Source organism: Haematobia irritans, chromosome 3 (genome assembly GCF_050003625.1).
Source record: "Haematobia irritans isolate KBUSLIRL chromosome 3, ASM5000362v1, whole genome shotgun sequence".
NCBI lineage: Eukaryota > Metazoa > Arthropoda > Insecta > Diptera > Muscidae > Haematobia > Haematobia irritans.
In genome coordinates, this window is record NC_134399.1 from 209,886,243 (window position 1) to 210,174,600 (window position 288,358).

General features: G+C 28.7%; 8 protein-coding genes across 11 annotated transcripts; 4 read left to right on the top strand and 4 right to left on the bottom strand.

Moving 5' to 3' along the window:
* The first annotated feature begins 4,740 nt into the window (after positions 1 to 4,740).
* Positions 4,741 to 20,503, top strand: LOC142231407 (uncharacterized). The gene is made up of 4 exons (XM_075302015.1): positions 4,741 to 4,956; positions 5,054 to 5,385; positions 10,561 to 10,681; positions 19,997 to 20,503. The coding sequence occupies exons 1-4, from the start codon at positions 4,741 to 4,743 to the stop codon at positions 20,222 to 20,224; spliced, it is 897 nt and encodes a 298-aa protein (XP_075158130.1). The 3' UTR covers positions 20,225 to 20,503.
* Positions 20,504 to 21,049: 546 nt separating this feature from the next.
* On the bottom strand, positions 21,050 to 209,024 carry PAPLA1 (Phosphatidic Acid Phospholipase A1). The gene is made up of 10 exons (XM_075302533.1): positions 208,655 to 209,024; positions 34,824 to 35,301; positions 30,761 to 34,745; positions 27,522 to 27,642; positions 27,091 to 27,416; positions 26,878 to 27,028; positions 26,180 to 26,803; positions 25,762 to 26,108; positions 21,935 to 22,248; positions 21,050 to 21,862 (listed from the first exon to the last, which is right to left on the bottom strand). Exons 1-10 carry the CDS (start codon positions 208,845 to 208,847, stop codon positions 21,724 to 21,726), a joined length of 6,678 nt encoding a protein of 2,225 aa, XP_075158648.1. The 5' UTR covers positions 208,848 to 209,024; the 3' UTR covers positions 21,050 to 21,723.
* LOC142231878 (uncharacterized) lies at positions 83,866 to 205,731 on the top strand. 3 transcript variants are annotated; one of them, XM_075302535.1, is made up of 9 exons: positions 83,866 to 84,213; positions 163,058 to 164,927; positions 169,984 to 170,201; positions 170,351 to 170,503; positions 177,486 to 177,615; positions 194,908 to 195,105; positions 199,851 to 200,316; positions 204,726 to 204,891; positions 205,053 to 205,731. In XM_075302535.1, exons 2-9 carry the CDS (start codon positions 163,202 to 163,204, stop codon positions 205,521 to 205,523), a joined length of 3,528 nt encoding a protein of 1,175 aa, XP_075158650.1. In that variant the 5' UTR covers positions 83,866 to 84,213; positions 163,058 to 163,201; the 3' UTR covers positions 205,524 to 205,731. The 3 variants fall into 3 exon arrangements, with proteins under 3 accessions (XP_075158650.1, XP_075158651.1, XP_075158649.1); XM_075302536.1 differs by lacking the exon at positions 83,866 to 84,213 and adding an exon at positions 118,663 to 118,748; XM_075302534.1 differs by lacking the exon at positions 83,866 to 84,213 and adding an exon at positions 118,789 to 119,823.
* Positions 209,025 to 212,289: 3,265 nt separating the features above from the next.
* LOC142231879 (U3 small nucleolar RNA-associated protein 6 homolog) lies at positions 212,290 to 216,251 on the top strand. The gene is made up of 3 exons (XM_075302538.1): positions 212,290 to 212,797; positions 212,869 to 214,065; positions 215,881 to 216,251. Exons 1-3 carry the CDS (start codon positions 212,402 to 212,404, stop codon positions 216,094 to 216,096), a joined length of 1,809 nt encoding a protein of 602 aa, XP_075158653.1. The 5' UTR covers positions 212,290 to 212,401; the 3' UTR covers positions 216,097 to 216,251.
* A 12,902-nt stretch (positions 216,252 to 229,153) lies between these two features.
* On the bottom strand, positions 229,154 to 243,468 carry LOC142231880 (uncharacterized). The gene is made up of 8 exons (XM_075302539.1): positions 243,319 to 243,468; positions 239,545 to 239,649; positions 237,957 to 239,481; positions 233,174 to 234,085; positions 232,507 to 233,100; positions 231,929 to 232,439; positions 229,583 to 229,666; positions 229,154 to 229,494 (listed from the first exon to the last, which is right to left on the bottom strand). Exons 1-8 carry the CDS (start codon positions 243,336 to 243,338, stop codon positions 229,256 to 229,258), a joined length of 3,990 nt encoding a protein of 1,329 aa, XP_075158654.1. The 5' UTR covers positions 243,339 to 243,468; the 3' UTR covers positions 229,154 to 229,255.
* Positions 243,469 to 247,291: 3,823 nt separating this feature from the next.
* On the bottom strand, positions 247,292 to 248,764 carry LOC142231881 (uncharacterized). 2 transcript variants are annotated; one of them, XM_075302540.1, is made up of 2 exons: positions 248,235 to 248,764; positions 247,292 to 248,182 (listed from the first exon to the last, which is right to left on the bottom strand). In XM_075302540.1, exons 1-2 carry the CDS (start codon positions 248,667 to 248,669, stop codon positions 247,307 to 247,309), a joined length of 1,311 nt encoding a protein of 436 aa, XP_075158655.1. In that variant the 5' UTR covers positions 248,670 to 248,764; the 3' UTR covers positions 247,292 to 247,306. The 2 variants fall into 2 exon arrangements, with proteins under 2 accessions (XP_075158655.1, XP_075158656.1); XM_075302541.1 differs by having other exon boundaries at positions 247,292 to 248,161; positions 248,235 to 248,763.
* A 1,804-nt stretch (positions 248,765 to 250,568) lies between these two features.
* sinu (claudin family member sinuous) lies at positions 250,569 to 252,556 on the bottom strand. Its single transcript, XM_075302542.1, has one exon. It carries the CDS (start codon positions 252,448 to 252,450, stop codon positions 251,710 to 251,712), a length of 741 nt encoding a protein of 246 aa, XP_075158657.1. The 5' UTR covers positions 252,451 to 252,556; the 3' UTR covers positions 250,569 to 251,709.
* A 1,143-nt stretch (positions 252,557 to 253,699) lies between these two features.
* LOC142229514 (uncharacterized) lies at positions 253,700 to 254,403 on the top strand. The gene is made up of 2 exons (XM_075300077.1): positions 253,700 to 253,800; positions 253,860 to 254,403. The coding sequence occupies exon 2, from the start codon at positions 253,868 to 253,870 to the stop codon at positions 254,249 to 254,251; it is 384 nt and encodes a 127-aa protein (XP_075156192.1). The 5' UTR covers positions 253,700 to 253,800; positions 253,860 to 253,867; the 3' UTR covers positions 254,252 to 254,403.
* The last annotated feature ends 33,955 nt before the right edge of the window (positions 254,404 to 288,358 follow it).

Below are 288,358 nucleotides of genomic sequence, written 5' to 3' on the forward strand. Positions count from 1 at the left end.
GTATATGGTCGCTAACAAACATACCAAAATTGGTCCAATCACACAAAAATTGGTCCATATCGGTTCATATTCATGGTTGCCACTAGAGCCACAAATAATCTACCAAAATTTTATTTCTATAGAAAATTTTGTCAAACTTTTATTTCTATAGAAAATTTTGTCAAAATTTTATTTCTATAGAAAATTTTGTCAAAATTTTATTTCTAGAGAAAATTTTATTAAAATTTTATTCGGTTCATAATAAAATTTTCATCATTTTCAAAATTTTATTTCTATAGAAAATTTTGTCAAAATTTTATTTCTATAGATAATTTTATTCAAATTTTATTCGGTTCATAATCACGGTTGCCACTCGAGCCACAAATAATCTACCAAGATTTTATTTCTATAGAAAATTTTGTCAAAACTTTATTTCTATAGAAAATTTTGTTAAAATTTTATTCGGTTCATAATAAAATTTTCATCATTTTCAAAATTTTATTTCTATAGAAAATTTTGTCAAAATTTTATTTCTATAGAAAATTTTGTTCAAATTTTTTTCATAATCATGGTTGCCACTCGAGCCAAAAATAATCTACCAAGATTTTATTTCTATAGAAAATTTTGTCAAAACTTTATTTCTATAGAAAATTTTGTTAAAATTTTATTTCTGTAGAAATTTTTGTCAAAATTTTTATTTCTATAGAAAATTTTGTGAAAATTTTATTTCTATAGAAAATTTTGTTAAAATTTTATTTCTGTAGAAAATTTTGTCAAAATTTTATGTCTACTTTGTCAAACTGAATTATATACGTATTGGATCGATATTTTTTGATTTAATATATACCACGTATGGACTTACATACAATTTAGAAGATGGTGTTAGGAGGTTTTAAGATACTTTGCCATCGGCTAGCGTTACCGCAACTTAAGTAATTCGATTGTGGATGGCAGTGTTTAGAAGAAGTTTCTACGCAATCCATGATGGAGGGTACATAAGCTTCGGCCTGGCCGAACTTACGGCCGTGTATACTTGTTTTTTTGTTGTTTTTGATCTCAGCTTAAAACCAACAGAGGAAAAGTATGCTTGTCGAATTTACTTGGGCAAAGCCCTATAGACTGCAAAATGATTGGATGTACAGCTGTTTCGGAATTACCACATTCCTCATCAGCATCCTCTACTTGCAGCAAAACTATCAACCAATTATCAGAATAAATTCGGGTAATTCACTCAACCCAAAGTGAACTACACTTGAACCTTCCGAAAAAAGGTTTGATAGTCGGCTACTGCCTAAACAAATTTGCAAGCATATCTCTTTTCCTTTGTCAAACTCAAATCATCAATTTGAATGTAGTTGGCTGGGTTTGTTTTTGAGCGTGCTTCCTCTATTTTCATTCGTTTTGTTTGTTTTTGTTTTTTTTTTTGTTTGATCTCAGCTTAAAACCAAATTTTATTTTTATAGAAAATTTTCTCAAAATTTTATTTCTATAGAAAATTTTGTCCAACTTTTAAATCTATATATAGCAAATTTGGTCAAAATTTTATTTCTATAGAAAAATTTGTCAAAATTTTATTTTTATAAAAAATTTGGTCGAAATTTTAATTATATCGAAAATTTTGTCAAAATTTTATTTCTATAGCAAATTTTGTCAAAATTTTATTTCTATAGTAAACTTTGTCAAAATTTTATTTATATAGAAAATTTTGTCAAAATTTTATTTCTATAGAAAATTTTGTCAAAATTTTATTTCTATAGAAAAATTTGTCAAATTTTATTTCTATAGAAAAATTTGGACAAAAATTGTCAAAATTTTATTTCTGTATGTTTGTACAAATTTATTTCTATAGCAAATTTGGTCAACATTTTATTTATATAGAAAAATTTGTCAAAATTTTATTTCTATAGAAAATTTGGTCGAAGTTTTATTTCTGTAGAAAATTTTCTCTAAATTTTATTTGTATAGAAAAATTTCTCTAAATATTATTTGTATAGAAAATTTTGTCAAAATTTTATTTCTATAGTAAACTTTGTCAAAATATTATTTCTACTACAGAAAACGTTGTCAAAATTTTATTTCTACTACAGAAATATTTGTCAAAATTTTATTTCTATAGCAAATGTTTGTACAATTTTATTTATATAGAAAATTTTGTCAAAATATTATTTCTATATAAAATTTTGTCAAAATTTTATTTCTATAGCAAATTTGGTCAAAATTTTATTTCTGTAGCAAATTTGGTCAAAATTTTATTTCTATAGCAAATTTTGTCAACATTTTATTTCTATAGAAAAATTTGTTAAAATTTTATTTCTATAGAAAATTTTGTCGAAATTTTATTTCTATAGAAAATTTTGTGCAAATTTTATTTGTATAGAAAATTTTGTCAAAATTTTGTTTCTATAGTAAAGTTTGTCAAATTTTATTTCTACTACAGACAATTTTGTCAAAATTTTATTTCTACTACAGAAAATTTTGTCAAAATTTTATTTCTCTAGAAAATTTTCTCAAAATTTTATTTTTATAGAAAATTTTGTCAAAATTTTATTTCTATATAAAATTTTGTCAAATTTTTATTTCTATAGCAAATTTGGTCAAAATTTTATTTCTGTAGCAAATTTGGTAAAAATTTTATTTCTATAGCAAATTTGGTCAAAATTTTATTTCTGTAGCAAATTTGGTCAAAATTTTATTTCTATAGCAAATTTGGTCAAAATTTTATTTCTATAGAAAATTGTCTCAAAATTTTATTTATATAGAAAATGTTTTCAAAATTTTATTTCTACAGAAAATTTTGTCAAAATTTTATTTCTACTATAGAAAATTGTGTCAAAATTTTATTTCTATAGAATATTTTTTCAAAATTTTATTCCTATAGAAAATTTGTCAAAATTTTATTTCTATAGAAAATTTTGTCAAAATTATACTTCTATGGAAAATTTTGTCAAAATTTTACTTCTATGGAAAATTTTGTCAAAATTTTACTTCTATGGAAAATTTTGTCAAAATTTTATTTCTATATAAAATATGGTCAAAATTTTATTTCTATAGCAAATTTGGTCAACATTTTATTTCTGTAGCAAATTTGGTCAAAATTTTATTTCTATAGAAAATTTTTCAAAATTTTATTTCTACTACAGAAAATTTTGTCAAAATTTTATTTCTATAGAAAATTGTGTCAAAAATTTACTTCTATAGAAAATTTTGTCAAAATTTTATTTGGTCAACATTTTATTTATGTAGCAAATTTGGTCAAAATTTTATTTCTATAGCAAATTTTGTCAAAATTTTATTTCTATAGAAAAATTTTTTAAAATTTTATTTCTAAAGAAAATGTTCTCTAAATTTTATTTGTATAGAAAATTTTGTCAAAATTTTATTTCTGTAGTAAACTTTGTCAAAAATTTATTTCTAATACAGACAATTTTGTCAAATTTTATTTCTACTACAGAAAATTTTGTCAAAATTTTATTTCTTTGGAAAATTTTCTCAAAATTTTATTTCTCTAGGAAATTTTCTCAAAATTTTATTTAAATGGAAAATTTTGTCAAAATTTTATTTCTATAGAAAGTTTTGTGAAAATTTTATTTCTATAGAAAATTTTGTCAAAATTTTACTTCTATGGAAAATTTTGTCAAAATTTTATTTCTATAGAAAATTTTGTCAAAATTTTATTTCTAAAGCAAATTTTGTCAAAATTTTATTTCCATGGAAAAATTGTCAAATTTTATTTCTATAGAAAATTTTGTCCAAATTTTATTTCTATAGAAAAATTTGTTAAAATTTTATTTCTGTAGCAAATGTTTGTACAATTTTATTTCTATAGTAAATTTGGTCAAAATTTTATTTATATAGAAAATTTTGTCAAAATTTTATTTATATAGAAAATTTTGTCAAAATTTTATTTCTATAGAAAATTTTGTTAAAATTTTATTTTTATAGAAAACTTTAATTTCTATAGAAAATTTTATTTCTATACAAAATTTTGTTAAAATTTTATTTCTGTAGAAAATTTGGTCAAAATTTTATTTCTATAGCAAATTTGGTCAAAATTTAATTTCTATAGCAAATTTTGTCAAAATTTTGTTTCTATGGAAAAATTTGACAAAATTTTATTTCTACAGAAAAATGTATCAAATTTTATTTCTATAGCAAATTTTGTCAAAAGTTTTTTTCTATAGAAAATTTTGTCAAAATTTTATTTCTATAGCAAATTTGGTCAAAATTTAATTTCTAAAGCAAATTTTGTCAAAAGTTCATTTCTGTAGAAAATTTTTCAAAATTTTATTTCTGTAGAAAATTTTGTCAAAATTTTATTTCTATAAAAAATGTTGTCAAAATCTTATTTTTATAGAAAATTTTGTCAAAATTTTATTTTTATAGAAAATTTTCTCAAAATTTTATTTTTATAGAAGATTGTCTACAAATTTTATTTATATAGAAAATTTTGTCAAAATTTTATTTCTATAGAATATTTTGTCAAAATTTTATTATATAGAAATCTATAGAAAATTTTGTTAAAATTTTACATCTAAAATTCAAGAGAGAATTGCGTATCCTGTACCCACACTTTTACATCGGTGACTGGCAAAATAAATAAAAAAAAAAATGCGACTATAGAACAAAACCATCAAATGCAATTGTAAAACTGACAATTAATCAAGCAATGGCAATGCATAATAAATGCCACGACTGAAATAGGCATTGTAAGAAAATTTTCTAAAGTAAGGCACATTCTATTAGAGACATTGGAAGAGAGTAATGGAGTTGACTTGCATAAGTATTACAATAAAATTTACAATATTCCTCATTGTCTTTAGTACATCAGTATATAGTGAAGGCTATTGTCGTGAAACTTTACAGGATGAAAATATGAAAAATATTCAATGGGAATACTTACGCCAATGCTTAGCCATTGTAAGCGGTGAAACTGCCTCCAAGGAGATGAGTGAAAATATATGGCGTTTGGTGAAATTGGTAAGGAAATGAAAAAGTGATTTTTGAACAATTTACTATAGAAATCGTGGACATTTTAGTAGATTAATAATAAATAAATTTTATTTTTTTTATATAGGCTTTTGATGAAATAGAAAATGTGCCAGCAGAAGCTTATAAAGCTATGAGCTATTCGTTAACAGCTATACCCGTAGAAGATCTACGAAATATTAGTTTTGAAAATATTGATATTATCTCAGTTTTCGGTGCTATACGAACTACAATGCTTTTGAAGGAATATCAAAGTGGTTTCAATGCCGAACAATTAAAGGTGATTGCCAGTAAAGTACGCAACGAATGGTCGGGTAAAAATCCCTTAACCTATTCCGAATATGATTTGAGGGCAATGGGTGAAATTTTATGTTATCTCAATGTTACGGATATTGAGAATATACACTCTGATGCATTTAGGTAAGATTAAAAATAAATTAAAAAATTGTTTGGTAATACTTTGGTTTTTCTGACTAATTCATTAAATTGAATGAAATGCAAAAAAGAGGAGAGATTTTTTGGAGACTTTTTGGTTACAAATGTACGTTATGAACATTTGTAACCAAAAAGTCTCCAAAAAATCTGCAGTTCCTGTCTACTGTTATATTTTTGTAATTGTTCGACTAGTGAAAAACAATTCGTAAAATTCATATATTATATACACTGCAAAAAATTTTATCCAGTGCGAATAAGTAATTTATTTTCTGCGAAACGAAATTCTAGACTAAGGTTTTTTTGCCTCTTAACTCTACAAATAAGAGGAAACTTCGTTCCCTGTTTCAGAGGAAATAATTTGCTTTTTTACATTTTGTTCTGATCCAGTCACGAAATTGATGCAATTCGTTTTTTAATTGAAATATCTTCAATCACGAAAATGATAGTAACAATCACAATTTTAATTGGGCATACAATTTTTTTTTTTTTGATTTCAGCTTAAAACCATGTATTGACTAAACTACAAGTGTAGCTTAACCAATGGTGGCAAAGGAAAAGAGATATGTTTGTACAAATTTATTTCGGCATAAGCCGGCTATCAATGTAAAACCTTTTTTCGGAAGGTTCAAGTGTGGTTCATTGTTGGGTTTAATGAACTGTCTGAATTTATTCTGATAATTGGTTGATAGTTTTGCTGCAAGTAGAGGATGCTGATGAGGAATGTGGTAATTCCGAAACGTGCGTCCATCCAACCATCTTGCAGTCTATAGGGCTTTGCCCAAATATATTTGACAAACATTTTTTTCCTCTGTTGGTTAAGCTACACTTGTAGTTTAGTCAATGCATGGTTTTAAGCTGAAATCAAAAAAACAACAAAATTTTATTTCTATTGAAAATTTTGTCGAAATTTTATTTTTACTGAAAATTTTGTCAACACTTTATTTCTAAAGAAAATTTTGTCAACATTTGATTTCTATAGAAAATTTTATCGAAATTTTATTTTTACAGAAAATTTGGTCAAAATTGTATTTCTATAGAAAATTTTGTCAAAAATTTATTTCCATAGAAAATTTTCTCAATATATTATTTCAATAAAAATTTTCTCAATATTTTATTTCCATCGAACATTTTGTCAACATTTTATGTCTATAGATAATTTTGTCAAAATTTTACTTCTATAGAAAATTTTTTCAAAATTTTATTTCTATAGAAAATTTTCTCAAAACTTTATTTCCATAGAAAATTTTCTCAAAATTTTATTTCCATAAACAATTTTTCAAAATTTTATTTCCATAAAAAATTTTGTCAACATTTTACTGTTGACAAAAAATTTTATTTTTACAGAAATTTATGTCAAAATTTTATTTCTTTAATTGATTCAATTAAAATTGTAATTGATGTTGATTGCAAAACTCAATTAATTATACCCACCAACATAGAATGGTGATGGGGGTATAATAAGTTTGTCATTCCGTTTGTAACACATCGAAATATCGATTTCCGACTATATAAAGTATATATATTCTTGATCAGGGAGAAATTCTAAGACGATATAACGATGTCCGTCTGTCTGTCTGTCTGTCTGTTGTAATCACGCTGTAGCGTCTTCAATAATAAAGCAATCGTGCTGAAATTTTGTACGACGAGGTTTTGTCTGCAGGCAGGTCAAGTTCGAAGATGGGTTATATCGGTCCAGGTTTTGATATAGTCCCCATATAAACCGACCTCCCGATTTGGGGTCTTGGGCTTATAGAAATCGTAGTTTTTATCCAATTTGTCTGAAATTTGAAATCTGGAGGTATTTTATGACCATAAAGAGGTGTGCCAAAAATGGTGAGTATCGGTCCATGTTTTGGTATAGCCCCCATATAGACCGATCTCCCGATTTTACTTCTTGGGCTTATAGAAATCGTAGTTTTTATCCAATTTGCCTGAAATTTGAAATCTGGAGGTATTTTATGACCATAAAGAGGTGTGCCAAAAAATGGTGAGTATCGGTCCATGTTTTGGTATAGCCCCCATATAGACCGATCTCCCGATTTTACTTCTTGGGCTTATAGAAACCGCAGTTTTTATTCAATTTACCTGAAATTGGAAATCTAGAGGTATTGTAGGACCACAAATACGTGTGCCAAAAATTGTGAGTATCGGTCCATGTTTTGGTATGGTCCCCATATTAAACGACCTCCCGATTTGAGGTCTTGGGCTTATAGAAAGCGTAGTTTTTATCCAATTTGTCTGAGATTGGAAATCTAGGGGTATTTTCGGACCATAAAGAGGTGTGCTGAAAATGGTGAGTATCGGTCCATATTTTGGTATAGCCCCCATATAGACCGATTTCCCGATTTTACTTCTTGGGCTTCTAGAATCCGAAGTTTTTATCCTATTTGCCTGAAATTGGAAATCTAGGGGTATTTTCGGGTCATAAAGAGGTGTGCCGGAAACGGTGAGTATCGGTCCATGTTTTAGTATAGCCCCCATAAGAACGATCTCCCGATTTAACTCCTTGGGTTTCTAGAAACCGTAATTTTTATCTGATTTGCCTGAAATTGTAAATATTCTGGTATTTTAGGCTCGGTCCATTTGGTAATGCCTCCATATAGACCGACTTCACTTGAATTGCTTGAAACTCAATGTAAAATTTCCAGATTTTACTTCTACAGATTTAAGATTTCAAATCAAGACGTTATTTTATAATTTTCTTGCACACGTACAAGAGATGTTAATGATTCCTCTAAAACTCAAACAAAAATGGTTCTTATAAATCCAGAATCTGATATAGTCCTCATAGGTGAAATCTTTAAATTTATCTTCGGGAAGTGTCCTCAAGTCCTCAAGCCCTCCTAAAATTTCAAAGGAAACCCTAATATTTGGTTCATGGTGGTGGGTATTTAAGGTTCGGCCCGGCCGAACTTAGTGCTGTATATACTTGTTTTTAATTAAAAACGTAAGGCTATGTTCACACTAGGCAAATATTTGACCGACATGAGTGTCAAACATTTTTCCAAATATCTTGATTCCGTCTCGTGTCATATCGATGCCCTCATTCCAGAGTACGCTAAGTCGACTTAGCATGTTTTGATGAAGTTCGCTGTTTTTTATTCGGATTGATGTGAATTGCATCATGTCAAAATTTCGAATTTATTGGACATTTCTATCAAAAGTTATGGTTAATATTGTACTTAGCCTGTGTCTAAAGTTTTTAAAATTGTCCAATCCAAAAAGGGCAAAAAGCTTTGTTCGGTCTAAGTCATTTTTAGCCATGTTCTATTATCACTATTTTGAGTTCGTACATAAAGGGTGACACGGTCAAAATTTGGTCAAGGGAAAACGCGTGTAAATCGGTGAAATCGTTTATTTAAAAAATCAAATTAAATTTCTTTTTCAAGTTCAATTAGTATAAAATTCAGGAAAAATCTTCAGTTAGGCTTTTGCTTTTCCAAATCCGAATTGCCGGGCCTCAAGCTTGATGCCTGCCATCAGATTTTGTACAGCCACCGCAGAAAGCCAGTTTGCCTTGATCTGCTGCTCGTCCTTAGCAGTTTTTTTGGTCTTCTATAGGTTCCGCTTGACAATAGCCCAGTATTTCTCAATTGGGCTGAGCTCTGGCGTGTTGGGAGGGTTCTTGTCCTTGGGAACCACCTGCACGTTGTTGGCGGCGTACCACCGTGGCGGCCTTTTTACCGTAATGGCAAGATGCCAAATCCGGCCAAAACAGTATGGAACAACCGTGTTTCTTCAGGAAAGGCAGCAGACGTTTATTCAAACACTCTTTCACGTAAATTTCTTGGTTGACAGTCCCGGAAGCTATGAAAATGTTGCTTTTCAAGCCACAGGTACAGATGGCTTGCCAAACAAGATATTTCTTTGCGAACTTTGACAGTTTTATGTGCTTGAAAATATCTGCTACCTTTCCCCTTCCTTTTGCCGTATAAAACTCCTGTCCCGGAAGCTGCTTGTAGTCGGCTTTGACGTAGGTTTCGTCGTCCATTACCACGCAGTCAAACTTCGTCAGCATCGTCGTGTACAGCCTCCGGGATCGCGCTTTGGCCGTCGTATTTTGTTTATCATCGCGATTTGGAGTCACTACCTTCTTGTAAGTCGATAGTCCGGCTCGTTTTTTGGCTCGATGCACGGTTGTAGACGATACACCCAGCTTATTTGCGGCATCTCGGAGAGAGAGGTTAGGGTTTGGCTTGAAACTACCGGCAACTTTCTTTGTCGTCTCAGCGGCTTCCGGTTTTCGATTTCCCCCCGATCCAGACTTCCTGCCTGTCGACAAACGTTCCCCAAACACTTTAATTACATTTGTAACGGTTGATTTGGCAACTTTTAGCGATTTTACCAGCTTTGCGTGCGAGTAGCTCGGATTTTCGCGATGCGCGAGCAAAATTTTGATACTCTGCTCTTCTTGCTTGGACGGCATTTTGACAACTGAAGAGTGAATTCCAAAATCAAAATAGGAGCAACATTCTACACACACACCTTCAAAATGAGAGGTGTTCAGGTTTTTTAAATGCAAAATTGAAAGAAATACGTTAAGTTTATATTGACCAAATTTTGACCGTATCACCCTTTACTAAAAAAATTTATAAAAAATATGATTTTAAGGCCGAAAATTAGGGAATGTCTTATACGGGGTTTGAGAAATTTCAAAAAAACAAAACTTGTTTCTTGTTTCCTGTAAAATTCACTTTTTAGACGTAGCGCACTTTGGAATGTAGACATCGATATGACGTACACCTAAGCCAGCAATCGGCTTGTTGTGTGCTCAAGATTATTATTATAACCTCATGCATATTTCGAGAATTCTGTGCTTTCGACAAATTCCTTATGTTGTTTCCATTCCCTTCAATCGGTTTAAATTTGGAATATTTTCGACTCGCAAATGTTGGGACCTATATCTGTAAATGCCGGGCAGTGACACAGAAAATGTTCAAGTATCTCTTAGTCGTCTCCACATGCCCTGCATAAACTATAATTTATTACACATATACGGTGCAAGTGTGCCCTGAGGTCCAAGTGTCCCGTTATGATTCCAATAGTCCCACTGAGCGTACTCTAAACATGTTTGCAGTTACGCCGCCTTAACCTCTCAATCAAGCTTTCGTTTCAGCTATAACAAATGGATAGTAACGACATGAATTTTATTTATTCTAGAGAAGCTGCTGAATGGATTGGATTAATTGAAAATTGCCCTCAGGATCGATTACAGGCATTTGCAAATTTAGCTTTAAGGTCAGATGCCTTTGGACTGTCACATAAATGGTCGAAATTAGAGGTAAAAAAAATGAAATTAAAATAAAATCGAAATAGTTTACTCATATTTCCTTTTTAAATCAAATTTAAATTTTAATTGATTTGAAAATCGTATTAAATTAAAAGTCATTTAGAAGAGAAATTGTCAAGTTTGAGATCGTTTTTATATTATACATCAGATTTCTTTATTGTTCAATATTTTGCAATTACGTTCAATTACTTCATCAGGAACTGATCTCTATTCGCTAAATCAACATTTTAAGCCCTTTGAATTGCTTAAATAAATTGGGAAAATACAATTTTTAATTGATGATTAAAAATCCCAGCAAAAAAAGAGTTTGGATCTCCCAGTTGTAATCCGGAAGTAGTGCAAACTTGGATCATCTCTAATGAATTTTACACGCAAAAAAATAATTCTTTCCTCCCAAACGAAATTTTAGACAAACAAAGTTCGTTTCTTATTTGCTTTTCGCTGTAAGGAAGTGTATTTGGAAGAAAAGTATATACTTTTTGTGATAAACATTTATTCTTTTCCAGGATGTAACAACAATATCATAAAGACTAACTAAAAAAAAAATTTCTTGCTAATTGCATTTTCCCTCACATCTTTCTCACATCCACGAGTTTTTTTTAGTTCTTAACACCTTTTCCTGTAATACCAACAATGTAGAAGAAATTATACGAATTTATAAATTTTTAAAATTATTTTACCTTTCGCCTGTACGGAGAATCGAACAGCGGACCATGCACTTTGTAAGCCAACACACTAACCACTGAGCTATGTACCTGTTATGGTCATCAATAGATAATTATCCATATAAGTTATATTTATATAGCATAGCTTGCGGCGCCCACGAACCGAATAAACAAAGTTTATTTAACAGAAACAAACATTTAGTTTAGCACCGTGGAGCAGTGGTTGCTACGTCTGACTCTCATGCCAAGGGTCGTGGGTTCGATTCCCGCTTCGACCAATGTTTTTTTTTTTTACATACATTCTACATATGTTCGGAAGATTTCGAAAAAATGTTCAACATTACATTGTACTATATTAAATTTTGAACTGTAAAATGTGTTTTATTAAAGACCAAAAGTCAGAAAAGAACAGTGTTTGATATAAACGAAATGGACTCTTTTGTTGTTTCAAAAATAACTTGTTTTATTGAAAAAATAAAAACTTTGTAACAAACGAATTTTTTTGGTGATAAAAGTTTAAAATTTTCGAAGCAATTCAAAAAACTCTAACAAAAGATAAACGTTTTCGGTACACGTTTTCCAAACGTTTTTTTTTCTTTGCGTGTACATGGGCTTGTCATAGGACGAAAGAACTCCATTTCTGGATTCTATGCTTTAGAAGTTGTGCCTTGGAAGTTCATTTGGATAAAGAAATTTAAAAAAACAAAAACAAAAAATCCAATTTCACTTTTTATTATACCCTAAACCACATACACGCAAAGAAAAAAAAAACGTTTGGAAAACGTGTACCGAAAACGTTTTGCTTTTGTTAGAGTTTTTTGAAAATTCGAAAATTTTAAACTTTTATCACCAAAAACTTCGTTTGTTACAAAGTTTTTATTTTTTCAATAAAAAAAGTTATTTTTGAAACAACAAAAGAGTCCATTTCGTTTATATCAAACACTGTTCTTTTCTGACTTTTGGTCTTTAATAAAACACATTTTACAGTTCAAAATTTAATATAGTACAATGTAATGTTGAACATTTTTTCGGAATCTTCAGAACATATGTGGAATGTATGTAAAAAAAAAAACTTTGGTCGAAGCAGGGATCGAACCCACGACCCTTGGCATGCAAGTCGGACGTAGCAACCACTGCTCCACGGTGCCAAACTAAATGTTTGTTTCTGTTAAATAAACTTTGTTTATTCGGTTCGTGGGCGCCGCAAGCTATGCTATATAAATATAACTTCTATGGATAATTATCTATTGATGACCATAACAGGTACATAGCTCAGTGGTTAGTGTGTTGGCTTACAAAGTGCATGGTCCACGGTTTGATTCTCCGTCCAGGCGAAAGGTAAGAAAAAATTGAAAATTTATAAATTCGTATAATTTCTTCTACATTGTTGGTATTACAGGAAAAGGTGTTAAGAACTAAAAAAACTCGTGGATGTGAGAAAGATGTGAGGGAAAATGCAATTAGCAAGAAAATTTTTTTTTAGTTAGTCTTTATGAAATTGTTGTTACATCCTGGAAAAGAATAAATGTTTATCACAAAAAGTATATACTTTTCTTCCAAATACACTTCCTTACAGCGAAAAGCAAAAAAGAAACGAACTTTATTTGTCTAAAATTTCGTTTGGGAGGAAAGAATTATTTTTTTGCGTGTAGTGGTCAGGGTATAATAAAATATGTACCGATCGACTCGGAATCAACTCCTAAGTCGATCTAGCGCTTGGTGTCCATCCGTCCGTTTGTCCATTTGATCTTCCAAAATATGTGCCTACCAGAAATATTGATTTTAGACCACATAAAATATATAACAGGTTGGCTGATAAGTCCCCGGTTTGACACATAGATGGCGTCGCTAGTATTAAATGCATATTATTTTTATATAAAGGGTGATTCTTTTGAGGTTAGGATTTTCATGCATTAGTATTTGACAGATCACGTGGGATTTCAGACATGGTGTCAAAGAGAAAGATGCTCAGTATGCTTTGACATTTCATCATGAATAGACTTACTAACGAGCCACAACGTCGAATTTTCAGTGAATGGGCCCTAGAAAAGTTGGCAGAAAATCCGCTTTTTTATCGACAAATTTTGTTCAGCGATGAGGCTCATTTCTGGTTGAATGGCTACGTAAATAAGCAAAATTGCCGCATTTGGAGTGAAGAGCAACCAGAAGCCGTTCAAGAACTGCCCATGCATCCCGAAAAATGCACTGTTTGGTGTGGTTTGTACGCTGGTGGAATCATTGGACCGTATTTTTTCAAAGATGCTGTTGGACGCAACGTTACGGTGAATGGCGATCGCTATCGTTCGATGCTAACAAACTTTTTGTTGCCAAAAATGGAAGAACTGAACTTGGTTGACATGTGGTTTCAACAAGATGGCGCTACATGCCACACAGCTCGCGATTCTATGGCCATTTTGAGGGAAAACTTCGGAGAACAATTCATCTCAAGAAATGGACCGGTAAGTTGGCCACCAAGATCATGCGATTTGACGCCTTTAGACTATTTTTTGTGGGGCTACGTCAAGTCTAAAGTCTACAGAAATAAGCCAGCAACTATTCCAGCTTTGGAAGACAACATTTCCGAAGAAATTCGGGCTATTCCGGCCGAAATGCTCGAAAAAGTTGCCCAAAATTGGACTTTCCGAATGGACCACCTAAGACGCAGCCGCGGTCAACATTTAAATGAAATTATCTTCAAAAAGTAAATGTCATGGACCAATCTAACGTTTCAAATAAAGAACCGATGAGATTTTGCAAATTTTATGCGTTTTTTTTTTTTAAAAAAAGTTATCAAGCTCTTAACAAATCACCCTTTAGTACCAACCTTCAAATGATTCGTGTCAAAATTTGACATCTGTTAGTCAATTAGTTTGTGAGATAGAGCGTCTTTTATGAAGCAACTTTTGTTATTGTGAAGAAAATGGAAAAAAAAAGGAATTTCGTGTTTTGATAAAAAACTGTTTTCAGAAGGGAAAAAATACAGTGGAAGCAAAAACTTGGCATGATAATGAGTTTCCGGACTCTGCCCCAGGGAAATCAACAATAATTGATTGGTATGCAAAATTCAAGCGTGGTGAAATAAGCACGGAGGACGGTGAACGCAGTGGACGCCCGAAAGAGGTGGTTACCGACGACATCAAAAAAATCCACAAAATAATTTTGAATGACCGTAAAATGAAGTTGATCGAGATAGCAGAGGCCCTAAAGATATCAAAGGAACGTGTTGGTCATATCATTCATCAATATTTGGATATGCGGAAGCTCTGTGCAAAATGGGTGCCGCGCGAGCTCACATTTGACCAAAAACAACAACGTGTTGATGATTCTGAGTGGTGTTTGCATCTGTTAACTCGTAATACACCCGAGTTTTTCCGTCGATATGTGACAATGGATGAAATATGGCTCCATCACTACACTCCTGAGTCCAATCGACAGTCGGCTGAGTGGACAGCGACCGGTGAACCGTCTCCGAAACGTGGAAAGAATCAAAAGTCCGCTGGCAAAGTAATGGCCTTTGTTTTTTGGGATGCGCATGGAATAATTTTTATCGATTATCTTGAGAAGGGAAAAACCATCAACATTGACTATTATATGGCATTATTGGAGCGTTTGAAGGTCGAAATCGCGGCAAAACGGCCCCATATGAAGAAGAAAAAAGTGTTGTTCCACCAAGACAACGCACCGTGCCACAAGTCATTGAGAACGATGGCAAAAATTCACGGATTGGGCTTCGAATTGCTTCACCACCCACCGTATTCTCCAGATCTGGCCCCCAGCGACTTTTTCTTGTTCTCAGACCTCAAAAGGATGCTCGCAGGGAAAAAAATTTAGCTGCAATGAAGAGGTGATCGCCGAAACTGAGGCCTATTTTGGGGCAAAACCGAAGGAGTACTACCAAAATGGTATCAAAAAATTGGAAGGCCGTTATAATCGTTGTATCGCTCTTGAAAGGAACTATGTTGAATAATAAAAACGAATTTTGACAAAAAAAATGTGTTTTTCTTTGTTAGACCGGGGACTTATCAGTCAACCTGGTATCGATCGACTCAGAATCACCTACTGAGTCGATCTAGCGCTTGGTGTTCGTCTATCTGTCCATGTAAAGGGTGATTCTTTTGAGGTTAGGATTTTCATGCATTAGTATTTGACAGATCACGTGGGATTTCAGACATGGTGTCAAAGAGAAAGATGCTCAGTATGCTTTGACATTTCATCATGAATAGACGAACGATCTGCCACAACGTCGAATTTTCAGTGAATGGGCCCTAGAAAAGTTGGCAGAAAATCCGCTTTTTTATCGACAAATTTTGTTCAGCGATGAGGCTCATTTCTGGTTGAATGGCTACGTAAATAAGCAAAATTGCCGCATTTGGAGTGAAGAGCAACCAGAAGCCGTTCAAGAACTGCCCATGCATCCCGAAAAATGCACTGTTTGGTGTGGTTTGTACGCTGGTGGAATCATTGGACCGTATTTTTTCAAAGATGCTGTTGGACGCAACGTTACGGTGAATGGCGATCGCTATCGTTCGATGCTAACAAACTTTTTGTTGCCAAAAATGGAAGAACTGAACTTGGTTGACATGTGGTTTCAACAAGATGGCGCTACATGCCACACAGCTCGCGATTCTATGGCCATTTTGAGGGAAAACTTCGGAGAACAATTCATCTCAAGAAATGGACCGGTAAGTTGGCCACCAAGATCATGCGATTTGACGCCTTTAGACTATTTTTTGTGGGGCTACGTCAAGTCTAAAGTCTACAGAAATAAGCCAGCAACTATTCCAGCTTTGGAAGACAACATTTCCGAAGAAATTCGGGCTATTCCGGCCGAAATGCTCGAAAAAGTTGCCCAAAATTGGACTTTCCGAATGGACCACCTAAGACGCAGCCGCGGTCAACATTTAAATGAAATTATCTTCAAAAAGTAAATGTCATGGACCAATCTAACGTTTCAAATAAAGAACCGATGAGATTTTGCAAATTTTATGCGTTTTTTTTTTTTAAAAAAAGTTATCAAGCTCTTAACAAATCACCCTTTAGTACCAACCTTCAAATGATTCGTGTCAAAATTTGACATCTGTTAGTCAATTAGTTTGTGAGATAGAGCGTCTTTTATGAAGCAACTTTTGTTATTGTGAAGAAAATGGAAAAAAAAGGAATTTCGTGTTTTGATAAAAAACTGTTTTCTGAAGGGAAAAAATACAGTGGAAGCAAAAACTTGGCATGATAATGAGTTTCCGGACTCTGCCCCAGGGAAATCAACAATAATTGATTGGTATGCAAAATTCAAGCGTGGTGAAATAAGCACGGAGGACGGTGAACGCAGTGGACGCCCGAAAGAGGTGGTTACCGACGACAACATCAAAAAAATCCACAAAATAATTTTGAATGACCGTAAAATGAAGTTGATCGAGATAGCAGAGGCCCTAAAGATATCAAAGGAACGTGTTGGTCATATCATTCATCAATATTTGGATATGCGGAAGCTCTGTGCAAAATGGGTGCCGCGCGAGCTCACATTTGACCAAAAACAACAACGTGTTGATGATTCTGAGTGGTGTTTGCATCTGTTAACTCGTAATACACCCGAGTTTTTCCGTCGATATGTGACAATGGATGAAATATGGCTCCATCACTACACTCCTGAGTCCAATCGACAGTCGGCTGAGTGGACAGCGACCGGTGAACCGTCTCCGAAACGTGGAAAGAATCAAAAGTCCGCTGGCAAAGTAATGGCCTTTGTTTTTTGGGATGCGCATGGAATAATTTTTATCGATTATCTTGAGAAGGGAAAAACCATCAACATTGACTATTATATGGCATTATTGGAGCGTTTGAAGGTCGAAATCGCGGCAAAACGGCCCCATATGAAGAAGAAAAAAGTGTTGTTCCACCAAGACAACGCACCGTGCCACAAGTCATTGAGAACGATGGCAAAAATTCACGGATTGGGCTTCGAATTGCTTCACCACCCACCGTATTCTCCAGATCTGGCCCCCAGCGACTTTTTCTTGTTCTCAGACCTCAAAAGGATGCTCGCAGGGAAAAAAATTTAGCTGCAATGAAGAGGTGATCGCCGAAACTGAGGCCTATTTTGGGGCAAAACCGAAGGAGTACTACCAAAATGGTATCAAAAAATTGGAAGGCCGTTATAATCGTTGTATCGCTCTTGAAAGGAACTATGTTGAATAACAAAAACGAATTTTGACAAAAAAAATGTGTTTTTCTTTGTTAGACCGGGGACTTATCAGTCAACCTGGTACCGATCGACTCAGAATCACCTACTGAGTCGATCTAGCGCTTGGTGTCCGTCTATCTGTCCATGTATTTGTTGTTCGCAGGATTCCGGTCGCAATTATTAACCGATTTCGATGCAATTTGGTACTGAGTGTTTTTGAGGCACAAGGACGAGCGCTATTTAGAATTTGGAAGAAATCGGATCAAATATATATGTATCGTCCGATTTCGACAAATTGAGTCACGTTGCGCTTTATTACTCACCGAGCGTCGTAAAATTTGGCGCAATGTAATATTTTCCATCACTCTTCAAGTCTGCACACTTTCATCGAAATCGGTTCAGATTTAGATATAGTTCCCATATATATGTATCGCCCTATTTTCCCAAATTTGGCCATAAAACCCTTATTTATCAACGGATCTTACTAAAATTTGGCACAAGATAACCTTCTGCGGTATCAACCAAAGTTGCAAAATATCATCGAAATCGTTTCAGATTTAGATATAGCTCCCATATATATGTAGCGCCCGATTTTGAAAAATTTGTCCCTAATAACCCTATTTTTGATCTTCGCGGCCACATTTATTAACCGATATTACTCAAATTTAGCACAAGGTAACCTTCTGTGGTTTCACCCAAACCTGGAAAATATCATCCAAATCGGTTCAGATCGATTTTCCCAAATTATTTATAACTAATCCGATCGTATTTAGAATTACATGTAACTCTTATGTAATAATGTTGACCGATTTTCACGAATTTGGATTTATTGCCCACATGGACTCAATCTTAGTGGTATACTAACTCTGTAGGTGCAAATTTAGCTATAGCTACAACTATATATAATATCAGAGATTTCTGATCAGATTATGACAAAATTCCCATAAAAATTTACCCCTTAATGTTCTTGAATATGGAAATGAGGTTTATGTCTCAAACCTATATGTTTACTAATTCAGTAAGGGTGGCCGACTATAACATAGTCGGCCCCGCCCGACTTTCTACTTTACTTACTTGTTTTTATCAGTAGTTTTTGTTACATTTTTATTGTCTTATTATGCAATTTTTACAAATTGAAAAACTTCTTCACTTCCACCTGGTTGAACCTGGGTCTGTTGGCACCATAACAGAACGCCTTAGCACACTCATCCGCAAACGCCATTGAAAGCGATACATCAAAACGTCTATTCAAATGTTTGTGATTCTAACAACCCTCTGAGATGTTCCTTATTATTATGAATGAAAAAATAAAGAACGCTGGTTCAAATCTCATCTCACGCGGCAAATTTTTTATTAATTATTTTTCTAAAAAGAATATTTTTTTAATGTTATATATACATCGTTTTTATTTTGTTTTTTTTTTTTCGTCATATATTTTTGCATAAATATATTTTTTCCATTAAAAATCAACAAAAAATAAAAATTATCGTAGTTTGCAAAACCTTCTCAAAAGAACTTCCATGGAAGTGAAAAAGTCAAAAGGCACAGGTGCAAATCCCACACGGACGAAAAAGACTGTTTTTCATATGTTTGGGCGTAAAAATTATATGTTTGGAAAACACATTTTTTAACACAATATTTTTAAGTGCAAGCATATAATGTTCATAAACTAGCATAACATGTTTGGGACATACATGTTAATATGTTAGAACATATTATGTTTGGGACATAAACTGTTTGTAAATATAATATGCTTAGATGCAAACATATATTAATTTAGAAATAGCCTATAAACATATATGTGTTTAGAAAGAGAGACCTATAGAGTATGCTGCAAGTAAAATAATGGAAGTAATCAATTGGCGCCTTAAAAATATATCCACACAAAAAAATTTCATTAAAATTTTTTTCTACCAGTGTATGCCAGTGTATGTTTGCACCAATCCTGAAAATGTTTTTGGGGTATATGTTACAGAAGCGATTTTTTTGAGAGTGCAGCGGGGATGATTTTTTTTTATTTTTTTTTTTGCTTTTTTATTGATTTTCTATTATTTTTTGCGAAATTTAATTGTTCAAAACTTAAATTTTCACTTAAAACGGCCTAATTCCGTACTTTCTAAGACTCGTCCAAAATGATTGCATCGGAATCTCCTATCGATGTTTCAAAATCGATAGGAGATCTCGGGTTGCGCTTTAAAAGAAATGTTTGGGGACTTGCCCAATAGGATTCCGAGATGCGCTTTAAAAGAAATGTTTGTGGAGCAACTTCCAATGTTTTTGCTGGGATCGTATTAAATTAAAGGCCAATTTTGCCCATGAATTTAATTAAAGATAAAATTAATAAATTATATGGTTTACTAAAATATGGTCAAATCTCAATTTTTTTTTTTTGTTTCAAAAATTCCATGATTACTTAATTTATTTAGAATAATTAGGAGGAGATTACATTTATTTTTCTTCTAGGTCAGCATAATTGGTAACATATTGAATGGTTTACCTTTGAATGAGATTAATGCAATCGCTAAAGATAAATTACAATTGAATCATTTTTACAAACCAAATGGTAAACATCAGCAGCATGAGCAACATCAATCATCAAATAAAACTAAAATGAATAATTCTACTAATATAAATGGAACGAATTTCTCAACAACAATCAAGAAAAATGGAGAGTACAATGAAACTATATAACTGTATAATAATAATATAATTTACCTGGCCTGAACTCGACCTGGACAAAGATCATAAGTTTATTTGGCACCCCCTTGACCTCAGTCTAAAAACTTGCAGTGTTCTTCTTTTCTTTTTTACCTTTTTAGTTATGACTTAATGAGCAAAGCCAATATTAACTTAACCCTTTCACTACCGAAATAAACCTATTGATAAAAACTTTTATTTTTCTTCTTTTTTTACTTGTACTAACAGCATGTAGAACAAAAATTTTCATTTTGAAAACCTACCTCAATTACTTCAAGAGCTACATGAGCTGATTCTTGAATTGTGACCAAATGGCCTTACGAAAATAAGCGCTATTTGCCCTATAATATCTTTCAAAGTGTGAGAAAAAATACAAAAAAGAAGTAAAAATATCTGCTATAGTTTTTGTATAAATGTCCATTTACTAGAAATATGCAGTACAAAAATTGTCTCAAATTTTCGTATTTTTCGTTTCTTGTTAAAGAAGTTTATAAAAATGTATTTTAGACCTCACCAATATGGACAATATTTATAGCTTATTTAGATGAAAGCCTCTACTTTAAAATAACATCGAGAAATAAATCGAAACTAAGTGGGAAAATATAATTTGGTGTCTCTTTCTAATGTCCTTCTAAGTGGACATCAGTAGTGAAAGGGTTAAGGATTATCACCACATGTTAAAGTGTACATATGTTTTTAAATTTAACTCCTTACTACATGAGTTAAAACGGTGTGACAAACTTATTATACATTGTAACCTATTAAAAATTATTTAATTTGCACTTGTTATTATAGTTACAATAAAAGATTAGACAGGTATATTTTTTATATATTTATATTTATTTTTTTCAGCATTCGTTAATATAGTTTTGATTTTTTTAATTTACTTCGCTTTATAATATAGGAAAAAGTTTTTTTTTAATGTATGTTTTGAAAACTATACCGTAACCCTTAATTATAATTTTATTTAAACAAAATATACTCAAATTACTATCCTAAGTTGATGGATAAATTACACAAAAAAAAAATGTCTAACAAAAAAGGCTTTAGTGAGGAAAATCAAACTACGCATATATAGGCTAGATATTCTCAAAGGATTCCTTTTCGATTAGCTGGTTAAAAAAACGATGATTTATTGGAGTAGAATATAAAATACAATTGTATTCTCTTATATTCCTTTTGGTGTAGAAAAACCATGGATACATGTGTTTTTGATTTTTGTGTATGAAAATAAAAAATATCTTATTCCATTTTTCCTTTAAATCAACCTGGATTTTTATAAATGTAATTCAAAGTAAAACTATCCTACGTATTAAATTGATTATCCCATGATTTGTTGTTTCTTTTGAATTTTCTATATTAGCAGCAATAATAAGATTTTTCATTTTTTTATGTTATAGCAAAAAAAAAGAAAAAGAAAAATAATGTCAACATTAATAACAACATTTAGACGATACAAAGTGAAAGAAAAATTAATTTAATGATATTTTAATCTATGATATCGATAGACTACTAGTACGAGAACTTGGTCGTTCAATTGTCATCGTTTGCTGGGGTACTTGACTATCAGGACTTATGCCAAGACCTGAATAAATTTCTCTCATCACAAAAAGTATTGTATCCTCAGAGTCCCTAAAAATTTTAAAAGTTTGATAAACAAAAACTCACACAACAACACTACATAATCACTCTCTAGGCACTTACCAATAGCATACATGACTGCTTAATGCAAAAATATATTCATTGATGAATTCCAATGGTGCCTCTTGTAGAACATAATCAATACGTTTGGAATCATTGAGTTTACCCAATGGAAAATCAACTTCTATCATATCATCGGATACTGCTGTTGAAACGGAATCTGTACGTGTACGCATCGATTGATTTGCGCTGGTAGGTGATGATAAATATTGTTTACGATCATCACTTGGCGATGAAGTTTGTAGTTGATCTGGTGATTGTGTTTGTTGTTGTTGCTGATTACCTTGTCGTTCCAATTGCATTTGCATTTCGATTACCTAGAGGAATAGATAAAACGAAATTGAGATATTTTAACATCTACAAATAAGGATTAAAACACAAAATTTTCTATAGAAATAAAATTTTCAGAAAATTTTCTATAGAAAGAAAATTTTGTATAAAAAAATTTTCTATAGAAATATAATTTTGACAAAATTTTCTATGGAAATAAAATTTTGACAAAATTTTCTATAGAAATAAAATTTTATTTATATTTATTTATATTCTATAGAAATAAATATTTCAGAAAATGTTCTATAGAAATAAAATTTTCAGAAAATTTTCTAAGAAATATAATTTTCAGAAAATTTTCTATAGAAATGTAATTTGGACAAAATTTTATATAGAAATAAAATTTTGACAAAATTTTCTTTAGAAATAAAATATTGACAAAATGTTCTTTAGAAATAAAATTTTGACAATATTTTCTACATAAATAAAATTTTGATTGAATATTCTATAGAAATAACATTTGGACAAAACTTTCTATAGAAATAAAATTTTAACGAAATTTTCTATAGAAATAAAAATTTTGACAAAATTTTCTATAGAAATAAAATTTTGACAAACATTTCTATAGAAATAACATTTTGACAAAATTTTCTATAGAAATAAAATTTTGACAAAATTTTCTATAGAAATAAAATTTTGAGAAAATTTTCTATAGAAATAAAATTTTGAAAAAATTTTCTACAGAAATAAAAGTATCGGCAAAATTTTCTATAGAAATAAAATTTTGACAAAACTTTCTACATAAATAAAATTTTGACAAAATTTTCTATAGAAATAAAATTTTGACAAAATTTTCTATAGAAATAAAATTTTGATAAAATTTTCTATAGAAATAAAATTTCAGAAAATTTTCCATAGAAATAAGATTTTGACAAAAATTTTCTATAGAAATAAAATTTTGACAAAACTTTCTACATAAATAAAATTTTGACAATATTTTCTGTAGAAATAAAATGTTGACAAAATTTTCTATAGAAATAAAATTTTGACAAAATTTTCTATAGAAATAATATTTTGACAAAATTTTTTATAGAAATAAAATTTTGACAAAATTTCTATAGAAAATAAAATTGTGACAAAATTTTCTATAGAAATATAATTTTAACAAAATTTTCTATAGAAATGAAATTTTGACAAAATTTTCTATGGCAATAACATTTTGACAAAATTTTCTATAGAAATAAAATGTTGACAAAATTTTTTATAGAAATAAAATTTTGACAAAAGTTTCTATAGAAATAAAATTTTGACAAAATTTTCTATAGAAATAAAATTTTGACAAAATTTTCTATAGTAATAAAAATTTCAGAAAATTTTCCATAGAAATAACATTTTGACAAAAATTTTCTATAGAAATAAAATTTTAATAAAATTTTCTATAGAAATAAAATTTTGACAAAATTTTCCATACAAGTAAAATTTTGATAAAATTTTCTGTAGAAATAAAATGTTGACAAAATTTTCTATGGAAATAAAATGTTAACAAAATTTTCTATAGAAATAAAATATTGACAAAATTTCTATAGAAATAAAATTTTAACAAAGTTGTCTATAGAAATAAAACTTTGGCAACATATTCTATAGAAATATTAATTTGATTAAAAAAAGTCTTCTATAGAAATATTTTTTTTTAATTTTTTGACAAAATTTTCTATAGAAATATAATTTTGACAAAATTTTCTATAGAAATAAAATTTTGACAAAATTTTCTTTAGAAATATAATTTTCAGAAAATTTTCTATAGAAATAAAATTTTCAGAAAATTTTCTATAGAAATAAAATTTTGACAAAATTTTCTTTAGAAATATAATTTTCAGAAAATTTTCTATAGAAATAAAATTTTCAGAAAATTTTCTACAGAAATAAAATTTTGACAAAACTTTCTACATAAATAAAATTTTGATCAAATATTCTATAGAAATAACATTTGGACAAAACTTTCTATAGAAATAAAATTTTAACGAAATTTTCTATAGAAATAAAATTTTGACAAAATTTTCTATAGAAATAAAATTTTGACAAAATTTTCTATAGAAATAAAATTTTGACAAAATTTTCTATAGAAATAAAATGTTGACAAAGTTTTTCTATAGAAATAAAATTTTGACAAATTTTTGTATACAAATAAAATTTTGACAAAATTTTCTATAGAAGTAAAATGTTGACAAAATTTTGAAAAAACTTTCTATGGCAATAACATTTTGACAAAATTTTCTATAGAAATAAAATTTTGACAAAATTTTCTATAGTAATAAAAATTTCGGAAAATTTTCTACAGTAATAAAATTTTCACAAAATTTTCTATAGAAATACAATTTTCACAAAATTTTCTATAGAAATAAAATTTTCACAAAATTTTCTATAGAAATAAAATTTTCACAAAATTTTCTATAGAAATAAAATGTTGACAAAATTGCATATGGAAATAAAATTTTGCGAAATAAGATTTATTCGGTTGGTAGTTTTGTGGTCAAATTTTGTCAAAATGTTGGTAGATTATTGTTGATTCGAGTGGCAACTGGGGACACAAGTCAGTTACAATCACATCAATCACAGATGTATAGGAATCTGCCATAAAATCCTCATGAATCTTGTTCATGAGGATAACATTTTTACAAAATTTTCCACAGAAATAATATTTTGACAAAATTTTCTATAGAAATAAAATTTTGGAGAACATTTTCTATAGAAATAAAATTTTGACAAAATTTTCCATAGAAATAAAATTTTGACACAATAAGTTTGCTAAATAAAATTTAGCAAATTAAGATTTTTTTGTTTGGTAGTTTTGTGGTAAATTTTTGTACAAATTTTGGTTAATTCGAGTGGCAACGGGGAACACAAGTCATTACATATAGGTAGGAATCAGCCATAGAATCCTCATGAATCTTGTTCAGACCAGTCTGGTATGCTACCAGATCTAGAGGCTCTCTTTTGTAACAATGGATCTCTAGCACTAGAAGGCGAAGATCTACCCTTATATTTCTGGGTGGTGGTATGGGAGTAGCAATCAAATCTGGGATTGCCGAGATAGAGATATACAACGTACATATACCGTCTGTTGGTAGCTGTGCTCCAGGTTATAGCTCAAACCGTGGCCATTGTGTGATCATAACCGATTTGTGCTAGGAGGCTTTAATCCACCATGAAAATAGGCATGCCCACTAGAGAGGCATAGCTTTGGCAGATCAGATAGATGACTCCACATTTTGCACGGTGAACGGAGAGGCCCCGACTGATAAATGACGTACCCTGGCAACCCTTTATTTCACTGGGGTCCGATCACCTCCCCATAATTCTCATCATTGACCGACCCTTCGATTTCATAACCTCTGAACGACGGACGTTCATAAACCACAATACACAGTACTACCATTTGCCTTCAACAAAAATATATGGAAATCAGCCTTTCTTTCAAAATTAGCTTGTATATCGCTCGATATCATCAACCTATTTTGATCCTTTTGAAACACCCCCACCTTTCAGCAATAAAAACTTACCTTTTCAACTTCTTTCTCCATTAGCTCCTCGGTTTCTTTCTTATTTTTGGTCGATTGGCCAAATATATTCACACTGTCAAAAGTGATTTTGAATTTATCCAAAAATCGTTGCTTTATGTCGGTACTAACACGAGCCATAGTCTCTTTCAATTCCAAATGCATACGTTTACGACCCTTATGATGGGGTATAAGAACGGGTCGTACACCACTTAAATCAGGATTAACTAAAGCCTCAATACGATAGGCCACCGGATCATAGGGATGGAAGATATTATAGAAACCAGGACAAGTGGGAAGACGAAAATCTAGGCCCAATTTATCAATACCGCGTATGGTAACAAACATACCTTCACAAAAAATTAGGGGGGAAGAAAAGAACTATTAGTAGCCATTTGTATATTTTGGAGAATTCCATTACCTATGGGCGAACCCAAAGCGAAAAATTTTTTAGGTTGAAATTTCAATTGACCATATTTGATAAAAGGTTGGCCCGTTCCATCTGGACCCATGGTATAGCTAATTGGTGATGGTTCCATTTGCTGATTATTTTCTGTTTGATTTGAACCACCACTAGCTGTGGCTGTCGATGATGCGCTTGTTAAAAATTCTTGATCTGGATTTTCGAGATTCTTTTCTTCACTTTCCTTTATGGGCTGCTGATGACACAATAAATCAAATAGAATTAAAGAGCCCAAACTATGGCCAGCCAATGAAACACCTCCATTGAAATCTGGATGCCTTTGACGATATTTCATGTAGATATCATTCAATGACATTACAATTGTATTCGTAATTCTCTGGGCAAATGTGGGACTTGTATAGAATAGGATATCCAATAGAGTGTCATTGGTGAAATTCCTTAATTTGGGAATAGACTCCAAGGTAATCGATCGCAGTTTTTCATCAATACCCAATTCAATGGAATGTAAATGACTATGCCATGAAATCGGAAGAACTTCAACACGACCAACTAAACCCAAGTCGGCTGAATTTTTATAATGTGATAGAACCAATTGATGAGCTATAGCACGGAAATCCTCAACTAGGGGTGGGCAAAAACAAAAAGAAAAATATTAATAAAAAATCTTTGAATATATTCTGACTTAAATTTCTTACCAACTTCTTCAACAGATCTCATTTTTAAATCACAAGCCGAACCAATACCATGGACCATAAATAATAAATGGTCAACTTTTTGTGATTCTCCTTGGGCTATATTGAAATCTTCCAAATCACGTTTGACCACACGAGGCCTCGTGGTAGATTGCTATAATAGAGGATTAAAAATCATATCCTCACATCAGGGAAATAACAACAAAACAAACTTACTGAGGTTCCACCCCAAGCATCTGGATTCTGTTGATGTTGATAATGTACAATTACTGTGGGTCCATGGAATAGCACTTGTTCTCCCATACTCAAGAGTATGGTTTTATGCCATACTCCACTTTCGGCCGCTTGTTTATATTCAGCTTCCAATACATCGGCTGTACTCTCCTCATAAGGTATGTATTTCGAATCGACGGCTTTATAGAACCAAGAGCATCGTCTAACTTCAATTGGTTCACTTTCCCAATAGACACTGCGTTTAAGTCGTTCACCAATATTGACATCATAGCGACCCCCCTCAACGGCTACAACTTCGGGTTTGTCTTCTGCAAAAAGAAATGATAACGTGAAGTGGTAAAAATACAATCAAATTCATTTACATTTCAGTGCGAAAAATATATTAAAGTTTTTTTTTAGATTTCCAAACTTACCTCCTTCCATAATAAGACTTGTTTCCAATAGAGCCGAATCATAATGACTGAATGGTACCCACACTGGTTTGCCATCAACTGTACGTTTGTAGAACCAATGCTTCACAGCTGGTTTATAGGACTGCAAATAAAGGAAAATGTTAGACATTTGCGTCTGAAATATGGCTAAAACAAACGAGGACATTGGAGCCACTTTGGTGCAATGGTTAGCACAACCGCTTTGTATACAAACAGAGGGTTGTCAAAATTTTATTTCTATAGAAAATTTTGTCAAATGTTTGGTTGTATACAAAAATTTGTCAAAAATTTATTTCTATAGAAATTGTCAAAATTTTATATCTATAGAAAAATTTTGTCAAAATTTTATTTCTATAGAAATTTTTGTCAACATTTTATTTCTACAGAAAATTTTGTCAAAATTTTACTTCTACAGAAAATTTTGTCAAAATTTAATTTCTATAGAAATTTCTATAGAAAATCTTCTCTAAATTTTATTTCTGTAGAAAATGTTGTCAAAATTTTATTTCAATAGAAAATGTTGTCAAAATTTTATTTCAATAGAAAATTTTGTCAAAATTTTATTTCTATAGAAAATTTTGTCAAAATTTTATTTCTATAGAAAATTTTATCAAAATTTTACTTCTACAGAAAATTTTGTATAGAAATTTCTATAGAAAATCTTCTCTAAATTTTATTTCTGTAGAAAATGTTGTCAAAGTTTTATTTCAATAGAAAATGTTGTCAAAATTTTATTGCAATAGAAAATTTTGTCAAAATTTTATTTCTATAGAAAATTTTGTCAAAATTTTATTTCTATAGAAAATTTGATCAAAATTTTATTTCTATAGACATTTTTATACCCACCACCATAGAATGGTGACGGGGGTATAATAAGTTTGTCATTCCGTTTGTAACACATCGAATTATCGATTTTCGATTATATAAAGTATATATATTCTTGATCAGGGAGAAATTCTAAGACGATATAACGATGTCCGTCTGTCTGTTGTAATCACGCTACAGTCTTCAATAATGAAGCAATCGTGCTGAAATTTTGCACAAACTCGTCTTTTGTCTGCAGGCAGGTCAAGTTCGAAGATGTGCTATATCGGTCCAGGTTTTGATATAGTACCCATATAGACCGATCTCCCGATTTTACTTCTTGGGCTTATAGAAAGCGCAGCTTTTATTCAATTTATCTGAAATTGGAAATCTAGAGGTATTGTAGGACCACAAATACGTGTGCCAAAAATTGTGAGTATCGGTCCATTTTTTGGTATGGTCCCCATATAAAACGACCTCCTCATTAAGCTTAAGACCTCCTTCTATAAGCCCAAGACCCCAAATCGTCTTGGGCTTATAGAAACCGTAGTTTTTATCCAATTTGTCTGAAATTGGAAATCTAGAGGTATTTTAGGACCATAAAGAGGTGTGCCGAAAACGGTGTGTATCGGTCCATATTTTAGTATAGCCCCCATAAGAACGATCTCCCGATTTAACTCCTTGGGTTTCTAGAAACCGTAGTTTTTATCTGATTTGCCTGAAATTGTAAATATTCTGGTATTTTAGGCTCACAAAAACGTGTATCGGATTAAGTTTTTATCGGTCCATTTGGTAATGCCTCCATATAGACCGACTTCACTTCTTGAGGGTGTATAAGGCGCACTGATCATGAAAATTGCTTGAAACTCAATGTAAAATGTCCAGATTTTACTTCTACAGACTTAAGATTTCAAATCAAGACGTTATTTTATAATTTTCTTGCACACTTACAAGAGATGTTAACGAGTCCTCTAAAACTCAAACAAAAATGGTTCTTATAAATCCAGAATCTGATATAGTCCTCATAGGTGAAATCTTTAAATTTATTTTCGGGAAGTGTCCTCAAGTCATCAAGCCCTCCTGAAATTTCAAAGGAGACCCTAATATTTGGTTCATGGTGGTGGGTATTTAAGATTCGGCCCGGCCGAACTTAGTGCTCTATATACTTGTTTTCAAAAATCTATTTCTATAGAAAATTTTGTTAAGATTTTATTTTTAAAGACAATTTTGTCAAAATGTTATTTCTATAGAAAATTTTGTCAAAATTTTATTTCTATATAAAATTTTCTCAAAATTTTATTTCTATATCTTCTCAAAATTTTATTTCTATAGAATTTTTGTAAAAATTTTGTTTCTACAGAAAATTTTGGTAAGATTTTATTTTTAAAGAAAATTTGGTAAAAATTTTATTTCTATAAAAAAATTTGTCAAAATTATGTTTCTATAGAAAATTTTCTCAAAATTTTATTTCTATTGAAAATTTTCCCACAATTTTATTTCCATAGAAAATTTTAACAAAATTTTATTTCTATAGAAAATTTTGTCAAAATTTTATTTCTATAGAAAAATTTGTCAAAATTGTTTTTCTATAGAAACTTTTGTCAAAATTTTATTTCTATAGAAAAATTTGACAAAATTTTATTTCTATAGAAAAATGTCTCAAAATTTTGTTTCTATAGAAAAATTTGACAAAATTTTATTTCTATAGAAAATTTAGTCAAAATTTTATTTCTTTTTTCCATTCGTTTTGTTTTGTTATTGTTTGTTTCTTTCTTTAATCATTGTTGTTGTTTTTGATTTCAGCTTAAAACCATGCATTGACTAAACTACAAGTGTAGCTTAACCCTCTGTTGGTTAAGCTACACCTTTTTTCGAAAGGTTCAAGTGTGGTTCACCTTGGGTTTATTGAACTGCCTGAATTTATTCTGATTCTGATTGGTTGATAGTTTTGCTGCAATTAGAGGATGCTGATGAGGTAATTCCGAAACTTGCGTCCATCCAACCATCTTGCAGTCTATAGGGCTTTGCCCAAAATAAATTTGACAAACATTTTTTTCCTCTGTTGGTTAAGCTACATTTGTAGTTTAGTCAATGCATGGTTTTAAGCTGAAATCAAAAACAACAATAAAATTTTATTTCTATAGAAAATTTTGTGAAAATTGTATTTCAATAGAAAATTTTGTCAAAATTTAATTTCTATAGAAAATTTTGTTAAGATTTTATTTTTATAGAAAATTATCTCAAAGTTTTATTTCTATAGAAAATTTGTTTCAAAATTTTATTTCTATAAAAAATGTTGTCAAAATTGTATATCTATAGAAAATTTTCTGCTGTGTCCACTAATAAATTCCACTATAGTTTATATATGCTTAGTACACTATGATATTCTCAGAAGCTAATAGAATTCCAATACTAACCGTGCTAGCCACCGGAGATGACTTATCGCCCTGCAACAAATTAGCCATGCGTAATTCTTTTAAAACCTCCTCGGGTAATTCACCGTAATGTTTGGCAAAAGTGGAATCTTCTGCTACCGTATTTGATTCTTGAATGCGTTGTAATTCGTCCTTAACACCTGAGATATCCGAGGCGTTGAGTGCCGAGAATTCCGAACAGGCCGAAGATGAAGGTTCAACTAAATTTGAAACAGGTGTAAGACGTTGCTGTAAATTACGTATGGCCAAACCACTATGGACTAAATCGTAATTTAAATCACCCACGTGATAAGCGTCTTTGGGTGGAGGATTATTAAAGAAATTTTGTATACGTTGTTCCTCGTTAGATACTTGAGGATTAGTGTTTAGATTTTTCACAAGTGCTTGTGATTGTCCAGTGAAATTATCAAAAAACGATGATGTATTTGTTATGGGTTCCTGTTGACTAACATCAGAAGCTGATGTATGATTGAAAAAGTTGGGGAAATTGTTGACAGCTGGTTTTGGTGGTTGCTGTTGAACTTGATCCAAAGACTGAGGAATTTCTTGTTGTATTTGTGATTGTATAGGTTCCTCTGTGGCAATGGATTGTGGAGTTGTTGTTACAAAATTTTCAAACCCAATAGGAGGTGGCGGAACTTGATCCTGTAACTCTGAAGATGTATCCTCACGTTGAACGTTATTGTTTATATGTTGAGTTGATAACTGGGAAAACAAATCAGTTTTATGATTACCCGCTGGATAAGGTGTGGGAATGGATGTGGGAAGTTGTGTGGGATTTTCCAATTGCTTTGATTCCCCGAGATTTTCACTAGAAGCGATATTAAAAAAGTTTGTAGTTTCGGGTTGAGTAGGATTTGATAGAAAATTCTCAAATCCTATGGAGGAAGAATGATTCTGACTTGGATTAAAAACGGTTTGGTGTTGTTTTATTTCCTCAGAATTTTCTTTTATTGGTTCTGATAGGCTTTCGCTAGGAGCGGTAGTAAAAAAGTTTGTGGTTTCCGGTAAATTGTGATTAGGGTTTGGTAGAAAATTCTCAAATCCTATAGAAGAAGGGGGATCCTGATTTGAACTGAAATCGGTTTGGTGTTTCTTTATTTCCTCAGAACTCTCTTTCAGTGTGGATATAATGCCAATATTTGAGGGTAGTGCGGGAGCTATTGAGTTTTCCGGACTATTCTCAGATGGATAAGGGGTACTTGTGGCCGCTTGTGTGATATCCGATGCTAAAGCCGCTGCCTTTGTTTCAGTCGCTGTGGCAGCAAAGAAATTATTTGAATTTGTGGAAGAGTCTTGTTGTGATTTCGTTTCTTCTGCACCAGAGGTTGGGGTAAAGAATGATTGTTGTGGAGCTAGATTTTCGTTTGTAAAAGGAGGATTGAAGAATTGTTGTGGATTCTCAGTTCGAACAGTAGGTGCAGAGAAGAAATTCGAAGATCCTTCGTTGGTAGTTTGTTGCAGATTAAATGAATCCCCTGTCGTTGGCAGAGAAGCAAAGAAATTAAAATCTCCTGTTCCACTTGCAGCGGTGGAAGTAGCTGGGGTAAAGAAATTTGCTAAACTTGGCTGAGTGATGCTCGATTTGTTTGTTTCGGCCGTGGAGCCTCTACGATAGGGATTATTCTCTCCCAAAGTTTGCGGGGCTTTTGGTGGTGGTAAAGCCGCTGTGGAAGTGGTTTCACCTGCAATCGATGGTTCTGTGAGATTTAAATTTTGTATGGATTGTTCCAAAGGTTCAGTAGTAGTCTTAACTTCTTCTACAGCTTTCGTTGAAGGCTCGGTAAATAATTGTTGGGATTGTCCGGGATTGCTGAAAAAGTTTGTTGCTTGATTTTGAGCTTGTTCTGTAATTGATTCAATGGGCTTAAAGAAATAATCAGGGTTAACAGTTGCAGTCGTATCCTTATTAATATTCCCAGTGGAGACCTGATTTCCTTCAGATCCTTGATTTAAAAAGGGGTCAGTGGATTGGGTTTCCGCCTTAGAAACAGACGAATGCAATTCTGTATTGACTTCTTGTGGGTCCTTTATTTCAGGAATCGTCGCTGTACTTGAACTGATTTCTTGTGGAGGAACTCCACTTTGGGGTACATCAGTTTTCGGTAGATTCGATGCTATACTCTCTTCTGTTGACTTTTGATCCTGATCCAATGAGTTTGGAGCAAACAATGGAACACTTTGGGCTTCTGCACTTGGTACAAAAATATTTGCAACTGGTGTTAGAGAAGGTGGCCCAAAAGCTATTTGACCAAATTGAGATGTTGCCGCTTGCGATGATTGACTAAAATCATCAGTTTTCGGTAGATTCGATGCTATACTATCTTCTGCTTTCTTTTGATCTTGTTCAAATGAGTTTGGAGCAAACAAAGGGACACTTTGGGGTTCGACACTTGGTACAAAAATATTTGCAACTGGAGTTAGAGAAGGCTGCCCAAAAGCTATTTGACCAAATTGAGATGTTGCCGCTGGCGATGATTGATTAAAATTATTGGGGGTTGCACCATATGATGAAGGTGGAAAAGCTACGGGTGCAGCTCCAAACGCTGATAGATTTGGTGTTACCTGGACCGGAGCAGTTTCCTGAGCTGTTAAAGGATTTTTATATAGTTTGGTTCCTTTCTGTAGGCGATAAGATGAAGTTTGTCCACTTGGGGGAGGTAATACAGAGCCTCCGGCTGGTGGTGGATGATTTTGGGTTTGAATTTGAGTGGAATATTTTGTAGGATCAAATAATCCTACTTGAGCAGGTGGCGGAGTAGGAGTAACAGTTGGTGGTAATGATGAAGATTGGGTTACTGGTTGATTGCCAGTTGGAGGAAGAATCGAATTGGAATTGTTTGGCAAATATTTTGATGGATCGAAAAATCCTAATTGAGGAGGAGGAGGCGTGGGATTAACGGAAAGTGGAAGATTGGCATTAGGATTGTTTGAAGGATCAAATAATCCACCCTGTGGGGGATTTGTGGTGGCCCCTAGATCCACAGATTGTAATGGATTGAAAAATGTTATAGGTGTTTGGCCAACAGTCGTAGGATTTTGCGCATATATGCCAGGTTGTGATGGTGGCCGGCTACCGCTTACCGAGGGTGGTTTTACAGTAGGACCTGTTTCACTAAAGGAATTTGCTGGTCTAGAAGATGGTCTGGGCGGTCTATTGGGTTCAGATGTTTGGGAAGGCTGTTGATTGAAAGGATCAAATACCGCGGGTGCTACTGAGGGATTGAAAAAGTTTATTTGCCCAGAAGGAGGAGCGACAACAGATTGTGGCTCGGCTTGAGGATTGTAAAACGTTGCCGAAGAATTTGCTGGAAGATTTTCACTAGTAGCTGGAGGTGGTGGTGGATAATTCGCTTGTTGTTGTTCGCCTAAGGAAGTAAAATAATTTGCCGCCGGTGGTGGTGGTGGAGGTACTCCTTGATAATATCCTGATTGATGTTGTTGATCAAATGCAATACCAAAGTTCGAACCGTAAGATTGCTGCTGATCAAAATTATGAGGCGATTCCGGTGGTTTTATAGTTTGTGTTATAGAGCCAGCTGCGGATTGCACTAATCCGGTAATATTTTGTAAAACACCTGTGGGAGCAAGGTTGGTAATTTTCGAAAATAAACCACCTCCACTTTTTTTCTCTTCAGATTTTGGTTCTTCACTCAAATATTGGGATTGCGATGGTTGAGCATAAGAATCAATTGGCTGATAACCTACAGGATTATTGTCATAAGACAAAGGGGCACTGAGTGCTGGTGGCTGGAGAACTGTGCTAGTTGGCTGTTGTTGATCTGAAAGTCCTGGTATGGGAGCATAAAGTTTTTTCTTAGCTGAGAAACGGAAATTATTTTGGCCTCCTGCCGTTGGAGGAGGAATTGTTGGAGCAGTTGTAGGTGGTAGAGTGGAAACTTCGCTTGGACTATAAAATTTTGGAGGTTCTGCCGGGGGTAATTGCGGTTGTTCAGGAATAGAAGAGCTGGGGATGGCACAAAATTGAATAACATTTGGATTAATAAAAAAACGGATTATAAAAAATCATAATCTTTCATCTTACCTTCCTCCAGTAAAGAAATTATTTCCTGGCCCAGATGATAATGGTGGTGGAGCATAAAATGGCACGTTCTCAGTTGTAGATGTAGGATTTCCAAATTGGCTTGGTTGGCTAGGCTGATAATGTTGTTGTTGGTGTTGTTGTTGTGTATAAATCGGCTGGATATCTAATTGAGGCGTACTAAAATTTCCATTAGAATCTTGATCACCACTTGGTGTTGTCTCTCGACTGGATATGGCTGTTATACGTTTCGAAAATGTAGAAAATACATTGGAGGCCACCGATGGTAATGCTGAAAACGATGATGCCGCTTGACTTAATATCGAATCACTTGTATTCGGTTGATCCAAAAGGGGATTTGCATTTGCATCAGCACTCTCAGAAGTCACACTACTCTCCTCAGTGGAAGCATTCAAATTGATTTCATCAAGATTTTCTGTGTCTAAAGATGAGGAACCAACGGTTACCAGAGATTTGTGTTCTGAAATTAAAGTAAAATCAAAGATGTCAAAATGACAAATTGAAATGGGAACTATGAAAGTAGGTTTTCGAAAATATGTAAACATTTGACAAATGAGGCAATGGTCACTAGGATTTATATCCATCCATGTGTGATAACTTCCAACCATACACAATTCGAAATTGTATCTATTTTTTCGTTGTGGCTTGATTTGTTTGGTGGAACCCTTAGTAAAGGTGTGCAATTCGTTAGGTTAACAAATGTGAAAAGATTTCTCGTGATGTGAGTCGAGTGACAACATTTCAGGAATTTTTCGGGTAAGATTCGAGATTTTTTATAATTGCGAATAGGCTTCTCGTGAGTCGGGTAGCAAAAATTCAGCCATTTTTGGGGGTAAGGCAAAGGTTTTCTAATATTTGAAAATCCCGCTTGTTTGTAATATAAGCGATATCCGTAGGAAATGCATACTACATCGATCCTTACAGTCATCGTTCCTACACCGGAACCGGGGTCGACGCAAAAAATCCCACACCCTGTCTCAAACCCCATTCTCTGGCTTTTTGCGTCCTGGTAAAAGTCTGCAGGCCAGTCTGCACAAAATTCTTCTCCTAGAACCAGTGAAATACACGTGGCAATTCAAGCGCGGAGGTCTGGCGTCTTTATTTGTCACCACTCGCGCCATAACAGGTTGGCTCATAAGTACCCGGTCTGACACATAGATGGTGTCGCTAGTATTAAATGCATATTATTTTTATATAGTACCAACCTTCATATGATTCGTGTCAAATTTGACGTCTGTCAGTCAATTAGTTTGTGAGATAGAGCGTCTTTTGTGAAGCAACTTTTATTATTGTGAAAAAAATGGAAAAAAAGGAATTTCATCTTTTGATAAAAATCATGTTTTCTGAAGGGAAAAAATACGGTGGAAGCAAAAACTTGACTTGATAATGAGTATCCGGACTCTGCCCCAGGGAAATCAACAATAATTGATTGGTATGCAAAATTCAAGCGTGGTGAAATGAGGAAGGTGAACGCAGTGGACGCCCGAAAGAGGTGGTTACCGACGAAAACATAAAAAAAATCCACAAAATGATTTTGAATGACCGTAAAATGAAGTTGATCGAGATAGCAGAGGCCTTAAAGATATCAAAGGAACGTGTTGGTCATATCATTCGTCAATATTTGGATATGCGGAAGCTCTGTGCAAAATGGGTGCCGCGCGAGTTCACATTTGACAAAAAACAACAACGTGTTGATGATTCTGAGCGGTGTTTGCAGCTGTTAACTCGTAATACACCCGAGTTTTTCCGTCGATATGTGACAATGGATGAAACATGGCTCCGACAGTCGGCTGAGTGGACAGCAACCGGTGAACCGTCTCCGAAGCGTGGAAAGACTCAAACGTCCGCTGGCAAAATAATGGCCTCTTTTTTTTGGGATGCGCATGGAATAATTTTTATAGATTATCTTGAGAAGGGAAAAACCATCAACAGTGACTATTATATGGCGTTATTGGAGCGTTTCAAGGTCAAAATCGCGGCAAAACGGCCCCATATGAAGAAGAAACAAGTAAGTAAAGTCTAAAGTCGGGCGGAGCCGACTATATTATACCCTTCACCACTATGTAGACAAACATTTGTGTTACCATCTCAACTATTTAAAATTTGCTGGGAGCTATATAAAAGTTTGCATTTCCAGATACAAATACTTTTAATGGAAACAATTTTTTGTACTTCTACAAAAATTCTAGAATTAAAATTTAAATCGGCTAACGCCCTAGGATGAAACACAATGTTAGTAAAAAATATGGGAAATATGAAGCGAGAGAAATTTTAATGCAATTGTACAAAAGAGATTTATGATTTTTCAGGCGATACATATGTTATCGAGATACAGGACAATTAGAGTAATATTTATTATTTTTGCTACTCAGCAGTGGCGATTTTACAAGGATATTGGTTAGATCTCGCCAAGATATGTGGTCAAGTGTGGGTTGTGATATATTATTTGGTCTAGTCGGGCGACTTGGAGCCTTATTTAAAACTCATCCTTTCTGTGGAAATGTTGGCATTGCAGTGTGTAGGATATGGCTATGATATGGGGAAATCATCACAGAAATTTGTGTACACCCTCACAAAAAATCGCTTCTGTAACATATAGTCCCAAACGTATTTTGCTTCAAGCATATAAATTTTTGGGTATTGCCCAAACATTTATATGTTTGATCTCTTCCAATATATAATATGTTTGAAAGCATATTGGTCTAAACAATATATGTTTGGGTAGTCTAAGTTCCAAACATTTTGTATTTTTGCATCCAAATTCAATAATGTTGTCTTCCAAAAAACAATATGTTATTATGTGAACATATAATATGTTTGGAAGCATTTTGCACCCAAAAATATTATATGCTTAAAAAAAATTCTCCCAAACAATATTGTGCTCAAAATTTTATTTATTTATGTATATATTTACAATCACAATGAATTATGAAAATAAACAGGTAATATAGGTGCTAACAACATAGGATTTCGACCTGAATGCTCAAAATTTTGTTTCTGCCTAATTGTATATTCCCCCACATCTTTCTCACTTCCACGAGATTTTTTAGTTCTTAGCACCTTTTTCTGTAATACAAACATTGTAGAAGAAATTATTCAATTTTATGATTTTTTTTATTTTAATTTTACCTTTTGCCGGACGGGGATTCGAATAGCGGACCACACAGTTTGTAAGGATCAAAGAAGTAGCTGATCAATTGCCCAAGGAAAAATAAAATGTTAATTTTGTAATAACAAGCAACAACCACCAACTTAATTCAATATCGCTCCCTGTTAAATAGCGCTCCAAGCTACTAAACACATATATGTTTATAGGCTATTTCTAAATTAATATATGTTTGCATCCAAGCATATTATATTTACAAACATTTTATGTCCCAAACATAATATGTTCTAACATATTAACATATATGTCCCAAACATGTTATGCTAGTTTATGAACATTATATGCTTGCACTCAAAAATATTGTGTTTAAAAATTTGTCTTCCAAACATATAATGTTTATAGCCAAACATATGAAAAACAGTCTTTTTCATCCGTGTAGAGTGTGAGAATTTTGGCCATATTTGTATTCTCTGAGGAAACTATCCAGTCAATTGGAGGAAAATCCCATTGAAAATGGGTCTAAAATATGAAACAGCCTACCATATTTCCCCAACTCTGGTGTACGTATATATGGGAGCTATATACTAGAGGTCTGCACAATTCCATTTGTAAATGCAGAGTACACGTGTACTTGCTAAATGAGTACATCTATTTGAGAGAATCGCAAAACTATTGGTACACATTTTGATGAACACCAAAAGCCACGAGTAACTTCTTGTTGCTACTCTGATGTCTTCACTACCAACAAACACATATTCCTCTTTCTCTCTTATTGAAGTGTACTCAGAGTGATCACGTCGAGTATGTTGCGAAAACAAAACTTCATAGAGTACTCCATGTACCACGTTCAGTTTCAGAAATACAAAAAAAAGTTACTCTCAATAATATATGTTTTGGTTTGTTATAAAGAACGGCAAACGTTAAGGTAAGTGTGTGACATACATAAATATATTAAATATGTGACATACATGCATATCTATGATTAATAATAATGGAAAGTTTTGCTTCGCACATAACTGAGAAATACTTGTGGCACCACGTGAAGGGAAGAGAATCCATGTTGTACTTTTTCTCAAGTACTTACATTTTTATTGTTCCTTTTTTTCGGAACACATATTGTTTCGGATAAGTACTTGGTGGTATTTGACAAGTAAGTGTTCTCTTCACTTCACTACTTGCGCTCTGAGAGAAAGACAGTGTATGTACTATATTCGACAGCGAATTGCATACATGTAGTGAAAAGTTATTCGATGCAGACCTCTACTATATACAATCTGAACCAATTTTGACTAAATTTGACATGCATAGTTAGAATAATACTTCTGCCATCTATGCGAAATTTCACGTAAATGGGAGTATAACTTTGGCCCCCCTGGTCATATGAGTGCAAATCGGACGGGAGATATATGGGAGCCATATCTAAATCTGAACCGATTTCAACCAAATTTGCCACAATTACCTATACTACTACACGTACTCCTTATGCGAAATTTGAAGCAAATCACGAAAAAACCCTGGATTTTGAGGCCATATAAGTTCAAATCGAACGAAATATATATATGGGAGCTATATCTAAATCTGAATCGATTTTGACCATATTTGGCACATACAATAGTATCATTAAAAGTGCCGCTTGTGCAAAATTTTAAGTAAGTCAGGGAGCAAAACTCTGGCTTTTGAGACCATATAAGTCCAAATCGGGCGAAAGATATATATGTGAGCTATATCTAAATCTGAACCGATTTTAACAAAATTTGACACACTTACAGATACTATTAAACGTACCCCTTGTGCAAAATTTCAAGCAAATCACGGTAAAACTCTGGCTTTTGTGGCCATATAAGTTCAAATCGGACGAAAGATATATATGGGAGCTATATCTAAATTTGAACCGATTTCAATCAAATTTACCAAGCATTGGTAGAATGTCAATTCTACCCTCACTGCAAGATTTCACGAAGATCGGTAGTAAACATTGGCCTCTGTGGTCATATGAGTCTAAATCGGACGAAAGATATATATGGGAGCTATATCTAAATCTGAACCGATTTGGCTGATATTTTGCAACATTTTCGATATTCATAAAATATTTGGATGTACGGTATTTCAAGAAAATCGGTTGATAAACACGCTAACTATGACCACATCGGGGAGAAATATATATGGCAGCTATATCTAAATCTGAACCGATTTTTTCCAAAACCAATAGCGATTGTCTCTGTCCCAAGAAACGGCCCTATGCCAAATTTGAGGACGATCGGACTTAAATTGCGAGCTGTACTTTGTGCACAAAATTACATATACAGACAGAAGGACGGACGGACAGACAGACAGACAGACGGACATAGCTAAATCGACTCAGAATTTAATTCTAAGCCGATCGGTATACTAAAAGATGAGTCTATGACCACTATTTCTTGGCGTTACATACAAATGCACAAACTTATTATACCCTGTACCACAGTAGTGGTGAAGGGTATAAAAAGTGTTGTTCCACCAAGACCACGCACCGTGCCACAAGTCATTGAGAAGATGGCAAAAATTCATGAATTGGGCTTCGAATTGCTTCCCCACCCACAGTATTCTCCAGATCTGGCCCCCGGCGACTTTTTCTTGTTCTCAGACCTCAAAAAGATGCTCGCAGGGCTGCAATGAAGAGGTGATCGCCGAAACTGAGGCCTATTTTGAGGCAAAACCGAAGGAGTACTACGAAAATGGTATCAAAAAATTGGAAGGTCGTTATAATCGTTGTATCGCTCTTGAAGGGAACTATGTTGAATAATAAAAACGAATTTTGAGAAAAAATGTGTTTTTGTTTGTTAGACCGGGGACTTATAAGCCAACCTGTTACAACTTTAGAAAACAAAGGTATATTTTATTGGCAAATTTTTTCTGAAATGTAATGTGGCATTACTTATCGCTACTATTAACGGTGCCCACTGTAGAGCCGAACCCGGACCTCAACTTATGATTTTGATTACCGGTATTAATAGAAAGAATCACTTCTTGCCTACACAGGTAAGTTATTATTTTTAAATCCCAGGTAATACTGCAAGTAGTAACTTTTTGATTACCGGTATTACTGAAAGAATCACTAGTGCTAGCTGGGATGCCTTTGCCATTAGCATTTTTTTGTTTCAACGAAGTATTGTGGAAATCTAAAAAAGTCAAGTATCATTTAGTTCAATTTTCGCACGAGGTAGTTCAATTTCTTTTTTCTATGTACCTTACTCGGTCGTAGCTCCATTGTACTTTAGTTTCGAAAAAAATCTATATTTAAAAACTGTCTAAATATTTTCTATTATTGTTAAATGTTAATTAATGCAATTTTTAACATTTAATTTAATGGCAATTAAGAAGACTGGGTGGCAGGTTAGCAATTTCATACATAGTAAACCTTTCATTAGCTCTAACTATTGAGTATAATAAGCAAAGTGCTTCCACCTGCAGTAAAGTAAAAAGCTATTATTCAGCTATACAATTTACATATCATCGATTATTGAATGTTTTTTTCTTTCTAAATATTTACAGTTTTTGTTTTTTTTTTTTTCAATTTAATATTTCGTTAGAAATAACAGCTGTGTCTTTTTAAAACTCGTTATTTAATATTTTTCTAATTGTTCAAGTAGGATGTAAAAATAGTCAATTATAATAATTTTTTTTTATGTTAGCCTGTTAGCCTAATGCAGGCTAGTTGAATTTCCAAATTGTTTATGCCACATATTATTATAATATTTATAAGGGAATTTATAGTATTAAGTTATAGAAATGTAAATGCCAGATATATAGCAATCTACACAAGCCTGACTATACACATGTTTCATCGCCGACCAAATCGAATTTCCATTGATTCATTTAGGTCTTAAGGTGGGTATTAAGTTCGAGTTTAGCCGCTAAAAACGTCATTTTTTCACAATGGCTTTTCTTTAATAATCCATTTTAAGGAATACAAACTTTGTGAAAATTTGCTTTGGGCTTTTCCCAATCAAGTTATAATAAAATTTGCAACAAATATGTATAATTTCATGCAGTTTTCTTACTGATTTAGTTTTCACTTTAGCGATTTTAGCGGCTAAACTCGAACTTAATACTCACCTTTACTTTATGTTTAAATCTCTTATCGAAATTACTCGCGAGAATTATTTCTCCCAAATTGATTTCACCACAACTATGCATCATGTAACTACAATCCCTTAATCTTATTTTTTTGATTTCGGTTGTTACTACACTAATGCCATAAAAAATCGAAATATATCTTTACAATTCACCTGATTGGTGAGGATTTTTTTGACATAAGAAGAATAAAACTTTGTTACCTAAAAGTATGCATCACAATCGAATAAATCATATTGTTTTCAAATATGAGAGAATAGAGCAGATAATGAAACTACAGAGTCATAACGCTAGATTCCTGACGTCGTCGACAATTTTCGCAAACCGATTCTGTTGTCAATTAACAGGTTTGCTGATAAGTCCCCGGTCTGACACATAGATGGCGTCGCTAGTATTAAATGTATACACGCAAAGAAAAAAACGTTTGGAAAACGTGTACCGAAAACGTTTTTCTTTTGTTAGAGTTTTTTGAATTGCTTCGAAAATTTTAAACTTTTATCACCAAAAAAATTCGTTTGTTACAAAATTTTTATTTTTTCAATAAAAAAAGTTATTTTTGAAACAACAACACAGTCCATTTCGTTTATATCAAACACTGTTCTTTTCCGACGTTAGGTCTTTAATAAGACACAGTTTACAGTTCAAAATTTAATATATATATACGGTGCCAAACTAAATGTTTGTTTCTGTTAAATAAACTTTGTTTATTCGGTTCGTGGGCGCCGCAAGCTATGCCATATAAATATAACTTATATGGATATTTATCTATTGATGACCATAACAGGTACATAGCTCCGTGGTTAGTGTGTTGGCTTACAAAGTGCATGGTCCGCGGTTCGATTCTCCGTACAGGCGAAAGGTAAAAAAATTTTAAAAATTTATAAAATCGTATAATTTCTTCTACATTGTTGGTATTACAGAAAAAGGTGCTAAGAACTAAAAAACTTCGTGGAAGTGAGAAAGATGTGAGGGAAAATGCAATTAGCCAGAAAAAATTTTTTTTGAGTTAGTCTTTATGAAATTGTTTTTACATCCTGGAAAAGAATAAACGTTTATCACAAAAAGTATATACTTTTCTTCCAAATACACTTCCTTTCAACGAAAAGCAAATGAGAAACGAACTTTGTTTGTCTAAAATTTCGTTTGGGAGGAAAGAATTATTTTTTTGCGTGTATTATTATACCCTTCACCACTACTGTGGTACAGGGTATAATAAGTTTGTGCATTTGTATGTAACGCCAAGAAATAGTGGTCATAGACCCATCTTTTAGTATACCGCTCGGCTTAGAATTAAATTCTGAGTCGATTTAGCGATGTCCGTCTGTCTGTCTGTCTGTCTGTCTGTCCGTCCGTCTGTCTGTATATGTAATTTTGTGCACAAAGTACAGCTCGCAATTTAAGTCCGATCGTCCTCAAATTTGGCATAGGGCCGTTTCTTGGGACAGAGACAATCGCTATTGGTTTTGGAAAAAATCGGTTCAGATTTAGATATAGCTGCCATATATATTTATCCCCGATTATGTCATAGTTAGCGTGTTTATCAACCGATTTTCTTGAAATACCGTACATCCAAATATTTTATGAATCTCGAAAATCTTGCAAAATATCAGCCAAATCGGTTCAGATTTAGATATAGCTCCCATATATATCTTTCGTCCGATTTAGACTCATATGACCACAGAGGCCAAAGTTTACTACCGATCTTGGTGAAATTTTGCACAGAGGGTAGAATTGACATTCTACCAATGCTTGGTAAATTTGATTGAAATCGGTTGAAATTTAGATATAGCTCCCATATATATCTTTCGTCAGATTTGAACTTATATGGCCACAAAAGCCAGAGTTTTGGCGTGATTTGCTTGAAATTTTGCACAAGGGGTACGTTTAATAGTATCGTTAAGTGTGTCAAATTTTGTTTGTTTGGTTCAGATTTAGATATAGCTCACATATATATCTTTCGCCCGATTTGGACTTATATGCTCTCAAAAGCCAGAGTTTTTCCCTGACATACTTCAAATTTTGCACAAGCGGTACTTTTAACGATACTATTGTATGTGCCAAATATGGTCAAAATCGATTCAGATTTAGATATAGCTCCCATATATATCTTTCATCCGATTTGAACTTATATGACCTCAAAATCCAGGGTTTTGCGTGATTTGCTTCAAATTTCGCACAAGGAGTACGTTTAGTAGTATCGGTATTTGTGGCAAATTTGGTTGAAATCGGTTCAGATTTAGATATGGCCCCCATATATATCTTCCGTCCAATTTGCACTCATATGACCAGGGGGGCCAAAGTTATACTCCCATTTACGTGAAATTTCGCATAGACAGCAGAATTATTATTCTAACTATACATGTCAAATTTAGTCAAAATCGGTTCAAATTGTATATAGCTCCCATATATACGTACACCAGAGTTGGGGAAATATGGTAGACTGTTACACATTTTAGACCCATTTTCAATGGAAGTTTTCTCCAATTAGCGTTAGCCGATTTAAATTTTAATTCTACAGATTTTGTAGAAGTAAAAAAATTGTCTCCTTTATATAGCTTCCAGCAAATGTGAAGTAGTTGAGATGGTAACACACATTTTGGCCTACATAGGGGTGAAGGGTATAATATAGTCGGCCCCGCCCGACTTTAGAATTTACTTACTTGTTTTTTATTAAATATTTTTTTGTTATACATCGTTTTTATACCCACCACCATAGAATGGTGATGGGGGTATAATAAGTTTGTCATTCCGTGTGTAACACATCGAAATATCGACTTCCGACTATATAAAGTATATATATTTTTGATCCGGGAGAAATTCTGTCTGTCTGTTGTAATCGCGCTACAGCCTACAATAATTGCGCTATCGTCCTGAAATTTGGCACAGATTCGTTTTTTGGTTGCAGGCAGGTCAAGTTCGAAGATGGGCTATATCGGTCCAAGTTTTGATATAGTCCCCATATAAACTGATTTCTCGATTTGGGGTCTTGGGCTTATAAAAAACGTAGTTTTTGTCCAATTAGCCTGAAATTGAAAATCTAGAGGTACTTGAGGACCATAAAGAGGTGTGCCGAAAATGGTGCCATGTTTTGACCATGTTTTGGTATAGCCCCCATATAGACCGATATCTCGTGTTTACTTCTTGGGCTTCTAGAAACTGAATTTTCTATCCGATTTGCCCGAAATTGGAAATCTTGAGGTATTTTGGGACCATAAAGAGGTGTGTCGAAAACGGTCCGTATCGGTCCATGTTTTGGTGTAGCCCCCATATAGACCGATCTCCCGATTTTGGTTCTTGGGCGTCTAGAAACTGTATTTTCTATCCGATTTTCCTCAAATTGAAAATCTAGAGGTATTTTAGGACCTTAAAGAGGTGTGTCGAAAATGGTCAGTATCGGTCCATGTTTTGGTATAGCCCCCATATAGACCGATCTCCCGATTTTGCTTCTTGGGCTTCTAGAAACTGTATTTACTACCATTTGCCTGAAATTGAAAATCTAGAGGTATTTTAGGACCTTAAAGAGGTGTGTTGAAAATGGTCAGTATCGGTCCATGTTTTGGTATAGCCCCCATATAGACCGATCTCCCGATTTTGCTTCTTGGGCTTCTAGAAACTGTATTTACTACCATTTGCCTGAAATTGGAAATTTAGAGGTATTTGGGGACCTTAAAGAGGTGTTTCGAAAATGGTCAGTATCGGTCCATGTTTTGGTATAGCCCCCATATAGACCGATCTCCCGATTTTGCTTCTTTGGCTTCTTTAAACTGTATTTATTACCCGATTTGCCTGAAATTGGAAATCTAGAGGTATTTTGGGACCCCAAATAGGTGTATCGTTCCATTTTTTGGTATAACCCCCATATAGACCGATCTCTCGGTTTACTTCTTGGGCGTCTAGAGACTATATTTTCTAGCCGATTTGCTTGAAATTGAAAATCTACAGGTATTTTAAGATCAAAAATAGGTGTTTCGCAAATGGTGCCTATTGGTCCATATTTATTTCTTTGGCCTTCTAGAATCCGTAGTTTTTATCCAAATTGCCGGAAATTAGAAATATAGACGTATCTTAGGACCATAAAGAGGTGTGTCGAAAATGGTCCGTACCGGTCCATGTTTTGGTATAGCCCCTATATAGACTGATCTCTCGATTTTACTTCTTGGGCTTCTAGAATTCGTAGTTTTCACCAATTAGTTTGAAAGTGGAATTCTAGAGGTATTTGAGGAACATTAAGAGGTGGTGAGTATTGGTCCATGTTTTGGTATAGGCCCCATATAGACCTAACTCCCGAATTTATTTCTAGGACTTCAAATCAAAGCGTTATTTCATCATATACACGATATGTTTATGATTTCTCTAAAACTCAATCAAAATTGGTTCTCATAAATCCAGAATCTGAGCTGGTCTTCATAGGTAGAATCTTTAATTTTTTTCTTCGGGAAACGTACTGGTTGAGCTGATTTGCTTGGGAGAAGATTTGTCATCAAACCCCCTAAAATGCTATATATTATCAAGTAACCCGCTACGACGATGAGTTTTCAAAGTAAACTGTTCATGGTGGTCCATTAAAAATTAACAAAAAAATTTAAAATTATCGTAATTTGTACAACTATCTCAAAAGAAATTCCTTGGAAGTGAAAAAGTCAAACGACACAAGTTCAAATCCCAGCGGGCATGATTTTGTTTTATTTTATTCCTTTCTTATTGATTTCTTATTCCTTTTTGTGAAATTTAATTGTCCAAAACTTAAATTTTCACTTAACAGGTTGCTTGATAAGTCCCCGGTCTAACAAAGAAGAACACATTTTTTTTGTCAAAATTGGTTTTTATTATTCAACATAGTTCCCTTCAAGAGCGATACAACGATTATAACGACCTTCCAATTTTTTGATACCATTTTGGTAGTACTCCTTCGGTTTTGTCTCAAAATAGGCCTCAGTTTCGGCGATCACCTCTTCATTGCAGCCAATTTTTTTCCCTGCGAGCTTCCTTTTGAGGTCTGTGAACAAGAAAAAGTCGCTGGGGGCCAGATCTGGAGAATACGGTGGGTGGGGAAGCAATCCGAAGCCCAATTCATGAATTTTTGCCATCGTTCTCACGGACTTGTGGCACGGTGCGTTGTCTTGGTGGAACAACACTTATTTCTTCTTCATATGGGGCCGTTTTGCCGCGATTTCGACCTTCAAACGCTCAAATAACGCCATATAATAGTCACTGTTGATGGTTATTCCCTTCTCCAGATAATCGATAAAAAAATATTCCATGCGCATCCCAAAAAACAGAGGCCATTACTTTGCCAGCGGACTTTTGAGTCTTTCCACGCTTCGGAGACGGTTCACCACCGGTCGCTGTCGACTCAGCCGACTGTCGATTGGACTCAGGAGTGCAGTGATGGAGCCATGTTTCATCCATTGTCACATATCGACGGAAAAACTCGGGTATATTACGAGTTAACAGCTGCAAACACCTCTCAGAATCATCAACACGTTGTTGTTTTTGGTCAAATGTGAGCTCGCGCGGCACCCATTTTGCACAGAGCTTCCGCATATCCAAATATTGATGAATGATATGACCAACACGTTCCTTTCATATTTTTAAGGCCTCTGCTATCTCGATCAACTTCATTTTACGGTCATTCAAAATCATTTTGTGGATTTGTTTTATGTTTTCGTCGGTAACCACCTCCTTTGGGCGTCCACTGCGTTCACCGTGCTTGAATTTTGCATACCAATCAATTATTGTTGATTTCCCTGGGGCAGAGTCCGGAAACTCATTATCAAGCCAAGTTTTTGCTTCCTCCGTATTTTTTTCCCTTCAGAAAACAGTATTTTATCAAAAAACGAAATTCCTTTTTTTTAATTTTTTTCACAATAACAAAAGTTGCTTCACAAAAGACGCTCTATCCCACAAACTAATTGACTTACAAACGTCAAATTTTGACACGAATCATTTGAAGGTTGGTACTATATAAAAATAATATGCATTTAATACTAGCGAGGCCATCTATGTGTCAGACCGGGGACTTATCAGCCAACCTGTTAAAACGGCCTAATTCCGTACTTCTAAAACTTGTCCAAAAGGACTGCATTGGAAGTGGAAAAAATCGATAGGGGATCCCGGGATACGCTTTAAAGAAATGTTTGTGGAACAACTTCCCATTTTTTTTACTGAAATGAACTAAAAAGAGGGGAAAAATTTATACAAAAAGATATACTAAAAGTAGTTCAGAATTTCTTAAATTTGTAAATTTTACCACAAATCTTTGCAATTTTTAACTCCAATGTTTAACTTCAATTTGAATTTTCTGAAACTTATTTTTGTCATAATGGTGTTTGCAATATAGTCTAATTAATTTTTTCCCTCCTGGTGGGTGCGATTGATAATTTGTTGAATTGGATTAAGATGTTCTTTCATATTATGAAACAATACTTAAAAAAGGCGAAATAATGCCCGAAATATCGTTGTTTTTGGTTTGAGGCTTTATTATGTCCAAGAAAGTAGAATTGCCATTTTCGAATTTCGAAAATTTGAAAGTTGTGCTGGATTGTGCTAGGTTTGTGCCGATTTGTGCTGCAATTTGTTTTTTTAAATCTTAGCAAATAGCCGAGATATTTCGAAAAAACTTTTTTCAACAAAATTTTTGCCAGAATCGCCATTTTCGAAATTCGACATTTTGACAGTTGTGCTAGCCGAGTACATTATTGTGCCGTTTAAATAAAAATTCTGTCTCTTATAGTTTTCGAGAAATTCTAAAATTTCGAAAAATTTCCAGAATCGCCATTTTCGAATTTCGAAAATTTTAATATTGTATTAAACCGTTATCGACTTGTGCTAAGTTGCGAATATCTCCAAAACGGTTTGAGATAGAAAGTTGATTCAAACGGCACAAATGAGTACTAACCTAGCACAAATTGGCACAACGTTCAGTTTTTTGAAATTCGAAAATTTTAAATTTTGACTATTTTCAATAATAAATTGGCATTTTTTAAAAAAAGTTTTTGCGAATATCTCCAAAACGGTTTGAGATAGAAAGTTGATTCAAACGGCACAAATGAGTACTAACCTAGCACAAATTGGCACAACGAATATCTCCAAAACGGTTTGAGATAGAAAGTTGATTCAAACGGCACAAATGAGTACTAACCTAGCACAAATTGGCACAACGTTCAGTTTTTTGAAATTCGAAAATTTTAAATTTTGACTATTTTCAATCATAAATTGGCATTTTTTAAAAAAAGTTTTTGCGAATATCTCCAAAACGGTTTGAGATAGAAAGTTGATTCAAACGGCACAAATGAGTACTAACCTAGCACAAATTGGCACAACGTTCAGTTTTTTGAAATTCGAAAATTTTAAATTTTGACTATTTTCAATCATAAATTGGCATTTTTTAAAAAAAGTTTTTGCGAATATCTCCAAAACGGTTTGAGATAGAAAGTTGATTCAAACGGCACAAATGAGTACTAACCTAGCACAAATTGGCACAACGTTCAGTTTTTTGAAATTCGAAAATTTTAAATTTTGACTATTTTCAATCATAAATTGGCATTTTTTAAAAAAAGTTTTTGCGAATATCTCCAAAACGGTTTGAGATAGAAAGTTGATTCGAACGGCACAAATGAGTACTGAACTAGCACAAATTGGCACAACATTCAGTTTTTTTAAATTCGAAAATTTAAATTTTGGCGTTTTTCAAACACATATTTTTGAACTTTTTTAAAAATTTAATTTGGCTGTTTCTCGGAAACGGCTTGAGATAGAAAGGTGATCTCAACGGCACAACTTAGCACAAGTCGATAACGGTTTAATACAATATTAAAATTTTCGAAATTCGAAAATGGCGATTCTGGAAATTTTTCGAAATTTTAGAATTTCTCGAAAACTATAAGAGATAGAATTTTTATTTAAATTTTGACTATTTTCAATCATAAATTGGCATTTTTTAAAAAAAGTTTTTGCGAATATCTCCAAAACGGTTTGAGATAGAAAGTTGATTCGAACGGCACAAATGAGTACTGAACTAGCACAAATTGGCACAACATTCAGTTTTTTGAAATTCGAAAATTTAAATTTTGGCGTTTTTCAAACACATATTTTTGAACTTTTTTAAAAATTTAATTTGGCTGTTTCTCGGAAACGGCTTGAGATAGAAAGGTGATCTCAACGGCACAACTTAGCACAAGTCGATAACGGTTTAATACAATATTAAAATTTTCGAAATTCGAAAATGGCGATTCTGGAAATTTTTCGAAATTTTAGAATTTCTCGAAAACTATAAGAGATATAATTTTTATTTAAACGGCACAATAATGTACTCGGCTAGCACAACTCAGCACAACTGTCAAAATGTCGAATTTCGAAAATGGCGATTCTGGCAAAAATTTTGTTGAAAAAAGTTTTTTCGAAATATCTCGGCTATTTGATAAAATTTAAAAAAAAAAAAACAAATTGCAGCACAAATCGGCACAAACCTAGCACAATCCAGCACAACTTTCAAATTTTCGAAATTCGAAAATGGCAATTCTACTTTCTTGGACATGTCTTTATTTCATCTCAGTTTTGGTTGGTATCGTATTTCCCGAAACCGACAACATATGCAAAATATCTAATTATTCTGATTACAATTTGTATAACATGTATTTATCGTATATTAAAAAAAGATAGCGCCTAAAAGCATGCATCAGTTTTTTGTTTGTTTGAATTCAGTTATTAGTTTTAATACGGAGAGTATGCGAAATAGCGATAGTTTAAAATTCCCAATCCAAACAATTTGACTCAACTTAGTTTAATTTTAGATTTAATATAGATTATAGATTTCTAACAAATCGATACCAATTTTATATTTCTATTGTATTAAAAAAAACATTTATTCGTATTTAATATTTATGTAATTTTTTAAACGATTTCATAGTTATATTATATATTCGTGAATATAATTAATGAATAGTTATTTAACGCTTATTAATTTGTAACATCATATTTTATCATTAATTGATGTGTTGCCAATTTGTCTGTATAGTAACTTCTATCGCTAACTACAATAGCTATAGAATATTATTACACAATACATACGGACCTAATGTTACATACGTCCCCGTCCCGTTCAACTAGATTTACATTAAATTCTCATTAATTTATTTATTACGCTTAACGAATGTTATGTAAACCAAACTCATCTATAGAGTTCAGATGGGTCAAACGGTATATAAATAAATCTAATTGATTTTGAATTAATTATTAGCATGGAGATGATGCTAACCAGTGTTGCCATTTTTATATAGTAAGGTTTAAAATTAATTAAATGCAATTCAATATTGTTTAATTATGTTTGGCTTACATGTATGCAATTTGTTGGTGATAAAGTTTAATTTCATTTCATTTAATCGATTCAAATATAATTTAATGTAACTTTTACCCCCATTTTCAGGAAGCTCCGTTAGTGCTACGTTAGCTAACGAACTTTTAAACCGTACTATGGACATGTCTGTCATCTTGTCTATATATTCCATATGCCAGTTGGGAACTTAACTGATACAAATTTTTCAGTTAAAGTTAACCGGAGAGAAGATATTTCGATTTTACTTTCTGTTAACTGGGAGTTAAAGCCTAACGGGGATACATGAAAATGGCCTTTAAACAATTAAAGTGTTTTAAATGAGCTTTAGCCATTAAAGCTAATTTTAAAAATTTGTGTTATTTTTTTAAATCAAATTCTATATTTTTTTTCTAATTTTTGTTTCAATTATGTTTTATGTTTTTTTTTGTAATTTTTTTGTTTTAATTTTTTTTAATTCTAAATTTGGTTTTACTCTACTACCATCATTGGGGGGATACTTTCATTACGAAATCCATTTGCAATGCGGACATGGCCCCAATGAATGAATGGGGATGAGTTTGGAATAAACGATCGCTTAAAATTGACTTTTATTGCAATATTTTGTGGTCATTGTGAGTCTTCTTATCGATTTTTTTTATACTCGTATTAAAAAAGCAATTTTAGTGTTTTTTAATTACATCATGGTGGACTTTCCAAAGGAATTTCGGAATGGTTGATTTTTGTTTTAACAAAAAAAAATATTTTGGTTAAAAAGAAAATAAATAAAAATGCCAACAGGTTTTTGAATATGTTCATAAATTATATTATTATATTGGAGTATTATTACTGCGTATTTTTTTTATTTTTTTTTAATGAAGGTAGAAATTTTTTATTTCGTAAACAATGTAGTACAATAATATTGTTTATAAAAAATCCCTTAAGAAAATTAATGAAATTTATTGCGAGTATTTCCATACACTAAAAAAAAGGGAATTACCCTCTAATGCTCCAATTTTTTTGACCAACTCATAAAATATTCAATGTTAACGACACAAAAGCAAAAAAACGAAACAAGAAAAATTTATGCGGTAAAATTTAGTATATGCTGCAAAGCCTCTTGAAAAGATTTTACTAAGTTTTCTTTTTATTTTACCCATTTTTGTTGTCTTAAGGTGGGTTTTAAATCTTACTGATTTTTCGAAGCCCGCCTAAAGGCGGGATTGGGCATTAGAGGGTTAACCATGAAAGAACTATATTTTACAAATGGCTAATTATTTTACTTAAAATATATATTCTGCAGCTTAAAGAAATGCCTATTTTGAAGGAAAACTGTTGAGTTAAAAAATTCTGTTCCCAATATTGGGGATTTTTCAGCAAACTGGGAATATTTTTTTGTGGATGGGAACGAAAATTTCGAGTTGGAGACTTGAGGACTAGGTTTAATAATGAAATTATTTTTTCTACATTATTAAGGCATAAAGGGAGCCACAGTGATGCAATGGTTAGCATGCCCGCCTTGCATATACAAGGTCGTGGGTTCGATTCCTGCTACGATCGAACACCAAAAAGTTTTTCAGCGGTATTATCACACCTCAGTAATGTTGGTGACATTTCTGAGGGTTTCAAAGCTTCTTTAAGTGGTTTCACTGGAATGTGGAACGCCATTCGGACTCGGCTATAAAAAGGAGGTCCCTTGTCATTGAGCTTAACATGGAATCGGGCAGCACTCAGTGATAAGGGAGAAGTTCACCAATGTGGTATCACAATGGACTGAATAGCCTAAGTGAGCCTGATACATGGGGCTGCCACCTGCTTGCCGAAATCAGATACATGATTTCCGAGAAGATAACATGGTTGCGAAAACCATGTTACATGGTCACCACCCAAAAATAAAATTTTGCTCTTAAAACATGGTTGGGGTGATCAAATTCCTTCTCTGGGTGTAAGGCATAAAGGAGTACAACGATTCATTAAAATAAAAAAAAATCTCCTCTTATTCTACGGTGCACACACAAAAAAAATCTGATTCAATCACGATCGGATCATTTTTACTAAACGCCTTCAAACACACACAAAAAATATTTTTTGTGTTCAATAACGAAAATGATAATATTAATTAAAAAATTCATTGAAAGTGAATTGAAAAATTAATTGATTCAATGAAAACTTTAATTGATACTATTAAATTTTGTGATTGATTTTTTTTTCAATTAAAAAATTTGTTGAATCAATTAAATTTTTAATTGAATATTTTTTAAAATTCAATTAAGACTTTAATTGGAAAATTTTTCGTGAAATTTTTTTCTATGTAATGATTTATTAAATATTTAGAAGTAAAGTCTGATTCATAAACTCCAATTTTTGTTTCTCGAACATTTAGAAAACGATTTGAATAAGATGAAAATTAGATGAGTTTGCATAGCCATAATTAATTCTGATGACAGCTTGTTTCGGATGATATTTTGGTCACCCATATCCTACACTGAAAAAAAATATTTACGTGATATTAAAGATTATGCAACCTCAATTTTAGGATGCGCAATTTATGCACTATTAAGGACAAATTTCTTTAAAATAAAGAAATTTTAATTAAAAGAAAGTTTATAATCTTTGCTACAAACGTTTTTTTCTTTTAATTTAGGACACTCATTTTGAAAATTTGCGTCCCTTCGTTAAAGCTGCATGTCCTTAAACTAAGCCAAAATTTCCTTAAAGTAAAGAAACAAATTTTTGATTTAAAGAAATCGTCCTTAAATTAACTGAAATATTGAATCTTTAGATTTAAGATAAAAACGCTTCAAATATAGGCTAAGACTTATTTAGAGGATTTAGCATCTTTGGTTTAAATTTTTTGGAATTAAGAAAATAGTTTTTACTTCGAAGTATCTGTCATAATTTGGCTTTTTAAACTGGCATTTGTTTGTACGTGAATAGCTTTATTAATATACCGGAAAATAAAATAAAAATTCGATAAATGTATCCTAATTTTAATTTTATAGATACTAGATTTGAAGCCAGATAGGTCACAAAAAATTTCCTTATTTTAATGAACCCGCATCTTTGGCTCGGAATCAATATCAAAATCCTTAAAGGAAGTTCAAAATCTTTGGATTCAAGTAAACTTTTTTTTTTTTGAGTGTAGCTTTGTATTTTGAAATCTTGATCTTATTAAACTCGCAAACTGGCATAACAAAAATTTTATATTTTTTTGCAATTTTTAAATTATTACAGATTTACTACTGCGGACCCTATTCCTTTATTTTTTTTTCAAAAAAAAAACTTATCAAAACCTTATTGGGAAATTTAATTTAAATTTGAGAGTGTTGTGGACGAAAGCGTACCAATTTAGGGCATGAGTCAGAAAAATACTCGCAACACTGACTATATACACAGTTCAAGACAGACACAATTTCAGTAAAATTTACTTAGTTTAGAAACCTATGAACTTGATAAAAGAGGAATTTACTCCTCTGAATTAATTTGTTCATGTGATTAATTTAAATAAGGAAAAATTTCTCACATTTGGTAAACTTTTACTAAACTCAAATAATTTTCATGAACTAAAATAAAGTTAAATCGGGTTTTTTTCGAAATTTTCGTTGATTTTTTTCTGTGGGCATAATCTCGAAACTAAAATTTATATTCTGTTTTAGCCAAATTTAAAATTAAATCTTCTTTAAATCCATTGATGCTTGTGATAGATAAAATGAATCGTGTATGTAAATTAATTAAAATTAATTAGCCATTTTATTTGACTAATATTCAAATTTCAGATTTATGGTAATTTGATCTCGGCTAAGCTAACAATAAATCAATAGAGTAGAAAAAAATGAAACAAAAAAAAACACTCATATTAATCTTTATTTTTAATGTGCTATGGACAACAGAATAAAATCTCAGTAACAATTAAACATTTTTATGAAGTGGTGTTAATGCCATAAAATAAGAGCGTTTTTAATTATTAAAAAAAGGCAAATATTTTGTGATGCTTTCTAATGGTGTTTTTTTCACAAAGCAATTAATTATTAACAATAAAAAAAATCTGGCGAAAACAACAAACTTCGTAACGTTTTATTCTTGATTAACATTTTGTTTCTATTTTGAACCTGTTGTCATTTGGCGTTTTACTGTAAAATCGATTTGCAAACACCTGATATAATTTATAATCCAGACAAAATAAAAAAAATGGACAACCGTTTTAGAGATTGTGTTAAAAACAAAAACAAAGTATAATTAAGTTCTGGATCGATGCGGTTACTTTCGATTTAATAGAAGAATGTAATATTTATTAAAAATTAGAGAAACAAAACAAATATTTTTCGTAAAAATAAAATTTTGTTAAAATGTTCTATAGAAATTGAATTTTGAATTTTTGACAAAATTTTCAATATAACTATAAATTTTTGCTAAAATTTTCTAAATTTCACACAAATATGTCTCCAGTATTGGCACAAATGACATTCCAAGTGCAATGTCCCCGCTGCTTTTTTTGAGATATCTTTGGTGTCACAATTTCTAAAGCAAATACTTTGCTGAGTGCCATAATATTTCATACAACCTTGTCAAAGTTTGCTGACATCTCGATTCTATGTCAATAGACTCTTAGACCGTCCGTCGACTCTTTAAAAACCAACAACGTATCGGAGGCATACATAACTATGTGTCATCTATGTTCCTTCTAACAAATGAGCCAATAAAATGGATCATAAATGGGCATTTAAACATTTAACAAAAGAAGACAACAACAAAATACCATCAACGCCACACAGCACACTTGGTAAATAGAATTTTAATTAGTTTGAACGCAGACAACAATCTACCGAACATTAGAACGATCCATAGTGGAACTTGGAACCAGGTGATAAAGAAATTTTGAAATTCTTGACACGTCCAAATGCGAAACAACAGCTTCCTAATCAACAACACTTTGGCTAGTTTGGGCAACAACCCATCGGCACTCAACAGGCATGGAGAGCGTTAAAAAACTTCCTATTGACGCAAATCGTTAGATTTTATCCAGAAAATGTAAAGAGAATAGCAATTTTAAAATTCTGTAGATAGAAGCGAATAAATTTTGGTCATTTTTATCACTTTAAAATGTATAAATAATTTAAAGTCATTCCTAAAATTATTTATCTCATAAAAATATTTAAAAATTTAAATTAAATATGATTATAGTTCCTATGAAAATGTTCTTATTGTATAAATACCAATTTTCGTCCTAATCAATAGAAATAAAATTTTGACAAAATTTTCTATAAAACTAAAATTTTGACAAAATTTTCTACAAAAAAGGATTTTTGACAAAATTTTCTATAGAAATACAATTTGGACAAAATTTCCCATGGAAATAAAATTTTGACAACATTTTCTATATAAATAAAACTTGGAGAAAATTTTCTACAGAAATAAAATTTGGAGAAATTTTCTATAGAAATAAAACTAAATTTTGTTTCCAGGAATCAAGTACGCAAAATTTATTATAGAAATAAAAGTTTTACTAATTTGTTCTTTAGAAATAAAATTCTTAAAAATTTTTTTCTATAGAAATAAAGCTTTGACAAAATTTTCTATAGAAATAAAATGTTGACATTATTTTCTATAGAAACAAAGTTTTGACAAAATTTTCTATAGAAATAAAATTTTGACAAAATTTTCTATAAAACTAAAATTTTGACAAAATTTTCTATAGAAATACAATTTTGACAAAATTTCCCATGGAAATAAAATTTTGACAAAATTTACTATAGATATTAAATTTAACAAAAAAATATCTATAGAAATAAAATTTTGACAAATATTTCTATAGAAATAAAAAGTTGACAAAATTTTCTATAGAAATAAAATTTTGACAAATATTTCTATAGAAATAAATTGTTGTTTGTTTGTTATTGTTGGTTTCTCTTCAATCATTATTGTTGTTTTTGATCTCAGCTTAAAACCATGCATTGACTAAACTACAAGTGTAGCTTAACCAACAGAGGAAAATTATGCTTGTATAATTTCATCAGCATCCTCTACTTGCAGCAAAACTATCAACCAATTATCAGAATAAATTCGGGTAATTCACTCAACCCAAAGTGAAAAAAGGTCGGTAGGTTCAAGTGTAGTTCACTTTGGGTTGAGTGAATTACCCGAATTTATTCTGATAATTGGTTCATAGTTTTGCTGCAAGTAGAGGATGCTGACGAGGAATGTGGCAATTCCGAAACGTGCGTCCATGCAACCATCTTACAGTCTATAGGGCTTTGCCCAAATAAATTTGACAAACATTCTTTTCTTCTGTTGGTTACGCTACACTTGTATGAATGGTTTAAAGCTGAAATCAAAAACAACAAAATGATTGAAGAATAAACCAACAATAACAAAACAAAATAAAATTTTTACAAATTTTTCTTTAGAAATAAAGATTTGACAAAATTTTCTATGGAAATAAAATTTTGACAAAATTCTCTATAGAAATTAAAATTTTGACAAGATTTCATATACAAATAAAACTTTGACAAAATTATGATAAAATTTAAAAAAAGTCTATAGAACTAAAATTTTGACAAAATTGTCTATAGAACTAAAATTTTGACAAAATTTTCTACAGAAACAAAATGCTGGCAAAATTTTCTATAGAAATGAAATATGAGACAAGATTTCCTGTAGAAATAAAGTTTTTATAAAATTTTCTAAAGAAATAAAATTTTTATACAATTTTCTATAGAAATAAAATTTTTAAAAAATTTTCTATAGAAATAAAATTTTGACAAAATTTTGTATAGAAATAAAATTTTGACAAAATTTTCTATAGAAATAAAATTTTAACAAAATTTTCTAAAGAAATAAATTGTTGACAAAATGTTCTACAGAAATAAAATTTCTATAGAATTATAATTAAATTTTGTTTCTTGGAATCAAAGCAAAATTTTCTATAGAAATAAAATTTTTACTATAGAAATTAAATTTTGACAAAATTTCCTATAGAAATAAAATTTTGACAACATTTTTTATAGAAATACAATTCTGAAAAAATTCTCTATAGAAATAAAAAAATTGACAAAATTTCCAAATATATATTATAGAAAATAAAAATAATCAAATTAAAATTTTGAGTCAAAATTTTCTATAGATATAATATTTTGACAAAATTTTTTATAGAAATAAAATTTTGACAACATTTTCTATATAAATGAAATTTAGAAAAATATTTCTATATAAACTTGGAGAAAACGAAATAAAATTTTGTTTCCTAGGTCAAGTACGCAAAATTTTCTATAGAAATAAAAATTTACAAAATTTTTCTATAGAAATAAAATTTTGACAAAGTTTCCTATACAAATAAAAATTTGACACAATTTTCTACAGAAATAAAATTTTGATAAAATTTCCTATACAAATAAAAATGTGACAAAATTGTCGATAGAAATAAAATTTTGACAAAATTTTCTATAGAAATAAAATTTTAACAAAATTTTCTATAAAACTAAAATTTTGCCAACATTTTCTATAGAAATAAAATTTTGACAAAATTTTCTATAGAAATAAAATTTTGACAAAATTATCTACAGAAATAAAATTTGGGGAAAATTTTCTATAGAATTATAATTAAATTTTGTTTCTTAGAATCAAAGCAAAATTTTCTAAAGAAATAAAATTTTGACAAAATTTTCTATAGAAATAAAATTTTGACAAAATTTCCTATACAAATAAAATTTTGACAAAATCTTCTATAAAAATAAAATTTTGACAAAATTTTTCTATGGGAATAAAATGTTGACAAAATTTTCTATAGAAATAAAATGTTGACAAAATTTTCTATAGAAATAAAATTTTGACAAAATTTTCTATAGAAATAAAATGTTAACAAAATTTTCTATAGAAATAAAATTTTGACAAAATTTTCTATAGAAATAAAATTTGGAGAAAATTTTCGTTAGAAATAAAGTTTTGGCAAAACTTTCTATAGAAATAAAACTTTGACTTTGCTTTTATTACTTCAAATTTTTGAGGCTTACAATTTAAAGTGAATTTCATAAAACTTTGTATTGGATATGAGTATATATGTTTATACCATAAGTTCTATTTAAGTAGCTGATGCAGAGAAACGTAAAGTGTTGCATATGTATATTTATCTTTTAAGTTATAGAGTTAGACCTATTGCTCTATATATGTAATAAGAAAATGAAATGAAAATAAATGGTTACAATGAAATGAAAAATGAAAAAAAAAATCTATAGAAGTAAAATTTTAGATAAAATTTTCTATAGATATAAAATTATGACAAAATTTTCTATAGAAATAAAATTTGGAGAAAATTTTCGTTAGAAATAAAGTTTTGACAAAACTGTCTATAGAAATAAAACTTTGACAAAATTTTCTATAGAAGTAAAATGTTGACAAAATTTTCTATAGAAATAAAATTAGACATAAAATTTTGACAACATTTTATATAGAAATAAAATGTTGACAATATTTTCTATAGAAACAAAATTTTGACAAAATTTAATATAGAAATAAAATTTTGACAAAATTTTCTAAAAAACTAAAATTTTGACAAAATTTTCTACAAAAAAGGATTTTTGACAAAATTTTCTATAGAAATACAATTTGGACAAAATTTCCCATGGAAATAAAATTTTGACAACATTTTCTATATAAATAAAACTTGGAGAAAATTTTCTACAGAAATAAAATTTGGAGAAATTTTCTATAGAAATAAAACTAAATTTTGTTTCCAGGAATCAAGTACGCAAAATTTATTATAGAAATAAAAGTTTTACTAATTTGTTCTTTAGAAATTCTATAGAAATAAAGCTTTGACAAAATTTTCTATAGAAATAAAATGTTGACATTATTTTCTATAGAAACAAAGTTTTGACAAAATTTTCTATAGAAATAAAATTTTCACAAAATTTTCTATAAAACTAAAATTTTGACAAAATTTTCTATAAAAAAATGACAAAATTTTCTATAGAAATACAATTTTGACAAAATTTACTATAGATATTAAATTTAACAAAAAAATATCTATAGAAATAACATTTTGACAAATATTTCTATAGAAATAAAAAGTTGACAAAATTTTCTATAGAAATAAAATTTTGACAAATATTTCTATAGAAATAAATTGTTGTTTGTTTGTTATTGTTGGTTTCTCTTCAATCATTATTGTTGTTTTTGATCTCAGCTTAAAACCATGCATTGACTAAACTACAAGTGTAGCTTAACCAACAGAGGAAAATTATGCTTGTATAATTTCATCAGCATCCTCTACTTGCAGCAAAACTATCAACCAATTATCAGAATAAATTCGGGTAATTCACTCAACCCAAAGTGAAAAATGGTCGGAAGGTTCAAGTGTAGTTCACTTTGGGTTGAGTGAATTACCCGAATTTATTCTGATAATTGGTTGATAGTTTTGCTGCAAGTAGAGGATGCTGACGAGGAATGTGGCAATTCCGAAACGTGCGTCCATGCAACCATCTTACAGTCTATAGGGCTTTGCCCAAATAAATTTGACAAACATTCTTTTCCTCTGTTGGTTAAGCTACACTTGTATGAATGGTTTAAAGCTGAAATCAAAAACAACAAAATGATTGAAGAATAAACCAACAATAACAAAACAAAATAAAATTTTTACAAATTTTTCTTTAGAAATAAAGATTTGACAAAATTTTCTATGGAAATAAAATTTTGACAAAATTCTCTATAGAAATTAAAATTTTGACAAGATTTCATATACAAATAAAATTTTGACAAAATTTTCTATAGAAATAGAATTTAAAAAAAAGTCTATAGAACTAAAATTTTGACAAATATTTCTAGAGAAATAAAAAGTTGACAAATTTTTCTATAGAAATAACATTTTGACAAAATTGTCTATAGAACTAAAATTTTGACAAAATTGTCTATAGAACTAAAATTTTGACAAAATTTTCTATAGAAATGAAATATGAGACAAGATTTCCTGTAGAAATAAAATTTTTATAAAATTTTCTAAAGAAATAGAATTTTTATACAATTTTCTATAGAAATAAAATTTTGACAACATTTTCTATAGAAATAAAATTTTGACAAAATTTTCTATAGAAATAAAATTTTGACAAAATTTTCTATAGAAATAAAATTTTAACAAAATTTTCTAAAGACATAAATTGTTGACAAATAAACAGAAATAAAATTTCTATAGAATTATAATTAAATTTTGTTTCTTGGAATCAAAGCAAAATTTTCTATAGAAATAAAATTTTTACTATAGAAATAACATTTTGACAAAATTTCCTATAGAAATAAAATTTTGACAAAATTTTCTATAGAAATACAATTCTCTATAGAAATAAAAAAATTGACAAAATTTCCACATATATATTTTATAGAAAATAAAAATAATCAAATTAAAATTTTATAGAAATAAAATTTTGACAAAATTTTCTATATAAATAAAATTTGGAAAAATATTTCTATAGAAATTAAATTTGGAAAAAATTTTCTACAGAAATTAAACTTAGAGAAAATAAAATAAAATTTTGTTTCCTAGAATCAAGTATGCAAAATTTTCTATAGAAAAAAATTTACAAGTTTTTTCTATACAAATAAAATTTTGACAAGATTTTCTATAGAAATAAAATTAAAAAAAATGTATATAGAAATAAAATTTTGACAAATATTTCTAGAGAAATAAAAAGTTGACAAAATTTTCTATAGAAATAACATTTTGACAAAATTGTCTATAGAACTAAAATATTGACAAAATTGTCTATAGAACTAAAATTTTTATAAAATTTTCTAAAGAAATAAAATTTTTATATAATTTTCTATAGAAATAAAATTTTTAAAAAATTTTCTATAGAAATAAAATTTTGACAAAATTTTCTATAGAAATGAAATTTTGACAAAATTTTCTATATAAATAAAATTTATACAAAATTTCTATACGAATTAAATATGGAGAAAATTTTCTACAGAAATAACATTTGGAAAAAATTTTCTACAGAAATAAAATTTGGAGACAATTTTCTATAGAAATAAAATTTTCACAAAATTTTCTATAGAAATAAAAAAAATGACAAAATTTTCTATATATATTATAGAAAATAAAAATAATCAAAATAAAATTTTGAGTCCAAATAAAGTTTTGAGTCAAAATTTTCTATAGATATAAAATTTTGACAAAATTTTCTATATAAATAAAATTTGGAAAAATATTTCTATAGAAATTAAATTTAATTATACAATTATTTTTCGAGCTTTATGGACAGATATAGATTAAGGAACATGGTTAATAGAGCCATTGAAAAGAAAACGCCAGATGCCAATCTATACACGCCTGGACTGTACATGTTTCGGTTCGGGCGAATGAACCTTTCCACAGCCTTTAGTATAGATCTGGCTGGGAGAGATAACTCAATTTTGGGCCCTTTATGCTAACTCCTTATGGAGAAAACATTTGGGAAATTTCCTCTTACAAATTGAATCATCTTTTCTCCCACTGTACATCATCTTTTCATATAACTTACGAGTCCCTTAATCTTATTTTTATTTCGTTTTGTTACATAGTAATTTGTTAGAATTCACCTAAGTGGTGAACAATCGAACAATGCTTATTGTTTCTACAGTCAACTACAACATATGACAATTAACAGAAACTGGTTTCCAAGATACAACAACAATTCTAACGCGTACATTAGTCGTGTTTTTCCTAGTTTTACGACGGGCTCATCGTTGCTTATTATATTACATGTTAGCCTGAAACCGAAACAGGCAATTGACGTCCAAATTCATTATATCTAATTATACAATTATTTTTCGAGCTTTATGGACAGATATAGATTAAGGAACATGGTTAATAGAGCCATTGAAAAGAAAACGCCAGATACCAATCTATACACGCCTGGACTGTACATGTTTCGGTTCGGGCGAATGAACCTTTCCACAGCCTTTAGTATAGATCTTTCATATGTTGTAGTTGACTGTAGAAATTGTCATATGTTGTAGTTGACTGTAGAAACAATAAGCATTGTTCGACTGTTCACCACTTAGGTGAATTCTAACAAATTAGCTTTCTAAAAATAAATTTCGTGTTGTTGCATTACTATGTAACAAAACGAAATAAAAATAAGATTAAGGGACTCGTAAGTTATATGAAAAGATGATGTACAGTGGGAGAAAAGATGATTCAATTTGTAAGAGGAAATTTCCCAAATGTTTTCTCCATAAGGAGTTAGCATAAAGGGCCCAAAATTGAGTTATCTCTCCCAGCCAGATCTATACTAAAGGCTGTGGAAAGGTTCATTCGCCCGAAACGAAACATGTACAGTCCAGGCGTGTATAGATTGGTATCTGGCGTTTTCTTTTCAATGGCTCTATTAACCATGTTCCTTAATCTATATCTGTCCATAAAGCTCGAAAAATAATTGTATAATTAGATATAATGCATTTGGACGTCAATTGCCTGTTTCGGTTCAGGCTAACATGTAATATAATTAAATTTGGAGAAAATTTTCTACAGAAATTAAACTTGGAGAAAATAAAATAAAATTTTGTTTCCTAGAATCAAGTACGCAAAATTTTCTATAGAAATAAAAATTTACAATTTTTTTCTATAGAAATTAAATTTTTACAAAGTTTCCTATACAAATAAAAAATTAACACAATTTTCTACAGAAATAAAATTTTGAAAAAAAAATGTCTATAGAAATAAAATTTCCTATACAAATAAAAATTTGACAAAATTTTCTATAGAAATAGTTTTGACAAAAGTTTCTATAGGAATAAAATTTTGACAAAATTTTCGATAGATATAAAATGTTGACAAAATTTTCTATAGAAATAAAATGTTGACAAAATTTTCTATTGATATAAAATGTTGGCAAAATTTTCTATAGAAATAAAATTTTGACAAAATTTTTCTATGGGAATAAAATTTTGACAAAATTTTCTATAGAAATAAAATTTTGACAAAATTTTCTATAGAAATAAAATTTAAAAAAAAAATTTTCTATAGAAATAAAATTTTGAAAAAATTTTTCTATGGAAATAAAATTTTGACAAAATTTTCTATAAAAAAAATGTTGACAAAATTTTTTATAAAAATAAATTTTGCGACAAAAAACAAATAGAAATACAATTTCGATAGCACCTGAAGATAAAAGCTGAAAAACGTACAAATTAAATTTTGTTTTCTAGAATCAAGTGTTCTTGAAAAAAAACATGAATTTGAAAAAAAAAACTTTATTATCCAAACTTTTTTTGGTGCAATTCCTATTTTTTTGAAAATCTAATATTTCCCATTTATTTAACAGACATATATTGTTGAGTGTATATTTTGCGTAAACTGACAAAACTGATTAAATTATGTTAATACATAAAAAAAATAACAAATTAGAATTATGTTCGTTTTGATAAATTATACTGTGTGTGTAGAATATGCTAAAATTCTTATAATAATCAAAAATGGTCAAAAAAAAAAGAAAGATAAAACCTAAATTAATATTTATTTATGCATTGATGGTGTTTATGGGCAACATTAGTCAAGATTTTTTCGAATAATTTATGCTTTGCATTTTTACCTAAACATGGTCCTGATGTGCAAAAACCATTACAATAAAAAAAAAAAACTAACTTGGATCCAATGATTTTGACTTTCATTTAAGGTGTTTTGCATATTAAAAATTTCAATTAATACTTTAATTAAATAAAATAATCTTTCCAATTAAAAAAAAGTAATTAAAAATTTTGTTGGTGAACATTTTTAATGAATAAAATAAAATTAAAAGATAGTTTATATGCATTAACTGATACAATTAAATTTTAGTCAAATAAGGTAAAGTCAGTTATTGTCAGTTATGTATTTTCTTTAAACCAAGAGAAAGGCAATAGCTGGGTCAGGCTCTAATTAATATTCTCAAACTACATGTTTTATTAGTATTTGAAAAATATTATTTGATCTTTTATTATTCACACTATTTTATTGCAAAGAAATTTGAATTTGAGAAAAACTTCGATGCTGTAACCCTTTTTTTCTTGGTAATGGTTATAATTAAAAAAATGCAAATTTGACAAAATGTTTCAACGTGTTTTTCTTGCCAAAAAATAATTTTTAAATTTTTATGTAGGTGCTGCACTCGTTTGTTTTTTTTTCTTGCTTTCTTAATAGTGCAATTTTGGTATCTTGTCGTTTTACCATTTCTGATTAGTTTCCAGCTCACGTTTCAAGATCGAGGTAACTTCACACAAGACAATGCGCAATGCAAAATAAAAACAACAACAACAATTGGAATTAAGATATTTTATGGAAGGCAAAAAAAAAAAAAAAATACAATTAAAAATAAAAATAAAAAAATGTATATAAAAAAGAAAAATGTTATGAATGTTTATGCCTCACGTTTGGATTTAAAGTTTTTCAGCGCCAATAAAAATATTAAAAAAAAACAGCAGTGACAAATTTATGCAAAATAGGCGGTGAAGGCGGCATTTTTGCATTACCAAAACAAAAGATAGTTTTTTTTATATATATTTTATAGCGATATGTATTTTAATTATTTATAACAAAATAATTGATTATCTTCTTGGCATTTCTTTGGGGTTGGAGAAGCCTATAGAGTAGTAATGACATTAATTGTATTCTTAAGTTGGCTTTATTCAAAAAATTTTCAATTTATAACGTTTCCTTCTTTAGTCCCAAAACTCAAAGGTTTTTGGCTTGTAATCAGGTTTTTGTTAAACCAAAAAATATATCAAAAAAACCCTCCATGGAAAAAATAAATTCATGATTCTTCTTCCAAGTGAATATCGATGGATGATGATCATGACAATAACGTTGGTCTTTTGCGGATTTCATGGCGATGGCGATTTTTACTCTTCTTAAGATCTTTGGTGGAGAGTCAGGGGTATAAAGAATCTCTTTGGAAATGTCATGACATTTGAATAAAATTTATTTGGATTTTTTTTGTTGTTATTGCATTTTTTTTATTATTTTATTATTATGGATATTTGAAATGGAATTTGATTTATTGGACAACAATAATGCTCGTTCACATAAGTGTATATAAATGTGAGTTTTTTTCAAATGGCTTGAATTTTTAATTGCAAGAGTAAACTGACTTGTACGGGATATAACCAGAATTTAGAATGGAAATATATACACCCAAAGAAAAAAGTAGCAAATGAGGTGAACATTTAAAGTATGTGGGTTTACTATAGTGAATCAACAAACCTATTTCAATATCATAATAATATATTTTTCTCAATTATATTATTTTCTAGGAAATTACTCTAAAAAAATTAACACCATATTTCACTAACGCCGATTTAATTCCATTTTAGTTCATGGTATTATTACGTTTTATGAAAGATTCCACAACATTTTCTAAAATTTACTAAAATGTTCTTTCTTGGTGGGTTCACTGTTTTTTCAGTTGATATTAAAGATAACGCAACCTAAATTTTAGGACGCGCATACCTAAATCTGAACCTCTCTCCTCTTCTCTCTTATCACTAAGTGCTGCCCGATTCCATCTTAAGCTCAATGACAAGAGACCTGAGATAGGATAATCCTCCGCTGAAAAACTTTTTTTTGGTGTTCGATCGAAGCAGGAATCGAACCCACGACCTTGTGTATGCAAGGCGGGCATGCTAACCATTGCACTACTGTGATTTTGATGATATTTTGTTTGGTTGATACCACAGAAGGTTACATTGTGTTAAACTTGAGTGAGATCGGTTAATAAATAAAACTATTATGGCTAAATTTTTGAAAATCGGGCGATACATATACATGGTAGCTATATCTAAATCTGAACTGATATCGGTGACTTATCTTCTATAGTTAGTACTATAGAAGATAAGATTTAGCCAACTTCGAGTAAGATTGGTTAATAAACAAGGGTTTTATGGTCAAATTTGCACTGAAAAAAAAGTAAAAGTAAAGACAAGATTTTGTCTTTACTTTAAAAAATTTGGTATTGATTCCGAGCCAAAGAAGCGGAGAATACAAGTAAGGATACTTTTAAGACACAATTCTCTTTTAAATTTAGGTTTTGTGTACTTGCTTCTAGGAAGCAAATTTAAATTTTTCGCTTTCTCAGCTTTTTTTCTTCATATGCTATCAAAGTCCTTTAAAAACGAGTTAACGGCAACTTTGTTTTCCAAATTAGGACTCGACTTCCAGTAGAAACTATGCTATGTTTGAAGTAAAAAACTTCTTTAAAATAAAGTTTTGAAAAACATGTCCTATATTTGAACGATTTTTTGCTTTGTAGTCAAGATGCAAAAAGACAACAAATTTAAAGACGATTTCATTAAATTTAAGGATTTTTCTGAATTATTAAAGTCAAGTTGACCTTAGCCTATACACTTTTTCTTTCATGTTAAGATACCCATTTTTAAGTCAAATCACTTAATTTAAGGACAATACGACTTCATTGAAAAGTTTATCGACTTTTGGACAAGGAAAATAACTTTTTTTAGAGAAATGCGTCTTCTATGCTAAGCAAAATTTGTATTCGTATTTTAAAGACATGAAATCTTTGACCTCACGACAATATTTTTTTCAGTGTGGGAAAATCGATTAGAAAAGAAGCCCATTGTGACAACGGTTGCCAACCATGGTAGAATTGTAGCAAATTTGGTAGATTTTTATTACTATTTGGTAGATTGGTAGAATTATTTATGTTTTGGTAGATTTTACAAAATATTCCTTTACAACTACTTCAACTACTACTTTGATAAAATTTACTATAGAAATAACATTTTGACAACATTTTCAATAGAAATAAAATTTTGACAAAAATTTCTATAGAAATAAGTTTTGAAAAAAATTCCTATAGAAATAAAATCTTGACAAAAATTCCTATAGAAATAAAATCTTGACAAAAATTCCTATAGAAATAAAAATTTTGGCAAAATTTTCTATAGAAATAAAATTTTGACAACATTTTCTATAGAAATAAAATTTTGACAAAATTTTCTATAGAAATAAAATTTTGACAAAAATTTCTATAGAAATAAAATTTTGACAAAAATTTCAATAGAAACAAAATTTTGACAAAATTTTCTATAGAAATAAAATTTTGACAAAATTTTCTATAGAAATAAAATTAAAAAAAAAAAATGTCTATAGAAATAAAGTTTCTATAGAACCAACATTTTTAAAAAAAATTCTATAGAAATAAAATTTTGACAAAATTTTCTATAGAAATAAAATTTTGAAAAAAATTTCTATAGAAATACAATTTTGAAAAAAAAAATCTATAGAAATAAAATTTTGAAAGAATTTTCTATAGAAATAAAATTTTGACAAAATTTTCTAAAGAAATACAATTTTGACAAATTTTCCTATAGAAATAAAATGTTGACAAATTTTTACAACATTTTCTATAGAAATAAAATGTTGACAACATTTCCTATAGAAATAAAATTTTCACAAAATTTCCTATAGAAATAACATTTTGACAACATTATATAGAAATAAAATGTTGACAAAATTCTGTAGAGAAATAAAATTTTGATAAAATTTTCTATAGAAATAAAATTTTGACACAATTTCCTATAGAAATAAAATTTTGACAAAATGTATATAGAAAATTTTTTTTGACAAAATCTGTATAGAAATACAATTTTGCCAAAATTTTCTATCGAAATAAAATGTTGACAAAATTCCTATAGACATAAAATTTTGATAAAATTAGCTATAGAAATATAATTTTGAAAGAATTTTCTATAGAAATAAAATTTTGACAAAATTTTCTAAAGAAATACAATTTTGACAAATTTTCCTATAGAAATAAAATGTTGACAACATTTCCTATAGAAATAAAATTTTCACAAAATTTCCTATAAAAATAACATTTTGACAACATTATATAGAAATAAAATGTTGACAAAATTCTGTAGAGAAATAAAATTTTGATAAAATTTTCTATAGAAATAATATTTTGACACACTTTCCTATAGAAATAAAATTTTGACAAAATGTATATAGAAAATTTTTTTTGACAAAATCTGTATAGAAATACAATTTTGCCAAAATTTTCTATCGAAATAAAATGTTGACAACATTTTCTATAAAAATAAAATTTTGAAAAAAATTCCTATATACATAAAATTTTGATAAAATTAGCTATAGAAATAAAATTTTGAAAGAATTTTCTATAGAAATAAAATTTTGACAACATTTTCTATAGAAATAAAATTTTGCAAAAATTCTGTAGAAATAAAATTTTGAAAGAATTTTCTATAGAAATAAAATTTTGACAAAATTTTCTAAAGAAATACAATTTTGACAAATTTTCCTATAGAAATAAAATGTTGACAAATTTTTACAACATTTTCTATAGAAATAAAATGTTGACAACATTTCCTATAGAAATAAAATTTTCACAAAATTTCCTATAGAAATAACATTTTGACAACATTATATAGAAATAAAATGTTGACAAAATTCTGTAGAGAAATAAAATTTTGATAAAATTTTCTATAGAAATAAAATTTTGACACAATTTCCTATAGAAATAAAATTTTGACAAAATGTATATAGAAAATTTTTTTTGACAAAATCTGTATAGAAATACAATTTTGCCAAAATTTTCTATCGAAATAAAATGTTGACAACATTTTTCTATAAAAATAAAATTTTGAAAAAATTTCCTATAGAAATAAAATGTTGATAAAAAAAACTAAAATTTTGATAAAATTAGCTATAGAAATAAAATTTTGAAAGAATTTTCTATAGAAATAAAATTTTGACAAAATTTTCTAAAGAAATACAATTTTGACAAATTTTTCTATAGAAAAAAAATTTTGACAAAATTTTCTATGGAAATAAATTTTTGACATTTTCTATAGAAATAAAATTTTTTACAACATTTTCTATAGAAATAAAATCTTGTCAAAATCGCCTGTAGAAATAAAATTTTGACAAAATTTTCTATGGAAATAAAATTTTTACAGAACGTTCTAAGAAACAAAATGTTTACATAATTTTCTATAGGCATAAAATTTTGATAACATTTTCGATAGAAATACAATTTTGACAAAATTTCCTATAGAAATAAAATTTTCATATAGAGATAAAATTTTGACAAAATCTATAGAATAAAATTTTAACAACATTTTCTTAGAAATAAAATTTTGACAAAATTTCCTATAGAAATAAAATTTTTACAAAATTTCCTATAGACATAAATTTTTTACAACATTTTCTATAGAAATAAAATCTTGTCAAAATTGCCTATAGAAATAAAACTTTGACAAAATTTTCTATAGAAATAAAATGTTGACAACATTTTCTTTAAATATAAAATTTTGACAAAATTATGTAGAGAAATAAAATTTTGATAAAATTTTCTATTGAAATAAAATCTTGTCAAAATTGCCTATAGAAATAAAATTTTGACAAAATTTTCTATAGAAATAAAATTTTTACAAAAAGTTCTATAGAAATAAAATTTTGGCAAAATTTTTTATAGAAATAAAATTTTGACAAAATTTTCTATAGGACTAAAATTTTCTATAGAAATAAAATTTTGACAAAATTTTCTATAGAAATAAAATTTTGACAAAATTTTCTATAGAAATAAAATTTTGACAAAATTTTCTATAGAAATAAAATTTTGACAAAATTTCCTGTAGAAATAAAATTTTGACAAAATTTTCTATAGACATTAAATTTTGAAAAAAGAGATTGTTTGTTTGGCAGTTGTTGTGGTAAAATTTTCTTCAAATGTTGGTAGATTATTTTGGTCTCGAGTGGCATTCATTTCGTTAAGTATAATTATGTTTGGCGAGAAAATGTCGTTTATGTTTCCCGTGCAAAAATAACATTATGCTCTTGAAATTGTATATTGGATTGGGCAGCCCTAGTGTTGCAATGTGCTAACTGACAGAAAAATATTTTTTCAGTTTGCTTACACAGAAAAACCAAAATATTGCCAATTAAAAGTTGATTGAAGTTGAAAAATGTTCAATTAAAAATTGATACAATGAACCTTTTAATCAATTTCGGAAGTCTAATGGTGATTTCGTTTGGGGAAAAAAGTGTTGCATACAAATGGTACAACATTTTATGGTGTTACCACAGTGTTGCCGAAACCCCTTGCAATGACAACACCGTTTGCGTGTGAAAACGAACAAAAAAGGTGCAACACTGATATGTTATAAAATCAAAACAAAAGAAATTTGGCGGAAATATTTCGATTATTACTAACAACTATTATTGGAATCTCGACTAATACGCAAATTTTTCTTGAACATAGGGAAATTGTTAAAACTTTTGATTTTATATTTTTTTAATGATCTTACTTCTACTTCAGAGTACAAATTAATTACATCGTCAACAAAGTTTTTAACTCGCCGTTGGTCATTTTGTCCAAGCAACGATGTTGTAACTCCTTCATCGTCGTCAGAAGAACTACTCGCCAATAGCGCATCTTCAATGGTGTTGGCCGTAGATCGTAGCTACGATGTAAAATGGGTTACACTTTTGCTCTTGCGATGGCTAAGACCCCGTCAATCGAACGTGCACATTTTGGGAAGGCTGCATCGAATTTTCCAATCGAACAAAAATTTTCGATTTATGGGGGTAAGGTGTAAAATATGCAACATATTTTTTACCAATCGAAATCACCATAAGTCAATTATTATTATTTTTTTTTTTTAATTTTTAATTAAAAATGAATTTGAAAATTTTCGAAGAATTTCAAAAAACCCACAAAAAAAAGAAAAACGTTTTCGATACACGTTTTCTAAACGTTTATTTCTTTCATTGCGTGTATGTGCAAAATGAAATTTGGCTTGTCGACTGAAAAACCAAATCTTGAGATATTTTATTCAGATATATTTATAAAATTTTATTTATTCCGAATATACCATTAATTACCAAAACACCAAACTCATGAAACCACATATAAGTGTTAACAAATCTACTCTTAACCGCAATTGTAATTTGCACGTACAAAACATGGAAATTCCCTTATTTTTCCCATATCTAACAAACAAATATTCCCATAGATTGGATGTGGAGCAAGCAAAATGAATCACTCACAATCTTCATGAAATATTCACATAGAACAAACAAGATCCCTAAAGAATTATAATTTCTTATCTGTTGGAATCTATTGATTTCACGCTTTCAAATTTTATTTTTGCGGTTACCGAAAAATCAACAGGAAAACCGCACATAAATTCCAAACGTAAAATATTAAGCGTATCGTTTAATGCAATGATGTCATATAGGGTACACACACGCAAAAAAACGTAATTTTGCAAATCTGCAACAAAAGAACAACGTTTGCGATACCCGTTTTCAAACACTTTTCGTTGTGTGTATCCATATAGTAAATCAAATAGAAACTGTGTGTTTTTTTTTTTCAAATAATACAAAGGTAGATGAACTCACACTTTATACTGGAAGAAAAATTTTTTATAAACAAGTAAGTAAAGTAGAAAGTCGGAGGCGACTATATCGTACCCTAAACCACCCCTACTGAATTAGTAAATATAAGCATCAAAATTTTGACAAAAATTTCTATAGAAATAAAATTTTAACAAAATTTTCTATAGAAATAAAATGTTGACAAAATTTTCTATATAAGTAAAATTTTTACAAAATTTTCTATAGAAATAAAATTTTGACAAAATTATCTATAGAAATAAAATTTTGACAACATTTTCTACAGAAATAAAATTTTGTCAAAATATGATTTCTAAGTTTTTGGAAACAAGTTCAAAGTTTTTGTTTTTGAATTTCTCAAAAACCGTATAGCATAGAAATTCCCGTTTTCTTCGGTCTTAAAATCATATTTATTATAGATTTTTTTTAGTATGTACGAACTCTAAATAATGATAATAGAACATGGCTAAAAATTACCACTTTGACCGAACAAAGATTTTTGCCTTTTTTGGATTGGACATTTTTTAAAACTTTATTTACAGGCTAAGAACAATATTAAACATTACTTTTGATAGAAGTGTCCAATAAATTCGAAATTTTGACAGGATTAATTTACATAAATCCGAATAAAACACAACGAACTCCATCCAAACACGCTAAGTCGACTTAGCGTACTCTGGAATGAGGGCATCGACATGATATGTCACCTATGTAAGTAAAATCTAAGAGTGAACATTTTACTATTATTAATTAATATTATGTTTTATAATAAAAATTAAATTTCATCTTTAGTTATTTTTTATGTACCGAATGCAAACATTTAAATAAAAATGTAAGTTTTTTTCTATTCACAAACATCTTTTCATTTTGTAGTTGATTACAAATTCTGCTAACACAAATTTTAATTGGACTAAACTCATAAATTCCCATAATTACATATACATGAGAAATAAAATTTATGAATACATATTTGTTTAGGAAATTTTTGAATGGCTTAAATGGAGATTTGAAAAATTATATCTCGGTCAGTATCTTACCTTGATGTCTGTGATTCCAAAAAAAAAGTGATTGCCTTAACTTTTAAACCCTGTGAAAAAATAATGATGATGTTGCCCATTGAATATGCAAACGAAAAAACCAAAATTCCAATAATATCAGAATGCAGTGTCTTAAACACAGGTAGATGAAAAAGCAATGATCCAGCAGATGCTTTCAGATTTAGATCTTTAAGTATTCCAAAAAACAAAAATGTTCACGAATTATATATGCCTGTCTTATCAAAAAACCCAAAAAAAAAATAACGAAAATAAACTCGTGTTCAGCACATGCCAGGCACACTTTTTTAAGGAGCGATGCCATCATCATCTCACCATCATCATCATTTGGCAAACAGAGCATTGAAAACAAGATTATAATGTTTTTGGACCCCAACACAGCTTGGGCAGGGAATTTTTAGGACAACCAAAGAAAATATGTTGGCATTGAACTTTCAAGAAGAATGAATGTTATTTATGAAGCAAATATCAAAGGAAGGTAGGCAAGTGAGAGGATGCTAACAAAAATTTTAAACGGTAGCCTTTACCATACAAAAGCGACACGCGTACCATTAACAGCTCTACAAAAAAAACGATGAACAAACATCTAAGTGTGTTTGCTTATTTTTCTACTTTGTATTTTTTTTTAATTACACCAGATAACAATAAAACAAGCATACACAGCAGTAAGTTCGGCCGGGCCGAATCTTAAATATCCACCACCATGAATCAAATATTAGAGTTTCCTTTGAAATTTCAGGGGGATTTGAGGACAGATCAAGCAGAGCAGTTCAACCAGTACACTTCACGAAGATAAATTTAAAAATTGTACCTATGAAGACTATATCAGAGTCTGGATTTATAAGAACCATTTTGTTAGAGTTTTAGAGGAATCACTAACATCTCTTGTGCAAGAAAATTATAAAATAATGTATTGATTTGAAATCTTAAATCTGTAGATCTTCACCCGAGAAGTAAAATCTGGAAATTTTGCATTGAGTTTCAAGCAATTTTCATGATTTGTGCGCCTTCTATACCCTCAAGCAATGAAATCGATCTATATGGAGGCATTACCAAATGGACCGATAAAAACCTTAATACCAGAATATTTACAATTTCAGGCAAATCGGAAAAAAACTACGGTTTCTACAAACCTAAGGAGTTAAATTGGGAGATCGTTCGTATGGGGGCTATACTAAAATATGGACCGATACTCAACATTTTCGGCACACCTCTTTATGATCCTAAAATACCTCTAGATTTTCAATTTCAGGCAAACTGGATAAAAACTACGGTTTCTATACAATATCCTACAATACCTCTAGATTTCCAATTTCGGGTAAATTGAATAAAAACTGCGGTTTCTATAAGCCCAAGAAGTAACATCGGGAGATCGGTCTATATGGGGGCTATACCAAAACATGGACCGATTCTCACTATTTTTGGCACACCTCTTTATGGTCATAAAATTCTTCTAGATTTCAAATTTCAGGGAAATTGGATAAAAAATTTCTACAAGCCCAAGACCCTCCCGATGTGGGGTCTTGGGCTAATAGATTTTTTTTTTTTTCGATATATATGGGGACTATATCAAAACCTGGACCGATATAGCCCATCTTCGAACATGACCTGCCTGCAGACAAAAGACGAGTTTGTGCAAAATATCAGCATGATTGCTTCATTATTGAAGACTGTAGTGTGATTACAACAGACAGACGGACATGGTTATATCGTCTTAGAATTTCTCCCTGATCATGAATATATATATACTTCATATAGTCGGAAATCGATATTTCGGAATGACAAACTTATTATACCCCCGTCACCATTCTATGGTGGTGGGTATAAAAATGAAGAGATCAATTTTTAAATTAAAATTTAATTTAATTCCTTTTTTTCCTGTGTGTTTATTTATTTGCAAAATATAAACTTGAAAAAAAAACAAGTATATACGGCCGTAAGTTCAGCCAGGCCGAATCTTATGTACCCGCCACCATGGATTGCGTAGAAACTTCTACGAAAGACTGTCATCCACAAATTTCAACTCACTCGGATGAAATTTGCTCCTCCAAAAGGCTCCAAAAGCAAATCTCGGGATCGGTTTATATGGGGGCTATAAATGATTATGGACTGATATGGACCACTTTTGGCATGTTTGTTAAATAACATATACTACCACCACGTACCAAATCTTCCAAGGTGCTCCGGAGGTCAAATCTGGGGATCGGTTTATATGGGGCCTATATATAATTATGGACCGATATCGACCAATTTTTGCATGGGTGTTTGAGGCCATATATTAACATCACGTACCAAATTTCAACTGAATCAGATGAATTTTGGTCTTCCAAGAGGCTCCGGAAGTCAAATCTGGTGATCGGTTTATGTGGGCTATATATAATTATGGACCGATATGGACCAATTTTTTTATGGTCATTAGAGACCATATACTAATACCATGTACCAAATTTCAGCCGGATCGGATGAAATTTGTTTCTCTTAGAGGCTCTGCAAGCCAAATCGGGGGATCGATTTATATGGGGGCTATATATAATTATGGACCGATGTGAACCAATTTTTGCATGGTTGTTAGAGACCATATACTAACACCATGTACCAAATTTCAGCCGGATCGGATGAAATTTGCTTCTCTTAGAGGCCTCGCAAGCCAAATTTGGGGGTCCGTTTATATGGGGGCGCCATACGTAAAAGTGGACCGATATGGCCCATTTGCAATACCATCCGACCTACATCAATAACAACCCAGCAAAAAAATTTGGAAGTTCTTCCAGAGGCACAACTTTAAAAGCACTTCCAGAAGATGCACTCCCAATGATGTTCTTTACTTTAACTACCCAGGAAGTTCTTTTAACTCAATTTTTTATAAGTTGGTTTTTTCATACTTTTAATGGGTAATTTTACCTTTTTTTGTTTCAAATATGTTAAAAATAGAGTAAGAATTCATAAAATGATACAAATCATTTAAATTTTGTCGAAAAAAATCCTAAATCCAATCTAAAAAAAATTGTGAATTTTTGAAAGTATTTGAGGTCGAACGCTTCCGACAAGCATTCGAATCCATTAAAAATTATAAAAAATTATAAAAATTATTTATTTGACAAAATATCGCAGAATTTTTTAATTTACATCCAAAACATTGAATTCGGATCACACCTAAAGAAGTGATGCAAATTCAGTGCAACGGCTTTTGAAATGTAGGACTTCCGTCCTATGACAAGCCCATGTTAAATTCATCGCTTCTGCGTCAATTTTGCACCACTTCTGGATCCGAAAAGAACATTTGTATTACTTTTTTGGCGACACTTTTTTTGCTGGGAACTACTTGTGCCAAGTTTCAAGCTTGTTTCGTTCGGAAGTTAGCGTGATTTCAACAGACGGACAGATGGACAAATTTTCTTCCTGGTGGTTTCGCTGTTTCTTCTGTGTTAATTTTAAAAATTATTGCAAAATTTCAGATGTTGCCCGCCCGTAAATCGGTAAAAGTAAAAAATTCTTAAAAAATTAAAATTATGGACAAAATTCTTAAAAAATTAAAATTTTGGCCAACGAAAATATGCCTTTTCCGAACATATACCAGAAAATGAAGCACCTTCTACGTTGCCTGCCAATTTTATGTAAATTTAAAATTTTTTTACTTAAAAGTCTAGCAAGAAACCTGTGCCAATATCAAATTGTGTACCAAGTTCCTATTTAGGCAAAACCTTCTACCTTTCCTGCAAATTTCAAGAAAATTGGAAAACTTTCAATTTTTATACTATCGGGTCCCTCCCCTAGCAAATATTTTATAACCTCTCCCACGTCCCCCATAATTCGACGAAGTTTGAAGTTTTCACTAACCCCTCCCCCGACCAGATATCGAAAAACCACATTCGACAAATAAAGAATTGGATACCAACCTCATAACCTCCTCCACGTTCTTTCACATAAATTTCAAGCAATTCCGTCCCGGAAAAACATTAAAAAAGTTAAGTAGCGGATCTTTGTGAAGATGCCACTCCAAACTTCCCTGAAAATTTCAAGCAAATCAGAAAAAAACGTACTTTACAAAAAGTCGGTCCTCCTCCCCGACCAAATGTCAAGCAAATCGAGGAACTTGGGTCCAATTTTCAGGAGGTCTTTCACCCCTTCCAAATATTAAAAAATCAGGTACTCCATATTAATGTTAGAACCTCACCCAACGTCTTGCGTAAATTTCAAATAAATCGCAGAAGTCTAATTTTTTCACTATAATTAAAAAAAGGGTCACCGTCCCCGAAAAAATGTGTACAAATAACCTTCCCTGAAAATTTCAAACAAATCGTAGAAATTGATTAAATTTAAGTTTCATTTAATTTAATTGAAGAGAATTTAATATTTCTTCATTTCACTTAAATCCATTTCATTTAATTTAGTCTATTTCAAATTAATATGTTGTTATTTAAATTAAATTGATGAATTACATTTTATTTTATTTTTTTTTTTCAAACATTCTAAAATATTAGTTAATATATTTTTTTAAATTGAATTTAGGTTAAAGCATTTTAATTGAACTGAATTACTCAACTTTATGTCACTTAAGTTTTTTTTTTAATTTCATATTTCATTTCATTTAATTAAGTTTAATTTAATTTATTTCAAAAATTTTTTTTTAATGTCATTTAATTAAAATTAATTCGATTTTATTTTTTATTTAATAATTTTAACTTAAATTTTAATTTAATTTCTGAATTTAATTCAAATTAATTTAATCCAATATTATTTGATATAAAATCGTATCATATAATTTTATTTATTTATTTATAGTTTATACTAAATTTATAGTAAATATAATATTAGTATAGAGATATAAAAAGCATTGGCAACTGAGGCCATCAGCTAAATAATTTAATTTAATCTATCTCAAATTAATGTAATTTAATTTATTTTTAATTATTGTTGCAATTTTAATTTAAATAATTACATTTAATAAAAATAATATTAGAAATAAAAGTTGCTTAGTGTTAATGGAGATGCTGCTTTTGCGGCAGCATTACCATCGCCAGGCTTTTCAAATCAAAAATATACAAATAAAACTAAAATAATTCATACTCACACACACACACACGCATACATTTCTTGAAACCCACATAGTCTCTTAAATTTGTGGCAATACTTAGAGCAAGCGATATAAGGTAAAGGTAAAATATTTCTGCCTTTCAGAGACAAATCAAAACAAAAGACTTAAGCAACAAACGTCAGACAAAAGCACTTTGCTTTCTTTTCAAATTGCTTCCCCCTACATTTTTGTATACGGATGGATGATGTTGAACATTGATAAGTGTGCTTTGGATGGATACCCTTAAAATAATTGTTAGGTAAAAAAAAAACAAACCCGACAAACATTATATGTTTGCCATTTTTTTCTAAAGAAACTTCAAAAATGCCTGAGGTATTAATTTGAAGTGTGTACGTTTTTTTTCATAAATGGTGATTGTCTGATGCTATGATGTTGGGGTTTTGCTCTCCTATTGAATGGAACTTTAATTAATTTTACCTTAAAAGTAGAGCATTGCAAAAAACAACAAGGAGTAAACCATCATCCTAAATTGTTTGTGAATATTTTTTTGGGGGCGAAATATTTAGCTTCACTTTTTTATATGTTTAATGTTTACCCAGCAAAAAAAGGAAATGATTCATATGCTGAGTGGTACACCCACTTGGATGTTTGTCCATTTGTTTTGTTGCCCATCACTTGGAAATATTTGTTCACAAAATGACGTATATCTATGCTTGTTTTTTTTTTTTTTTTTTTTTTTTTTTTTTAACAAAAATTCGGGTATTAAATGTTTACATAATGTTTCTGCTCTATTATGTGAGATATGTAGTTTAACTTTTATGTCAACTATTATGTTTTATTTGTTTTTTTTTTTTTTTTTTTAGATTTGGAGGGATTGGAAAAACCCCCCTAATGGAATTATGATGGTATATGTGTAATAAAGGAAAAGCCGCAAAAAATAATAGTTTGTAATGTAATCATTATAATCTTATCGCCTTGTTTAAGATCAAATAGAAATGACTTTGACACACCTGGTTTAGTGTTTAGCTAATGGAGAACAGTGGATCTTAAACAAAAATTGGTAATAATTCAGAAGAAGAAGAAACTATATGCCCAAAGTGTTAATTAATTGAAGTAAATAATAAGGTATAAAATAGCAAACATTTAATCCACTGATTTGCTGTCTAATCGGAAAAATTTTACCAAAAATCTATCAAATATAATTTTTTGTTTCAAAATTTTATTTCTATAAAAATTTTTCTCAAAATTTTATTTCTATAGAAAATTTTGTCAAAATTTTATTTCTATAGAAAAATTTTGTCGAAATTTTATTTCTATAGAAAATTTTGTTAAAATTTTATTTCGATAGAAAATTTTGTCAACATTTTATTTCAATAGAAAATTTTGTCAAAATTTTATTTCTATAGAAAGTTTTCTACAAATTTTATTTCTATAGAAAGTTTTCCACAAATTTTATTTCTATAGAAAATTTTCTACAAATTTATTGTTATAGAAAATTTTGTCAAATATTTTATTTCTATAGGAAATTTTGTCAAAATTTTATATCCATAGAAAATTTCGCAAAAATGTTATTTCTATAGGAATTTTTGACAAAATTTTATTACTATAGAAAATTGTGCCAAAATTTTATTTCTATTGAAAATTTTCTACAAATTTTATTTCTATAGAAAATTTTGTCAAAATTTTATTTCTATAGAAACTTTTGTCAAAATCGTATTTCTATAGAAATATTTGTCAAAATTTTATTTCTATAGAAAATTTTGTTAAAATTTTATTTCTATAGAAAATTTTGTCAAAATTTTATTTCTATAGAAAATTTTGTCAAAATGTTATTTTTGTAGAAAATTTTGTCAAAATTTTATTTCTATAGAAAATTTTGTCAACATTTTATTTCTATAGAAAATTTTCTCAAAATTTTATTTCTATAGAAAATTTTCTCAAAATTTTATTTCTATAGAAAATTTTGTCCAAATTTTATTTCTATAAAAAATTTCTACAAATTTTATTTTGATAGAAAATTTTGTCAAAATTTTATTTCGATAGAATTTTTTTTTCAAAATTTTATTTCTGTAATAAATTTTCTCAAAAATTTTATTTCTATAGAATATTTTGTCAAAATTTTATTTCTATAGAATATTTTGTCAAAATATAACAATAACATAACAAAACGAATGAAAGAAGAGGAAGCACGCCCAAAATAAACCCAGCCAACTGCACTCAAATCGAGATATGTTTGTACAAATTATTTTGTCAAAATTTTATTTTTATAGAAAATTTTGTCAAAATTTTATTTCTAAAGAAAATTTTGCCAAAATTTTATTTCAATACAAAATTTGTCAAAATTTTATTTCTATAGAAAATTTTGTCAAAATGTTATTTCTTGAGAAAATTTTGTCAAAATTTTATTTCTATAGAAATTTTCAACAAATTTTATTTCTATAGAAAATGTCTAAATTTTATTTCTATAGAAAATTTTCTCAAAATTTATTTCTATGGAAAAATTTTGTCAAAATTTCATTTCTGTAGATCATTTTGTCAAAATTTCATTTCTATAGAAAATTTTGTCAACTTTTTATTTCTATAGAAATATTTGTCAAAATTTTATTTCTATAGAAAATTTTGTTAAAATTTTATTTCTATAGAAAATTTTGTCAAAATTTTATTTCTATAGAAAATTTCTCAAAATTTTATTTCTATAGAAAATTGTCTCAAAATGTTATTTTTATAGAAAATTTTGTCAAAATTTTATTTCTATAAAAAATTTTGTCAAAATTTTATTTCTATAGAAAATTTTGTCAAAATTTTATTTCTATAGAAAATGTTGTTAAAATTTTATTTCTATAGAAAATTGTGTCAACATTTTATTGCTATAGGAAGTTTTCCACAAATTTTATTTCTATAGAATATTTTGTCAACATTTTATTTCTATAGAAAATTTTGTGAACATTTGATTTCTATAGAAAATTTCCAAAAATTTTATTTCTATGGAAAGTTTCAAAAATTTTATTTCTATATAAAATTTTTTCAAAATTTTATTTCTATAGAAAATTTTCTCAAAATTTTATTTCTATAGAACCTTTTTGTCAACATTTTATTTCTATAGAATTTTTTCTCCAAATTTTATTTCTATAGAAAATGTTCCCAAAATTTTATTTCTATATAAATTTTTTTCAAAATTTTATTTCTATAGAATATTTTGTCAAAATTTTATTTCTATAGAATATTTTGTCAAAATATAACAATAACATAACAAAACGAATGAAAGAAGAGGAAGCACGCCCAAAATAAACCCAGCCAACTGCACTCAAATCGAGATATGTTTGTACAAATTATTTTGTCAAAATTTTATTTCTATAGAAAATTTTGTCAAAATTTTATTTCTAAAGAAAATTTTGCCAAAATTTTATTTCAATACAAAATTTGTCAAAATTTTATTTCTATAGAAAATTTTGTCAAAATGTTATTTCTTGAGAAAATTTTGTCAAAATTTTATTTCTATAGAAATTTTCAACAAATTTTATTTCTATAGAAAATGTCTAAATTTTATTTCTATAGAAAATTTTCTCAAAATTTATTTCTATGGAAAAATTTTGTCAAAATTTCATTTCTGTAGATCATTTTGTCAAAATTTCATTTCTATAGAAAATTTTGTCAACTTTTTATTTCTATAGAAATATTTGTCAAAATTTTATTTCTATAGAAAATTTTGTTAAAATTTTATTTCTATAGAAAATTTTGTTAAAATTTTATTTCTATAGAAAATTTTGTTAAAATTTTATTTCTATAGAAAATTTCTCAAAATTTTATTTCTATAGAAAATTGTCTCAAAATGTTATTTTTATAGAAAATTTTGTCAAAATTTTATTTCTATAAAAAATTTTGTCAAAATTTTATTTCTATAGAAAATTTTGTCAAAATTTTATTTCTATAGAAAATGTTGTTAAAATTTTATTTCTATAGAAAATTGTGTCAACATTTTATTTCTATAGGAAGTTTTCCACAAATTTTATTTCTACAGAATATTTTGTCAACATTTTATTTCTATAGAAAATTTTGTGAACATTTGATTTCTATAGAAAATTTCCAAAAATTTTATTTCTATGGAAAGTTTCAAAAATTTTATTTCTATATAAAATTTTTTCAAAATTTTATTTCTATATAAAATTTTTTCAAATTTTTATTTCTATAGAAAATTTTGTCAAAATTTTATTTCTATAGAAAATTTGAGACATTTGAAATAACGACAAGTTAACGAAAGTAATGATGCAAATTTTACTTCTAAGTTTTAATTTTTTCAAAAATAATTTATTTTCGTTTTTGATACAATTGATATTTATTTACGTCTCAAAATATTTTTTGGGCTCACTGTATTATTTACAATTAGTAATAACCTTAAAAACGATGATACAAAATTCTTAAACAAACTTTATGAGAAAAAAAAATAGCTTTAATGTTCACAAAAATATCGATTATTTACATTTACACAATAGACCAAATAGTAAACCCGAAAAAACGTCTACAAAAGGGTTGGGAAATTTTAACAACATTTCAGTATTATTTCAAAACCGGCCGGACGATAGACTTAAACTGGACACGGGAACGATTTAACAATATAAAGTGTTTTTGAAAAAATTAAAAAAAAATCCTTTATTATAATAAAGAATCCTTAAAGAGTTTGCGGAAAAAACTCAAAGGAATAAATACAAATATATTGATATATTAATTGGCCAAGTTGTGCTTTGTGTGTTCTAAAAAATCTATAAAAATATTTTTAGTTTCCTGTAAAAAATATCATAAAAAATATCGAAAAAAATATTCCTTTAGAATTAAAGCTTAATAAATTTTGGTGTATAAAAACAAAGCCAATTTATTTCTCCATATGAGAATTACAAGTGGTAATTTAAAAAAACTGTGTTTGTTTATAGCACCTCCATAAATAACCATTTCTATATTGGTATATCTTATTTTTAAATATTCAATCATCAGACGGAGTAAGTCTTTGAAATAAATTTTGCAATTCATAGGGAAAATTTGTAATTTTATTAACACTCAGCCAGCAAAGCAACCTGAAAACCAACAAATATTGAACTTTACCTTAATTTGGTGTTGTAAACAATTTTTTTATCGATATACGCAATTTAAAAAAAAAGTGTTAATTGCTTGGCAAAAAATCAACATTCACGATCGTTATAAAAAAAACTTGAACAAAAAAGACACTCCTCCATAAAAGGTCTGTAGACGGTATACAGTCCATCTTCCATCTACATCGGATTTTTTTTTGAAATTTTCGCCAAGCTATCGAATGAGACAATCAACCAGGTAGTTAGACAGACGTAAAGGCACCCACCACAAAACCCCAAAAGAAGGAACTCAGGTGAGTTTTTTTTTTTTAAAGTCTTAAATAAATACCTTTTAGTAATGGAAGTAAAAAAAATAAAAGACATTTTAATGACATTTCATTTACATAATATTAAAAGGTACAACAAAGCAACCTATAGCATATTATAAGTCTTTGTGTCTTTAACAAAGTGAAGCGCTTTTAATTTTATGGCCAAAATATGTGATGTTATGGGAGGTGTAATAAAAAAATAATGGTATCATGTTTATAGAAGAAAAAAACATTGTTGGGTTGTATGATGCAAAACTGCATAAAGAAAATTAACACAATTCAAAAACATTAAGCAAATTAACAAATTTATGCAAAAAAAAAATATATGAGAAAAATTAAAAAATAGGTCAAGATAAAGAAAAAAGGGGTCACAACAATTTCATACAGTCCAGTATTTAAGATGTACAAAATCATTTTTGTAACTATAAAATAAAGCAAATTAATAATTTTATATTTTTAGATATTTATTTACAAAAATAAATAAAAGAAATTGATTAAAACAAAAATAGTTCCATCATATTTCTCATGATCGGTATACAATAACTAACGAATACAATAACTCAAACCATATGCTGAAAAAACTATTGACTTAATATGAAAGATTATGCAAACTAAATTTTAGGACACACAATTTATACAATATTAAGGAGACATTTCTTTAAGCTAAAGACATTGTTACTTAATGAAATCATTGCTTTATTATACCCTGCGCCATACTGTGGAACAGGGTATTATAACCCAGCAAAAAAAGAGCTTCCAAAAAAGTAGTTTGGATCCCCAATCTGTGATCCGGAAGTAGTGCAAACTTGGATCATCTCCAATGAATTTTACATGGGCTTGTCATAGGATGGCAGTACTCCCTTTTTGGATCCTTTGCATTGCTTTAGAAGTTGTGCCCTGGAAGTTAATTTGAATGACGAAATTTAAAAAGCGAAAAAATTTTTTTCAACCAATTTCAATTTTTTTTTCATCCATATGTTTTATTACACTACTATTTTCCTATTATCTAATTTTTACAATTTGAAAAACTTTTTTGCTCCGACCAGGGATTGAACCTGGGTTTACTGGCACCATAACAGAACGCCTTAGCACACTCAGCCACAAACGCCATTGAACATAAAGCGTCGAAAGGTCAATTCAAATGTTTGTGATATGATTGTAAAACGACACCAAGGAATAACATTCTAATTGCTTCTCGATATGTTCTTTATTAGTATGAACGAAAAAATAAGAAACGTAGGTTCAAATCTCACCAGCAGTAATTTTTTTATCAAATATTTTTCTAAAAAAATATTTTTTTATGTTATGTATCGTTTTTATTTTCGGCATATATTTTCGTATAAATATATTTTTTTCTATTAAAATCAATAAAAAAAATTAAAACTTCTCGTAATTTGCAAACCCTTCTCAAAAGAATTTCCATGGAAGCGAACAAGTCAAACGGCACAGGTTCAAATCCCAGCGGGGATGAAATTTATTTTTTTATTATTATTATTTTTTTACTTTTTTATGAATTTTCTATTTTTTTAATTTTTTTATTAGTTTTCTATTATTTTGTAAAATATAATTGTCCAAAATTTGCACTTAAAATAGTCTGTTTGCGTTCTTTCTAATACTTGTCCACAAGGACTGCACCGGAAGTAGCAAAAATCATTGGGGATCCCAAGATGCGCTTTAGAAGAAATGTTTGTGGACTTGTCCAAAAGGACTGCATCGGAAGTTGGAAAAACTCGATGGGGGATTCTGGGATGGACTTTAAAAGAAATGTTTGTGGAACAACTTCCATTTTTTTGCTGGGAAGTTAGTGCATATGTTTGCAACACCCAGAAGGAGACGAAATAGACACATGGTGTCTTTGGCAAAAATGCTCAGGGTGGGCTCCTGAGTCGATATAGCCATGTCCGTCATTCCGTGAACACATTTTTGTAATCAAGGTCTAGGTCGTAGTTTTAGTCCAATCTACTTCAAATTTGGCACAAGTATGTGTTTTGGCTCAGAATAGAACCCTATTGATTTCGGAAGAAATCGGTTCAGATTTAGATATAGCTCCCATATATTTCGCCCGATATGGACTTATATGGGTCCAGAAGCCAGAAATTTACCCTAATTTGCTTAAAATTTTGCACAACAAGAACAATTAGTACTATAGTCAAGTGTGCCAAATTTTATTGAAATTGGTTCAGATTTAGATATAGCTCCCATATATATCTTTCGCCCGATATGGTTAGTTTAGGTTAGGTTAGGTGGCAGCCCGATGTATCAGGCTCACTTAGACTATTCAGTCCATTGTGATACCACATTGGTGAACTTCTCTCTTATCACTGAGTGCTGCCCGATTCTATGTTAAGCTCAATGACAAAGGGACCTCCTTTTTATAGTACGCCGAGTACGAACGGCGTTCCACATTGCAGTGAAACCACTTAGAGAAGCTTTGTAACACTCAGAAATGTCACCAGCATTACTGAGGTAGGATAAAGCCAGCCACTCAGAATTGCTGAGTGGTGCACAACCATTTATTTGACAGTTGTCTTCCAACAAATCTGGAAAACCAACTTCCGAATACGGATCACTCATCACCACGACAATGCGAGACCTCACACATCAGCTCAAACAACTCCAATTTTCAGCACTGAAAACATCGATTTTATTGGTCGTCTGTCGTATAGCCCCGACTTGACACCGTACATAAAATATTATATGAGAGGTCAACGTTTTTCCGACACCTGATGCATCCAGAATACATGTTTTGGAGATACGTCAATCAGAGTGACAAAAGTGCTTCGACAATTGGTTCAAACGCATGTAATAGTGTATAGATCTTTATCGATAATTAACAAGTAAGTATAATCTAAAGTCGGGCGGGGCCGACTATATTATGCCCTTCACTCCTATGTAGGCCATAATTTGTGTTACCATCTCAACTACTTCACATTTACTGGAAGCTATATAAAGGAGACCATTTTTTACTTCTACAAAATCTCTAGAATTAAAATTTAAATCGGCTAACGCTATCCAGTTAATTGGAGGAAACTTCCATTGAAAATGGGTCTAAAATGTGTAACAGTCTACCATATTTCCCCAACTATGGTGTACGTATATATGGGAGCTATATATAATCTGAACCGATTTTGACTAAATTTGACATGTATAGTTAGAATAATAATTCTGCTATCTATGAGAAATTTCACGTAAATGGGAGTATAACTTTAGCCCCCCTGGTCATATGAGTGCAAATCGGACGGAAGATATATATGGGAGCCATATCTAAATCTGAACCAAACGTACTCCTTGCGCGATTTTGGTCTGGATCTGGATTTTGAAGCCATATAAGTTCAAATCGGACGTAAGATATATATGGAAGCTATATCTAAATCTGAATCGATTTTGACCATATTTGGCACATACAATAGTATCGTTAAAAGTACCGCTTGTGCAAAATTTGAAGTAAGTCAGGGCAAAACTCTGGCTTTTGAGACCATATTAGTCCAAATCGGGCGAAAGATATATATGTGACCTATATCTAAATCTGAACCGATTTTAAGAAAATTTGACACACTTAACAATACTATTAAATGTACCCCTTGTGCAAAATTTGAAGCAAATCACGGCAAAACTCTGGCTTTTGTGGCCATATAAGTTCAAATCGGACGAAAGATATATACGGGAGCTATATCTAAATTTGAACCGATTTCAATCAAATTTACCAAGCATTGGTAGAATGTCAATTCTACCCTCTGTGCAAAATTTCACGAAGATCGGTAGTAAACTTTGGCTTCTGTGGTCATATGAGTCTAAATCGGACGAAAGATATATATGGGAGCTATATCTAAATCTGAACCGATTTGGCTGATATTTTGCAGGATTTTCGAGATTCATAAAATATTTGGATGTACGGTATTTCAAGAAAATCGGTTGATAAACACGCTAACTATGACCAAATCGAGGATAGATATATATGGCAGCTATATCTAAATATGAACCGATTTTTTTCCAAAACCAACAGCGATTGTCTCTGTCCGAAGAAACGACCCCATGCCAAATTTGAGGACGATCGGACTAAAATTGCGAGCTGTAATTTGTGCACAAAATTACATATACAGACAGACGGACGGACAGACAGACAGACAGACGGACATCGCTAAATCGACTCAGAATTTAATTCTAAGCCGATCGCTATACTAAAAGATGGGTCTATGACCACTATTTCTTGGCGTTACATACAAATGCACAAACTTATTATACCCTGTACCACAGTAGTGGTGAAGGGTATAAACATTGTTTTTGTTCTCTAATCATGAAAAAAGGCAACCCTCGTAACGTTTTACCAGCATACTTAACCTACCAATATTTGTATGGCTCATAAAGGTATATACCTAGGTTAGGTTAGGTTATGTGACAGCCCGATGTATCAGGCTCACTTAGGCTATTCAGTCCATTGTGATACCACAGTGGTGAACTTCTCTCTTATCACTGAGTGCTGCCCGATTCCATGTTAAGCTCAATGGCAAGGGACCTCCTTTTTATAGCCGAGTCCGAACGGCGTTCCACATTGCAGTGAAACCACTTAGAGAAGCTTTGAAACCCTCAGAAATGTCACCAGCATTACTGAGGTATACACCTAGATACTAATTTTGATATTGCTATTTTGTTCTTCCCAAATGAGTGTCTAGTAACACTTGTCATAAAGACGGCTTTGTTTACTCTTAAAAATAATACTTTAGAATTTGTCTAAAATTTCGTTCCGGAGGAAAGTATTTTTTTTTGGGTGTACGTTATAGCTAATCTAAATTAGATTCGCTTGTTTAGAAATTCAATGGTGGTCGATATAAAAAAACGTACACAAGTCAACTTTTGCTTATCTTTAAATTGGACTAAACGGCTTTTGGTGGTTTTTAAAATGAAATCCAAACCACTAATCGACTTTTGATGTAGACCTTTTATGAAAATGTCGAAAATTATGACAACTCCGAAAATTAATTATATAACTTTAGTTATTTAATTTCTTAGATACTGAATTTGCTCTATTTCATGTTGCCTTTTTTTTTGTTAAATTACTTTTTCCCAAGCAAGTTAAAACAAATGTACGGTAAACTGCTATCAATTTACGTCCTTACACTGAAAAAAGCACACTCGGTTCCAAAGATTTTGTCTTTACTTTAAAAAATTTGGTATTGATTCCGAGCCAAAGAAGCGGAGAATACAAGTAAGGATACTTTTAAGACACAATTCTCTTTTAAATTTAGGTTTTGTGTACTTGCTTCTAGGAAGCAAATTTTAATTTTTCGCTTTCTCAGCTTTTTTTCTTCATATGCTATCAAAGTCCTTTAAAACGAGTTACCGGCAACTTTATTTTCCAAATTAGGACTCGACTTCCAGTAGAAATTATGCTATGTTTGAATTAAAAAACTTCTTTAAAATAAAGTTTTGAAAAACATGTCCTATATTTGAACGATTTTTTGCTTTGTAGTCAAGATGCAAAGAGACAACAAATTTAAAGACAATTTCATTAAATTTAACGAATTTTTCTGAATTATTAAAGTCAAGTTGACCTTAGCCTATACATTTTTTCTTTCATGTTAAGATACCCATTTTAAAGTCAAATCACTTAATTATAAGGACAATATGACTTCATGGAAAAGTTTATCGACTTTTGGACAAGGAAAATAACTTTATTTTAGAGAAATGCGTCTTCTATGCTAAGCAAAATTTGTATTCGTATTTTAAAGACATGAAATCTTTGACCTCACGACAATATTTTTTTCAGTGTACAGTTTACAAAAATGTCCAAATGAGTTACCTTATAATTTTTTTTTTTTTAAACATATTTTAAGTACCTGAAAAGAAAAAAAACAAAAATACAATAAGTATATATGAAAAAGTTGGATCGAAGCTCATATAGCTTCTCTTGCAGAGAATAATTAAGAATCTAAAGTTAGGATCTAATCTAAAGCCAGTAATAACAGGTTGGCTGATAAGTCCCCGGTCTAACAAAGAAAAAAACATTTTTTTTGTCAAAATTCGTTTTTATTATTCAACATAGTTCCCTTCAAGAGCGATGCAACGATTATAACGACCTTCCAATTTTTTGATACCATTTTGGTAGTACTCCTTCGGTTTTGCCTCAAAATAGGCCTCAGTTTCGGCGATCACCTCTTCATTGCAGCCAATTTTTTTTCTCAAAAGGATGCGATCTGAGAACAAAAAAAAGTCTCTGGGGGCCAGATCTGGAGAATACGGTGGGTGAGGAAGCAATTCGAAGCCCAATTCATAAATTTTTGCCATCGTTCTCAGTGACTTGTGGCACAGTGCGTAGTCTTGGTGGAACAATACTTTTTTCTTCTTCATATGGGGCCGTTTTGCCTCGATTTCGACCTTCAAACGACTATGATTGTGACTAAAATCCCATAAAATAGTTCAGAATTTTCTACATTTTGTAAATTTTAATAAAAAAGAGCGCGTCGAACAGTTAATACCTTAGTCGAAACAATGCGTTACACGATTTTATTTTTATTTATTATACCCTGCGCCACACTGTGGAACAGGGTATTATAAGTTAGTTCATATGTTTGTAACACCCAGAAGGAGACGAGATAGACACATGGTGTCTTAGGCAATAATGCTCAGGGTGGGTCCCTGAGTCGATATAACCATATCCGTCCGTCCGTCCGTCCGTCTGTCTGTGAACACATTTTTGTGATCAAAGTTTAGGTCGCAATTTAAATCCAATCGCCTTCACATGGCACATGTTCCTAATTTGGGTCAGAATAGAACCCTATTGATTTTGGAAGAAATCGGTTCAGATTTAGATATAGCTCCCATATATATCTTTCGCCCAATATGCACTAATATGGACCCAGCAGCCCGAGATTTTTAAACCGATCTGCTTGAAATTTTGTACAAACACAACACTTAGTCGTATAGTCAAGTGTGCAAAATTTGATTGAAATCGGTTCAGATTTAGATATAGCTCCCATATATATCGTTCGCCCTATATGGACTTATATGGCCCCAGAAGCCAGATTTTTGGCCGAATTTGGTTGAAATTTTGCACTAGGAGTACAATTAGTAATATAGTCAAGTGTGCAAAATTTGATTGAAATCGGTTCAGATGTAGATATAGCTCCCATATAAAGGGTGATTCTTTTGAGGTTAGGATTTTCATGCATTAGTATTTGACAGATCACGTGGGATTTCAGACATGGTGTCAAAGAGAAAGATGCTCAGTATGCTTTGACATTTCATCATGAATAGACTTACTAACGAGCAACGCTTGCAAATCATTGAATTTTATTACCAAAAACAGTGTTCGGTTCGAAATGTGTTTCGCGCTTTACGTCCGATTTATGGTCTACATAATCGACCAAGTGAGCAAACAATTAATGCGATTGTGACCAAGTTTCGCACTCAGTTTACTTTATTGGACATTAAACCAACCACACGAATGCGTACAGTGCGTACAGAAGAGAATATTGCGTCTGTTTCTGAGAGTGTTGCTGAAGACCGTGAAATGTCGATTCGTCGCCGTTCGCAGCAATTGGGTTTGTGTTATTCGACCACATGGAAGATTTTACGCAAAGATCTTGGTGTAAAACCGTATAAAATACAGCTCGTGCAAGAACTGAAGCCGAACGATCTGCCACAACGTCGAATTTTCAGTGAATGGGCCCTAGAAAAGTTGGCAGAAAATCCGCTTTTTTATCGACAAATTTTGTTCAGCGATGAGGCTCATTTCTGGTTGAATGGCTACGTAAATAAGCAAAATTGCCGCATTTGGAGTGAAGAGCAACCAGAAGCCGTTCAAGAACTGCCCATGCATCCCGAAAAATGCACTGTTTGGTGTGGTTTGTACGCTGGTGGAATCATTGCACCGTATTTTTTCAAAGATGCTGTTGGACGCAACGTTACGGTGAATGGCGATCGCTATCGTTCGATGCTAACAAACTTTTTGTTGCCAAAAATGGAAGAACTGAACTTGGTTGACATGTGGTTTCAACAAGATGGCGCTACATGCCACACAGCTCGCGATTCTATGGCCATTTTGAGGGAAAACTTCGGAGAACAATTCATCTCAAGAAATGGACCGGTAAGTTGGCCACCAAGATCATGCGATTTGACGCCTTTAGACTATTTTTTGTGGGGCTACGTCAAGTCTAAAGTCTACAGAAATAAGCCAGCAACTATTCCAGCTTTGGAAGACAACATTTCCGAAGAAATTCGGGCTATTCCGGCCGAAATGCTCGAAAAAGTTGCCCAAAATTGTACTTTCCGAATGGACCACCTAAGACGCAGCCGCGGTCAACATTTAAATGAAATTATCTTCAAAAAGTAAATGTCATGGACCAATCTAACGTTTCAAATAAAGAACCGATGAGATTTTGCAAATTTCATGCGTTTTTTTTTTTTAAAAAGTTATCAAGCTCTTAACAAATCACCCTTTATATCTTTCGCCCGATATGGACTAATATGGTCCTAAAAGCCAGAGTTTTGGCCCAATTTGGTTGAAATTTTGCACAGGGAGTAGATTTAGCATTGTAGCTATGCGTGCCAAATTTGGTTGAAATCGATTCAGATTTAGATATAGCTCCCATATATATCTTTCGCCCGATATGGACTTATATGGCCCCAGAAGCCAGAGTTTTGGCCCAATTTGGTTGAAATTTTGCACTAAGAGTACAATTAGTAATATAGTCATGTGTGCCAAATTTGATTGAAATCGGTTCAGATTTAGATATATCTCCCATATATATGTTTTCCTGATTTCGACAAAAATGGTCAAAATACCACCATTTTTCTTGTGGGGGGGGGGGGGGTCGTAGGGTGCACGGAAAAAAGTTTTGGTGTTCTGAAATTGTCTTCGAATATGCTACAAAACTGGGGGGTGACCGCATCAACTTTTTTTCGTGACCCTATCTAATAAACATTTCTTGTTTATAATTTGTCTGAGCGTTTATCCAACACCAACGCCACCTATATGAGAAAACAAATCAATTCGACCAAATAAAACGTCAATATTGAAGCTGTTGAAGTTTAACATTCAAATGTCAACAACTTTCGTGAGATATGCATCACTATGTCTAATTCCAGCGGAACGCTTACAGTTTCAATATTTTGGCATTTGTCATTACTTATTTGCTGGCTTTCAGTTATATATCGGTTAATGAGATGGGAGGTGAAGAATGAGAAATCTCTTCATAGTTAAGAGAGTCTACAACAAAAGAGATAAGAAATATTGGTCACTACCCGGCAAGAAAAATATTGTAAATAATCACCTGCATGATGTTCAATTTCTCTAACACTTTTCCCTCCAAGGTTTAACAAGATTGGTACTTTTAATTTAGAGTTTTGGTGAAAACCCACCTAACGCGGAAATTTTACTTGGATTTTTGGCACAATTTTAGATTTTTCCCTGACCGACATTTTTAGCCTAACCCATATTTAAGTCTTTTTTGATTATTTTAAAATAAACTTCAGAATAATATGTTGACATTTATGGTCTATATTAATACTCCCAAAATACTTCAGAATCTATGACCCGTTTTTATTTTTCTTAGAGAAAATAAAAAAAAACATAAATCGTAATTGTCACGTACAATATGCTTTTAAAGGTTTCTAATCGCTTTAATGTTCCAATTTCTTTTGTGTTAAAATAGTTCTTTCTTAGTATTCTATCTGTACATTGAGAGAGAAATTTATGAAAAAAAACTATAACAATTATGCTAAGTCACATTATTGAGATGTTTGAAAAAATCCACTTGTTTTTTATTACATTCAATTATTTTTATTAGAAAGTTTTGACTTCAATAACTTTTCTGAAATTCATGACATGGAACTACTACTACTATTTAGCACATCATTCTCGATTCTACCAAAATGTCTTCAAGGTTAATTATAACATAGTTTTTTAAAAAATTGCAATGAGTCGACAATTTTTCTTTTTCGCTTTGTTCTTTTTCTTGCAGCGCAAATTTTTGTTCCGGCAAACTGGTAGGGGGAAAGTCTAGAAATACAAACTCAGTTTTTTTTTTTTTTAACAAGAGTAAATAATGGTTGATTCATTACTAATTGAGTATTTTGAGAAATGTTTTTGAAATTATTTCTGATTTTACACAAATTATTTTCTAATTCTTTAAATCTATTGAAAACCAACTCGAAAAATTTTATTTCTATACAAAAAAATTTTGTCAAAATTTCTATAGAAAATTTTACCAAAATTTTATTTCTATAGAAAATTTTGTCAAAATTTTATTTCTATAGAAAATTTTGTCAAAATTTTATTTCTATAGAAAATTTTGTCAAAATTTTATTTCTATAGAAAATTTTGTCAAAATTTTATTTCTATAGAAAATGTTGTCAAAATGTTATTTCTATAGAAAGTTTTGTCAACATTTTATTTCTATAGAAAATTTTGTTCAAATTTTATTTCTATAGAAAATTGTATCAAAATATAGCTTCTATAGAAATTTTTGACTTCTAAAGAAAATGTGGTAAAAGATTAGATTTATATAAAAAATTTTGTCAAAATTTTATTTCTATAGAAAATTTTGTCAAAATGTTATTTTTATAGAAAATTTTGTCAACATTTTATTGCTATAGAAAATTTTGTCAAAATTGCAGTGCTATAGAAAATTTTGTCAAAATTTTATTTCTATAGAAAATTTTGTCAGAACTTTATTTCTATAGACAATTTTGTCAAAATTTTATTTCTATAGAAAATTTTGTCAAAATTTTATTTCTATAGAAAATTTTGTCAAATTTTTATTGCTATAGAAAATTTTGTTATAATTTTATTGCTATAGAAAATGTTGTCAAAATTTTAGTGCTATAGAAAATTTTGTCAAAATTTTATTTCTTTAGAAAATGTTGTTAAAATTTTATCTTGTCAAAATTTTATTTCTATAGAAAATTTTGTCCAAATTTTATTACTATAGAAAATTTTGTCATAATTTTATTGCTATAGAAAATGTTGTCAAAATTTTATTTATATAGAAAATTTTGTCAAAATTTTATTTCTATAGAAAATTTTGTCAATTTCTATAGAAAATGTTGTCAAAATTGTATTGCTATATAAAATTTTGTCATAATTTTATTGCTATAGAAAATGTTGTCAAAATTTTATTTTGTAAAAATTTTATTCGTTTTGTTTTGCTATTGTTGGTTTTTGTTCTTTAAGCATTGTTGTTGTTTTTTGATTTCAGCTTAAAATCATGCATTGACTAAACTACAAGTGTAGCTTAACCAGCAGAGGAAAAGAATGTTTGTCAAATTTATTTGGGCAAAGCGCTATAGATAGAATTGGTTGATAGTTTTGCTGCAAGTAGATGATGCTGATGAGGAATGTGGTAATTCCGAAACTTATATCCATCCAACCATCTTGCAGTCTATAGGGCTTTGCCCAAATAAATTTGACAAACATTCTTTTCCTCTGTTGATTACGCTACACTTGTAGTTTAGTTAATGCATGGTTTTAAGCTGAAATAAAAAAAAAAAACAACAAAATTTTATTTCTATAGAAAATGTTATTGCTATAGAAATTTTTTTTTTGTCATAATTGTATTGCTCTAGAAAATTTGGTCAAAATTTTATTTCTATAGAAAATTTTGTCAATTTCTATAGAAAATTTTGTCAACATTTTAATGCTATAGAAAATTTTGTCAAAATTTTATTTATATAGAAAATTTTGTCAAAATTTTATTTCTATAGAAAGATTTTGTCAACATTTTACTTCTATAGAAAATTTTGTCAAAATTTGATTTCTATAGAAAATGTTGTCAAAATTTGATTTCTATAGAAAATTTTGTCAAATTGTTATTTCTATAGAAAATTTTGCCAAATTGTTATTTCTATAGAAAAGTTTGTCAAAATTTTAATTCTATAGAAAGTTTTGTCAAAATTTTATTTCTATAGAAAATTTTGTCAAAATTTTAGTGCTATAGAAAATATTGTCAAAATTTTATTTCTATACAAATTTTATCAAAATGTTATTTCTATAGAAAATTGTGTCAACATTTTATTTCTATACAAATTTTATAAAAATTTTATTTCTATAGAAAATTTTGTCAAAATTTTATTTCTATAGAAAATTTTGACAAAATATTATTTCTATAGTAAATTATATCAAAATTTTATTGCAATAGAAAGTTTTGTCAAAATTTTATTTCTATAAAATTTTATTTCTATAAAATTTTATTTCTATAGAAAATTTTGTCAAAATTTTATTTCTTTAGAAAATGTCAAAATTTTATTTCTATAGAAAATTTTGTCAAAATTTTATTTCTATAGAAAATTTTATCAAAATGTTATTTCTATAGAAAATTGTGTCAAAATTTTATTTCTCCTTTTTATAGCCGAGTCCAAACGGCATTGCACATTGCAGTGAAACCACTTAGAGAAGCTTTGAAATGTCACCAGCACTACTGAGAGGGGAAAATCCAACGCTGGAAAACTTTTTTGATTGAAATTAAATTAAAAATTAATTAAAGTCGAATGATACCATTTTTGTCAATTTTTGCATAATATATTTAATACATGTATAAATAATTCTATTTAATTACTGAATCAATTTATTTATTTATTTATTAATTTATTTATTTATTTATTTATTTATTTATTAATTTTGCTTAGTCGACATTTATTTGTTTTTAGTAGTTGCCTTATTAGTTTCTTTAGTTTTGTTGGCTTAATGTTTATTAATAAATTTTGAGGAGTCTTAATCAAAATATTGTTTTTTTTTTTATTATCATTATTTTTATTGTTCATTAGTATTTATTTTATCAGTATTACTTTTATACAATTTTTATTACATTATTTAGTATTTTTTTAAGAAATATTTGTAACAATATAGGGCCTCTATGAAACTATGTTACTAATAAGAGTCAAAATTATTTAATTTATAAATAGGAAAACTTGGATATATTTAAAGTGCATATTATTTAGCTTATATTTGCTTGATGTCTGGGCATGCTTTTTACTTTATTTATTTATTTATTTTAACTATATTTCATTTTATTCTTTAGCTTTTGCTTTTAACCTTGGTCAGTTACATCTTTTACGCTCTGATTACTTCGCGTTAAAAGACAAGAAAATTAAAAAAACACACACACACAGCCACAAAAGTCAGTAACTTACAGCTAGTTAAATTCAAATTCTAGTTGAGAGCACCTTCAACAATGCAATAGCAAAAAAATTAAGAAAAAAAATATTTAATGTTATTTTAATGGTCAACACCCCCACCACCATCAACATCAACAAGACCACCATGCCATAATCACCATCTCACTCTCTTTTCGAAACATTCTTTTGGTCCATGGTATACTGGTTTTCAATAGGTCTAGATTTTTTATGTGTGTTTTTTTTATTTAATTTCTAACCAAATGAGAAAAAAATTCAAAGTAAAAATTTGAATTTATTGCATTTGTTTTTGTGGTTGTTTAATGTCTAGTCGTAAGTGTTAATTAATCACCCTTGTGAACTTGAACACGAGGCGGAATTTATTTTATACTGTTAGATTAAATTATGTGAAATGATTTAGCTAGATCAGATCACAAAAAAAACTCAAATAAATAGGTGACCTCATATAACAAAAAATTATATTAAGAACCCAAATCTGGAATTATTTTAAATAAATATAGCTTAATAAAATTTTGACAAAATTTTCTATACCAATAAAATTTTAACAAAATTGTCTATAACAAGTATATACGGCCGTAAGTTCGGCCATCTTATGTACCCTCAACTATGGATTGCGTAGTAAGTTCTACTGAAGACTGTCATCCACAATCGAATTACTTGGGTTGTGGTAATACAAACCGATGGCAAGGTATCTTAAAACTTCTTAACATCGTCTTTTAAATTGTAAATTAGTCCATACGGGGTATATATTAGACAAAACATGTATATACAGCAGTAAGTTCGGCCGGGCCGAAATACCCATGAATCAAATATAATAGTTTCCTTTGAAAATTCTTCGTCGTAGCGGTTAATATATAGAATTTCAGGGGATTTTATGACAAATATTCTCCCAAGCAGATCAGTTCAAGATTTATAAGAATCATGTTAGTTTGAGTTTTCGAGAAATAATGGGGGTTATACGAAAACATGGACCGATACACGTCATTTTCGGCTCACGTATTTGTGGTCCCACGTATTTGTGGTCCCAAAAAAAACTACGGATTCCACAAGCCCAACAAGTAAGATCGGGAGATCGGTCTATGTGGGGACTATACCAAACCATGGACCAATAATCATCATTTTCAGCACACCCCTTTATGGTCCTAAAATACCTTTAGATTTATAATTTTAGGCAAATTTGATCAAAACAATGGTTTCTAGAAGCCCAAGAAATCGCGAGATCCGTCTATATGTGGGCTATATTAAACCATTTTCGACACACATCTTTATGGTCTTAAAATACTTCTAGATTTCAAATTTTAGGCATATTGGATAAGACAAATTTTTTTTGACAAAATTTTCTATAGAAATAAAATTTTGACAAAATTTTCTATAGAAATAAAATTTTAACAAACTTTTCTATAGAAAAACAATTTTGACAAAATTTTCTATAGAAATAAAATTTTGACCTAATTTGCTACAGAAATAATATTTTGACCAAATTTGCAATAGAAATAAGATTTTGACAAAATTTTATATAGAAATAAAATTTTGACAAAATTTTATATAGAAATAAAATTTTGACAAAATTTTCTATAAAAATAAAATTTTGACAAAATTTTCTATAGAAATAAAATTTTGACAAAATTTTCTATAGAAATAAAATTTTGACAAAATTTTCTATAGAAATAAAATTTTGACAAAATTTTTTATAGAAATAAAATTTTGACAAAATTTTCTAAAGAAATAAAATTTTGACAAAATTTTCTATAGAAATAAAATGTTGACAAAATTTTCTAAAGAAATAAAATTTTGACAAAATTTTCTATAGAAATAAAATTTTGATAAAATTTTCTATAGAAATAAATTATTGACAAAATTTTCTATAGAAATCAAAATTTGGACAAAATTTTCTATAGAAATAAAATTTTGACAAAATTTTCTATAGAAATAAAATTTTGGCAAAATTTTCTAAAGAAATAAAATTTTGATAAAATATTCTATAGAAATAAAATTTTGACAAAAATTTCTATAGAAATAAAATTTTGACAAAATTTTCTGTAGAAATAAAATTTTGACAAAATTTTCTAAAGAAATAAAATTTTGACAAAATTTTCTATAGAAATAAAATTTTGATAAAATTTTCTATAGAAATAAATTTTTGACAAAATTTTCTATAGAAATCAAAATTTGGACAAAATTTTCTATAGAAATAAAATTTTGACAAAATTTTCTATAGAAATAAAATTTTGACAAAATTTTCTATAGAAATAAAATTTTGACAACATTTTCTGTAGAAATAAAATTTTTACAAAATTGTCTATAGAAGTCAAAATTTGGACAATATTTTCTAAAGAAATTATATTTTGAAAAAATTTCTATAGAAATAAAATTTTGAAAAAGTTTCTATATAAATAAAATTTTGAAAAAAGTTTCTATAGAAATAAAAATTTGACAAAATTTTTTATAGAAATAAAATTTTGACAAAATTTTCTATAGAAATAAAATGTAGACAAAATAAAATTTTGACAAAATTTTCTATAGAAATAAAATATTGACAAAAATTTGTATAGAAATAAAATTTTGAAAAAATTTTGAAGAAAATTTCTATAGAAGTCAAAATTTGGACAACATTTTCTATAGAAATTATATTTTGACAAAATTTTCTATAGAAATAAAATTTTGACAAAATTTTCTATAGAAATAAAATTTTGACAACATTTTCTATAGAAATAAAATTTTGATAAAATTTTCTATAGAAATAAAATTTTGACAAAATTTTCTACAAAAATAAAATGTTGACAAAATTTTATATAGAAATAAAATGTTGACAAAATTTTATATAGAAATAAAATTTTGACAAAATTTTATATAGAAATAAAATTTTGACAAAATTTTCTATAAAAATAAAATTTTGACAAAATTTTCTATAGAAATAAAATTTTGACAAAATTTTCTATAGAAATAAAATTTTGACAAAATTTTCTATAGAAATAAAATTTTGACAAAATTTTCTATAGTAATAAAATTTTGACAAAATTTTCTATTGAAATAAAATTTTGACAAAATTTTCTATAGAAATCAAATTTGGAAAAAATTTTCTATAGAAATCAAATTTGGACAAAATTTTCTATAGAAATAAAATTTTGACAAAATTTTCTATAGAAATAAAATTTTGACAAAATTTTCTGTAGAAATAAAATTTTGACAACATTTTCTGTAGAAATAAAATTTTGACAACATTTTCTGTAGAAATAAAATTTTTACAAAATTGTCTATAGAAGTCAAAATTTGGACAACATTTTCTAAAGAAATTATATTTTGACAAAATTTCTATAGAAATAAAATTTTGAAAAAGTTTCTATATAAATAAAATTTTGAAAAAAGTTTCTATAGAAATAAAAATTTGACAAAATTTTCTATAGAAATAAAATTTTGACAAAATTTTCTATAGAAATAAAATGTTGACAAAATAAAATTTTGACAAAATTTTCTATAGAAATAAAATTTTGACAAAATTTTGTATAGAAATGAAATTTTGATAAAATTTTGACAAAAATTTCTATAGAAGTCAAAATTTGGACAACATTTTCTGTAGAAATTATATTTTGACAAAATTTTCTATAGAAATAAAATTTTGACAAAATTTTCTATAGAAATAAAATTTTGACAAAATTTTCTATAGAAATAAAATTTTGTCAAAATTTTCTATAGAAATAAAATTTTCACAAAATGTTCTATAGAAATAACATTTTGACAAAAATATAAAATTTTGACAAAATTTTTAGAAAAATTTTTAAAGAAACAATATTTTGACAAAATTTTCTATAGAATTAAAATTTTTGACAAAATTTTCTATAGAAATAAAATTTTAATAAAACTTTCTATAGAAATAAAATGTTGACACAATTTTCTGTAGAAATAAAAGTTTGACAACATTTTCTATAGAAATAAAATTTTGAGAAAATTTTCTGTAGAAATAAAATTTGACAAACATTTTTATAGAAATAAAATTTTGACAACAGTTTCGATAGAAATAAAATTTTGACAAAATTTTCTATAGAAATAAAATTTTGACAAAATTTTGTGTAGAAATAAAATTTTGACAAAATTTTCTATAGAAATAAAATTTTGACAAAATTTTCTATAGAAATAAAATTTTGACAACATTTTCTATAGAAATAAAATTTTGAAAAAAATTTCTATAGAAATAAAATTTTGACAAAACGAAGGAAGTTTTGGAAAAACGAAATTTCTCTTTCTAATGAAATATTTTCTTTTGGAGAAAATAAATTTGGAGAAAATAATAAATTTTAAGCCAATTAACGATTGCCTTTGGTTTGCTTTCAAAGAAAAAAGTAGCATCAAAAGAAAACTTTTCTTCTTTAAAATGTTGTTCCTCAGAAAAGAAAACTGTTCTTTCATTATAGATAATTATGTTTTTATTTTATTTGTTTTTTTTCTAAATATATTATAAATTAAATTATTCAACATACCCTAATATTAATCTTTTATCCCCTATTTCTCTTGGTTGAGATAATAAAAAAGTTCGTTTTTATTAATACATTCAGGCCAATCAACCAAACACTTCCATTACCTTATTTCCTATTGGTTTTTATGGTTGTTCCTAGCATATTAATGGAATAGAACTAAAGAAAGAAAAAATACTAAATCGAATCTTTTTCAACTTTTTTTAAGATTTTTATTGATTGTTTTGTTTTATTGTTTCACTATCATAGCTTTATTAGTTGTTATATCCACTACCATTGGATGGAAGTATACAAGTTTGCCATACCGATATAGCGATTTTCGACCATATAAAGTATATACAGTGAGCACCAGAATAAATTGTACAATGTGTTTTTTAAAAAAATGATGTACTGTATAATTTTTTTTATTTCTTATTTCTAAATTTAAATAGAGTATTAAATAACCCTTTGGGTTAACCAATTTTTTTTAAATAAAATCATATATATATAAAGGCTTAAATAAAATGCATTATGAAACAAATGATTATGTACACTTTATTATGACGTTGACTGTATATACCCTATAGTCTTTAACAATGAAGCTGTCGTGGTAAAATTTTGCACAAATTGGTTTTTAATTTTCAAGCTGGTCAAGATCAAAGATAACCTAGTTTTAGGATATAGCTGCCAGCGCTATAATTAAGAATTTCTAAAAAGTGTCATGACAAAAGATGGCACTGATTTAAAAAAAAAGCACAAAAAGTGACATACATTTTATAAGGAAAAATCCATTACAACGGATTGTTCAAAGGGTATTTAAAATTCGTTGCGGTCACACTTATGGTCGTATACACTTGTTTATTTAATAATTTATGTTTGAATCTCAAAGTCTACACACAAAGTTTTTCAAACATAGAAAAAATCGATTTTAAATTCATATTCACCATGCGCTTTTAAATGGCCATTAAAACATGTTTTAATTTTTATTGTTATTAAGTCGAATATATCAACTTATTTGTTGGTCCCATGTATTTGTGCTATGACACTTGGTCGGTCGTATATAATCAGATACAGTAGAAAACAAAATTGTAGAAACATTTTGAAAGGCGATTTTATCAATATATTTCTTAAACTTAACAATAAAATATTGGACTACACTCAAAAAAAAAAGATTACTTGGATCCAAAGATATTGACCTTCTCTTAAGGATTTTGGTATTGATTTCGAGCCAAGATGCGGCTTCTTTAAAATAAAGAAATTTTGCAGCAACTTATCTGGCTTTAAATCTAGGACCAATAAAATTAAAATTAGGATACAGATCTCATTTATCAAATTTTCATTCTCTTTCCGCATTTGTACAAACAAATGCCAGTTCCAATTATATACGGCTACTTCAAACAAAGTAAAAAATGTTAACGGATACTTCAAAGTAAACAAGTATATACGGCCGTAAATTCGGCCAGGCCGAATCTTATGTACCCTCCACCATGGATTGCGTAGAAACTTCTACTAAAGACGGTCATCCACAATCGAAATACTTGGGTTGTGGTAACGCTTGCCGATGGCAAGGTATCTTAAAACCTCCTAACACCGTCTTCTAAATTGTAAGTAAGTCCATACGGGGTGTTAAACTATGTTTAACAAAAATATAATTATGATACACGCCTGATATAACATATCTAAAACATGAATTGTATTTAAATGAAATTTTTAATTATCTGAATGAATTTTAAATTTGTATTACTTTCCTATATAAGAAAATCTGTTTCTTACAAAAATGTAACTATACAGAAATTTTTTATACACTATGGGAACTCTTTTTTTCCCGCAAGTGGATAAACAATTTCCCATATATGAGAAAACTACTAAAATTACATCGCTTACTGCTGAATGTAATCAATCATGGCTTCCCCATTCTATGCTTACCAACATATAGTCATTCCCATAAAAGAGAGTCTAGCGGTAAGACATACTAAACGACAATCAATAAACCCAACTTGAAATTCTGAAAAACATTTTTTGGTTCTTTTATTTTATTTTCATATTGGGAACTTTTCTATATCTTTTTCTTTACAATCTGTGAGTAATATACAAAATTAATACAGTCCTATATCGTAACTCTCACAGAATTGTACACGGGGTATATATTAAAAAAAGGCCGATTAAATACGTATATAATTCAGTTTGACAAAATTTTGTATAGAAATAAAATGTTGACAAAATTTTGTATAGAAATAAAAATTTGACAAAATTTTCTATAGAAATAAAATTTTGACAAAATTTTCTATAGAAATAAAAATTTAACAAAACTTTCTATTGAAATAAAACTTTTAGAAATTTTTTTACAGAAATAATATTTTGACAAAACTTTCTATAGAAATAAAATTTTGACAAAATTTTCTATAGAAATAAAATTTTGACAAAATTTTCAATAGAAATAAAATTTTGACAAAATTTGCTATAGAAATAAAATTTTGACAAAATTTTCTATACAAATACAATTTTGACAAAATTTTCTATAAAAATACAATTTTGACATAATTTTCTATAGAAATAAAATGTTGACACGATTTTCTATAGAAATAAAATATTGACAAAATTTTCTATAGAAATAAAATGTTGACACGATTTTCTATAGAAATAAAATATTGACAACATTTTCTATAGAAATAATATTTTGAGAAAATATTCTATTGCAATAAAATTTGACAAAATATTCTATAGAAATAAGATTTTGACAAATTTTTCTATAGAAATAAAATCTTTACAAAGTTTTGTATAGTAGAAATAAAACTTTTAGAAATTTTTTTACAGAAATAATATTTTGACAAAACTTTCTATAGAAATAAAATGTTGACAAAATTTTCTATAGAAATAAAATTTTGATAAAATTTTCTATAGAAATAAGATTTTGACAAAATTTTCTATAGAAATAAAATTTTGACAAAATTTTCTATAGAAATAATATTTTGACAAAATATTCTATTGCAATAAAATTTGACAAAATATTCTATAGAAATAAGATTTTGACAAAATTTTCTATAGAAATAAAATCTTTACAAAATTTTGTATAGTAGAAATAAAACTTTTAGAATTTTTTTTACAGAAATAATATTTTGACAAAACTTTCTATAGAAATAAAATGTTGACAAAATTTTCTATAGAAATAAAATTTTGATAAAATTTTCTATAGAAATAAGATTTTGACAAAATTTTCTATAGAAATAAAATGTTTACAAAATTTTGTATAGTAACAAAATTTTGCCCAATTTTTTATAGAAATACATTTTTGACAAAATTTTCTATAAAAAAAAAAATTTGAAAAAATTTTCTATAGAAATAAAATTTTGACAAAATTTTCTATAGAAATAAAATTTTGACAAAATTTTCTATAAAAATAAAATTTTGATAAAATTTTCTATAGAAATAAGATTTTGACAAAATTTTCTATAGAAATAAAATGTTTACAAAATTTTTTATAGTAACAAAATTTTGCCCAATTTTTTATAGAAATACATTTTTGACAAAATTTTCTATAAAAAAAAAATTTTGAAAAAATTTTCTATAGAAATAAAATTTTGACAAAATTTTCTATAGAAATAAAATTTTGACAAAATTTTCTATAAAAATAAAATTTTGATAAAATTTTCTATAGAAATAAGATTTTGACAAAATTTTCTATAGAAATAAAATGTTTACAAAATTTTTTATAGTAACAAAATTTTGCCCAATTTTTTATAGAAATACATTTTTGACAAAATTTTCTATAAAAATAAAATTTTGAAAAAATTTTCTATAGAAATAAAATTTTGACAAAATTTTCTATAGAAATAAAATTTTGACAAAATTTTCTATAAAAATAAAATTTCGACAAAATTTTCTATAGAAATAAAATTTTGACAAAATTTTCTATAGAAATAAAAAGTTGACAAAACTTCCTATAGAAATAAAATTTTGACAAAATGTTCTACAGAAATAAAATTTTGACAAAATATTCTATAGAAATAAAATTTTGACAAAATTTTCTATAGACATAAAATTTTGACAAAATTTTCTATAGAAATAAAATTTTTGGCTATCAGCTGTATATAACTATAGACCGACATGGACCAATTTTTGCATGGATGTTAGCGGCCATATACTAGCGCAATGTACCAAATTTCAACCGATTGGGATGAATTTTCCTCCTCCAAGAGGTTCCGGTGGTCAAATCTGGGGATCGGTTTATATGGGGGCTCCATATAATAATGGACCGATATGGACCAATTTTTGCATGGTTGTTCGAGACCATATACTTACACCACGTACCAAATTTCAACCGGATCGGATGAAATTTGCTCCTCCAAGAGGCTCCGGAGATTAAATCTGGGGATCGGTTTATATAGGAGCTATATATAATTATGGACCGATATGAACGAATTTTTGCATGGTTGTTAGAGACCATATACTTACACCACATACCAAATTTCAACCAGATCGGATGAAATTTGCTCCTCCAAGAGTCTCCAGAGGTCAAATCTGGGGATCGGTTTATATGGGGACTATACGTAAACTTGGTCCGATATGGCCCATTTGCAATAACATACGACCTACATCAACAACAACTACTTGTGCCAATTTTCAAGTCGATAGCTTGTTTCGTTCGGAAGTTAGCGTGATTTCCATAGACGGATGGACAGCCGGACAGACGGACGGACAGACGACGGACGGAGATCGACTCAAAATTTCACCACGACCCAGAATATATACACTTTATATGGTCTTAGACCAATATTTCGATGTGTTACAAACGGAATGGAACCACCGTGGTGCAATGGCTAGCATGTCCGCCTTGCATACACAAGGTCGTGTGTTCGATTCCTGCTACCACCGAACATCAAAAAGGAAAGGGACCTCCTGTCATTGAGCTTAACATGGAATCGGGCAGCACTCAGTGATAAGAGAGAAGTTCACCACTGTGGTATCACAATGGACTGAATAGTCTAAGTGAGCCTGATACATCGGGCTGCCACATAACCCAACCTAACCTAACCTACAAACGGAATGACAATGTTAATATACCCCCATCGTATGGTGGAGGGTATAAAAATGTTTTCTTATTTCCAAAAAAAAAACTAACAAAAAGACGCTAAATCACCAAAATAAGTCTTAGCTTATTTTTGAAGCGTTTTTATCTTAAATGTAAAGTTTCAATATTTCAGTTAATTTAAGGACAATTTCTTGAAAATTGTGTTTCTTTACTTTAAGGAAAATTAGCCTTAGTTCAAAGACATGCGACTTTAACGGAGGGACGCAAATTTACAAACAGTTTTGTCCTAAATTTAATGAAAAAATATTTTTGAAGCAAAGACTATAAACTTTAATTTAATTAAAATTTCATTATTTTAAAGAAATGTTTTCCTTAATATTTTGTAAATTTCGCATGCTAAAATTTAGGTTGCGTAATCTTTATTATCACGTGAATATTTTTTTCAGTGTATGTATTCAAGCAAATTTATTTTAGTTAAATCATAATAAATTAATTTCAATTGATTTAATTAAATCAATAAAATTTTTATTAAAAGTTACAATTATAGTTAAAATTAAAATTGTAGATCATATTAATAATACATTAAAATTCAATTTAAAACAAGTGAGTAAAGGGTGATACGGTCAAAATTTGGTCAATATAAACTTGACGTATTTCTTTCAATTTTTCATTTAAAAAACCTGAACACCCCTCATTTTGAAGGTGTGTGTGTGTAGAATGTTGCTCCTATTTTGTTTTTGGAATTCACTCTTCAGTTGTCAAAATGCCGTCCAAGCAAGAAGAGCAGAGTATCAAAATTTTGCTCGCGCATCGCGAAAATCCGAGCTACTCGCACGCAAAGCTGGTAAAATCGCTAAAAGTTGCCAAATCAACTGTTAAAAATGTAATTAAAGTGTTTGGGGAACGTTTGTCGACAGCCAGGAAGTCTGGATCGGGGGGAAATCGAAAACCGGAAGCCGCTGAGACGACAAAGAGAGTTGCCGGTAGTTTCAAGCGAAACCCTAACCTCTCTTTCCGAGATGCCGCAAATAAGCTGGGTGTATCGTCTACAACCGTGCATCGAGCCAAAAAACGAGCCGGACTATCGACTTACAAGAAGGTAGTGACTCCAAATCGCGATGATAAACAAAATACGACGGCCAAAGTCCGATCCCGGAGGCTGTACACGACGATGCTGACGAAGTTTGACTGCGTGGTAATGGACGACGAAACCTACGTCAAAGCCGACTACAAGCAGCTTCCGGGACAGGAGTTTTATACGGCAAAAGGAAGGGGAAAGGTAGCAGATATTTTCAAGCACATAAAACTGTCAAAGATTGGCAAGCCATCTGTACCTGTGGCTTGAAAAGCAGCATTTTCATAGCTTCCGGGACTGTCAACCAAGAAATTTACGTGAAAGAGTGTTTGAATAAACGTCTGCTGCCTTTCCTGAAGAAACACGGTTGTTCCGTACTGTTTTGGCCGGATTTGGCATCTTGCCATTACGGTAAAAAGGCCATGGAGTGGTACGCCGCCAACAACGTGCAGGTGGTTCCCAAGGACAAGAACCCTCCCAACACGCCAGAGCTCCGCCCAATTGAGAAATACTGGGCTATTGTCAAGCGGAACCTAAAGAAGACCAAAAAACTGCTAAGGACGAGCAGCAGTTCAAGGCAAACTGGCTTTCTGCGGCGAAGAAGGTGGACAAGGTGGCTGTACAAAATCTGATAGCAGGTGTCAAGTGTGAGGCCCGGCAATTCGGATTTGGAAAAGCGAAAGCCTAACTGAATATTTTTCCCGAATTTTATGCTAATTGAACTTGAAAAAGAAATTTAATTTGATTTTTTAAATAAACGATTTCATCGATTTACACGCGTTTTCCCTTGACCAAATTTTGACCGTATCACCCTTTAAAGTAGAAAGTCGGACGGGGCCGACTATATCATACCCTAAACCACCCCTACTGAATTAGTAAACATAAGCATTTGTGGGGTATCATTGGTATAGGTTTTGGAGAACATAAAGGGGGGTACATGTTTATGGGTGTCTTGTCACAATCTGAGTAGAAATGTCTAATATAAGGAGCTATAAATTATTTTGCACCAAAAGAGTTAGTATGCCACTAATATTGAGTCCATTATTAAAAAAGCGGAAATCGGTCAATTAGTTGTGGGTAATGAATCCAAATTTCTGCAAATAGGGCAATAGACTTATGTAAGAGCTACATGTAAGTCTAAATACGATCAGCTAGTACATCAGAATTTGAAATTTGAATAACATAGGTTAATAAATAAGAGTATTATGACCAAATATGACAAAATCGAGCGATGCATATATATGGGACCTATATCTAAATCTGAACCAATTTGTATAATATTTTGCAGGTATGATTGATACCACAGAAGGTCACTTTGTGTAAAATTTGAGTACGATCAGTTAATAAATGAGGCCCCTATGGTCAAAAATAAGGTTAATAGGGGCAAATTTTTCAAAATCGGGCGATACATATATATGGGAGCTATATCTAAATTTGAACCAATTTGTATAATATTTTGCAGGTATGATTGATACCACAGAAGGTCACTTTGTGTACAATTTGAGTACGATCAGTTAGTAAATGGGGCCCCTATGGTCAAAAATAAGGTTAATAGGGGCAAATTTTTCAAAATCGGGCGATACATATATATGGGAGCTATATCTAAATTTGAACCGATTTCAATGAAATTTTGCACATACAGTTAGTGCTATAGAAGATTACATTTAGCCTACCTTGGTTACAATCGGTTGATAAATAAGGGTTTTACGGCCAAATTTGGCAAAATCGGGCGTTACATATATATGGGAGCTATATCTAAATCTGAACCGATTTCGATGAAATTGCGCACATACAGTTAGAGCTATAGAAGATTACATTTAGCCAACTTTGAGTACGATCGGTTGATACATAAAGATTTTACGGCCAAATTTGGCAAAATCGGGCGATACATATATATGGGAGCTATATCTAAATCTGAACCGATTTCGATTATTTTTGGCACATGTTGTCAGTACCATAAAATATTAAAGTAAGCCAAGTTTGAATAAGATCGCTTAATAAATAAGGTTGTTATGGCCAAATTTGTGAAAATCGGGCGATACATATATATGGGAGCTATATCTAAATCTGAACCGATTTCGATGAAATTTTGCAGAATTAAAGGGTGATGAAAAAGTTTACTATGTGCAAAATTTGATGCCGATCGGTTTGTAAAAGCGCAACGTGACTCCATTTGTCGAAATCGGGCGATACATATATATAGGAGCTATATCTAAATTTGATCCGATTTCTTCCAAATTCAATAGCGTTCGTCCTTGTGCCCAAAAAACACCCTGTACCAAATTTCATCCAAATCGGTTAATAATTGCGACCGGAATCCTGTGAACAACAAATACATGGACAGACGGACGGACACCAAGCGCTAGATCGACTCAGGAGTTGATTCTGAGTCGATCGGTATATATTTTATGGGGTCTGATTCTGGTAGGCACATTTTTTGGTCGATCAAACTACACACAAAAAAATTTTTTTCTGATTCAATCACGAAATTAATTGATCCAATTAATTTTTAATTGAAATGTCTTCAATCACAGAAATGATAGTATCAATTAAAAAATTAATTGAAGGTCAATTAAAAAGTTAATTGATCCAATTAAAAAATTAATTGACACTATTATTTTTGTTTCAATTAAAAAATTTGTTGAATCAATTAAATTTTTAATTGAATATTTTTAAAACTCAATTAAAATTTTAATTGGAAAAATTTTCGTGAAATTTTTTTGTGTGTATGAGGTTTAGGTATAATTAAATTAAATCAAAATCAAATTAACCCTTAAATGCGTAATGTATCTTTTAAGATACAACAAGAAAAAAAAATGTCTTACGTCTTAAAATTTTGACCGAATTCTATGAAATTAAGTTTTTTGCATTTAGAACATTATAACGCTATCTTTAAAAATATGTTTTTCCCGAACATTAAATCAATTTTTGACCAAATAGTCCAAAAAACTACAATTTGGAAATTAAATAATATTTATTTGAGATGAAAGTTATGTAAAGTGTAAAAATATCTCTATTCTCTACTAAAAACAAACTGTTTATTTGCAAATAAAAATTTAGTTTAATGCGCACTGTATTATTTTAAATAAAACCGGTATTTTTTCAAAAAAAGAACACGTTTTTTTTTTTTTTTAAATACATAATTTTTTTTTAATATCATTTTTGTTTTTGAAAAAAAAAAATATTTTTTTTTTTTTTTGAAAAAAAAATAATTTTTTTGGAAAAAAAATTGGTATGTAATTTTGCATATTATATTTTTTTTTTTTTTTTGAGAATCGGTGATCTTGTGCATTTAAGGGTTAAGACAATTTATTTTTTAGAAACCCCTCCTAATATCCATTCCAATTTTTTTCCTGTTCATATTGCAGAGGGATTTTGATTCAAGAAAAAAAAAACATAAGCGGAAATAGTTTTAATGTGTATATGAATGTATTTATTAGTGTTGCTTGATATTATTTCAAATTAGATTGAATTTATAATGTATTCTTGTTGTGTTTATAAATTTAATGGCAGGTTTTAAACACTTAATACCATAGATGAGGCGGGAGAAGAGAGGAGAGAATAATATTGCTCTATAAGTTATGACTTTCCGGATTGGTTTTTCTACTCACCGGAGATTAAAGCAAATTGTCTAATATAAGGTTTTGTCGTGTCTTTTTTTTATTTTTATTTTTTTTTTTTTCAAATACAAACTTTTTTTCTTAATCCAGAAATATTAAAAGAAATATACAGCAATACATATTAAGACACTTACCTTATCCAAAGTCGTCTATATGATTTAAGCACTTTAAGCAAAATAGACTTTAACGAATTGAAAATTAAAACAGAATGTTAATGACAACCTTCAAAGAGAAAAAAAGAGCTGCAGCAAATGGTGGTAATACGACACTACCACCATAGATCAGTATTATCACTAGTCTCTGTTGAACAGAGACTTGTCTGGTTAGGGCGCTATTTCAAAAAAAACTTAACCAACACTTGCTGACGATTTTGAATATGAAACTTGCAGTCAATTTAATATTTTGCTACCTAAGCTCCATCGTCGTCAACTCTAGCATCATACCGAGCTATCTTAGACTAAATGGAGGCTCTTTTCGTTTCACACAATCGAAGAAATAAACCCCTTAAACTCAGACAGTTAGATTGCATATGGATGCATTTTAAGTGGGTGGAATGGAATTTTTAGTTGAAGAGAGCTTGTATCCGAAAAAAATACAAATATATTTTAAAAATGAAAACGAAAAAAATTTAAATTTAGCAAAATCTAATGTCTTCGTAAAATTAAAAAATTCTAGGCGTAGGATAAGATTTTGTTAACGTTTTTGTGCACAAAAATATAATATAAAAAATGTGCACAAAAAATAAAACAAAAAAATATCAACAAAATGTTTCCACATAAAAAGTTGATTGAAGTTGAAAAACGTTTCAATTAAAAAATTAATTGATACAATTAACTTTTTAATCAAACTCGGAAGACTAAGTCAGTGAAAAAAAGTGATGGATTTTTTTTAAATTTTTAAATAAAACATAATTTCAAGCAATCAATTTTATAATCAAACAAGAAAACACAAAGTCAGATAAGAAAATAATTGAAAAAATAGTTCAGTTTTGCAATCAATATCAATTATTTTTTTTTTAATCAATTAAAAATTTAATTGAAATTTTCAAATAACATTAATTAATTTTTAATCAAATATTTGTTTATGCCCAATTAAAACTATGATTGGGCATAATTCAAAACATTTCTATTAAAAATTTAATTGGATCAATTAATTTCGTGATTGAATCAGAATAAACAAGTAAGGAAAGTCTAAAGTCGGGCGGGGCCGACTATATTATACCCTGCACCACTTTGTAGAACTAAATTTTCGATACCATATCACATCCGTCAAATGTGTTGGGTGCTATATAAAAAGGTTTGTCCCAAATACATACATTTAAATATCACTCGATTAAGACAGAATTTGATAGACTTCTACAAAATCTATAGACTCAAACTTTAAGTCGGCTAATGCACTAGGGCGGAACACAATATTAGGAAAAAAAAACAAGTAAGGAAAGTCTAAAGTCGGACGGGGCCGACTATATTATACCCTGCACCACTTTGTAGATCTACATTTTTGATACCATATCACATCCGTGTTGGGTGCTGAATATATAGAGGTTTGTCCCAAATACATACATTTAGATATCTCTCGATCTGGACAGAATTTGATAGACTTCTACAAATTCTATAGACTCAAAATTTAAGTCGGCTAATGCACTAGGGCGAAACACAATGATAGTAAAAAATTATACCCTGTACCACAGTAGTGGTGAAGGGTATAAATATGGGAAAGATTTAAATATAAAGCAATTTTAAGGAAACTTCACAAACTTTTATTTATGATTTATCGCTGGATATATATATGTATTAAAAGTAGAGGAAAATTAGAGTAATTTTTACAACTTTTCGACTAAGCAGAGGCGATTTTAAAAGGGAAATGTTCGTATACCTAAATCTGAACAGATTTCAACCAAATTTGGCACGCATAGCAAAAATGCTTATTATACTCCCTGTGCAAAATTTCCACTAAATCGCAGTAAAAAATTGGCCTCTGTAGTCATATGAGTGTAAATCGGGCGAAAGCTATATATGGAAGCTATATCTAAATCTGAACCAATTTCGATCAAATTTGGCACACATGACTATACTACAAATTGTACTCCTTGTGCAAAATTTCAAGCTAATCGGGATAAAACTCTGGCTTCTGGGTCCATATAAGTGCATATCGGGCGAAAGATATATATGGGAGCTATATCTAAATCTGAATCGATTTCAACCAAATTTGGCACGCATATCTACAACGCTAAATCTATTCCATGTGCAAAATTTCAACCAAATTGGGCCAAAACTCTGGCTTTTAGGACCATATTAGTTCATATCCGGCGAAAGATATATATGGGAGCTATATCTAAATCTGAACCGATTTCAATCAAATTTTGCACACTTGACTATACGACTAAGTGTTATGTTTGTACAAAATTTCAAGCAAATCGGTATAAAACTCTGACTGCTGGGTCCATATTAGTGCATATCGGGCGAAAGATATATATGGAAGCTATATCTAAATCTGAATCGATTTCTTCCAAAATCAATAGGGTTCTATTCTGACTCAAGTTAGGAACATGTGCCAAATTTGAAGGCGATTGGACTTAAATTGCGACCTAGACTTTGATCACAAAAATGTGTTCACAGACAGACGGACGGACGGACAGACGGACATGGTTATATCGACTCAGGGACCCACCCTGACCATTATTGCCAAAGACACCATGTGTCTATCTCGTCTCCTTCTGGGTGTTACAAACATATGCACTAACTTATAATACCCTGTTCCACAGTGTGGCGCAGGGTATAAAAATTGTTTGTGTGTGCTTAAAAAAATTTCGTTAAAATTTCTCTGTAGGGAATTTTGTCAAAATTTCTTTGTTAAGAAAGTAAAAAAGTTTTTGATATTTCATAAGAAAAATTGTCAATTATTTTTTAATTTGTTATGACAAATTTTGGTCCAAATTTCATGAGAAAAATTGTCAATTATTTTTTTAATTTGTTATGACAAATTTTGGTCCAAATTTCATAAGACAACTTGTCAATTATTTTTTTAATTTGTTATGAGAAATTTTTGTTCGAATTTCATAAGAAATATTGTATTTTTTTTTTTTTTGATTCGCGATGAGATTTTTTGTCAAAATTTCATAAAAAAATTCTTTAATTTTTTTTTTTAATTTCTATGCTACACACAAAGAAAATTTCATTAAAAGTCAGACAACGAAAAATTTTCATTGATATAACGAAACATTTTCATTAATACAATGAAAATATTCGTTAATAGTACGAAACGTTACGTTGATTGGCAGAAAATTCGTTATATTAACTAATTTGTTTCATTGGCTCGCTTGTAACGACACATTTCGTTAATATAACGAAACTTTTTCTATTTATAGTAAAATTTTTACTACAAGTTTTTTGTACACTCAAAAAAAGTTAACTCTATATAGCACTTAAGCCATATAGGATAAGGAGGCTAATATTCTTATGCTATGGTCACATTGGGCAAATATTTGAGAGAAATCAAAAAAGGATCCGTCGCCACAGCTAAACCAGAAAACATATTTAGCTCATATTGGATATATAACATAATGACAGGATATATTTCCAAAAATCGTATCCAGATATTTGGAAAATTGTTCTGGAAAAAAATGTTTAACACACATTTTGGTCAAATATTGGCAACATCTTATCCTAAGGCAATGGTCACAGCCTTAGGATAAGATTTGGGAACCACCGTGGTGCAATGGTTAGCATGCCCGTCTTGCATACACAAGGTCGTGGGTTCGATTCCTGCTTCGACCGAACACCAAAACGTTTTTCAGCGGTGGGTTATCCCACCTCAGTAATGCTGGAGACATTTCTGAGGGTTTCAAAGCTTCTCTAAGTGGTTTCACTGCAATGTGGAACGCCGTTCGGACTCGGCTATAAAAAGGAGGTCCCTTGTCATTGAGCCTAACATGAAATCGGGCAGCACTCAGTGATAAGAGAGAAGTTCACCGATGTGGTATCACAATGGACTGAATAGTCTAAGTGAGCCCGATACATCGGGCTGCCACATAACCTAGCCTAACCTAACCTAGGATAAAATTTTAATAAAATTTCTTTGCTAAATATATTTTTGTTAAAATTTGTTTACAGGGAATTTTGTCCAATTTTTGTCCAAATTTCATAAGAAAAATTGTTCAATTTTTTCTTTAATTTGCTATGAGAAATTTTTGTAAAAATTTCATAAGAAAAAATATTATCAATTTTTTTAATTCACTATGAGATTTCATAAGAAAAATTCTCAGTTTTTTTTTACTTGGATTAAAATGATTTTCCCTTCCTTCCCTTATGGGTTTTGGTATTGATTCCGATCCAAAGATGCCGCTTCCTTAAAATAAAGACATTTTTGGCGACACCTGGCTTTCTGGGCATATATAAGTCCATATCGGGCGAAAGATTTATATGGGAGCTATATCTAAATCTGAACCGATTTCAATCAAATTTGGCACACTAGACTATAGTACTAATTGTTCTTCTTGTGCAAAATTTTAAGCAAATTAGGGTAAAACTCTGGCTTCTGGGGCCATATAAGTCCATATCGGACGAAAGATATATATAAAGGGTGATTTGTTAAGAGCTTGATAACTTTTAAAAAAAAAAAAACGCATAAAATTTGCAAAATCTCATCGGTTCTTTATTTGAAACGTTAGATTGGTCCATGACATTTACTTTTTGAAGATAATTTCATTTAAATGTTGACCGCGGCTGCGTCTTAGGTGGTCCATTCGGAAAGTCCAATTTTGGGCAACTTTTTCGAGCATTTCGGCCGGAATAGCCCGAATTTCTTCGGAAATGTTGTCTTCCAAAGCTGGAATAGTTGCTGGCTTATTTCTGTAGACTTTAGACTTGACGTAGCCCCACAAAAAATAGTCTAAAGGCGTCAAATCGCATGATCTTGGTGGCCAACTTACCGGTCCATTTCTTGAGATGAATTGTTCTCCGAAGTTTTCCCTCAAAATGGCCATAGAATCGCGAGCTGTGTGGCATGTAGCGCCATCTTGTTGAAACCACATGTCAACCAAGTTCAGTTCTTCCATTTTTGGCAACAAAAAGTTTGTTAGCATCGAACGATAGCGATCGCCATTCACCGTAACGTTGCGTCCAACAGCATCTTTGAAAAAATACGGTCCAATGATTCCACCAGCGTACAAACCACACCAAACAGTGCATTTTTCGGGATACATGGGCAGTTCTTGAACGGCTTCTGGTTGCTCTTCACTCCAAATGCGGCAATTTTGCTTATTTACGTAGCCATTCAACCAGAAATGAGCCTCATCGCTGAACAAAATTTGTCGATAAAAAAGCGGATTTTCTGCCAACTTTTCTAGGGCCCATTCACTGAAAATTCGACGTTGTGGCTCGTTAGTAAGTCTATTCATGATGAAATGTCAAAGCATACTGAGCATCTTTCTCTTTGACACCATGTCTGAAATCCCACGTGATCTGTCAAATACTAATGCATGAAAATCCTAACCTCAAAAGAATCACCCTTTATATATATGGGAGCTATATCTAAATCTAAACCGATTTCTTCCAAAATCAATAGGTTTCTATTCTGACCAAAACACATACTTGTGCCAAATTTGTAGTCGATTAGACTAATACGGCTTAAATTTTAGGACTCGACATTTACGCAATGCTAAGGACAAAATTCTTTAAAATAATGAAATTTTAATTAAAAGAAAGTTTATAATCCTTGCTTCAAAATTTTTTTTTTTTTCACTAAATTTAGGACCCAAATCTTGAAATTTTGCGTGCCTCTGTCGAAGTTGTAGATCTTTGAAGTAAGGCAAATATTCCTTAAAATAAAGAAAACCATTTTTAATTTAAAGAAATCGTCTTTAACTCAACGACATATTGAATATTTAAATTTAAGATAAAAATGCTTCAAATGTAGGCTAAGACTTATTTTAAGGATTTGCATCTTTGGTTTAAAAATTTTTTAGCATTAAGAAAACAGTTTTTACTTTGAAGTACTTGGCATAATTTGGTTTTTGAAACTGGAATTTGTTTGTACATGAATACCTTTATTAATATATCGTAAACAGAGAATAAAAAATCGATGAATGAGATCTGTATCAAATTCTAATTTCATCGATCCTAGATTTAAAGCCAGGGAGGTCCCAAACAGATTTTAAAGAAGCCGCATCTTTGGCTCGGAATCAATACCAAAATCCTTAAAGGAAGGTCAAAATCTTTGGATCCAAGTAAACTTTTTTTTTGAGTGTAGACTTTAATCACAAAAATGTGTTCACAGACAGACGGACAGACAGAGATGGCTATATCGACTCAGGAGCCCACCCGTCTCCTTCTGGGTGTTTTATAATCTGCGCCACACTGTGAAACAGGAAATTTAAGTAAAATTATAACTTTTTTTTATTAAAATGTCATTACTTTAAAGAAATTACACATCCTAAAATTGAGGTTGCATAATCTTTAATAAAACGGATTATTTTTTTTTTCAGTGCATGTCTCTAATTTTTTATTGGCTTTTAAAGAAAAAAAATTAGCTTTCAAAGAAAACTTTTTGTGTATGAAATTTTGTTACTCAGAAAAGAAAACTTTTCTCAGAGAGTATAGGAAATTTTGTCAAATTTAAAATTTTCTTGCCACGGGGAACTTGAAACTTATTTGGTTGCAATAGGATTTTTTTTTAAATTTCTTTGGTATATGAAATTTACTTCCTTTCTTTTTTAATATAATTGTTTTTTTTTAAAGATTGTCATTTTTTTTCTTAATGAATTTTTTATCCAGAATTCCATGGCACATAAAAAGAGAGCAATGTATTAAATCTTATTTTCATATTGACGGTAGTTTATACGACCAAATATTTAATATCACTGTAATGATCAGCTTTTGCAAACCCAAATCAACAAAACATAAGCAAATACAATTTTTTTTTTTGTTAAATGAGTTCGCTGACTGTTTTGCCTGTCCCGGAGGGGCTATCTGCTGCTTTATTTCACCTCTACCGCTCACTACATGACGATGATGATGATGATGTTATGGGTTGTCTGAGCAAGTGTAGTGTTGTGTTGTTTGAGCGTGTGTATGCGCTGCTGCTTTAAGGGAACCTCTGTGAACACCACTGCTAACTCAGCAGAATTTGCTGGGGCTCGAATGTTAGCGGAATGTTGGAACAGCTTTCAGTTTCATTTTAAACTTCGCAGGTGTTGTTTCGTAAAAGCGGTTGAAAACAAAGTAAAATGTGTTAACATATAATCAAAAGAAAAAAAATTGTGTGTGCTTTTTCAAGAAAAAGAATTTAAAGAATTTTTGAGAGAATTTTGTGTAGAATGAGAAATATTTAAAACCCGTTATAAAATTTTATCAAATATATTTACAAAAAAAATTGTAAAACTTGCTGTTGTTGTTGTTCCTTTGTAAACGCAAAAAAGAGTTTGTCCTCAAAAGAATTGATTTTGCCTTTGTTGATAAACGCGTTCGTGTCTTAAGTCTTTTGTTTTGCTTCATAGAATTCCTTAGCCAAGACTTGGCCTCTCACCATTGCTGTCCTCCACGCGCCAAATCGTCAGTTTTGTGTGTGAATTTATGGTGTTTTCTGTCCGACTTGATTTTTTGTTTTGTATGAATGCCAGAAAAAATTGTGGTGTGTTGTTATGCAAATATTTGTTTACATTGCATGTAATAATTCAAGTGCAAAATAAACATTAAAAAACAAGTGAGAAAAAAATCAAAATAAACAAATCCAAAGAAGAAATGATGTGCCTATTTTCATAAATATGCTAAACACATCAACAACGACCATAACATCAACGTCAACAATCACTGTCATCGAGGAGAGAAGCTAAAAAAGTTTTTTTTTTTTTTTTAACAACATTCGCCTTTATCGTTTGACTGTGGGCTCATCCTTTTTTTAAAGTTAACTTGGCACGTGTTTAAATTGTTTTACATTTTTTTGGTATGCAGTCCTATATTTAAGACAGAATCTAAAAATACAAAAGAAATCATTTGGATTAAACGTTTTTGTAAAGGCTAAATTTTTAACCCTTTTCTCCATAAAAAAAATACAAACAAAAAATCTCAAAAAAATATCAGTAATTGCTAATGAGTGTGTAATTTTAATAATACTATAAGCAATTGTCATAGTAAATTAAAAAAAAAGTGCAATGTGTATTGAAATTATTCGTATATAAATTTGTTTCTCTGCCTGGATCATCATCAGCAGCAATAAGCAACGACAAGTTATTGTCATCACCATTATTTTTTTCTAATATTTTTGACAACAAAAACAAACAAATAGTAATAAAAAGAGGCAAGTGTTTTTTTTTTTTGTTTTACTATAACGGCATGTTTATATTTTGTCTTTTGGGGGAAGATGACATTTAAAATACTTTTTGTGGAATCTTTAAATATCAAATGTTAAATTTGTTGTGTTAGTAAATGTTTGTATTAGCAGACCAAAAGAGGTAATCTTCAAAATGGAAACCAAGCAAATTGTAAATTTATTATGTCAGCATATATGAATAAATAACCAGAGTTTTAAAGATGTGTGCGAAGAATCAACTTGTCGTAGCATAAAAAAAGTGAAACAATTGCTAAAGAATTTTTCAAAATTCCATTTATATAAGAAACTTTGTTTTCAAATCTATAGGAAATTTTAACAAAATTTCAGTTATGTGGGAAATTTTACCAAAATTTCATTTACACAAATTATTTTGCCAAAATGTCATTGCTATAGGAAGTTTTATTTAATTTATGTAGAAGAAATTTTATTTAAATTTCGTTTCTAAAAAAAAATTAAAATTTCCTTTCTACAAGGAAAGTCAGAAATTAACTAAAAACTCATATTAATTATTACCAGCAAAAAAAAATTGGAAGTTTTTCTAAACAGTTTTAAAGACGTGACGAAGAATCAACTTGTCGTAGCAAAAAAACAGTGGAACAGTTGTTAATTTTTCAAAAAAAAATATTTTTCAAAATTTCATTCCTATAATAAACAATGTTTTCAAATTTCTAGGAAATTTTAGCAAAATTTTAGTTATGTGTGAAATTTTGCCAAAATTTCATTTACACAAATTATTTTGCCAAAATGTAATTTCTACAGGAAGTTTTATTTAAATTTAATTTATGTAGAAGAAATTTTATTTAAATTTTGTTTCTACAAAAAAATATTTAAATTTGCTTTCTACAAGGAATTTTATTAATTTTAAAAGTCAGAAATTAACTAAAAACTCATACTAATTATTCCTAGCAAAAAAAAAAAAAAATTGAAATTTCGTTTTTAAAAAAATTAAAATTTCCTTTCCAGAAGGAATTTTATTACTTGTAAAATTCAGAAATTAACTAAAAATTCATATTAATTATTCCCAGCAAAAAAAATTTGGAAGTTTTTCTGAACAGTTTTAAAGACGTGACGAAGAATCAACTTGTCGTAGCAAAAAAAGTGGAACAGTTGCTAATTTTTCGAAAAAATATTTTTCAAAATATCATTCCTATAATAAACAATATTTTCAAATTAATAGGAAATTTTAACAAAATTTTAGTTATGTGGGAAATTTTACCAAAATTTCATTTACACAAATTATTTTGCCAAAATGTCATTGCTACAGGAAGTTTTATTTAAATTTAATTTATGTAGAAGAAATTTTATTTAAATTTCGTTTCTAAAAAAAATTAAAATTTCCTTTCTACAAGGAATTTTATTCCTTGTTAAAGTCAGAAATTAACTAAAAATTCATATTAATTATTCCCAGCAAAAAAAAATTGGAAGTTTTTCTAAACAGTTTTAAAGACGTGACGAAGAAGCAACTTGCCGTAGTGAAAAAGTGAAACAAGCGCTAATGAATTTTTCAAAATTCAATTTATATAAGAAACTTTGTTTTCAAATTTATAGGAAATTTTAACAAAATTTTAGTTATGTGGGAAATTTTACCTAAATTTCATTTACACAAAATATTTTGCCAAAATGTCATATCTACAGGATGTTTTATTAAAATTTAATTTATGTAGAAGAAATTTTATTTAAATTTCGTTTCTACAAAAAAATATTAAAATTTGCTTTCTACAAGGAATTTTATTAATTTTAAAAGTCAGAAATTAACTAAAAACTCCTATTAATTATTCCTAGCAAAACAAAAAATTGAAATTTCGTTTATAAAAAAAATTAAATTTCCTTTCCAGAAGGAATTTTATTACTTGTAAAAATCAGAAAATTCATATTAATTATACCCATCAAAAAAAATGGAAGTTTTTCCAAACAGTTTTAAAGACGTGACAAAGAATCAACTTGTCGTAGCAAACAAAGTGGAACAGTTGCTAATTTTTCGAAAAAATTTTTTTCAAAATTTCATTCCTAGAATAAACAATGTTTTCAAATTTATAGGACATTTTGACAAAATTTTAGTTTTGTGGGAAAATTTTACCAAAATTTCATTTACACAAATTATTTTGCCAAAATTTCATTTCTACACGAAGTTTTATTTAAATTTAATTTATGTAGACAGTGTTGCCAGTATTAGGGATTTTTCCCCAAATTGGGGATATTTTTTAATGAATGGAGACGAAATTTCTGAGTTGGGGACATGAAGATTTGGTGGGGAATTTCTATAAATTAGGGGATTTTTGTGGGGAATTTTCCGAGAAATTGGTTTAATCTTTTTTATAAATAAAATTTTATTTCTATCGAAAATTTTGTCAAAATTTTATTTCTATAGAAAATTTTGCCAAAATTTTATTTCTCTAGAAAATTTTGCCAAAATTTTATTTCTATATAGAAAATTTTGTCAAAATTTTATTTCTCTAGAATATTTTATCAAAATTTTATTTCTATATAGAAAATTTTGTCGAAATTTTATTTCTGTAAAATATTTTGTCAGAATTGTATTTTTATGTAGAAAAAATTCTCTAATTTTTTTGTATATACAGAAATTTCTCAAAATTGTATTTCTATAGAGAAAAATTTGTCAGAAGTTTATTTCTATAGAAAATTTATTATGAAGTACCCCTTTGGAAAATCTACCAAAACATTAAAAATTCTACCAATCTACCAAATAAAAAAAAATCTACCATTTCTGGTAGAATTGTACCAACTTTGGGAACCCAATTTTACTACTTGAATATGTAGAAGTTATTTTTCGTTCATAAAGACAAGGTGACTGACTCCCATTTTCATATCTGCAGAACAATTGCTAACGAATTTTTCAAAATTCCATTTATATAAGAAACTTTGTTTTCAAATCTATAGGAAATTTTAACAAAATTTTAGTTATGTGGGAAATTTTACCAAAATTTCATTTACACAAATTATTTTGCCAAAATGTCATTGCTACAGGAAGTTTTATTTAAATTTAATTTATGTAGAAGAAATTTTATTTAAATTTCGTTTCTAAAAAAAATTAAAATTTCCTTTCCAGAAGGAATTTTATTACTTGTAAAAATCAGAAATTAACTAAAAATTTATAATAATTATTCCCAGCAAAAAAAAATTTGGAAGTTTTTCTAAACAGTTTTAAAGACGTGACGAAGAATCAATTTGTCGTAGCAAAAAAAGTGGAATAGTTGCTAATTTTTCGAAAAAAATATTTTTCAAAATTTCATTCCTATAATAAACAATGTTTTCAAATTTATAGGAAATTTTAACAAAATTTTAGTTATGTGGGAAAATTTTACCAAAATTTCATTTACACAAATTATTTTGCCAAAATGTCATTTCTACAGGAAGTTTTATTTAAATTTAATTTATGTAGACAGTGTTGCCAGTACTGGGGATTTTTCCCCAAATTTGGGATATTTTTTCATGAATGGAGACGAAATTTCTGAGTTGGGGACTGGGAGATTTGGTAGGGAATTTCCATAAATTTGGGGATTTTTGTGGGGAATTTTCCGAGAAATTGGTTTAATCTTTTTTATAAATAAAATTTTATTTCTATCGAAAATTTTCTCAAAATTTTATTTCTCTAGAAAATTTTGTCAAAATTTTATTTCTCTAGAATATTTTGTCAAAATTTTATTTCTCTAGAAAATTTTTTCAAAATTCTATTTCTCTAGAATATTTTATCAAAATTTTATTTCTATATAGAAAATTTTGTCGAAATTTTATTTCTGTAAAATATTTTGTCGGAATTGTATTTTTATGTAGAAAAAATTCTCTAATTTTTTTGTATATACACAAATTTCTCAAAATTTTATTTCTATAGAGAAAATTTTGCCAGAAGTTTATTTCTATAGAAAATTTATTATGAAGTACCTCTTTGCAAAATTTACCAAAACATTAAAAATTCTACCAATCTACCAAATAATAAAAAATCTACCATTCCTGGTAGAATTGTACCAACTTTGGGAACCCAATTTTACTACTTGAATATTTAGAAGTTATTTTTCGTTCATAAAGACAAGGTGACAGACACCCATTTTCATATCTGCAGCATTTGGAAGACGATCACCAGTCTCTTGGTGTTGTGGTTCGAAATCTTGATTATTGCAGCTTGCTGGATTTGACAAAATTTTAATATTTCAACTATTACTGATTTGCGACAGCAGAGCCTTTTACTTTTTTTCAAAAAAAAAAAAAAACTTGTCACAAATGTATTGGGGATTTTTGTGAGGAATTTAAATTTAAATTGGGGATTCTTGGCGACGAAAACATCATAATTTAGGGACAAGAGCCAGAAAAATACGGGCAACAGTATGTAGAAGTCAGAAATTGACTAAAAACTCATATTAGTTATTACTAGCAAAAAAAATTGGAAGTTTTTCTAAAGAGTTTTAAAGACATGACGATGAATCAACTTGTCGTAGCACAAAAAAGTGGAACAGTTGCTAATTTTTCCAAAAAAAAAATTCAAAATTTCATTCCTATAATAAACAATGTTTTCAAATTTATAGTAAATTTTGAAAAAATTTTAGTTATGTGAAAATTTTACCAAAATTTCATTTACACAAATTATTTTGCCAAAATGTCATTGATACAGGAAGTTTTATTTAAATTTAATTTATGTAGAAGAAATTATATTTAAATTTCGTTTCTACAAAAAAATATTAAAATTAGCTTTCTACAAGGAATTTTATTAATTTTAAAAGTCGGAAATTAACTAAAAACTCCTATTAATTATTCCCAGCAAAAAAAATTGAAATTTCGTTTCTAAAAAAATTAAAATTTCGATTCCAGAAGGAATTTTATTACTTGTAAAAATCAGTAATTAACTAAAAACTCATATTAATTATTCCCAGCAAAAGAAAAATTGGAAGTTTTTCTAAACAGTTCTAAAGACGTGACGAAGAATCAACTTGTCGTAGCAAAAAAAGTGGAACAGTTGCTAGTTAAAAAAAAACCAAAATTTTCAAAATTTCATTCCTATAATAAACAATATTTTCAAATTTATAGGAAATTTTAACAAAATTTTAGTTATGTGGGAAATTTTATAAAAAATTTCATTTACACAAAATATTTTGCCAAAATGTCATTTCTACATTAAGTTTTAATTAAATTTAATTTATTTTACTTAAATTTCGTTTCTACAAAAAAAAACTTATTCAAAATTCGTTTTTACAAAGATTATTGTTTTGAAAGATTTTCATAAAAAGAAAAAATCTGTTATTGCACCAGATTTCCGATTTTACTTAAAAGGATAGTCAAAATTGTACTTGTTGGTCAACTTAGCAAAAACATGGTTAATTTTACAAGAATGTATGAAAAGAATTTATTATAATTCTAAACTTAAAAACAAACAGTGAGCCCATTATGAAGGAAAATTTTGTTTGATTTTAGAAATTTTGAATTATTACAATTGCCAATATCACCAAAAATAAGTGAATTTTTATACCCTGCGCTAAACTATGGACAAAAATGCTCAGGGTGGGCTCCTGAGTCGATATAGCCATGTCCGTCTGTCCGTAAACACATTTTTGTAATCAAACTCTAGGTCGCAGTTTTTGTCCAATCGACTTCAAATTTGGCACAAGTATGTGTTTTGGCTCAGAATAGAACCCTATTGATTTTGGAAGAAATCGGTTCAGATTTAGATGGCCCCAGAAGCCAGAGTTTTACCTTAATTTGCTTAAAATTTTGCACAAAAAGAACAAATAGTACTATAGTCAAGTGTGCCAAATTTTATTGAAATCGGTTCAGATGTAGATATAGCTCCCATATATAGCTTCCGCCCGATTTACACTCATATGACCACAGAGGCCAATTTTTGCTCCGATTTAGTTGACATTTTGCACAGGGAGTAGAATTAGCATTGTAGCTATGCGTGCTAAATTTGGTTGAAATCGGTTCAGATTTAGATATAGCTTCCATATATATCGTTCGCCCGATTTACACTCATATGACCACAGAGGCCAATTATTTGGTCCGATTTAGTTGAAATTTTGCACATGGAGTAGAATTAGCATTGTAGCTATGCGTGCCAAATTTGGTTGAAATCGGTTCAGATTTAGATATAGCTCCCATATATATATATATTTCGCCAATTTCGTTGAAATTTTGCATAGGAGTACGATTAGTAGTGTTGTTAAGTGTGCCAAATTTTATTGAAATTGGTTCAGATTTAGATATAGCTCCCATATATATCGTTCGCCCGATTTATACTCATATGACCACAGTGGCCAATCTTTTACACCGATTTAATTGAAATTTTGCACAGGGAGTAGAATTAGCATTGTAGCTATGCGTGCCAAATTTGGTTGAAATAGGTTCAGATGTAGATATAGCTCCCATATATAGCTTTCGCCCGATTTACACTCATATGACCACAGAGGCCAATTTTTGCTCCGATTTAGATGAAATTTTGCACAGAGAGTAGAATTAGCATTGTAGCTATGCGTGCCAAATTTGGTTGAAATCGGTTCAGATTTAGATATAGCTCCAATATATAGCTTTCGGCCGATTTACACTCATATGACCACAGAGGCCAATTTCTTGCTCCGATTTAATTGAAATTTTGCATAGGGAGTAAAATTAGCATTGTAGCTATGCGTGCCAAATTTGGTTGAAATCGGTTCAGATTTAGATATAGCTCCCATATATATGTTTTTTCTGATTTCGACAAAAATGGTCAAAATACCAACATTTTCCTTGTAAAATCGCCACTGCTTAGTCGAAAAGTTGTAAAAATGACTCTAATTTTCCTAAACTTCTAAAACTTTCATAAACTTCAAAATCTTTTGCGAAGTTTCCTTAAAATTGCTTTATATCCTAACCACTATGGGGTCAGGGTATGAATAATGAATATGGAGTTTCTGTGTGAGAAAATCGATTTCTATACTCACCGTTTGTTTGAGGGGACCTAAGGGACCAACAGTTTCACATTTACAATAGGGTAGTCGCTAGTTAACCTTTTGAAAGAATTGTTTCTCTCCCAAAAAGTCGTTAATAAACATTGATATTTCCCAGTGATTTTCTTACAGTTTTTAAAGATTATTTACCTGAAAAGATAAAGAGAAAAAATTGATTATTAATTGATATTTATTATTAATTTAGTTTATAGCACACTTTCAAGACAGTTTTAATGAATTTTTGTATTAGAATAATAATTATAAACCGTTGGATATTAAGTATTTCTTTTCTTCAAAAGTTAATTGCTGGCCATTATAGCAATTACTTTTGATTTTATTTTCTAAAATTGTTCGAAAGAAACCAGTCAGCAAATGTAGAACAGTTTATTTAACAAGAGAAAGTCGTTTTTAGAAAAATTTAGAAATATGTATAAATTAATGATTGTAACCATAAATAAAAAAACATATATAACACCAAGCGATTAGCAATGCATTATTGTATTAAAAAATATTTTGAAATTGGATGAATTGTTTGATATAAACCAAAAATGTAGCATTTATAAGAATTTATGTACGAAAACAATTTTGAATTTCTATATCTCCATCAGTGCATAGAAAAAAACTATCACTAAAATATTTCCCATTAAAATCTTAATTGAAATTGAAACTTTTTATACCCTCTACCATAGGATGGGGGGTATATTAAATTTGTCATTCCGTTTGTAACACATCGAAATATTGCTCTAAGACCCCATAAAGTATATATATTCTGGGTCGTGGTGAAATTCTGAGTCGATCTGAGCATGTCCGTCCGTCCGTCCGTCTGTCTGTTGAAATCACGCTAACTTCCGAACGAAACAAGCTATCGACTTGAAACTTGGCACAAGTAGTTATTGATGTAGGTCGGATGGTATTGCAAATGGGCCATATCGGTCCACTTTTACGTATAGCCCCATATAAACGGACCCCCAAATTTGGCTTGCAGAGCCTATAAGAGAAGCATATTTCATCCGATCTGGCTAAAATCTGGTACATGGTGTTGGTATATGGTCTCTAACACCCATTCAAAAATTGGTCCATATCGGTCCATAATTATATATAGCCCCCATATAAACCGATCCCCAGATTTGGCTTGCGGAATCTCAAAGAGAAGCAAATTTCATCCAATCTTGCTGAAATTTGGTACATGGTATTAGTATATGGTCTCTAACAACCATGCAACAATTGGTCCATATCGGTCCATAATTATATATAGCCCCCATATAAACCGATTCCCAGATTTGGTTTGTGGATCCTCTAAGATAAGCAAATTTCATCCTATACGGTTGAAATTTGGTACGTGGTGTTAGTATATGGTCTCTAACAACCATGCAAAAATTGGTCCATATCGGTCCATAATTATATATAGCCCCCATATAAACGGATTCCCAGATTTGGTTTGTGGATCCTCTAAGAGAAGCAAATTTCATCCTATACGGCAGAAATTTGGTACATGGTATTAGTATATGGTCTCTAACAACCATGCAACAATTGGTCCATATCGGTCCATAATTATACATAGCCCCCACATAAACCGATCCCCAGATTTGGCTTGCAGAGCCTCAAAGAGAAGCAAATTCCATCCGATCTTGCTGAAATTTGGTACATCGTGGTAGTATAACAACCATGCAAAAATTGGTCCACATCGGTTCATAATTATATATAGACCCCATATAAACCGATCCGCAGATTTGACCTCCGGAGCCTCTTGGAGGAGCAAAATTCATCTGATCCGGTTCAAATTTGTAACGTGATGTTAGTACATGGCCGCTAACAACCATAGCAAAATTGGTCCATATCGGTCTATAGTTATATATAGCCGAACTCCAATCACACAAAAATTGGTCCATATCGGTTCATAATCATGGTTGCCACTCGAGCCAAAAATAATCTACCAAAATTTTATTTCTATAGAAAATTTTGTCAAAATTTTATTTCTATAGAAACTTTTGTCAAAATTTTATTTTTATAGAAAATTTTGTCAAAATTTTTTTCTATAGAAAATTTTGTCAAAATTTTATTTCTATAGAAAATTTTTATTAAAAATTAATTTCTATAGAAAATTTTGTTCTATAAAAAATTTTGTCAAAACTTTATTTCTATAGAAAATTTTGTCAAAATTGTATTTCTATAGAAAATTTTGTCAAAATTTTATTTCTATAGAAAATTTTGTCAAAACTTTATTTCTATAGAAAATTTTGTCAAACTGAATATATATACGTATTTAATCGATCTTTTTTGATTTAATATATACCATGAATGGACTTACATACAATTTAGAAGGCGGTGTTAGGAGGTTTTAAGATACCTTGCCATCGGCAAGCGTTACCGCAACTTAAGTAATTCGATTGTGGATGGCAGTGTTTAGAAGAAGTTTCTACGCAATCGATGGTAGAGGGTACATAAGCTTCGGCCTGGCCGAACTTACGGCCGTATATACTTGTTTTCAATTAAAAAATTAATTGATACAATTAACTTTTCAATCAAATTCGCAAGACTAAGTCAATGAAAAAAGTGATGGAAATTTTATAATTTTTAATTAAAAAAATTACTTCAAACTATCATTGTTTTAATCAAACCAAAAATTAAGATAGTAATTGAAAATAGTTACGCTTTTAATCAACAAGTTGATTGCGTTTTGCATTCAACATCAATTAAATTTTTAATTTAATCAAATAAAAAACTAATTGAAATTTGCTAATGAAATCAACTAATTTTGTAATCAGGTTTTTTTCATGACCAATTAAAACTGTAATTGATACTATCATTTTCGTGGATGAAGTTATTTCAATTAAAAAATTAATTGGATCAATTAATTTCGTGATTGAATCAGAAAAACATTTTTTCCATTTTAAAAAATAATTAAATTCATTATAATGATTTCAAATATAATGTTGATATTTTTGTCGTTAATATTTAGGGCTTATTAGGTTAGCTATAGTGGTAGTAATATCACAGGTGTTGAACTTTCCTCTTTTTCTCCATATATTTATGAGTCTAAAATTAAACCGTTACCATTAATGATTATACGCTAACAACTCATACATAAAAATGCAAATGTCTCGTTTTAAACATTAATAAAAAACATTCAATTCCACAAATAATGTAATTTATTAATACAAAATTGTAGATGGATATAAATGTTTCCGTCACAACACAATTCATTGACCCAAAAGTGCAACAAGTAATGGCCTCAACGACAAGTGTCATATCATTTATAACAAATTACATTTGTTTACATATACAAAAATTTTAACAAAAAAACAAAAATTCAGCCTCAAAGCTAACTGTGACATGGTGACCCCTATTGCGATATGAAATCATAATATTTTAAAGCCAAAAAAAAATTGACAATGATTTATTAAAATAGTTAACATACTATATTTCAAGTACATTTTGTTTTGTTTAATGAGACAGAGAAAACCAGATAGAAACGCTATATAGAAATATATTCAAATCTACATAAACAAATAATACGATGTGAAAAAAAAAACAAAACAAAAAAAAATTTTGGAATAAATAAATCACAGATCATTAATTCAAGAGTTTGCTTGAATGACAGTTACTTCTACGATTAGGAGTTTAAAATAAACAAAAAATATTAATAATTAAAAATCGGAAAAGTAAATAAGCAGTATATTTATTTACTAATTTATTTATATTTTTTGGTTTGGCTCTTATACAAATTTGCTTAGGCGTTATGGTTAGTGATTAAAAAAATTCAGATTTTATTTCAGTTTTTTATTAGCACTGTTTGGTTTATTTGTAATTTATATTATTCTAAAAAATATAAAGCAATCAAATTATTTGCAATTTGTATTAATATGAAAAAAATAGCGAGGACAAAATAATTTTATTCTGATTTTATTGAGATGTCTAAAACACGTAAAGTGATTAAATAAATGAAAATTTCATAGACCTGTAAAGTGGCTAGACTAATAAGCATAAAAACGGATGTTAAATAAAATAATATAAAAATAGTACCTTCTCCAGGTTATAGTGGTACCCATTGCGATTCTAGCCAATTGCTTAAACCCAATTCCGATCACCGAAACAAATGGTGCTTAATTGATTCCTTATGCGCTGCATTCACGATTGCCATAGTTGGTAGAATTCTACCAAAAATGGTAGATTTTTTTTACTGTTTGGTAGATTTTATACAGAAATAAAATGTTGACAAAATTTTCTATCGAAATAAAATTTTGACAAAATTTTCCACAGAAGTAAAATGTTGACAAAATTTTCTATGGAAAAAAAATTTGACAAAATAGTCTATAGAAATAACATTTTGACAAAATTCTCTATAGAAATAACATTTTGACAAAATTCTCTATAGAAATAAAATTTTGACAAAATTTTCTATAGAAATAAAATTTTGACAAAATTTTCTATAGAAATAAAATTTTGACAAAATTTTCTATAGAAATAAATTTTTGACAAAATTTTCTATAGAAATAAAATTTTGACAAAATTTTCTATAGAAATAAAATTTTGACAAAATTTTCTATATAAATAAAATTTTGACAAAATTTTCTATAGAAATAAAATCTTGACAAAATTTTCTATGGAAATAAAATTTTGAGAAAATTTTCTATTGAAATAAAATTTTAACAAAATTTTCCATAAAAGTAAAATTTTCTATAGAAATAAATTTTTGTCAAAATTTTCTATAGAAATAAAATTGTGACACAAATTTCTATAGAAATAAAATTTTGACAAAATTTTACATGGAAATAAAATTTTGGTAAAATTTTCTATAGAAATTAAATTTTGACAAAATTTTCTATAAAATAAAATTTTGACAAATTTTCTATAGAAATAAAATTTTGACAAAATTTTCTATAGAAATAAAATTTTGACAAAATATTCTATAGAAATAAAATTCTGACAAAATTTTCTATAGAAATAAAATTTTGTCCAAATTTTCTATAGAAATAAAATTTTGACAAAATTTTCTATTGAAATAAAATTTTGACCAAATTTTCTATAGAAATAAAATTTTGACAAAATTTTCTATAGAAATAAAATTTTGACAAAATTTTCTATAGAAATAAAATTTTGACAAAATTTTCTATAGAAATAAAATTTTATATTTCTTGTTAGCCTGATACCGAAACAGGCAATTGACGTCCAAATGCATTGTATCTAATTATACAATTATTTTTCGAGCTTTATGGACCGATATAGATTAAGGAACATTGTTAATAGAGCCAGTGAAAAGAAAACGCCAGATACAAATCTATACACGCCTGGACTGTACATTTTTCGGTTCGGGCGAATGAACCTTTCCATAGCCTTTAGTATAGATCTGGCTCGGAATTGAGTTATCTCTCCCAGCCAGATCTATACTAAAGGCTGTGGAAAGGTTCATTCGCCAGAACCGAAACATGTACAGTCCAGGCGTGTATAGATTTGTATCTGGCGTTTTCTTTTCACTGGCTCTATTAACCATGTTCCTTAATCTATATCGGTCCATAAAGCTCGAAAAATAGTTGTATAATTGGAAATAAAATGTTGACAAAATTTTCTATAGAAATACGATTTTGACAAAATTCTCCATAGAAATAAAATTTTCTATAGAAGAAAAAGTTTGACAAAATATTCTACGGAAATAAAAGTTTGACAAAATTTTCTATGGAAATAAAATTTTGACAAAATTTTCTATAGAAATAAAATTTTGACAAAATTTTCAGTTTTTTAGAAATAAACTTTTGACAAAACTTTATATAGAAATAAAATTTTGAGAAAATTTTCTAGTTGGTAGAATTCTACCAAAAATGTTAGATTTTTTTACTGTTTGGTAGATTTTATACAGAAATAAAATGTTGACAAATTTTCTATAGAAATAAAATGTTCTATGGAAATAAACTGTTGACAAAATTTTCTATAGAAATAACATTTTGACAAAATTCTAAACAATTAAAGAATTAAATTTAAAGAATTGTTCTGAATTATTAAAGTCAAGTTGACCTTAGCCCAAACACTTTTTCTTTCATGTTAAGATACCCATTATTAAGTCAAATCACTTAATTATAAGGACAATACGACTTCATTGAAAAGTTTATCGACTTTTGGACAAGGAAAAAAACTTTATATTAGAGAAATGCGTCTTCTGTGCTAAGCAAAATTTGCATTCGTATATTAAAGACATGATATCTTTGACCTCACGACAATATTTTTTTCAGTGCATAGTTCAAATTGAGTAAGTCTGAAATAGAGAAATGTCAAATAAAATTCGGAAAACACTTGGCGTTTATGTGTGGTTCACATTGAACAAATAAAATAAAATTTTGACAAAATTTTCTATAGAAATATAATTTCGACAAAATTTTGTATAGAAATAAAATTTTGACAAAATTTTCTATAGAGATAAAATCTTGCCAAATTTTTCTATAGAAATAAAATTTTAACAAAATTTTCTATAGAAATAAAGTTTTGACAAAATTTTCTATAGAAATAAAATTTTGACAAAATTTTCTATAGAAATAAAATTTATAGACAATTTTCTATAGAAATAAAATTTTGACAAAAATTTCTATGGAAACAAATTTTTGAAAAAAAAAATTTCTATGGTAATAAAATTTTGACAAAATATTCTATGAATTTGCACAAAATTTTCTAAAATAAATATAAAATTTTGACAAAATTTTATATAGAAATAAAATTTTGACAAAATTTTACATAGAAATAAAATTTTAACAAAATTTTACATAGAAATAAAATTTTGACAAAATTTTACATAGAAATAAAATTTTGACAAAATTTTATATAGAAATAAAATTTTTACAAAATTTTACATAGAAATAAAATTTTGATAAAATTGTCTATAGAAATATAATTTTGACAAAATTTCTATGGAAATAAAATTTTGACAAAATTTTTAATAGAAATAAAATGTTGACAAATTTCTCTATACTAATTAAATTTTTACAAAATTTTCTATAAAATAAAATGTTGACAAAATTTTCTATAGAAATAAAATTTTGAAAAATTTTCTATAAAAATAAAATGTTGACAAAATGTTCTAATGTTCTCGGGGTAAAACTTTGGCCGCTGGCGTCATATGAGTGAAAATCGGAATAATATGGAAATAAATATAAAATTTTGGCAAAATTTTCTATGGAAATAAATTTTTGACAAAATTTTCTATACAAATTAAATTTTTACAAAATTTTCTATAGAAATAAAATATTGACCAAATTTTCTATAGAAATAAAATTTTGACAAAATGTTCTATAAAAATAAAATGTTGACAAATGTTCTAATGTTCTCGGGGTAAAACTTTGGCCGCTGGCGTGATATGAGTGTAAACCGGGCGAAAGCTATAAATGGGAGCTAATTCCAAATCTGAATTTTGATACATTTTTGTTTAGAAATAAAATTTTGACAAAATTTTCTACAGAAATAAAATGTTGACAAAATTTTCTATAGAAATAAAATTTTGACAAAATTTTCTATAGAAATAAAATTTTGACAAAATTTTCTATAGAAATAAAATTTTGACAAAATTTTCTATAGAAATAAATTTTTGACAAAATTTTCTATAGAAATAAAATTTTGACAAAATTTTCTATAGAAATAAAATTTTGACAAAATTTTCTATATAAATAAAATTTTGACAAAATTTTCTATAGAAATAAAATCTTGACAAAATTTTCTATGGAAATAAAATTTTGAGAAAATTTTCTATTGAAATAAAATTTTAACAAAATTTTCCATAAAAGTAAAATTTTCTATAGAAATAAATTTTTGTCAAAATTTTCTATAGAAATAAAATTGTGACACAAATTTCTATAGAAATAAAATTTTGACAAAATTTTACATGGAAATAAAATTTTGGTAAAATTTTCTATAGAAATTAAATTTTGACAAAATTTTCTATAAAATAAAATTTTGACAAATTTTCTATAGAAATAAAATTTTGACAAAATTTTCTATAGAAATAAAATTTTGACAAAATATTCTATAGAAATAAAATTCTGACAAAATTTTCTATAGAAATAAAATTTTGACCAAATTTTCTATAGAAATAAAATTTTGACAAAATTTTCTATTGAAATAAAATTTTGACCAAATTTTCTATAGAAATAAAATTTTGACAAAATTTTCTATAGAAATAAAATTTTGACAAAATTTTCTATAGAAATAAAATTTTGACAAAATTTTCAGTTTTTTAGAAATAAACTTTTGACAAAACTTTATATAGAAATAAAATTTTGAGAAAATTTTCTAGTTGGTAGAATTCTACCAAAAATGTTAGATTTTTTTACTGTTTGGTAGATTTTATACAGAAATAAAATGTTGACAAAATTTTCTATAGAAATAAAATGTTCTATGGAAATAAACTGTTGACAAAATTTTCTATAGAAATAACATTTTGACAAAATTCTAAAGAATTAAAGAATTAAATTTAAAGAATTGTTCTGAATTATTAAAGTCAAGTTGACCTTAGCCCAAACACTTTTTCTTTCATGTTAAGATACCCATTTTTAAGTCAAATCACTTAATTATAAGGACAATACGACTTCATTGAAAAGTTTATCGACTTTTGGACAAGGAAAAAAACTTTATATTAGAGAAATGCGTCTTCTGTGCTAAGCAAAATTTGCATTCGTATATTAAAGACATGATATCTTTGACCTCACGACAATATTTTTTTCAGTGCATAGTTCAAATTGAGTAAGTCTGAAATAGAGAAATGTCAAATAAAATTCGGAAAACACTTGGCGTTTATGTGTGGTTCACATTGAACAAATAAAATAAAATTTTGACAAAATTTTCTATAGAAATATAATTTCGACAAAATTTTGTATAGAAATAAAATTTTGACAAAATTTTCTATAGAGATAAAATCTTGCCAAATTTTTCTATAGAAATAAAATTTTAACAAAATTTTCTATAGAAATAAAGTTTTGACAAAATTTTCTATAGAAATAAAATTTTGACAAAATTTTCTATAGAAATAAAATTTATAGACAATTTTCTATAGAAATAAAATTTTGACAAAAATTTCTATGGAAACAAATTTTTGAAAAAAAAAATTTCTATGGTAATAAAATTTTGACAAAATATTCTATGAATTTGCACAAAATTATCTAAAATAAATATAAAATTTTGACAAAATTTTATATAGAAATAAAATTTTGACAAAATTTTACATAGAAATAAAATTTTAACAAAATTTTACATAGAAATAAAATTTTGACAAAATTTTACATAGAAATAAAATTTTGACAAAATTTTATATAGAAATAAAATTTTTACAAAATTTTACATAGAAATAAAATTTTGATAAAATTGTCTATAGAAATATAATTTTGACAAAATTTCTATGGAAATAAAATTTTGACAAAATTTTTAATAGAAATAAAATGTTGACAAATTTCTCTATACTAATTAAATTTTTACAAAATTTTCTATAAAATAAAATGTTGACAAAATTTTCTATAGAAATAAAATTTTGAAAAATTTTCTATAAAAATAAAATGTTGACAAAATGTTCTAATGTTCTCGGGGTAAAACTTTGGCCGCTGGCGTCATATGAGTGAAAATCGGAATAATATGGAAATAAATATAAAATTTTGGCAAAATTTTCTATGGAAATAAATTTTTGACAAAATTTTCTATACAAATTAAATTTTTACAAAATTTTCTATAGAAATAAAATATTGACCAAATTTTCTATAGAAATAAAATTTTGACAAAATGTTCTATAAAAATAAAATGTTGACAAATGTTCTAATGTTCTCGGGGTAAAACTTTGGCCGCTGGCGTGATATGAGTGTAAACCGGGCGAAAGCTATAAATGGGAGCTAATTCCAAATCTGAATTTTGATACATTTTTGTTTAGAAATAAAATTTTGACAAAATTTTCTACAGAAATAAAATGTTGACAAAATTTTCTATAGAAATAAAATTTTAACAAAATTTTCTATAGATATACAAATTTGACAAAATTTTCTATACAAATAAAGTTTTCTATTGAAATAAAATTTTCACAAAATTTTGTATAGAATTGAATTTTTCACAAAATTTTCTATAGAAATAAAATTTCGATCAAATTTTCGATAAAAAGCAAAGTTTGACAACATTTTCTATACAAGTAATGTGTAAAAATTTGAGTTCCAAACATATAATTTTTATGCCGAAACATATGAAAAATAGTATTTTTCGTCCGTGTACTTGCAACAGCAAAACTAGTAGGCAATTATCAGAATAAATTCCGGTAATTCACTAAACTCAAAGTAAATTACACTTGAAGCTCCCGAAAGAAGGTTTTTGTGATGTTTTTAGTAAATTGAGGACACCAATTTTGATCATTTGTGTCCCTCCGTTTAGGTGAGGCAAATTTTCTTTAAAGTAAAGAAAAACATTTTTGGTTTAAAAAGGCATCCTTAAGTTAACTGAACTATTGAACCTTTAGATTCAGGGTAAATTTTATAAAGTTTTTGTTTAAAGTTTGTTTGTTTTTTTAATAAGAAAACCTATTCAACTTTGAAGTATCTGTTATAATTTGGATTTTTAAACTGGTATTGATTATAAATTGTAAATTTATAGAATCTAGATTTAAAGGCAGCTAGCTCCCCAACAAAAATGTGTTTATTTTAAAGAAGCTACATCTTTGGCTCGGAATCAATACAATATCCTTAAGCAAAGAACAAAATCTTTAGATCCAAGTAAACTGTTTTTTTTTTTAGTGTATTTAAGAGACTACAGGTTTCATTAATAAAATATGAAATATTCTAAAACTTCCTATTCCCCGTGTTTACTTATTAACATATTGTGGGTTTATCCCCCACCCAAAAGTGGTTAAGCCAACTGCTAATAATATTCTGTATATCCTGGATACAAATTGAATGGAAAAATTTCACTTACATACTAATTAATCGTGAATTTATTCAAGACCATACTTGGATGAGAACTAAACCGCAAAGACTCTAAACAAATAAACAAGAAAATATTTAAAAAAAAAGACCCACTATAATAAACAAACATTTATAATATTCACGTGTTTTATAACCGGTAAATCTTACCTGTTTGCTTTTATTTTATTATTTTCCTGGCGTGACCATTTTGCTCATTTTTTTTATTCTGTTTGAAAAAACGTTTATAAAAACTACTTTAAAATAATGACTTTTATTGTGTTTACATCTGCCTTGCAACACGCATGCCACAATTCATATAAACACATTTCATTAAATATATACGCTATAAACTAGGGCTCACCAGACATGCAATACCTTAAGTGTCCGATTTTTCACCTTGCACTTTAAATTATAGTAATTTCAAGTTAAGTTAAATGGGCAATATTTGTAAATGGGAAATTATTGTAAAAAGCATTGTAAATCTGAGGGGGGAATAACCATTTTGTAAGTCATTACAATGTACAATGATTTTTGAAGTTATGTTTTTGTTTTGTTTTTGTTTCTTTTTAATTGAGTGATAAAAGGGTAAAATTCAAGTTTTTAGATAGTGGAATATATTTTTTTAAAAAATAAAAAAGTTATTGAAATTACTAATATTTATAAAGAATATAAAAAAACTATATATTTTATTATAACAAAAAATTAATTGAATATTGTTAATATGTATATTAAAAAAAATTAATTTTGACAAAAAATAGATACAATTTGTCTGTAAATGTGTGGATAACTATAAAAAATAACTAACTATAAAAAATCTTAATTATTATTCCCAATTGAGACTTGACAAAATTTTCTATAGAAATAAAATTTTAACAAAATTTTCTATAGAAATAAAATTTTGACAAATATTTCTATAGAAATAACATTTTGATAAAATTTTCTACAGAAACAAAATTTTCTATAGAAACAAAATTTTCTATAGGAGTAAAATTTTAACAAAATTTTCTATAGAAATAAAATTTTGACAAAATTTTCTATCGAAATAAAATGTTGACACAATTTTCTATAGAAATAAAATTTTGGCAAAATTTTCTATGGAAATAAAATTTTGACAAAAATTTCTATAGAAATAACTTTTTGATAATTTTCTACAGAAACAAAATTTTCTGTAGAAATAAAATTTTGACAAAATTTTCTATAGAAATAAAATTTTGACAAAAATTTCTATAGAAATAAAATTTTAACAAAACTTTCTATAGAAATACAATTTTGATAAAATTTTTTTTAGAAACAAAATTTTAACAAAATTTTCTATAGGAATAAAATTTTGACAAAATTTTCTATAGAAATAAAATATTGACAACATTTTCTATATAAAATTTTAACAAAATTTTCTATAGAAATAAAATGTTGACAAAATTTTATATGGAAATAGAATGTTGACAAAATTTTCTATAGAAATAAAATTTTGACAAAATTTTCTATAGAAATAAAATATTGACAAAATTTTCTATAGAAATAAAATTTTGACAAAATTTTCTATAGAAATAAAATTTTGACAAATTTTTCTATGGAAATAAAATTTTGACAAAATCTTCTATAGAAATAAAATTTTGACAAAATTTTCTATAGAAATAAAATTTTGACAAAATTTTCTATAGAAATAAAATTTTGACAAAATTTTCTATAGAAATAAAATGTTGACAAAATTTTCTATTGAAATAAAATGTTGACAAAATTTTCTATTGAAGTAAAATATTGACAAAATTTTCTATTGAAATAAAATTTGGACAACATTTTCTATAGAAATAAAATTTTGACAAAATAATCTAAAGAAATAAAATTTTCTATAGAAATAAAATTTTGTCAACATTTTCTATAGAAATAATTTTTTGACAAAATTTTCTATAGAAATAAAATTTTGACAAAATTTTCTATAGAAATAAAAATTTCGACAAAATTTTCTATAGAAATAAAATTTTCGACAAAATTTTCTATGAAAATAAAATTTTGACAAAAATATGTATAGAAATAAAAATTAGGTTACATTTAAAATCCTTTTTATAAAATACCATTACAATTCAAGTTTTGTTCTAAATATAACTACATTTACGTTGTCTATAAGCTATTAATTCTTATAGTGGTTCTATAAGTTTAACTTCCCTAGCAACTCAAAGCAATTGCAAACCCACAATTTGAAACTATAAAAACCAAATAGCAAAACCCAAACAAAGCAAAATTCCCTATATGTGGTACTTTCTACAAATGTCAATTGACTAATAAGAATTTCTAATGATCATTTGCCGGTAAATTTCAAGATTTTTTGTATACGAGTTAAAACTCTCAATTTGCATTAATTAATGCAATACCAAAGAACCTTGCAAAATTACATTCTCTCACAGACCATGAGAAATAAAAACCAAAACAAAATATTGTGTCATTGATTATCAATATTTCTTGAATTTACTCAAGAGAATATTTAGCGTTATTATAAATAATGAGAAAGCGCTGGAATTCCAATTTAACTAGCAGCAAAAAAAAAACTCCTTTATTATTCAAAGAACAACATTTTTGTCTTTAATATTTAACAAAATTATTGAAAAGACAATTTATTTACAGTGCAACATACAAATACAAAAACACCATATATGAGTCACAGTAAAGTGAAACGGATATTCTTCTATAAAGAAAAGTAAGATGTAATAATAATCGAACATCTTTGTTTGGAAAACAACACTGTGGCGAATGATTATTTAAAATGTGTCTGTATATCATACGCCCCTGTGTAAGGATTGCATTTCAATTAATCATACTACACGTTGTGCTGGATAACATATATACATTTTTCGAGAAATTAATTTCTATAGAAAATTTTGTCAAAATGTTATTTCTATAGAAAATTTTGTCAAAATTTTATTTCTATAGAAAATTTTCTGAAAATTTTATTTCTATAGAAAAATTTCTCAAAATTTTATTTCTATAGAAAGTTTTCTCAAAATTTTACTTCTATAGAAAATTTTCTCGAAATTTAATTTCTATAGGAAATTTTGTCAAAATTTGATTTCTATAGAAAATTTTGTCAACATTTTATTTCTATAGAAAATTTTCTCAAAATTTTATTTCTATAGAAAATTTTCTCAAAATGTTATTTCTATTGAAAATTTTGTCAAAATTTTATTTCTATTGAAAATTGTGTCAAAATTTTATTTCTGTAGAAAATTTTATCAAAATATTATTTCTATAGAAAATTTTGTCAAAATATCACTTCTATAGAAAATTTTGTCACCATTTTATATTTATATAAAATTTTCTCAAAATTATATTTTTATATAAAATTTTCTCAAAATTATATTTTTATATAAAATTTTCTCAAAATTATATTTTTATATAAAATTTTCTCAAAATTATATTTTTATATAAAATTTTCTCAAAATTATATTTCTATAGAAAATGTTGTCAAGATTTTATTTCTATCGAAAATTTTGTCAACATTTTATTTCTATGGAAAATTTTGTCAAAATTTTATTTCTATAGAAGATTTTGTAAAAATTTTATTTCTCTAAAAAATTTTCTCATAATTTTATTTCTATAGAAAATTTTGTCAAAATTTTATTTTTATAGAAAATTATGTCAAAATTGTATTTCAATAGAAAATTTTGTCGAAAATTTTATGTCCATAGAAAATTTTGTCAAAAATTTTATTTCTATAGAAAATTTTATTTCTATAGGACATTTTGTCAAAATTTTATTTCTATAGAAAATTTTCTCAAAATTTTATTTCTATAGAAAATTTTCTTAAAATTTTATTTCTATAGAAACATTTCTCAAAATTTTATTTCTATAGAAAATTTTCACAAAATTTTATTTTTATATAAAATTTTGTAAAAAAATTATTTCTATAGAAAAGGTTGTAAAAAATTTATTTCTATAGAAAATGTTGACAAAATTTTATTTCTACAGAAAATTTTCTTAAAATTTTATTTCTATAGAAAATGTTTCAAAATTTTATTTCCATAGAAAATTTTCTCAAAATTTTATTTCTATAGAGAATTTTGTCAAAATTTTATTTCTATAGAAAATTTTCTCAAAATTTTATTGCTATAGAAAATTCTGTACAAATTTTACTTTATAGAAAATTGTGTCAAAATTTTATTTCTATAGAAAATTTTCACAAAATTTTATTTTTATAGAAAATTTTGTAAAAAATTTATTTCTATAGAAAATGTTGTAAAAAATTTATTTCTATAGAAAATGTTGACAAAATTTTATTTCTATAGAAAATTTTCTCACAATTTTATTTCTATAGGACATTTTGTCAAAATTTTACTTCTATAGAAAATTTTTTCAACATTTTCTTTTCTACAGAAAATTTTGTCAAAATTTTATTTCTATAGTAAATTTTATCAAAATTTTATTTCTATAGAAAAATTTGTCGAAAATTATATTTGTATAGAAAATTTTGTAAAAAAATTATTTCTATAGAAAATCTTGACAAAATTTTATTTCTATTGAAAATTTTCTCAAAATTTTATTTCTTTATTTTGTCGAAAATTATATTTCCATAACTAAAAAAAATTGTCAAAATTTTATTGCTATAGAAAATTTTGTCAAAAAATTTATTTCTATAGAATATTTTGTCAAAATTTTATTTCTATAGTAAATTTTCTTAAAATTTTATTTTTATAAAAAAATTTTGTAAAAAATTTATTTCTATAGAAAATGTTGTAAAAATTTTTTTTTTCTATAGAAAACTTTTTTATTTCTATAGAAAATTTCGTTAAAATTGTATTTCTATAGAAAATTTCGTCAAAATTTTATTTCTATAGAAAGTTTTCTCAAAATTTTATTTCTATAAATAATTTTCTCAAAATTTAATTTCCATAGAAAATTTTGTCAAAATTTTATTTCTGTTGAAAATTTTGTCAAAATGTTTGGTAAAATTCTACAAAATGTGGCACCCATCTGAACTTAAATATAAAAGGAATTATTGAAGAAATGCATTTTCTAAAATAATTTAATATAATAATATAAATAATTAATTATGAAGAATTTGTTCTTCCGTACATAGTTTTGTTTAAGTTTTTTTATTTTATTTTTTACATCGAATTTACCTCAATTTTCATAACTGATTTACAGGAAATTTTTTATGCCTTTCCATTTGTCTATATCAGAATACTGTAGGTTTTCTTAAGATTATGTGGTCAACACGTTTTTAACTGGCGCATGTTGTTATTTTGATTTGGTTCCCTTTTGTGTTAAATTGCCATAAAGTCAAAGTGCAACACGTAAACCAAGTTAACAATATTTAGCTGTTGTCTTGTGGCATACACATGTGGGTCCATAGACCAAAATACTTCTCGTACCTTCATTGTAATGCTAAGTATTTGTTGGAGCATTTTTTTAGATTTGGTTCTCTCGTTTTTTTTTTCGTCAGCCGGTATAAATATTTCATTTCATCGCATTTTGAATTGTTGTTCATTCAGTGGAATATGGGGTCCAGCTGACAGTGGTAATGCGTGTTTGGGTTGAAAATTTATTGAAATGAAACCGAGAAAAAAAAACGAAATGTTTCTGCTATGAATACTGGTTGCTGGTGGCACTTGGTCATATTTTGTTTTTTTTTTTTTGCTCTATGAAATGCAAGGTCAATGCATAAAATGCAAAAGCCGGCTTTAACAGATTAAAAACGTAGTATATTTCATTTTTGTTGGTATTTTAGTTTTTTTTTTTGTTCGTTTTCAGGTGGTTATATGGATGGATAGGCAGATAAATACGGGTGATTACTATAGCCATCCCGATGCCAGAGTTCAAGCCCCCCCACCCCCCAAAACATCAAAGTTTAATGGTTTACTATTTTACCCTGGGGGTTGTAGTTCGCCACCACTGTAGAGGTGGTGACCATTGACTTGTGAAGATTACGATAGTTGTCCCTGCCTTTGGCATAAATGGCATGCCAACATGGTCATTTATTGACCGGCCGGTTGAAAATTTGTTGGTTGTTTTTATTGTTCAACGGCATCAATTGGCTTGATCAGGTGTCGTAGATAAATCTCTATTGAATGTTAAAGTGTTTTCTTTTGTTTTATTATATTTTGCCTGAATTACTGACGTCTTTTAGGCATTTATTCTCCAACAAAATAAATAAATAAAACGTAGAACGGGTTGTTTTATTATTTGGAGAAAAACAAAAGGCATAAAAATGATAGTCTTGACTTGATAGTCTTTTCTTGTAGTCTCAAATATCCCAGCAAAAAAAATTGGAAGTTCTTCTAATGGAAAAACTTTAAAAGCACTTCCAGAAGATGCACTCCCAATGATGTTCTTTATTTTAACTACCCAGGAAGTTCTTTTAATTCAGTTTTTTATAACTTTGTTTTTTCATACTTTTAATGGATAGTTTTAACTTTTTTGTTTCAATTAGGTTAAAAACAGAGTAAGAATTCATAAAATGGTACAAATCGTTTAAATTTTGTCGACAAAAATGCTAAATCCAATCTGAAAAAATTGTGAATTTTTGAAAATATTTGAGGTCAAACGTTTCCGACAAGCGTTAGAATCTATTACAAATTATAAAAAATTATAAATATTATTTTTTTTGACAAAATATCACAGAATTTTTAATTTACATCCAAAACATTGAATTCGGATCACACCCAAAGAAGTGATGCAAATTCAGTGCAACGGCTGTTGAAATGGAGAACTTCCATCCTATGACAAGCCCATGTTAAATTCATCGCTTCTGCGTCAATTTTGCACCAATTCCGGATCTAAAAAGAACATTTTCATTACTTTTTTGGCGACGCTTTTTTTGCTGGGATGTTAAATGATCGTCTTCTCATTGATAATTTTGAATCATCTATTTTACGCTGTTGGCTTCAAATTAATAATAGATTAATTTTCCCCTTTTTTTTAGGGCTATCAATCAAAGTTAGAGTTAAACCATAGTTCACCTTTAATATTTTGATGTGAAAAAATCTCTAAAGAAATAAACTTTTGAAAATATTTTCAGCAGTAGCTCACAGTAAAAATAGTCCAATTGTGACAAAAAAAAAACTTTAAAGTATAAAAAACTCAAAGAATCCAATGAAAATATACGAAATAATTGATATAAATAAGGTTTTCAATTATTTTATTTAATTTACGAGGGTTGTCTTTTATTTGTCAGTCCAATCCCACCCTACCCTGCATTGAAAAAACCGTGAACCCACCAGGAAAGAAAACTTTTGTTAATTTTTGGAAAAATTAGTTTTAATTTTAGTAAAATTTGAACTAAACTGTATTAGAAACGCAGATGTCACGTCGATTTCACAAAACTAAGTAAATAATTTTTTCGAAAAGTGAAGAAAATTTATTAGATAAAAATTATTATTTTTCACTTATAAAAGTGTCGTACTTTTAAGTTCAAAACTGCAAAAATATCTTTAGTGTCATACGAAGTTTAAGATGGGCGCATTATTGGTAAAATTTACAAATTTTCAGAAATTCTTAACTATTTGGTGGGAGACACGAATTTAGTTAATCTTTATGATTCACTGAAAAAAATATTTACGTAATATTACACAGAAAAAATTTTCATGTAAAAAATATTCAATTAAAAATTTAATTGATTCAACAAATTTTTTAATTGAAAAATCAATCACAAAAATTAATAGTATCAATTCATTTTTTAATTGACTTTCAATTATTTTTTTAATTGATACTATCATTTCTGTGATTGACGACATTTCAATTAAAAATTAATTGGATCAATTAAATTCGTGAGGTGTGCACGTGAGTAATAGTTTATTCACGCTCACGCACACTCACGACCGAAAAATCTTACTCACGTACACTCACGAACGATATTGTTTGGTAGGACTCACGCACACTCACGAAATTTTTTGAGTAATTTACCTTAGCGACGTGTCTGAAAACATGAGCATTATTAAAATCGAGAGCGTTATTACACTCTTCACTTCCCAAGTGTCACTAAAATTGTAAATGACTTTAACTCGTAAGCGTTTTATGTTGGTGAGCTGGATTATTTTCGTGAGCATTAATCTTTACTCACGCACACTCACGAAAATAATATTTTCGTGACTCACGCTCACGCACGACATTTTGGTTTGTTAATCACGCTCGTGACTCACGCGTGAGTCACGACAATTTTCGTGAGCCACGACAATTTCGTGTCACGTGCACACCTCTAGTGTAAAGATTACGCAACCTCAATTTTAGTATGCGTAATTTACCAAATGTTAAAGACAAATTTCTTTAAAATAATGAAATTTTAATTAAATCAAAGTTTATAATCGTTGCTTTAAAATTTTATTATATTAAATTTAGGACACAAATTTTGGAAATTTGGGTCCCTCCGTTGAAGTTGTGTATCTTTGGACTAAGGCTTTAAAATTTTATTATATTAAATTTAGAACACAAATTTTGGAAATTTGGGTCCCTCCGTTGAAGTTGTGTATCTTTGGACTAAGGCAATTTTTCCTTAAAGTAAAGAAACACATTTTTGATTTAAAAAAATCGTTTTTAAATTAACTGAAATATTCCATCTTTAAAAAACGCTTCAAATATAGGCTAAGACTGAAATATCCATTACAATTTCGATTTTTAAACTTGCATTTGGTTGTATGTGAATAACTTTATTAATATACCGCGAAAAGAGAATAAAATTTCTATAAATGAAATCTCTATTCTACATTGAAAAAAAAATATTTTTGTGATATTAAAGATTAAGCGACCTAAATTTAAGGATCCGCAATTTACAAAGTATTAAGGACAAATTTCTTTAAAATAATGCAATTTTAATTCAAATAAAGTTTATAATCTTTGCTACAAAAAATTTTTATCATTAAATTTAGGACACAAATTTTGTAGACTTGCGTCCCTCCGTTTAAGTCACATGTCTTTGAACTAAGACAATTTTTCCGTAAAGTAAAGAAATACATTTTTGATTTAAAGAAATCGTCCTTAAATTAACTGAAATATTGAATCTCTACACAGAAAAAATTTCACGAAAATTTTTCCAATTAAAATTTTAATTGAGTTTTAAAAAATATTCAATCAAAAATTTAATTGATTCAATAATTTGTTTAATTGAAACAAAAATCAATCACAAAAATTAATAGAATCGATTAATTTTTGAATTGGATCAATTAATTTTTTAATTGACCTTCAATTAATTTTTTAGTTGATACTATCATTTCTGTGAATGAAGACATTAAAAAATTAATTGGATCAATTAATTTCGTGATTGAATCAGATTTTTTTTGTGTGTAAAGGGTGATACGGTCAAAATTTGGTCAAGGGAAAACGCGTGTAAATCGGTGAAATGGTTTATTTAAAAAATCAAATTAAATTTCTTTTTCAAGTTCAATTAGTATAAAATTCAGGAAAAATATTGAGTTAGGCTTTCGCTTTTCCAAATCCGAATTGCCGGGCCTCACACTTGACACCTGCCATCAGATTTTGTACAGCCACCTTGTCTACCTTCTTCGCCGCAGAAAGCCAGTTTGCCTTGAACTGCTGCTCGTCCTTAGCAGTTTTTTTGGTCTTCTTTAGGTTCCGCTTGACAATAGCCCAGTATTTCTCAATTGGGCGGAGCTCTGGCGTATTGGGAGGGTTCTTGTCCTTGGGAACCACCTGCGCGTTGTTGGCGGCGTACCACTCCATGGCCTTTTTACCGTAATGGCAAGATGCTGCTTGTAGTCGGCTTTGACGTAGGTTTCGCCGTCCATTACCACGCAGTCAAACTTCGTCAGCATCGTCGTGTACAGCCTCCGGGATCGCGCTTTGGCCGTCGTATTTTGTTTATCATCGCGATTTGGAGTCACTACCTTCTTGTAAGTCGATAGTCCGGCTCGTTTTTTGGCTCGATGCACGGTTGTAGACGATACACCCAGCTTATGTGCGGCATCTCGGAGAGAGAGGTTAGGGTTTCGCTTGAAACTACCGGCAACTCTCTTTGTCGTCTTAGCGGCTTCCGGTTTTCGATTTTCCCCCGATCCAGACTTCCTGGCTGTCGACAAACGTTCCCCAAACACTTTAATTACATTTGTAACTGTTGATTTGGCAACTTTTAGCGATTTTGCCAGCTTTGCACATTTTTGAGGTTATACGTACTCAGGACATGTACAGCAACTTAAAAAATTCATCTCGCCCAAAAATGAACATCTTTGTGCGATTATTTGTTACAACTTTCAACATAGATTAACTCAACAACAGTGCATCGTGTTTATCAATGGTACTCTGAAAACTATTTTGTCGTAAGGATGTATGTCCTAAATTTAAGGAAAAAAATTATGAACTTTATATTAATTAAACTTTCTTTATTTTGAAGAAAGATGCCGTTGATGTTGTATAAATTGAGAGTCTTAAAATTAGATTACATTTTTGGTGCATAGAAATTACAATTTTTGAAAATTTTTGTGTTTGTTTCTTAAGTCTTTTGTTTACAACTGCACTCCAATACATACATCATATTTCCAGTGGAAAGTTTAAGTCTTTTGTTTTTTACTACATTTCCGATAAAAAACATTGTGCAAACATCTACTTATATCCCAATTCAAATCGGGAAAAAAATGATTTGCAATATTTGCTATTACAAAATATCCAAATATACAGACAAACGACAATAAAAATATTAAAAACGTTCTATGAATTTTATAGGTTTGAACATACATAAATTAAGCATACAATCAAATCAACGTGTGTACTTCTTTTCGTATTCTTTTTATTATTCAATTTTCCATTTTACCCATTTGTTTATGTGATTTTGTGAGAATCTAGAAATTTTGTATGTGTATTCTTTTGCAGTTTTTTTATTGATGTATGCCACGAGTATGGTGTCTTAAAAATCAAGTCGTTAATCATAAAATTTAGCTGAGATTCGTTTTTTTTTTTGTGCTAAGTAAGAAACATCGTTGATGTTTATGTTAATGACGAAGATTCTTATCATCATTTTTTTTATTTACGTGATTAATTTGATAACTAGTGTAAGACGAAACAAAGAAATTTTAGTTTAAAACAATAAAAAATTCTTATATTTACTTGACGACTCTAAGAAATCAAAAGATTTCAGACAAAAACTTTAAACTATGGGACATTAAATAAACTGGGGGACTAAAGCCAATTTAACTTTATTTTAGTTAATGGAAATTATTATACTTTAGTTAAAATTTCCCTACTATGAATATGAGCTAAAAACTAGAGAAAAGATTATACGTAAATCAACACTTAAAAAAAGTTTACTTGGGTCCAAAGATTTTCATCTTCCTTAATAATTTTGGTATTGATTCCGAGCCCAAGATGCGGCTTCTTTAAAATAAAGAGACATATTTAAATCTAGGATAAATAAAATTAGTATACAGATCTCATTTATCGAGTTTTCATTATTTTTTTTTTTGCGACATATTAGTAAATAAAATTCACGTACAAACAAATAACAATTTAAAAATCCAAATATAACAGATACTTCAAACAAAAAAAGGTTTTCTTAATTTCAAAAAAAAACTTAAGTTAAAGATGCAGAATATTCAAAATATTTATCAACCTACACAGAAAAATAATTTCACGAAAATGTTTCCAATGAAAGTCTTAATTGAGTTTAAAAAATATTCAATTAAAAATTGAATTGATTCAACAGATTGTTTAATTGAAATAAAAATCAATCACAACAATTAATAGTATCAATTACTTTTTTAATTGCATTAATTAGTTTTTTCAATTGAATGTCAATTAATTTTTAATTGTTACTATCATTTCGGTGATTGATTTCAATTAATTAAATCGGGCTGCCACTTTAAACACAAAATCCTCAAAAAATTCCAATTCAATGATATTTCAGGGAAAATGTATACATTGTGAATTTATTTAAATAAACCTATTGATTATTATTTCCTAGATTCCCATAATTTTTATGGGGGACTAATTGCAAATTACCCCAGTTTATGAATAAATGTTTGAATAATTTTCAAATAATTTCACCATAATTGTGTAATAACTACAATTGTATTACCCACCACCTTTACATTTGAGTTTTAGCTGTGCTAATTAAAAATACTTTTTTTTCGAATATAATAAAGACTTAGATTTGTTTGTCTATAGTTTTCATAGTTTTCCGTCTGAACTTGGACAACCTTGGACAATTACGCAAATACGGTTTTATTTGTATTATTTATTTATTATTTTTTTTTTTTTTTGCTTTTCTTATATATATATATATTTTTTTTTTTCATAGTGTAAATGGAGATGTGATGATGATTTTGACATTGAATTGTAGTGATAAATAAATAAGAAGATTTTTTTTATTATTGTTTGTCTGCTTTGTTATTAGCACTTTAAGCTGACTGTATAAATAACACAAGCTGGGCTTGTGTTTAAACAAAATCCATAAATTATAGGCCTGATATTTATTAGGATTTTAAATTTGTTTGTTGTCTCTGCTTACATTTTCCCATAATATTTGAAATCTATTTCAAGAGAAACAAGTTTTGAAAAGGTAATCGAGAACAATTTTTTTTAATAAAATTCAATTCGCTATACTAAAAAAAAATATAATATAATATAAAATATTATGTAACCTAAATTTTGGGACATGCAATTTACACAAAATATTAAGGACAAAATTCTTTGAAATTTTAATTCAAATTTTTAATTCAAAATTATTTTAATTAAAATTTAATTAAAAAATTAATTTAGTAATTTAAGAAATCATTGTTTTAATTTTTTTTCATTAAATTTAATACACAATTGTTTGGAATTTGTGTCACTCCTTTAAAGTATGAAGTAAGCAAAAAATTTCCTTAAAGTAAAGAAGAAACACATTGATTTAAAAAAAGTATATACAGCAGTAAATTCGGCCGGGCCGAATTTTAAATACCCACCACCATGAATCAAGTATAATAGTTTACTATGAAAACTCTTCGTAGTAGTGGGTTACTTGATAATATATAGAATTGTAGGGGGTTTGATGACAAATCTTCTCCCAAACGAGCCAGCTCCCGAAGACAAACTTTAAAGATTCTACCTATGAAGACCAGATAAGATTCTGGATTTATGAAAACCAATTTTGTTAGAGTTTTAGAGCAAATATAAACATATCTTGTATATGTTGAAATTACGCCTTGATTTAAAATCTTAAATCTGTAGATTTTTCCGCATTTATTTAAATACGATGAGTAAAATCTGGAACTTTTACTTTCAGTTTGAAGCAATTTTCAAGATCAGTGCGCCTGCTATACCCTGAAAGAAGTGTATTCTTTTATGAGAAACATAATTTTAGACAAGCAAAGTTTTCTTTTGACACAAATTTTAGAGACAATCGTTGAATAAACGAAAACACTTTATAAGAAAAAGAAGTTTCGTTTGTCTAAAATTTTATTATAGATTACTAATTTCCAGCAAATCGGATAAAAACTACGGATTCTAGAAGCCCAAGAAATAAAGCCGGGAGATCGGTGTATGTGGGGGCTATACCAAAACATGGACCGATAGGCACCATTTGCTACTCACATATATGTGATCTTAAAATATCTCCAGATTTTCAATCTCAAACAAATCGGCCAGAAAATGTAGTCTCTAGACGCCCTAGAAGTAAAAATCGAGAGATCAGTCTATATGGGGGTTATACCAAAATATGGACCGATATACCTCAATTTCGGCACTCTTTTTTGTGGTCTAAAAATACCTCTAGATTTCGAATTTCAGGCAAATCATGTAATAAATACAGTTTATTGTAGCTCAAGAATTTCAGGCAAAGCGGATGGTAAATATAGTTTCTAGAAGCCCAAGAAGCAAAATGGGAGATCGGTCTATATGGGGGCTATACCAAAAAAATGGACCGATGGGCACCATTTTCGGCACACCTTTTTATGGTCCCAAAAGATTTCTAGATTTTCAATTTCAGGAAAATCGGAGAGAAAATATAGTTTCTAGAAGCCCAAGAAGCAAAATCGGGAAATCAGTCTCAATGGGGGCTATATCAAAACATGGACCGATGAGCACCATTTTCGGCACACCTTTTATGGTCCTCAAATACCTCTAGATTTCCAATTTCAGGCAAATCGGATGGTAAATATAGTTTCTAGAAGCCCTAAAAGCAAAATCGGCATATCGGTCTATATGGGGGCTATACCAAAACATGGACCGATGAGCACCATTTTCGGCACACCTTTTTATGGTCCTCAAATACCTCTATATTTCCAATTTCAGGCAAACTGGATAAAAACTACGGTTTTTATAGGCCCAAGGCTCCAAATTGGGAGGTTGGTTTATATGGGGGCTATATCAAAACATGGACCGATGCGGACCATTTTCGACACCCCTCTTTATGGTCCCAAAATACCTTTAGATTTTTAATTTCATACAAATCGGATAGAAAAGTGTTTCTAGACGCGTAAGAAGAGAAATCGGGAGATCGGTCTATATGGCGGCTATACCAAAACATGGACCGATATGGACCATTTTCAACACACCTCTATATAGTCCCACAATACCTCTAGATTTCCAATTTCAGGCAAATCGGATGGTAAATATAATTTCTAGACGCCTAAGAAGCAAAATCGGGAGATCGGTCTATATGGGGGCTATACTAATACATGGACCGATACGGACCATTTTCAACACACCTCCTTATGGTACCAAAATACTTCTAGATTTCCAATTTCAGGCAAATCTGATAAAAACTACGGTTTTTATAGGCCCAAGACCCCAAATCGGGAGGTCGGTTTATATGGGGACTATATCAAAACTTGGACCGATATAGCTCCATCTTCGAACTTGACCTGCCTGCAAACAAAAAACTAATCTGTGCCAAATTTCGGGACGATAGCGCCATTATTGAAGGCTGTAGCGTGATTACAACAGACAGACAGACGGACAGACGGACATGCTTATATCGTCTTAGAATTTCTCCCTGATCAAAAATATATATATATATATATATATATATATATATATATATATATATATATATATATATATATATATATATATATATATATATATATATATATATATATATATATATATATATATATATATATATATATATATATATATATATATATATATAATATATATATATATATATATATATATATATATATATATATATATATATATATATATATATATATATATATATATATTATATATATATATATATATATATATATACTTTATATAGTCGGAAATCGATATTTCGATGTGTTACAAACGGAATGACAAACTTATTATACCCCCGTCACCATTTTATGGTGGTGGGTATAAAAATAATCTTTGAATTAACGGATTATTTAAATTAAGTTAAAACCTTCAAATATAGGCTAAGATTTTGTTAATAAAATATTTGTGTTACTTTGAATAATTTCGGGATAAGATAACAAAAATTAATAATAATAATAATCAAAAATTTTAAAAATATATCCTATTAGGGAGCCACCGTGGTGCAATGGTTAGCATGCCCGCCTTGCATACACAAGGCCGTGGATTCGATTCCTGCTTCGACCAAACACCAAAAAGTTTTTCAGCGGTGGATTATCCCACCTCAGTAATGCTGGTGACATTTTTGAGGGTTTCAAAGCTTCTCTAAGTGGTTTCACTGCAATGAGGAACGCCGTTCGGACTCGGCTATAAAAAGGAGGTCCCTTGTCATTGAGCTTAACATGGAATCGGGCAGCACTCAGTGATAAGAGAGAAGTTCACCAATGTGGTATCACAATGGACTGAATAGTCTAAGTGAGCCTGATACATCGGGCTGCCACCTAACCTAACCTACCCTATTAAGATCTATATACATTTGCATGCGTTTGAACCAAGCACTTTTGCAACTCTGATTGAGATATCTCCAAAACATAAACTCTGAAAACATCAAGGTATCGAATAACGCTGCCATCTCATTTTATTTTTTACACTGAAAAAAACATTTACATGATATTAAGGGTTACGATATTTCCAAAGCATCGAGGAAAATTTTCTGTAAAACAATGAAATTTTAATTAAAAGAAAGTGGCTTCAACAAAGTTTGTCATTAAATTTAGGACATAAATCTTGGAAATTTGCGTTCCTTCGTAAAAGTCGTAAGAAAAAAATCGTCATTAAATTAATTGAAATATTGAATCTTTAGATTTAAGATTAAAAAGCTTCAAATATAAACTAAAACTTATTTTGAGGATTTAGCATATTTAAGTTTTTTTTTTTTTTAGTTAGGAAAACTTGTTAAAGAAAATTTTCTATAGAAATTAAGTTTTAACTAAATTTTCTTATAAGAATGATATTGAGGCAAACTTTTCCTATATCGAAGAAAATTTGACAAAATTTCTTATAGAAATGAAATTTTGAAAAATTTTCAATGAAATTTTGGCAAAATTTCCTGTAGGAATGAAATTTTGCCAAAATTTCCTGTACGAATGAAATTTTCACAAAATTTCCTGTAGAAAAGAAATTTTGACAAAATTTCGTATATAAATAAAATTTCGACAAAATTTCCTATAGAAATGAAATTTTGACAAAATTTCCTATAGAAATAAAATTTAGACAAAATTTCCTGTATGAATGAAATTTTCACAAAATTTCCTATACACTGAAAAAAAACTATTTACGTGATATTAAAGATTATGTAACCTAAATTTTAAGATGCGCAATTTACAAAAAATTTAGGACAAATTTCTTTAAAATAATGAAATTTTATTATATTTTATTATAATATTTATTTCAATTTTTTTTTTCTTTCGTTAAATTTAGAACACAAATTTTGTAAATTTGCGTCCCTCCGTTAAAGTCGCATGTCCTTGAACTAATGCTAATTTTCCTTAAAATAGAGAAACACATTTTTGATTTAAAGAAATTGTCCTTAAATTAACTGAAATATTGAAACTTTAGATTTAAGATAAAAGCGCTTCAAATATAGGCTAAGACTTATTTTGAGGATTTAGCGTCTTTGGTTTAAAGTTTTTTTGGAATTAATAAAACATTTTTTACTTTGAAGTATCCGTTATAATTTGGATTTTTAACTGGCATTTGTTTGTCAATAAACCGCGAAAAGCGAATGAACATTTGATAAATGAGATCTGTATCCTAATTTTAATTTTATTGGTCCTATATTTAAAGCCAGATAGGTCGCTCAAAAAATTTCTTTATTTTAAAGAAGCCGCATGTTTGGCTCGGAATTAATACCAAAATCCTTCAGGGAAGGTCAAAATCTTTGGATCCAAGTAAACTTTTTTTTGAGTGTGTTAAAGAAAATTTTCTATAGAAATGAAGTTTTAACTAAATTTTCTTATAAGATTGATATTGTGGCAAAATTGTCCTATATCGAAGAAATTTTGACAAAATTTCTTATAGAAATGAGATTTTGACAAATTTTCCTATAAAAATTAAATTTTGAAATAAAAATTCCTGTAGGAATGAAATTTTGGCAAAATTTCCTCTGCGAATGAAATTTTGGCAAAATTTCGTATAGAAATAAAATTTTGACAAAATTTCCTATAGAAATAATATTTCGACAAAATTTCCTGTCTGAATGAAATTTTGACAAAAATTTCCTATACACTGAAAAAATTAATATTTACGTGATATTAAAGATTATGCAACCTAAATTTTAGGATGCGAAATTTACAAAATATTAAGGACAAATTTCTTTAAAATAATGACATTTTAATTAAAACAAAGTTTAAAATATTTATTTCAAATTTTTTTTCGTTAAATTTAGGACACAAATTTTGTAAATTTGCGTCCCTCCGTTAAAGTCGCATGTCCTACAACTAAGGAAAATGTTCCTTAAAATAAAGAAACAAAATCGATACCAAAGTCCTTCAGGGAAGGTCAAAATCTTTGGATCCAAGTAAACTTTTTTTTGAGTGTGTTAAAGAAAATTTTCTATAGAAATGAAGTTTTAACTAAATTCTCTTATAAGAATGATATTGTGGCAAAATATTCCTATATCGAAGAAATTTTGACTAAATTTCTTATAGAAATGAGATTTTGACAAATTTTTCTATAAAAATGAAATTTTGAAAAAATTTCCTGTAGGAATGAAATTTTGGCAAAATTTCCTCTGCGAATGAAATTTTGACAGAATTTCCTATAGAAATGAAATTTTGACAAAATTTTCTATAGAAATGAAATTTTGACAAAATTTCCTATAGTAATAAAATTTCGACAAAATTTTCTGTCTGAATGAAATTTTGACAAAATTTCCTATACACTGAAAAAAAAAAATATTTACGTGATATTAAAGATTATGCAACCTAAATTTTAGGATGCGAAATTTAAAAAATATTAAGGACAAATTTCTTTAAAATAATGACATTTTAATTAAAACAAAGTTTAAAATATTTATTTCAAATTTTTTTTTTTTTCGTTAAATTTAGGACACAAATTTTGTAAATTTGCGTCCCTCCGTTAAATTCGCATGTCCTACAACTAAGGAAAACTTTCCTTAAAATAAAGAAACACATGTTTGAGTTAATGAATTCGTTCTTAAATTAACTGAAATATTGAATCTTTAGATTCAAGATAAAAAAGCTTCAAATATAGGCTAAGAGTTCTTTTGAGCACTTAGCATCTTTGGTTTAAAGGTTTTTTGGAATTAACAAAACATTTTTACTTTGAGGTATCCTCTATAATTTGGATTTTTAAATTGGCATATGTTTGTACGTAAATAGCTTTATTAACCCTCGAATGTCTCAATTTTTTTGCCATCTGATTAAATATTCAATATTAACGACACAAAAGCAAGAAAATTAAACAAGAAAAATTTATACGGTAATATTCAGTATATGCTGCAAAACCTCTTGAAAGTTTTAAATAAGTTTTCTTTTTATTTTACCCATTTTTGTTGTCTTAAGGTGTATTTTACTAAAAGCTTCCTGATTTAACGAAGCCCGCCTAAAGGCGGGATTTGATATTAGAGGGTTAATACACCGCGGAAAGAAAATGAAAATTCGATAAATTAGATCTGAATCCTAATTTTATTGATCCTAAATTTAAGGCCAGATAGGTCGTTAAAAATGTCTTTACTTTAAAGAAGCCGCATCTTTGGCTCGGAATCAATACCAAAATCCTTAAGTGTAGGTCAAAATCTTTGGATCCAAGTAAACTTTCTTTTGAGTGTAGAAATGAAATTTTGAGAAAATCTCCTATAAAAATGAAATTTGACCAAATTCGCTATAGAAATGGCATTTTTACAAAATTTGTTATAGAAATGAATTTGTTACAAAATTTCCTATAGAAATGAATTTTTTACAAAATTCCCTATATTAATGTGTTTGTAGGAACACAAATTAAATATTTGACAACTTTTTCTATAGAAATGGAATTGTGACAAAATGTCCTATAAAAATCACAGTTTTATTTGGGCATAAAAACTATATAAATATATATTTGTATAAAATCAAATTACGTCCGATCAAAATGGTCAATTAAATTTTATTTTTTTTTTTTAAGTAAAATGTTATTTAAAATGTACAAAATTTTAATTTCATTTTCTTAAGTAAATCAACTTATTCATGTGATTAAATTTTAATTTTGCCAGTTAATTTTTTAATCATTTTTAACTTCAATCAACTTTTTTTGGTATTATTTTTTGTGTGTAGATTCAAAGCTAGATATATTCTCAAAAAATTCTTTATTTAAAAGATGCCTCATCTTTGGTTAGGAATTAATACCAAAATCTTTAAGAGCAGATCAGCATCTTCGGATCCCTATAGTGTTTTTAGTTTAGAGTTTAATTGAATTTTACCCAATACAGTTCTATTGAACAAAAATTATGTAAATTAAAAATTAATTGTAAAAATATCTCCAGGTTATAGCAGGCTCCAAAAAAGTGTCATGGGCAAATTATTTTGAAGCTTGTTTTTGTTAGTGTTTTTTTTTTTTAAGAATGAATCATAATAAAAAGTAGATGTCTAGTCCAGTATAACCATCAAAAGATCAACCATTAAAGAAAGGCGCGAAGTCTCCATACTTAATACAAAGTAGTACACATAACTTCTTTATGTGAAGAAGCAGCAGCAGCAAAAGATCACAATCATCATAATTTGTTTGATGTCTTATTAAATTTAAATTTAAATAAAATAGCAATAATGCAAATGACGATTATAAACAAAAAACTATACAATAACCACTTTATGATAGATAGGTAATATTGTGGTGGCGACGGTAGCCAGACTACCAAAGTAGTAACCATCTATAGCCCACTATCATCAGCATCGCCATCACCATCGTCGTCAGCCAGCATCATCAATGATGATAACCTTGACCATTCAATTCTATATGAGCGGTTTTTAATTTTTGAGTTTTTTGTAATTTAATTTTGTATCTGAATTAATTTGTGTGAAGATATGTGTGTGAGTATGTTTACTTTTTTTTCTTTGTTTTTAATTTATTCACTAAAGTTGTTGTATCTGATCAGAAGTTGCCGGTTTTTTTTTTTTTTTTGTTTAATTCTTCTTTATGGTCAAACATCAGACAGAAGCATCTCTCAAGAAGCAAAACCCTCATACAAGAGAGATTTCATATGACTTTTCAAAAATTAGCATTATCTTAGAGAAGAACTTCTTCAATTTGAGAGTAATGGTAAAACATATAACTAATATGTTTTTTTGGTAAAAATTTAATTAATTTTGATTAAAAGTTTTTTTTTGTATAATGTCTACAGGAAGTTTCTTATTACACACGTCATTAAAAATGAAATTGATCATTTTTATTAAATTCCTATGGGATTACACTATGGATACTCATGAATGCATGTATACGTTTAAAAACTTTAATGGATTTTTAATAACTTTGCGTTTTTAATTCGTATACAATGTCACTACAAATCATAGATGATAATTTAATAATAATTTTACCCCAATTTTTAAGCTTATAACAATTATTTTTTAAACTATTTGTGTTCACTAATTGTATCCATATATTTAAGAAAAAATTTTATTTTAGTGCATGATTAGCATTCACTCAATATTACTGTTTCAATGAAGGAATATCCAGAGTAAAATCTGTTATAAAAATCTTAGCTATATGTAGAATTGACGATTTTTATGGGGAACATTTTTTATGATCAAAATAAAACATCAGAAAACCACATATTTATGATATTTTACCACTTTTATTTTAATTTTTTTGGACAAATGAAAAACAATTTTATCTCTATAGAAAATTTTGTCAAAGTTTTATTTCTATAGAAAATTTTGTCAAAATTTTATAAAAATTTTATTTCTATAAAAAGTTTGGTCAAAATTTAATTTCTATGAAAGATTTTGCAAAAATTTCATTTCTATAGAAAATATTGTCAAAATTTTATTTCTATAGAAAATGTTGTCAAAATTTGATTTCTATAGAAAATTTTGTCAAAATTTTATTTCTGTAGAAAATTTTGTCAAAATTTTAATTGTATAGAAAATTTTGTCAAAATTTTATTTCTATAGAAAATTTTTTCAAAATTTTATTTCTATAGAAAATTTTGTCAAATTTTATATCTATAGAAATTTTTTTCAAAATTTTTTTTTCCAAAAAAATTTTTTTTTAAATCTTATTTCTATAGAAAATTTTTTTTTTTAATTTTATTTCCATAGATTTCCAGAGTAAAATCTGTTATAAAAATCTTAGCTATATGTAGAATTGACGATTTTTATGGGGAAAATTTTTTATGATCAAAATAAAACATCAGAAAACCACTTATTTATGATATTTTACCACTTTTATTTTAATTTTTTTTTGGAAAAATGAATGACAATTTTATCTCTATAGAAAATTTTGTCAAAATTTTATAAAAAATTTATTTCTATAAAAAGTTTGGTCAAAATTTAATTTCTATGAAAGATTTTGCAAAAATTTCATTTCTATAGAAAATTTTGTCAAAATTTGATTTCTATAGAAAATTTTGTCAAAATTTTATTTCTGTAGAAAATTTTGTTAAAATTTTAATTCTATAGAAAATTTTGTCAAAATTTTATTTCTATAGAAAATTTTGTCAAAATTTTATTTCTATAGAAAATTTTGTCAAAATTTTATTTCTATAGAAAATTTTCTCCAAATTTTATTTCTATAGAAAATTTTGTCAAATTTTATATATACAGAAAATTTTTTCAAAATTTTATTTCTATAGAAAATTTTGTCAAATTTTATATCTATAGAAATTTTTTTCAATTTTTTTTTCTATAGAAAAATTTTTTTTTAAAATCTTATTTCTATAGAAAATTTTTTTTTAATTTTATTTCCATAGATTTTTTTTAAATTAATTTCTATAGAATTTTTTTTTTTTAATTTTATTTCTATAGAAAATTTTGTCATCATTTTATTTCTATAGAAAATTTTGGCAAAATTTTATTTCTGTAGAAAATTTCGTCAAAATTTTATTTCTATAGAAAATTTTGTCAAAATGTTATTTCTATAGAAAATTTTGTCAAAATTTTATTTCTATAGGAAATTTTGTCAAAATATTATTTCTATAGAAAATTTTGTGAAATTTTATTTCTATAGAAAATTTTGTCAAAATTTGATTTCTATAGTAAAATTTAGTCAATATTTTGTTTCTATAGAAAATTTAGTCAATATTTTATTTCTATAGAAAATTTTGTAAAAATTTTATTTCTATAGAAAATTCTGACAAAATTTTATTTCTATAGAAAATTTTGTGAAATTTTATTTCTATAGAAAATTTTGATGTAAAGGAAAATAAATCCGTATATGAAAATATATAGAAAATTTTGTCAAAATTTTATTTCTATAGAAAATTTTGTCACAATTGTATTTCTATAGAAAATTTTGTCAAATTTTATATCTATAGAAAATTTTATTAACATTTTATTTCCATAGAAAATTTTGTCAACATTTTATTTCTATAGAAGATTTTATCAAAATTTTATTTTTATAGAAAATTTTGTCAAATTTTATATGTACAGAAAATTTTGTCAAATTTTATATGTACAGAAAATTTTGTCAAAATTTTATTTCTATAGAAAATTTTATCAAAATTTTATTTCTACAAAAAATTTTGTCAAAATTGTATTTCTATAGAAAATTTTGTCAAAAATGTATCAAAATGTTATTTCTATAGAAAATTTTGTCAAATTTTAAACCTACAGAAAATTTTGTCAAAATTTTATCAAAATCTTATGTCTTTAGAAATTTCTTGCAAAATTTTATTTCTCTAGAAAATTTTGTCAACATTTTATTTCTCTAGAAAATTTTGTCAACATTTTATTTCTCTAGAAAATTTTGGCAAAATTTTATTTCTCTAGAAAATGTTGTCAACATTTTTCTTCTAAAGAAAATTTATGAAGTACCTCTTATGCGCTTTACATACTATCAGTTATTCCGGACGGAATGTCGGTGTTTGTAAAGAATCTTACAGTGTGTCGGATCGATACGACTTGTCGGCGATGACTAAATAAATAAGTACATGTGTTATCGATCCCATAAACATGCAGCAGTATCAATAATGCCTTCGGACTTAACTTATAATGTGCACAATATATGGGATATGTTCGACACGAGCACTGTCGTCCGGAATAACTGATGGTCTGTAAAGCGCATTAGTTGGAGAGGAATAATTTGCAAAATGTAACCCTCTAATGCCCCAATTTTTTGGCCAGCTGATTAAATTTTCAATGTTAACGACACGAAAGCAAGAAAAGTAAACAAGTAAAATGTATACGGTAAAATTCAGTATACACAGAAAAAAATATCACCAAAATATTTCCAATTAAAAAGTTAATTGAAGTTGAAAAATTTTTCAATTAATAAATTAATTGATACAATTAACTTTTTAATCATGATAGAAACATTAAATAATTAATTGATACAATTAACTTTTTAATCAAATTCGGAAGACTAAGTCAGTTAAAAAAGTGATGAACATTTTTTTAAATTTTTAATTAAATTTTTTTTCAAACAATCAATTGTTAATCCATATAAAAATTCTAAGCCAATTCAAAATGTAATTGAAAATAGTTACCTTTTTTAATTAATAAATTAATTGAGTTTTGCAATCAACATCAATTAAATTTTTAATTGAATCAATTAAAAAATTAATTGAAATTTGGTAATGAAATCAATTAATTTTTTAATCAAGAATTTTTTCTATGCCCAATTAAAACTCTGATTGATACTATCATTTTCGTGATTGAAGACATTTCAATTAAAAAATTAATTGGATCAATTAATTTCGTGATTGAATCAGAAAAAAAATTTTTGTGTGTATGCTGCAAAGTAGAGGTGTGCACGTGACACGAAATTGTCGTGACTCACGAAAATTTTCGTGATTCGTTGCGTGAGTCGTGAGTCACGCTCATGACAACAGCGTGAGTGTGCGTGAGCGTGATTAACAAACCAAAATGTCGTACGTGACCGTGATTCACGAAAATAATATCTTCGTGAGTGTGCGTAAGTAACGAATTACACTCACGAAAATATTCCTGCTCACCAACATAAAACGCTTAAGAGTTAAATTCAATTACAATTCTAGTGACACTTGGGATGTTAAGAGTTTAATAACAGTCTCGATTTTAATAACGGTCATGTTTTCCGACACTTCGGTAAGGTAAATTAATCATAAAATTATTCGTGAGTCACGATATTTTTCGTGAGTCACGGTATTTTTCGTGAGTCGCGACGTTTTCGTGCGAGAGTACAAATTTTCTCTTCGTGAGTATGCGTGAGCGTGAGTTCTACCAAACAATATCGTGCGTGAGTATGATTTTTCAATCGTGAGTGTGCGTGAGTAAACTATTACTCACGTGCACACCTCTACTGCAAAGCCTCTTGAATAGTTTCAACTAAGTTTTCTTTTTATTTTACCCATTTTTGTTGTCTTAAGGTGTGTTTTACTAAAAGCTTCCTTACAAAATGATGAAAATGGGCATTTGAGGTTATGAAATGTCTTTATTCTAAAGAGCCCGAATTAATACGAAATTCCTTAAGGGAAGGTCAAGTGTACTTAATTAACCTAAATAAAATTTGTTTTATATTTAATAAAGTCCCAACAAATGCTGTCTTAACATTGGAAAAAAATTCAAATCTTTCATTTTAATTCACGATTACTTACTTCACAACCTTTTAAAAATATATTTTTTTGAAAATGTTTACCTGTAAGAAAGAGACATTTTGAAATTAGTAAACGGTTTAAAAATCAAAATATATTTCTAGGTATGTAAATGGGTTTAAATGTGATTAAAAATCCATCAATAATACAAGTAAAGGAAAATGTTGCAAATAGGCTTAATACCTGACTTAGTCGCAATAAACTCTCCTTATAGGAGCAGGTAGTTTAAATTTCATTTAAAAATAGGCCACAAATTCTAGGTATAAGTCCTAAACAAATATCTAGCTATGCATAAATGAATAATAATCTATTTAAAAATTTTCCATTTACAGTTATTCAACAAGAACGGTAGAAGAAAGATGTTAAGAAACTCATAGAGCAAAGGTATTGAAACTAAATTCAAAATAAGGAAAAAATTCAACAAAAAAACAAGGACACAAAATTAATTCCACGAAACCCAAACCACCGATCACACAATGAAATTCAAAATATCTTTAGTATTACTAACATTTCTACTGGGTATATCTCTAACCCACGGCTATGCCTCAAATGAGGATGAAATGACAGATAATGGAGATTCGAACGCCGGAGATTCTAAGGAATATTCACAAGAAGCTGCCTCAGACAATGATGAAATATATGATCCAGCTCTATTACAACAACAAGTGGAAGCTGATGAACGTAGATATATGAAGGAAGCGGAAATGGAGAGAGAAGCGGAAATGGAAACCGAAGCAACACTTAAAACTGTAAGAAATATTTCCCATAATCAATTGACACAGACCAATAGTTCCCAAGAAGGGGAAATGTTAAACCATAGTACTGAAGATTATCTAAATGATTCCAAAATGGAAGAAGAGGAAACGGAAGCGTCAACCGAAGGCGATCTAAGTAAAACAGCACGTATGGGCCGTCTGTTACCTTCATCCACCACAACAAGTAGAACACCAACCCATATTCCAGATTATATTAGACAATCGCAGACCAGTGATGATTTAAATCAATCCCAAGAACATGCCAATATGTCCGAATACATAGATGATGAAAATGATCCGAACTCTGAACTTTTAACCCAAATTAAACATCCATCAACGGATAAATCCAGCACCAGCATGGAAAGCTCTACACAGTTATCATATTCCAAGGAAAATGAAGATATTGTACCCATGGCCATGAGATTCTACAACGATGGTGATTTGGGTGAAGATGAAATGGCTGTTATGGGTGCGGTTATGTCTCCTCATGTCAATACAGAGAATGGGTATAGCGAAAAACTAGGAGACCTCAATAAATTTAACAATGAACCAGTGCCAATGCCCCAACAACAATGGTTACCTATGGATCAACGCCAGGGTTCTTCCACATATGAGCCTCAGCAACAACAACAGCAAAATAGTTCCGAAGAATATTATGATGAAGATGATTTGGCTTCCAGGGAAAATGATTCCTCTACAGCCACTGTTGCGATGGGAGCAGCGATGGCAGCTGCTGTAGCTTCAACAACTCAATCACCATCAGTCATTCGAACAACAACAACTGGTGATCATAATATCGTGGTATTTGCCGGTATTCCATTATCTTCATACCAGACCACAACCATAGCTCCAACTTATTCAGTTATGCATGCCAATAGTCCCCCCACTATAGGTATGCCACCTTTGGTGACACCCATGTCAAACAATGGCCCATTTGAAGGCACCATGGTAGCAACACCAACACCACCACCGCCACCATATCCAGTAGTGGCTGCTGCCGCTGCAGCAGCTGCAGCCGCCCCAGCTTCTGGTGACAAGAAAGGTAAACAAATACCCATTGTTGCTACCACTATTAGTGCCACAACAGCTACATCGACTGGGCCATCTATGAATGGTGCAGCATTTGGAGGAGGAAGCACACCTAAATCCATATCCTCATCGATGCCAACAAATATGGACAATAGTGGCAATAGCATAGCTACGACTAGCAATGCACTCAACAACAATGGTATCGGCATTGGAGGTGCCGGAGGAATTACTAGCCGTCGTCATTTGTTGCCCCATGAACAATTGCGTAACTATATTGAGGATGCCTACATACGTATGCCACTTGCGGTTATTGTCGATCCATCATCCGAATCATTGGAGAAGACCAAAGCCTTATGGAATGAAGCATTACGGGAAAATTTAAATATCAAAATTATTTTGGTAACACTGAATGAGTCGGGTAAGTGAGAAAATGAAGGAGATGGTTATAAGGGAGATGGGTTAGCGAAATGCTTCTGTTTTTAAGATTTTTGGATTGAGATTTGGAACCATTTTTAGGGTGACCAGGTTAGACGTTAATGTGTTTCTTTTTGACAAAATTTTATTTCTATAGAAAATGTAGTTAAAATTTTATTTCTATAGAAAATTTTGTCAAAATTTTATTTCTATAGAAATTTTTGTCAAAATTTTATTTCCATATAAAATTTTGTTAAAATATTATTTCTATAGAAAATTTTGTCAAAATTTTATTTCTATAGAAAATTTTGTCAAAATTTTATTTATATCGAAAATTTTGTCAAAATTTTGTTTATATAGAAAATTTTGTCAAAATTATTTATCTATAGAAAATTTTGTCAAAATTTTATATCTAGAGAAAATTTTCTCACAATTTTATTTCTAGAGAAAATTTTGTCAAAATTATATTTCTATAGAAATGTTCTCAAAATGTTATTTCTATAGAAACTTTTGTCGAAATTTTATTTCTATAGAAAATTTTGTCAAAATTTTATTTCTATAGAAAATTTTGTCAAAATTTTATTTCTATAGAAAATTTTGTCAAAATTTTATTTCTATAGAAAATTTTGTCAAAATTTTATTTTTATAGAAAATTTTGTCAAAATTTTATTTCTATAGAAAATTTTGTCAAAATTTTATTTCTATAGAAAATTTTGTCAAAATTATTTTTCTATAGAAAATTTTGTCTAAATTTTAATTCTATAGAAATTTTTCTCAAAATTGTATTTCTATATAAAATTTTGCCAAAATGTTATTTCTATATAAAATTTTGTCTAAATTTTAATTCTATAGAAAGTTTTCTCAAAATTGTATTTCTATAGAAAATTTTGTCTAAAGTTTATTTCTATAGAAAATTTTATCAAAATTTTATTTCTATAGAAAATTTTCTCAAAAATTAAAAATTTTGTCAAAATTATTTTTCAATCGAAAATTTTGTCAAAATTTTATTTCTAGAGAAAATGTTCTCACAATTTTATTTCTAGAGAAAATTTTCTCAAAATTATATTTCTACAGAAAATTTTGTCAAAATTTTATTTCTATAGAAAATTTTCTCAAAATTTTGTTTCTATAAAAAATTTTCTCAAAATGTTATTTCTTCAGAAAATTTTGTCAAATTTGTAATTATATAAACAATTTTGTCAAAATTTTAATTCTATAGAAAATTTTGTCTAAATTTTAATTCTATAGAAATTTTTTTCAAAAATTTTCTTTCTATAGACATTTTTCTCAAAATTGTATTTCTATAGAATATTTTGTAAAGTTTATTTCTATAGAAAATTTGCCAAAAGTTTATTTCTATAGAAAACTTTCCCAAAATTTTATTTCTACAGAAAATTTTGTCAAAACTTTATTTCTATAGAAAACTTTGTCACAATGTTATTCCTATAGAAAATTTTGTCAAAATTTTAATTCTATAAAAAATTTTGTCCAAATTTTAATTCTATAGAAAATTTTGTCAAAATTCTATTTCTATAGAAAATTTTGTCAAAATTTTATTTCTAGCGAAAATGTTCTCACAATTTTATTCCTAGAGAAGATTTTCTCAAAATTTTAATTCTATAAAAAATTTTAATTCTATAGAAAATTTCGTCTAAATTTTAATTCTATAGAAATTTTTCTCAAGATTGTATTTCTATAGAAAATGTTGTCTAAAGTTTATTTCTATAGAAAATTTTGTCAAAATTTTATTTCTATAGAAAATTTTCTCAAAATTTTATTTCTATAGAAAATTTTGTCAAAATTTTATTTTTATAGAAATTTTTTTCAAAATTTTATTTCTTTAAAAAATCGATCTCAAAATTATATTTCTATAGAAAACTTTTATCAAAATTGTATTTCTATAGAATTTTTTTTCGACATTTTATTTATATAAATAATTTTCTCCAAATTTTATTTCTAAAAAATTTTGTCAAAATATTTTTCTATTGAAAATTTTCTCAAACTTTTATTTCTATAGAAAATTTTGTCAAAATTTCAAAAATTTGCCAAATTTTATTTCTATAGAAAATTTTGTCAAAATTTTATTTCTATAGAAATTTTTGTCAAAATTTTATTTCCATATAAAATTTTGGTAAAATTTTATTTCTATAGAAAATTTTGTCAAAATTTTATTTCTATAGAAAATTTTGTCAAAATGTTATTTCTATAGAAAATTTTGTCAAAATTTTATTAATATAGAAATGTTCTCAAATTTTTATTTCTATAGAAACTTTTGTCGAAATTTTATTTCTATAGAAAATTTTCTGAAGATTTTATTTTTATAGAAAATTTTGCAAAAATGTTATTTCTATATAAAATTTTGTGTAAATTTTAATTCTATAGAAATTTTTCTCAAAATTGTATTTCTATAGAAAATTTTGTCTAAAGTTTATTTCTATAGAAAATGTTATCAAAATTTTATTTCTTTTTATTTCTATAGAAATTTTTCTCAAAAATTAAAAATTTTGTCAAAATTATTTTATTTATTTATTTATTTATTTATTTAATCAACCAACGCCCTTCTGGACAACATGTTGATAGAAATTCAATCAATAGAGCTCTAGTATTCCAAATAAAAACTTAACCTTATAATTAAAACGAAACTAAAAAAAACTTAAAATTAAAATCCTAACGCACAACCCTTTATACATAGCAAACAAGAAATTAAAACGCATTGAGTTTGAAATTGTCAGTGAGATGATAAATATTTGCATTATAGAGTAGATAAATAATTTAACAAATTCTTTTTAAATGTAAAAGGAGTAATAGAGAAATTTTTAAGGTGGTGAGGTAGCGAGTTCCATAACACGTACAGAAAACGATCTCTCAAAGACAAGATGGTGAAAATGATCCAACAGCACCTGTGTATTTCTATTCGTATTCAAAAACGTTATTGACTCAATCAAATACAGTGGTGAACCAAATTTCACCACACAGAAGAAAAAATACAAGCATCTCAAGTTTAAAAAGTTGTCAAATGAACAACCCAAAAACTGAAAAGAGTAGAAGTCGGAGTTATCACGCGCATGTGAGCCATAAACGTATCTTAAAATACCATGAAAACAAGAATGTAATTTACGTAAGTTCGATGCATTAGTACCTGAATAAACCTCCAGTCCATACAAAATATTCGGCATGAGTAGGGCCTGAGCTAGTCTGTGTCGTACATCAATCGGTAGAATAACATCAATACTATATAACTTCCTTAGAGTCAGATTCACTTTTGAGCAGACAGAGGAAATATGACCCGTGAAACTCAGTCCGGAATCAATCTCAAATCCTAAACAATAGAAAATTTTGTCAAAATTTTATTTCTAGACAAAATGTTCTCACAAATTTATTTCTAGAGAAAATTTTCTCAAAACTATAGAAAATTTTGTCAAAATTTTATTTCTATAGAAAATTTTCTCAAAATTTTATTTCTATAGAAAATTTTCTCAAAATTTTATTTCTATAGAAAATTTTCTCAAAATGTTATTTCTATAGAAAATTTTGTCAAAATTGTAATTCTATAAACAATTTTGTCAAAATTTTAATTCTATAAACAATTTTGTCAAAATTTTAATTCTATAGAAAATTTTGTCTAAATTTTAATTCTATAGAAAACTTTTCTCAAAAAAATTTTTTTCTATAGAAATTTTTCTCAACATTGTATTTCTATAGAAAATTTTGTCTAAAGTTTATTTCTATAGAAAATTTTCCCAAAAATTTATTTCTATAGAAAATTTTCCCAAAAGTTTATTTCTATGGAAAATTTTCCCAAAATTTTATTTCTATAGAAAATTTTCCCAACATTTTATTTCTATAGAAAATGGTTTCAAAACTTTATTTCTATAGAAAATGTTGTCAAAATATTATTTCTATAGAAAATTTTGTCAAAAACTTAATTCTATAAAAAATTTTGTCAAAATTTTAATTCTATAGAAAATTTTGTCAAAATGTTATTTCTAAAAAATTTTGTCAAAAATTTAATTCTATAGAAAATTTTGTCTAAATTTTAATTCTATTGAAAATTTTGTCTAAATTTCAATTCTGTAGAATTTTTTCTCAAAATTTTTTTTCTATAGAATTTTTTCTCAAAATTGTATTTCCATAGAAAATTTTTGTCTAAACTTTATTTCTATAGAAAGTTTCGTCAACATTTTAGTTGTTTAGAAATTTTTTTCAAAATTTTATTTCTTTAGAAAATTTTTTCAAAATTTTATTTCTTTAGAAAATTTTGTCAAAATTTTGTTTCTATAGAAAACACATTTTATTTGTTTAGAAAACTTTTTCAAAATTTCTATAGAAAATTTTATCAAAATTTTATTTCTAGAGGAAATTTGTGAAGCAGAATTCTAGCAATCTACCTAATTCTACCATCTGTGGCAACCGGGGATACGATAACATTTATGGTTTCGGAAATGTTTAATTAAGTTTTAATATTTTGAAAAAGTCTGACTCAGGTCTCGCGCAGCATTGACTTCTAGTAAGACTAACAGCTGAGTGAAGACACTTCCATGACACGTACCAATATAATACAGAGGATACCTCACGAATTACAACGCAAAACAATAAACTAGAAAATGATCTATGTTTCTATAACACTACCTTGAATATTCATCGTTTAAGGAATAATGAGAAACACGATCTTGGTCACCCTAACATAAAAACATTTAACATTCAAATTAACAAAAGAAGTAGACAATAAAGCAAAAAGAAAGGAAACAACATAAATATTAATGATAATTGAATACAAAATAGTGGTATTAGTTTTTATTAAGGAAATTGTCAAAGACGCAACACAAATCAGTTTTTGATAAATAGCTAAACGTTAGAGAAAAAAAAACAAACACTTCATAAACAAACAAAAAAGCAAACTGCGTAAACAATTATCTTAAAAAAAGAAGAGAAATTTACCATAGACTAACAATCTCTTAGTATTTAATAACTCTTAATCATATTCTCTTCTAATTAAACACATGTTCACACTCTCTCAATCTCTCTGTCTTCTCTTTAATTTACTATGATCAACTATGTAGACATACCAGCCGCATTCAACTTTAATAACACACGCCAGTTTCTTATCGGCTTGAATAGTATTAAAGAGCACGAGGGAGGTGATGCATTCCGGGGTATATCTCATGCCGCTGAATTGGTACCCTATGACAGTGCTGTTTTTATATCGACAGCGACGTTGGCAAATCATACGGATCAAGTGCATGATGCTGCCATAACATTATTGAAAAAGAGAATAAGGGTTTGTACAAAGAAAAAAAAAACTTTAACATTTATAGAAGATGATGTATAATTTGACATATGTTTTTCTAACTATATACTTTACTTTATTATTTTATAAACAAATGCGAAAATCCGTTATAACAACAACAATAATAATAACAAAAACAGCTGTATCTCATTTGGTTTGGTGAACGCGCTCTAAGCGAAAATGAGACTCAAGAAACAGTTGGTGGCATTTTGGGCGAAGTTGCCATACGTTCCGGAGGTGAAGTATTACACATTGTGGGCAATGAAAATTCCCTAGAATTGGAGGGCAGTACGGTAAGTAAAAGATATATAATAATAATTAATTTAAATTCGCATAGAACTAAAATTTAAACAAAATTTTAAAACAATAAAAAAAAAATTATTTGAATGGCACATGTTCCCATAGAAAAAAATCCTTGTAATGGTATCCTAAAAAAGTGACAAACTTCCTGAATCAAAATTTCCACATATTTTCCTCAAGAACAAATTTTAACAAAATTTTTCTAAGAAAAGACAATTTTAACATAATTTTATATAGAAAATAAATTTTAACAAAATTTCATGTAGGAAAAATATTTTTTAACATTTCGTCTGGAAAAGAAAAAACTTCCTACATCAATGACAATTTGACAAAATTTCATGAAAAATATATTTCTATAGAATTTCCTATAGAAAAAGAACATTTAACAATTTTTTTTTTAGAAAAGAAATTATTTTTTTCTTAAAAAAACTTATGAAAAAGTTGTTACAGAAAACGAAATTGTACATGTTTTCCTAAAGCAGAAAATTTTTGACAATTATTTCTCTATGAAATATTTTACATATTTTTTTAAAGAAAAAAAAACGACGTCACAAAATTTCATTTAGAAAAGAAATTAAAAAAAAAAAATATATAGGAAAAAATTTCAACAAAATTTTCTATAGAAAATAAAAATTTCTACAACGAATACAATTTGGCAAAATTTCCTAATAAAAGAAATTTTGGTAAAAATTTCTAAGAAAGGAAATTTTTCCAATATTTCCTTAATAAATGAAATTTTGACAACATTTTCTTAAAAAAATAGGAAAAAAAATTTATAGAAAAGAAATTTTGACAACAATTCGTACAGTAAAGACATTTTGACGAAGTCTAATTTAAGATAAGCAATATTTAAATAAAATTTCCTTAAGAAAAGAAATTTGAACGAAATTTCCTTAGGTATTTTGGCGAACTTTCCTAAGAAAAGAAAATTTGGACAAGTTTTGACAATATTTCCTACACTCAAAAAAAGTTAACTCTCTATTTCACTAAAGCAAATTTAACTTTATTTTAGTTCATGGAATTATTATGTTTGGAGAAAGTTTCGTTTACTCTAATAATTTTTTGTAAACGTTAGTGAAATTAACTAAAAGCGAGGGAAAAAAATATACTCAAATGAAGTATAAAGATTAACTAAATTCGTGTCTTCCGCAAAATAGTTCAGAATTTCTTTAATTTTGTACATTTTACCAAAATTTTGTCCATCGTAAACTTCGTATGTCACTAAAGACATTCTTGCAATTTTTAACTCCAAGTTTTTCCTTCAAACTATAAAATTTTCTTTAATAATTAAAAAAAAAAATAATTATGTCTAATAAATTTTCTTGATTTTGTCGAAAAATATTTACTTATTTTTATGACATCGGCGTGATGCCAACGTTTGTAATACTGTTTAGTTAAAATTTTCTACAAATATTCAAAATTTTCTAAAATTAACCGAAAGTTTTCTTCCTGATGGGTTCACTGTTTTTTCAGTGTATGGCAAAGAAATTTGACAAATCGTGCACAAAAAGAAATAAAAAAAATTAATAAAGTTCCTAAGAAATTGGACAATTTGTAAGAAAACAATGATTTTAAAAGTCCTTTCAAATAAAATGTGGAAAACTTCCAAAAACTTATGCACTAAAGGAAATTTTGAAAACAAAAAAATTTTGATTGATTTTGATACAATTCCCTATAAAATTTTCTTGATCGGGGACAGTTCAATCTGTTTTGATTGAACTGTCCTCGAAGGAAAGACATTTTGACCAAATTTCTTCTAGCAAAGAAATTTTTGACAAAATGAAGTCCAAACAAATGTAATGTGGATAAAATTTCCCATAAAATTGTCTTGTTTGAGGGCAAGCCAAGGAAAGAAATTTTGACACCACATCAAAGGGCAAAGAAATGTTTACAATTTATGCAAAATAATAATATAATAAAAAAATATTTTTTAAATATATATCAAAGAAGTTTTCTAAGAAATTTAGAAAAATATCCAAAGACAATTCAACAAAAAAATTAAAACATTTGCTATAGAAACAAATTTTGACAAAATTTTCTTTAATAATGAAATTTTGACAAAATTTCTTACATAAAAAAATTGGAAAATTTTGACAAAAATTTAAAAAAGAACATTTGAAAAAAATCCATGGCAAATTCTGTGAAAATTTTCTATATGAAAGAAATTTTGACAATATTTCCTATAGTAAAGGAAATTGGACTTTCTTGCAGGGAACGCCAAAGAGAGGAATTTGGACAACATTTCATAGGGCAAAGAAATTTTGACAAATTGCGCACAAAAAGAAAGTTAAAAATCCAAAATCAAATTTTCCAAAGAAAAAATTTCCTATAAAAATGCAATTTTTACCAAATTTGCTATAAAAAAAGAAATGTTGACAAAATTTTGGTATGAAAAGAAATTATGACAAAATTTCATATCAAAACGAATTTTGACAAAATTTCATATAGCAAAGAAATTTTGACAAAAAAAAAAAAAAAACTATTTGAAAAAACAACCTATAGCAAATTTTGAAATATTTATACCCTGCGCCACACTGTGGAACAGGGTATTATAAGTTAGTGCATATGTTTGTAACACCCAGAAGGAGACGAGATAGACACATGGTGTCTTTGGCAATAATGCTCAGGGTGGGTCCGTCCGTCTGTCTGTGAACACATTTTTGTGATCAAAGTCTAGGTCGCAATTTAAGTCCAATGGCCTTCAAATTTGGCACATGTTCCTAATTTGGGTCACAATGGAACCCTATTGATTTTGGAAGAAAACGGTTCAGATTTAGATATAGCTCCCATATATATCTTTCGCCCGATATGGACTTATATGGCCCCAGAAGCCAGATTTTTGGCCGAATTTGGTTGAAATTTTGCACTAGGAGTACAATTAGTAGTACAGTAAAGTGCGCAAAATTTGATTGAAATCGTTTCAGATTTAGATATAGCTCCCATATATATCTTTCGCCCGATATGGACTAATATGGTCCTAAAAGCCAGAGTTTTGGCCCAATTTGGTTGAAATTTTGCACAAGGAGTAGATTTAGCATTGTAGCTATGCGTGCCAAATTTGGTTGAAATCGATTCAGATTTAGATATAGCTCCCATATATATCTTTCGCCCGATATGGACTAATATGGTCCTAGAAGCCAGAGTTTTGGCCCAATTTGTTTGAAATTTTGCACTAGGAGTACAATTATTAGTGAAGTTAAGTGTGCAAAATTTTATTGAAATCGGTTCAGATTTAGATATAGCTCCCATATATAGCTTTCGCCCGAAATTTTGCACAGGGAGTAGAATTAACATTGTAGCTATGCGTGCCAAATTTGGTTGAAATCGGTTCAGATTTAAATATATCTCCCATATATAGCTTTCGCCCGATTTACCCTCGTATGACCACAGAGGCCAATTTTTAACTCCGATTTAGTTAAAATTTTGCACAGGGAGTAGAATTAGCATTGTTGCTATGCGTGCCAAATTTGGTTGAAATCGGTTCAGATTTAGATATAGCTCCCATATATATGTTTTTCTGATTTCGACAAAAATGGCCAAAATACCAACATTTTCCTTGTAAAATCGCCACTGCTTAGTCGAAAAGTTGTAAAAATGACTCTAATTTTCCTAAACTTCTAATACATATATATATATATATATATATATATATATATATATATATATATATATATATATATATATATATATATATATATATATATATATATATATATATATATATATATATATATATATATATATATATATATATATATATATATATATATATATATATATATCGAGCGATAAATCATAAATAAACTTTTGCGAAGTTTCCTTAAAATTGCTTCAGATTTAAATGTTTCCCATATTTTTTTTACTAACATTGTGTTCTACCCTAGTGCATTAGCCGACTTAAATTTTGAGTCTATAGATTTTGTAGAAGTCTATCAAATTCTGTCCAAATCGAGTGATATTTAAATATATGTATTTGGGACAAACCCTTATATATAGCCCCCAACACATTTGACGGATGTGATATGGTATCGAAAATTTAGATCTACAAAGTGGTGCAGGGTATAATATAGTCGGCCCCGCCCGACTTTAGACTTTCCTTACTTGTTTTTAAAGAAATTTTGAAAAAAAAAAAAGATTTTTAAAGTGCATACAAATAAAATTTGGAATTGTCTTGTTCGGGGGCAAGCAAATCCATTTTGACAAAATTTCCTGTTTTGACAAAATGATTTTGATAAAATGATTGTGATAAAATTTCCTATAAAATTGTCTTGATCGAGGACAATCCAATCTATTTTAAACGAAATTGTTAGAGGAAAGACAATATTGACTAAATTTCTTATAGCAATTAAATTTTTGGCAAAATGAAGTCCATACAAGTGAAATGTTGATAAAACTTCCTATAGAATTGTCTGGTTCGAGGACAAGCCAAGGAAAGGAATTTTGACAACATTTCATAGGGAAAAGAAATTTTGATAAATTGTGCACAAAAAAGAATGGATTTTTTTAATCAAAGAAATTTCCTAGGAAATTTGGAAAATTTTTCAAAAACAAAATTTTCTGTAAAAATTATATCATTGCTTCCCAGCAAAAAAGCGTCGCCATAAAAGTAGTGAAAATTTTCTTTTTGGATCTGGAAGTGGTGCAAAATTGGCCCAGAAGCGATGAGTTTAACATGGTCATAGGATGGATGTCCACCATTTCAACAGCCGTTGCACCGAATATGCATCAGTTTTTTAGGTGTGATCCAAATTCAGTGTTTTGGACGTGAATTAAAAAATTTTGCGATATTTTGATAAATAAATAATTTTTATTTTTTTAAATGATTTTTAATGCATTTTAATGCTTGCCTGAAACACATGACTTTTTTGGAAGTAATTTTAAAGTTGTGCCTTTGGAAGTATTTCCAATTTTTTTCATTCGAGGACAGACAAAAAAAATGCTTTTGATGCCTTTGGAAGTATTTCCAAATTTTTTCGTTCGAGGACAGACAAAAAAAAATGCTTTTGATGCTATCCTAAAAAAGTGACAAACTTCCTGAAACAAAATTTCCATATATTTTCCTCAAGAAAAAATGTTAACAAAATTTTTCTAAGAAAAGACAAATTTAACACAATTTTATATAGAAAATGAACTAAATTTCATGTTGAATTTTATTTTTAAACATTTTATATAGAAAAGAAATTTTGACAAAAATTCCTACAGCAAAGACAATTTGATAAAATTTCATGAAAAAGGTATTTCTATAAAATTTCCTATATAAAACGAATTTTAACGTGAATTAAAAAATTTTGCTATATTTTGATAAATAAATAATTTTTATTTTTTTTTAATGATTTTTAATGCATTTTAATGCTTGCCTGAAACACATGACATTTTTGGAAGTAATTTTAAAGTTGTGCCTTTGGAAGTATTTCCAAATTTTTTCGTTCGAGGACAGTCCTTAGTTTTTCCATCTACACATGGGCTAATGCCATATGTGTACATACCCTCTGTTTCTTGTGCTATTATATTTCCAATCTGAGGAATGATGACAAAATGGTAATATGAACTAAAATTGAAAGTAAAAAAAAAAACAATTTACTCAGCTTCAGTTATGATATTGCATGGCGAACTTTTCGTCAAACTGTCGTTGGACTGTCTGTTACACTGTGATGTCTTCAGATTGGAATGGAATGAAGAAGCAAAAAACAACGAAACAAAACAACAATCATGCATTTTCTTCTAAGTGAACGGAATGTTGTCAAAGCGAGAAATGCTTGATATCAAGTGATTTTTTTCTATTTTACGCATAACAAATGCAAACAATTCAACATCAATATTTTGAAATGATTGTGGAAATAGCAATGAACGCAAAGTAGACAAGATATTATGCGGCATATTGTAATGGAAATTAGGAATTGTGTAATTTGAAAATGTGGTATGTCAGTAATAAAGAATTAAAAAAAATCTGTTTAAATTATTTATGTAATCAATACTCGATAATCTCGACCCATTATGATATGGAATCAGATAATGCCAAAAAAATGTGGATTTTTTTTAATAAAAAAAAAAATTCATAATTTTTTATCCATAAAATTTTTATAGCAATAATAATAAAAAATCATTAGATTTTCTATGGCAAAAATTCCTATTAAAAATTTAATTGTATCAATTAATTGTTAAATTGAAAAAGTTTTCAATGGAATTTTTTTAAAAATTAAAAAAAAAAATCCATAATTTTTTAGCCATAACATTTTTATAGCAAAAAATACAAAAAAAAACTATTTATTTTCTATTGGATACAAAAAAAAACTTTAAATTTTCTATGGCAAAAATTCCTATTAAAAATTTAATTGTATCAATTAATTGTTTAATTGAAAAAGTTTTCAATGGATTTTTTTTAAAGTAAAAAAATCCATAATTTTTTAGCCATAACATTTTTATAGCAAAAAATACAAAAAAAAACGTTAAATTTTCTATGGCAAAAATTCATATAAAAAAGTTAATTGTATCAATTAATTTTTTAATTGAAAAAGTTTTCAAATTCAATCAACATTTTTTATATTTATTTTTTGGGTGGGATATATTCAGAAGAAATTTAACCCTGGACAGTCATCCTTCGTCAAAATGACGACGCGTAATTTCATTTTCGATTTAAAATGCATTTTAGTCGTTTGGGAAATCATAAATTTAAGTTATACTAATTCAACCATTTTACGAATTTTTGTTTTATACTAATTAAAAACAAATTGAATAAGAAAATAAACTCAATTTTGGTTCTCATTTTTGCTTACGATGTAAATTATAGCGTCTTGAAATAAGCCGTAGTCAAAATGACGAAGGATGACGTTAGTGTATAAAAAATAAGGATGACTTTCCAGGGTTAAGATTTTAATTCTTTTGATTACAAGTTTTTTTTATAATTTTTTTTTTTTTGCAAATTTTCTAAAAAAAATAATAGAACTTTCTTAAACATTCACTTCTCTTATTTTACAGCTCACCATTGTAGCAGATGCTTTAAGAGGTTCCCAAGAATTGGATGTACCCGTTGATACTACCTTATCTAGTTTACATGTGAAAATTGATAAACTCATGAGAAGGGCGGTATTGGAAACGCCCAATGGCGGTTAGTTATGATCACATCTAAATTTATTTATTATATATGTTTATATTTACAATTTTATGTCTGTGCACAATTTTTTTTTTTATTACAATTTTATATGTTTTTCCTCATATCATATGATCATCACAAGCATATACAGATATGAATAAAAGTTTAATGTAATATGTTCCTGGATTCTTTTTTCGGGAAAATAGTACATTATCGCATTCATTCAAATGAATATGTTTGTTGGTGTCATATATCTTTTCTGTGTGTTTTCTTCTCAAAATCTTTTTTGCTTTTTTTCTATCTATATGTGTATTTTTTTAACTTAAAGTTAAGAATTTTTTTGTTTAAATTTTTACTAACAATTGGTAAATTGATACACACCCCAATACCTTTAATATTATTAAGGGTTTATATATTAATTATAGAGCTTTAAATGTTAAAAAATCTACTAATAATAATGGGAAATTAAAAAAAAAACTGGGAAAGATTTTTTTACAGAAAATTTTGCTTTTACAACTACTTTTGAAATTTTTTAAAATAAAATTTTCTAGAATATTTTTGTATTTTCCTACAACATATTAAAGTAACTTCGATTGAAAAAAAAAAATTGAGTAAATCAAATTAATTTAAAATATATTAAATTTAACAAAATCAAATAATATTTAACCACTTTAATCCTGTCAATGGCGTTTACAAATTGTAATATCCCTGTGTCGTATAAATAATATTAATTCCATTGTTAGTACTAATACAACATGGTGTCCCATATTTTGTTAATGGTTTCAGTGTTGTATACGTTACATTAATTCTATTTAAAATCCCTTCTAAAACGAAACGAATTCTAAAAGCATTTTGGATTGTCAAATATCGACATTAAATTGTATATATGAAAATCAAAGGAAGGTTAAATCTACTTTCATATTTTTAAACTTAAAAAATTTTCCATTAGACCAGTGAAACTGTTTTTTTTTTTACTTTTAGACTACGGTTGATAAAATAAATCAAATTTAAGTAAATTGAATTAAATTGGTTTAAATTCAAATTGAGAAAATCAAATTAATTTAAAATATATTAAATTCAACCACTGTAATCCCGTCAATGGCAATTTGTAAATTGCAATATCCCTATGTCGTATAAATAATATTGATTTTTATTATTAGTACTAATACGACATAAGTTAATGGTTTCAGTGAGGTATGCGTTAGAAATTAATACTTCAATTTGAAATCCCTTAGAAAGTATTATGAATTGTCAAATTTCGAGATTAAATTCTATATTTGGAAACCAAAAGAAGACTAAAGTTAATACCAATAAAAATTCCATTAGACCAGAGAAACTACTTTACATCAATAATTTTTGTTGTAAATAAATTAACTAAAAAAGAGAAAAAAATATACAGAAATAAAATAAATCCATTTTCATAAAATAAAATGTTGACAAAATTTTCTGTAGAAATAAAATTTTGACAAATTTTCTATAGAACTAAAAATTTGACAAAACAAAATAAAATTTTGATAAAATTTTTCTATTTTTTTCTAGAAATAAAATTTTGACATTTTCTATAAAAATAAAAGTCTTGACAAAACTTGCTATAGAAATTCAATTTTAATAAAATTTTTCTAGAGAAATAATATTTTGACAAAATTTTCTATAGAAATAAAATTTTGACAAAATTTTCTATAGAAATAAAATTTTGACAAAATTTTCTACAGACAAAATTTTCTATATAAATATAATTTTGACAAAAAATATATTTCTATAGAAATTTGACAAAATTTTCTATAGAAATACAATTTTGATAAAATTTTTTGTAAATTAAAATTTTAACAAAATTTTCTATAGAAATAAAATTTTGACAAAATTTTCTATAGAAATAAAATTTTGACAAAATTTTCAATAGAAATAAAATTTTGACAAAATTTTCTATAGAAATAATATTTTGACAAAATTTTCTATAGAAATAAAATTTTGACAAAATTTTCTATAGGTCAAAATAAAAATTGATCAAAATTTTGACAAAATTTTCTATAGAAAAAAAAATTGACAAAATTTTCTATAGAAAAAAAAATTGACAAAATTTTCTATAGAAATAACATTTTGACAAAATGTTCTATAGAAATAAAATGTTGACAAAATTTTCTATTGAAATAAAATTTTGACAAAATTTTTTATTGAAATATAATTTTGACAAAACAAAATACAATTTTTATAAAATTTTTTGTAAATTAAAATTTTGAAAAATAAAGTTTTAAAATATAATTTTGACAAAATTTTCTATAGAAATAAAATTTTGACAAAACAAAAAACAATTTTGATAATTTTTTTTTTTGTAAACTAAAATTTTGACAAAATTTTCTATAGAAATAAAATTTTGACAAAATTTTCTATAGAAATAAAATTTTGACAAAATTTTCTATAGAAATAAAATTTTCCAAAATTTTCTATAGAAATAAAATTTTGACATAATTTTCTATAGAAATAAAATTTTGACAAAATTTTCTATAGCAATAAAATTTTGCCAAAATGTTCTATAGAAATAAAATTTTGACAAAATTGTCTAAAGTAATAAAATTTTGACAAGATTTTCTATAGAAATATAATTTTCACAAAATTTTCTATAGAAATATAATTTTGACAAAATTTTCTATAGAAATAAAATTTTGATATATAAAATTTTCTATGGAAATAAAGTTTTGAAAAAAATTTCTATAGAAATAAAATTTTGAGAAAATTTTCTATAGAAATAAAATATTGACAACATTTTCTATAGAAATAAAATTTTGACAAAATTTTCTATAGAAATAAAATTTTGACAAACTGTTCTATAGACATAAAATTTTGACCAAATTTTCTATAGAAACAAAATTTTGCCAAAATTTTCTACAGAAATAAAATTTTGACAAAATTTTCTATAGAAATAAAATTTTGACAAAATTTTCTATAAATTTTGACAAAATTTTCTATAGGTCAAAATAAAAATTGATCAAAATTTTGACAAAATTTTCTATAGAAATAAAATTTTGATCAAAATTTTCTATAGAAAAAAAAAATTGACAAAATTTTCTATAGAAATAAAATAAAATTTTGACAAAATTTTCTATAGAAATAAAATTTTCCAAAATTTTCTATAGAAATAAAATTTTGACATAATTTTCTATAGAAATAAAATTTTTACAAAATTTTCTATAGCAATAAAATTTTGCCAAAATTTTCTATAGAAATAAAATTTTGACAAAATTGTCTAAAGTAATAAAATTTTGACAAGATTTTCTATAGAAATATAATTTTCACAAAATTTTCTATAGAAATATAATTTTGACACAATTTTCTATAGAAATAAAATTTTGATATATAAAATTTTCTATGGAAATAAAGTTTTGAAAAAATTTTCTATAGAAATAAAATATTGACAACATTTTCTATAGAAATAGAATTTTGACAAAATTTTCTATAGAAATAAAATTTTGACAAACTGTTCTATAGAAATAAAGTTTTGACCAAATTTTCTATAGAAACAAAATTTTGCCAAAAATTTCTACAGAAATAAAATTTTGACAAAATTTTCTATAGAAATAAAATTTTGACAAAATTTTCTATAGAAATACAATTTTGACAAAATTTTCTATAAATTTTGACAAAATTTTCTATAGGTCAAAATAAAAATTGATCAAAATTTTGACAAAATTTTCTATAGAAATAAAATTTTGATCAAAATTTTCTATAGAAAAAAAAATTGACAAAATTTTCTATAGAAATAACATTTTGACAAAATGTTCTATAGAAATAACATTTTGACAAAATTTTCTATTGAAATAAAATTTTGACAAAATTTTTTATTGAAATATAATTTTGACAAAACAAAATACAATTTTGATAAAATTTTTTGTAAATTAAAATTTTGAAAAAAAATTTCTATGGAAATAAAGTTTTGAAATATAATTTTGACAAAATTTTCTATACAAATAAAATTTTAACAAAACAAAAAACAATTTTGATAATTTTTTTCTGTAAATTAAAATTTTGACAACATTTTCTATAGAAATAAAATTTTGATAAAATTTTCTATAGAAATAAAATTTTGAAAAAATTTTCAATAGAAATAAAATTTTGAATAAATTTTCTAAAGAAATAACATTTTGAAAAAATTTTCTACATTTTGACAAAATTGTCTATAGAAATAAAATTTTGACAAAATTTTCTATAGAAATAAAATTTTGGCAAAATTTTCTATAGAAATAAAATTTTGAGAAAATTCTCTATAGAAATAAAATTTTGACAAAATTTTCTATAGAAATAACATTTTTGTAAAATTTTCTATAAAAATAAAATGTTGATCAAAATTTTCTGTAGAAATAAAATTTTGATCAAAGTTTTCTATAGAAATAAAATTTTGAAAAAAAAAATTCTATAGAAATAAAATGTTGATTAAAATTTTCTATAGAAATAAAATTTTGATCAAAATTTTCTATAGAATTAACATTTTTACAAAATTTTCACCGTACTTGTTTTTGTCATAAGGGCGTTTGTAATATAGATAAGTTAAAAAATTCTATAATTAACCTAATGGTGGGTTCAGTTTTTTTGAGTGTATGTACACGGATAGTATTAATTGCAAATTAAAAAAAAAAAATACATTGTAAATAGATACTGGTTCAAAGTAAGCGCCTCCTTTTACATTGATATTACTTATACGACATGACATTCCAATGGATATCGGCGTTGTATACGTTATATTTAAATAAAAACAATTATACACACACAAAAATATTTTTTGTCTTCAACGACGAAATTAATTGATCCAATTAATTTTTAATTGAAATGTCTTCATTCACAGAAATTAAATTAAAAGTCAATTTAAAAATGAAATGATCCAATTAAAAAATTAATTGATACTATTAATTTTTGTGATTGATTTTTGTTTCAATTAAAAAATTTGTTGGATCAATTAAATTTTTAATTGAATATTTTTTTAAAACTCAATTAAGACTTTAATTGGAACAATTTTCGTAAATTTTTTTTTCTGTGTACGACATAAAGTGCTTTCAGCGTTACATTGTTGACAAATACAAAATTACGAAATCATATACTTTCAAACAAAACTAATTTTTGTTTTCTTGTATAACAACAAAACAAGAAAACAAAAATTAGTTTTGTTGTCAATCACGAAATTAATTGATGCAAGTACTACACAAATGATAGTATCAATCGCCAACATCAATTAAAATATTAATTTATAATGTTAATGTTTGTGATTGATACCAGGTATTGATTAAACCATTTGTTGAAGCAATTAAATTTTTAACTGATTTTTTTTTTTTTAATTTTAAACATTTCAAAATTTTTAAAAATATTGTGTGTTCTTTTATTAATTTGATTTAGTTAATTTATAATTTATTTGTTCTTAAATTATGTAAAAAAATGTAGTTTTTAAGTTTTGACGTATAAGCAATAGCAATTCCATTAATATTGCTTATACGACATCAAGAACGATATAAAGCAATTTGTATTACTATAGTAAACGATATATTAATTTTAATTAAAATCGCTTATACGATCCCAAGTGCTTTTCAGCACAGCTTTTTTATACTAAAAATAATACAATAAAATCAAGATTTAGTTCAAATCATGCACGGCCAAAAGGATCGAGATCAATTGTGGAATTAATTTGTTTTATTTTAAAAAATGTTCATTTATATAAATTAACCAATGAAACTTTTTTCATATAAACGTTCCTCCAAAATTTCGCAGTAATATTCTTAATTTGGTATTGAAGGTTCCAATTAAGTTTTTTCTTTGATATTTTCTTGAAATTATACTTATTTTTTTTTAAATTTGTAAAAAAAATGTACTTTTAAAGTTTTGACGTATAATTAATAGTAATTCCATTGATATTACTCATACGACATCAAGAACGATATAAAGCAATTGATATTACTATGGTATACGCTATATTAATTTGAATTAAAATCGCTTATACGATCCCAAGAGCCTTTTAGCACAACTTTTTTATACCAAAAAATTTACAATAATTTCGAATCAATTTGTTTTAGTTTAAAAAAATTTTCATTTGTATAAATTGACCAGTGAATTTTTTCCATATATATCTAAACGTTCTTCATAAATGAAAATAAAAATTAAAAAAAGTGGTTTCCTTGAAAAATAAGTCAAATTAAGCTTTCGTTTTGATATTTTCCCGAAATTCAACTTTTCCCCAAAACCAAACCCAATATAAACAACTTGTAAATATTTCCTTAAATTTCCCCCTGAATTAAACGAACCCAGTTTTCTTTTTAAATTTTCTAACGAAAATAATTTTTTGTAAGTATTTAACAAAACTAAAGTAATTCCTAAAACCCTAGTATATCTATGTAGTACAAAACAAAAAACAAAATAAAAAAAATTTTGTGTATATCCTTACATAAAAATATATATTATATATGTTAAGATAAAATTATAATTATTATACAATCAATAACTATGTATAAACATTTAACTTAAGGCAATTTACAACGAAATGACAATAGCATTAATAAAAAAAAAAAAAACAAATAAATTTAATAATTTTTGTGTGTGTGTTTTTTTGTCTAAATTATCTTTTTGTGTGTACTATATTTTCTACTGTCTAATGTCCCAAATTGATTGATACTGCAAATAAAAAAAAAAAATTATAAAAAAGCACCTGCAGCAAAGGAAATGCACTATTTAATCTTATTTAAAGTAAGTATCACACATACTCTATGTCTTTGTATTTTGTCCATATCAAATTTTATAACTAAAATTAAAATTTAAAAACAAAAAAATCTTATGTACAGCACCAAATTATTCCTAACCCAGACAATTGCACCCAATATCACAACATTACGCCTGTTTTCTTTTAGGACTCTGTGCAACATTTGTATAAGGTATCCAGAATATAGATTATATATATTATTTACATGATCCGTTTCTCTCCGCGAAAACAAAGTTTAATTTTCTGAAATTTTTTTAAGAGTCAATTCGAAATTTACTTTCCCTCTATTCCCAGTCAAATGCATTCAAATCGTTGGATTGACTTTGGCAAAAGAAAAGTGATATGTACCAATGACAAAGTCGACTATCAAAAACCTTTTTTTGGGAGGTTCGAGTATAATTCACATTGGATTTAGTGAATTATACGAATTTCTTCTGATAATTGGTTGTTAGTTTCGCTACGGGGAACTACGGTACGTTGACATGTTAGGTAGGGCAGAGATTCCCTTAATGTCATGCTGCATCTATTGCTTTTAGACATTTTGGCCAAACAGTCAACTGCAACAACAGCTGTGCTGTTGCGCGAGCTATCGCTGCGGTCGAAAAAATGTACGGTCACCTCAAAATAATGCCAGATGTGCCTAACCACTTTTCGACAAAAAGTTTGGAACTCTAATTCCCAACAGTGAGGCATGGTGTAACCAAACCCCAGGGAATAAACGATATATAGATTTCTACACTGATGGCTCCAAATTGGATGGACAAGTGGGTTCTAAAGTAGAGGTGTGCGCGTGACACGATTCACGCGTGAATCACGTGAGTCGTGAACAAAATCCAAAGGAACTCCGGGGAATAAACGACGACACAGATGGCTGCAAATTGGATGGACAAGTGGGTTTCGGAGTATATGTAAGTAGAGATGTAGAGATATGCGTGAATCACGTGAGTCGTGAACAAAATCCAAAGCAACTCTCTTGAATGTGCGTGAATGACACTAAAATAAATATGTCGTGCGTGAGCGTGTGTGAGAGATAAAATCGGTTCGTGAATTTGCGTGACTAAAATTTTTGTAAAATCACGCTCATGAAAAAAAAATCAAGATTTAATTCATACTCGTATATTAGCTGAAATTAATTTAGCTCTCGAACTATATTCTATTTTTGAATTTTGTTACCTCTGCTGATTACCATTTGGAAAATGTCGTGAATAACGTGAATTGTCGTGAATCGTTCGTGACCGTGAGTCTTTAAAATTAGTTCGTCCGTGAGTACTGGTTTTCTTTTCGTGAATGTGCGTGAGTGGGATTGGCTTGCACACGTATCGTGCGTGAATAAATTAATTTAGCTCTCGTGCGTGAGTGCGAGTGAAATTTCAGTCTCGCGCATACCTCTATTCTAAAGATCTGGAAATTCGAATACCGAAAAGATTACCTAATCACTGTAGTGTTTTTCAGGCTGAAATATTAGCAATAAGAGAGGTGGTGAATTGGCTGAGAAGTAATGTTCCAATAAATATTGGCATTAATAACATACTCAGCCGGTCAACCTGCAATAAAATCCTTAGAATCTGGGTTCCTTAACTTAAAAACGGCCATCGACTGTCGCAAATCTCTCAACGAGATGGCTGATCAGTAGAATATTCACCTAATATGGCCAAAGGAACATACCGGGGAACAAAGAACGGCTGCGATCTCAATATAATCGATAAAAATTATTCCATGTGCATCCCAAAAAACAGAGGTCATTACTTTGCCAGCGGACTTTTGAGTCTTTCCACGTTTCGGAGACGGTTCACCGATCGCTGTCCACTCAGCCGACTGTCGATTGAACTCAGGAGTGTAGTGATGGAGCCATGTTTCATCCATTGTCACATATCGACGGAAAAACTCGGGTGTATTACGAGTTAACAGCTGCAAACACGGCTCAGAATCATCTACAGGTTATTGGTTTTAGTCAAATGTGAGCTCTCGCGGCTCCCATTTTGCTCAGAGCTTCCGCGTATCCAAATACTGATGAATGATATGACCAACACGTTCCTTTGATATCTTTAAGGCCTCTGCTATCTCGATCAACTTCATTTTACGGTCATTCAAAATCATTTCGTGGATTGTTTTTTTATGTTTCCGTCGGTAACCACCTCTTTCGGACGTCCACTGCGTTCACCGTCCTCCGTGCTCATTTCACCACGCTTGAATTTTGCATACCAATCAATTATTGTTGATTTCCCTGGGGCAGAGTCCGGAAACTCGTTATCAAGCCAAGTTTTTGCTTCCACCGTATTTTTTTCGCTTCAGAAAACAGTATTTTATCAAAACACGAAATTCCTTTTTTTCCATTTTTTTTCACAATAACAAAAGTTGCTTCACAAAAGATGCACTATTTCACAAACTAATTGACTTACAGACGTCAAATTTTGACACGAATCACCTCTTGTGTGAGTGTCCTGCATTTTGTGTAAGGCGTAAGCGAATTTTAGGGGCATATAGCTTTAGATTACTGGCGGACCTGGAAAACGTTAACTTAAGCAGTCTGTTAATGTTTTTGGAACAATCTGGTTGGTTCAACAAAAGAAAATAATAGATAAGGTTCAGTGGTTAAAACTAGAAGTGTCCATATGTAATAGCTACTTTTAGTTAAATGTGGTATCACATGGGACTGAATAGTCAAAGTGAGCCAAATGCACAAATTGGTCAACATCGCTCCATAATTATATATAGCCGCCATATAAACCGATCAGCAGATTTGACCTCCGGAGTTTCTTGGTTTTCCAAGAAACTCATCTGATTCAGTTCAAATTTGGAACGTGGTTTTAATATCTGGCCTCAAACACCCATGCAAAAATTGGTCCACATCGGTCCATAATTATATATAGCCCCCATATAAACCGATCAGCAGATTTGACCTCCGGAGGCCAAAATTCATCTGATTCAGTTGATATTTGGTACGTGGTGTTAATATATGGCCTCAATACCCATGCAATAATTGGTCTAAATCGTTCAATAATTATATATAGGCCCCATATAAACCGATCCCCATATTTGACCTCCGGAGCCCCTTGGAAGAGCAAAATTCATCCGATTCGGTTGAAATTTGGTACGTGATGTTAATATATGGCCTCAAACACCCATGCAAAAATTGATCGAAATCGGTCCATACTTATATATAGGCCCCATATAAACCGATCCCCAGATTTCACCTCCGGAGCCCCTTGGAAGCCGAAAATTCATCCGATACGGTTGAAATTTGGTATGTGATGTTAGTATATTGTATCCAACAACCATGCAGGAATTGGTTCATATCAGTCCATAATTATATATAGTTCCCATATAAACCGATCCCCAGATTTGACCTCCGGTGTCTTATGGAGAAGCAAAATTCATCCGATCTGTTTGAGATTTGGTATGTGATGTTAGTATATGATATTTAACAACCATGCTAAAAGTGTCCATATCAGTCCATAATCATATGTAGCCCCCACATAAACCGATCCCGAGATTTGGTTTTGGAGCCTCTTGGAGGAGATGATTTCATCCGAGTCAGTTGAAATTTGGTACATTGTGCTAGTATATGGCCGTTAACAACCATGTCTAACTGGGTCCATATCGGTCTATAGTTATATATAGCCCTCAGATAAATCGATCCCCAATCACACAAAAATTGGTCGATATCAAGTTCATAATTGTATATATCCCCCACATAAGCGACCCCCATATTTCAATTCTGGCTCTCTACGTATCGTGCAAAAAGTGCATATCGATTCGTAAGACTTACCTATACATAACTTTTTTGTCTAATATATACCACGTATGGACTAACTCACAATTTAGAAAACGATGTTAAGAATTTTTAAGAAACCACAACCCAAGTAATTCGATTGTGGATGACATTCTTTCGTAGAAGTTTCTACGCAATTCATGGTGGAGGGTACATAAGGTTCGGCCTGGACGAACTTACGGCCGTATATAATTGTTTTAATTAAAAACGTAACTATTTTTAGTCACTTTTATAACTGACTTATTTTTTTTATACAATTAATTTTTTAATCAATCTCGAAAGAGTAAGTCAGTTAAAAAAAATTAAAATTGTCCATCATTTTTTTTAACTGGCTTAATCTTTCGATTTCCATGATCGGTATATATGTTTGCTTGGCAGAATATTGGTGGGTATTTAAGATTCGACCCGTCCGAACTTAAGCCCGTATTTACTTGTTGAGATTACTTTCATTGTTTTTAACTTGATTTGATTGTTAACATTTTAAATTTACACTTAAAGCAGTGAAATAGCAACGTTTTATAAAATTTCTCCAAAAGAACTTCATGGGAAGGGCAAAAAATCGATAAAGAATCCCGTTATGCTCTCAAAAAGAAAAGTGTATGGAACAGCTTTCAATTGTTTTGCTGGGTATTATTAGCATATTATTTATATTCAATAGAGCACTATCAAGAATATAGCTACTTTGTTTATATTCAAAATACATCGAATCATTTCAAAACAACAGTAGAAGAAAAAATTATATAGAACTAAACCAATTGTAATCAATTCATGGCAGGTAATTATATTAGAGTTGCATTTCTCATTTTGCGCATACGAAACGACGTCATTTTAATTATTTTAATCTTTGACAGCCACGTAAACAAATATGAGCCGTTCGGTCGAAAGTCCAAACTTACACATATTGACAAAGATACACATATTCGTTCAAATATAGAAATATACAATAAATTCATATAAAATATTTATCTAGTTAGAATGGTAGACGGCACAGAGAGTTCCGCTGTGACTCAATAAAAATTAAAAAAAAAATTAAACCAAACGAATTTAAAACAAATGGTTTGATATTTGCCCTCTTATAGAATCACTAACTGATAAAGCGTTTCGTTTTTTTTTTAATTCAAATTCAATAAGTAGCAGACTATTCATATCAGTAATAATATTTGATAGGTATGAGCAATTCAGTAGAAGTAGGTAATAAATGATGGGGACAAATCACTCCAAATAAATATAGCATTTATAACCAGGAGGCATAATGAGGTATTATCTAGATAATGATTGATTTGCAAACTGTGCCAAACAAAAATATTGCTTCTACTAGGGTTGATTTTTATATTTCGCTATTAGAGAAAAAAAAAATTAATATAAATTACATCACAAAAATAAATCAACGAAAATCACTTTATTGTTTTTCAAAATATTCCATTAGATCTATACACTTTTGTATGTGTTTCAAATAATTGTCAAAGCATTTTAGCCACTCTGATTAGGGTATCTATAAAACATGAATTTTGAATGCATCAACCGCTTCTCCAGGTGTTGAAAATTTTTCACCACTTATTTCATAGAGAATAAAAAGAAGTCAAGGCCTATACGGCGGTTGACCAATCAAATCGATATTTTAAGTGCTCAAAAATGCTGTTGTTTGAGCCGAGAAGAGTGATCCGTTTCGGGGGTTGGTTTCCCTGATTTCTTGGAAGACAACTACGATTGCGAAATATCCAGTTTTCCCCGGAATTTCGGTAGCTTTAATTTTAAAATTTTTATTACGAGTACGATTAGAAACGAAACATTCTTCAAAAACTTGAACTCAATTCTTGACTGATGTGGCCTATTTCCACTTTAGTGGAAATAGTTTTCTATAGCAATGAAATTTAAAAAACAAATTGCTATAGAAATAAAATTTTGAAAAAATACTTTAGAAATAAACTTTAACAAAATTTTCTATAGAAATAAAATTTTGGCAAAATTTTCTATAGAAATAAAATGTTGACAAAATTTTCTATAACATAAAATTTTGACAATATTTTCTATAGAAATAAAATTTTGACAAAATTTTCTATAGAAATAAAATTTTGACAAAATTTTCTATAGAAATAAAATATTGACAAAATTTTCTATAGAAATAAAATATTGACAAAATTTCCACTTTGGTGGAAATAGTTTTCTATAGCAATGAAATTTAAAAAACAAATTGCTATAGAAATAAAATTTTGAAAAAATACTATAGAAATAAACTTTAACAAAATTTTCTATAGAAATAAAATTTTTACTATAGAAATAAAATGTTGACAAAATTTTCTATAGAAATAAAATTTTGACAAAATTTTCTATAGAAATAAAATGTTAAAAAAAAAATTCTATACAAATAAAGTTTTGACAAAATTTTCTATAGAAATAAAATTTTCAGAAATTTTCTATAGAAATAAAATTTTGACAAATTTTCCTATAGAAATAAAATGTTGACAAAATTTTCTATAGAAATAAAATGTTGATAAAATTTTCTATAGAAATAAAATTTTGACAAAATTTTCTATAGAAATAAAATGTTGATAAAATTTTCTATACAAATAAAGTTTTGACAAAATTTTCTATAGAAATAAAATTTTCAGAAATTTTCTATAGAAATAAAATTTTGACAAAATTTTCTATAGAAATAAAATTTTGATAAAATTTTCTATAGAAATAAAATGTTGATAAAATTTTCTATAGAAATAAAATGTTGACAAAATTTTCTATAGAAATAAAATGTTGACAAAATTTTCTGTAGAAATAAAATGTTGATAAAATTTTCTATAGATATAAAATTTTGACAAAATTTTCTATAAAAATAAAGTTTTGACAAAATTTTCTATAGAAATAAAATGTTCAGAAATTTTCTATAGAAATAAAATTTTGACAAAATTTTCTATAGAAATAAAATTTTGACAAAATTTTCTATAGAAATAAAATTTTGTCAAAATTTTCTATAGATATAAAATATTGACAAAATTTTCTATAAAAATAAAGTTTTGACAAAATTTCCTATAGAAATAAAATTTTGAAAACGTTTTCTATAGCCATAAAAAAGGAAATGCTTGAAACTTCGTTTAGGCAAAGCCAACTACACTCAAAAAAGTGTTTACTTGGATCCAAAGATTTTGACTTTCCTTTAAGGATTTTGGTTATGATTCCGAACCAAAGATGCGGTATCTTTAAAATAAGGAAATTTTTTTGCGACCTATTTGTCTCTAAATTTAGGATCGATAAAATTAAAATTAGGATACAGATCTCATTTATCGAATTTTCATTATATTTTTCCGGTGTATTAATAAAGCTATTCACGTACAAACAAATGCCAGTTTAAAAATCTAATTTATGACGGATACTTCGAAGTAAAAAATATTTTCGTAATTTAAAAAAAAAAAAACTTTAAACCATAGATGCTAAATCCTCAAAATAAGTCTTAGCTTATATATTATTTGAAGCGTTTTTATCTTAAATCTAAAGATCCAATATTTCAGTTAATTTAAGGACGCTTTCTTTAAATCAAAAATGTGTTTTTTTACTTTAAAGAAAATTTGCCTTAAATTAAAGACATGCAACATTAACGAAGGGACAGAAATTTTCAAAATTTGTGTCCTAAATTTAATGAAAAAAAAATTTGAAGCAAAAATTATAAACTTCCTTTTAATTAAAATTTCATTATTTTAAAGAAATTTTTCCTTAATAGTAAGTAAATTGCGCATCCTAAAATTAAGTTTGCGTAATCTTTAATATCACGTAAATATTTTTTTTTTCAGTGTACTAAAAACTTTTTTTCAAGTGTAGTTCACTTTCGGTTGAGTGAATTACCCGAATTAATTCTGATAATTGGTTGATAGTTTTGCTCCAAGTAGAGGATGCTGATGAGGAATGTAGTAATTCCGAAACAGCTGCCCATCCAACCAATTTGCAGTCTATAGGGCTTTGCCCAATCAATCATACTTTTTCTCTGTTGGTTAAGATACGAGTACACTTGTATTTTAGTCAATGCATGGTTTTAAGCTGAAATCAAAAATAAAAATAATGAAATAAAAATTTTCTATAGAAATAAAGTCAACATGACTAAATTTTCTATAGAAATAACATATTGACAAAATTTTTTATATAAATAAACTTTTGGCAAAATTCTCTACAGAAATAAATTTTTGAAAAAAATTTCTATAGAAATTAAATGTTGACAAAGTTTTAAAAATAAAAAATAAAATATTGACGAAATTTTCTATAGAAATAAAATTTTTACAAAATATTCTAGAAAAATTAAATTTTAATTTTTATATAGAAATAAAATTTTGACAAAATTTTTTAGAGCAATAAAATTTTGACAACATTTTCTATAGAAATACAATTTTGTCAAAATTTTATTTCTATAAAATTGTATTTCTATTCCTTGATACAATACGAATTTAACGTAGGGTCGTTATTTTCAAGAACTATTTTGTATTCATGAACATTTAGTCCCGATTCTTCACGAAATGATTATGACAAAATTACCGAAAAATGTCTTAGCCAAGCTGAGTAAAATTATAAATTAACGCTTGGGTACCACAATAAAAATCCTGTGTCCATTTCGAGCCCAGAATTTTCTAGAGAAATAAAATTTTAACAAAATTTTCTATAAAAAATTTTTCGGGCTGCTATTACACCTAACCTAAGCCGACTAGCTTTAGATCTAGGCTCTATAAAATTAAAAGAAGGATACAGATCTAATTTATCGAATTTTCATTCTCTTAGAAAAAAAAAATGATCTCTTCATAGACAAGAAATTCAAATTATGGCATATATTTCAAAAATGCTTTCTTAATTTCAAAAAAAAAAATGTAAACTAAGCTTTTTTATGTTTAATACAAATATAAAATTTAAAGATTATGTCTTTAAATCAAAAATGCCAATCATAACTTTAACGGAAATTTTCATTGAATTTAAAGTTGGGTCGTTATTTTCAAGAACTATTTTGTATTCATGAACAAAATTACCGAAAAATGTCTTAGCCAAGCTGAGTAAAATTATAAATTAACGCTTGTGTATCACAATAAATACCCTGTGTCCGTTTCTAGCCCAAATGCTTCATTTCCACCCTATTGTCTGACGTAAAATAACAAGAAGCAAAATATTTTTTTTTGTAAATTTCGACGATTCGCTGAGCTTCTTTTTTAATAATGAAGAAAAAAATTTTTTTGAAAAAAATCCCCAATACTGGCAAAACTGGCTGAAACAACATCTATGTGTGTAAATATAACCATAGCGATAGGCGGTAGGCGAACATATTATTTACGTGTATTTCTTATGGGAAGCCCAAAATCCGCGACGGAATACCGTGACGGCTATCGGCGTGTCGCTAAATTAAAACTTATTCTAACTCCTTGGCGAAAACTGGTATAGTGTTGCTATCGCTTATCAATTTTTTTAACTCACCATTATTTTTTCTTGAAATAACTCAACAAATAATAAGCCATTGTATGTTTTTATCCAACTTCATTGTTTAATATTGTCAAAGAATGCTGTATTGACAACAAAAACGCTAGGAAACGTGAAAAAGGGAATTATTCGCCGTCAAGCTTATTGTATTTGCCGTTGCGGCAAAAATGTTTCGCCTACCGCCTATCGCTATGGTTATATTTACACACTATGACGGAATTAATTGCCTTACAATTGCCAATATAGGCTTACATTCTGCGAATGAAAACAATCATGCAATATACCAAATGAAGGCATAATTAATAATTTCATGATTCATCTAATCCATCCCCACCTAATAAACAACTTGCTGTAATGCAAAGCGTGTAATACTCCCATATCAACAAGTTTCCCATTCCCCCCTCGAAACGCACAAAAAACACACTATGGCAAACTATTTTCAACCCCTATGGTTGGTAAATGCAAACAAAACAACAATGATGTGGCAACCCAGTGCATGGAATAAAAAAATACTATAACAAAATCGTATGTTGTGCTCTCTTGTCTCTCGCTCTCTTGCTATGTCATCCTTTCGTAACAGGCGAAAATTACAGCAATAAATTATCCTTAAATTTGCCAAAGTGCAATGAGACAAACGGCAAAAAAATCCAAAGCACTTTTTTTTCTAATCTCTACACAAAAATGAAAAAAAATAATTTAGAAATTACCTTGGTGCGACGCAGTTATCAGCTGTTTTGTTTTTGTTGTTAGAAATTGAATAGAAACAAAACTATTTCACATTATCTTTTGTACATTGGTATTTTTAGATTTATTTCAAATTTGTGTTTATTTCCTCCTATAGCTGGTGTAAGATTTTCATTAACAAACACTTGACACTTTGTTCAATGGATGTCGAAAGATTTCACATAGGTTTTCTTATAAAAACTTTACACATTATATTACAACAAATACACTTTCTAAGCCCATTATTTAATTAACTTTCTATCGGTTTATATTCACTCGCACCAACTTTACATTAACAATGAGTTCAATAATTAGAGAAAAAACACCTTTTCTGTAAGAACAGCACTTTATTTATTATTATTTTTTACGTTTTTTCTGTTATTTGTTAATGAAATAGCTGGGCTGACGTGTGTTGTTGTTATTGCAAACCACGATAAACTAAAACAGTCATACTAATGGCCATTCACAATAGGCAATAATCAACATATGAAATGGTGCGAGTACTCACAATCACAATAACACACAATACCAAATAGAATAGACATGCCACATTATTTATATTGCCAAATCGCCTTAACAGAACCGTTAATTTAAATTATTTTCTTTCTTTTTTTTGCACCCTTTTTTCCAATATCTCTGCTTTTAGAAATAAATCTCAAAAAATTGGTTAAATTTAAAACACGTCTAATGATAACCAAGGATGATGATAAACGTTTGGATGCCTATGTCCCATTAACGAAATTACGCAAGGCCACAGTGTACAAATTGAAAATAATACCCGAAGATTTGAATAGCGAATATACTGTGTTTATACGCGGCGAACGTAAGGCTGATACATTTTTAGGTAAGTATGGTATATTATTGTTTGTTGATGCTTTGAAGATTTACGCTCAACTGAATGCGAATAGAATTTTTCATGTTCAATGATTTCTATTCGAACACAATCGATCGAGTCGAGAGAGATAATGAAAATACAGTTAGGTGATGATAACACTGTTCACCTATGATGCAAACCCCGTCTTGTCAGAAGGAAATAAATATACATATTTATTATTGATTTGAGTCAAGTGTAATTCGAAGTCCATTAGGAAAACACCAATGTATTGTATTTTAGCATTCACTTTATTTAAAACAGATGACAAGCTTTTCCTCAAATATGATAACTTAATATCAAGCTTGGTGTTACAGTAGGAGAGCGACACAGAAACAACTATCTAAAGTGTTGCTGAAAATTTTAATTTTTATTATCAAGTTACGAAAATTTTTTTATTTTAAAATATTGAATCACATCTGTTAAGTTAATACGGTAAGCTGACTGCAGTTCAAAAATACATCCAAATGTAAAATATTCAAACATATGGTTACATCATAATTTATTTCTAGAAAATTTTGTTAAAATTTTATTTTTAAAAAAAATTTTGTCAAAATTTTAGTTCTATAGAATATTTTGTCAACATTTTATATCTATAGAAAATTTTGTCAAAATTGTATTTCTATCGAAAATTTTGTCAACATTTTATTTTTATAGAAAATACTGTCAAAATTTTATTTCTATAGAAAATTTTGTCAAAATTTTATTTCTATAGAAAATTTTCCCAAAATTTTAATTCTATAGAAAATTTTCTCAAAATTTTATACATTTTTTATAAAATTTTGTCAAAAGTTTATTTCGATGGAAAATTTTGTCAAAATTTTATTTCTTTGGAAAATGTTGCCCTAAAATTTTATTTCGATGGAAAATTTTCTCAAAATTTTATTTCTTTGGAAAATGTTGTCAAAAGTTTATTTCTTTGGAAAATTTTGTCAAAATTTTATTTCTATAGCAAATGTTCTCCAAATTTTATTTCTATAGAAAATTTTGTAAAAATTTTATTTCTATAGAAAATTTTGTAAAAATTTTATTTCTATAGAAAATTTTCTCAAAATTTTATTTCTGTAGAAATTTTTGTCAAAATTTTATTTCTATCGAAAATTTTGTAAAAATTTTATTTCTATAGAAAATTTTGTCAACATTTTATTTCTATAGAAAATTTTGTCAAAATTTTATTTCCATAGCAAATTTTGTCAAAATTTTATTTCTATAGAAAATTTTGTCAAAATTTTATTTCTATAGAAAATTTAGTCAAAATTTTATTTCTACAGAAAATTTTGTCAACATTTTATTTCTATAGAAAATTTTATCAAAAGTTTATTTTAATAGAACATTTTGTCAAAAGTTTATTTTTATAGAACATTTTGTCAACTTTTTATTTCTATAGAAAATTTTATCAAAATTTTATAAAAATTTGTCAAAAGTTTCTTTCTTTGGAATATTTTGTCAAAATTTTATTTCTTTGGAAAATTTTGCCCTAAAATTTTATTTCTTTGGAAAATTTTCTCAAAATTTTATTTCTTTGGAAAATTTTGTCAAAAGTTTGTTTCTAAAGAAAATTTTGTAAAAATTTTATTTCTATAGAAAATGTTCTCAAAATTTTTTATAAATTTTTGTCAAAAGTTTATTTCTTTGGAAAAATTTGTCAAAATTTTATTTCTTTGGAAAATTTTGTCAAAAGTTTATTTCTTTGGAAAATTTTATCAAAATTTTATTTCTATAGAAAATGTTCTTCAAATATTATTTCTATAGAAAATGTTCTTCAAATTTTATTTCTATAGAAAATTTTGTCAAAATTTTATTTCTATAGAATTTTATTTCAATAGAATTTTATTTCTATAGAAAATTTTGTCAAATATTTATTTCTATAGAAGATTTTCTCAAAATTTTATTTCTATAGAAAATTTTGTCAAAATTTTATTTCTATAGAAAATTTTGTCAAAATTTTATTTTTTTTTTTTCTGTAGAAATTTTTGTCAAAATTTTATTTCTATCGAAAATTTTGTCAAAATTTTATTTCTATAGAAAACTTTGTCAACATTTTATTTCTATAGAAAATTTTGTCAAAATTTTATTTCCATAGCAAATTTTGTCAAAATTTTATTTCTATAGAAAATTTAGTCAAAATTTTATTTCTATAGAAAATTTAGTCAAAATTTTATTTCTACAGAAAATTTTGTCAACATTTTATTTCTATAGAAAATTTTATCAAAAGTTTATTTTAATAGAACATTTTGTCAAAAGTTTATTTTTATAGAACATTTTGTCAACTTTTTATTTCTATAGAAAATTTTATCAAAATTTTATAAAAATTTGTCAAAAGTTTCTTTCTTTGGAAAATTTTGTCAAAATTTTATTTCTTTGGAAAATTTTGCCCTAAAATTTTATTTCTTTGGAAAATTTTCTCAAAATTGTATTTCTTTGGAAAATTTTGTCAAAAGTTTGTTTCTAAAGAAAATTTTGTAAAAATTTTATTTCTATAGAAAATGTTCTCAAAATTTTTTATAAATTTTTGTCAAAAGTTTATTTCTTTGGAAAAATTTGTCAAAATTTTATTTCTTTGGAAAATTTTGCCAAAAGTTTATTTCTTTGGAAAATTTTATCAAAATTTTATTTCTATAGAAAATGTTCTTCAAATTTTATTTCTATAGAAAATGTTCTTTAAATTTTATTTCTATAGAAAATTTTGTCAAAATTTTATTTCTATAGAATTTTATTTCAATAGAATTTTATTTCTATAGAAAATTTTGTCAAATATTTATTTCTATAGAAGATTTTCTCAAAATTTTATTTCTATAGAAAATTTTGTCAAAATTTTATTTCTATAGAAAATTTTGTCAAAATTTTATTTCTATAGAAAATTTTGTCAAATTTTTTTTCTAAAGAAAATTTTGTCAAAATTTTATAAAAATTTGTCAAAAGTTTCTTTTTTTGGAAAATTTTGTCAAAATTTTATTTCTTTGGAAAATTTTGCCCTAAATTTTTATTTCTTTGGATAATTTTCTCAAAATTTTTTTTCTTTGGAAAATTTTGTCCAAAGTTTATTTCTAAAGAAAATTTTGTCAAAATTTTATTTCTATAGAAAATTTTCTCAAAATTTTATTTCTATAGAAAATTTTCTCAAAATTTTATAAAATTTTTTATAAAATTTTGTCAAAAGTTTATTTCTTTGGAAAATTTTGTCAAAATTTTATTTCTTTGGAAAATTTTGTCAAAAGTTTATTTCTTTGGAAAAATTTATCAAAATTTTATTTCTATAGAAAATGTTCTTCAAATTTTATTTCTATAGAAAACGTTCTTCAAATTTTATTTCTATAGAAAATTTTGTCAAAACTTTTTTTCTATAGAATTTTATTTCTATAGAAAATTTTGTCAACATTTTATTTCTATAGAAAATTTTCTCAAAATTTTATTTCTATAGAAAATTTTCTCAAAATTTTATTTCTATAGAAAATTTTCTCAAAATTTTATTTCTATAGAAAATTTTCTCAAAATTTTATTTCTATAGAAAATTTTGTCAAATTTTTTTTCTAAAGAAAATTTTGTCAAAATTTTATTTCTATAGAAAATTTTGTCAAAATGTTATTTCTATAGAAAATTTTGTCAAAATTGTATTTCTATCGAAAATTTTGTCAACATATTATTTTTATAGAAAATGCTGTCAAAATTTTATTTTTATAGAACATTTTGTCAACATTTTATTTCTATAGAAAATTTTCTCAAAATTTTTAAAATTTGTTCACAAGTTTCTTTCTTTGGAAAATTTTGTCAAAATTTTATTTCTTTGGAAAATTTTGTCAAAATTTTATTTCTTTGGAAAATTTTGCCTCAAAATTTTATTTCTTTGGAAAATTTTCTCAAAATTTTATTTCTATAGAAAATTTTCTCAAAATTCTATAAAATGTTTTTATAAAATTTATTCTTTGGAAAATTATTTCTTTGGAAAAATTTGTCAAAATTTTATTTCTTTGGAAAATTTTATCAAAATTTTATTTCTATAGAAAATGTTCTTCAAATTTTATTTCTATAAAAAATGTTCTTCAAATTTTATTTCTATAGAAAATGTTCTTCAAATTTTATTTCTATAGAAAATTTTGTCAAAATTTTATTTCTATAGAATTTTATTTCTATAGAAAATGTTGCCCTAAAATTTTATTTTCTATAGAAAATTTTTTCAACATTTTATTTCTATAGAAAATTTTCTCAAAATTTAATTTCTATAGAAAATTTTGTCAAAATTTTATTTCTATAGAAAATTTGGTCAATTTTTTTTTTCTAAAGAAAATTTTGTCAAAATTTTATTTCTATAGAAAATTTTGTCAAAATTTTATTTCTATAAAAAATTTTGTCAAAATTTTATTTCTATAGAAAATTTTGTCAAAATTATACTTCTGTAGAATATTTTATAAAAATTTTATTTCTAAAGAAATTTTTGTCAAAAAAAAAATCTTTTAAAAAATAGGTATGATTAAAATTTCTCAAACAGACAGCAAATTAAACCAAGCCTATCTGATCAAAATCACTTGTTTTTGGATCGCAAACATAATTTCCGAAGCTTTAACAAATAAACTATTCCGCAATCCAAATGTAGTAGTCTTTTGCACAATCTGTTCATTTGATAATCATATATAGTTTTTTTTTTAAACCTTGAACTTTCACATGTTTGATCGATACAAAATATTTCAAAATTTGTCCATTTGCTTACGCTTTATTTTCAGATGATATGATCAAACATTTTGAGACATATTTCTATGAAGGACATACACTGTATCCGGCACGCTTGCGTAATGGCAAATTACAAAGCATAACATCCGCCTTAGCTTTGGCCAATGTTCCAACTCATAGTAATATTCGTTTCCCCGATGACAAAATCGATAGTAAAGAACCCAAAGATGAAGTTGAAACATTTTCATCGGAAGAAATTCATCGTAACATGGAAGACGCATTACCATCGAATGCTACAGCTTTGGCCGAACAAAATGATTTACTAAATCAAAGAGGCACCAATGCTCTACAGCGAAAAAATACAAAAATCGAATTGGGCATACATTCACAAGTATTGATTGTTCCTGGTATGATGGGTCAATTGTATTTTGAGGTGACAAACACAGGATGCGATAGTATTTTCTATAATATACAAGTGATCGATGAAAAACGTTATCTCATGAGATTAGCACCACAAAGGTAAGAGAAAGAGAGAGAAAATGATGATAGTTATAGCTGGAAAAAATGTGAAAGTGATTATGAGATCGGCCGATTGATTATCAATAGATTGGGAATAAGTAAGCACGTTTTTTGTTTTTATGCCAGTGAAAAATTTACAGAAAGTCGTAAAAAAACAACAAAGACTTGAGTCTTGATTCAGGGACAATTTAATGATAGAGAGGACGTAACAGATGCTACAAAATGGATAAATTTTCACAAGAGATGCATAAAAGGAAATTCAAGCGTCAAAACTTCAATAACTTTATAAAAGTCATATACAGACCGCAAGTTGATGTAACGCCTAAAAGAATATCCTAGCAACTCAGGAATTCTCCTTGCAGCTTTAACATGATCATAAATTTCTATAGAAAATGTTGACAAAAATTTCTATAGAAAGTTTTGTCACAGTTTTATTTCTATAGAAAATTTTATCAAAATTTTATTTTTATAGAAAATTTTGTCAAAATTTTATTTGTATAGAACATTTTCTGAAAATTTTATTTCTATAGAAATTGTTCTCAAAATTTTATTTCTATAGAAACTTTTGTCAAAACTTTATTTCTATAGAAAATTTTGTCAAAACTTTATTTTTATAAAAAATTTTGTCAACATTTTATTTCTATAAAAAATTTTGTCAAAATTTTATTTTTATAGAAAATTATGTCAAAATTTTATTTTTATAGGAAATTTTGTCAAAATTTTATTTCTATAGAAAATGTTGTCAAAATTTTATTTGTATAGAACATTTTCCCAAAATTTTATTTCTATAGAAATTTTTTTCAAAACTTTATTTCTATAGAAAATTTTGCCAAAACTTAATTTTTATAAAAAATTTTTTCAACATTTTATTTCTATAAAAAATTTTGTTAAAATTTTATTTTTTTAGAAAATTTTGTCAATAATTTTATTTCTATAGACAATTTTGTCAAAATTTTATTTCTATAGAAAATTTTGTCAAAACTTTATTTCTATAGAAAATCTCTTAAACATTTTTTATAGAAAATTTTGTCAACATTTTATTTCTGTAGAAAATTTTGTCAAAATTTTATTTCTATAGAAAATTTTGTCAAAATTTTATTTCTATAGAAAATTTTGTCAAAATTTTATTTCTACAGAAAATTTTTTCAAAATTTTATTCTATAGAAAATTTTTTCAAAATTTTATTTCTATAGAAAATTCTCACAAAATGTTATTTCTATAGAAAATTTTGTCAAAGCTTTATTTCTATAGAAAATGTTGTCAACATTTTATTTTTATAGAAAATTTTGTCAAAATTTTATTTTTATAAAAAATTTTGTCAAAATTTTATTTCTATAGAAAATTTTGTCAACATTTTATTTCTATTGAAATTTTTGTCAAAATTTTATTTCTATAGAAAAATTTCTCAAAATTTTATTTCTATAGAAAATTTTGTCAAAATTTTATTTCTATAGAAAATTTTGTCAAAATTTTATTGCTGTAGGAAATTTTGTCAAAAATTTATTTTTATAGAAAATTTTGTCAAAATTTGGCTGGTTTTATTTTGAGCGTACTTCCTCTTACTTCATTCGTCAAATATGGTTGAAGTACAAACCAACAATAACAAAACAAAACGAATGAAGTAAAAGGAAGCACGCTCAAAATAAACCCAGCCAACTGCACTCAAATCGATGATTTGAAAGTGGCAAAGGGAAATGTTTGTACAAAGATTTATTTCGCCAAAAGCCCACTATCATAAACCTTTTTCGGAAGGTTCAAGTGTGGTTCACTTTGGGTTTGGTGAACTACCAGAATTTGTTCTGATAATTGGTTGATAGTTTTGCTGCAAGTAGATGATGCTGATGAGGAATGTGGTAATTCCGAAACGTGCTTCCATCCAACCATCTTGAAGTCTATAGGGCTTTGCCCAAATAAATTTGACTAACATTCCTTTCCTCTGTTGGTTAAGCTACTCTTGTAATTTAGTCAACGCAGTGGCTTTTAAGCTGGGATCAAAACAACAAATATGATTGAAGTACAAACCAACAATAACAAAACAAAACCAAAAAAAATATTTCTATAGAACATTTTGTCAAAATTTTATTTCTATAGACATATTTGTCAAAATTTTATTTCTATAGAAAATCTCTTAAACATTTTTTATAGAAAATTTTGTCAAAATTTTATTTCTATAGAAAAGTTGATGTAACGCCTAACAGAATATCCTAGGAACTCAGGAATTCCCCTTGCAGCTTCACAATGGTCACAAATTTCTATAGCAAAAATGTTGACAATTTCTATAGAAAATTTTATCAAAATGTTATTTCTATTATTTCTATGGAAAATTTTCTCAAAATTTTATTTGTATAGAAAATTTTCTCAAAATTTTATTTGTATAGAAAATTTTGTCAAAACTTTATTTCCATAGAAAAATTTGTCAAAACTTTATTTCCATAGAAAAATTTGTCAAAACTTTATTTTTGTAAAAAATTTTGTCAACATTTTATTTTTATAAAAAATTTTGTCGACATTTTATTTTTATACACAAATTTTTCAACATTTTATTTTTATAGCAAATTATGTCAAAATTTTATTTCTATGGAGAATTTTGTCAAAATTTTATTTCTATAGAAAATTTTCTGAAAATTTTATTTCTATAGCAAATTTTCTCAAAATTTTATTTCTATAGAAAATTTTGTCAAAATTGTATTTCTATAGAAAATTTTTTCAAAATTTTATTTCTATAGAAAATTTTGTCAAAATTTTATTTGTATTTCTATACATTTTCTCAAAATTTTATTTCTATAGAAAATTTTCTCAAAATTTTATTTCTATAGAAAATTTCGTCAAAACTTTATTTCTATAAAAAAATTTGTCAAAACTTTATTTTTGTAAACAATTTTGTCAACATTTTATTTTTATAAAAAAAATTTTCAACATTTTATTTTTATAAAACAATTTGTCAACATTTTAGTTTTATAAAAAATTTAGTCAAAATTTTATTTCTATAGAAAATTTAGTCACAATTTTATTTTTATAAAAAAATTTGTCAAAATTTTATTTCTATAGAGAATTTTGTCAAAATTTTATTTCTGCAGAAAATTTTCTCAAAATTTTATTTCTATAGAAAATCTCTTAAACATTTTTTTATAGAAAATTGTGTCAAAATTTTATTTCTATAGAAAATTTTGTCAAAATTTTATTTCTATAGAAAATTTTGTCAAAATTTTATTTTATAAAAAATTTTGTTATAATTTTATTTTTATAAATTTTTTTTTCAAAAGTTTACAAAACTTTATGTCTATAGAAAATTTTGTCAAAATTGTATTTCAAAATTTTTTCAAAGTTTTATTTCTATAGAAAATTTTGCCAAATTTTATTTCTATAGAAAAATTTGTCAAAATTTTATTTCTATAGAATATTTTCTCAAAATTTTATTTCTATAGAAAATTTTGCCAAATTTTATTTCTATAGAAAATTTTGTCAAAATTTTATTTATATAGAAAATTTTCTCAACATTTTATTTCTATAGAAAATTTTTTCAAAATTTTATTTTATAAAAAATTTTGTTATAATTTTATTTTTATAGAATTTTTTTCAAAATTTTACAAAATTTTATGTCTATAGAAAATTTTGTCAAAATTTTATTTCAATTTTTTTTTCAAAGTTTTATTTCTATAGAAAATTTTGCCAAATTTTATTTCTATAGAAAAATTTGTCAAAATTTTATTTCTATAGAAAATTTTCTCAAAATTTTATTTCTATAAAATTTTTGTCAAAATTTTATTTCTATAGAAAATTTTTTTCAAAATTTTATTTCTATAGAAAATTTTCTCAAAATGTTATTTCTATAGAAAATTTTCTCAAAATTTTATTTCTATATAAAATTTTGTCAAAATTTTATTTCTATACAAAATTTTCTCAAAATTTTATTTCTATAGAAAATTTTGTCAAAATTTCATTTTTATAAAAAATGTTGGCAACATTTTATTTTTATAAAAAAATTAGTAAAAACATTATTTCTACAGAAAATTTTTTTAATATTTTATTTTTATAGAAAAAATTGTCAAAATTTTATTTCTATAGAGAATTTTATTTCTATAGACATATTTGGCAAAATTTTATTTCTATAGAAAATCTCTTAAAATTTTTTTATAGAAAACTTTGTCAAAATTCTATAGTGGTTATAGAAGCAGCGGCTTTGTCTGCCGAAAATGTTATACAAAATTTAATTTAATCCTATTTTCCTTAAGTTTCGTAAAGAAAAAGAAGTTCACTGTAAATGGCGGTAAAATTTATATTTGATAAATTGAAATGTCAAAAAAAGTGTTAGAGGTTAAAAAAATTGAGACATTTACATAATCACCTATATTTAAGTCCAAGTTTCTGGGAAGTTTAATGAAACAGAAATATTTTAATGTGTATTTCAGCATTTTCCTACGAGCTGGTCAAATGGCTACAGTTACTGTTACCGTTCTCGTGCCCCAAGCCACCGAAGCAGGTACAATAGATCATATTACCTTTTCTGCCACCGGAGCAAGTTCGACCACATCATTGTCAGTAAATTTAAAAGTAATAACGGCCATCGATATACAGGTAAATTAATTCAAAAAGTATTTAGCCAATTAAAAATCTAATTAATGCCATCAATTAAAGTTTTTAATTGAATACTTTTTCAAATTCAATTAAAATTTTATTGAGTTCTTTCTGTGAATGCTAATAAAAACTATAAATATTCTTCTCCCCCTCTTGTACAGGACAATGTAGCTCCTACACTGGATTGGAATTTCGGTAGCCGCTGTGAATCAATTGTTTCAACCGATTCTACAACTTGTGCTGATCGTTTTTGGACTCTCTATATAACAGCACAAGATACACAAACTGGTATTATGCGACTACAATCAACTCCTACCGCAGGTTTGGTTTATACCGGATCTTATACAATTGGTAGCGCAGAACCCTTGAAAGCCACATATATTGCAACATGCTGTGAGCCTAAAGTTAATCTAGTGGTCTATGATGTTGTAGGCAATCAAAGATCCTATAGTATTGATGTAAGAGATTTGGTATTAACGGAAGCTTCAATAGCGGCCATATCATTGGGTGTTATCCTATTGATAATAATATTGATCCTATTAATATGGGCAATTGTATGGTGTTGTCGAAGACGTAAAATTGTATTGGATATGCCCACATATCGTTCGCATTCGACAAGAAGTATGGAATAGATGATTTTTTTTACGAAAACGAATAAAGTATTGAATTTGTAGATATTTAAGTTAGAACGTTAAGTTTAAAATTTTTAAGTTCAGAAATTTATTAAGTGCCAAATTAAAAGTATAAATGAAAATGTTTTACTCTACTTTTATTTTATAGTACATAATACGACTAAAAAAATCACATGAAATCACTAAAATAAAATAAGATTATTAATAATTGTATGACAATATTTATTTAAATGGAAACAATTTCAAGATTGTAGAAAGGCTGTCTTTATTCTCACATCAGAGAATAGACCCGGTACCATCCGGTGTTCTAGTTTTAAATGGGTCTGCTTCATTCTCTGAATCCGGTTCATTGAAATGTAATAAAATCCAAGCCAAGTAATAAAATCCTGTCTTATTAAACAACTTCAACTACAAATACAAAACAGAGAATGAAGCCGCCGAGTCGCTCTGCCGATTTTAGCGGCCGCTGACCATTTACTACCAGTCAATGCTGCCGCCGGATATGTCGCTTAAATCGACTCTAATTTAACCGACAATCATCATTTTTGCCAAAAATTTTAACTTCCTTGAACCCTTGCTCGACTCTTTGCCTGGCTTCATTAGTGGAATCACCCTACCCATTTTCCACACATCGGGTATAATGATGTAGAGTACTCAACACCAAGTATTCCCAGATACTTCAGCATTACCATAGAGATTCCGTCAGGGCCCAGCGCCTTGGATAGTTTGGCGCTGTTGATGACATTGGTAACTTCAGCTATGGTAAAATGTGGTGTATTGCTGGCTCAGAGACCACGAAAACGACGAATTGCTCTCCTTTTCACTCTATCACTCACCGGATGCTCAACAAATTGTAGGTTGAAAAATCTAGCGCACCCCTTCGGATCAGACACATCGCCAAAGGTAACTGAAATCCCATCATACCTGAAATCCCAGCGGAGTTGGAAAGGGCTGCCACAGTTGACCACAACTTACCTATACCTGTGTGCAAGATATATTGCTTCGTGGTCTCGAACCATGTGTTTCGCTTATGCTCGTCGACTATCTCACTCTAATCTCTAGATTCAATTCCCTGAACTGCTGTAATTACCCATATTTCTCGAGGGGGCCTCTTCGTTCACCGTGCATAATTTGAAGTCGTCTATCTGCTCTGCCAAAGCTATGCCCCTCAGGCGTTACCCAGGAGATAATGCCAAAGTTCCTAGCACCATACTAATGTCATTCAATTAGAAGTGTGCACGTGACTCACGTGCACATCTCTACACTAGAGGTGTGCACGTGAGTAATATTTTCCTCGAGCTCACGCACACTCACGACGGAATAATCTTATTCACGCACACACACGCACGATATTGTTTGGTAGGACTCTCGCTCACGCACACTCACGAAAAGAAAATTTGTACTCACGCACGAAATGTCGTGACTCACAAAAATATCGTGACTGACGAATAATTTTGTGACTAATTTACCGTGAGCGTTATTAAACTCTTAATACCCCAGGTGTCACTATAATTGTAAATGATTTCATCTCGTAAGCGTTTAATGTCCGTGGGCGGGATTTTTACGTGAGCGTATTTTTCCGAAATTCGTTACTCACGAAGAAATTATTTGCGTGACTCACGCACGACTTTTGGTTTGTTAATCACGCTGACGTACACTCATGCCGTTACCATCGGCGTGACTCATGACTCACGCGTGAGTCACGAAATTTTTCGTGATTCACTACAATTCCGTGTACGTGCACATCTCTACTCTACATTCAATGTTTGAGCTATAACCTGAAGCAAAGCTACCAATCGGCCAATCCTCATACTTTCCATGCTAGTGTCTGGCATAAGCGAGATAGGTCTATACTGCACGGAACGGTGAATCTGATCTGATGTTTTTTTCATTGTATTGTTCCTAATTGTCTCAAAGGTGGCGTTGTCTACTTGTCTTTGCCGCACCTGCTAGAGGTCAATACCTTCATGATCATATTTTTTGGCAATCTGCTACTAAAGAGGACTGCATATTTTGGATTTTGAACAACTGGTTAACTTTTTGGTGTCATCAATGTTACTGGAAGCCCAAGCTAACGATCGAGTCCTTCCGGAATGTTTGCTAAAAAAAACATGCAGTCAAATGTCAGGCCCAGAATGTTCATGCCCTTAAACGTGGCTCTTGAATTTGCCTAAGGATGTGAATATGGAGGATCTTTTAAAACTCGTTAATTCTTCAGGTTCGATGGTGCAATGCGAGATAGGGCTGCTTTTCGCTTGATGACACAGAATTGAAAATAATTAATGCTGTAATCAACGGACCGCAACGGTACATCTCGAGAATTTCGATAAATGGCCTGTTTAACCCTCCAACCTTCTTTAACCTTCTTTTTATTTTACCCATTTTTGTTGTCTTAAGGTGTGTTTTACTAAAAGCTTCTTCATTAAATGAAGACCGCCTAAAGGCGGGCTTGGGCATTAGAGGGTTAAGTTCAGTAGTTACTCTTCAGTTTACCACAAACAAAATAATGGAGATTTTATAAGGTGCCGAATCGTCGTACACAAAAATGTGGTATAATTGTATACCCTTTTTACTGATTTATTTTTGATTTTAGCGGCTAAACTCGAACTTAGTACCCACCTTTACGAAGGAGCCTAGCTTTCGAGAAATCGACGTTGGAAATTTTATATATATTTTTTTCCCAAATAAAAAAATCTATGTCCTGGACAAAAAACGGACCAATCGTACAACTTGTTTTAAAGTAGATTTCAATATAAACAATATATAAAAGCAAAGCCACCCCTTTAACACCAACAGATAAATTTCACTTTTACATCTTTTAAGTTTTGCAGAAGCAATATTGAACTATCGACAACCGCTCTATGCCATCATTGTGTCGATGAACTATCTACACCTACTATCTGCAATGAATGACCCTGTATTTCAACCAAAATTTTGTCAATGAAAATTCTGATAAGATTACCCACTACAAGACAAAATACACGTAAGTGATGGCAGACTTTTGACAAACCAACTCGTTTTTTTTTGCAAATAACAGCCTACCATCTAATCAATCAACAGGTTGTAACTATTTATTCACCATGTACAACTACTCTTTTAGTAATAAAAAGTGAATTGGAATTTTCACTTACCTCTTCCAAGTAATGCTGTGGGTGTGACCGATGGTGGCGGTGGTGGTGCATGGACTATAGGAGGAGCTGCCGGTAGCAATTGTGGTTTATTGGGAAAATCATCAAATGTTAAACCTGTAACAGAGGCACTTAACAGTGGATTCTTTATGGGAGTCGAGCCCGAACGATGTTGGGATTTCGAAGAATCACTCATATTTTAATTTCAATTTTGGGTTGTACGTAATGCAATATAGTGGGTGTTTTTTTGCCAAAGGGCTTAGGTTTTTAACAATTGTTTATGCAAAGGAATTTTCACACGGCGAAAAGCTATTGCGGTAGTATTTTGATACAAATATTGCCCGATACAAAAAATTCCCGACACATCAGCAAACGAATAGAATAACAACACTAATCAAATATAAACAGCTGTGATCCTGTCAAGGTTGCCACTCCATAGTTTTTTCTTGCCATCGCCTAATGTTGTCATTGTAGTGTGTTTTCGGTACATTACGGCCAGTACTAACAGCCAAATTCTCATATCCGAAACGAAAACTTTCGTTCGACTGAAAAAGACCAATAAATGTATAGACGTCTCATTTCAATTCACAATGACTTAGTTTATTTGCAGCATAGACCAATGAAGGTATAGCCATCTTAAGTGAATTCACAGCACACCGTAGATGGTTCTTGTTCGTCTGCAAATGACAAGGCATATTAATTAAAGGTAAAGTCATGCAATCAGGTGACTAATATCGACATTCATCTTGTCAAAGTCTTTGTTTACGTTTAGTAGGTTTGTTTACATTCTTTGTGTACATAAATATTGCTTTTATTTACATTGTGTTGTTTGTATGGGTTTAATTTTATGAAACTTTTCGCCTACGTGTTAGAAACTGGGGAGAAAAATAAAAGAGCTTTCTTGAAAAACTGTTAAATATAATTATCTAAATTTACAACAAAGTCCAAATGTTCAACAATACAACAACACTACACATACACAAAATGTCAACTTAAGTGACCTGTCATTTCAGTTTGACTTTCTAAATATCATGGGGTGTACACACGTTTGCTCGTGACTTTACCTTTAATTAATATGCCTTGTGCAAATGAGTGATTTCAAGGCATATTAATTAAAGGTAAAGTCACGAGCAAACGTGTGTACACCCCATGATATTTAGAAAGTCAAACTAAAATGGCAGGTCACTTAAGTTGACATTTTTTTGTATGTGTAGTGTTGTTGTATTGTAATATTTATGTACACAAAGAATGTAAACAAACCTACTAAACGTAAACAAAGCCTTTGACAAGATGAATGTCGATATTAGTCAACTGATTGCATGACTTTACCTCTTTAATATGCCTTGGAGTGATTTTTTAATTTGGCGTTAATTTGTTTTCTTTCCTTTGTTCTCTTGATGAAACAGCAAATATTGGATAACATGTAAAATTCTATACATCCACACCTTTTTTGTAATACAAATAGACTGATTTGTACTGTAATTCTCGTTTTTCAAAAAGAAATTGAGTCACTTGACTGTGCAATTGAGTGGAATGACTGCGGACTGCAAATAAACAAAATCATTGTCTTTATATTTTCATGGTCTATGGTTTGTAGTCATAGACCAAGAAAATGTATAGACGCCTTTTGATAATTCACAATGATTTTGTTTATTTGCAGTGCCCAGTCATTGCACTCAATTTCATAGTCAAGTGATTCAATTTCTTTTTGGAAAACGAGAATTACCCTACAAATCAGACAACTTGCATTAATGGATTTGCAGAATTTTATATGCTTTTACAATATTTGGTTATTCATCAAACGAACAAAGAAAAGAAACCAAATTAAAAAATCGCTCACTTGCTGACAAAAACGTGTCATCTACGATTTTGATCATATAAATTCCTGCCAACATTTTTTGAATTTGAAGGTGCTTCTGCGAATCCCCACGTCGAAAACAGTCGTATACGATATCTAAAACTCGTCACAAAAGTGCCGTCACTATTGAGAAGTTGTACCACGCCACGTTACTACAAAAAAGTATCGCATAAGTGCAATTATTAAGTTTCTTTTTAGATAAATATAGAAAGACGTCAATAAGAGCCCCTTCAAACTGTTAGTGCATTTTAAGATAGTTGTAAAAGAAACATTGTGGTCAAGTAAAATACGATTGTTTAGATGTTTATTAATTTGAATAGAAGTTTATAAAATATTCAAGGTCTAATATTTATACGAATAAAAACACATTGAACATAATGTCTTAACAAAGCAATTATAGAGCTGTTTTCTTTTAGCACTAGATGCAACATTTGTATGGGCTATCCAGAACATCGTTGCACTGGTGTTCGGACCACTTTTCCAAATTAAATTAATACCATTTAATAGTTAAAATTTTCCAAAATTTTGCTTCGACAGAAAATTGTTGCTAAAATTTTACTTCTATAGAAAATTTTGTCAAAATTTTATTTCTATAGAAAATTTTGCAAAATTTATAAAAATTTGCAAATTTTATTTCTGTATAAAATTTTCACAAAATGTTCTTCCTGTAAAAAATTTTTTTTAAGTTTATTTCTGTTCAAAAAATTTTTTTTTTAAATTTTATTTCTGTACAAAATTTTGGCTACATTTTATTTCTATTGAAAATTTTGTTAAAATTTTATTTCAGTAGAAATTTTTGTCCAAATTTTGTTTCTACAGAAAAATTTTGTCAAAATTTTATTTCTACAGAAAATTAAAAAAAAACCGATTTGACGAAAATGGACCAAAATCAACCATATTCCATTTGGTCGGACCATCGGACCAAATTTTAAAATTAATAATTTTTTGGACCAATTTTGGTCCGATAGGACCAAACTGGCAACCCTGATTTCATCAGTGCAAGTCGCGCCGATGTTGACAAATTATATTTTGATAAAGTGCCGCTTCTTCGATTCACAATAGCAATTTATTGTGACTAATTTATCGAAAAACATGAAATTCCAAGTGGTACAGTGTCATAAATAATTGCAGCAGTAAATATTTATTACTAATTGGAGCATTTCATACATTAAAAATGCAAGATTTCATTTCTTTTCTGTGATTGTTTTTAAACAGCTGATGACAGTGTTGCATATTTTTGCAGATGTCCTGGATAAACGAATACTCTGTTTTCTATTAGTCCTTCACGGTTTAGGGTATCCAGTGCTAAGAGTAAATAGCCCTTATGTTGATTTATAAGTTGCAATTCTGCTACATTCGGCTGATGCTCCAACGTCTATCAGTGTTTATTCTTGATGGAAGCAGCATGTCTAGAAAAATATCTGAAAAACTATCACTTTATTCCATTTGGAAGGTCGAAAAATGGTTTACCAATATAACTTTCACAATTTTAGGCGGTGGGAGCAGAACGAAATTTGGTTGCATTTTTGTCACTAGTTCAGTGTAAGATGGTGCAAGCTCTCTTGGTCGTTTGGTAAAGTGTATATATAGATCTGCTTCGAAAAGTAAAGCCCGCAAAAATTACATTTGGGAATTCACCTCACATTTCCTGCACAGTGGTAAATTTTGATCTTCTAGCCAAAAATAGAACGTATGGCATTTTAAACGACGACCTTTAAAACACGCAACATTGGCAACATTCTTGTTGTTATTGAAATGCCTTTAATTGTGAATGGTTAACTGCTGTCAATGAAAACGTGCTGCTATTTGTTTACAATTTCATCGTGTAGTTTTCTTGTGGTAACATTTCAAGCAATTTTATTAATTAAAATTGTGTTAATAATTTAAAGACAATGGCTGAAATTCTAAAAGAAATCCAAGAAAGGGATTTGCCCGAATATGAGGCCATAAAAGCAAGTGGTATATGTACGGATGAGGAGCTGTATAAGTTAATGCGGGAAAGGGAACAACGTGAAACAAAAATTATCCAAAGTAAAAAGAATATAATAAATTATATAGAATATATTCAATTCGAAAAGAATACCCATAAATGGGTAATGGAGAAGGAGACACAGCTACATTGTACACTGCCCGATGTTAAGCGATCCATTATACAGCGTATCATTAAATTGTATAGAAATGGCACGCAGCAATTTCCTCAAGAGGAACGTTTGTGGAAAAGTTTTATACATTTTAGCAAGAAATCAAATCCAGGACAAGTGGCGGGTATCTATGAGAAAATGTTGGCGGTAAATAACCTTTAGTAGTAAATACACCACTTTTGTCATTGAACTCTGTTTCTATGCATCCTTAATTTTAGTATCATGGCGAAAAGGATTCTGTGTGGTGCGACTTTGCTTTGTGGGCCTATGAGTCTACTAAACAACTAAAAAATGTCACAGAAATATTTCTTCGTGCTCTAAAACGAAACCCCTCATCAGAAGTTCTAAATCTAGCATTTTTCGATATACTTATTAAGGAAACGGCACGCATTACCGATGTCAGTAGTACATTAAATGTTATGGAACGTCAACTGGGCCTGGAACGAGCCTTACTTCTTTATCGAAATAATAGAGCCAAAATTACAAATGTCTCGTATTATTTGAAACTTCTGGAAAGATGTGAGGAACCTGCATATGTTAATTGTACAGCATTATTGCAAAAAGAAATCACTGATGATTTAACGAAACATTTCTTTGCTGAACCTATTGTATGGGATTTTCTGGCCCAAAGAGAACTTCGAGGATACAACATAATTGATCTGCAAGACGTCACACCATTGCAGGTGGCAGAGATTCAGGATACCTTAGATAGTCCTCTAATAAATGAAAATATATGGAAAACGCGGAGTCTTAAAATTCGCATTGAACTTTGTTTTAAGGCCTACGAAAAGGCTGTGGAAGCATTACCCAATGAAACAATGTGGTCATATTTCATTAATGCCATGTTAGATCTTAATCAAGATATGAGCACTGAGGGCGATTTGAAAAGATATTGTCTATCGAAAGCATTCAATATGGGCCACAAATCCAGATTAATGAGTGTCACCCACTATGAGGCTTTAGTGGAACTGCTTCTTAAATCACCCAATGGCATTATCCAGGTTGAGACAATAATCAAAGAAGTTTTGGCATTTAACAACTCCGTTCGGATCTATGAACTCTTGATGAAGGCCTATGGTAAAACACAAAATCCCTCGGCATTTTATGAAGTCTTCCTAAAAGCTAATAAGGAATTGGGTATTGCTAAATGTGTTTCATTATGGCACATGGCAATTAAATTCTTTGAAGCTTACGTCGATGAACATCCAAAGAAATTACCTGGACTTCTTCAGGAAGCTGCAAAGCAAGTGCATCCGGAATTTGGTATATTTCGTGCATATTTTATAGAATACACAATGCGTTGTGAATCGTTGGGGAAAGCTAGAGAATTATATGACGAATTGTGTCAAATACCACCGCCATGTTTGGAGTTGCATAGAAAAATGGCTGAAATAGAAATACAAGCGAAAACAAAGGTATGTTGATTTTTTTAATCAAATTATAATTTTGGGAGGCTACATATAAAAATTATCCACTACACAGAAAAAAAATATCACAAAAATTTTTCCAGTTAAAATTTTAATTGAATTAAAAAAAGTATTCACTAATTTGTAATTGGTTCAACAAATATTTTAATTGAAACAAAAATCAATTACAAACTTTAATTGTTTCAATTAATTTTCCAATTGACTTGCTGATGATACAATCAAAAAATTAATTTCGTGATTGAAAAAAAAAATATTTTTTTGTAGGTTCGAGCAAATTAAAGCTTCAAGTATCTTGAAGTGGAAAATCGACAGTATAACTAAACGACTTTTTATCCAAAAACTCGAAGGCGAATTTACGTTGTTATTACAATTTTTGCTATTTTTGAAAATCGACTAAACCAAATTTTGATGTTGGCTTAAATCGGCTTTTAACGGAAAAGTTAACATTTCCTCATACCCTTATGAGCTTTTTCTGTGGTAATTCTTCGAATTTCTGCAGAGGATATAGTTTATTTCAAAAATCATGTTAAAGGATAACGCGGTGAATATGAATGTATAAAATTATCCAGTGTAACTAAAAAATTAAAGTTATTTTTTTCTTTAAATTGTGAAAGTCGATTTTCGATTTTACACCGATTTAATTGGAATTTTGCACAGGGAGTAGAATTAGCATTGTAGCTATGCGTGCCAAATTTGGTTGAAATGGGTTCAGATGTAGATATAGCTCCCATATATAGCTTTCGCCCGATTTACACTCATATGGCCACAGAGGCCAATCCGATTTGTTGAAATTTTGCACAGGGAGTAGAAATACCATTGTAGCTATGCGTGCCAAATTTGGTTGAAATCGGTTCAGATTTGAATATAGCTCCCATATATATGTTTTTCTGATGTCGACAAAAATTGTCAAAATACCAACATTTTCCTTGTAAAATCGCCACTGCTTAGTCGAAAAGTTGTACAAATGACTCTAATTTTCCTAAACTTCTAATACATATATATCGAGCGATAAATCATAAATAAACTTTTGCGAAGTTTCCTTAAAATAGCTTCAGATTTAAATGTTTCCCATATTTTTTTACTAACATTGTGTTCCACCCTAGTGCATTAGCCGACTTAAATTTTGAGTCTATAGATTTTGTAGAAGTCTATCAAATTCTGTCCAGATCCAGTGATATTTAAATGTGTGTATTTGGGACAAACCTTTATATATAGCCCCCAACACATTTGACGGATGTGATATGGTATCGAAAATTTAGATCTACAAAGTATAATATAGTCGGCCCCGCCAGACTTAAGACTTTCCTTACTTGTTTTTCTTTAATTTTGATTGTGATTACAAACCCTAGTTCATTGGCTTTTAATCCGCCTGGTCGATTGAATATTTAAGAGCAGTCTGGTAGGACTAGGTGAATGTGGAGCCCGTTTATTTAAGGCTCATTCAGATAATCTGATTAAACAGTTTTTACTCAACGTAGGTTTTATTGTTGTAAGCCCTGTGGAAACTTACAGATATAGTAAAAGAAATAATGAAAGGATTATTAAGTAACATTGAAAGGGTCCCCCCATCCAAATCAAAGAAGCCTCTACTGGATGGATTCATAGGTATTCTGGATTCCGTCTGTTAGATCTGTAGAATTGGCGGAGCATGCGAAGACATGCCTCGTGATAGTTCAATAACGACTAACAAAATGGACACCCTTGTATCGTATTTAATAATGTTAGTTATATTACCGTAACTTTTAATTATTTTTCTATATGTATTTCAAATATTTCTTTTATGTATTTTCTGTCTATTTTCAGTCAAGCGATATTTCCCGAATCCGTCTATGTTTTGAAAACGCTGTCCATTATTTTGGCAAAACGAACACTGACGCATGGATGGATTTATTAAAATTTGAACGTGATTATGGAGATTATAAGAGAATTTCTAATATATATGATAGAGCAAAATCTACTCTAGATCCGGAGTTGGTGGATTCTTTCATTTCGGAATATTCATTACTTAATACAGTTTAATATTGTAGATAATGATAATGCGAGACTTTTTTCTTTATTATTTTTAAATATATATTTGTATATTTGTAGGTTAAATGTATTTTTATAAGAGTACTTTTACTAATGTTACATATATGATATATTTTAAAATAAAAAAAATATATATTATTGCTAAATTGTTGGTTTAGCAGATTAGAGACTGTTTCTTAAACCGAATATATTATAACATAGTTATATATATTTTTTTTAAAGTTTCACAACTATTCTACAGTGGATTCATTGAAGTAAATTTTTATGGTGTAAAGAATATAATCGGAACGCTTGCTGAAAGAAATTGGAGAAATTGATATTGTCCAAATATATGATATACCTGGCTATAAACCAGTTCATTGTTGTCGATTTGACTCTTATGGTGGGACGTCAATTTATGTTCGAAATTTGTATTCATTTAGTGTGGAGGAAATTCGAAGCGAGAATTTTATAGATTCTATTGCAATGAAGTTTAATGATATAAAGGTTAATGGAAGACCCTTAATATTCATATCTTTTTATAAGTCCCCAAGGTGTACCACGAGCAATTTTCTGTCGTTTCTAGAGATTATGTTAGAGAGATATGGCAGGTATCCGTGTGTAATTGTTGGTGATGCCAATATTGATATTCTAGAGCCTAACATATCTGCGGAGCTATTGAATCTTTTGATGAATTTTGACTATAAGAACTGTCATGATCTTGTTACTAGGCCACAAAGTAAATCATCAATTGATCACGTGTACAGCAACATTTATAAACCTTTTTTTATAGACTCAATTGAGTGTGAACTATCCGATCACAATATAATTTCTTGTAGGATAGCCTTCGGAGTTAAGAGTTGTGAAGTTGTGAGTGATAGTTATATGGTTTGTGATTATGAGAAGTTGAACAATGTCCTAATAGATAAAATTCGGGATTTACAATACACAGGTGATCCTTCAATTGATACTTCTTGTTTAACAGCTTGTTTGGACGAAGCGATTAACATTTCAACTGTGAATAAAATGAAGATTTATGATTTGAGGAGCAGCATAGCTCCATGGGTCAATGGAAATCTTAAGAAACTTCTGGCGTACAAAGATCGTCTTTTGAAGCTTCGTAGGAAGAATCCGCATTCAAATATAAACTTATATTTGAAGAGCATCAGTAGAGTGATTAAAATTGCTTATAAAAATTCAATGAACAACTATTATGCTGATACTTTAACGAATTTGAGGAATGATCCTAAAAAGTCATGGGGCTTCTTGAACAGATCACTTGGAAGAGTTAAGGATAGAGAGATATGTATAAATGACAGGTATGGAAAAGTAGTTAAATGTGATAAACTTAAGAGTGAAACTTTGAATAATTATTTTGTGGATTCAATTCGGAGGGTGAAGTCAAGAATTGACGAGCACCCGAATGATGATATTAATGGCTTAGGAACATTGGGTACATATAACACACGTTTTCGTATTAGTTACACGTCTAATGAGGAAATAGAGGACATTATTAGTAACTTATTACCTTCTAAGAGTTGTGGGCATGATGGGATATATCCGAAGACGCTGTTATCTTGTGCTACTATAATAACTCCATATTTAGTGAGGATTTTTAATGACATGGTGAGAACCTCAATATATCCACAAATCCTTAAAGTACATAAAGTGGTACCAATACCTAAAAAAGTGACGCTGCTGCGTTAGAAGATTTCCGACCCATTTCAATTCTGCCAGTTATTGACACTGTTTTCGAGCGTGTAATACATAGTCAACTGTATAGGTATTTTTTGGATAATCATTTATTGAATGATTACCAATATGGCTTTCGGAAAGCATGTGGGACGGAGTAGGCTGTTATAAATGTGCATACCAGTATTTGCAAGGGATTAGATGAGGGTCATCGGGCGGTTATTGGGGTATTTTATGATTTATCGAAAGCCTTTGATATTGTCGATTACAATATTTTGATAAGGAAACTCGAATCTTATGGAATTTGTGGTAATGGACTGATGCTATTGAAAAATTATTTAACTAACAGGAAACAGTTTGTACAGCTGAAAGGGCAGAAAAGTTCACTGAGAGATGTCAGGTATGGAGTACCTCAAGGTAGTGTTTTAGGGCCGCTACTGTTTTCTATTTATATAAACGATTTGAAGGATCTAACATTGGATGGGAGGATATTTATTTACGCGGATGACATTTGTCTTATTTATCCCTATAAAAATGAAACAGCGGTAAAGCTTCATATAGAAAGAGATGCGTCATTGATTTTAGAGTTTATTCGCCTTAATAAGCTCTATCTGAACTCCGACAAGACTCAACTTATCAGATTTAAACCTCGTTTTAAATTCAGCAATCGATTTAGTATTCATATTGATGGAAGTGAGATACAGGAAGTTCACACCGTACGATATTTAGGTTTACATTTACAAGGGAACCTTTCGTGGGATAGTCATATACATTACCTTAAATCTAAAATATCACCAGCACTTGGATTACTATACAAGTTTCAACACAGGTTCGATATGAAAACTAAACTCCTAATTTTTCAGGCCTTGATTCAAAGTCATTATAGTTACTTGCCTATAATTTATGGTTGGAAAAAATCAGCTGAGTTGAAATCTCTTCAACGGCTTCAGAATAAAGCTCTGAAAATCGTAGCAAATTTGAGAATTTCCCATTCCACTTTGGACTTATATCAGGAATTTTTCCCCACAATTTTGCCTATATATGGAATTCATAAACTTCAATCAATGATCTATATTTATAAAAGCTTACATAATATCGGACATCACACCATACACTTTGTGAGAAATCAGCTATCGGTAAATACCCGTAATAGAAATAATTTAAAAATAGCTTATTGTCAATCTGAAACCACAAAACAACGTATTGATCATGTAGGTACGCAGCAATATAATTTGCTGCCCCCATATATTAAAGAAATTGAACATCTATCTTTGTACAAAATTACTTTGAAGAAATATTTACTAGAACGAATTGAAGAGCTTCTGGTATAATGTAAATGGAGATAAAATATTATTAATTATTGTATTTATATAAAATGGAATTTAAATAATATTATGTATATCTTTATTAAATTGTTAATATATACTTTATGAACAGTCTCTAAAATGCCTAATGGCGCAGAGACGAAATGTATTAATGTTTTGTAATTTGCACAATAAAGATACAAAAAAAAAAAAAAAAAAAAAAAAAATCGGCTCAGGTGTAGATAAGTTTATCCATTTACGGCCATGTAGCTTCGTTAGACTTTAACTGTCAGTTGAAAGTTGTTGGATATTCACGAAAATGCACGCAAAAAAATATTATTGTTGGTTTGCCAGTTTGGAGAAACTGATATAATAATCATTAGGTTCATGTTGACTTCGCATCAGTTCCGACGCAGCCGATTATGAGAGCCTGTTTTCACATCACTGTTTATATTTTCGGATTTAGATTAAACCCTTTTTGTTGATGGATGTAAGAGTTAGTTTAGTTTGCCACTATACTCGAATAGACGCACAGCTGTGGTCAGTTCCATTTTTATAGCTTAAATATTGATTTCCGACTACATAAATTCCATACAAAGGGTTATGGGTTCAATGCCAGTACCGAACGATAATGACATTTCTGGTGACATTTCTCAGTGTTTCAAAGCGATTTCGTTTGAGAAAAAATATGTTGCCTTGCTTTTTTCCTTTTTTTTTTTTTGTTTTTGTTTTTTTTTTTGAACAATTCTGTATGTTATTATAATTATTATTTTAATTTAGCTTATTAGGTATAACTTGTTTTTGAAATAAAACTTTTTTCATATGCACCAGACGTTTCTCCACTATTTTTCAAGGGATTCGGGGATATTTTTCAAGGGATTTAAACAACTACTACACTATTCTTTGCCTCATTGCATTTTTGCCCACGCGAAAAATAGTCTAACAAAATATGGAGAACATTTTACCAAATACTACCAAACAAAAAAGAACTTATTTTGCAAAATTTTATTTCTTTAGAAAATGTTGTCAAAATTTAATTTCTATAGAAAATTTTTGTCAAAATTTTATTTCCATAGAAAATTTGTCAAATGTTAATTTCCCCGTAAAATTTTGTCACAATTTCAGAAAATATTGTTAAAATGTAATTTCGATACAAAATTTTATTTCTATAGAAAATTTTTTCAAAATTTTATTTCTATAGAAAATTTTGTTAAAATTTTATTTCTATATAAAATTTTGTCAAAATTTTATTTCTATATAAAATTTTGTCAAAATTTCTTGTCTATAGAAAATTTTCTCAAAATTTTATTTCTATAGAATATTTTGTCAAAATTTTATTTCTATAGAAAATTTTGTCAAAATTTTGTTTCTATAGAAAATTTTGTCAAAATTTTATTTCTATTTCCTTATTCAGCAAACTTTGAGGAGAAAGGACGTGTTTTTTTGTTGCTCTGCGGTTTTTGTTAATTATTTGTTAACAGTCGTGTAATCTATCTTGTGTTTGTTGGCGTAGCGTGACAGTGACTTTTGTGGTATTCGTTATTTCCCTGTGAAGATTTCTGTCGTTGTTTTTTCATATCAGCTTATAAATTTGACAATATCGTTGGATTTAATTTCACACAACGAAGTCAATACCAGCATACACTTCACATACCCAATGGAGAATTACAGAGAGAGTGACAACCAACACCAAATTCTCTCAGAAATAAATCATAACAACAACAAGTTACACGAAGAACTCATGGAGAAATTAACGGCTTCGTCTAAAAGGGAGAGAGAAGAACAAAATCTATTGCAGAAAACCTCTAAGACACCACGATTAACAATGCCCACATCTCAGGAGAGTTTGTTACAACAAATAAAACTGATGATACAAGAAAGCGATGAGAGGCTCATCTCATACTTTAACAGCAGATTGGATGAAGTGGAATCAAAGCTGTTAAATAAACTTAACAGCCAAATTCAACAATTAGATGAAAACATTCGCTCTTTGCAAGAGCGAATCTCTGTTGTGGAAGAAGAACATAAACAAATAATATGCATGCGAGATGAAATCTGTGTAATACAGTCACATATACAAAGACAGGAAAATCTATCTGTTGCCTGTGATCTACGAATTAATGGGATTCCTTATTCTAAATCTGAGAACCTAAATAAAATCTTCGATAGTATCTGCACTGCTTTAGGTATACCAACACCACTATGCAAAGGAATGTATCGCATGAAAAGCAAAGATAATAGATATATGGACACTACAATATTAATTCAAACATTCACTCCCTCTGATAGAAACAATATATTGCGAATGCTTGCCCACTTCAGAAAAACAAACAGATCTCAGCTATGTTTGAAACACATTGGCTTTGACTCCAACCAAGCCATATATATAAAAGAGAATCTTACACACTCAAACTTTAAAATACTACAGGCTGCCATTAAGTTAAAGAAACAAAATTATATTGCATCTACATTTTCATACCGGGGGCAAATATATGTTAAGGCAATAACTGGTACTGAACCAATACAAATACAAAATCTTAAAAACTTGGAACAATTTTTTCGTCCAAATTGCGATTGATTATTACAATCTTCGAATCTTCATAAAACGTCTCAACCCATGTATTTATTATTTTTTCGACTTATGTGTTAACAACTTTTTCACTTCTTTTATACTTATATTGTGCTCTAAATGCATACTATTAGCGTTGCCAAACTCATCATCCTCTGTTCATGATAAATAACACATTGAGTTCTAATGACGGGGTTAAATGCATGCTGCGAGTTCTGACAAAACAGAAATTGGGATTGAATGTCTGTCATATTAATGCTCAAAGCCTAACGAGGAAAATAGACGAATTCAGATTTATATTCGAGCAATCTGGAATTGATATTATTTGTATCTCGGAGACATGGTTTAACGACTCCACGCCGGACGCACTGGTTGAAATGATTGGGTACAATATTATTAGAAATGACAGAGTATCTCTTGGGGGAGGTGTTGCCATTTATATTAAAAACTATTTAAAATACAAGATTGTAAGGAAGTCAGAAGCTAATGATAGACTGGAATATATCTTTATCGAATTAAATATGAACATGCACAAACTTCTCATTAGCTGCATCTACCGCCCTAATAAGCTTATTCCCTATTTTGATCTCTTGAATGTATTGGAACATATGGTTGTGGACTACAGTGATGTAATAATTGCTGGCGATCTAAACTCTAATATCCTGAAAGAGTCAACTTTGATCGATTCGTTTAGTGCTATTGGATTACATAACCTTAACATGTCTACCCCGACGCACTTCACCTCTAATAGTAGTAGTCTGCTCGACATTTTCATAGTTGATGACGTCAATAAAGCTCTATTGTACGATCAGATTTCGGTACCTTGCTTCTCAAAGCACGACTTGATATTTCTGACTTACGATGTTAAACCATCACCCGAATATAAGTCTGTTGAATTTTACAACTTCGCTAAAACAAACTATGAATATCTTCAACGAGAGTTCTTCAAAATAAACTGGAATCAACTTTACTCTATGCAAAGCCCTGATGATAAACTCATGTTCTTAAACAATAATCTGGAGTCAGTGTTGAAATGCTCAGTGCCACTTAAAATTTCTCGCTCTTGTGAACCTCGTAAATGTTGGTTCAATTCCACTATCAAAGCATTAATTAACCAAAGGGATATGACTTACAAACGCTGGAAAAGATTTAAAACGACACAACTTCATGAGGAATTCCGTTCACTCAGAACGGAAGTAAACAAATCTATTCAGAGAGCCAAAAATAATTACTTTAAAAAACGTTTTGAGTCGGCGATAGATTCTCGCAAAAAGTGGAAAACTATTCGCGAAATTGGGATTGGGTCTGTAAGACAGCAACAAATAAATGCAGATCCCAACGAACTCAATGAAAAATTCTTAAGCTTACCAATTCGTACTGCACCTACAATTACCTGTCGAACAATCAATACACATATATTTCCTTCCTACTCCGACTTCGAATTTGCGTGCATTAGACAAGTTGATGTTTTTAACAGCTGTTCTTCTGTAAAATCTAATGCTGTGGGTATGAATTGCATTCCACCAACATTTATAAAAATGTGTTTGCCACTGCTACTTCCATTTATTACTGATATTTTCAATCAAATCATAACAACAAGCATTTTTCCAAATTGTTGGAAGCATGCGAAAATCGTGCCTATACCGAAGAATAAAGACGGAACTGAATATCGCCCAATCTCTATTTTGCCCTACCTTTCTAAGGCATTTGAAAAACTAATACACTCGCAAATGTCAGATTATATCTCAAGACATAATTTGTTGTACTCTAAGCAATCTGGATTCAGAGCAAAATATAGCTGTATTACTGCGCTTGTTGATGTGGCCGATGATGTACGAGCGGCGATGGATGATGGCCTATTTACATGTCTTACACTATTGGATCACTCTAAAGCCTTTGACTGCGTAAACCATGATATACTGTGTTCAAAACTAAAACACCAATTCAATTTTTCTCCTACTGCTCTATCTTTAATTCGATCGTATTTATGGAAACGTACTCAATCAGTTAATATAAATAATTTAACTTCTAGACCATTGCTAGTTAGCTCGGGGGTGCCTCAAGGATCCATTTTGGGGCCGCTTCTCTTCTGCCTGTATATAAACGATCTACCACTCTGCTTGAAATATTCTAAGCTCCACATTTATGCTGATGACGTGCAGGTTTATCTAAGTTGTAAAAGAGACGAGCTTACCTCTGGAATTGACAAACTCAATCTGGATCTTTATAATATTAGTGTATGGGCGAACGAAAACAATCTCCATATTAATCCGAAGAAATCTAAAATGATGATTATGTGTAACCGCACCCAAGTTGTATCTGACGGTGTGCGAGTAAAAATTGACGGTGAATATATTGAACGCGTTAAGAACTCCAAAAATCTGGGCGTCATCTTCAACGAATCATTAACGTGGAAGGACAATATTTGTGCTATTGCTGGAAAAGTATTTGGTATGCTACGCACTCTTCGTCAATCTCAGTTTTATACACCTCAATATATACGTATGCTTCTAGCAAAGTCTTACTTGATGCCAATTCTTCTCTACGGCTGTGAATTATTTTGTAACACTGATACTGTTAGTAAACGTCGCCTTGAAAATGCATTTAGTGCCATAATAAGATATGTCTATGGAATCAAACGTTTTGAGAGCTGTTCTAATTTCAAAAGTAACTTATATGGCGTTGACTTCTCCCAACTCTTGAAAATAAGAACTTTAATCCTCCTGCACAAAATTGTTTATACAAAAGAGCCTATATATCTGTACAGCAAATTACGATTCGGAAGAACAAACAGAAGAATGTTGATTATACCACAACAGTACCAACTCTTAGTGTCTGAATGGCATTTCTTTAATACTGCTACCCGTCTTTGGAACTCATTACCTCCATCAATCCAATTCATTGGCGACGCTAATACCTTTAAAAAATCAATTTTTAACTATTTTTCAAACTTATCGTAGCTTTTTATTTTTTAATTTATTCTTATTTAATTTTTATTTTTAATTTTAAATTCTTGTTTTTATTATTATAAATATTATTTTTTTGTTTTTACTTTCACTTATTTACTTTTTCGGTTTTTGCCCATAAATTTTGTATCAATTGTTTTATTTTAATTAAATATTTATTTTGTCTGTTATTATTATTTTTATAATTATTTTTTTATTTTGTATTCCTTGTTTATTATCACCTTGTTAACTAGCATTCAACTTGACTCACATACTGTAATTATAAGATTATTAATATCTTGTTGTATGTGAAACTTGAAAATTCAATAAATTCAAATTCAAATTCAAATAGAAAATTTTGTAAAATTTTATTTCAATACAAAATTTTGACAGAATTTTATTTCTATAGAAAATTTTGACAAAATTTTATTTCTATAGAAAATTTTGTCAAAATTTTATTTCTATAGCAAATTTTGTCAAAATTTTATTTCTATAGCAAATTTTGTCAAAATTTTATTTCTATAGCAAATTTTGTAAAAATTTTATTTCTATAGAAAATTTTGTCAAAATTTAATTTCTATAGCAAATTTTGTAAAAATTTAATTTCTATAGAAAATTTTGACAAAATTTTATTTTATAGAATATTTTGACAAAATTTTATTTCTACAGAAAATGTTGTCAAAATTTTATTTCTATAGAAAATTTTGTCAAAATTTTATTTCTATAGAAAATTTTGTCAAAATTTTATTTCTATAGAAAATTTTGTCAAAATTTTATTTCTACAGAAAATTTTGTCAAAATTTTATTTCTATAGAAAATTTTGTCAAAATTGTATTACTATAGAAAATTTTGTCAAAATTGTATTACTATAGAAAATTTTGTCAAAACTTAATTTCTAAAGTAAATTTGTCAAAATTTCATTTCTATCGAAAATTTTGTAAAAATTTCATTTATGTTAAACATTTTGTCAAAATTTTGTTTCAACAGAAAATTTTTTCAAAAATTTTATTCCTATAGAAAATTTTGTCAGTTTTATTTCTATAGAAAATTATGTCAAAATTTTATTTCTATAGAAAATTTTGTCAACATTTCATTTCTGAAGAAAATTTTATTTCTGTAGAAAATGAAATTTCTATAGAAAATATTACAAAAGTTTATTTCTACAGAAAATATGAAAATTTCATTTCTATAGAATTTTTTGTGAATACAGTCGAAGCTCGGTTTAACGAACGATATATTGTCAGGCCCTTTCGTTATTTAGAAAAATTCGTTAAATCGAACGGGAATATTAAATATTAACTTTTATTGAAAATCGTAGTTTTTTTTACCAGATGAGTAAAAATTCATAATCATTTGAAAAATTCAGGCACAGAGACACTTAAAAAATAATACTTTAAATAATCCTGATGGACTTGATATATCTAGGTTAGATTGAAAAGAGGATCCAAGATTCGCTGTCGTATGGGGCCTATATACACCCATGTTATAATTTGTGTGCTCTTAACTTCTTAGACGAATTGCCTAATTTGTTTCCAGTCCCCGGTTGCAAGATGGGCCAGGCATAGGTAGTGTTCATAGTAACATCTTCCTAAAACGTTCTACATACACCATTACTCTGCTGCTCCTGTCGGCATAGATGTACTATCAACGCTTGATTGCCGGTTCGACCGAGCACCAAAAAAGTTTTTCAGCGGTAGTTTATCCCTCTCACTAATGATGTTGACATTCCTGTGTATTTTATAGTTTCTCTTCAGCTATAAGACGGAGGTTCCTTGTTATTGAGCTAAATATAGAATCGGGTAGCACTCATTATTAAGAGAAAAATTCACCACTTGTCCAACTGGCAATCCTACGAAATATTGCCACTAACGGACCTATCACAGGACTAGTACCAGTGCTCGAGTTTGTCGTAGTTTTTAAATTTTCATATATTTTATTGATTTCTATACTCTCTTTATTTTAAAACTTTATTTGATCTAGACATTTACCTATGGGCCAACATAGTCCAAAAGTTTTTCTTTCTGGTGAAATTTGGATGATCAAAATAATACCGGTACCTAAGGGTTTGTCCCAGACTGGTTCATGAGGACCTGTCTAGTCCGACTAAGTTCTCCCAGGCCATGTAGTTTGGAATGAGTCCAATCCGTGGCCTGCAGAGTAAATTTATCCCCGTCAATGACAAACCCGTGTTGAAGTGACCGGTACCTTCCATACGTTTCGGCCAGAACTGGGCCAGGGAGTAGTCCTGTACCGGCTCTGTTGTAGATCCATTTCCCGTAGCGAAGCTGCGCCACTCTATCTAACCTAACTTTACCAGTTACGCGGCCATTGAATATGTGTTTTCAAACATTTTAATGGAATCTAAATATCTTGGGAATGCCGTACTTTGTGGATATTTCCTAAGGACTTAAGCCATGCTCACAATCGTCAAATATTGCTGATTTTTTGTTGTTTATTTTCTTAAGATTAAAAGCCTTTTCGTTAAATCGAACGTAAATTTTGTTCAATTGTTCGTTATTTAGAATACTCAATGTTAAGAATTTTGACGTTCGTTAAATTGGATTTTCGCTAAATGGGATATTCGTTAAACAGAGCTTCAACTGTATTTAAAAAAAAATTGTTAAAAAAATCTACAGAAAATATTCTCAAAAATTTTATTTCTATGGAAAATTTTCTCAAAATTTTATTGCTATAGAAAATTTTGTCAAAATTTCATTTCCATGGAAAAATTTGTCAAAATATCATTCCCTTAGAAAATTTTATCAAAATTTTATTTCTATACAAAATATCACCAAAATTTTGTCAATTTCATTTCTATAGAAAATTTTCTCAAAATTGTATTTCTATAGAAAATGTTCTCAAAATGTTATTTCTATGGAAAATTTTATTTATGTAGAAAATTTTCTCAAAATTTTATTATAGAAATCATTTCCATGGAAAATTTTGTCAAAATTTCATATTAAAAATTTTTGCCAAAATTTCATTTCGAGGGAAAATTTTGTCAAAATTTCACTTCAATAGAAAATTTTCTCAAAATTTTATTTCTATAGAAAATTTTGTCAAAATTTCATTTTTATAGAAAATTTTGTCAACATTTTATTTCCTTGGAAAATTGTGTCGAAATTTCATTTCTGTGGAAAATTTTGTCAAAATTTCATTTCTATAGAAAATTTTCTCAATATTTCATTTCTATACAAAATTTTATTTATGTGGAAAGTTTTTTCAAAATTTTATTTCTATAGAAAAATTTGTCAAAATTTTATTTCTATAGAAAATATTCATTTCCATGGAAATTTTTATAGAAAATTTTGTCAACATTTTGTTTCCATGGAAAATTGTGTCGAAATGTCATTTCTGTGAAAAATGTTGTCAAAATTGCATTTCTATAGAAAATGTTCTCAATATTTTAGTTCAATACAAAATTTAATTTATGTAAAAAGTTTTTTCAAAATTTTATTTCTATAGAAAAATTTGTCAAAATGTTATTTCTATAGAAAATATTCATTTCCATGGAAATTTTGTGAAAATTTCATTTTTATAAAAAATTTTGTAAAAATTTTATTTCTATAGAAAATTTTGTCAAAATTTTATTTCTATAGAAAATTTTGTCAAAATTTTATTTCTATAGAAAATTTTGTCAAAATTTTATTTCTATAGAAAATTTTGTCAAAATTTTATTTCTATAGAAAATTTTGTCAAAATTTTATTTCTATAGAAAATTTTGTCAAAATTTTATTTCTATAGAAAATTTTGTCAAAATTTTATTTCTATAGAAAATTTTGTCAAAATTTTATTTCTATAGAAAATTTTGTCAAAACTTTATTTCTATAGAAAATGTCAAAATTTCATCTCCATCGAAAATTTTGTCAATATTTCATTTTTGTAGAAATTGTTTGTCAAAATTTCATTTCTATAGAAAATTTTGTCAAAATTTAATTTATATTAAACATTTTGTCAAAATTTTATTTCCTTAGAAAATTTTTTCAAAATTTCATTTCTATAGAAAATTTTGTCAAAATTTCAATTTTATTGAAAATTATCCATCTTCTAAAGCAATGCAAGGATACGAAAACGGAGTAATTCCCTCCTATGACAAGCCAGTGTAAAATTCATTGGAGATGATCCAAATTTGCACTACTTCCGTTTCACAATTTGGGGATCCAAACCACAATATTAGAAGCTCTTTTTTGTTGGGATATTATCAAGCATCATGCGGCAACACTGTTATAGAAAACGAATGCACTTCCACTATGATACCGATGATAGTCTGTTTTTGACTTATGTAAATATTTTGTTTAGCAAGGTTTGGTTACGTGCCCGTCTGTTTTTGTTTTCTAAACTATTGCTCTAAAATGTAAAGCATATGAAAAATGAATATTGTAACAAATAGAATTATTGTGCTCACCTCTTTGCGAAGTATAAACCAATTTTTTTTTTTGTTGGAAATGGAACATAAAAACGCAACTGCAAAAATAAATGGAAATTAATCCCACCTTTTCCACAACTATAAAACATAGTATTTAAGTTGATTCATGTATAATAAAATTTTTTCGGTATCATTCTTCTTCATCTACTTTCTATCCAATTTTATTATTCGTTTTATCTTAATAATTTAGAAAAATTAAAGCAACTGTACATGCATGATTAGAATTGAGTTCATTTTAGAAATTCATAGTGAAATGTGGCAGCTTGTTTGTTTTGTCTTCTTCGGGTTCTGTAACATGCTTTTGATGACCTTTAGAATTTCTATGTTGTTTTAAGGATTTGGTACAAATAAATCCTTCGCCACATGTTTCACAAACATAAGGTCGTTCACCAGTGTGAAGACGATGATGCAGTGTCAAATCGTAGGATTGAGTGAAACTCTTTTCACAATACTGACAAGAGTAGGGTCTTTCGCCTATGAAAATAAAGTTAGCAAAAATGATTTAAAAATTGTATATAATTTTTTTTTTAAACAGTTTTATAGAAATGGAAATTTGTTTTACCTGTATGAATACGCACGTGGACACTTAATTTGTATTGTGCGTTAAATGCTTTGTCACAATGAGTACATTTATAAGGTTTTTCACCTGTAAAAAAAATTAAAAAATTTGATTTTATTTATATATTTATTTTATTTAAGCCATTAAGTCTTTCAAAGATCTTTCCTAAATCAAATTGGCATGACTGAAAAAGTGTCAATTAATCAATAATAATCTAACAATCTTATATAAAATTTTCAATTATAGCTCTTATATAAAAAATAAATAATAATAATAATAAATAAAGCGCTTTATTTAATATGTGTGTGAAGATAAATTCGAATTTGAAATTTGTTGCAGAAATAATAAAAATTACGATTTAATTTTTTTAGGATTTCGAACTCGAATTTTTATGCTGGGGCCCACTGTGCAAAACATAGAGTCTAGACTCATTGGAAAGGGTTTCAGCTCAGTTTCCATAATCACTAAAGTATTCATTAGAAAAGATTTTCTAAAAAACGTAAAATTTGAAAATACTTTTTCAAGAAATTTTACAATGGGGCCCACTGTGCCAAAATTAAACCGTGTATGCTATAGAGACTAGACTCATTGGAAAAGGCTTGAGCTCAGCTTTCATAATCACTAAGGTCTTCATTAGAAAATCTTTTTGTGAAAAGCGCAAATTTGAAAATACTTGTTCAATGTATTTTTATGTCAGGACCCACTGTGCACAAACTAAACTGCGTGGGTTATAAAAGCTAGACTCATTGGAAAGTGGTAGAGCGTAGCTTTCATTAGCACTAAAATGTTCATTAGAATAGATTTTGTGAAAAGCGCAAATTCGATAATACTTTTTCAACATATTTTTATGCCGGGGCGCACCACTGTGCAAAAACTATGCCACAGGCGGTATTGAGACTAGACTCATTGGAAAGGACTTAAGCTCAGCTTTCATAATAGTTAAAGTCTTCATTAGAAAAGTTTTTGTGAAAAGCGTAAATTTTGAAAATATTTTTTCAACATACCGCCACAGGCGGTATAAAGACTAGACTCATTGGTAAGGGTTTGAGCTCAGCTATCATAACCACTAGTCTTCATTAGAAAAGTTTTTTGTGAAAGGCGAACATTTTGAAAATATTTTTTCAACGTATTTTTATGCCGGGGCCTACTGTGCAAAAACTATGCCGCAGGCGGTATTGAGACTAGACTCATTGGAAAGTACTTGAGCTCTGCTTTCATAATCGTTAAAGTATTCATTAGAAAAGTTTTTGTGAAAAGCGTAAATTTTAAAACTTTTTTTTACATATTTTTATGCCGGGACCCACTGTGTAAATCTAGGACACATGCGGTATTGAATTGCAAAGAACTTGACCTCAGCTCTTATAATAACAAAAGTCTCCATTGGAAAAAGATTTTGTATAAAGCGCAAATTTAAAAATACTTTTTTGAACATATTTTTATGCCGGGACACACTGTGCAAAAATTAAGCCGCGTGGATTAAAGAAACTAGATTCATTGAAAAGGGCTTGAACTCAGTTTTCACAATCACTTATCACTTTCATAATCTTCATTAGAAAAAGAATTCCGAAAAATGCAATTTTGAAAATACTTTTCCCACAAATTTTTAGTATGGGATCAATGTGCAAAAACTAAGTCTTATGCCATAAAGAGACTAGACTCATTAGAGAGGGCTTGAGCTCAGTTTTTATTTAAATATTTTGTGAAAAACGCAAATTTAATACTTTTTGAATATATATCAATTCCGGGGCCCACTGTGCCAAAATTAAGCCGGGTGTGGTATAGAGACTATAATTATTGGAAAAGGCTTGAGCTCAGCTTTCATAATCGCAAAAGTCTTCATTAGAAAAACATTTAGTGAAAATCCACCCGACCCACTGTGCAAAGACTAAGCCGCGGGAGCCACCGTGGTGCAATGGTTAGCATGCCCGCCTTGCATACACAAGGTCGTGGGTTCGATTCTTGCTTCCGAACACCAAAAAGTTTTCAGCGGTGGATTATCCCACCTCAGTAATGCTGATGACATTTCTGAGGGTTTCAAAACTTCTCTAAGTGGTTTCACTGCAATGTGGAACGCCGTTCGGACTCGGCTATAAAAAGGAGGGCCCTCGTCATTGAGCTTAACATGGAATCGGGCAGCACTCAGTGATAAGAGAGAAGTTCAACAATATGGTATCACAATGGACTGAATAGTCTAAGTGAGCCTGATACATCGGGCTGCCACCTAACCTAACCTAACCTAAGCCGCGTTCTGCATAGATACAAAACTCACTGTAAAGCGCTTAACCTCAGCAAGGACTAGGTTCATTGGGAAGACCTTCAAATATATTTTTTGTTTTAAATCCACCTTACCTGTGTGAATTCGACGATGCGTTTGAAGGCCGGACAATCGTGAAAACGCCATATGACATACATCACATTGATAGGGTTTCTCCCCACTGTGCTTTCGCATATGGACAGTCAAATTTGAATTGTTCGAGAATGACATGCCACAAAACGCACATAAGAAATTCTTAATGGTGCAAGGTGTCGGTTTGGCACGTTTCCTTTCCTTGACGGGTTCATTTTGACTGCCCGGCTCATTATTATGGAACTTTTTAAAATGAGCCTTATAACGATCTCTACGATTGTAACGACGATGACATTCCATGCACTCAAATACGCTGGTGTCCTTGTTATTATCAGCCCAATCCGGAGGCTTTTGATGCAAACGATTATTACCTTCCTGAGATCCTGATTGATGGAATAGGGCAATGTGGTTTTGCAAATTCTCTTGCCACATAAATTTGAATTTACAAACTTCACACTGATAGGGTTTTTCTACATTGAAACATTGCGTTGAAATGTGATAGTCCAATAATTTCTGAAATTCAAAAAAAAAAAAATATATTACGGGTAAGTATTTTGTGTTTGCGTTTTTCCTTTCCCACCTGACATGATGTTTTAAAAATACAATTTTCACATTTCAAATTTAAATGTTCATAGAAATGCATAGAACGTTGATGGTGGACCATTTGATATTTACGCTCGCATGACTCATCACACATGGAGCAGGTATAGGGTTTACAACTCTTTTGATATCTACTTAATGGTGTCGTGTCTTCAGTCTCCGTTTCCGAATCTAATTCCAAATTCAATTCGAAACCTTTTTGATTTATTATCGAATAATTTAATATTGAATGTTCTACGGATGAGCATACATTTTCCGGATTGGAGAAATGTTCCGCCAGATCAGCCATCGTTTGAAATTGTATACCACAAATTTTACAATGTATCTCCTTTTTACCATTCGAGCATAAAGACTGGGCAATACTCTCTACAGATTTTATATATTCTGAAGGCATATTGTGTTGACGGCTAAGATGATCGTTAATATGATCTATTTTGTAAAATGTTTTCGGGCAAAGAAAACAATAACGTAACTCCGTTGGATGAACTAGAGTCATGTGCTCCCTAAGTTCCTTGTTGGTACAGAATTTCGTTTGACAAAATTGACAGATTTTATAGGATGATCGGGTCTCCGTCTAAAATGGATATTTCGATTTAAAAAATTATTAGAAAAATATTCAGAATACCAATCAATATTTTAATATTTACCTCTTTCACTGGATCTTGTGGATGTTCCATTGTAATGTGTGTCTTAAGGTTATCCTTCCACATGAAACGTAGAGGACATTGTTTACAGTAGTGACGTTTTTTCGTATTTTTACAAAGACTTTTCTGATGTAATTCCAATATATGGGCCGATAGAAATCTTCCATTACAATTGGTACAAATGTGACGACCATCCTCCCATTTATGCATACTATGATGATGTTCATATAGTTTATATTTTCGATCAAAAGCCATTTGTGGACATAGATCACAAGTGTAGGTACGTCTTGGCCTTTTGCCCAACTTATTTTCTCCACCCTCCACTTCATCTTCGTTCTTCTCGACTTTATCATCATCTGGATCGGATTCCGTTTCAGAACTATCTAAACTAACTTCCATACCTTGTTCATTGGTAATCGAGTAAAAACGTTCCAAATTCCTTCCCGAAATAATATCAGATGATATCTTTTTGATTAATTTATCTTCGGTCATCGGCAATTCCTCGGGGTATAGTTGTTTTGATATTGTAGCAAGATTTTCCCCATCCTTGCGTTTGTCCAAATTAATGGAAAATTGATGAGATCGTAAATGGGATCGGAGATCGTAGATACGATTATGTTCCGAATGACATATCATACATTTGATATGTTTACAACCATGTGGATTTATCAATTTCGGTAGAATACTTGAATTTGTCGGATACAGCAAGGCATCAGGATCATGTGTTCGTATATGGGCCAATAGATTATCTTTTCGTTGGAATTTACGTTCACAATGTGGACAAGCGAATTTCTTACCCTCAGTGTGGGTACGCTGATGTCGTGCCAAATCTTTTGGCCATACAAATACCTTCTCACAATATTCACATTTTAATGTGCTGGCACGTTTAAGCCTAGGTTGTTTTTGCCGTTTGTGCTGTAAACGTAAAAAATAAACATACTTTGAAGATTTCCTCATAAAAAACTTTGTGACGTTCAGGATAGTGGGATTAAGATGATGCAGACTAAAAGTAAATTTTTAGATTATTTTTATAATTTTTCCTTATTTTATACCCTAAACTACATAGTGGTCAGGGTATAATAACTTTGATCTGCCAAAAAATTTACCTACCAGAAATATTGATAGACACCATAATATATAGAGGTGATTCGACTTAGAATCACCTCAAACCTTTGTCAAAATTTTATTGCTATAGAAAATTTTGTCAAAATTTTATTTCTATAGAAAATTTTTTCAAAATTTTATTTCTATAGCAAATTTTGTCAAAATTTTATTTAGATAAAATTTTTTTCAAAATTTTATTTCTATAGAAAATTTTGTCATAATTTTATTTCTATAGAAAATTTTGTCAAAATTTTATTTCTATAGAAAATTTTGTCACAATTTTATTTTTATAGAAAATTTTGTCAAAATTTTATTTCTATAGAAAATTTTGTCAAAATTTTATTTCTATGGAGAATTTTGTCAAAAATGTTAGTTCAATAGAAAATTTTGTCAAAATTTGAAAAATATAGAACATTTTCTGAAAATTTGATTTCTATAGAAAATTTTCTGAAAATTTTATTTCTATAGAAAATTTTCTGAAAATTTTATTTCTATAGAAAATTTTCTGAAAATTTTATTTCTATAGGAAAATTTTGTCAAAATTTTATTTCTATAGAAAATTTTGTCAAAATTTTATTTCTATAGAACATTTTGTCAAAATTTTATATCTATAGAAAATTTTGTCAAAATTTTATTTCTATAGAAAATTTTGTCAAAATTTTATTTCTATAGGAAACTTTGTCAAAATTTTATTTCTATAGGAAACTTTGTCAAAAATTTTATTTCTATAGGAAAATTTTGTCAAAATTTTATTTCGATAGAAAATTTTGTCAAAATTTTATTTCTATAGAAAATTTTGTCAAAATTTTATATCTATAGGAAACTTTGTCAAAATTTTATTTCTATAGAAAATTTTGTCAAAATTGTATTTTTATAGAAAATTTTGTCAAAATTTTATTTCTATTAAAAATTTTGTCAAAATTTTATTTCTATAGAAAATTTTGTCATAATTTTATTTCGATAGAAAATTTTGTCAAAATTTTATTTCTATAGAAAATGTTGTCAAAATTTTATTTCTATGGAAAAGTTTGTCAAAATTTTATTTCTATAGAAAATTTTGTCAAAATTTTATTTCTATAGAAAATTTTGTTAAAATTTTATTTCTATAGGAAAATGTTGTCAACATTTTATTTCGATAGAAAAAGTTGTCAAAATTTTATTTCTATAGAAAATGTTGTCAAAATTTTATTTCTATAGAAAATTTTGTCAAAATTTTATTTCTATAGAAAATTTTGTCAAATTTTTATTTCTATAGAAAATTTTGTCAAAATTTTATTTCTATAGGAAAATTTTGTCACAATTTCATTTCGAAAATTTTATTTCTATAGAAAATTTTGTCAAAATTTTATTTCTATAGGAAACTTTGTCAAAATTATATTTCTATAGGAAACTTTGTCAAAAATTTTAGTTCTATAGAAAATTTTGTCAAAATTTTATTTCTATAGGAAACTTTGTCAAAATTTTATTTCGATAGAAACTCTTGTCAAAATTTTATTTCTATAGAAAATTTTGTAAAAATTTTAGTTCTATAAAAAATTTTGTCAAAATTTTCTTTCTATAGAAAATTTTGTCAAAATTTTATTCTATAGAAAATTTTGTCAAAATTTTATTCTATAGAAAATGTTGTCAAAATTTTATTTTTATAGAAAATTTTGTCAAAATGTTATTTGTATAGAAAATTTTGTCAAAATTTTATTTCTATAGAAAATTTTCTGAAAATTTTATTTCTATAGAAAATTTTCTGAAAATTTTATTTCTATAGAAAATTTTCTGAAAATTTTATTTCTATAGGAAAATTTTGTCAAAATTTTATTTCTATACAACATTTTGTCAAATTTTATTTTTAAAGAAAATTTTGTCAACATTTTATTTCTATAGAAAATTTTGTCAAAATTTTTTTTCTATAGAATATGTTGTCAAAATTTTATTTCTATAGAAAATTTTGTCAAAATTTTATTTCTACAGGAAAATTTTATCAAAATTTCATTTCTAAAATTTTATTTCTATAGAAAATTTTGTCAAAATTTTATTTCTATAGGAAACTTTGTCAAAATTTTATTTCTATAGGAAACTTTGTCAAAAATTTTAGTTCTATAGAAAATTTTGTCAAAATTTTATTTCTATAGGAAACTTTGTCAAAATTTTATTTCGATAGAAACTTTTGTCAAAATTTTATTCCTATAGAGAATTTTGTCAAAATTTTATTTCTATAGAAATTTTTGTCAAAAGTTTATTTCTATAGAAAATTTTGTCAAAAATTTTAGTTCTATAAAAAATTTTGTCAAAATTTTCTTTCTATAGAAAATTTTGTCAAAATTTTATTCTATAGAAAATGTTGTCAAAATTTTATTTTTATAGAAAATTTTGTCAAAATGTTATTTGTATAGAAAATTTTGTCAAAATTTTATTTCTATAGAAAATTTTCTGAAAATTTTATTTCTATAGAAAATTTTGTCAAAATTTTATTTCTATAGAAAATTTTGTCAAAATTTTATTTCTATAGAAAATTTTGTCACAATTTTATTTCTATAAAAAATTTTGTCAAAATTTTATTTCTATAAAAAATTTTCTGAAATTTTTATTTCTATAGAAAAATTTGTCAAAATTTTATTTCTATAGGAAAATTTTGTCAAAATTTTATTTCGATAGAAAATTTTGTCAAAATTTTATTTCGATAGAAAATTTTGTCAAAATTTTATTTCTATAGGAAACCATGTCAAAATTTTATTTCTATAGAAAAATTTGTCAAAATATCATTTCTATAGAAAATTTTGTCAAAATTTTATTTCTATAGAAAATTTTGTCAAAATTTTATTTCTATAGGAAACTTTGTCAAAATTTTATTTCTATAGAAAAATTTTTCAAAATATCATTTCTATAGAAAATTTTGTCAAAATTGTATTTTTATAGAAAATTTTGTCAAAATTTTATTTCGATAGAAAATTTTGTCAAAATTTTATTTCTATAGAAAATGTCAAAATTTTATTTTCTATAGAAAATGTCAAAATTTTATTTCTATAGAAAATGTCAAAATTTTATTTCTATAGAAAATGTCAAAATTTTATTTCTATGGAAAAGTTTGTCAAAATTTTATTTCTATAGAAAATGTTGTCAAAATTTTATTTCTATAGAAAATTTATTTTTTTTTTATTTCTATAGACCAGTTATTTATATTTTGCCAAAATGTTATTTCTATAGAAAATTTTGTCAAAATTTTATTTCTATATTTTGCAAAAATCTACCAAAACATCGAGAATTCTACCAATTTACCAAATAGTAAAAAATCTATTATTTTAGTGAATCCCAAGATTCACAAATTTTGAATTTATTACCAACACTAGTTGAGCGATTTCCTCTTTTTTTAATAATGGACTCAATATTAGTGGCATACTAACTCTGTGGGTGTAGAATCAACTATAGCGCTCCTAATATCAAACATTTCTGTTCTGATTTTTATAAAACTCCTATTAACATGTACCCCTTAATGTTCTTAAAAATGGAAATGCAGTTTATCTTCCAAACCTATACCATTGGTACCCCACAAACAATGTATAGTAAATCAGTAGGGGTGACTTTCTTCTATCCGAATTTGAAGATTGCCAAAAACGATTTTCGATTTTCATTTTCTTTTGAACTATCTTTCTTATTAAACTACCAAGTATCGTCATCATTTTCTACCTACCTTTATTTCCTTGTGTTTCACCATGTTATTAGGCCATATGAAACGAGCATTACAATATTCACACTGTTGTGCTATTCTCCGATGATCATTCCAACAGTCTCGATGTAAATGTTGCTGCAATAAATCTTGACTTACAAACTGTTTGGTGCAATCTTTACAGGCATGTGGTAGAGGCACATCACCATGAGCCTCGAATTGATGATTCAACATGTGCTTCCTTCGGCCGAATGTCATTGAGCATACATCACACTTGTATTTCGTTACATCTTCTTCAGATCCACTATCAGAATCATTTATATCCAATTCCATGCCATCTTTATCCAGAGCTCGATATAGACGACTGATTTGACATTTTTCAAATGCATTTTGTATCTCTTGCTGCAATAGAACTCGATCATGGGTTTTCGATCTGGCAAATCTTTTGAAATATATACCATTTTGAAATTCTATACCATTTACACCATCGGAATGTATATAGATGTGTTCACGCAATTGTTTAAGTCTATCGAAAGACTGTACACATAGACCACATCGAATTAAGGGCTTCGTGGTGTTATCCTCTTGAGTATGTCTTTCTAAATGTTTTAGTAATTTCGTTTTAACCTCAAATGGTCTGTTGCATATGTGACATTTTAGGATATCCTTTGCCTCGTTCACAACTTCCGGTTTTATGGCACAATTATGATTTCTCATATGTTCGGGCCAAACAAATCTACCAGGACAATTGTTACATAATAAAATCTTATTACGATTGCGACAATGGATCTCAGTATGCCGATCAAGCATTTTCGTTGACACAAATTCCAATTTACAAATGCCACATTTTAAAGGAATTTCATCACTGCCATGAGATTCTTTAAGATGATTGAATGCTTCATATTGATAACAAAATGCCACACCACATAATTCGCAAGTGTAATTGAAAACTTCTGAACTATTTTGGGTATACAAATCCTCCACTTCGGTATCGCTTATTGACATTTCAAATGAATATTCATTTAGGACAGCATAGTATTTAAACCAATTTCCTTCTTCAATGTCCTTGCATATTTCCTCTTTTACCGTAAGCAAACTAATGGCATTCGAGAATAAATGATTTACAATTTCGGCATCCATCTTCAGATTGATCAGTGAGTCGATACTTCTGTGTGTACCCATGTGGGCTCTTAGTTCTTTGGTTGTTTTAAATTGTAGGCTACAAAGTTTACATTCGACAAGCAACCATTGAGATGGTTTACAATAAATACGATCACCGAATAGCCATTCTCTACGTTTATTTTTGGGATAAGCGCAATTATCGGAATGCACACGTTTTATATGAAGCCGCACTTTATCTTTACGATCAAAGTTTTGACCACAAAATTCACAAGAGAATGTAGTTTCTCGTAAATGTATCGAAGCTATATGTCGGCCACAATCTTTTCGTAGTGAAAATGTCTTTTCACAAATTGTACAAGCATAGCGATCATTGATTTGTTTGATTTTATTAAAGTATTCCGGAGCTTGGCGTCCAACACGTTTTTTGCTAGTGTAAGGAGGAAACAAAGACTAATTAAAAAAAATACATATTGTCATATTTTTTACATACACAGGCGGTTTGATATCCTCGTTAGAATTGTCTCTGTTGGCCTCATCTTCAGAAGACGAATAATCTTTATTTTCTTTGCCATTGGGTACTTCTACTTCCGCAAGCCTAGAAAATTATAAATACAACAAAAAATAAATTTTAATAGATAGATTTTTTATATAAAGGATTTTAATTTTAAAATTATGTAAAATAATTTATTAGGCTTCCTATGTATTGATGTTTGAAATAAAAAAAAATAATAATAATGTTTCACTATTTTCTATTCTTAAACGGCCCTTTTATGTAAATGGTTAAAAATTGCAATTGGCGAAAATTATTTTTTTGTGAATATCATGGTTTAGTTTCTGCAGAAAGTTTTAAATAAAATTGACAAACATACTTTTCAACGCATGGTTTTAAGCAGAAATCAAAACAACAATACTGACGAAAATTTTAAATTAAAAAAAGAGTTTTCTTCACACAAAAAAAAATCCCAAAATATACAATTACAGAATGCTCGGTAGAAAGATATGTTCGTGAATTGAAGAGGTAATAGGCGAAATTAACGCAAAAAAAAACAAATTGTAATCCCGGCGGCCACTCGCGCCAAAAACAATCTACCAAAATTTGAAGAAAATTTTACCACCCAAATTTATTCTTCTTGGGCATTTTTTTTTTTTTGGTTAGTTAAAATTTGAACAAAATTTTCTATAGAAATAAAATTTTGACAAAATTTTCTAAGAAATAAAATTTGGACAAAAATTTTTATAGACATAAAATTTGGACAAAATTGTTTAAGAAAAATTTTGAAAAAATTTTCTAAAGAAATAAAATATTGACAAATTAAGATTTTTTTCTTTGATACACACAAAAAAGTTTTTTTTGTGAATATTTTTGTTGTCATGTTTTAGTTTCTGCAATAATTTTCAAATAAAATACTTTTCAACGCATGGTTCTAAGCAGATATTAAAACAATACAGATAAAAAACTAAAAAAAAAGAGTTTTCTTCACACAAAAAAATCCCAAAATATACTGTAGTGGAGAATAGTGACAACAAACATCCATTAACTCCCATCCATTGCAACAGGAATTTTAGTTGCATATTACAGAATGCTCGGCAGAAAGATATGTTCGTGAATTGAAGAGGTGATCGACGAAATTAACGCAAAAAAAAACAAATTGTAATCCCGGCGGCCACTCGCGCCAAAAACAATCTACCAAAATTTGAAGAAAATTTTACCACCCAAATTTATTCTTTTTGGACATTTTTATGGTTAGTTAAAATTTGAACAAAATTTTCTACAGAAATAAAATTTTGACAAAATATTCTATAGAAATAAAATTTTGCCAAAAATTTTCTATAGAAATAAAATTTGGAGAAAAATTTTCTATAGAAACAAAATTTGGAGAAAAATTTTTATAGACATAAAATTATGACAAAAATTTGTATAGAAAAATTTTGAAAAAAATTTCTGAAGACATAAAATATTCACAAAAAAAAAATTTTTTTTGTGAATATTTTTGTTGTCATGGTTTAGTTTCTGCAACAATTTTTAAATAAAATACTTTTCAACGCATGGTTTTAAGCAGATATCAAAACAACAATACTGATGAAAATATTAAACTAAAAAAAAGAGTTTTCTTCACACAAAAAAAATCCCAAAATAACAGCAGCGCCTGTAATGGAGTATAGTGACAACAAACATCCATTAACTCTCATCAATTGCAACAGGAATTTTTGCATGTTACAGAAAAAGATATGTTCGTGAATTGAACGCAAAAAAATTTGTAATCACGGTTGCCACTCGCGCCAAAAATAATCTACCAAAATTTGAAGAAAATTTTACCACAAATTTACCAAATTTATTCTTTTAGGAAATTTTTGTGGTTAGTTAAAATTTTGACAAAATTTTCTATAGAAATTAAATTTGGACAAAAATTTTTTATAGAAATAAAATTTTGAAAAAATTTCTAAAGAAATAAAATATTGACAAATTGAAATTTTTTGTTTAGTACACACAAAATTTTTTTTCTGATTCAATCACGAAACTAATTGATCCAATTTTTTATTGAAATGTCTTCAATCACAGAAATGATAGTATCAATTAAAATCTTAATTGACAGTCAATTAAAAATTAATTTATCCAATTAAAAAATTAATTGATACTATTAATTTGTGTGATTGATTTTTATTTCAATTAAAAAATTTGTTGAATCAATTAAACTTTTAATTGAATAAATAAATAATATATATTTTAAAACTCAATTAAGATTTTATTATATTTCAATTAATTGGAAAAATTTTCGTAAAATTTCTTTTTGTGTAGGTAAAATTATCTCCAAATTTTGATAGATTATTTTTGGCTCGAGTGGCAACCGTGTTACAAATACCTTCTTTGTTTCGTCTGATGATTTTGACTGTTCCCTGATTCCTCCTTTGTTTTTGGTAACGCGATATAAAAAGCTGTTGTTCCTATTCTCTGGTGTTCCAGAGTCTCCACTCTCGATATGTCCCTCCACGTTTTCTACATATGGGTTAACCTCATTATGGGTAGGGCGTATAGGGGCTTGTTCTGCGGCATTTCATTTAGCTGAGTTATATGCCTTAATCTTCGCTCCAGTTTGGATTTCACTCTATTGTTTTTAGGGATTTCACTCTAGTGTTTCCATATGTGAAAAAACGAGTTGTAAAGAAATACGATTTTTGTGATATAATCCTTCATAGAGATTGGCCAAATTTTAACCAATACACTGAAACGATAGCATTCGATTGTAAAAAACTTCAGATTCGCAATAATGCTTTACATACGGTCACAGAAATGATAGTATTAATTAAAAACTTAATTGACAGTCAATTAAAAATTAATTGATCGAATTAAAAAAAAATTTTGATACTATTAATTTGTGTGATTGATTTTTTGTTTCAATTAAAAAATTTGTTGAATCAATTAAAATTTAATTGAATATTATTAAAACTCAATTAAGATTTTAATTGGAAAAAATTTCGTGAAATTTCTTTCTGTGTAGTTAAAATTTTCTCAAAATTTTGGTACATTATTTGTTGCAACCGTGTTACAAATATCTACTCGGTGATTTTTTCGTCTGTGATTTTCACTGTTCCCATGATTCCTCCTTTGTTTTTGGAAACGCGATATAATAAGTTGATGTTCCTATTCTATGGTGTTCCAGAGTCTTCACCCTCGATGGGCCTAGACTATAACTAAAAAACTTGCCCCTCCATGTTTTCTACAAATGGGTTAGTGCATTGTTGACCTCATTATGGGTAGGACGTATTGGGGTTTGTTCTGCGGCATTTCATTTCGCTGAGTTATATGCATTAATCTTCGCTCCAGTTGGGATTTCACTCTATTGTTTTCAGTGCCATCTATATGTGAAAAAATGAGTTGTAAAGAAATACGATAATCCTCCATAGAAATTGGCCAAATTTTAACCAATACACTGAAATCTTCAGATTCGCAATAATGCTGTATATACGAAACAGAGAGAAATGTTACCACTGTAGCCAAATGGAAAAGAGATGGGCAACCAATTCGATGGTAAAAATGGATATTGCAAAATGTGTGTTGGCCGTCCCATATCTCTTAATGCGTTGCAAAAGCAAACAATTTCTGGGTGGCAAAAATTGTTAAGACCTTTTGGCAAGACCTTATCGCGCAAAAAACTAAATCGAAATCTATTAATCGATTTAATATTTATTTCGATGTATACCCTCATATGTAAAAAGGTAATGCAAACTTTAAAAGTGCGACCATTAATGTAGATAAAACACATACCTTGGTTTATCAGGATGCATACGCTTCAGATGATGTTGTAGATTATCTTTACGATTAAATGATTCGGGACAGTACTCACAACGGAATGAACTTTCTTTTAAATGAATTTTTCAATGTGTCGCCCACAATCTTTACGCTGCGAGAAAGTCTTATCGCACATGAAGCAACCATATCGGTCACCAACTTCTTTTATTTTACTGAAATAGTCTGGAAGTTTACGTCTGATTCTGCGTCTCTTTACTACGGGTTTAGTTCTAAAAAATAAAGGAATATTTTCAATATATTATTGGTTAGGAAATATTCATTATAGGCTACGAATTCCAGAATTAAATATATGCCTTGGTAACCTATGTTACCAAATTTTAGCATATTAAAAAATTGTATCAAATTCAGAATGTGTTCCATTTCATTCCAATAAAATACCTTTCAATTTCTTTTTTTACTTTCTTCGCCGGCTGATAGTCATCAGTTGATGAATGATTGTAGAAATCATCTTCATAATCATCGTTACCGTAATCAGCAGTTACATCGAAAGATCTAATATCAATGGTTATAAAAACACAAAATCAAAAACATGGATACAAATTTAAATATATTCACTTCCTACCTATCTGCTTCATATCCAAAAGTTTCATCAACAGGACTTTCATAGTTCTTCTTAGAATTTTTCAATTTTTTTATACGGTCCATGAGAGGGACATCATCGTTATCACTTCCTTTAAATGTAAACAAAAGACATGACCACATACAACTATCAATAGTTCATAATCTTTACCTATATCTGTGTTCTCCTTTGTAGGACATGACTCTGCAGGTTCTTTATCCAATAAGACAATTTCATATTGTTCACCAACAACTTCCAATTTTACTTCGTCCAAAAATTGCTGAGTGGGAATATCTATTGCAGATTCCTCCAAGCAATCCGATAGGGAATTATTTACTCCCAGTGGGTCGCCTCCACCATCATTGATAAATATTTTTATATATTTTTCATTTACTTTCTGGGCTTTTGTTATGAATTCGTAAGCATTTTTAAGGCTACTAGAACACTCCACACATATTGTTTTCGGCAATGGATCATTGACTGGAATCTAGAATTAATAGAAATTATATTTGATGTTGATGCTTCGCTTCCATAATGCATATAAGGCCATCACCTGCAAATTTACTACATCCCTCAGTAAATCCAGGCAACTTTTTGAATCACAAACAATATCGGCCAACTCAATGAGTTTTTCTCCAGGATCAAAGCAAGTCCGACAAACTCTATTCATGTTTCACAAGGATATTTTAACTTTTATCGAGGATATTAGGATTTTTTGTATACACTATTTATTTTCAAATTCCATCCTAATTCAAAAGCGTTCCATCGTCCCCCTCACCGCATCACGAATACGTCTGACCTAATGATGATCTTTGACACCCTAGGGTCGAAGATTGTCTTTGGTAAGACGTGTTGGGGGGTGTAAGTTGTGCGATTGGAGCGCTTTTAATTACTCAATATTCTACCGGCGTAAAATGACGGCGTTACACCATAGACCTTATAATACATAGATGAGCCATGGGTGTCAAACTATGTTTGACAGTTCCGAAGATTAAGAACATAGGCCTTATAATACATAGATGATCCACTATTCTCTTTAAAAAATGTGTCAGTTCCAAATATTAATTTTCTGACATTTCCTTTTGATTTTATCGTAAAGAGTTAGTCCCAAACATTATTTTAGTTTTATTTCAATTTTAATTTATTTATTTTCATATGTAACTAAGCCTTACAAAGGCCTTATACAGTTACTTAAATCAACACTTTAAATACTACTCAAAACAATTTTCTTATTTCTAACATTAATATACTAACAATAATACAACAACAGGATACTACTCTATTATAATGTATAATAAAATTAAAATTATAAATATTTGGACACATATTACAAAATAAAACATAAAGTATAAAAAAATATAAATAAACAAATAAAACAAAACATATAACTTGTACAACAACAAAAAAGCATAATTACAAAAAGATATACATTAAAGAAAAAAAAATAAAATAAAATAAAATAAGTAAATAAAACTAAAACATATTTAAAAAAGATATATATACACCACTTTATGAAACGTAAAAATAAATATATTAAATATTGCAAGCTCATATGTCATAAAGTTTAGTATATTCACAAAGTTTCTTATTAAAAGTTATAGGGGAATAACCATGGCTGAACAAGAAGGTTAAATCATGGGCCCATATGATTACAATTTTTTTATTTCGACAAAATTTTAAGATGTCAAAATCATATGTTTATGGTGATTGCAGCTCTCCAAATGACACTGCATAGCAATCTCAAACAAACTCGCGCATTCATAGCTGGAGAATTGTTCAAAGATGACTTGAGTATCTTGATAACATATTCCAGACCCAAAACACCACGCACATCAGTTTTTAAACTGCATCATTAACTGTTTTTGTTAATAGATGGCAAAGATCCATTTGACTGACTTCCATTCTTAACTTTGGTGGGTATTATAGTCTTATTTGTCTCATATCGGCGTTCCTCGGATGAATTATCCACTTCACAATCACTCATAGGTGACGCAATTAAATTTGAACCTTTATTTTTCTCTGGATTTTAATTATTTTTTCAGGACAATTGAAAGAATAAATAATTGCCACTTTTACCCATGGCTTAATAAAGAGGTTGAATCACGATAACAAAAACAACAAATTTCAGTATGTTGTTTACAATTTTAAGAAGTCAAAATCAGCTGATAAAAGAATCGTATGGCATTGGTAAAAGTGGCAATTATTTATTCTTGCAATTGTCCTGAAAAAATAATTAAAATCCAGAGAAAAATAAAGGTTCAAATTTAATTGCGTCACCTATGAGTGATTGTGAAGTGGATAATTCATCCGAGGAACGTCGATATGAGACAAATAAGACTATAATGCCCACCACCAAAGTTAAGAATGGAAGTCAGTCAAATGGATCTTCGCCATCTATTAACAAAAACAGTTTATGATGCAGTTTAAAAACTGATGTGCCTGGTATTTTGGGTCTGGAATATGTTATCAAGATACTCAAGTCATCTTTGAACAATTCTCCAGCGAGTTTGTTTGAGATGCATTTGCTATGCAGTGTCATTTGGAGAGCTGCATTCACCATAAACATATGATTTTGACATCTTAAAATTTTGTCGAAATAGAAAAATTGTAATCATATGGGCCCATGATTTAACCTTCTTGTTCAGCCATGCTTTTACCAATGCCATACGATTCCTTTATCAGCTGATTTTGACTTCTTAAAATTGTAAACAACATATTGAAATTTGTTGTTTTTGTTATCGTGATTCAACCTCCTTATTCAGCCATGGATATAAGTAAAATATCGATCCTATAAACAAGCAGCAATATCGATTATGTCTTCGAGCTAACATTATAGTGTAGCCTGTCGTCCGGATAAACTTATAGTCTGGGCGGCGCATTATGGGAGATGTCATCATGATGATATGATTGGACGATGATTTAGGGCTACGGGTACTGGGGCCATACTGGACGGATGAGACTAAACTGGGGGAGGCCAAATTGGTGGGAGCGGAGGTCCCTGATTCCTGACTGTGAAGTAGGGCCACATTATCTCAAAATTTTATTTCTATAGAAAATTTTGTCAAAATTTTATTTCTATAGAAAATTTTGTCAAAATTTTATTTCTATAGAAATTTTTTTTTAAATTTTATTTCTATAAAACTTTTTTTTAAATTTTATTAACAAAGAAAATTTTGTCAAAATTTTACTTCTATAGAAAATTTTGTAAAAATTTTATATCTATAGAAAATTTTGTCAACATTTTATTTCTATAGAAAGTTTTGTCAAAATTTTATTTCTATAGAAAATTTCGTCAAAATTTTATTTCTATAGAAAATTTTGTCAAATTTTTATTTCTATAGAATTGGGGCAATTGTGAATGAAATTAAATTGTTTATTAATTCGTTAGCCTTTATTATCCTTAATTATTTTGGTTTTTGTCAAATTTTCCACCAGTGATTTATGAGTTTTCATGTGTGTCCTCAGCGATACCATTTGTATAAATCCCTTGCCACACTCCGAGCAAACATGAGGTTTTTTTCCAGTGTGACGCATCTCATGATGTTTTAAGGCATAATTTTTAGCGAAAGCTTGATCACAGAAACGACAAAAGAAACGTCTTATTCTCAAATGGACAATGCGGTCATGAGAACGTAAATCGTTGGAGCTATAGAATATCATCGAACACTTTGGACATAACCATTGACGTTCTTTTGTGTGATAGTTTATGTGAATATCCAGTTCCTTTTTGGTAGTTTTTTTCATGTCACATAAATGACACTTGAAGTTTTTGACACCTGCATGCCGTAGCTTATGTTCTTGATAACTACTTTTGTTTTTAAAGGCTTTGCCGCAGCTTTCTTCATCACAATGAAATGGATACTCCTCAAGAGGTTTATGTGAATACTGATGTTCGATAAGTTTTACCAAAGATTTGTAAACTTTTCCACATTCCTCACAGACATGTTGGGTTTTTTCATCACTCGTTTTTAATTTTCGTTGTCGTGTACTAGGGGGTTTCTTCTTTTCTTTGCAAGAATCATGAGTTTTCAGAATTGTCTTTTTTGGAAATCTGACTATAAGGGGCCGCTCATCATCACTTGAGATATCGCAAATAGATTTTTCAGATTCGCTTATTGTATCCTGATACTCGGGATCATTTGAATCGCTTTCCTTTTTAAGGTGTGTTATATCGATTTTATCATTTGTATCATCCTTTGGGATATCATCTGTTTTTCCAATAGATTCGCTGTTTGAGACCTGTAAGTAGGAAGAAATAGTCTATTCAGGACTCCAAAGAAAAATAATGCTATGCATGCATTTCGAAAATTACCTCCTCCTCCTCTTCGGCATCCTCATGTTTTGCCGTCCCTGTAGATTGTTCAACATTATTTAACTCAGATTGGGTGTCGGATACCCAATCAAAAGCAAACCAGTCTTTATTAATTTCATCTTTATTTGTGGATTTCATCTCCAACATTTCATCGAATTTTTGACGTGAGCGTAAACTCATTTGATAAAAATTCAAAAAGTTCTGCAATGTATCATGGCAAGAATGACAAACGAACGTAGGATATTTATCTTCAATCGCTGGGTTTTCCAGTGTGGAATCTTGTAGCCATTGACGTATTTTCAAATCCATTGTATGGATATTAAAAAGTTTCTTTTGCTGATCTCTTCTGGCTACACTAGCGAGGCAAGTTCGACAGACATGAGAACCTTGTGGTGACACGCCGGGAGTATATTTTTGCCTAGGGCGTTTTTGCATTGCCCTTAGTTTTTAGTTTGTCGTCTCAAAAAGATAAATATGTATTTTTTTTATGATTTAAGGAAGCTGTTAATATTGTTTGGTTGTTGGACAATCAGCTGCTTTCATTTTGCAAAGCTATGTCAACGCTATTGTGAATTAAAATAATTTCTAGTAAATATGAAGGTGTGGTCTTAAGGTAAGCTAATAAAGTCAATAATTTTGAAAAACTAAACTCAAAGAAAAAACTTGCTTAAAAAAGATTCAGGATCTAGCGACCAACAAATTGCAAAGCATTTAGATTGTAAAATATTACCTAAATCATATTTAAGAACCAAAAATAATTTCTATTTTTTTCTATATTTCTGCACTATAATATCCTTAAAAGCTTTAAACATTTTCTTTGCTGGTATGCCTATATTTTATAAGTATTAAAATTTTGTACCTCATACACATTACATTTTTAAAATCCACTTTAAGTAGATTTCCACTGTCATTTGCCTTATAAAAATGGAATTTCGAATCTACTTTCAGTAGATTTCGAGCAAAAACAAGATACATATATTTTTAATATATTGTTTTGTAATGGTTCAGCCGAATTAAAACATGTTTTAGTGTAATCGAGCTTAAAAAAATAGCAAACAATGTTTGCTATTCTCATTTTCAGCAGACTTCCTGTTATTTTGCCAGATTTTTCTTTACATATAAGTTTCGCAAATTTCTTTCCAAACATGCTTATATTCAAAAATCCGCTTAAGAAGGATGAAATCACTTCTTGCTAAATCCTTAAAAATCTTCTGATTGTTCTGTAAATAGACTTCGCCCGGACCGAACCTGATGTTCCCTCTACTATATTAAATGGATTTCGCCAAGGTAGAGAAAATAAGACGAAGGCTAAAATTTAGATAGGCCATAGTGGAGATATCGATTTATATAAAAATTGGAACCATGACACTGATATAGCTGATATTTTTGCGGCCCCAAAACAAATTTGTTTGCTCATTGCATTTAGGAGCTTGTACGTATATTACAATGCAAAAATGTAATAAGAACTACTTTTGGTTCTTAAATATGCTTTGGGGAAAAATATATTATAACCTAAAAATTGTTTAGTTTGTTGTTCGTTAGACCCTGAAGTACAAAACTATAATAGCAGACATCGACTGCTGTTTTTAGCAAGATTTTTTTCTATAGGTGGGTATTAAGTTCGAGTTTAACCGCTAATTTTCACTAAAGTTAAAACTAAAGCAGTAAAAAAGTCATAAAATTATATACATTTGTTGCAGATTTCATTATAACTTGATGGGGAATAGCCCAAAGCAAATTTTCACAAAGTTTGTAAAAATAACGCAACCATACTGTTTTAGCTTGTACTCCATTACGGATATCCATTTTTAAAATAAACTCAGAGGCAAATGTTTTCAACAATAGAATGGGCCGTCAATGAATAATAATGTACACTGAAAAAAAGTCCGTTTAGTTGACACATCAGTCAGTCTACTAAACCAGCAAAAAGCCTGAAAGTGGAAAGCAGTCACTATTTGCTGAAGTTGCACCGACTGCTGATTTTAGCAGACTTTTTTCGATGGTTTCGTTTTTTCACTCATTCATCATCATTTACAGTTTAAGATTTTGGACTTCATACCATTTGATGTTAGCTACCCTGAAGTATGCCCCACCTCAACCTAAGGTAGAATTCAAAAAAAATTTTCTAACTTGTGCAAATTCCCACCAGCCACCATATAAACGTTTCCACCACAAAATTCCGAAATATTACCTGTACTGAAAATAACCAGAAAATATTCACTCAGCACAAATTCAGTGGCATAACCTTGGCCTAAACTTCACCACCTTAAATGCTGCTTCGCAGCCTCTAACTTACCTTACATTATGGGTAAATTAAATACAAACAAAGGCAAGTGTATTTTACTATGACAAAAAAAGATCGTTTATTTTATTTAAATTTGTAAAACATGGACGGAATCTTGAATACAAATAAAATACATAAATACGTACTTTTAAATTACAATCAAACATAAATATTGTATAGTAGATCATAAATTTTTTTCTCAGGTTAAGTTATTTTCTGCGTTATATTCTTTTGTAAATGGAATGTAAAAAATACATCTGTTTTGGGGGCTTTAAGATTTCGTACAGGTATTTTCTTAAATTCTAAGTATGATTGGTTGCTCCAATATATCTTTGTTGTATAAAGTGTTATGCTTACAATACTATCTAAGGCACAATTGTAAACAAAAAAAAAACAAAAAAAAAAAACGTATAAAACTCCTCAGCATAACATTGTTTCATACTGTATATAATTATTATTAATTATTCGAGAAAAACAAAGATTCGGAAAATAGATAAAATTGAGAACAGAGTCATGTATAGTGCGCGCACTGGGAAAGCAATGTGCAAATTATTGAGCTGCCCAGTAAGTAGTTTATATCGTTATTCGTTTGTAGATTTAGTGTGGATGATTGCCGATACCGCAATGATTCATCTCGTGTTCATATTCAGAGGCATCATTTGAATTTGATACAAGTGATTTTTGTTTTGCGTGATAATTGCATATGCGACATGCAATTATTCTAAGGTCTACGGGTCTACTACATTCATTCGTTGTCATCGCTGGGGGGAATGGTGTGGTGGTGATGGTGGTGGAATGTCGACGTTTTGGTGATTCTATTACTTATGTCACCACACCAATTTACGAGTGAATTTAAATTTCTACACTCAGTCTTTACAGGTATATAATGGAATGGATGGCTTTTGATTGTTTTGTAGTAGGGCGCAAAGTATGAATATGAGCATAAGTACCAACTGGTAGTGTAGTGTATTAAACGGGATAAGGACGATGTTCTTGTTTCAGCTTTCACATTGTGGTCTAGAAGGAGTTGATATGTTGGCCACATGTAAAATATTTAAGTTAAAATATGAAATATTTCGAGATATGAGATTCCAAGAATAACTATGTATGAATCCTGAGTACATGGTCTATCCAATGGGTGGGACGAGGTTTGGGATGTCTTGATGATGTGGGTATTTGTTGCAGTGGTTGTTACTTGCCACCATGCATCATCTCAAATCTTGTTTGAGATTCCTTGAATAGGGTCCTTTTGCGTTTTTGAACATTGGCCTCAGTGAGGAAGAGAGTGCCAGCCACCAGGGCCATAACAGCACCTACACAAGCCAAAACAAAAGACCACCCAAACCAATTATTTGCATGCTCCGGCATCCAGTTGTTGCGATTGCCTAATGAGGCAAAGATAATCACTGCTAAACTGGCACATGCTCCAGCAGCAAGTACCACAAATCCTATGATGCGTATTAGTTTCACAAAATACTTTTGGTCGGGGCCACCACATAGGAAAAACACCAAAACTCCAATAGCCGATACCAACATTCCCACAAAAGCCAATGTGAAAAAGAACTGTGTCGCAATCATAAAGGGTGGCAATAAGAATCCGCGTATTTCATCGTAGCCTGTGGTAAATGGGTCATAGACCCATCTGCATCCAACAAAGAATCGTCGTTGGCTGTCGTCATTCACATCTGGTAGCGATCGGAAGCAATGAACCCACAATCCCAAACGATCCAATTTAGCTCCAGTGATTCGATAGTCACTTACCAACCATGAGGGTGTGGCAAATGCTATTGCTATGAAGCCAAATGCCAGCACAAAGAATCCCACGCCGCAACTTCCAGACAAAGTTCTTCGCTTCATATTGACTGTAGACATGAATTCGGGGGATATTTGCTCCTGGGAATTTGGTCGAGCAATGTGAGATACCTTTTGCATTCCTTTACTGAAAAATTGATTTGGTATGTTATTGTGTATGACCTGCCCTCAGTGTTTGTATTGTATTTGAGCTGCCCAAAGTGTTTTTGTGAATGAGACTTGCTGACATTTGAGTCACTGAACAGTAACTGTAAAACAGTGTTGCCAGGCAATTAAATAAGCTTGCTTGAAAAAAAGTCGTATATTTTTTCTTATTTCGCAAAAAACACAAAAATTTGAAAAATGCTAAATTTAAACAATTTTTCAAACATTTTTTTCACAACAGTAGAATTCAACACATAAGCAATACTACCTCTACTGTTATGCTCAAATTGAAATGCATTGCTACTTGGTCTGTCATTCCCGTCACGAAATCCCGGGAATGTAGAACCCAAAATTTTAGTTTGATGCAAAGACTTATGAATTTAGTGACTTCCTTTAAATTTTATATCATTTCTTATTATGTCTTAACAACTATTATGAACTATTTTGGGTAAATTCATTGAGTTAATTATTCTTTGATTAGTATTGTAGTGCCTGATAGATGTCGCTTAGTTTTGATATTGTTATCTATTTATTTTTTGTCGAAAATTAATAAACTATACAAAATCCTTAGAATTTTAATTTTGACTTTCAGTTAGAAGTGGGTTTAGTATTTATACAAATTTTGGTTGAAAAATACTGGCACCAATTTTTAATTTGCCTCACATCGAAAATTGTTTGAGAAATTATAGCGATGCATTCCAATTTGAATATAACAGTTGAGATATTATAGCTTAAGGTGAGTACTATGTTCGGTTTTCGAGTTGAAAAACACTTTATTTTCGCGATTACTTTTCCTGAAATAATCAAAATTATAAATGAAAACAAACATATTCCCGTAATGTCTGCCGAAATTTAGAGGAACACGAAAATGTGCATCAATTGAGTTAATTTATCTGCTTTATATTGAACTGTTTTAATAAAGTAACCGCGAAAATTTCAACTCGAAAAGCGAACATAGTACTTACCTTTATGTGTTGAATTCTACCGTTGAGGGTAACGTCTGTTTTTTGTTTAGAACGCGATTTTTTTAACAATTTCTCAACTTGAATATTGCCCTAATTCTGTGAAAAAAAATTTGTTTTTGAAAAGCTGTTGAAATTTTGGATTTGTCAAACGTTTGTGTTTATTGCGGCTTTTCTTGGCATACAACTTGAAAAGAATACCATCAGCACCATCTAGAGGCCAGACATTTGCTATATGTAATTCAAATTTATCTTTGCTAAACAAACTGCTAAATGAGAACATTTGGCAACCATGCAATCAGCTGATTAATTCGTTGTCAAAATAAACTTAATTAGGCGGGCATTTATAACATTCAACAGAAATGTAACTTTGATTTAACTTTTATTATTAAATTATTTTAATTATTTTTACCTTCTTTACAGATACCATAATGAGTTCGTTATCGGATGTTCTACGCGATATGGATGATAAAATCGAGGATCTCTATCGTGATACGAAATTTTGTTTGAATAATTACGATTACCACCACAAAAATAATGAATATGAAGTGCTGAATAAAATGAAATGCATACTGGATGAATGTGCTCCCGATGGTAAAAGATTTATCAAATCCATGAAAAAATTCAAAGATACAATAGACTTAGCACGTAAGAAATGTTCAGAAGTTGATGATCTGCTGAAAGAACTGAATATTGACCCAGGAAATACAGGTAATTCACCTTCGGTTGGTTGCAGTCGTAGCTTTATCGAAGACGAAAACGCTACAGACGCTGCAGGGGAGTTGGATGGGAATAAAGAGAATATAACTAAATGATGAAACAGAAAGTTTTTTATTATTACTTTATTTCTTAAAAAAAAAATCATGCTTATTACTTTTTCAACTACAAATAAAACCAATTATTAGGAGGTATGAAAATCTTCAGGATTTAGTTGACATGGTGTACGATATTTACCTCCAAAGCTAAATATGATGCTTATAGTTTTGATCTTTGACATAAAATAACAGTGAGCTACATCAACGGGAGTCACTGTGGTGCAGTGGTAGTTTGTGCCCTCTCGGTAATGCTAGCGACATTTCTGAATGTTTGAAAACTTCTCCAAGTGTTTTCACATACTGCACAAAAAAAATTCTGATTCAATCACGAAATTAATTGATCCAATTTTTTAATTGAAATGTCCTCAATCCCAGAAATGCTAGTATCAATTAAAAAAACTAATTGAAGGTCAATTAAAAAATTAATTGATACTACTAATTTGTGTGATTCAGCTTTGTTTCAATTAAAAAATTTGTTGAATCAATTAAATTTTTAATGGAATATTTTTTAAAAATCAATTAAAATTTTAATTGGAAAAATTTTCGTGAATTTTTTTCTATGTGGGAATGCTCTTCACACACGGCTATAAAAAGAAGGCCCCTTATCATTGAGCTAAACGTGGAAGTGGAAAGTACTCAGTGATATGGGGGTATCACAATGATGAAACAGAAAGTTTTTTATAATTATTTTATTGCCCAATTATTAGGAGGTATGAAAACCTTCAGGATTTAGTTGATATGGTATACGATATTTGTTTCAAAAGCCAAATCGGATACTTAAGATTTGTATTTACGGTTATAGTTTTGATCTTTGACATAAAATTGATACTCGATAATGTTCAGTCTGCAACTGAATCTCGTTTGTCGAGGGAAACTTTTCAGAAGTCATGGACGTCGGGAGCCTATGTGGTGCAGTACCCTCCTAGACGTTCGCGCTTCCACCGGACATCAAAAAGAGACCTCCCACGGCAGACTACCCTAGTCTGTTTTTTTAGCCCAATTAAGATCAGGCAAGTGCAGCCGCCTCAATTCCTACTTATCAGTGATTGATAGCAGCGTAGCTGACGTATGTCCAATTTGCAACCAAGGGCCACACGACATGCGTCATATTTTCTCTTGCCCAGCTAAACCAACCCGACTTACCGCCAGATCACTCTGGACGCACCCCACCTTAGTCGCAGAGTTCCTCGATCTGGCCACAAGCTGAAGTACCAAAGCGTATAACATAAAAAATGGATGAAATCGCAATAAACTGTTACAACAACAAGTTTTTCAGTGGTAGTTTATCCCCCCCTCAGTAATGTTAGTGACATTTCTGAATGTTTGAAAGCTTCTCTGTTTTTCACGTAGTGAGTATACCGTCATTTATCATTGAGCTAAGCGTGGAAACAGACAGAACTCACTGATATGAGAGAACTTCACCACTCTGGTATCACAATGGACTGAACACTGGGCCTGAAATTACGAAAAATTATGAATATTATTGTATGCGCTCCGTGGTGGTGGGTAGGTTAGGTTAGGTTGTAGAGGATGACAATTCTCGGATCGAATTGATGACCACTTCCATTTGTGATTCCTCAAGATAACTTCTTTCTAAAGAGTCTCCTTTGAAGTTGCTTAAGAACTTCCTATAATTCGTCGTTCTTAAAGTTGCTTAAAACTAATTCCAATTAAGGGACTCAACTCAATTCCTGTCGTTTCGTCATCAACAGAAATTCCCAACTCCTACGGTTCTTTTCGTTCCATATCAACTTGGTTTGCTTGCAACGTTCTAACCCAACGTCATCGCCATAGTCCATTATATTTGACATGAATCCTATAAAGAAGCGGATGAAAAATGTTCGCAAGGACATTATTCGTGGAATGAATAATGTCCTTGCGAGTACATCTGCCTTAGCCAGTACATCTGCTTTTTTATTTTCACCCAAAACCTAAAAAATTGAAATTTTTATATGAAAAACTTCTTTTGCCCATATCTTCTAAACTAAGCGTCCTAGAGCAGAAAGGACGATAATTCGTGACCACCCCCAAAAAAGTTGAAAAATCCACCCAAAACATAAAAAATTTAAATTTTTATATGAAAAACATCTTTTGCCCATATCTCCTAAACTAAGCGTCCTAGAGCGAAAAGGAAAATAATTCGTGACCACCCCCAAAAAGTTGAAAAATCCACCCAAAACTTAAAAAATTTAAATTTTTATATGAAAAATTTCTTTTGCCCATATCTCCTAAAATAAGCGTCCTAGAGCGAAAGGGACGATAATTAGTGACCACCCCCAAAAAGTTGAAAAATCCACCCAAAACCTAAAAAAATTAAATTTTTATATGAAGAACTTCTTTTGACCATATCTCCTAAACTAAGCGTCCTAGAGCTAAAAGGACGATAATTCGTGACCATCCCCAAAAATTGAAAAATCCACCCAAAACCTAAAAAAATTGAAATTTTTATATGAAAAATTTTTTTGCCCGTATCTCCTAAACTAAGCGTCCTAGAGCGAAAAGGACTTTAATTCGTGACCACCCCCAAAAAATTGAAAAATCCACCCAAAATATCAACTTGGTTTGCTTGCAACGTTCTGACCCAACGTCATCGCCATAGTACATTATATTTGACATGAATCCTATAAAGAAGCGGATGAAAAATGTTCGCAAGGACATTATTCATTCCACGAGCGCCTTAGCCAGTACATCTGCTTTTTTATTTCAGGTAACAAGCTCAGAGTTACATTATGCTGTTCAGTGAGAACCCTAAGCTCTCTACGACAGCGATTGACTACCTTAGACCTTATGTCTACATTACCCAAGGTCTTTATAGCTATCTCATTTCATTTATTAAACAATAGTAATAATGACTGTCGATGAAGAATCTCCGCAGATATCGCTCTGAATAATGGCCTCATCACCAACGACTCAGCAACATTTGTGACTGCAAAATTTTCTGCCTGAAAGATACTGCAATCGCTCTCTAACTTGTAGTACTCTACGAATTCATAGTTCACTGCCTTTACCAGTTCCTTGGTCCATTTTAGATCCATCTTTATACTTATTCAGAGTTCCGAAAGGTATCCTGCTTTCCTCCTTCTCTTCCAATTACAAAAGTTTCAATGCGGCTTCTCAAAATCTTGCAACGCTGTCGTTTCGACCTTTCGATAAAATCAACTGCTTTTAAACAACACCCAATTTTTAGCAACAAGTGAAAGGGAAGTCTTGGTCAATTTGTGATATATTTTTAACCCCCAATATTTATGGAGCCTATAGAAAACATATGGAAGATTGAAAATGGAGGATTTACTTCAGTTTCAAATCCTTCTTTTTGCAAATAAGAAAGATTCCACTAAAAAATTCCGTGAAAAGTTTTCCCGTCGGGAACATAGAACATACTCGATAGTCTGTCTCTCTATAACGCTCGGCAACAAGTTTCGTATGCCTGCAAACTGTGCTTTCCAGTGTATTCAAGCTGTTAAGTCTCACGAGTGTTACCTCTATTGTTTTCGTTATGTGCAAATCTAGTGGACAGATTGCCATTAGTTCCTCTAAAGCGGTAGTAATCGTGGTCCTCACATCGCTTGCCATATAACCAAAGACAATACACTTTAGAAGATGAGAAATTGGCTGCTGAGAACATCAAACCATTCACGGCGCTAGGTCCCTACTTGTCGTTTATGTGTTTGGTTCGACACATTCAAATGCAAATAAAAAGAAATTAAGAGTTGGAAATATTTAATATTAATTTATTGATCAAAATTTACCATTGTTCCATTCAAAAAATTCATTAAAAAAATGCAAATAAAAATTACAAACATGTATGCAACATTTAGTATGACGCAAGCCAATTTCTCATCTTCTAAAGTGTATTGTCTTTGCATATAACTAATTGTTGTTCTATTTATCCTATTTGTTTTGATATTTAATTTTGTGGTTCGCTTTTGTCCACCAAACATGCCATGGTATTTAAGATTCGGCCCGAGCCAACGTTTGTGTGAACCGTTCCGCAGGTTTAAAATTTAGGACGTACCAGAGACGAATTTCAAGTCCGAAAATCTTCGAAATTAGTATGCTATGTGATCTACAGAAAATTGATTCCTATCGGCGAATATTGGATATACTTCCATGTAAACCTATCTCCAAATTGGACTTTTCGAGATACTTATTTTAATCAGATTCTCGGCTCTGTCGAACCTTGGGACCGTATACACTTGTTTTAGCTAATTTACGTCAAATATAATCTATATTCGGCCGTTGGGACATGACTTCTAGGTAATTTCTTGCCTAATGAAGCGTATGATTCACTCCATCGAATATTTTGTTGTATTTAATTCCTTTGATGATATTTGTTTAACCTTTATTTTCCTGACAAGACATCATACCATTAGCTGGATAGAGAACAATGAGAGTCCTCACACCTCATATCAGGTTCATAAACGTCCATTGAATTGGGCTATCGCTGATTGACATCTTTATATTCTCATATAATTTGATAATTACGATGAACTGTTTCGGATAAATATAAACCACATGACCAACCGTTCTTGGGGGTGTACAAATAGCTTTTACGTTAATAGTAATTAATGGTAAGACAATCAATACACATACAAACATTCAGCAATATCTTTTAAGAGACACGTAGTAAGTAGACACAGCCAAGCCACTTCCTCGCAAGAAAAGAAATTCGCAATAATCCAAAAATTTTGCATCACATGGTCTCCTCCCCTGCCCCCTTTAAAAGTGACAGGGTGACATTGGCTGGCCTCCTTAGTTTACCCAACCATGAAATGACAGAAAGCGACAATTGCATGTACATTAATAACGTTTTCGTCATTGTGTATGAGTATACATGACATTGTAGCATTTCTCAGTCTCTACAATATATGATATTTCCTCCCGCTAGCCCTCTGTGGTTACTCCCACTCATTACTTTCTTTCCATCGTTCGTTCGCACATACATATTTATATATAGAGAATACTCTACACATTTGTTGCTGCTTTTGCTTTTGCGGCGAGCCCACTTTTTCTCTAATACATTGACATTTCTCTGGAAATTGAACTGTTATACTGTTATGTTAATGCTAATGTTAAATATACATATTTACATACATACCCCTTCATTCCATTGTCTCCATTACATTTTCGTTATGGAATTCCAAAATGGACTCTCTTATTTGCTACGTAATTTGCTCTTATTTCCTTGAACATAGACATACGCTTATCTTCATCCTCTATCCGAGGACTCTTTTTACGCGTTATACAATCATGTGTATAGTTAACATTAGCATTAGATTCTTTTGTTGGGCCTGTAAGCATTTGAGTCAATCAATGACCGCTAAATGTTCTCCCCATACCAAGAGTAAGAGTAAATTTTTTGCGGAAGAGAGGAGTAATATGTAGGATAAGAAAAGGACATAGTCAAGGGCATATGATGGAAAAAATGGGAAAGAAAAAAATGTGGACGCGTGTTGGTTGTAAAATTTCTTAAGCGCGTGTTTGATGCGTTTGTCCTTTCATTTGTCTATAGGTCGGAAATTTATGACCCAAAGAGTTGAAAAGGGAATTTATAAAAAAATATAACGCCTTTAAGAGGTAAAAAAGTGTGTATGAAAATAATTATAGATTTCCTTGTAAAAAAGAGTTATAATTGCTTTCGTTTTTTCATTATTTAAGTGTTTTTTGGAGTATTGAATATATCTAATTATGAATCTATTTGGACCAAATTCACTGTGGTTGCTAAAGGGGAATACTTCACAAAATTCTTAAAAAACTGAAAGTAATCACCAGTAGAAAAACAGACAGCGAAGTAACAAGCGGAGAAAATCCTAGAAAACGGTTCTGACGAAGTCAACTGAAATATCGGAAAATAAAAAAAAAACAAGAAACCAACAATTTCAAGTTTAATTTATAGACCTATAGCCGAGATTATGAGATAAAAAATCATAAAAATTTTATTTCAATAGAAAATGTTGTCAAAATTTTATTTCTATAGAAAATTTTGTCAAAAATTTTATTTCTATGGAAAATTTTGTCAAAATTTTATTTCTATAGAAAATTTTGTCAAAATTTTATTTTTATAGAAAATTTTGTCAAAATTTTATTTCTATAGAGAATTTTATTTCTATAGAAAATGTTGTCAAAATTTTATTTCTATAGAAAAATTTGTCAAAATTTTATTTCTACAGAAAATTTTGTCAAAATTTTATTTCTATAGAAAATTTTGTCAAAATTTTATTTCTATAGAAAATTTTATCAACATTTTATTTCTAAAGAAAACTTTGTCAAAATTTTATTTCTATAGAAAATTTTGTCAAAATTTTATTTCTATAGAAAATTTTGTCAAAATTTTATTTCCATAGAAAATTTTGTCAAAATTTTATTTCTATGGAAAATTTTGTCAAAATTTTATATCTATAGAAAATTTTGTCAAAATTTTATTTCTATAGAAAATTTTGTCAAAATTTTATTTCTATAGAAAATTTTGTCAAAATAAAATTTCTATAGAAAATTTTGTCAAAATTTTATTTCTATAGAAAATTTTGTCAAAAGTTTATTTCTATAGAAAGATTTGTCATAATTTTATTTCTATAGAAAATTTTGTCAAAATTTTACTTCTATAGAAAATTTTGTCAAAATTTTATTTCTATAGAAAATTTTGTTAAAAGTTTATTTCTATAGAAAATTTTGTCAAAATTTTATTTCTATAGAAAATTTTGTCAAAATTTTATTTCTATAGAAAACTTTGTCAAAATATAATTTCTATCGAAAATTTTGTCAAAATTTTATTTCTACAGAAAATTTTGTCAAATTTTATTTCTATAGAAAATTTTGTCAAAATTTTATTTCTATAGAAAATTTTGTCAACATTTTATTTCTATAGAAAATTTTGTCAAAATTTTATTTCTATAGAAAATTTTGTCAACATTTTATTTCTATAGAAAATAATGTCAACATTTTATTTCTATAGAAAATTTTGTCAACATTTTATTTTATAGAAAATTTTGTCAAAATTTTATTTCTATAGAAAATTTTGTCAAAATTTTATTTCTATAGAAAATTTTATCAACATTTTATTTCTATAGAAAATTTTGTCAAAATTTTATTTCTATAGGAAAATTTGTCAAAATTTTATTTCTATAGAAAATTTTCTCAACATTTTATTTCTATAGAAAATAATGTCAACATTTTATTTCTATAGAAAATTTTGTCAAAATTTTATATCTATAGAAAATTTTGTCAAAATTTGCCCAAATAAATTTGACAAACATTCTTTTCCTCAGTTGGTTAAACTACGCTTGTAGTTTAGTCAATGTATGGTTTTTAGCTGAAATAAAAAAACAACAACAATGCTTAAAGAACAAAACCAATAATAACAAAACAAAACGAATGGAAAAAGAAGAGGAAGCACGCTGAAAATAAACCCAGCCAACTGAACTCAAATCGATGATTTGACAGTGGCATAGGAAAAGAGATATGTTTGTTTCGAATTTATTTCGGCATAAGCAGGCTACCATACAAAACCTTTTTTCGGAAGGTTCAAGTGTGGTTCATTGTTGGGTTTAATGAACTGCCTGAACTTATTCTGATAATTGGTTGATAGTTTTGCTGCAAGTAGAGGTTGCTGATGAGGAATATGGTAATTCCGAAACGTGCGTCCATCCAACCATCTTGCAGTCTATAGGGCTTTGCCCAAATAAATTTGACAAACATTCTTTTCCTCTGTTGGTTAAGCTACACTTGTATTTTAGTCAATGTATGGTTTTAAGCTGAAATAAAAAAAAACAAAAATTTCTATAGGAAATTTTGTCAAAATTTTATTTCTATAGAAAATGTTGTCAAAACTTTATTTGTATAGAAAATGTTGTCAACATTTTATTTCTATAGGAAAATTTGTCAAAATTTTATTTCTATAGAAAATGTTCTCAACATTTTATTTCTATAGAGAATTTGTACAAAATTCTATTTCTATAGAAGATTTTGTCTAAATTTTATTTCTCATTCGTTTTGTTTTGTTATTGTTGGTTTTTTCTTTAATCATTGTTATCGTTTTTGATTTCAGCAGAAAACCATGCATTGATTAAACTACAAGTGTAGCTTAACCAACAGAGGAAATTGTAGAAATTTTTGTGAAATTTTATTTCAATTGAAAATTTTGTCAACATTTTTTATATCTATAGAAAATTTTGTCAAAATTTGATTTCTGTAGAAAATTTTGTCAAGATTTTATTTCTATAGAAAATTTTGTCAACATTTTATTTCTATAGAAAATTTTGTCAAAATTTTATTTCTATAGAAAATTTTGTCAACATTTTATTTCTATAGAAAATTTTGTCAGAATTTGATTTCTACAGAAAATTTTGTCAAAATTTTATTTCTATAGAAAATTTTGTCAAAATTTTATTTCTATAGAAAATTTTGTCAAAATTTTATTTCTATAGAAAATTTTGACAAAATTTGATTTCTACAGAAAATTTTGTCAATATTTTATTTCTATAGAAAATTTTGTCAAAATTTTATTTCTATAGAAAATTTTGTCAAAAATTGATTTCTACAGAAAATTTTGTCAAAATTTTATTTCTATAGAAAATTTTGTCAATATTTTACTTACTTAATCTAATGCGTTATATATGTAAGAATATGGCAACATCACAAGTCCATATCAAACACCAATTTGGCCAAATAAAAAGTCCATTAAGTCCAATTTCAAATTCCTAAACAAAAGACATGCAGTTTGCAAAAATGTATATTAATTATATTTTTGCCATTTTATTATCGTTGTTCTGTTATCAAAATCCTGATAGTAGTACATGGTACAAGTACTTTCATTGAGTGTTCCCTGCACTCAAATAGATAAAGCCTGTCGTATTTCTTCATAAACACACTCAAATTCAATCCAATACTTTTATTTGGAAAAATTTATTAATAATACTTTCACTGATATATGAATGATATCGGTATTATTGCAAAAATAATATAAAATACAGCAAAAAATTCACGGGACGTCGTATCCATTATGAGCTTATCACACCGAGTGACAAATACACAATATATTGGAATTCTAGAAATCATAACAACGAATTAATTTAACATTTATTTGACTGTAAATCATTATGACAGGAAATCTATTAAAATATAGTCAAATGAAATTACTCTCATGTTGATTTTTTTATTATTCCAATTTGTATTTGATTATGATGGCGGTGCGATGGGTTTTGATTTTTATGAGTTGTGATAGCTTCCCAAAAGATAAGCAATAGAAGAATTTTCTGGGTTAAAACCATAAAATTTTCTAGGTTAAGACAATTGAAAAAATATTTATAGTAACTTTTTTAAGCTATGCACATTTAAATTACATACACGTTTTTATTGGTAATCATATATAGCTTTGAGTTGGTATTACAATCTGAATAAAAAATAGTTTATTTAAAATGGGAAATATTTTAAAATTTGAAAACAAAATCTAAATTTTTTTAGTAGACTAGGTTAGGTTAGGTTAGGTGGCAGCCCGATGTATCAGGCTCACTTAGACTATTCAGTCCACTGTGATACCATATTGGTTAACTTCTCTCTTATCACTGAGTGCTGCTCGATTCCATGTTAAGCTCAATGACAAGGGACCTCCTTTTTATAGCCGAGTCCGAAGCTTTGAAACCCTCAGAAATATAACCATCATTACTGAGGTGGGATAATCCACCGCTGAAAAACTTTTTGGTGTTCGGTCGACGCAGGAACCGAGCCCACGACCTTGTGTATGCATTGCACCACGTTTAGTGGACTAGGTAGGCTTTTGTCCTTGAAATTCAAATTTCATTTCTATAGAAAATTTTGTCAAAATTTTATTTTATTTCTATAGAAAATTTTGTTAAAATTTTATTTCTATAGAAAATTTTGTCAATTTTTTTTCTATAGAAAATTTTGTCAAAATTTTATTTCTATAGAAAATTTTGTCAAAATTTTATTCTATAGAAAATTTTGTAAAAATTTTATTTCTATAGAAAATTTTGTCAAAATTTTATTTCTATAGAAAATTTTGTCAAAATTTTATTTCTATCGAATGTTTTGTCAAAATTTTAGATCTATGGAAAATTTTGTCAAAATTCTATAGAAATTTTTTCAAAATTTTATTTCTGTAGAAAATTTTGTCAACATTTTATTTCTACAGAAAAATTTGTCAAAATTTTATTTCTATAGAACATTTTGTCAAAATTTTATTTCTATAGCAAATTTTGTCAAAATTTTATTTCTATAGAAAATTTTGTCAAAATTTTATTTCTATAGAAAATTTTGTCAAAATATAATTTCTATAGAAAATTTTGTCACAATATTTCTATAGAAAATTTTGACAGTTTGTAAACATTTTATTTCTATAGAAAATTTTGTCAAAATTTTTTTCTATAGAAAATTTTGTCAAAATTTTATTTCTATAGAAAATTTTGTCAAAATTTTATTTCTATAGAAAGTTTTGGTAGAAAATTTATTTCTGTAGAAAATTTTGTCAAAATTTTTTTCTATAGACAATTTTGTCAAAATTTTTTTCTATAGAAAATTTTGTCAAAATTTTATTTCTATAGAAAATTTTGTCAAAATTGTATTTCTATAGAAAATAGTGTCAAAATTTTATTTCTATAGAAAATTTTGCCAAAATTTTATTTCTATAGAAAATTTTGTCAACATTTTATTTCTATAGAAAATTTTGTCAAAATTTTATTTCTATAGAAAATTTTGTCAAAATTTTTTTCTATAGAAAATTTTGTCAAAATTTTATTTCTATAGAAAATTTTGTCAAAATTTTATTTTTATAGAAAGTTTTTGTCAAAATATTATTTCTATAGAAAATTTTGTAAAAATTTTATTTCTATAGAAATTTTTTTCAAAATTTTATTTCTGTAGAAAATTTTATCAAAATTTTATTTCTATAGAAAATTTTATCAAAATTTTATTTCTATAGAAAATTTTGTCAACATTTTATTTCTATAGAAAAATTTGTCAAAATTTTATTCCTATAGAAAATTTTGTCAAAATTTTATTTTTATAGAAAATTTTGTCAAAATTTTATTTTTATAGAAAATTTTGTCAAAATTTTATTTCTATAAAAAATTTTGTCAACATTTTATTTCTATAGAACATTTTGTCAAATGTTTAGTTTTATAGAAAATTTTGTCAAAATTTAATTTCTATAGAAAATTTTGTCAATTTTTTATTTCTATAGAAGGTTTTGGTAGAAAATTTATTTCTGTAGAAAATTTTGTCAAAATTTTTTTCTATAGAAAATTTTGTAAAAATTTTATTTCTATAGAAAATTTTTTCAAAATTTTATTTCTGTAGAAAATTTTATCAAAATTTTATTTCTATAGAAAATGTTATCAAAATTTTATTTCTATAGAAAATTTTGTCAACATTTTATTTCTATAGAAAAATTTGTCAAAATTTTATTCCTAAAAAAAATTTTGTCAACATTTTATTTCTATAGAAAATTTTGTCAACTGTGGCAACCGTGCTTGGAATCACTACCAATATCCTCAAAACCGTTGGATCTTAGTAAACTTGTTTTGTGAATGTACTTTTTATTTATCTTCTCAAAATATTACTTGCTATTGTCTGTTATTTCAAAATATAAATTTATACTCTACTTTTTTATTATAGGTTGCAAATAAAATTCAATATTCATGGGTGAGTAATTAATAAAATCTTGCTATTACTTCCAGCTGGAACTATATGTAATATATTTTGAATGAGTACAGCTACTAACATATAGTAATATGGACACAAGTTATTTACGTTTCTCTGTACAAAAATACAAAATTGTTAGACACTAGGCATGTAAGCAAATACACATTTAGTAACTATACAAAAAAATTCTGGAAGTGAAATTGAAATCGGGGGTCTTTAACTTTTCATTCATTATTAGTATATTGCATTGTTCAAGTAGCTATTATTCCATAGTTGTATTATTGTTGTAAAATTGTATATGATTTGTCGTGTTTTTGTTTTTTGCCTACAAATATTGCAATTATTTATATATGGACATAATTGGTGTTGTAAAACAAATTTGTAAACGGTCATTACTCATTCACATTAGCTATCAACAAATCGTGTTTGTTTTGATGAAAACGTCGTTGTTATTATTTTGTATTCTTTTTTGGAAAAAGTCTGACTCTGACACCCGGTTGTAAATTAATCACGTTCTTCAAAATAGTTGACTTCTTTATGTTAAAGAATGTAAAAACAGGGCACTGAACAACAAATTTCTCTAGAAAATTTTTGTTAAATTTCTAGAAAATTCTCAGTAATTTTAATAGAAAAATATTTGCGAGATACAATAAGTACGAGGATGGTTCCGTATGTTGTTGTTGTAACAGTTTTTAATGTAATTTCATCCATTTTGTTCTATGCTTTGGTACTTCAACTGGTGTCTCTGGAACTCTGCGACAAGGGTGGGGAGCGTCCAGAGTGATCTGGTCGGGTGAGTAGGGTAGGTTTAGTTGGGCAAGCGAAGAGATGACGAGTGTCATGTGGCCCTTGGTTACAGATGGGACACATGTCAGCTACGCTGCTATCAATCACTTGTCTGATCTTAATGTCAGCTACGCTGCTATCAATCACTTGTCTGATCTTGGGAGGTCTCTTTCCTCCGGCGCTATGGGCGGTGGTCGGACTCCGAGAACAGGATAACCCTTATAGCTTATCACCGCTTTAGCTACAGTATCCTCATGAATTCTGTTCAGACCAGTCTGATATGCTGCCTGATCTAGAGGTTCACTTTTGTAACGCTGGATCTCGCGCTCTAGAAAGTGAAGATCAACCCTTGTATTCCTGGGTGGAGGTTGCCTATCCACAAGATGGTGATTTGGATGACAACTTCTATAGCAACCCAAGAGCTACTGCGTTGACAACGCACTGGGATGATTTTCGTCTCCGCATAAAGATGATCCAGGGGTGTACTACGGAGATATCCTGTCGCAGTTTTGAGGGCAGCGTTCTGACAGGTCTGGATGTTATTACTCTGCGTGTCGCTCGTTTGAGGTGTCCACACTGGCGCTGCATAGTTTACTACTGACCGGCCAATTGCCTTATAAGTGGTCAACAAGGTTTCTTTGTCCGCATCCCAAGTGCTGCCGACAAGTGACTTGAGGACCTTGTTTCTACCGCGGAGTTTGTTACAAATTGCAGTGGCATGGGTGGGTGGACTTAAAAAGGTTGTCGAATGTGACCCCCGAGTATCTTGGGGTAGTTTACTGTCGGAATTATTTCACCTTTGATGTGACCCCCGAGTATTTTGGGGTAGTTTACTGTCGGAATTATTTCACATTTGACCCTAACATTCAACTGCCTACGGACTTCCGCCGTTCATGTAGTGAACAGTGTGGCTGAGGATTTGGTGACAGATGTCCTTAAATTTCTAGCAGTGAAGTAACTGATAAGATCAGCAATGTAGACGTTTAAACGATCGCATATGTCATCAACAATGGGCCCGGATGCCATGATTGTACAATCGTCCACCTGTGATACAATTTCGACGCCGTCAAGATGGGGTGGAATCGAGGACAGGTAGAGTTTAAACAGTGCCGCATATATCACCCCTCCCTGGGGAACTCCCTGTTTAACTCTACGGGGGTTTGACTTCTTATCCCTGAATTCCACGTACAACTGGCGTCCGCATAGATAATTCAGAACTCTGCCGGTAGGGACGTATTTTCGATGTCCTCAAATGGTTGACCGTATCGAATACCTTCGATAGTTCAAGCGCCACGAAGACCCTCCTATGACACGGCTTGGGCTGATTGAGTCCAGTATTAATATGTGCCGAAATGGCATGCAAGGCTATGGAGGAGTAGTGCCTTAAGTGTGTTGGCTACTGGCGAGAGAAGGAATATCGGTCTGTACGATTCACCTTTACTCGAATCTGGTTTCAGTAGAGGATTCACCCTACCCATTTTCCAGACATCGGGTATAATGAATGATTCCAAGAACAAATTGAGGAGTCTGGTCAGGTACTCAACTCCCAGTATTCCCAGATGCTTCAGCACTAGCATTGAAATTCCGTTGAGGCCCAGCGCCTTGGATAATTTCACGCTGTTAATGACATTGGTAACTTCGGCTGTGGTAAATTGTGGAGTGTCATCGGCTCGGAGACCGCGTATGTGACGAGTGACTCTCCTTTTCTCGACAAATTGTCGGTTGAAGAATCTAGCGCATCTCTTCGGATCAGTCACGGTCACGCGGCCAAAGGTGACTGCGATCCCATAGTCCCTTGTGGTGGGATTCGAGAGGGGTCTCACTGTTGACACACAACTTACCTGGTTCCGGTGCCTAAGTTACATTAGTTCTCTAACCAAGTGTTCCGCTTGTGTTCGTCGACTATCTAATCTAATCTCTAGACTCAGTTCCCTGATTCTAGGATTAGCACAACGGCGTTCATCACGCTCGTCTGTGAGTACCGCCTTTTCGTCTGGATAGTTGGGCCTCACTTGGGCAATTCGACCAGCGGGTATGAAGCAAGCGGCTGTTGTGTTGATGATGTCCTGGAACACACTCTGGGCAACATGAACATGAGAGGTGGGCGGGAGCTCACTGAAGCGGCGATCTGTATATTCTCTGAAGCCTTCCCAGATCGAAGGATCATTTAGTGTTGAGAATTATGGGAAATTGTCCGTCATGAGAGGTGGCGGGAAGACATAACTCATAGTCAGGTCCATATTTATTTATTTTTCGATCCAATAATCATTCAATTTGTAAGACAGTGTTAACAGTTTTTTTTTCTTGACGAAATCTTGTTAACCAAAAACAAACTGCTGACTTTATTGTTTTACAAATGTTTATGACTTTTTTTTTCCCGGTTTTGGGTTTCCATTCAATTTTTTTTGTTAATTGCGACTTTTGTCAATTTTTTTCTAACGCCTTTGTAAACTTATACTGTCATCGAATAATCGTCATGCTCTAGTAATAGTCCGTTAAATAATTGCACAATAATTGCAAAATTTCTTAGTTCTGTCGACAACAAGAAATATCTAATGTATTAGTAAGTTTCGTTTGTAAAATATTTGTTTTGCGGTTTTTGGGTATGGAATTTATCGGTGTTTGCAATGCAATGTATGAATTTTTCTAAAAGAAAAACAAAATCATTGAACTGCTTACTCAATTTGCTGTAATAATTACGAATTGCAATTTCATTTAATGACGCTTTGGTTTTATTTAAATGTATCACATTACATTAATGGATATTACGTTAGCGTTTTTTTCGTACAAAATTTATGTGAAATGATTTGTGTATTGGGAAAGTTTCAAGTTACTTTCTTGGAAATATGACAGGGTCGTAAGTATCCCTTGCAGAGAATGATGCCGTCGAGTCGCGCCGCCGCCGACCAGTTTTTGCCAGTCTAAGCTGCCGCCGAATATATGGACTCATCTCGACTCAAAATTAGCCGCCAATTAATCAAAAAATATTGGTTTAAATCAGAAATATTTATTAATAATTTTAGTTTAAATCAGAAAAATGTATTAATCACACTTATTCCTGAAGTCGCCCTCGCTCTCGCCGTCGCTTTTTGTCGTCTCGTCATTCATTTGGTATTCCCGCGAAGTGGCGACGGCGGCGACGACGATTACTTTTTGTACCAATTACAATACTCGGTAATAAAAGGCCGATATCACTAGAAAACAATCAGCTGATGTGCAAAAAAAGAATTTTATTTTTTTCGGTTTAAAATATTTTTATTTCTGACGCAATTCTAAGTCGGAAAATCAAGAAAAAATATTTAATTTGACGCGGAAAAAATGTGGATATATATTCGACGACAGTTACAGCTTCCAAAACTACAAAAATGGCGACGACGCTGAGATCAATGGCTGATCAATCAGCTGATGTGCAAAACTGAATTTTAATTATTTGCGTTTAAAATGCTGTTTGTGTTTAATCCAATGTTGACTTGGAAAATCAAAATAAATGATAAATTTGTCTCGGGAAATGATTTAGATATCTACATTAGGACAATAACAATTTCCGGCATATATAATTGGAACGACGTAGACATTATGTGTCCAAGGTTCATTAAAAGTTCGACACAATTATTACCTAAGTTTGGTGCTAAATAAAATACATTGGCCTTGAAGGATTTCTATTAAAAATAAATGGAATTGAAAATCAACACGTTTACTTTAATTGTACAGTGTTCTTTTCTATGATTTGAATGTGATGACCATAACTGCTATATATACTGATTTCCCCCCCATTTTTTTGTGTAATTGTTGAAGATTAGTCACTTTACCTCTTACCAATTTCAATTTTTTACATTTATTTTTCAATTGTTCGATTAATAAAGTCTAAAAAACTTCTTCAAAAATTAAACACTAAACTCGTGGCTGGTAAATTTAAAGGCGACAAAAAGCGACGATGTTGGCGACAAAAATCGACACCAGGAATACCGATTTTCTTCGATAGCAGAATATATCGACGAACGGAATACCAATTAGTGGCGACTGACGAAAAGCGACGGCGAGGGCGACTTCAGGAATAAGGTTGAATATTTTTTTTTCTATCAAAATGTTGAACTTTCACCCAAAAGCCGTCAGTATCAAGTTGCTACAATAATTTTGCAAAAATTTAGCTCAGAAAATATGAATGAAATGTAAATGGTATTGTAAGATTGGTTGTACAACTAATCTCATTACCATTCGGATAACTTCAAATATATTTTATAATGGATAAGTGTCCGACGCAGAGAATGAAGCCGACCCATTTTTGTCGGCGGTGGCTAACACTAAATTTGACGGCTTGACGGCTAAGACGATAAAAAAATTGTCTGTTCGGCAGCGTAAAATTATCTATTATAAAATCAATTTGAAGTTTTCCGAATTGTAATGAGATTAGTTGTGCAACCAATCTTACAATGAAATTTACATTTCATTCAAATTTTTTAAGCTAAATTTTTGTAAAACTACTATAGCAACTTGCTACTAATTGATTGAAAGTGGAAAGTTCAAAATTTTGGCAAAAACTATAACAAATATTATTAAATTTTTCTGATATAAATCAATATTTTAGATTAATTGGCGTCTAAATTTGAGTCGAGATGAGTCGACATATTCGGCGGCGTCGTCGACTGCTAAAAACGGGTCGGCGACGGCTAAAATCGGCGGCGCGACTCGGCGGCTTCATTCTCTGGTCCGACGCCCTATAGACAAATTTATATAGGCTTAGCCGTCAAGCCGCCGCAGCCGGAGGCAAAAAGTTAGTGTCAGCCGCCGCCGACAAAAATGGGTCGGCTTCATTCTCGGGTCCCTTGGTACCGAATGTAGCACATTTTATTCAAATTAAGAACAGCTTTAAATGAATTTTTAATATAATGATTTAAAATATTATCCCTTTGACTACCGTTGTTCACTTAGGAGGACATTCCAAAACGACACCAAACTCTAGTTTTCCACTTAGTTTCGATTCATTTCTCGATGTTATTTTAAAGTAGATGCTTTAATCCAAATAAGCTATAAATAATTTCCATATTGGTGAGCACTAAAATTACAATTCTTGTTTTACATGCTGTTATTACAAGTCAATTTAGAAGAAAAAAGTAAAGTTTTTAATATTAATTTCATTTCGGCAGTGGAAGAGTTAAATGGCTGACATAATATATCTCAAAAAAATTTAACATTGAATATTCCCTTATAGTCAAAAAAAATTTAAAAATAATTCTTTCCTCCCAAATGAAACTTTAGACAAACATTTGATTTTCGCTGTAAGGAAGTTTTTTTTTTAAAGAAAATTTCATAAAGACTAACTCCAAAAAAAAATCTTTTTCTGGCTAATTGCATTTCTTACTCACATTTTTCTCACTTCCAAGATGTAAACAATGTAGAAGAAATTATTCGATTTTATACATTTTAAATGTTACCTAGACGGAGAATCGAATCGCGGTATATACAATTTGTAAGCCGACACACTATTCACTGGGCTAAGTAGCTGTTATTGCCATCAACAGACAATTATCGCTATAGCCATCAATGCACAAGCAACACAAACAGTCAAAGGGTTATATTTATATAGCATAGTTTTCGGCGCCCACGAGCCGATTAAAGAAACTTTATTTAACAGAAATATACATTTAGTTGGACACCGTGGAGCAATGGTTAGCATACCCGCCTTGTATGCCAAGGATCGTTGGTTCAAACCCTGCTTCGATCGTATACCAAAAAGTTTTTTTGTTTTGTTTTTTTTTACATATATTCCAAATAACAGGTTGGCTGATAAGTCCCCGGTCTGACACATAGATGGAGTCGCTAGTATTAAATGCATATTATTTTTATATAGTACCAACCTTCAAATGATTCGTGTCAAAATTTGACGTCTGTAAGTCAATTAGTTTGTGAGATAGAGCGTCTTTTGTGAAGCAACTTTTGTTATTGTGAAAAAAAATGGAAAAAAAGGAATTTCGTGTTTTGATAAAATACTGTTTTCTGAAGGGAAAAATACGGTGGAAGCAAAAACTTGCCTTGATAATGAGTTTCCGGACTCTGCCCCAGGTAAATCAACAATAATTGATTGGTATGCAAAATTCAAGCGTGGTGAAATGAGCACTGAGGACGGTGAACGCAGTGGACGCCCGAAAGAGGTGGTTACCGACCAAAACATCAAAAAAATCCACAAAATGATTTTGAATGACCGTAAAATGAAGTTGATCGAGATAGTAGAGGCCTTAAAGATATCAAAGGAACGTGTTTGTCTTATCATTAATCAATATTTGGATATGCGGAAGCTCTGTGCAAAATGGGTGCCGCGCGAGCTCACATTTGACCAAAAACAACAACGTCCCAGCAAAAACTAGGTAACCACATCTCATTACAATTGGCATTACCAGGAGTAAAGCTGTCAAGCGGTGAGTTATAATGACTAACTTGTAATGTCAAAAATAAATACTTCTTGGTAATTTTTGAATGGTTATTTTCAAATTTTTAGGCAGTTGGCTATTAATGACTTAATAAAATAGAATAAATGATAGTACCATTAGGTATAATTATTCACATAATTGAGCATTTACTTAAAAAATCAAAAAGAATATGTAATGTAACGTTAATGCTGATGATTTTTCCGTTAAGAAATTTTTATCACAAATAATTCATAATAATTGTGTTTTAAATAAATGACATTATAATATTATGTTTTAAATAAATGCTCTCTTATACCTCATTCACATTACACTTCCAAAATGCACTTAAGCTAAATTTCAAATGCCATTTGCCTTATAAAAAAGGGGCTTAAAATCCACTTTTTGTAGATTTCGAAACTAATGTGAATTGGCTATTGGATATATTATAACGTAATTCACGAATCCAACTCTCTTAAACAACCTACATTTATTTCGATTTTAAGTGTGAAATTAATTTGCGTGTAATCTTATTTACATGATTTATTCGATTTTTTGTTTATTTATACAATATTCGTTTCTATTCAAGTAGTGCTCCTATTACAGCATTTACTCGCCACATCTTGATCCATTGTAATTGGCGATAGAAATCAATATTTTCGAGATTTGGTTGCCTGAATAAGTGGCTATTTTGGAAGCTTTGGTGTATCTACGAATAAGTGATTACATATTAGGTTATTATATGCTTTAATGTAATTCGGAGCGATGCCAATTAATAAGTGGTTATTAATTTTTAAATAGGCATACCTGCAAGATTACCGGGTAATGAGCTCCATCACTACACTTCTGAGTGCAATCGACAGTCGGCTGAGTGGACCCAGCAAAAACTAGGCAACCACATCTCATTAAAATTTGCATTACCAGTAGTAAAAGTGTCATTACACGTTGCATTACAATGCGGTGAGTTATAATGACTAACATATAATGACAATAATAAATACTTCCCGGTAAAATTTGATAATTCTCAAAATGTAATGCAGTTGGCTGTTAATAACTTAATAAAATATAAAAATTATATGAAAAACAATATGTATATTAATGTAACGGTAATTCTGAAGATTTTTCATTTAGGTGTATTCTTCATAAATATTTCATAATAATTGTGTTTTAAATATATAATCTTACCATATTATATATTAAATAAATACTTTATTAGGTATATTATAAAGTATTTCAAGAATCCAACTCCCTTAAACAACCAATTTTTATTTCCATTTTAAGCGTGAATTTAGTTCGCGTTTAATTTTACTTAGATGAATATATTACCCCATTTCCTAATATTCGGAATCGCAAGTCGAATTTACTTTTCTTATAAGAAAATAACAAGATACCCTCGGTATTTAATCCAATTTCAGTTTAAACATCTCATTAAAGACAACTACACAGAAAAAAATATCACCAAAATATTTCCAATTAAAAAGTTAATTGAAGTTGAAAATTTTTTCAATTAATAAATTAATTGATACAATTAACTTTTTAATCATGATAGAAACATTAAGTTAATTAAGTCAACGATTGAAATTTTTAAAATGTTTAATTAAAAAATTAATTGATACAATTAACTTTTTAATCAAATTTGGAAGACTAATTCAGTTAAAAAAAGTGCTGATTTTTTTTTTACTTTTTTAATTCAAAATGTATTTCAAACAATCATTTGTTAATCCAAATAAAAACTCTAAGCCAATCTAACTAAGTAATTAAAAATAGTTACCTTTTTTAATTAATAAATTAATTGCGTTTTGCAATCAACATCAATTAAATTTTTAATTGAATCAATTAAAAAATTAATTGAATTTTGCTGAAAAAATCAATTAATTTTTTAATCAAGAATTTTTTCTATGCCCAATTAAAACTGTGATTGATACTATCATTTTCGTGATTGAAGACATTTCAATTAAAAAATTAATTGGATCAATTAATTTGGTGATTGAATCAGAGAAAAATTTTTTTGTGTGTATACTCAAGTATTGCTTATCTTACTGCATTACTCGGCGTATTTGGATCCAATGTAATCGGCGAGTGAAGTCAATATTTTCGAGATTTGGTTACCAGAGTCAATAAGTGGTTATTTTACAAACTTTTGTATATCTACAAATAAGTGATTACTACTAGGTGAACATATGCTCTAAATGCATTACTTATTTCATGGCCGAAGGTATGCTTGGGTTGAAGTACTTTACTCGTAGGACGTGTGTATGTAAATGTAATCCGAAGCGATTGCAATTTATAAGTGGTTATTTCTTTTTGATTGGGATTGCCTACAAAATTACCGGGTAATGAGAGTTTTTGCTGGGGACAGCGATCGGTGAACCGTCTCCGAAGCGTGGAAAGACTCAAAAGTCCGCTGGCAAAGTAATGGCCTCTGTTTTTTTGGGATACGCATGGAATAATTTTTATCGATTATCTTGAGAAGGAAAAACCATCAACAGTGACTATTATATGGCGTTATTGAAGCGTTTGAAGGCCGAAATCGCGACAAAACGGCCCCATATGAAGAAGAAAAAAGTGTTGTTCCACCAAGACAACGCACCGTGCCACAAATCATTGAGAACGATGGCAAAAATTCATGAATTGAGCTTCGAATTGCTTCCCCACCTACCGTATTGTCCAGATCTGGCCCCCAGCGGTCTTGTTCTCAGACCTCAAAAGGATGCTCGCAGGGAAAAAAATTGGCTGCAATGAAGAGGTCGAAAATGAGGACTATTTTGAGCAAAACCGAAGGAGTACTACCAAAATGGTATCAAAAAATTGGAAGGTCGTTATAATCGTTGTATCGCTCTTGAAGGGAACTATGTTGAATAATAAATACGAATTTTGACAAAAAAATTTGTTTTTCTTTGTTAGACCGGGGACTTATCAGCCAACCTGTTATTCGTAAGTTGTTAACATGCCATCGGTTTTGCTAGCCACTGTACATTAAAATCTTTCAAATATATTTGTCATAAATATAATTTCATGAATATAGGTTAAATGATGTTCATGATTAAGTTCTTTTTTTTTTGGCTTCAGTTTGTCACTACAAGACAGCGACATTAAATGCTTTACAATGTTACCAAAAATTTTATTTTCTCAAAGGCGCCAAAAAAAATGTTTTCGAGTTCAAAAACCTAATAAAATGAAAGCCTCGACTATATAAAAATATCACATGTCACTTGCGTGTCCAAAAAAAATCGCAATGTCTAGAAAAAAACGTTTTGACTACATTTTGTTTGGGGTAAAATATTTACATAAACAATCATTACCAATTTCGTTGTGTGTTTCTGCTTCAGCATTATTTTCTCTATATCTCAATATTCTATCTTACAAGCTATCGTTATGATTGTGTTCTCTACGTCTGATTTTTCGCAAGAAAGCGAAAATGAGGTTCTTGTTTGTTGTTTGTCCTTATTTTTGTGAAATTAAATGCGCCACAAAACTACTCTAAATTGATTTCAAGTGCAACCTATCAACATCCAACGTCCAAGAAAAAAAAAAAACTATATTTACAAATGTTTTGAAGTGTGAAGACCCGCGAAGATATCCAATAGACAGACAAGGTGGGGAAATCAAGGGTAGTCAAATGTCGTTGAATGATTTCAATAGAAAATAGAATACAGTCATTACAAAAAGTTGTTTTTGTGTATGGACCAATAATCGATGTTAAAATTTATTTATTTTCTGTTTTAATTTAAAATGTTTTGAAAATTTGAAATATTGAGTTAATGTCACAATTTAATTATTTTTTTTAGTTGACTTAATTGCTTCTGTGGTGCACAGCAAACAAAGTAAACTGTTTTCAAGAAAGTATGAACTACCTCATGCGAAAATTGAACTAAATTGTACTCCATATTTTGAGATTATTACAAAGTGTTTTTAAAACCTGGAAAATTTAATGCCCTGGCGTACTTTTTATCTGCACTTCACGAAATTATATCCTCTCATACAAGAAAAAAAAATAACTAAAAGAAAAGAAAGAAATCATTAGCGCCAAATCATGACCATAAGTTAATTGTGAACAAAAATTTCTATAGAAATAAAATTTTGACAAAAATTTCTATAGAAATAAAATTTTGACAAAATTTTCTACAGAAATAAAATTTTGACAAAATTTTCTATAAAACTAAAATTTTCACAAAGTTTTCTATAGAAATAAAATTTTGACAAAATTTTCTATAGAAATAAAATTTTGACAAAATTTTCTATAAAAATAAAATTTTGACAAAGTTTTCTATAGAAAGAAAATTTTGACAAAATTTTCTATAGAAATAAAATTTTGACAAAATTTCTATTTTATAAAAATATTTTTTTTTAATTCTATAGAAAATTTTGCCAAAATTTTATTTCTATAGAAAATTTTAGAAATAGAATATTGACAAAATTTTCTATTGAAATAACATTTTGACAAAATTTTGTATAGAAATAAAATTATGACACAATTTTCTATAGAAATAAAATGTTGAAAAAAGTTTCTATAGAAATAAAATTTTGACAAAATTTCTATTCTATAAAAATAATTTTTTTATTTCTATAGAAAATTTTGCCAAAATTTTATTTCTATAGAAAATTTTAGAAATAAAATTTTAGAAAAAAATTTTTGACAAAATTTTCTATAGAAATAAAATTTTGACAAAATTTTCTATAGAAATAAAATTTTGACCAAAAATTTCTATAGAAATAAAATTTTGACCAAAAATTTCTATAGAAATAAAATTTTGACCAAATTTTCTATAGAAATAAAATTTTGAACAAAAATTTCTATAGAAATAAAATTTTGACAAAATTTTCTATAGAAATAAAATTTTGACAAAATTTTTTATAGAAATAAAATTTTGACAAAATTTTCTATAGAAATAAAATTTTGACAAAATTTTCTATAGAAATAAAATTTTGACCAAAAATTTCTATAGAAATAAAATTTTGACCAAATTTTCTATAGAAATAAAATTTTGACCAAAAATTTCTATAGAAATAAAATTTTGACAAAATTTTCTATAGAAATAAAATTTTGACAAAATTTTTTATAGAAATAAAATTTTGACAAAATTTTCTACAGGAATAAAATTTTAACAAAATTTTCTATAGAAATAAAATTTTGAACAAAAATTTCTATAGAAATAAAATTTTAACAAAATTTTCTATAGAAATAAAATTTTAACAAAATTTTCTATAGAAAATTTTGAACAAAAATTTCTATAGAAATAAAATTTTGACAAAATTTTCTATAGAAATAACATTTTGACAAAATTTTCTATAGAAATAAAATTTTTACAAAATTTTCTATAGAAATAAAATTTTGACAAAATTTTCTATAAAAATAAAATTTTGAACAAAATTTTCTACAGAAATAAAATTTTGACAAAATTTTCTATAGAAATAAAATTTTGAACAAAATTTTCTATAGAAATAAAATTTTGAACAAAATTTTCTATAGAAATACAATTTTGAACAAAATTTTCTATAGAAATAAAATGTTGAACAATATTTTCTGTAGAAATAAAATTTTGCACAATATTTTCTATAGAAATAAAATTTTGACAAAAATCTCTATTGAAATAAAATTTTGAGAAAGTTTTCTATAGAAATAAAATTTTTACAAAATTTTCTATAGAAATAAAATTTTGACAAAATTTTCTATAAAAAAAAATTTTTGACAAAATTTTTTATAGAAATAAAATTTTGAACAAAATTTTCTATAGAAATAAAATTTTGAACAAAATTTTCTATAGAAATAAAATTTTGAACAATATTTTCTGTAGAAATAAAATGTTGAACAATATATTCTATAGAAATAAAATTTTGACAAAATTTTCTATGGAAAAAAAATTTGACAAAATTTTCTGTAGAAATAAAATTTTGAACAAAATTTTCTATAGAAATAAAAATTTGACCCAAATTTTTCTATAGAAATAAAAATTTGACCAAATTTTATATAGAAATAACATTTTGGCAAAATTTTCTATAGAAATAAATTTTAACAAAATTTTCTATAGAAATAAAATTTTGAACAAAATTTTCTATAGAAATAAAATTTTAACAAAATTTTCTATAGAATTTATATTTTGACAAAATTTTCTATAGAAATTATATTTGGACAAAATCTTCTATAGAAATAAAATTTTGACAAAAATTTCTATAGAAAAATATGTTGACAAAATTTTCTGTAGAAATAAAATTTTGACAAAATTTTCTATAGAAATAAATTTTGACAAAATTGTCTATAGAAATAAAATTTTGACAAAATTGTCTATAGAAATAAAATTTGATTTTGACAACATTTTCTATAGAAATTATATTTTGACAAAATTTTCTATAGAAATTATATTTTGACAAAATTTTCTATAGAAATAAAATTTTGACAAAAATTTCTATAGAAAAAAAATGTTGACAAAATTTTCTGTAGAAATAAAATTTTGAACAAAATTTTCTATAGATATAAAATTTTGACAAAATTTTCTATAGAAATAAAGTTTTGACAAAATTTTCTACAGAAATAAAATTTTGACAAAATTTCTATTTTATAAAAATATTTTTTTTTAATTCTATAGAAAATTTTGCCACAATTTTATTTCTATAGAAAATTTTAGAAATACAATATTGACAAAATTTTCTATTGAAATAAAATTTTGACAAAATGTTCTATAGAAATAAAATTTTTACACAATTTTCTATAGAAATAAAATTTTGACAAAATTCTATTCTATAAAAATATTTTTTTTATTTCTATAGAAAATTTTGCCAAAATTTTATTTCTATAGAAAATTTTAGAAATAAAATTTTAGAAAAAAAAAATTTGACAAAATTTTCTATAGAAATAAAATTTTGAACAAAATTTTCTATAGAAATAAAATTTTGAACAAAATTTTCTATAGAAATAAAATTTTGAACAAAATTTTCTATAGAAATAAAATTTTGACAAAATTTTCTATAGAAATAGAATGTTGACAAAAGTTTCTATAGAAATAAAATTTTGAACAAAATTTTCTATAGAAATTATATTTTGACAAAATTTTCTATAGAAATAAAATTTTAACAAAATTTTCTATAGAATTTATATTTTGACAAAATTTTCTATAGAAATTATATTTTGACAAAATTTTCGACAGAAATAAAATTTTGACAAAAATTTCTATAGAAAACAAGTAAGGAAAGTCTAAAGTCGGGCGGGGCTGACTATATTATACCCTGCACAACTTTGTAGATCTAAATTTTCAATACTATATCACAGCCGTCAAATGTGTTGGGGTATAAAGGTTTGTCCCAAATACATACATTTAAATATCACTCGATGTGGAAAGATTTTGATAGACTTCTACAAAATCTATAGACTCAAAATTGAAGTCGGCTAATGCCCAGTGCATTGGAACACAATGTTAGTAAAAAAATATGGGAAACCTTTAAATCTGAAGCAATTTTAAGGAAACTTCGCAAAAGTTTATTTATGATTTATCGCTCGATATATATGTATTAGAAGTTTAGGAAAATTAGAGTAATTTTTACAACTTTTCGACTAAGCAGTGGCGATTTAACAAGGAAAATGTTGGTATTTTGACCATTTTTGTCGAAATCAGAAAAACATATATATGGGAGCTATATCTAAATCTGAACCGATTTCAATCAAATTTGGCACACATGACTGTATTACTAATTGTACTCCTAGTGCACAATTTCAACCAAATTAGGCCAAAACTCTGGCTTCTGGGGCCATATAAGTCCATATCGAGCGAAAAATATATATGGAAGCTATATCTAAATCTGAACCGATTTCAATCAAATTTGGCACACATGACAATACTACCAATTGTACTCCTTGTGCAAAATTTCAACCAAATTGGGCCAAAACTCTGGCTTTTAGGACCATATTAGTCCATATCGGGCGAAAGATATATGTGGGAGTTATATCTCAATCTGAACCGATTTCAATCAAATTTTGCACACTTGACTATACGATTAAATGTTATGTTTGTACAAAATTTCAAGCAAATCGGTATAAAACTCTGGTTGCTGGATCCATATTAGTGCATATCGGGCGAAAGATATATATGGGAGCTATATCTAAATCTGAACCGATTTCTTCCAAAATCAATAGAGTTCTATTCTGACCCAAATTAGGAACATGTGCCAAATTTGAAGGCGATTGAACTTAAATTGCGACCTAGACTTTGATCACAAAAATGTGTTCACAGACAGACGGACGGACGGACGGACAGACGGACAGACGGACATGGTTATATCGACTCAGGGACCAACCCTGAGCATTATTGCCAAAGACACCATGTATCTATCTCGTCTCCTTCTGGGTGTTACAAACATATGCACTAACTTATAATACCCTGTTCCACAGTGTGGCGCAGGGTATAAAAAATGTTGACAAAATTTTCTGTAGAAATAAAATTTTGAACAAAATTTTCTATAGAAATAAAATTTTGACAAAATTTTCTATAGAAATAAAATTTTGAACAGAATCTTCTATTTTATAAAAATATTTTTTTTTTTAATTCTATAGAAAAGTTTGCCAACATTTTATTTCTATAGAAAATTTTGTCAAAATATAATTTCTATAGAAAATTTTGTTCAAAATTTTATTTCCACAGAAAATATTGTTCAAAATTTTATTTCTATAGAATATTTAGAAATACAATTTTCTATAGAAAAAAAATTTGACCAAATGTTCTATTGAAATAAATTTTGACAAAACTGTCTATAGAAATAAAATTTTGACAAAATTGTCTATAGAAATAAAATTTTGACAAAATTTTCTATAGAAAATTTTATGACAAAGTTTTCTATAGAAATAACATTTTGACGAAATAAAATTTTGACAAAATTTTCTATAGAAATAAATCTTCGACACATGTATATAGCTACACCCTCAAAAGAATCGCCTCTGTAACATATCTAAACACATTCTTATCAAAAGTAATAAAATACATATATTATTTAGCTGTTTACTTTTACTCGAATTTGCTTTGTACAATAATATCGCTCATGGATGCATGTTGTGTAGGTGTGCCATATGCAATCGTCCCTACTGTACTACATAATATACCACCCTGAGTTATTGGATTTTATCCAGAGCAAACGACGTAAAACCCGCTATGAATGAAATAATTTAAAGCAATAAAATGCAATAAAAAAATTAAATAATTTCTTTTAGAATAAAATAGAAGCTTCGTTATCGGCGTATAACGGTCTGAGGGACTTTCTTTTTTGAAAAAATAGAGGAAATAATTATTTAATCTTTTGCTTTGGCACAAAAACTGTTGCATTCTCGAAGATTTTTTTTTGCTATTAACTTAAATTTGTACGTTGAAAACAAAAAAAAAAGTATTGACCCAAAATGAGAGATTATGCAACCTTACTGTTTGGGTACGCAATTTACGCAACTTTGAGGACAATTTTCCTTAAAATAAATAAATTTCTTATTAAATGCAAGCTCATAATCTTTAAAATTAAAGATACGATTCTTTGAAATTTGTGTCCCTCTATTAAAGTCATAAATCTTTTAAGCAAGGAAAATTTTCCTTAAAGTAAACAAGTCTTTAAATTATCTGAGCTATTGAATCTTTGGATTAAAGATAAAAAAGCTTGATCTTTAAGCTAAGACTTATACAAAATATTTCCAATTAAAAAGTTAATTGAAGGTTAAAATTGTTTCAATTAAAAAAATAATTTATACAATTAATTTAATCAAACTAGAAACACTAAATAAATTAGCCACCATGGTGCAATGGTTAGCATGCCCGCATACACGGTCGTGGGTTCAAACCCAGTTTCGACCAAACACCAAGAAATTTTTCAGCGGTGGATTATCCCATCTCAGTAATGCTGGTGACATTTCTGAGTGTTTCAAAGCTTTTCCAAGTAGTTTCATCGCAATGTGGAACACCGTTCGGACTCGGCTATAAAAAGGAGGTCCCTTGTCATTGAGCTAAATATATAATCGGGCAACATGTTTCAAGATCCTAATGTTATTTTTGGTTCCTCATCCATATTGAGACATATTTCTCATTCTTTCTTTCAGTTGAAGTTAAATTAATACACAGCTCTATGTTTTATTATTTTTCCCCGGTGTAAATATTATTATTATTATTACTTTTACAGCTTATAATTGCTGGAATTTTATAACACGTATTCAAATATGCATTTTTGCACTTAGTCAATTTGTTATTGTACAAAAATATCTAGATTTGTTTTTAAATTGTGGCGCAATTTATGTTTTATTTTTCTGCTTTGCTTTGCTTTTCTACCAATTTACTCAATTATCGTTTTATTTTAAGTTAGATATTGACCGCATGATATTCTTACATTTAAAAATGTCACATACACCGATATTTTTGTTTTTATTCGCTTTTAGTTTTTGTTTACAAATTTCAATTTGCTTCAATTGTTGCTGATATCAGCACGAGATGCAATGCGAATGTTATTGCGATAGCAGCAGAGCGGCTGCAGCAGCAGCAGCAGTGTTTTGTAAAACAAAATAAAATCGCATACCTGTAAAATGCATAGTCTGTCTATTCCGTCTTCCGTGTTGTACTTCCAAGTTCAATGAAATGGGTTTTTTTAGTGTACTATAATGATTAATGTTCTTTGAACCTTTTTGTTTGTTATTGTATGTATTTCATGATACATCAATATTTGGGTTAAATATTATTAAATATAATTGCAATTACTCTCTTATTTACGAAAATGAAATATTTTTATTATTTATTTATAATTGATGGATGGATTTTAAAATTTCCGAATTGTATTTAAAAGTGATTCACGGTTGCCACTCATACCAAAAAAAGGTACCAAAATTGAAGAAATTTTTTTCCAAAAATCTACCAAATTTTAAAGCTCTTATTTTGAAGGAAATTTCTATAAGAATTTTTGTTTCTATAGAAAATTTTTTAAAAATTGTATTTCTATAGAATATTTTGTCACAATTTTATTCCTATAGAAAATTTTGTCAACATTTTATTTCTATAGAAAATTTTGCCAACATTTTATTTCTATAGAAAACTTTGTCAACATTTTATTTCTATAGAAAATTATCTCAAAATTTTATTTGTATAGAAAAATTTTCTCATTTTATTTCTATAGCAAATTTTGTCAAAATTGTATTTTTTTAGAAAATTTTGTAAAAATTTCATTTTTAAAGAAAATTTTGTCAAAATTTTATCTCTATAGACAATTTTCTGAAAATTTTATTTCTATAGAAAATTTTTCTAAAATTTTATTTCTATAAACAATTTTCTGAAAAATTGATTTCTATAAACAATTTTCTGAAAAATTGATTTCTATGGACAATTTTCTGAAAATTTTATTTCTATAGAAAATTTTGTCAAAATTTTATTCCTATAGAAAAGTTTATCAAAATTGTATTTCAAAAATTTTGTCAAAATTTTATTCCTGTAGAAAATGTTATTAAAATGTTATTTCAATAGAAAATTTTCTCAATTTTTTTCATAGAAAATGTCGCCAAAATTTTATTTTCATAGAAATTTTTTCCAAAATTTATGTCTATAGAAAATTTTCTTAAAATTTTATTTCTATAGAACTTTTTCTCAATATTTTGTCAAAATTTCATTACTATGGAAGATTTTATCAATATTTCATTTCTAAAGAAAATTTAGAAATATAGACAATTTTCTGAAAAATTTATTTCTATGGACAATTTTCTGAAAATTTTATTTCTATAGACAATTTTCTGAAAATTTTATTTCTGTAGAAAATTTTGTCAAAATTTTTATTTCTATAGAAAATTTTTTCAAAATTTTATTTCTATAGAAAACTTTGCCAACATTTTATTTCTATAGAAAATTATCTCAAAACTTTATTTGTATAGAAAAATTTTCTCTTTTTATTTCTATAGCAAATTTTGTCAAAATTTTATTTTTTTTAGAAAATTTTGTCAAAATTTCATTTTTAAAGAAAATTTTGTCAAAATTTTATCTCTATAGACAATTTTCTGAAAATTTTATTTCTATAGAAAATTTTTCTAAAATGTTATTTCTATAGAAAATTTTCTCAAAATGTTATTTTTATAGAAAATTTTCTGAAAATTTTATTTCTATAAACAATATTCTGAAAAATTGATTTCTATGGACAATTTTCTGAAAATTTTATTTCTATAGACAATTTTCTGAAAATGTTATTTCTATAAAAAATTTTGCCAAAATTTTATTCCTATAGAAAATTTTATTAAAATATTATTCCAATAGAAAATTTTCTCAATTTTTTTTTCATAGAAAATTTTTCCAAAATTTATTTCTATAGAAAATTTTCTTAAAATTTTATTTCTATAGAACTTTTTCTCAAAAATTTGTCAAAATTTCATTTCTATGGAAGATTTTATCAATATTTTATTTCTAAAGAAAATTTAGAAATATGGAAAATTTTCTGAAAAATTTATTGCTATGGACAATTTTCTGAAAAATCTATTTTTAAATAGACAATTTTCTGAAAATTTTGTCAAAATTTTTATTTCTATAGAAAATTTTCTAAAAATTTTATTTCTATAGAAAACTTTGCCAACATTTTATTTCTATAGAAAACTTTGTCAACATTTTATTTCTATAGAAAACTATCTCAAATTTTTATTTGTATAGAAAAATATTCTCATTTTATTTCTATAGCAAATTTTGTCAAAACTTTATTTTTTTTAGAAAATTTTGTCAAAATTTAATTTTTAAAGAAAATTTTGTCAAAATTTTATCTCTATAGACAATTTTCTGAAAATTTTATTCTATAGAAAATTTTTCTAAAATGTTATTTCTATAGAAAATTTTCTCAAAATGTTATTTTTATAGGAAATTTTCTGAAAATTTTATTTCTATAAACAATTTTCTGAAAAATTGAATTCTATGGACAATTTTCTGAAAATTTTATTTCTATAGAAAATTTTGCAAAATTTGATTCCTATAGAAAATTTTATCAAAATTTTATTTCAATAGAAAATTTTGTCAAAATTTTATTCCTATAGAAAATGTTCTCACAATTTTTGTTTCATAGAAATTTTTGCCAAAATTTTATTTTCATAGAAAATTTTCTTAAAAGTTTATTTCTATAGAACTTTTTCTCAAAATTTTGTCAAAATTTCATTTCTATAGAAGATTTTATTTCTAAAGAAAATTTAGAAATATAGACCATTTTCTGAAAAAATTATTTCTATAGACAATTTTCTGAAAATTTTATTTCTATAGAAAATTTTGCCAAAATTTTATTTCTATAGAAAATTTTCTTAAAATTTTATTTCTATAGACAATTTTCTGAAAATTTTATTTCTATAGAAAATTTTGTCAAAATTTTATTTCTATAGAAAACTTTTATAGAAATTTTTCTCATTTTATTTCTATTTTATTTCAATAGAAAATGTCAAAATTTTATTTCCTATAGAACATTTTATCAAAATTTTATTTCAATAGAAAATTTTCTCAAAATTTTTGTTCCATAGAAAATTTTGCCAAAATTTTATTTTCATAGAAAATTTTGCCAAAATTTGTTTCTATAGAAAATTTTCTTAAAATTTTATTTCTATAGAACTTTTTCTCAAAATTTTGTTAAAATTTCATTTCTATAGAAGATTTTTATCAATATTTTATTTCTAAAGAAAATTTAGAAATATAGACAATTTTCTGAAAAATTTATTTCTATAGACAATTTTCTGAAAATTTTATTTCTATAGAAAATTTTGCCAAAATTTTATTTCTATAGAAAATTTTCTTAAAATTTTATTTCTATAGAAATTTTTCTCAAAATTTTATTTCTATAGAAAATTTTGTCAAAATTTCATTTCTATTGAAGATTTTGTCAAAATTTTATTTCTAAAGAAAATTTTCTTTCATTTCTACAGGAAATTTAATAATTTTTTTTTTCGTTAGGAAATTTTTTTAGGAAATATTATTTCTACCAAAACATCAAGAATTCTACCAATCTACCAAACAATAAAATATCTACCATTTTTGGTAGAATTCTACCAACTGTGGTAGCAACCGTGGTAGCAATAAACATGTATTTGAATCCTTTGAATGGTGGAATTTCCTTGAGGCATTGTGTGATCGAATTTTCTCTGGTCCTCTGATATCCTCCACCGTTAATTTTAGACTAAATTTACTAATTTTTATTGCAAAAAAAAATTATTTGATTTTATTTTAATTTTATTATTTTTGTCACAATTTTCCAGAGCCAAGTTGTAACAAAAATTTTCAAAAATAAACGTGGGTATGTTGGAAAGAAATGTATTGAAATCGACCTTAAATTTAGAATGTTAATTTTGGTTTTGAAAAACGATTAAATTAAGATTTGTTTCTCAGTATCATGTACACACAAACATTTTTTTTCTGATTCAATCACGAAATTAATTGATCCAATTAATTTTTTAATTGAAATGTCTTCAATCACGAAAATGATAGTATCAATCACAGTTTTAATTGGGCATAGAAAAAATTAATTGATTTCATTACCAAATTTCAATTATTTTTTTAATTGATTCAATTAAAAATTTAATTGATTTTGAATGCAAACCCCAATTAATTTTTTATTTAAAAAGGTAACTATTTTCAATTACTTTCTGAATTGGCTTAGAGTTTTTATTTGGATTAAGAAATGTTCATCACTTTTTTAACTGACTTAGTCTTCCGAATTTGATTAAAACGTTAATTGTATCAATTAATTTTTTAATTAAAATTTTTAAAATATTCAATCATTGACTTAATTAACTTAATGTTTCTATCTTGATTAAAAAGTTAATTGTATCAATTAATTTATTAATTGAAAAAACATTCAACTTCAATTAACTTTTTAATTGGAAATATTTTGGTGATATTTTTTTCTGTGTACGCAAAATCAAAATTTTAAAGGGAATTGCTCCTTAAATGTACATCCAAAAAATTTATTATTCATAACAACATAAATGTTTGCTAAAGCAGCAGTTTTTGTCTGCGGCTGCAAAAGAAAAATCAGACAATTTAGTCAATGTCAATCAGACAATGTTAGTTGGAACAAAAACCATTTTTTCTATTCTGAAATAGCAAACAACTACTGTTGAATTCTAAAACTTTTTGAAAAACATCTCTGCTGAAAAACATCACTGCATTAGTTGAACTACCTGACGTTTTGTTGAAAATATTTAATTAAAAATAATAAATTCTATTCTGTTGTTTAACAAAAATTTCATATTTTGGAAGAAAAAATGGAATTAAAAATTATTAAAATGTCTTTTATGAAGTTGTTACAATTTAAGAAA

Excerpts from the sequence above, each read along its gene's own strand:
- LOC142231407 (XM_075302015.1), top strand. The coding sequence starts at position 4,741 with ATGGAGTTGACTTGCATAAGTATTACAATAAAATTTACAATATTCCTC. Across the intron at positions 4,957-5,053 it reads TATGGCGTTTGGTGAAATTG|GCTTTTGATGAAATAGAAAA; the intron begins GTAAGGAAATGA and ends TTTTTTATATAG. Across the intron at positions 10,682-19,996 it reads ATAAATGGTCGAAATTAGAG|GTCAGCATAATTGGTAACAT; the intron begins GTAAAAAAAATG and ends TTTTTCTTCTAG.
- LOC142231878 (XM_075302535.1), top strand. The coding sequence starts at position 163,202 with ATGAAATTCAAAATATCTTTAGTATTACTAACATTTCTACTGGGTATA. Across the intron at positions 195,106-199,850 it reads TAAGGCTGATACATTTTTAG|ATGATATGATCAAACATTTT; the intron begins GTAAGTATGGTA and ends CTTTATTTTCAG. Across the intron at positions 200,317-204,725 it reads ATGAGATTAGCACCACAAAG|CATTTTCCTACGAGCTGGTC; the intron begins GTAAGAGAAAGA and ends TGTGTATTTCAG.
- PAPLA1 (XM_075302533.1), bottom strand. The coding sequence starts at position 208,847 with ATGAGTGATTCTTCGAAATCCCAACATCGTTCGGGCTCGACTCCCATA. Across the intron at positions 27,643-30,760 it reads CATCTCCGGTGGCTAGCACG|TCCTATAAACCAGCTGTGAA; the intron begins GTTAGTATTGGA and ends CTTTATTTGCAG. Across the intron at positions 27,417-27,521 it reads AAGTCTTATTATGGAAGGAG|AAGACAAACCCGAAGTTGTA; the intron begins GTAAGTTTGGAA and ends TTCTTTTTGCAG.
- LOC142231879 (XM_075302538.1), top strand. The coding sequence starts at position 212,402 with ATGGCTGAAATTCTAAAAGAAATCCAAGAAAGGGATTTGCCCGAATAT. Across the intron at positions 212,798-212,868 it reads TCTATGAGAAAATGTTGGCG|TATCATGGCGAAAAGGATTC; the intron begins GTAAATAACCTT and ends CCTTAATTTTAG. Across the intron at positions 214,066-215,880 it reads AAATACAAGCGAAAACAAAG|TCAAGCGATATTTCCCGAAT; the intron begins GTATGTTGATTT and ends GTCTATTTTCAG.
- LOC142231880 (XM_075302539.1), bottom strand. The coding sequence starts at position 243,338 with ATGCATCCTGATAAACCAAG. Across the intron at positions 239,482-239,544 it reads GAGGATATCAAACCGCCTGT|CAAAAAACGTGTTGGACGCC; the intron begins GTATGTAAAAAA and ends TCCTTACACTAG. Across the intron at positions 234,086-237,956 it reads TGAAACACAAGGAAATAAAG|CACAAACGGCAAAAACAACC; the intron begins GTAGGTAGAAAA and ends TTACGTTTACAG.
- LOC142231881 (XM_075302540.1), bottom strand. The coding sequence starts at position 248,669 with ATGCAAAAACGCCCTAGGCAAAAATATACTCCCGGCGTGTCACCACAA. Across the intron at positions 248,183-248,234 it reads ATGCCGAAGAGGAGGAGGAG|ACTATTTCTTCCTACTTACA; the intron begins GTAATTTTCGAA and ends AGTCCTGAATAG.
- sinu (XM_075302542.1), bottom strand. The coding sequence starts at position 252,450 with ATGCAAAAGGTATCTCACATTGCTCGACCAAATTCCCAGGAGCAAATA.
- LOC142229514 (XM_075300077.1), top strand. The coding sequence starts at position 253,868 with ATGAGTTCGTTATCGGATGTTCTACGCGATATGGATGATAAAATCGAG.